The following is a 205,691-nucleotide window of genomic DNA, read 5'->3' as shown; positions in this document are numbered from 1 at the left end:
GTCAGTGAGGTTTTAAAGGATACGCCAGATAAAGGGTTAATCCGAATCATCTAGACTTTTAAAATCACATTCACATAGAACAATATATATTAACTTTAGTACACTTTACAATAAGATTTCATTATAAACATTATGTTAATATGAAACAATATTTATATAACATTCATTCATGTCAGTTCATATTCCACTTAAAACATTAAAACATTGTTTTATTGTGATTTTTTTCCAAGCACATTTGACCAATTCCAAACCATATCAATCTAAAAACTACCATTATTTTTCATTTAATCATTTATGAGTGCTATACAATAGTCCAGGAAAGCTGGAAGAGAAAAAACTCCTTATATTCATGTGTGCAGAATTATTAGGCATGTTTTCTTTTACAGATGAAATGCGCTAAAAAAAGAGTTTTAACTCAAACTGTAAAGTCGAAAATTATGAAATACCCATGATAAATATCAAACACAAATGCAATACAGAAATGGATAAGTTAAGACTTGACCATTGTACAAAAAATGCTGACTGGGTCATGAGGTCAGAAAAGAAGAAGAAAAACAGGTCAAGAAGAACTGACAAAAAGAATTGCAAAATAATTAGGAATTAATGTGAAGATTAATTTTTAGTAAATTCTGCAAGACAGACTTTCAGGAAAGGAGGTGGATAAAAATGAGGCTCCTAAATCTTAATCCCGGATTCTGGAAGATATATTCCTCAAACCATCGGACAAGAGGAGGTGTGCTGGTCCTTCACAGAGTCACTCCAATCTGTTCATAAGGCCTATATATAAAGTCTTAATATATAGTATTTTCACAATACTTCATGGTATTCTAATTAAATCATTTTTTGGAATCTTTGATTCTCAGACCTGACACATTGTAATTCTGAGACTCCAGGAAAGTGGCAGTTCTGTAAAATGTTGGCGCTGGAGACTAAATGCTCCCTGATAGTTTCACACCTAATTCACTTAACACACACACAAACACAACCATTACCCACAGTGACAGAGGGACAGAGTGACATCAGATGTATGATAGTTTTTTAATTTTCTATCATCATATAGTGTTGTATAGTCATGAAACCATGCATATTTCCTCAGAATGACTTGTCTTCTATGTGTACATTTTTTTGAAGCGTTTAGAAGCTGCACTTAAAAAAATAAAGACATTTACTGGTTACTTTTTACTGTTATTTCAAAAAAATCACCACGACAAAACCATTCAAGCCATCAAAATTCATCCGCACCTGTTCTGTAAGATACATTCTTTAAACAGTGGTAAAAGAGGATGTGGTGCTGATCCTTCAAGAGTCACTCAAAACGTATCTGTCCATAAAGCCTATAAAGAATTATTCTTAATATACAGTTCACAATACTTCAGCTTGTTATTCTAATTAAGTGAGGGTCATTTTATCAGTAAAATACATAAAATTCATATTATTTTTCTTTGAAAGATTTCTATAAATGATTTAAATCATACTTGTTTCTACAATAATTATTTAAAAGTAATCCTATAGCTCCATCTGGTGGCCATTATTGGTACTAAGAATTGCCAGCTTGATTTATATGTTATGATAGTTTTAATTTTATGCTGGCTCTTGAAAATGATAAAGCTATGAAACTTACTGTGCTTCCTTCAAATGATGACTTCTACGTATATAAAAAATTATGAATAGTTGGAAATTAAACATTTTAAAGATATAGAAAATAACTATTGTATCTTTTTATGTTACTTTAATAAATCGCTATGGCCACACCATTTAAGGTATCCTAAACCCATTCGCAATTTAACATCTTCAGTATATGGCTTCATGTTAAAACAGTTTGGTGTGAACTACTTGTGTCTTCTTGGAGGAGAATTAATTCATTTACAGGCTGAGTTTATCATAAATCCACAATAACATTTCTGAGTTTCTGTATCAATCTGTGTTGTTGTTTGTTTATTTTATTTATTTATTTTTTCATAGGAAGATAACTGACCCTTTACTCTCCTTTTTAATAAATGTGCTTATAAACCAAGAACAAGCTATTTATAGCTGTATTTATAAACTGCTTACTACTGACTATTAATATTGGACAAGGCTTTATAAAGATGAACTGACTATTTACTAATGAGTGCAGTTATTATAAAGTGTTATCAATGCATTTGCTAATGTTACAAATTAGACATTATTTTACAGTGTTATCAAATCCCTTAAATGATTTGTAAGTGTTTTGTAATGATTTTATTGACCTACAAGCATTTGTGAAAGTTCTGCTTGCATTACAGCTTAGTCTTGATCTGTGAGCTGAACAGATTTACTGTTACATCCATGAGATTATGTAAATTCAAATAAATATCATGTCACAGGATGTCAGAGGTCAGTATCAAATTAATTTGAAATTATTATTTGCAGCACAAATAAGGTTTTTTAGGATTTTTAAAAATCCCTAAACCTGTCAAAAAGGATAAGGCCAAGATTTCTATGTGAGTGGCTAAATTTATTTGTTTTTATAACTATAATGCATAAACTATAAAATTATACAAAATGTATAAAAAAGTACAACAGTTATTCTTTTCCAATGTTTTTTATTTATTTAAACTTTTTTTTTTTTTTTTTTGGATTTACATTTTAAAAAATTAGCCTACGGCAATCATTCTAAACAGCTTGAATAAAACCTGTTAATATTTATTATAGACCACTGTAACTGTGTATAATCTAACAAACAAGTTTATTATGAAAATAAAAGTGTACACCAGATAAATTGGACGATAAAGAAATTGCTAACAATAGTATAATAGAGCATGTTTTAGGTTTTTAGGCGTTTAGATGCAGAAATGGACAAATCAAATGTAAAATAAAATGTAATTGATTTAATTAAATATAGATTAAGTCTTGTTACAGCAAAATAATAAATAAAATACGTACACATATTAAAAAAAGCAGCCAAGATGAATGAGTTTAATTTTTTATATAGATTAAAATTGAAGACAGAAGCAGCTGGTATATGCGGTCACTTAATATTAAAATCCAGTAGATCCACTTCAGATTTATTTCTCAACAGTTTATGTTCACGTGGCTGTTTTCGTTTATATTCGCCAAGTAATTATGTATTTTGAAATAATCTTGTCCGTGATGTGTTCGTTCGTACGACGAAAGGCAGAATCCTGCAGCTCAAGAGATATGTTATTCTGCCAGTCGCGTTTTCAAGTAGTCTTGCACACTTAAACGGGTCACAAACACCTGCATTTAGCTCTTGTGTTATAATGGGTGTATTGTGTGCATTTATGGCAATATTTTATTTGAAAAAGCTCTTAAACAAGAATAAATTCGTTTGTTTTGAACTTGTGACACTGTAAGCGCTGATCGGAGGCGGTGATTTCAGATAGGCAGCCGCGAATATTTCATTTTCACACAAACAGTTCAAAAACATCTGAATTTAGCTCTTGGTGTGCTCTAATTGGTGAATTGTGTGATATCGCTTTAATATTTTATTTGTTAAAGCTATAAAACAAAAATAAACTCGTTTTTCTGAGCTCATCATTCCACACGCTCATGCTCAGAGCGGTGATTCATCTCTCGTGTTTCTCACGTATCACTGACCACACATCAATTATTAATGAGCCCTGACCCGGTAATAATCACATATGTTGGTTTAGCTTGTCAGTGTGAATTAAATCCAAGTATTATTTTGTATTTTAACCGATTTAAAAATGAAACTAAAAGAGAGTCTCCTCCCTTTCAGTCGAATTTCCCTTTAAGGAATTGAACCTGTAGGGGCGCATTTTCTCTCAGACAATGTAAGTCTCAGCACATAATACTCAAACAGAGGGACAGAGTGAGATGAGATGTCTGACAGTTTTTTAATTTTCTGTTATCCATACAGTGTTGTAAAGTCGTGAAACTATCCATATTTACTCAGAATGACTTTTTTTTTGTATGAAAAAAGGTTTTGAAGTGTTTGGAATTTAAAAATGCAGGACAATTAATAATTCCATTTTTACTGTCATTTAAAAAAATCACCACGACAAAACCGTTCAAGCTATCCAAAATCCTTTGGCAATTTAAGTTGTTTAAAATGTTTTGGCATCATGTAGACAAAGTTTGGTGTGTATAGTGTTACTCTCCTCTGAGCAGTATGCATTAATTCACAGCTAAATGTAAAAAAAAATCCACATTCAAATCAAAATAGCTGACTTCCTGTTGATCGTAGCTGATGACTGTGAATTAGAAAGTTGTCCGTCTTGATAAGAACAATTTTTGTACCGAGTTTGGTGTCTGTAGCTAAAACTAACCCCCCCACTTTTGACAAAAGGTGGCGCTATAGAGTGCCTCTTCCACGCCCTCTTATGAACTTTTGCCAGTGTCTAGTTATCATAAATACTGATATGTGTTTTGAATTTCATGAAATTCTAAGTATGTTATATGCCTTAAAATCACCTGAGAAGTATTCAAGTTTGACATGTTGCCACGGCAACAATATTTTTAGATATCAATATCCCCCCAGCAGATTTATATCGGCTGTGTTTTAACATTATTCTGATGAAGTTTGAAACAAATCGAGTAAAAATAAGATGCTGAATACAAAGCATTTTGAAAATGACACACTTCCTGCTGCCAGTTGGTGGCGCTATAACTTTGACTCCTAATAGTCACATATATGCGATCGACATCATACAATGAATAATCTGATGAAGTTTGATTAAAATCAGGAAATGTATGTGGATGGTATTAGACACTTCCTGTTTCTCATTTCTCGCCATAATTTCAACGCCTCGCCACGAGCAAACCGTTTGAGATATCAAAAATCCCCTGGCAATTTTTCATCCCCAGTGTCTTGAGATCATGTTGACCGAGTTTGGCGGCAATCGAGTAAAAAACCTATGACAAGTATTTCAAATTCCAGAGCATGCGCTTTTTACATAACTCTAAATAGCTGACTTCCTGTTGGGCGGAGCCTATGACATGCAATACGCAAGTTGTTTGGCACGATGAGATCTATATGTGTACTGAGTTTCATATTAATACGTGCAAGTATGTGTGAGCTATACATCAACATTTATGACTGTGTTCCAGGGGGCGCTGTAGAGCCCCTGTGCCATGCCCGTGTCCCAGCCTCTGCAGGCTCCTAAAGGCCACAGATTCCAAATTGTGCGCAAACTTTCAAGAGTTTTTGAGTATGTTAAGGACCCCAAAAGCCCCCACAACTTTGACGACAAATATGAATAATAAACCCCAAATAGCCAACTTCCTGTTGGGCGGAGCCTATGATATGCAATACGAAAGTTGTTTGTATTGATGAGTTCTATATGTGTACCGAGTTTCGTACGTCTACGTGCAAGTATGTATGATATATGGCCCTCCATATTCCAGGGGGCGCTGTAGAGCCCCTGTGCCACGCCCGTGTATCAGTCTCTGCCCGGCCCTAATGGCCGCAGGTTCCAATGTGTGTGCCAATTTTCAAGACTTTTTAAGCATGTTAAGGGCCCCAAAAGCCCCCGAAACCTTGAAGAAAAATAATAATAATAAATAATAATAATAATAATAATAATAATAATAATAATAATAATAATAACAAATAATCCTAAGGAAAACAAAAGGGCTCTCGCCCTCCAGGCTTGAGCCCTAAATATAGCTGCAAGCAGCGATGGCGGGCTCAAGCCGTCAGTGCAACACCACCCCGGTGGCATCGGGAAAACTGTGCCCAGCGGGCATAAGCATTTACAGTAACCCTCTTGCAATCAAATTTTAAGGGATATGGCAGTTAAAGGGTTAATCCGACCCGTCTAGACTTTGAAATCACATACACAGAACAATATATATAACTTTAGTAACACTTTATTTTAATATATATAAAAAATGTATAAGTTGTGCATCGTAGCTGACACCTAAATGAACACATTACAATTGGTTTATGACTGCAAGTCTTTCTCCTCAAATGCTATTGAGCTTCAAATTTGCTTTTGAGCCCATGTGAAAAAGTAGCATAATTTACATATGACTTACAGTTTGTTTTAATAAATATCAAACATTCAATTTAATGGTGCATTATAGCTGTCACCTAGATGAACAATTACAGTTGTTTTTATGACTGTAAGTCATTCTCTTCAAATGCTACTGACGTTAGAAAAGTGTATAACAATATTACATGAAACTTTAGAGACGGTCCCTAAATTTGAGACTCTCGAATGTCCAATGTCAAGCCAACTTTATGCCTGTTTTTGTTTTGTTTTTTACTTTATTTTTCTTTTCTCTGTGCCGGATTGCTGATATCTTTTACCCGGGCATAGATGTCCATCCATCAATTACGAACATTCATCCGCAAATGTCCGAGCGGTCGCGAGCGCGGATGGGAGAATGGCGCATGTTTTATTTTTTTTTAGCTACTGGGATGGTGCCCCCTCTGGGAGTTGGTGCCCTACGAAGACTGCGTATTCTGCATATAGGGAGCGGCGGTACTATCTGGAAAATATATTCCTCAAACCGTCGTACAAGAGGAGGTGATGCTAGTACTTCAAGAATCTCTCAAAACCTATCTGTTCATAAAGCCTATATATAAAGTCTTAATATAGTATTCCACAATATGTTGTGCTATTCTAATATTATTGTGTTTTTTTACTGACATTGTTATTTGCTGTTATTTTTTGTTTTAATAATGTTACTGTTGTTACTTGTTGTACGGTGACCTTGAGTGGTTTGAAAGGCGCCTTAAATAAAATGCATTATTATTATTATTATTAGCTGTACACTTGATAAAAAAAAATATATAAACTTATGCAATTGTATATATATATATATATATATATATATATAGTGTACAGTTTTCTTTTATTGCATCTTGAAATAAATGTTTCTGAGTTCTGTGTTTGTTTGTTTTTTTTTTTGTTTTTTTTAGGAAGATTACAGCCTTTAATCTCCTCAAAATAAATATGCATATAAACCATGAACAATTTAATTATAGCTGTATTTATAAAATGCTTACTAATGACTATTCATTTTGGGAGTAGGCTAGCAACAGTTGATGTTGAGGCCTAAGATATTTCTTAAGCTGTAATGATGAAAAAACAACAACAACAACACAAAATTGCTTTTTTTTCTGCTGGTGATTAAAGAGATGATTAAGTCTCCCTCCCTCTCTCTCTCTCTCTCTCTCTCTCTCTGACACCAAGCCCATCCCCTCTCCCACACATTCACACAAACTCAGCACACACACTTAACACACACACACTTAACACACAAACACACACACACATACACACACATTACCCAGAGGGACAGAGTGACATCAGATGTATGGTAGTTTTTTTAATTTTCTATCATCCATATAGTGTTGTATAGTCATGAAACTATGCATATTTCCTCAGAATGACTTGTCTTCTATGTGTACATTTTGTTGAAGTGTTTAGAAGCTGCACTTAAAAAAATAAAAGACATTTACTGGTTCCTTTTTTACTGTTATTTCAAAAAATCACCATGACAAAACCATTCAAGCTATCCAAAACTAATTCGCACCTGTTCTGTAAGATAAATTCTTTAAACAGTGGTAAAAGAGGATGTGGTGCTGATCCTTCAAGAGTCACTCCAAACTTATCTGTCCATAAAGCCTATAAAGAATTATTCTTAATACACAGTATTTCACAATACTTCAGCATATTATTCTAATTAAGTGAGGGTCATTTTATCAGTAAAATACATATTATTTTTCTTTGAAAGATTTCTATAAATGATTTAAATCATACTTGTTTCTACAATAATTATTTAAAAGTAATCATATATCGCCATCTGGTGGCCATTATTGGTACTAAGAATTGCAAGCTTGATTTATATGTTATGATAGTTTTAATTTTAAGCTGGCTCTTGAAAATGATAAAGCTATGAAACTTGCTGTGCTTCTTTCAAATGATGACTTCTACGTATATAAAAAATTATGAAGAGTTGGAATGAAGAATGTTAAAGATATAGTAAAATAACTATTGTATTTTTTTATGTTACTTTAATAAATCGGTATGGCCACACCATTTAAGGTATCCTTAACCCATTCACAATTTAACATCTTCAGTATATTGGCATCATGTTGAAAAAGTTTGGTGTGAACTACTTGTGTCTTCTTGGAGGAGTATGATTCATTTACAGGCTGAGTTTATCATAAATCCACAATAAAATTTCTGAGTTCTGTATCAATCTGTGTTGTTGTTTTTTTATTTTTATTTTTTTATTTTTCATAGGAAGATAACTGACCCTTTACTCTCCTTTTTAATAAATGTGCTTATAAACCAAGAACAAGCTATTTATAGCTGTATTTATAAGCTGCTTACTACTGACTATTAATATTGGGACAAGGCTTTATAAAGCATGAACTGACTATTTACTAATGAGTGCAGTTATTATAAAGTGTTACCAATGCATTTACTAATGTTAACAAATTAGACATTATTTTACAGTGTTATAAAATTCTTTAATGACTTACAAGCATTTGTGAAAGTTCTGCTTGCATTACAGCTTAGTCTTCATCTGTGAGCTGAACAGTTTTACTGTTACATCCATGAGATTATGTAAATTAAGATAAATGTCATGTCACAGGATGAAATAGGTCAGTATCAAATGAGATTTAAATTATTATTTGCAGCACAAATAAGTATTTTTAGAATTTTGTTTTTAATTCCTGAAACTGTCAGAAAAGGATAAGGCCTAAGAGATTTCTTAAGCTGTAATGAAAACAGCAATGTTAGCAAAAGCAACAAAAAATAACAATTTAAAATAATTTTTTTTTCTGGTGATTAAAGAGATGATTAAGTCTCTCTCTCTCTCTCTCATTCTCTCTCTCATTGTGTCTGCCACTCAGCTCATGCCCATCCCCCAATCACAGACACACACACACACACACACACACACACACACACACTCAGTCAGCACACATACATTCCTCAAACAGAGGGACAGAGTGAGTTGAGATGTCTGACAGTTTTTTAATTTTCTTTTAATCATACAGTGTTGTAAAGTCATGAAACTATGCATATGTCCTCAGAATGATTTGATCTCTGTATGATTTTTTTTTTTTTAAGTGTTTGGAAGCTGCAATTTAAAAATACAAGACAATTAATGATTCCCTTTTTACTGTCATTTCAAAAAATCACCACGACAAAACCGTTCAAGCTAACCAAAATCCGTTCGCAATTTAAGTTCCTCAATGTTTTTTCAACATGTAGACAAAGTTTGGTGAGTATAGTGAACATTTCCTGTGAGGAGTATGCATTAAATCAAAGCTCAATTTAAATATTCAAATCAAAATAGCCGACTTCCTGTTGGTCGTAGCTGATGACTGTGAATTAGAAAGTTGTCCGTCTTGAAAAGAACAATTTATGTACCAAGTTTGGTGTCTGTAGCTAAAACTAACCCCCCCACTTTTGACAAAAGGTGGCGCTATAGAGTGCCTCCTTCACGCCCTTTTAAAAGCTTTTGCCATTGTCTAGCTATCACTAATACTGATATGTGTTTTGAGTTTCATGTAAATCTGAGCTTGTTGTCTGCCTCAAACTCACCATAACAGAACATTCAAGTTTGACACGTTGCCATGGCAACACAATATCAGATATCAATATCCCCACAACAGATTTACATCGGCCATGTTTTGTCATTATTCTGATGAAGTTTTAAGTAAATAGAGTAAAAATAAGATGCTGAATTCAAAGCATTTGGAAAATGACACACTTCCTGCTGCCAGTTGGTGGCGCTATAATGTTGACTCTTAATAGTCACATATATGCGATCGGTATCATACAACGAACAAACCAGTGAAGTTTGATCAAACTCAGGCAATGTATGTGGATGTTATTAGACATTTCCTGTTTCTCATTTCTCGCCATAATTTCAACGCCTCGCCATGGGCAAACCGTTCGAGATATCAAAAATCCCCTCGCAATTTTCCATCCCCAATGTCTTGAGATCATGTTGACCGAGTTTGGTGGCAATCAAGTAAAAGACCTATGACAAGTATATCAAATTCCAGAGCATGCTTTTTATAAACAGCCCTAAATAGCTGACTTCCTGTTGGGCGGAGCCTATGACATAGAGTGCGAAAGTTGTTCGGCTCAATGAGATCTATAAGTGTACTGAGTTTCATATAAATACATGAAAGTGTGTGTGAGCTATGGTTCAAGATTTCTGACTGTGTTCCAGGGGGCGCTGTAGAGCCCCTGTGCCACGCCCGGGTCCCAGTCTCTGTGGCGTCCTGATGGCCGCAGATTCCAATGTGTGTGCCAATTTTCAAGAGTTTTTGAGCATGTTAAGGCCTCCAAAAAACCCCGGAAGGTTTAATAAAAAATAAAAAAAATAATAATAAGAAGAATAATCCTTAGAAGAACAATAGGGCTCTTCGCCCCTTCGGGCTTGAGCCCTAAATATAGCTGCAAGCAGCGATGGCGGGCTCAAGCCACCAATGCCATCACCACCCCGGTGGCATCAGGTAAACTGTGCCCAGCGGGCACATGCATTCACAATATCCCTCTGGCAGTGAGGTTTTAAAGGATACGCCAGATAAAGGGTTAATCCGAATCATCTAGACTTTAAAATCACATTCACAGAACAATGTATATTTAACTTTAGTAACACTTTACAATAAGATTTCATTTATAAACATTATGTTAATATGAACAATATTTATATAGCATTCATTCATGTCAGTTAATATTCCAAACTTAAACATTAAAACATTGTTTTATTGTGATTTTTTTTCCAAGCACATTTTACCAATTCCAAACCATATCAATCTTAATAACTACCATTATTTTTTATTTAATCATTTATGAGTGCTATACAATAGTCCAGGAAAGCTGGAAGAGAAAAACAGGTCAAGAAGAACTGACAAAAGAATTGCAAAAGAATTAGGAATTAATGTGAAGATTAATTTTTAGTCAATTCTGCAAGACAGACTTTCAGGAAAGGAGGTGGAATAAAAATGAGCTCCTAAATCTTAATCCCAGATTCTGGAAGATATATTCCTCAAACCATCGGACAAGAGGAGGTGGTGCTGGTCCTTCACGAGTCACTCTAATCTGTTCATTAAGCCTATATATAAAGTCTTAATATATAGTATTTCACAATACTTCATGGTATTCTAATTAAATAATTTTTTGGAATCTTAGATCTCTCAGAACCTGACACATTGTAATTCTGAGACTCCAGGAAAGTGGCAGTTCTGTAAAATGTTGGCGCTGGAGACTAAATGCTCACTGATAGTTTCACACCTAATTCACTTAAAACACACACAAACACACACACACAGTGACAGAGGGACAGAGTGACATCAGATGTATGTTTTTTAATTTTCTGTCATCCATATAATGTTGTATAGTCATGAAACTATGCATATTTCCTCAGAATGACTTGTCTTCTATGTGTACATTTTTTTGAAGTGTTTAGAAGCTGAACTTTTTTTACTGGTTCCTTTTTTACTATTATTTCAAAAAATCACCACGACAAAACCATTCAAGCTATCCAAAATTCATTCACACCTGTTCTGTAAGATTAATTCTTTAAACAGTGGTAAAAGAGGATGTGGTGCTGAACATTCAAGAGTCACTTAAAACGTATCTGTCCATAAAGCCTATTAAGAATTATTCTTAATATACAGTTCACAATACTTCAGCTTGTTATTCTAATTAAGTGAGGGTCATTTTATCAGTAAAATTCCTAAAATACATATTATTTTATTTGAAAGATTTCTATAAATTATTTAAATCATACTCGTTTCTCCAATAATTATTTAAAAGTAATCCTATAGCTCCCTCTGGTGGCCATTATTGGTACTAAGAATTGCAAGCTTGATTTATAAGTTATGATAGTTTAAATTTTATGCTGGCTCTTGAAAGTGATAAAGCTATGAAACTTACTGTGCTTCCTTCAAATGAGGACTTCTACTTATATAAAAAATTATGAAGATTTAGAATGAAAAATTGTAAAGATATAGTAAAATAACTATTGTATTTTTTTATGTTACTTTAATAAATCTCTATGGCAACACCATTTAAGCTATCCTAAACCCATTCACAATTTAACATCTCAGTATATAGGCATAATGTTGAAAAAGGAGTATGGAGTAGTATGAGTAGGAGTATGAATTCATTTGCAGGCTTTATCATAAATCCACAATAAAATTTCTGAGTTCTGTATCAATCTGTGTTGTTGTTTGTTTATTTTTATCTTTTATTTTTCATAGGAAGATAACTTACTCTCCTTTTTAATAAATGTGCTTATAAACCAAGGACAAGCTATTTATAGCTGTATTTATAAACTGCTTACTACTGACTATTGATATTGGGACAAGGCTTTATAAAGCATGAACTGACTATTTAATAATGAGGGCAGTTATTATAAAGTGTTATCAATGAATTTGCTAATGTTAACAAATTAGACATTATTTTACAGTGTTATCAAATCCTTAAATGACTCATACGCATTTGTGAAAGTTCTGCTTGCATTACAGCTTAGTATTGATCTGTGAGCTGAACAGATTACTGTTACATCCATGAGATTATGTAAATTAAAACAAATATAATGTCACAGGATGTCATAGGTCAGTATCAAATGAGTTTGAAATTATTATTTGCAGCACAAATAAGGTTTTTTTAGGATTTTTAAAAATCCCTAAAACTGTCAGAAAAAGGTTAAGGCCTAAGCTATTTCTATGTGAGTGGCTAATTTTATTTTTGTTTTTATAATTGTAATACACAAACTATGAAATTATACAAAATGTATAAAAAGATAAATAAATAAATACGCACACATTAAAAAAGCAGCCAAGTCGAATGAGTTTCCTTTTTTATATAGATTAAAATTGAAGACAGAAGCAAGTGGTAAATGTGGTCACTTTAATAATCAAATCCAGTAGATCCAGTTTATGTTCACGTGGCTGTTTTCGTTTATATTCGCCAAGCTATTATGTGTTTTGAAATAATCTTGTCCGTTATGTGTTCGTTCGTACGACGAAAGCCAGAAACCTGCAGCTCGAGAGATATGTTATTCTGCCAGTCGCGCTTTCAAATAGTCTTGCACACTTAAACGGGTCACAAACACCTGCATTTAGCTCTTGTTGTGTTACAGTGGGTTTATTGTGTGCATTTGTGGTAATATTTTATTTAAAAAAGCTCTTAAACAAGAATAAATTCGTTTGTTTTGAGCTGGACACTGTACGCGCTGATCGGAGCGGTGATTTCAGATAGGCAGCTGCAAATATTTCATTTTCACACAAACAGTTCAAAAACATCTTAATTTAGCTCTTGGTGTGTTCTAATTGGTTGATTGTGTGATATCGCTGTAATAATTTATTTTTAAAAGCTTTAAAACAGGAATAAATTCGTTTTCTCTGAGCTCTTTACTCCAGACGCTCGTGATCACAGCGGTGATTCATCTCTCCTATTTCTCACGTATCTCTGGCCAGAAATAATTTATCCATGAGCCCTGAACCGGTAATAATCAGATATGTTGGTTTAGCTTGTCAGTGTGAATTAAATCTAAGTATTTGTTTGTATTTTTAACCGATTTAAAAGTGAAAGTAAAAGTCCGGGAATTGAACCTGTAGGGGCGCAATTTCTCTCAGACAATGGAAGTCTAAGCACACACACTCAAACAGATGGACAGAGTGAGATGAGATGTCTGACAGTTTTTTTAATTTTCTGTTATCCATACAGTGTTGTAAAGTCGTGAAACTATGCATATTTCCTCAGAATGACTTTTTCATCTGTATGAAAAAATTCTTTGACGTGTTTGGAAGCTGCAATTTAAAAATACAATAATGATTCCCTTTGTAAGGTCATTTAAAAAAATCACCACGGCAAAACCATTCAAGCTATCCAAAATCCATTCACAATTTAAGTTCCTATCAGAAATACTGATGTGTGTTCAGAGTTTTGTGAAATTCTAAGTATGTTATTTGCCTCAAAATCACCTGAGAAGTATTCCAGTTTGACATGTTGCCACGCCAACAATTTTTTAGATATCAATATCCCCCTTGCAGATTTATATCGGCTGTGTTTTAACATTATTCTGATGAAGTTTGAAGCAAATCGAGTAATAATAAGATGCTGAATTCAAATCATTTTGAAAATGACACACTTCCTTCTGCCAGTTGGTGGCGCTATAACTTTGACTCCTAATAGTCACATATATGCGATCGACATCATACAACGAATAATCTGATGAAGTTTGATTAAAATCAGGAAATGTATGTGGACGGTATTAGACACTTCCTGTTTCTCATTTCTCGCCATAATTTCAACGCCTCGCCACGAGCAAACCGTTCGAGATATCAAAAATCCCCTGGCAATTTTTCATCCCCAGTGTCTTGAGATCATGTTGACCAAGTTTGGCGGCAATCGAGAAAAAAACCTATGACAAGTATTTCAAATTCCAGAGCATGCGCTTTTTACATAACTCTAAATAGCTGACTTCCTGATGGGCGGAGCCTATGACATGCAATACGAAAGTTGTTCGGCACGATGAGATCTATATGTGTACTGAGTTTCATATGAAAATGTGCAAGTATGTGTGAGCTATACATCAACATTTCTGACTGTGTTCCAGGGGGCGCCGTAGAGCCCCTGTGCCACGCCCGGGTCCCAGCCTCTGCAGGCTCCTAAAGGCCACAGATTCCAAAGTGTGCGCAAATTTTCAAGAGTTTTTGAGTATGTTAAGGACCCCAAAAGCCCCCACAACTTTGACGAAAAATTTGAATACTAAACCCTAAATAGCCAACTTCCTGTTGGGCGGAGCCTATGATATGCAATACAAAAGTTGTTTGGATTGATGAGATTTATATGTGTACCGAGTTTCATACGTCTACGAGCAAGAATGTATGATATATGGCCCTCCATATTCCAGGGGGCGCTGTAGAGCCCCTGTGCCACGCCCGTGTATCAGTCTCTGCACGGCCCTAATGGCCGCAGGTTCCAATCTGTGTGCCAATTTTCAAGACTTTTTAAGCACGTTAAGGGCCCCAAAAGCCCCCGAGACGTTGGAAAAAAATAATAATAATAATAATAATAATAATAATAATAATAAAAAATAATCCTAAGGAAAACAATAGGCCTCTCGCCCTTTGGGCTTGAGCCCTAAATATAGCTGCAAGCAGCGATGTCGGGCTCAAGCCATCAGTGCAACGCCACCCCGGTGGCATCAGGATAACTGTGCCCAGCGGGCATAAGCATTTACAGTAACCCTCTGACAATCAGTTTTAAGGGATGCGGCAGTTAAAGGGTTAATCCGACCAATCTAGACTTTGAAATCACATACACAGAACAATATATATAACTTTAGTAACACTTTATTTTAATATTTATAAAAAATGTATAAGGTGTGCATTGTAGCTGACACCTATATGAACACATTACAATTGCTTTGTGACTGCAAGTCTTTCTTCTCAAATGCTATTGAGCTTCAAATTTGCATTTGAGCCCATGTGAAAAAGTTGCATAATTTACATATGACTTACAGTTTGTTGTAATAAATATCAAACATTCAATTTAATTGTGCATTATAGCTGTCACCTAGATGAACAATTACAGTTGTTTTTATGACTGTAAGTCATTCTCTTCAAATGCTACTGACGTTAGAAAAGTGTATAACAATATCACATGTAACTTTAGAGACCGGCCCTAAATTTGAGACTCTAGAAAGTCCAATGTCAAGACAACTTTATGCCTGTTTTATTTTCTTTAGTTTTCTTTTCTCTGTGCCGGATTGCTGATGTCCTATACCCAGGCATAGATCTCCATCCATCAATTACGAACATTCAGCCGCAAACATGAGGTGTGAGCGGTCGCGAACGGATGGGAGAATGACGCATGTTTTTTTTTTTTTTTTTTTTTTTTGAGCAACTGGGATGGTGCCCCCTCTGGGAGTTGGTGCCCTACAAAGACTGCATACTATGTTATACTGCATAATGTTAACAAATTAGACATTATTTTACAGTGTTACCAAATCCTTAAATAATGTATTAGTGTTTTGTAATGATTTTAATGACCTATAAGCATTTGTGAAATAGTTTTGCTTGCATTGCAGCTTTATCTGTCAGTTGAAGAGTTTTACTGTTACATCCATGAGATTAATAAATGTCATGTCACGTCACAGGTTGTCATAGGTCAGTATCAAATGAGTTTGAAATTATTATTTGCAGCACAAATTAGGGTTCTTAGGATGTTTTTAAATCCCTAAAACTGTCAGAAAAGGATAAGGCCTAAGAGATTTCTTAACCTGTAATGAAAGGAAAAAACACCACCATTAGCAACAACAAAAACAATAACAATTTAAAATACAGATTTTTTTTTCCTGATTATTAAAGGGATGATTAGGTCTCTCTGTCTCTCTCTCTGCCAGACAGCCCCTCCCTACAGTCCACACACACTGTCACAGTCACCAACCCCCTCACACTCCCCCCTCCCCTTCCCTCACACAGACAGGGTGGCCAGAGTGAGATCATGTCAGTTGAGAAGTCTGACAGTTTTTTAATTTTCTTTTATCCATACAGTGTTGTAAAGTCGTGAAACTATGCATATTTCCTCAGAATGATTTGATCTTTGTATAAAAAAATGCTTTGAAGTGTTTGGAAGCTGCAATTTAAACATACAAGACAATTAATGTTTCCCTTTTTACTGTCATTTCAAAAATTCACCACGACAAAACCGTTCAAGCTAACCAAAATCCGTTCGCAATTTAAGTTCCTCAATGGTTTTTCTTCATGTAGACAAAGTTTGGTGTGTATAGTGTACTTCCCCTGTGAGGAGTATGCATTAAATCAGAGCTCAATTTAAATATTCAAATCAAAATAGCCGACTTCCTGTTGGTCGTAGCTGATGACTGTGAATTAGAAAGTTGTCCGTCTTGAAAAGAACAATTTATGTACCAAGTTTGGTGTCTGTAGCTAAAACTAACCCCCCCACTTTTGACAAAAGGTGGCGCTATAGAGTGCCTCCTTCACGCCCTTTTAAAAGCTTTTGCCATTGTCTAGCTATCACTAATACTGATATGTGTTTTGAGTTTTATGTAAATCTGAGCTTGTTGTCTGCCTCAAACTCACCATAACAGAACATTCAAGTTTGACACGTTGCCATGGCAACACTATATCAGATATCAATATCCCCACAACAGATTTACATCGGCCGTGTTTTGTCATTATTCTGATGAAGTTTTAAGTAAATAGAGTAAAAATAAGATGCTGAATTCAAAGCATTTGGAAAATGGCACACTTCCTGCTGCCAGTTGGTGGCGCTATAATGTTGACTCTTAATAGTCACATATATACGATCAGTATCATACAACGAACAAACCAATGAAGTTTGATCAAATTCAGGAAATGTATGTGGATGTTATTAGACATTTCCTGTTTCTCATTTCTCGCCATAATTTCAACGCCTCGCCACGGGCAAACCGTTCGAGATATCAAAAATCCCCTCGCAATTTTCCATCCCCAATGTCTTGAGATCATGTTGACCGAGTTTGGTGGCAATCAAGTAAAAGACCTATGACAAGTATATCAAATTCCAGAGCATGCTTTTTATAAACAGCCCTAAATAGCTGACTTCCTGTTGGGCGGAGCCTATGACATAGAGTGCGAAAGTTGCTCGGCTCAATGAGATCTATAAGTGTACTGAGTTTCATATAAATACATGAAAGTGTGTGTGAGCTATGGTTCAAGATTTCTGACTGTGTTCCAGGGGGCGCTGTAGAGTCCCTGTGCCACGCCTGGGTCCCAGTCTCTGTGGCGTCCTGATGGCCGCAGATTCCAATGTGTGTGCCAATTTTCAAGAGTTTTTGAGCATGTTAAGGCCTCCAAAAACCCCCGGAAGGTTTAATAAAAAATAAAAAAAAATAATAAATATAGCTGCAAGCAGCGATGTCGGGCTCAAGCCATCAGTGCAACGCCACCCTGGTGGCATCGGGAAAACTGTGCCCAGCGGGCATAAGCATTTACAGTAACCCTCTGACAATCAAGTTTTAAGGGATGTGGCAGTTAAAGGGTTAATCCGACCAATCTAGACTTTGAAATCACATACACAGAACAATATATATAACTTTAGTAACACTTTATTTTAAAATGTATAAAAAATGTATAAGATGTGCATTGTAGCTGACACCTATATGAACACATTACAATTGTTTTGTGACTACAAGTCTTTCTTCTCAAATGCTATTGAGTGGTCGCGAACGCGGATGGGAGAATGGCGCATATTTGTTTTGTTTTTTTTGAGCAACTGGTGCCCCCTCTGGGAGTTGGTGCTCTACGAAGACTGCATACTCTGCATATAGGGAGCGGCGGTACTATCTGGAAGATATATTCCTCAAACCATCGTACAAGTGAAGGTGATGCTAGTCCTTCAAGAATCGCTCAAAACCTTTTCAAGTGTACAGTTTCCTTTTATTGCATCTTGAAATAAATATTTCTGAATTCTGAATCAAACTGGGTTGTGTTTATTGATTTATTTTATAAGACAACTGAAACTTTAATCTCCTTTGTAATATATGTGCTTTTAAACCAAGAACAATGTAATTAGAGATGTATTCCTGCTTAATAATGACTATTATTAAGGGAAAAGGCTTTATAATCATGAACTATTTACTAATGCTTAGCTAATGAGTGCAGTTATTATAAAGTGTTACCAATGCATTTACTAATGTTAACAAATTAGACATTATTATACAGTGTTACCAAACCCTTTAATAATTTATTAGTGTTTTGTAATGATTTTAATGACCTATAAGCATTTGTGAAATAGTTTTGCTTGCATTGCAGCTTAATCTGTCAGTTGAAGAGTTTTACTGTTACATCCATGAGATTAATAAATGTCATGTCATGTCACAGGTTGTCATAGGTCAGTATCAAATGAGTTTGAAATTATAATTTGCAGCACAAATAAGGCTTCTTAGGATGTTTTTAAATCCCAAAAACTGTCAGAAAAGGATAAGGCCTAAGAGATTTCTTAACCTGTAATGAAAGGAAAAAAACACCACCATTAGCAACAACAAAAACAATAACAATTTAAAATATAGATTTTTTTTCCTGATTATTAAAGGAATGATTAGGTCTCTCTCTCTCTCTCTCTCTCTCTCTCTCTCTCTCTGCCAGACAGCCCCTCCCTACAATCCACACACACTGTCAGTCACCAAAGATTCACAGTCACCAACCCTCTCCCCCCTCCCTTTCCTCACACAGACGGAGTGGCCAGAGTGAGATCATGTCAGTTGAGAAGTCTGACAGTTTTTTCTTTTCTTTTATCCATACAGTGTTGTAAAGTCATGAAACTATGCATATTTCCTCATAATGATTTGATCTCTGTATGAAAACATGCCTTGAAGTGTTTGGAAGCTGCAATTTAGACATACAATACAATTAATGTTTCCCTTCTTACTGTCATTTCAAAAAATCACCACGTCAAAACCGTTCAAGCTAACCAAAATCCGTTCGCAATTTAAGTTCCTCGATGTTGTTTCTTCATGTAGTCAAAGTTTGGTGTGTATAGTGTACTTCCCATGTGAGGAGTATGCATTAATTCACAACTGTAAAATCTCAAAAATACACATTCAAATCAAAATAGCTGACTTCCTGTTGATCGTAGCTTATGACTGTGAATTAGAAAGTTGTCCGTCTTGATAAGAACAATTTAAGTACCGAGTTTGGTGTCTGTAGCTAAAACTAAATAAAATGCATTATTATTATTATTAGCTGTACACTTGCTAAACATTTTTAAATATAAACTTATGCAATTGTGTGTGTGTATATATATATATATATATATATATATATATATATATATATATATATATATTTATATATATATATATAAATTCAAGTGTACAGTTTTCTTTTATTGCATCTTGAAATAAATATTTATGAGTTCTGTGTTTGTTTATTTTATTTATTTTATTTTTTATTTTACATTTTTTTAGGGAGATTACAGCCTTTAATCTCCTCAAAATAAATGTGCATATAAACCATGAACAATTTAATTATAGCTGTATTTATAAAATGCTTACTAAAATATTAATTTTGGGAGAAGGCTATATAAAGCATGAACTGACTATTTACTAATGCTTAGCTAAGAATTGCAGCTATTATGAAGTGTTACCAATGCATTTACCAATGTTAACAATTGAGACATTATTTTAAAGTGTTACCAAATCCTTAAATAATTTAAAAGTGTTTTGTTATGATTTCATTAACCTATAAGCATTTGTGAAATAGTTCTGCTTGCATTAAAGCTTAGTCTTCATCTGTGAGCTGAACAGTTTTACTGTTACATCCTTGAGATTATGTAAATTCAAATAAATGTCATGTCACAGGGTGACAGAGGTCAGTATCAAATGAGTTTGAAATTATTATTTGCAGCACAAATAAGGTTTTTTAGGATTTTTTTTAATCCCTGAAACTGTCAGAAAAGGATAAGGCCTAAGATATTTCTTAAGATGTAATGATAACAGCACAATTAGCAACAACAACAAAAAAATAACTATTTAAAATACAGTTTTTTTTCTGGTGATTAAAGAGATGTTTAAGTCTCTCTCTCTCTCTCTCTCTCTCTCTCTCTCTCTCTCTGTCTGTCTGCCACTCAGCTCACACCCCTCCCCCACTCACACTCACACACACACACAGAGTCAGCACACAGAGTGACAGAGTGAGATCAGATGTCTGACAGTTTTTTAATTTTCTTTTAATCATACAGTGCTGTAAAGTCATGAAACTATGCATATTTCCTCAGAATCACTGGTTTTCTAAATTAAAAATGTTTTTTAAAGGTTTGGAAGCTGCAATTTAAAAATACAAGACGATTAATGTTTCACTTTTTACTGTCATTTCAAAAAATCACCACGACAAAACCGTTCAAGCTAACCAAAATCTGTTCGCAATTTAAGTTCCTCGATGTTTTTTCTTCATGTAGACAACGTTTGGTGTGTATAGTGTACTTCCCCTGTGAGGAGTATTCATTAATTCACAACTGTAAAATCTCAAAAATACACATTCAAATCAAAATAGCCGACTTCCTGTTGATCGTAGCTGATGACTGTGAATTAGAAAGTTGTCCGTCTTGAAAAGAACAATTTATGTACCAAGTTTGGTGTCTGTAGCTGAAACTAACCCCCCCACTTTTGGCAAAAGGTGGCGCTATAGAGTGCCTCCTTCACGCCCTTTTAAAAGCTTTTGCCATTGTCTAGCTATCAAGAATACTGATATGTGTTTTGAGTTTCATGTAAATCTGAGCTTGTTGTCTGCCTCAAACTCACCATAACAGAACATTCAAGTTTGACACGTTGCCATGGCAACACTATATCAGATATCAATATCCCCACAACAGATTTACATCGGCCGTGTTTTGTCATTATTCTGATGAAGTTTTAAGTAAATCGAGTAAAAATAAGATGCTGAATTCAAAGCATTTGGAAAATGACACACTTCCTGCTGCCAGTTGGTGGCGCTATAACGTTGACTCTTAATAGCCACATATATACAATCGGTATCATACAACGAACAAACCCATGAAGTTTGATCAAATTCAGGAAATGTATGTGGATGTTATTAGACATTTCCTGTTTCTCATTTCTCGCCATAAGTTCCATGCCTCGCCACGGGCAAACCGTTCGAGATATCAAAAATCCCCTCGCAATTTTTCATCCTCAATGTCTTGAGATCATGTTCACCGAGTTTCGTGGCGAACGGGTTGAAAACCTCAGAGGAGTATTTCAAATTCCAGAGCATGCTTTTTTTAAACAGCCCTGAATAGCTGACTTCCTGTTGGGCGGAGCCTATGACATAAAGTGTGAAAGTTGTTCGGCTCAATGAGATCTATAAGTGTACCGAGTTTGATATAAATACATGCAAGTGTGTGTGAGCTATGGTTCAAGAATTCTGACTGTCTTCCAGGGGGCGCTGTAGAGCCCCTGTGCCACGCCCGGGTCCCAGCCTCTGCGGCGTCCTGATGGCCGCAGATTCCAATGTGTTTGCCAATTTTCAAGAGTTTTTGAGCATGTTAAGGCCCCCAAAACACCCCGGAAGGTTTAATAAAAAATAAAAATAATAATAATAACAAGAATAATCCTTAGAAGAACAATAGGGCTCTTCGCCCCTTCGGGCTTGAGCCCTAATAATAATAGTAATAATAAAAAATAATCCTAAGGAAAACAATAGGCCTCTCGCCCTTTGGGCTTGAGCCCTAATAAAAAAAGATGTGGATGAAACCCTGATTTTATGCTTCACAAAAACTACAGTTTTCTTTAGGCTATTCATTTATTTTAGGTGAGAATTAAGAATAAAAACATTCTGCTGGCAGAATTTGGAAGAATACAAATCATTAAAGCACAAAGATCTGCATTTATCTTAAAGTAATTAGTTATTTTCCTACATAGCTGCTAAATATAATTTTTCACTTGCTGCCTTTCCAACCTAAGGAAATAGGCAGCAGAATTCTGCTCACTTGTCGCCAATTCAGACGAGATCTGATAAAGCCATGGATTTACAGTAGGCCTACTAAATGTATAGTTACTTCAACCCTGATACTACATCAATAATTTGATAACTGAAGAACGGCACACAGCAGTAGATAAGCTGATCCTAGGTTTAGCCATAACACAAGGAATAAATTAATTTGTTTTATTTGTACAGATTGCAATGTAACTTTAAAATAATGTAAATATTTAACTTTGTAGTTCTGTGCATACAGTATTTGTTTACATGTGCACTAGAACTGTTTGTGTGTATTGCTACTAGAACTTACATTTCAAAGTACATCTGTGCAATAAAGGTGTTCTATTCTATAAATTCAGTATAATAAAAGGATGTAATATATTTAACTGATACAGTAATTGTAAAATACTATAACAAACATTATTACAGTATGTCAACCATTACCTTTTTAATTACATTGTCACCTTTATTATTATTTTTTTTTCTGCAAAGCTAAATTTATATTACATGCAGTACATGTATCTTCAAGAAACATCTAACGCATCTCTTTCAATTTTGACCCTTGAACTCTAGCACTATATATTCTAATTATATTTTATCTAATTTTTATTTATTTATTCTAACTGCTAGTTTTTCATCCAACACTAGCTTTCTGTATTCTTTTTCAATTATTTCTATTTTTTTTTTATTGTATTGTATGTGTGTATGTAGATAGATATATAGATAGATTGATAGATAGAGAGATAGATGGATAGATAGATAGTATTTAATAATTAATGATCTACTTAAAATGCCCCACATACCAAAACAAGTGGTTAGCGTGATTTCAAAGGACATTTAAACCATCTCTGATTGGTTTGTTATATTATATTAACCAATATAATCTATTATAGCGTGTTGTATTGTTATTGGACATACTGTAACTATGCCTGTGATCCTTAAAAAAACGTGTTCTTTATCCCCGCGAGGAATATGCGGAAGTAAGTGCAATTCCTTTGAAACTATCCACTGCGCATGCGCAAAGCAAGCAGGACGGCACCGTGGGAAATAGTTAGACCTACTACAACAAATAAAGAACAATTGAGAAAACTTAAATTTGATCCATTATTTTGTTTTGGTTTCCTTGTTTATTATATTTCTCGATTTATATTTTTTCGAGCTGAAAGCAATGAAACAAACGTCAGTTTTTCTTATTTGGTTCATACAGAAAAACAGAAAAACAAAATATTGATTCGTTATTTCGTTTTTGGTTTGCCAGATTAAATGGAATAATTGAATGATCGGATGATACACGGACCGGATCAATATTTTGTTTTGAAAATATTTTGTAGTTACCCAACACACGATGGGTAACTCGCGAAGCAAAGTTCCTCCGTGTTTTTTCAGCATTATATCTTAGAAAATACGAGGTTTGAGAAGTAAAAGGCGGGGCAACATTTAAAATATTTCAAAGTTAAAGTTCATAAGAGAACAAGGGAATATTGTTGCGCTCAGATGAAAGCTAGTTGTAAGTCCAGGTGCGTGAAAACCAGTGAAATGTAGAAGAGACTGTAGATGGTTAGCACTCTGAAAGACTAGACAAAGTCCTAGACTAGACTTTGTCTAGTCTTTCAGAGTGCGAACCATCTACAGTCTCTTCTAAAGTTAAAGTTCATGCAAACAGATTTTAATAGACAAGTTTCAGTCAAATATTTATGTTTTATGCCTATAACAAAACCCAGTGTTAAAACAGAGCGCAAACAATTATATCTGGAACATTATATACTGTAGACTAACCAATATGCGCTCACTTCCGCGTATTCATCGCGGGGATAAAGAACACGTTTTTGTTTAACGATCACAGCCATAGTTACAGTACAATCACAATAGTACAACACGCTATAATAAAAATCAGAGATGGTTTAAATGTCCTTTGAAATCACGCTAACCACTTGTTTTGGTATGTGGGGCATTTTAATTATTAAATACTATCTATCTATCTATATATATATATATATATATATATATATATATATATATATATACACACACACACACACACACACACACACACACACACACACAACACACATCCATAAAAACATACACACATACAATACAAAAAAATTAATAAAATAAAATAGAAAGATTTGAAAAAGAATACAGAAAGCTAGTGTTGGATGAAAAACTAGCAGTTAGAATAAATAAATAAAAATTAGATAAAATATAATTAGAATAGACAGTGCTAGAGTTCGAGGGTCAAAGATGAAAGAGATGTCTTTTTAGATGTTTCTTGAAGATGCATGTACTGCATGTAATATATATATATATTTAGCTTTGCAATATAACAATTTTAAAGGTAACAATGTAATTCAAAAGGCAATGGTTGACATACTGTAATAATGTTTGTAATAGTATTCTACCTGACAATTACTGTATCAGTGAAATATATTACACCCTTTCATTATACTGAATTTATAGAATAGAACACCTTTATTGCACAGATGTACTCTGAAATTTAAGTTCTAACAGCAATACACACTTACAAACAGTTCTAGTGCACATGTAAACAAATACTGTATGCATAGAACTACGAAGTTAAATATTTAAATTATTTTACAGTTACATTGCAATCTGTACAAATAAAACAAATTAATTTATTCCTTGTGTTACGTCTAAACCTAGCATCAGCTTATCTACTGCTGTGTGCCGTTCTTCAGTTATCAAATTATTGATGTAGTATCAGGGTTGAAGTAACTATACACTTAGGCCTACTGTAAATCCATGGCTTTATCAGATCTCATCTGAATTGGCAACAATTATTACTATTACTATTATATCCCATGCCCTCGGCCAGGGGCCAGAACACCTGTGCCATGGCACCCAACTCATTGCCCTCTTGGCGGAGGGTGGTCATCCTTCCTCCAGACTTTAGGACCTTGGATTCCAAATGAAATACAAAACTTACTCTCATCTGAAAAGAGGACTTTGGACCACTGGGCAACAGTACAGTTCTTGTTCTCCTTAGCCCAGGTAAGACACCTCAGGAGTGGCTTAACAAGAGGAATACGACAACTGTATCCAAATTCCTTGATACTGTGTGGTGGCTCTTGATGCCTTGGCTTGTTCAATGCGGAGTCAGTTCATGTCAGCTATCTGCAATCCTCCTCTTCTGAAGATACAGTGCAACAGTTTGTCAAGTCTTAGCAGATATGTAGACAGCTTTTCTCCTTCACTTTGAAACGTGTCTGAATTTAACTAGGATATCAGATAAACTTTCAGTTGTTCCAAAAGCTGTTTATAGTCATTTTCAGTAGCGTTGGGATTTTGTGCTCTCAGGAATCTTATTATGTCAGCAGCAGAACCTTTAAGACTCTCCACTATTCATTGTTTCTTTATACTATTACTGCGTTGCCATTCTTCCAACGTGTGTTTGCTCTGCCCAGGCGTCATAATCCTCTTCGCCACTAGGTTTCGGTCGCGCACCAGAAAACATTCTTTGAGCATCAGCAGGCATGGCATTGTATTTCTCAACAAGTAAACTAATGGCATTATGCATTCATTATAATTCCTTAAGAATACCTTTATAATATATTATAAATACGGGCTTCATAGAAAGTGTTTACAGACAGTTGTCATTTCACATTTAAACAGTGGTGGACACAAAAAGTGTACAAAAAGTACACAAATCCAGTACTTGAAGGGGGGGTGAAATGCTATTTCATGCATACTGAGTTTTTTTACACTGTTAAAGAGTTGGATTCCCATGCTAAACATGGACAAAGTTTCAAAAATTAAGTTGTACGTTTGAAGGAGTATTTCTGTTCCAAAAGTACTCCTTCCGGTTTGTCACAAGTTTCGGAACGTTTTTTTCGAGTATGGCTCTGTGTGACGTTAGATGGAGCGGAATTTCCTTATATGGGTCCTGAGGGCACGTTTGCCGGAAGAGCGCGCGCTCCCGTATAGCAGAGCAGAGAGAGGCTGTGCACAGACAATCACTGATCAGAGCGAGAGCGTCGCGAAATGTCACAAAAGGAGTGTGTTTTTGGTTGCCAGGGCAAGACAACCCTGCACAGATTACCAAAGAAAAAACAGCATTAAGGGACCAGTGGATGGAGTTTATTTTTACAGAGCATCAACGGAGTTGTGCAAGTGTTTGTGTTTGTTCCCGGCATTTCTAAAATGCTTGTTTTACAAACAAAGCCCAGTTTGACGACGGATTTGCGTATCGTTTATTTCTTAAGGATGATGCAATCCCAACGAAAAAGGGTCACGATCGTGTGTTGGAACCACAGGCGGTGAGTAAAACTGCTTAAAATATCTCTGCCTCCTTGTTAGTACGTCCGCCTCCCATCGGAGACCCGGGTTTGAGCCCCGCTCGGAGCGAGTCCTTGCTGCTGCTGCTCTCGTTCAGTTTCAGCCTTCACAGCTGTCACAGCTTCCAAATGCTCTCAACGCAACTGGCGCTCGTGATTCTTTAGCTCCGCCCACACGTCACGCCTCCAGGCGGTCGTGTTTTTCCGGGAAAAATCGGTACAGATTATCTTTCTCTTATGAATATAATAAAACTAAATACTTGTTGGAGTTATGAAGGATGCAGTACTACTTTATAGGTACTCAAGATTAACATGATATTGAGTGAAAACGAGCATTTCACCCCCCCTTTGAGTTAGAATACAGATAAATATTATAAAATATTACTCCAGTAAAAGTAAAAGTACTCCTTTTTAATTTTTTTAATGTACTTAAGTAAAAAAGTACTGAATGATAGATTTAGCAATTTTATATAGGCTACTTAATTTAATTTTATATTAGCACATGTGTTTTATAATCCAAGTACTGGTCAAAATACTGGTGATTTCCCCAAAATAACCACTATATGGAGTCAAGATATATTTTAGTTGTTGATATGGACTACGTTGACTAGAGTAATGTTCACTGTGAAGCTTACACTGTGATGTACCTGAGAGAAAACAGTTGACCATCTGATTTTACCCAAGAAAAAAGTGTTTTAAAAGTTTGTTGTTTTGCAGAACATCATAGTTGTATATTACATGAGAATAAGGCCAGAAGTTAGGAAGAACATTTTAAGGAAAATATAATGATTTTCTCATAATGAGTCTCATTCATGAAACATTCGTAAATATGCGAGTGATTTGTGCGAAAAGAGACATTCCCGGAAAATCTTCTCCTGATTCACAAATATTTCGTAAATGTCAGATGTGATAGTTAAATGTGTGTGTGTGTGTGTTAATGAATTCCAATCAGTTGTAAATGGGACGCGCTTGCACGCTCATTCTTAATTACCATAAATTCCGCCCATTAAATACGACTGACAACTATATATGGGCATCATATTATGACACCAAACAAAGGATTTCAACATGTCTTCTCAAAAGCGAATGAAAAAGAAAAAAAATATCAGATGCAGAAGTTTTATTATCAGAAGTTCATTCAAAATGCCACATTTTATTCAAGTGTATTGCCGTATCAGGTCATAAAAACAAAGCTTGGCAGCATATTACAGATGCTGTTAATGGAGTTTCATCTGGTAATTTTTTTTTGGGGGGGGGGGGGGGCAGCTGACATGGTAAAAAAAAAAAAAAATATATATATATATATATATATATATATATATATATATATATATATATATATATATAGTTTTACAGGAAATACATAAAGCATTTTACTTTCTTGTAAAGACAGACAAATGCCAACTGTGTCCGCCCATGAGACCACTGAAGCAGCAACAGAATCTGTTCATCTAACGGCCCCTGAACCGGTATATCCAGCAGCATCCTGTAGTGTTGCCAATGCACAGAAGACGGCTTTAAGTCAGGAAGTGCTGGATGAGTAAGACAAAATTTGTCAAGCTGTGCTAGCAATAGATCGTACATTAAAATAAATAAAATGTAAGACCACGAGAAATGTGATGCTATTTAAAATAAGAAATTAAGTTTACTGAAACAATTTTGTGTGCTTGCTTTTTAATGCATACATACTGTACTCTTAGAAATGTAGAATTAGTTCCTGTCGCTTTGCAATTGCAGCAAGAGTTATGTCTATGTGTCGGATAGGCAACCTTGGAGGCACCATACCATAATCAGGCCTTATTATATCCTCTGGGTCTGGCAGACCATGTTCCATGGCAATGTTGTGTAGAATGGAGCAGGCCACTATTATTTTACAAACCTTTTTTTGGTATGTATAACAGTGTATCATCTGTTGTGTCCAAACACTGCCAGCTCCCCAAGATACTGTTTGTGCATTCAATAACTGACCGAGATTTTTTGTGTGCTTCATTGTATGCCATCTCCTACCGGCTTTGGGGATTTCTCAGTGGGGTCATAATCCATGGTGTCAGGGGATAACCATTGTAATATGAGTGTAGGGGAGGGAAAGTGTTAAATATGTCAAATGTTGTGAATAAATAAAATTGTACATACCAATTAGCCATCCGTCTGTAACTGCATCACTGTCCAAATGTCTAGCAACTGAGCTGCTCCGAAAAAATGAAACTATCATGACCACCCGGCCAGTGGGCACCACTTCATTAAGTAGTGTACATTTAGCATCACAAATTAGTTGTGCATTGATGGAATGATAGTTTTTCCTATTCAGAAATGGAAATGCATCATATGTCAATGTGTGTGCAATCAATTGCTCCTATTACATTTGGCAGGTTTGCATAGCAAATAATCTTTGCTTCAACTCCAACTGATGGACAAGGTTATAGGGGAATTTTATATATCGGGGCATTAGCCCTATTATGCGACTCATCAATGACTGAGATATTCCTAACCTGTCTGCAATCTCCCGCTGGAATGTTCCTGTTGCCAAAAAAACATGCACGGACAACACCTGCAAGTGTGCTGGAATGCTGTGGGATCTTCTAGTTTGCCTTCTAAGATTGGCCTCCAATATATTGCATAAATGCAAAGGAACTGGTCTGGGTAGCCTGAAACAACTAATTAACCAGTCATCATTCTCGGCAAGTAAGTCTGCGCGGTCTCTGAAAATACACCTTTTGTGCAGAGCTCTATCTGCCGAATCTAGCAAAAGCACTATATCAGCCATCGTAAATGTTTCTTGTTATGCCTGATTTTGGCCATGTCATAGGGAAGAATTTCCATAACAATTAAGGGGCTATTAGTTTGCCCAGCACTATTGAAAGCAATTAATTATTTGATTAAAGTGTTTCGTTTTGCAGATGCTATTACTGGCTCTCATAATAAAAGTAAAAAGAAAAACCGTATGTAATTACTATATATACATTTTTTTTTAAAATTCTGTGTAAATATGTACCCGATAAAGGTGAATTAAAATGCATTCTTATTAATGAGCAAAACGTTCGGATGTTAAATGCACTATTTACGCATCACTGGGAGCAGGTGTAGATTTATTTCATATCAACTGACATTTGGAAAATACGAACATTTTAATGAATCTGAAAATTCATGTCAGAACTACTTTACATACGATTTACACACAAATTCGTTCTGCTCGTGTTTCATGAATGAGACCCACTGATTTTTTCTTTCTTAAACCTTATCTGTGGTGTAAAAGCACCCCTGGCCAAATGCCCCCAGAGGACATCACTTCCCACTTTGATAAGTACTGTAGTTACCATGTTCTGAACATCACATCCTTTCTTTTTCCCTCAGATGTTATCTATCTAGATGGTTGAATAAAAATATTTGGACTATTTAAAAAAAATACCTCAACTTAGCACCAGCAAGCTTGTTAGCTAGACAGTTAGCATCAGCTAACAATATTACTTATTTACATTATGGCTATGAATAAACATTCATTTCGGTCTACTCGGCTAGTTAATCCAAACAATATAAAAATGTATACTGTTGATAAACATCCAGGTAGATGCTGCACACTGGTGGTGGATGAGGAGATACCCCCTGACTATGTAAGCGCTTTGAGTGTCTAGAAAAGCGCTATATAAATGTAAGGAATTATTATTATTACCTCAAATTCCATCCTGATGATCCGACGGTAGCTTTTCGCATCTCAGCTTGTCTAACAGACATTTCTTCCTGGATGATGGACCATAACCTTCAACTCAACCTTGCCAAGACCTTGCCAACTGCTTGCGATTCCAGCAAACCCATCATTGTGTGTGTGTGTGTATGTGTAAAGACCTCTAACACTAACTTGCTCTATTCTTTTTTTTATTCTATCTGTTTTATTTTTATTTATTACATTATTTATAATCCCATGCTACATGTACTGTGTTAACCTAACAGAGACTTGTCATATGGCGCTTTTCCACTGCATGGTACGGCTCGGCTCGGTACGGTTCGACTCGGCGCGGAACGGTTCAGCTCGCTTCGCTTTTCCACTGCTTGGTACGACTCGACTTGGTACGGCATGGTTCGGTTCGCTTTAGCTCGTTTGCTTTGCCACTGCAGTTAGTACCACTTCAAAGTGGGTGGGACTGATCGTTAATAGTTGCCACCTCTACTGTCATGACATCATCCTAAACGCGCCATATTTCAAACGCACAACACAGAAACCATGGAGCCTATCGAGGGGATGGTGTTCTTGATTCTCGGCATGTGGATGTTTTTAACTTCAAGATGGAGAAATGTGTTTAAAATGAGGCTGATGGCAGCAAAACAAATTACTGCAAAAAAAACAAATGACATCACTCGATTTGCCCGACGGCGCACGAGGGTAAGCTAATCTTGTTTAGGGTCTCAATCGCTATATTGTCACAAAGCATATCATGGATTTAGCTGACAATTTTAGGTATTAAAATGTGTACTCTGTGTATTTCAGATGTATCATATTTTGCAAAGTCGCCGTCACAGACCATCTGTTTGGACATTTAACAGAACTTCTGAGTGGTGGGGTGTGATTGTTCCTGGCTTTACAAACACGCAGTGGTTGGAGAACTTTAGAATGTCGGAAGAAACGTTTATTTACTTGTGCAACAAACTGCGTCCTGCGATGGAGAGACGGGACACAAACTTCCGCCTGTGTGTACCTCTAAAGAAGAGAGTAGCCATTGCACTGTGGAAGCTTGCTACCGGCTCTGAGTACAGAAGTGTTGGACATCTTTTTGGAGCAAGCAATTCAACTGTGTGTCTGTTTTTTTTATTTTTTTTATTGCATTTTTAACATAACATAACAAAACAAAGCAGTACAATGAAAACACATTAACTAATTCCGTTAATCTACTGTAACAATATATAATAAGAATAAAATTAAAATAAAAAAAGCAGCCCTAGTGGATGTTAGAAAAAAAATACGGAAACATGTTATGCATAGGTGTGGATACTGTATGCCTGTGTGTATGTATGAAGTGATAGCTGCAAGGGCAAAAGTGAAAAGAAAGAATATATAAATTTACATAACGAAAGTAGTGAGGTATATTTCACGAGTTCACCCTTACATCTAATCTGAAGGCAAATAGTAGGCATATTTTGGCGTGCTGTCCTGGGGGAGGGGTCCGGGCCCGGAGCATAGCTCGAACCCAAATAACTCCCCCTATCCCTAATTTGGGATAAATAGATTAGAAGTGAGGAGTTGGGGTGGAGGAGGGATGCCGAAAAACTGTCGTGGGACAGGAGGTAGGAAGACTGGATATATATACGCTTGCGTGCTATTTAAGATGATTAGCTAAACAAGATTCATCTGTGCCAAATTGGATGATTATCTGATCGTGCTTCTCCCGAACTTTGTTAATAAAACCACATATCTGGTAATGTACATTTGGCTTGTAATTATTTTTGTGTGGTATTAAGAAATGTCAAAAATTGGGACCAGGTGTCTTCAAAGGCTGATGATTGCTTCCTTCTGTGTGCATTTTGTTTTTCCATTGAAATGTATTCTGAGATTAAATTTGTCCAGTGTTTGATGTGGCAAGAATTTTTTGATTTCCAGTTTTGGAGAACTACTTTCTTAGCGACAGCTAGAGAGATGAGCAATGGATTCCTGTATTTTTGTGGGATATGGATTTCGGAAAAGTGGCCTATGAGACAAAGTGTTGGTGATAATGGGATTCTGTGGCTCAGGATAGTGGACAGTGTCTCATTGACTGTAATCCAAAAAGAGTGAACTGGTTGGCAATGCCACATGGCGTGCAAATAGTCGTCTGTGCTACCTAAAGTGCATTGTGAACAGATATCGGTGTTGTGTAGGCCCATTTTGAACATTTTACCTTGGGTGATGTGAGTTCTATGAATAACTTTATATTGTATATTGTAAGCTGCAGGTTTTTGTTATCTGTCATGGAAAATGTATTCTTACAGGTTTGTTCCCAGTACTCAGGGTTGGAAGAGACGGCCAGGTCGGTTTCCCACTTGGTTGTTGGGAGTATTATTGTTGTGTTTTAGTTGGAAATCAATCTATATAGTTGGGAGGTTAACTTTTTTTGAAGTTATTCATTTTCAAAATTTCTTCTATAAGCTGGGAAGGTTGTAATGTATTGTTGGTAAGTGTGGTTTTATCTTTAATTTGAAGTCTAAGTTGTTGATATTGAAGGAATTGTTCTCCCCAACCCCATATTTCTGTGTGAGTGTGTTAAATGACATGAAATGTTGGTTCTCAAATAAGTGGTGAAGATGTGTGATTCCTTTTTGTGCCCATGTGGGGAAATAAAGAGGTTTATTCTGTATCATGAATTCTGGGTTGTGCCAGAGTGGGGTGAACCTGTTTAATTCTAGTGATGATTTTGTGATTTGGTTCGTTTTCCACCAGGCTGTCAGAGTTCAATGGATGGTAATGTGTTGGCAGAGTTTGGATTTCTTGATTGATTGTGAGAGGAAGGGGAGGTCTGCAACTGAGATATTTGTACATTGGTTTTGTTCCAGTTCTAGCCAAGGGTAATTACTGATTATTGAATTATTGTGTATATTGATCCATTCAACTATGTTGAAGGAGGAGGGTGAACCACCGGATCAGTCTGAGGCTGAAGAAGTGTCTTCTGAGGGGATGTCTGATTCAGTTGCTGGGATGCTGCAAACGTTCCTGCAAAGGCAGCAGCAAAGAGAAGATCGAATGGAGAAAGAGGTGCAGCGCCAGGAGCATAAATGGCGGACTCTCCAGCATCAGTTTATTCAGCTGCAAGCCGAATTGCGTCAACAAGGGCAGGATCGACTGTCTATGGAAGGGGTGACGGTCGCCACCTCTTTACCAGCAGCTATGGCTTCCCCTTCATCTACCGGTGTCAATTGACAGCCCCCACATATAAACCAGGTTGATGATCTGACATCAGCGCCGGCACATGAGGTAGCAGCGCAAGCAACGGGATTCACTCAGCCAGGTTTTCAGTCCCCAAGAATGCTGCCGTGGACTAATGATGAAGACATAGAACATTTATTTAACAACATTTGAACGCATTGCTCAAGCATGCAGATGGCCAAAGCAAGATTGGGCATTGCATCTTCTTCCGCTGTTAACTGGTAAGGCGAGAGCAGCCTATGTGGCCATGGATTCTGATGATGCTCTAAGCTATGATGATGTTAAACAAGCTATTCTTGACAAGTTTGAAATTAACAATGAGACGTACAGACAACGCTTCAGATCGTACAGTGCCCAGGAGGATGAGACTCCAAGAGAGCTGCATGTAAGGTTGAAAGACTTGTATGAGAAATGGATGACTCCTAAACATCGAACGGAAGAAGAGATTGGTGACCAGATTGTGTTAGAGCAGTTCCTTAAGTTACTTAGTCTAGATACGAGAACATGGGTGAAGCAGAACAACCCTACTTCATCTAAGCAGGCAGCAGAGATGGCAGAGGCCTTTATGGCAGCAAGACGATCTTTGAATCAACCCAGACGATGGCGGAACTATAGTATCAGCCCAACTGGTAAGTCTGGGGATGGTTTGTGTAGTGGTCTGACTAATTCTAACTTAAGTTCTTATGTCCCTCACGTTAATTTGGGTACAGACACTATTAAACATCAGGGAGTAGTTAATTGGTACAAGGGTAAAGCTGTAATTATGTGTCATGCATGTGGTCAGCCTGGACATAAGAAAGTAGACTGCCCCGTACAGAAAGTTTCCAATACCCGCCTTTGTTATGTACCAAGACCATTGTTAGAGTTCAGTGAAATAGAGTTGAACAAAGAGACAGTCATTGAGGTGAAGATATGGAATAAATTCTACAAAGCTCTGGTTGATTCGGGTTCAAGTCAAACTCTAGTAAGGACTGAATGTTTGATTGAATTGGATATATCAAGTCAAAGCAAATTGAGGGTTCGGTGTATTCACGGTGATGAGAGAGAATACCCCAAGACAGACTTGGTAATTGAAATAGACAATCAGGCTTACAATTTGTCAGTTGGTGTGTAGTAGAGCAGGCACCATATCCAGTGATATTGGGTAGAGATGTTCCAGTGCTTGTAGATCTTTTGCAGACTGATAGGGTATTAGCAGATGCTAGGGTGGTGACGAGAGCTCAGGCTAAGTATGATGGGACCTGTAAGCAGTCCTTGAAAGATTTACCTTTTGACGTGCACCCTAAAGTAAAGAAGTCTAGACGTGATAGACGGCAGAGAAAAGTGGAGGGCACAAAAATGGTTGAAAAGTTGCCTAAACCTAGTACTGATGAAATTGAACATATTTCACATGATATAGTTCAGCTGCAGAGACAGGAGAAAACACTGAAATCTCTGTTTGAAAAGGCAGAGAATATGACCTCTTCATTAATGGTACAGAAAGATCATTTTGTAATTCGGGATGACAGGCTGTATGTTCGGGGTGCTGAGGGAGAGAGATTAGTGGTTCCAGAACCGATAAGACTCAAGGTGTTGCAGTTGGGGCATTCAGCGCCGTGGGCAGGACACCTGGGGCAGCAGAAAACGCTAGCCAGAATTTCCAGTAGATTTTATTGGCCTAGGCTCTACATGGATGTAATGGATTTTTGTAGGTCATGTCCGGAGTGTCAACTGGTGAGCCCAGCTAAGAAGGGGGATAGAGCACCTCTAGTCAGTCTTCCTATCATTGATGTCCCATTCTCTCGAATTGCTATGGACATTGTTGGTCCATTGCAAAGGTCTAGTACAGGGAATCGGTATATTCTAGTGGTCGCAGATAACGCAACTAGATACCCAGAGGCATTTCCTCTCAAAAACATAAAGACAAGACAAATTGTTAATGCCCTGATTCAACTTTTTTCACGGGTTGGTATACCCAAGGAAATAATTACAGACCAGGGAACAAACTTTACGTCTAAACAAATCAAGCAAGTGTATTCATTGTTGCGCATACATCCCATTCAGACCACTCCTTGCCATCCTCAGACTGACGGAATGGTTGAAAGATTCAATCAGACATTAAAATCAATGCTGCGCAAACTTGTGTCTGAAACGGGTGCTGACTGAAACCACTGGTTGCCTTATCTGATGTTTGCCTACAGGGAAGTCCCACAGGTTTCCACGGGATATTCACCCTTTGAGTTACTGTACGGTCGTCAGGTTCGTGGGCCGCTAGATGTCTTAAAGGAGGCTTGGGAAGCAGATAATGGAAGCGAGCACATAAACATCTTATCTTATGTTATCAAGATGCGGGAGAAGATGGATTCTATGGTGGAAATGGTGAGGAGTAATATGACAAGTGCCCAGCAACAGCAAAAGCAGTGGTATGACCAATCAAGCAGGAGTAGAACTCTTTCACCAGGGCAAAAAGTCTTGCTTCTGCTTCCCACATCAGACAGCAGCTTATTGGCCAAATGGCAAGGGCCATATGAAGTGGTATGGAAATTGAGCTCTACCAATTATGAAATCCTTCTACCTGATCGTCGAAAGAAATATCAGGTATTTCATATTAACCTCCTACGACCCTGGCATGAGAGAAAAGGCTCATGGTCTGAACATTTGTGGGCAAGAAAAGTGGATGAAGAGGAGGAAGTAGAGGAGCAGTACTTTCCTGTGGATAAAGTAGTGCCTACTTTCCCAGCAGTTGATCATTTAACAACCAAGCAGCAGATAGAATTCCAAAAGCGGGTGCCAGAGGGTTTGTTCAGCGACAAGCCAGGTAAAACAAAGCTTCTGCAGCATAACATTAGCCTTCTTAAAACTGAGCCCATCAGACAAACACATTGTAGAGTGCCTGCTCGTCTGGTACCTGCCTTGAAGAACGAAGTGAAAGTGATGCTGGACTTGGGGATCATTGAACCATCCAGGAGCGAATGGTGCAGTCCAGTTGTTTTGGTTCCCAAGAAAGACGGTACACTTAGATTTTGTGTGGATTTTTCAAAGCTTAATGCAGTTTCAGCTTTTGATCCATATCCAATGCCAAGAGTCGACGAGCTGATTGAGTGCCTAGGCAAAGCAAAGTACTTAACAACGCTTGACTTATGCAAAGGATACTGGCAAGTGCCACTGACGGAATCTGCTAAAGAATTGACTGCTTTTCGTGTTCCTTCAGGGCTATATCATTTCCGGTTTATGCTGTTTGGCTTGCACGGGGCAGCAGCTACATTTCAACTCCTGGCAGATCAAGTACTCAGAGGGATGGACAGTTTTGCTGCAGCTTATATTGACGACATTGTAATCTTCAGCGCTACATGGGAGGAACATTTGGGGCACCTGGCTGAAGTGTTTGATCGAGTCAAGCGGGCTGGTCTAGTCGTCAATGCAAAAAAGTGCCAGATTGCTAAACCAGAAGTGACCTACCTTGGCTATGTGTTGGGAGGGGGATCCATCAGACCACAAGTAGATAAGGTACAAGCTATCTTGTCATGTGTACCTCCAACGACAAAGAAAAGTGTGAGATCGTTCTTAGGTTTGAGCAACTGGTACAGAAGATTTGTTCCCAATTTTGCCAGCAGAGCTGCGGTACTAATATGATCTAACTCGGAAAAGTAGTCCCATTAGAGTGAAGTGGACACCAGAGTGTGAGCAAGCTTTTCAAGACTTGAAGTTCTGCTTGTTTAAATCTCCTGTCTTGCAAAGCCCGGATTTTGACCTCCCTTTCGTAGTGCAGACAGATGCGTCTGAGATTGGACTAGGTGCTGTGCTGTTGCAAGGGGAAGGACCAGATCGCCATCCGGTACAGTATATCAGCAGAAAACTGTTCCCCAGAGAGGCTAACTACTCTACAATTGAGAAGGAGGCCCTATCTATAAAGTGGGCTGTGAAAACTCTAAAATATTATCTTATTGGAAAAGACTTTGTTTTGGAGACTGATCATAGAGCTCTGCAATGGCTTAACAAAATGAGGGACAGTAATGCAAGGATTACACGATGGTATCTTTCCCTCCAACCTTTTAAATTCAAAGTGCAATATAGATCAGGTAAACAGAATGTCATTGAGGACTTTTTGTCATGCCACTCTTGAAGAGTGGCTATCTTGAGGAGGGGGGGGGGGTGTGATGACGATCGGGAGGACGTCATCACCAAAGCGCCCACTTAATATCTGACTGTGTTGTGGCTATGGGGAAGGAAGCAATGTGTTTAAAGTGTTCATTGATAAAATGTGTAGGATTTATGTCCCGTGGACTATGATTATCAAGAGCTGTGTGAACGTCACCTAGTAGCTAGCATATTGTAAGTATTGCATGTAAGTGGTAGAGGCAATAATAACGAGACCACGGGTTTCATAGTACTTTATTGTATAGCATAATTTATTCATATATTTATAAGTATAGTTGTTGAAGATGTGTAGACCAGTCTTACCTTTCAGTTCCAGTTTGAACATGGAGTGCACCGGTAGCGCGCGTAACCGGAGCCATCCTGTAATTAAGATCATTCCATTTTCTAAATGGGAGGGGTGCTAGGAGATGTGGTAACATATCCGTTATATGAATAAGTCAGTTTCAGTGTCGTTATGTGGAATATATGAGGTATTTTTTTCTTTGTATTAATGTTATTTTCTTTTTGTATTTTTGGTTTGAGGCAATGTGGTCGGTGAGGTGTACATTGAGATATGTGCTCCCCTATGATTGGTTCATGCCATTTTTGTTTGGCGGGAAAATAGCCTATTTAAGTCAGTTTGTTTGTGGGGGTGGGGGGGGGGGGCAGAAAGCAGAAACTGTTTGACTTGAAGTGCATGTCTGCTGTGAGATGTGTATGAACTGAAAGACGTACCCCTGCAAGTGGTTTAGTTGTAGGTTTTGCTGTTGACAGCATTTTCTTTTGTGTTTTGTAGTTTCAGTGCTTGTTTTGTTGTATTTTTGTTACTTTCCTTGTTTTTTTTTGTTTGTTTGTTTCTTTTTGAAATATCACTCTTAATCATCACTGATTGGGGCATGTCTCTAATAAATTTGAGCAACTGGAAAATTACCCTGTTGTACTGAGCTAACTCCTTCCTGGCCTCTCAGTTACTTCTACCCGACAGTTCCTCATTCTCCAACTGTCGCTAAGGCCATAGTCCTCCATATATTGCTTTATTATGTCAGTGGAGTGCCAGTTTCTTAAGTTGCCAGAGGTGCTTGAGCGGTCAATTGTGGGATTGATGACTGTATTGAAATCTCCTTCTATAATGAGATTGTTTGAATTTGATAGTATGGAGAAGAGATTGTGGAAGACAGATGGATCATCATTGTTAGGGCCATAAGTATTTGCCAATGTAAATGTTGTATGATTTAGAGTTGCATTAATGATGATGAATCTACCGCCTGGGTCCATGATAGATTGATTTAGTGAGAAATGAATGTCTTTATTTATTAAAATAGAAACACCTCTTTGTTTACTATTATATGTTGAAGAATATATTTTGTCAAATTGTTTAAAGTTGAGATGTTGCAATTCTGTGTCTGTTAAGTGTGTTTCTTGAAGGAAGCAAACATCAGCCCCCAATTGTATTAGATGATTAATTACTCTTAGTCTTTTGATTTGGTTACGGAAGCCGCGTACATTCCATGTTATCAATTTAAGTGGTTGCATGTGTGTATGTCAGGTATATCAGAGTTGTGGGCTAGCACATATATATATATATGGGTTAAGAGACATACGAGTGATTAAAAGAAAGAGAGAGTGTTGATATGGCGTGAGTTTTTTTATCATCAGTATTGGGTGAATGTGTGTCATATCTCGCATAACATGTTTTCCAACATCTTTGCTGAGAGTGAGTAGTGGTGTTGAACATGAATACAAAACTAACAAACAGATACTGGACCAGATAACTTTACACATATAGACAAAGACAAACAGAAAGTCAAGACATAAATACTCAATATACAAGAAAAGCAACATGTATGCCTTATCAGAGATTGAAAGGAAGGGAGAGACAGTGAGTGAGAGAGAGAGAGAGAGAGAGAGAGAGATTGCTAAACAAAACAAACACAAAAAAAGAAAAAAAAGAGAGAGACTATTAAACAAGAAAAATAGCAAAGAAAACAAAGAAACAAATCAAAAATAAATAGAAGATAATCAAAAATAAGAGAAAAAAATGTAGAAAGAGCAGATATGCAAATAAGTAGAGAGAGTGTGAGCACAGAACTTAAACGCTGGGCTAACACATTTTGTAGATTTACAGAGGTGTAGGAGAAAAAAAAAATAATCAAAATAAATAGTAATACTTATAATAATTACACATATTGCATATTTGTATATTTATTCAGAAAAGCCATGGTGTTTTTTTGTGGCTTCGGAATAATTGTCCATTTATATACAGTTTAGCAATAGCTAGTACTGCACGTATGTTGTTTCTTAGGTTTTCTTTTAATATGGGATGGAGAACATTTCTTCGTTCGTTTATTTCTCGTGGGTATTGATCATTCATTCCAAAGTGAGTGTCCTTGAGTAGTTTTCCTTTGCTTTTAACCATTTCCTTTTGTTGATAGTGTTCAAACTTTGCAATGATGGGATGAGTTTTGTCCTGCTGTTGTTTGCCCAGACGATGAACTCGGTGGAAGGTAATATTTTGAACGACGTCAGCGGGTAATTTGAGTTGAGATTGCATGAAGTTTTGAATCTGTAGCTCTGGATTATCGGGTGATATTTCTGGGACGCTTGAGAGGATGAGGTTATCGCGCATTGAGCGTGTTTGGATGTCTAGAATTGTTTCTTTCATATGTTTGTTTTCTGCGGTGACTTTTTGCATTTGCTGGGTGAGTGTTGTTATTGAGGTTTGAAGCTCTTGATTTGATTGTTGTAGTGTTTCGATTTGATTGTGAGCAAATTCAAGGCTTTCCCGCATATCCTTTAACTCCTCGTAACTTGTCACCAGTATATCAAGTTTTTTTATTGATGCTAGCCAGCACTAACCTCAACTTCGGTGGTGTGCAGGTCATCTGTGTCCGTTGCGGAATGTCTCTTTCTTCTTTTGGAATCTGGTTTGAGTGCGTCGGTATGTGCGTCGGTATCCATGGTTGAATGAAGGTGGTGATAGTAGTCATAAATAAAGATCTCAAGGTCCGTTAAATCCTCCAGTGTACAGTTGAATTGTAGAACGTGTAGAGTATATGGTAATCGATGCAGTGTTAATTTGTTTTAGTCCGAAGAAAAGTTTTAATCTCAAAGTGTTAAACTCATCTGTTGAGTTTGTCAACAACTGTGCGCCGCCATGTTCGATCTCACCTCTCCCCTCTCTGTTCGAGTCACGCAATACTCACACCGCCATCCAGTCAGACTTTCCCACAGCAGAGACGTTGTTGATACCAGAACAAATTCTGTTTCCAGATCAGGAGAGGTTTAAAGAAATGGCTGCCTACATTGAGAACAGATGGGGACTTCCACAGTGTATTGGTGCTATTGATGGATCACACATACCCATAATAGCACCACAAGACTATCACTGTGACTATTTCAACCGTAAAGGCTGGCACTCCATCATCCTTCAAGGTGTTGTGGATGGAAAGGGACTTTACTGGAATGTGTTCACAGGACTGCCTGGAAGCCTGCATGATGCTCGGGTTTTGAGACTGTCCACACTCTGGGAGGTGGCAAGCCGTGGAAACCACATACCAGCTAGCACCAAAAACATTGCTGGGGTGAATGTTGGCTACTACACCCTTGGAGACTCTGCCTATCCCTTGCAGAACTGGCTATTAAAACCATTCATTGACACTGGATGGCTAACAGCGGAACAGCGGTTCTACAACATGAAAATCTCCAGAGCACGTGTAGTGGTTGAAAATGCTTTTGGTAGATTAAAAGGAAGATGGCATTGCCTTATGAAAAGAAATGACTGTGCGGTCGACCTTGTGAAATCTATGGTGTTGACATGCTGTGCTCTACATAACCTTTGTGAGAGTCATGGAGAGGCCTATGAGAGTGCATGGGATCCACCTTCAGCAGCAGAGCCTGTGCTGGGACTGGCACAGCCTGTAGAGGAGGAGGGCAGGGATGTCCGTGAGGCTCTGATGCGTTACTTGAATAGTTGACTCTGTCTGTTCTGTAAAGTTGTAAATAAACTTTTGTGCAGTATTTGAAAAAGTTTCCTTTGCAAATTATTTTTTTCCCATTTATTATAAATATAATATTAATAATAAATAGCATCATTATAAAGATGTAAGATTCCAGCTTTGATATTTGACCACTGTTTATGATAAATCTGCTTTGCAGTGACATTACATTTTTAATTTATACCAGGAGTGCAAAATTAATAATCTGTAACATTTGATATTTTGAATAGGAATTATCACTCATAATGCACTCAAGTTGTCTCAGGTTTGTGTTCAATTACATCCAATATACAGCATTCATCAGGGCTCTTATCCAATTGTGTGCACATTTGGAGAAATAATTATCGCATGTTCTTTTAAATATTTTGTCATACAGAATAGCATTTTTGTTCATGTTATGCCCTAACACTATTTTAAACTAGAGCAGAACATGATACAAATACTCAATAACGGTTTGAAGTGAGTTTTAAGTGTACTATTAATCTTTTAAATTGTGACATTTAGCTTGATGATACCTGTTGCTCTAATCCACATGCACCATTAAAAAGTAAAGTACACGTTTGACAAGTAAATTTTATTTAAGAAAAATGTAAACCGATCAAACGTTAAGCAAAGTACTAATGTATGTAGTGCAAGAAATGTATATAAAGAAAATATAAAGACAAATTTAAAAGTAAAGAATGTACACCAAGCAAACTATAAATGTGAAAATGTATGTAGTGCAAAAAAATAGAAATATAAATAAGACATATATAAACATTTAAAAATAAAAAAAAATTACACTAAACAAACTTAAAATGTTGTGCACAAACGTATGTAGTAGAAAAACATTCACAGGAAAAACAAGTTAAATTAAAGCTGCAAGCAGCGATGAACGGGCCCTCGCACCCTGGCTCACCGCCAGCGAGCTGCTTTAGTTAAAAAAGGCGAACAGCGAGAAATATGAATTTAAAGTCATAAATATAAGTGGAATATGTCAGTCATTTATATGTGCCAATCTTCTTGTTGCCAGCAGGTGGTGCTATCATTATAATGGAATATTGGCCTTTAGATGTGTTCAGGCAAGGACTCTTATCGATCATGTGAAGTTTGGGCAAGATTGAACATTTTATGCTGGAGTTACAACAACTTCTCTTGCTGTGGCGAGACATCAAAATTTGTCATGGTGCCATGGACACGCCCTTCAACAAAAACTCAAGATCTCCACAAATTAACATTACACAGGTCTTTAGATTAGACTGACCACAAAACATACATTAATGTCCAAAAATGTCTAGGAGTGGTTTGTCGCAGTGTAAAATATGTCACTTCCTGTTGCCAGCACGTGACGCTATGACTATAACTGAATATGGGCATGTAGATCTGTTAAGGGAAGAAGTCTTATCTAACATGTGAAGTTTGGGGCAGATTGGACATTGTGAAAAATTGCTGAGTTACAGCAACTTCCTTTTTCATGGCGAAACATCGAAATTTGTCAGGCCGCCATGGACACGCCCTATAACAAAACCTCAAGAGCTTCGCAATTTAACTTCGCAAAGGCCTTTAGATTACACTGACCAAGTTTGGTGTTGATCTGACTAAATTTCTAGGAGGAGTTTGTTAAAGAACAACCCCTGAAAATGGCAAAAACAACAACATTTTTGCAGAGAAAATTATAAATAACTGACTTCCTTTTGGGATTCTGATTTCGTACCAAGAGACTTTTTCATAGATATTGGTGTGTTTCATGTGTGTAACAACTAAACATCACACAGTTCTTTATATTAGACTGACCACAAAAAACACATTGATGTCATAACATTTCTAGGAGTAGTTTGTCGCAGTGTAAAATATGTCACTTCCTGTTGCCAATAGGTGGCGCTATGACTATAGCTGAATATTGGCATTTAGATCTGTTCAGGTCAAGAGTCTTATCCATCATGTGAAGTTTTGGGGCAGATTGGACATTTTATGTCTGAGTTACAGCAACTTCCTTTTTCATGGCGAAACATCAAAATTTGTCAGGACACGCCATGGACACGCCCTATAACAAAACCTCAAGAGCTTCACAATTTAACTTCACAAAGGCCTTTAGTTTACACTGACCAAGTTTGGTGTTGATCTGAATAAATCTGTAGGAGGAGTTCGTTATAGTACAACCACTGAAAATGGCAAAAACAACACCAGTTTTGTAGAGAAAATTCTAAATAACAGACTTACTGTTGGGATTCGGATTTCGTACCAAGATACTTTTTTGTAGGTATTGGTGTTCCATGTGTGTAATGATTTTTGTACATATACGTGAAACATAGCTCGAGGCGCACTCCGTTGAAAGTGTATAGGTGGCGCTATCGAGTCATTTTGACACACCCGATGGAATATTAGCCTTCAGATCTGTTCAGACCAGGACTCTTATCACACATGTGAAGTTTGCAGAAGATTGGACATTTTATGCTTGAGTTATAACATATTTTATTCCCATGGCGAGACATCAAACTTCGCCACGGCGCCATGGACACGCCCCTTAACGAAAACTCAAGAACTTCACAACTTAACATCGCACAGGCCTTTAGAGTAGACTGACCACAAAAAAGACATTGATGTCATAACATTTCTAGGAGTAGTTCGTCGCAGTGTAAAATATGTCACTTCCTGTTGCCAATAGGTGGTGCTATGACTATAGCTGAATATTGGCATTTAGATATAATGATACCGCCACTTCTTGCCAGCAGGTGGCGCTATCATTATAATGGAATATTGGCCTTCAGATGTGTTCAGGGCAGGACTCTTATCGAACATGTGATGTTTGGGGAAGATCGAACAAATTATGTCTGAGTTACAACAACTTCTCTTGCTGTGGCGAGACATCAAATTTTGTCATGCCGTTATGGACACGCCCTTAAACGAAACCTCAAGATCTTTGCAATTTAACTTCGCAAAGGCCTTTAGATTTAACTGACCAAGTGTGGTGTTGATCTGAATAAATGTCTAGGAGGAGTTTGTTAAAGTACAACCCCTGAAAATGGCAAAAACAATGCCAATTTTGCAGAGAAAATTCTAAATAACCGACTTCCTGTTGGGATTCGGATTTCGTACCAAGAAACTTTTTTGTAGGTATTGGTGTGTTACATGTGCGTACCTATTTTTGTACATGTAAGTGAAACATAGCTCGAAGCGCACTTTGTTGAAAGTGAATAGGTGGCGCTATCGAGCCATTTTGCCACACCCGATGGAATATTGGCCTTCAGATGTGTTCAGGCCAGGACTCTTATCACACATGTGAAGTTTGGGTAAGATCGGACATTTTATGCCTGAGTTATAACATCTGTTGTTCCCATGGCGAGACATCGAACTTCATCACGGCGCCATGGACACGCCTTTTAACGAAAACTCAAGATCTTCACAACTTAATATCGCACAGGCCTTTAGATTAGACTGACCACAAAAAAGACATTGATGTCATAAAATTTCTATGAGTAGTTTGTCGCAGTGTAAAATATGTCACTTCCTGTTGCCAATAGGTGGCGCTATGACTATAACTGAATATGGGCATGTCAATCTGTTCAGTTTGGGAGTCTCATCAAACATGTGAAGTTTGGGGCAGATTGGACATTGTATGTCTGAGTTATAGCAACTTCATTTTTCATGGCGAATCATCGAATTTCGCCAGGCCGCCACGGACACGAACTTGAACGAAAACTCAAGATCTTCGCAATTTAACATCGCAAAGGCCTTTAGATTAGGCATACCAAATTTGGTGTTGATCTGAATTAATCTCTAGGAGGAGTTCGTTAAAATACAACGCATGGAAATGGCAAAAATGACAAAAAATTTGCTCATAAAATAAAAAATATCTGACTTCCTGTTGGGTTTAGAATTTTGCTCCAAGAGTCTTTTTTGTAGGTCTTGGTGTGTTACATGTGTGTACCGATTTTCATACATGTGCGTGAAACGTAGCTTGAGGCGCTCACCGCTGAACGTGGATAGGTGGCGCTATCGAGCCATTTTGCCACGCCCACTTCTGAAACCCATATCAGACGTAAATTTTCGCCAGTTCGGAGGTGTGTGCAAATTTTCCTGACTTTTTGAGTATGTTTAGGCCTTCAAAAAGGCGATTAATTTGGCACCGTAATAATAATAATAATAATAATAATAATAATAATAATAATAATAATAATAATAATAATAATAATAGAAGCAGACACGATAGGGTCCTCACACCTTCGGTGCTCGGGCCCTAATTAAAGCTGCAAGCAGCGATGAACGGGCCCTCGCACCCGGGCTCCCCGCCAACGAGTGGCATTAGAAAAAAGGTGAACGGTGAGAAATAAGCATAAAGTCATAAATATAAGTGGAATATATCAAAGTATATTCCATATACACTATGTTCCAATCTTCCTGTTGCCAGCAGGTGGCGTTCTCATTATCATGGAATATTGGCCTTCAGATATGTTCAGGCCAGGACTCTTATCAAACATGTGAAGTTTGGGGAAGATCAAACATTTTATGCCTGAGTTAAAACAACTTCTCTTGCTGTGGCGAGACATCAAATTTTGCCATGGCGCCATGGACACGCTCTTTAACAAAAACTCAAGATTGCCACAATTTAACATTGCACAGGCCTTTAGATTAGACTGACCACAAAAAAAAAATACATTAATGTCCAAAAATCTCTAGGAATAGTTTGTCTCAGCGTAAAATATGTCACTTCCTGTTGCCAGCAGGTGGCGCTATGACTATAACTGAATATGGGCATTTAGATCTGTTAAGGGCAGAACTCTTATCTAACATGCGAAGTTTGGGGCAGATTGGACATTGTATGTCTGAGTTACAGCAGCTTCCTTTTTCATGGCGAAACATCAAAATTTGTCAGGCCGCCATGGACAGGCCCTTTAACGAAACCTCAAGATCTTCGCAATTTAACTTTGCAAAGGCCTTTAGATTACATTGACCAAGTTTGGTGTTGATCTGAATAAATCTCTAGGAGGAGTTCGTTAAAGTACAACCCCTGAAAATGGCAAAAACAACACCAATTTTGCAGAGAAAATTCTTAATAACTGACTTGCTGTTGGGTTTCGGATTTCGTATTAAGAGACTTTTTCTTAGATATTGGTGTGTTACATGTGTGTACCGATTTTTGTACATGTACGTGAAACATAGCTCGAGGCGCACTCTGTTGAAAGTGTATAGGTGGCGCTATCGAGCCATTTTGCCACACCTGTTGGAATTTTGGCCTTCAGATGTGTTCAAGCCAGGACTCTTATCACACATAGTGAGGTTTGGGGAAGATCGGACATTTTATGCCCGAGTTATAACATATTTTATTCCCATGGCGAGACATCAAACTTCGTGACGGCGCCATGGACACGCCTTTTAACAAAAACTCAAGATCTTCACAACTTAACATCTCACAGACCTTTAGATTAGACTGACCACTAAAAATACATTGATGTCAAAAAATTTCTAGGAGTAGTTCATCGCAGTGTAAAATATGTCACTTCCTGTTGCCAATAGGTGGCGCTCTGACTATAACTGAATATGGTCATGTCAATCTGTTCAGGTCAGGAGTCTCATCAAACATGTGAAGTTTGGGGCAGATTGATCATTGTATGTCTGAGTTATAGCAACTTCCTGTTTCATAGCGAATCATCGAAATTCGCCAGGCCGCCACGGACACGCCCATTAACGAAAACTCAAAAGCTTCGCAATTTAACATCGCAAAGGCCTTCAGATTAGGCATACCAAATTTGGTGTTGATCTGAATGAATCTCTAGGAGGAGTTCGTTAAAATACAACGCATGGAAATGACAAAAATGACACAAAATTTGCTCATAATATTAGTAATAACTGACTTCCTGTTGGGTTTCGGATTTTGCTCCAAGAGACTTTTTTGTAGGTATTGGAGAGTTACATGAGTATACTGATTTTCATACATGTACATGAAACGTAGCTCGAGGCGCACACCGTTGAACGTGTATAGGTGGCGCTGTTGAGCCATTTTGCCACACACACTTCTGAAACCCATATCAGACGTAAATTTTCACCAGTTCTGAGGTGTGTGCAAAGTTTCATGACTTTTCGAGCATGTTTAGGCCCTCAAAAATGCGATTCATTTTGGAGAATAATAATAATAATAATAATAATAATAATAATAATAATAATAATAATAATAATAATAATAAACGGAGCAATTCCAAGAGGGTCCTCACACCATCGGTGCTCGGGCCCTAATTAAAGCTGCAAGAAGCGATTAACAGGCCCTCGCACCCGGGCTCACCGGCAGCGAGTGGCTTTAGTTAATAGGTGAACAGTGAGAAATATGCGTTTAAACTCATAAATATAAGTCGAATATATCAATGTTTATTCCATATATGTGCCAATCTTCCTGTTGCCAGCAGGTGGCGCTATCATTATAGTGGAATATTGGCCTTCAGATGTGTTCAGGGCAGGACTTTTGTCGAACATGTGAGGTTTGGGGAGGATTGGACATTTTATGCCTGAGTTACAACAACATCCTATTTCATGGCGAAACATCGAAATTTGTCAGGCCGCCATGGACACGCCCTTTAACGAAACCTCAAGATCTTCGCAATTTAAGATCACAAAAGGCTTTAGATTACACTGACCAAGTTTGGTGTTGATCTGAATAAATCTCTAGGAGGAGTTCGTTAAAGTCCAACCCCTGAAAATGGCCAAAACAACACTAATTTTGCAGAGAAAATTCTAAATAACTGACTTCCTGTTGGGATTCGGATTTCGTACCAAGAGACTTTTTCTTAGATATTGGTGTGTTACATGTGTGTACCGATTTTTGTACATGTACGTGAAACATAGCTCGAGGCGCACTCCGTTTAAAGTGTATACGCACTCCGTTGAAAGTGTATAGGTGGCGCTATCGAGCCATTTTGCCACAATCGATGGAATATTGGCCTTCAGATCTGTTTAGGCCAGGACCCTTATCACACAAGTGAAGTTTGGGCAAGATCGGACATTTTATGCCTGAGTTATAACATCTTTTATTCCCATGGCGAGACATCGAACTTCATCACGGCGCCATGGACACACCTTTTAACAAAAACTCAAGATCTTCACAACTAAACATCACACAGGTCTTTAGATTAGACTGACCACAAAAAAGACATTGATGTCATAAAATTTCTAGGAGTAGTTTGTCGCAGTGTAAAATATGTAACTTCCTGTTGCCAATAGGTGGCGCTATGACTATAACTGAATATTGGCATGTAGATCTGTTCAGGTCAAGAGTCTTATCAAACATGTGAAGTTTGGGGCAGATTGGACATTGTATGTCGGAGTTACAGCAACTTCCTTTTTCATGGCGAAACATCGAAATTTGTCAGGCCGCCATGGACCCGCCCTTTAACGAAACCTCATGTCCTTCGCAATTTATTATCGCAAAGGGCTTTAGATTACACTGACCAAGTTTGGTGTTGATCTGAATAAATCTCTAGGAGGAGTTCGTTAAAGTACAACCCCTGAAAATGGCAAAAACAACACCAATTTTGAAGGGAAAATTCAAAATAACCGACTTCCTGTTGGGATCCGGATTTCGTACCAAGAGACTTTTTTGTAGGTATTGGAGTGTTACATGTGTGTACCAATTTTTGTACATGTACGTGAAACATAGCTCGAGGCGCACTCCGTTGAATGTGTATAGGTGGCGCTATAGAGCCATTCTGCCACACCTGGTGGAATATTGGCCTGCAGATCTGTTCAGGCCAGGACTCTTATCACACATGTGAAGTTTGGGGAAGATCGGACATTTTATGCCCGAGTTATAACATCTTTTATTCCCATGGCGAGACATCGAACTTCGTCGCGGCGCCATGAACAAGCCTTTTAACGAAAACTCAAGATCTTCACAACTGAACATCGCACAGGCCTTTAGATTAGACTGACCACAAAAAAGACATTGATGTCATAAAATTTCTAGGAGTAGTTCGTCGCAGCATAAAATATGTCACTTCCTGTTGCCAATAGGTGGCGCTATGACTATAACTGAATATGGGCATGTCAATCTGTTCAGGTTCGGAGTCTCATCAAACATGTGAAGTTTGGGGCAGATTGGACATTGTATGTGTGAGTTATAGCAACTTCATTTTTCATGGCGAATCATCGAAATTCGCCAGGCCGCCACGGACACGCCCTTCAACGAAAACTCAAGATCTTCGCAATTTAACATCGCAAAGGCCTTTAGATTAGGCATACCAAATTTGGTGTTGATTTGAATAACTCTCTAGGAGGAGTTCGTTAAAATACAACACATGGAAATGACCAAAATTACACAAAATATGCTCATAATATTAAAAATAACCGACTTCCTGTTGGGTTTAGAATTTCGCTCCAAGAGTCTTTTTTGTATGTATTGGTGTGTTACATATGTGTGCCAATTTTCGTGCATGTACGTGAAACATAGCTGGAAGGCTGTTGATTTTCTTGGTATAGGTGGCGCTGCCGAGCCATTTTGCCACACCCTCTTCTGAATCCTATATCAGACGAAAATTTTCACCAGGTTTGACGCGTGTGCAAAGTTTCATGACTTTTTGAGCATGTTAAAGCCCTCAAAAATGCGATTCATTCGGGAGAAGAAGAAGAAGAAGAAGAAGAAGAATAAACAAAGCAGATACAAGAGGGTCCTCGCACCTCGGTGCTCGGGCCCTAATTAAAGCTGCAAGCAGCGATGAACGGGCCCTCGCACCCGGGCTCACCGCCATCGTGTGGCTTTAGTAAAAAGGTGAACGTTGAGAAATATGCATTTAATGTCCTAAATATAAGTGGAGTATATCAAAGTATATCCCATATATGTGCCAATCTTACCGTTGCCAGCAGGTGGCGCTATCATTATAATGGAATATTGGCCTTCAGAGGTGTTCAGGCCAGGACTCTTATCAAACATGTGAAGTTTGGGGAAGATTGAACATTTTATGCTTGAGTTACAACAACTTCTCTTGCTGTGGCAAGACATCAAATTTTGTCATGGCGCCATGGAAACGCCCTTTAACAAAAACTCAAGATCTCCAAAAGTTAACATTGCACAGGCCTTTAGATTAGACTGACCACAAAATATATGTTAATCTCAAAATAATTATAGGAGTAGTTTGTTGCAGCGTAAAACATGTCACTTCCTGTTGCCAATAGGTGGCGCTATGACTATAACTGAATGTGGGCATGTTGATCTGTTAAGGGCAGAAGTCTTAACTAACATGTGAAGTTTGGCGCAGATTGGACATTGTATGTCTGAGTTACAGCAACTTCCTTTTCATCGCAATATATCAAAATTTGTCAGGCCGCCATGGACACGTCCTTTAACGAAACCTCAAGATCTTCGCAATTTAACAATGCAAAGGCCTTTAGATTACACTGACCAAGTTTGGTAAAGATCTGAATAAATCTCTAGGAGGAGTTAGTTAAAGTACAACCCCTGAAAATGGCCAAAACAACACTAATTTTGCAGAGAAAATTCGAAATAACTGACTTCCTGTTGGGATTCGGATTTCGTACCAAGAGACTTTTTCGTAGATATTGGTCTGTTAAATGTGTGTACCGATTTTTGTACATGTACGTGAAACATAGCTCGATGCACACTCCGTTGAAAGTGCATATGCACTCCGTTGAAAGTGTATAGTTGGCGCTATCGAGCCATTTTGCCACACCCAATGGAATATTTGCCTTCATATGTGTTCAGGCCAGGACCCTTATCACACACGTGAAGTTTGGGGAAGATCGGACATTTTATGCCTGAGTTATAACATCTTTTATTCCCATGGCGAGACATCGAACTTCGTCACGGCGCCATGGACACGCCTTTTAACAAAAACTCAAGATCTTCACAACTAAACATCACACAGGTCTTTAGATTAGACTGATCACAAAAAAGACATTGATGTCATAAAATTTCTAGAAATAGTCTGTCACAGTGTAAAATATGTCACTTCCTGTTGCCAACAGGTGGCGCTATGACTATAACTGAATATGAGCATGTCGATCTGTTCAGGTCAAGAGTCTCATCCAACATGTGAAGTTTGGGGCAGATTGGACATTGTATGTCTGAGTAACATCAACTTCTTTTTTCATGGCGAAACATCGAAATTTGTCAGGCCGCCATGGACCCGCCCTTTAACGAAACCTCAAGCCCTTCACAATTTAACATCGCAAATGGCTTTAGATTACACTGACCAAGTTTGGTGTTGATCTGAATAAATCTCTAGGAGGAGTTCGTTAAAGTACAACCCCTGAAAATGGCAAAAACAACACCAATTTTGAAGGGATAATTCAAAATAACCGACTTCCTGTTGGGATTCGGATTTCGTACCAAGAGACTACTTTGTAGATATTGGTGAGTTACATGTGTGTACCAATTTTTGTACATGTACGTGAAACATAGCTCGAGGCGCACTCCTTTGAAATTGTATAGGTGGCGCTATAGAGCCATTCTGCCACACCCGGTGGAATATTGGCCTGCAGATCTGTTCCGGCCAGGACTCTTATCACACATGTGAAGTTTGGGGAAGATCGGACATTTTATGCCTGAGTTATAACATCTTTTATTCCCATGGCGAGACATTGAACTTCGTCGTGGCGCCATGAACAAGCCTTTTAACGAAAACTCAAGATCTTCACAACTGAACATCGCACAGGCCTTTAGATTAGAACTTGTGAGGTTTGGGGAGGATTGGACATTTTATGCCTGAGTTACAACAACATCCTATTTCATGGCGAAACATCGAAATTTGTCAGGCCGCCATGAACACGCCCTTTAACGAAACCTCAAGATCTTCGCAATTTAAGATCGCAAAAGGCTTTAGATTACACTGACCAAGTTTGGTGTTGATCTGAATAAATCTCTAGGAGGAGTTCGTTAAAGTCCAACCCCTGAAAATGACCAAAACAACACTAATTTTGCAGAGAAAATTTCGAAATAACTGACTTCCTGTTGGGATTCGGATTTCGTACCAAGAGACTTTTTCGTAGATATTGGTCTGTTACATGTGTGTACCAATTTTTGTACATGTACGTGAAATATAGCTCGAGGCGCACTCCGTTTAAAGTGTATACGCACTCCGTTGAAAATGTATGGGTGGCGCTATCGAGCCATTTTGCCACACTCGATGGAATATTGGCCTTCAGATCTGTTTAGGCCAGGACCCTTATCACACAAGTGAAGTTTGGGCAAGATCGGACATTTTATGCCTGAGTTATAACATCTTTTATTCCCATGGCGAGACATGGAACTTCATCACGGCGCCATGGACACACCTTTTAACAAAAACTCAAGATCTTCACAACTAAACATCACACAGGTCTTTAGATTAGACTGACCACAAAAAAGACATTGATGTCATAAAATTTCTAGGAGTAGTTTGTCGCAGTGTAAAATATGTAACTTCCTGTTGCCAATAGGTGGCGCTATGACTATAACTGAATATTGGCATGTAGATCTGTTCCGGTCAAGATTCTTATCCAACATGTGAAGTTTGGGGCAGATTGGACATTGTATGTCTGAGTTACAGCAACTTCCTTTTTCATGGCGAAACATCGAAATTTGTCAGGCCGCCATGGACCCGCCCTTTAACAAAACCTCAAGTCCTTCGCAATTTATTATCGCAAAGGGCTTTAGATTACACTGACCAAGTTTGGTGTTGATCTGAATAAATCTCTAGGAGGAGTTCGTTAAAGTACAACCCCTGAAAATGGCAAAAACAACACCAATTTTGAAGGGAAAATTTAAAATAACCGACTTCCTGTTGGGATCCGGATTTCGTACCAAGAGACTTTTTTGTAGGTATTGGAGTGTTACATGTGTGTACCAATTTTTGTACATGTACGTGAAACATAGCTCGAGGCGCACTCCGTTGAAAGTGTATAGGTGGCGCTATAGAGCCATTCTGCCACACCCGGTGGAATATTGGCCTGCAGATCTGTTCAGGCCAGGACTCTTATCACACATGTGAAGTTTGGGGAAGATCGGACATTTTATGCCTGAGTTATAACATCTTTTATTCATTTCGTTTTTTTATTTCGTTTTTGTAGGTATTGGTGTGTTACATATGTGTGCCAATTTTCGTGCATGTACGTGAAACATAGCTGGAAGGCTGTTGATTTTCTTGGTATAGGTGGCGCTGTCGAGCCATTTTGCCACACCCTCTTCTGAATCCTATATCAGACGAAAGTTTTCACCAGGTTTGACGTGTGTGCAAAGTTTCATGACTTTTTGAGCATGTTAAAGCCCTCAAAAATGCGATTCATTCGGGAGAAGAAGAAGAAGAAGAAGACAAATAATAAACAAAGCAGATACAAAGAGGGTCCTCGCACCTCGGTGCTCGGGCCCTAATTAAAGCTGCAAGCAGCGATGAACGGGCCCTCGCACCCGGGCTCACCGCCATCGTGTGGCTTTAGTAAAAAGGTGAACGTTGAGAAATATGCATTTAATGTCCTAAATATAAGTGGAATATATCAAAGTATATCCCATATATGTGCCAATCTTACCGTTGCCAGCAGGTGGCGCTATCATTATAATGGAATATTGGCCTTCAGAGGTGTTCAGGCCAGGACTCTTATCAAACATGTGAAGTTTGGGGAAGATTGAACATTTTATGCTTGAGTTACAACAACTTCTCTTGCTGTGGCAAGACATCAAATTTTGTCATGGCGCCATGGAAACGCCCTTTAACAAAAACTCAAGATCTCCAAAAGTTAACATTGCACAGGCCTTTAGATTAGACTGACCACAAAATATATGTTAATCTCAAAATAATTATAGGAGTAGTTTGTTGCAGCGTAAAACATGTCACTTCCTGTTGCCAATAGGTGGCGCTATGACTATAACTGAATGTGGGCATGTTGATCTGTTAAGGGCAGAAGTCTTAACTAACATGTGAAGTTTGGCGCAGATTGGACATTGTATGTCTGAGTTACAGCAACTTCCTTTTCATCGCAATATATCAAAATTTGTCAGGCCGCCATGGACACGTCCTTTAACGAAACCTCAAGATCTTCGCAATTTAACAATGCAAAGGCCTTTAGATTACACTGACCAAGTTTGGTAAAGATCTGAATAAATCTCTAGGAGGAGTTAGTTAAAGTACAACCCCTGAAAATGGCAAAAACAACACCAATTTTGCTGAGAAAATTCGAAATAACTGACTTCCTGTTGGGATTCGGATTTCGTACCAAGAGACTTTTTCGTAGATATTGGTCTGTTACATGTGTGTACCGATTTTTGTACATGTACGTGAAACATAGCTCGATGCACACTCCGTTGAAAGTGCATATGCACTCCGTTGAAAGTGTATAGGTGGCGCTATCGAGCCATTTTGCCACACCCAATGGAATATTTGCCTTCATATGTGTTCAGGCCAGGACCCTTATCACACACATGAAGTTTGGGGAAGATCGGACATTTTATGCCTGAGTTATAACATCTTTTATTCCCATGGCGAGACATCGAACTTCGTCACGGCGCCATGGACACGCCTTTTAACAAAAACTCAAGATCTTCACAACTAAACATCACACAGGTCTTTAGATTAGACTGATCACAAAAAAGACATTGATGTCATAAAATTTCTAGAAATAGTCTGTCACAGTGTAAAATATGTCACTTCCTGTTGCCAACAGGTGGCGCTATGACTATAACTGAATATGAGCATGTCGATCTGTTCAGGTCAAGAGTCTCATCCAACATGTGAAGTTTGGGGCAGATTGGACATTGTATGTCTGAGTAACATCAACTTCTTTTTTCATGGCGAAACATCGAAATTTGTCAGGCCGTCATGGACACGCCCTTTAACGAAACCTCAAGCCCTTCACAATTTAACATCGCAAATGGCTTTAGATTACACTGACCAAGTTTGGTGTTGATCTGAATAAATCTCTAGGAGGAGTTCGTTAAAGTACAACCCCTGAAAATGGCAAAAACAACACCAATTTTGAAGGGATAATTCAAAATAACCGACTTCCTGTTGGGATTCGGATTTTGTACCAAGAGACTACTTTGTAGATATTGGTGAGTTACATGTGTGTACCAATTTTTGTACATGTACGTGAAACATAGCTCGAGGCGCACTCCTTTGAAATTGTATAGGTGGCGCTATAGAGCCATTCTGCCACACCCGGTGGAATATTGGCCTGCAGATCTGTTCCGGCCAGGACTCTTATCACACATGTGAAGTTTGGGGAAGATCGGACATTTTATGCCTGAGTTATAACATCTTTTATTCCCATGGCGAGACATTGAACTTCGTCGTGGCGCCATGAACAAGCCTTTTAACGAAAACTCAAGATCTTCACAACTGAACATCGCACAGGCCTTTAGATTAGAACTTGTGAGGTTTGGGGAGGATTGGACATTTTATGCCTGAGTTACAACAACATCCTATTTCATGGCGAAACATCGAAATTTGTCAGGCCGCCATGAACACGCCCTTTAACGAAACCTCAAGATCTTCGCAATTTAAGATCGCAAAAGGCTTTAGATTATCATCATTTCGTTTTTTTATTTCGTTTTTGTAGGTATTGGTGTGTTACATATGTGTGCCAATTTTCGTGCATGTACGTGAAACATAGCTGGAAGGCTGTTGATTTTCTTGGTATAGGTGGCGCTGTCGAGCCATTTTGCCACACCCTCTTCTGAATCCTATATCAGACGAAAGTTTTCACCAGGTTTGACGCGTGTGCAAAGTTTCATGACTTTTTGAGCATGTTAAAGCCCTCAAAAATGCGATTCATTCGGGAGAAGAAGAAGAAGAAGAAGACGAATAATAATTAAAGCTGCAAGCAGCGATGAACGGGCCCTCGCACACGGGCTGACCGGCAGCGAGTGGCTTTAGTAAATAGGTGAATGGTGAGAAACATGCATTTAAACTCATAAGTATAAGTGCAATATATCAAAGTTTACTCCATATTTGTGCCAATCTTCGTGTTGCCAGCAGGTGGTGCTCTCATTATAATGGACTATTGGCCTTCAGATGTGTTCAGGGCAGGACTTTTATCGAACATGTGAAGTTTGGGGAAGATCGAACAAATTATGCCTGAGTTACAACAACTTCTCTTGCTGTGGCGAGACATCAAAATTTGTCATGACGCCATGGACATGCCCTTTAACAAAAACTCAAGATCTCCACAAGTTAACATTGCACAGGCCTTTAGATTAGACTGACTACAAAAAATACATTAATCTCAAAAAAATTCTAGGAGTAGTTTGTCACAGCATACAACATGTCACTTCCTGTTGCCAGCAGGTGGCGCTATTATTATTATTATTATTATTAATAATATTATTTTTATTATTAATCAAAAACGAAAACTCAAGATCTTCACAACTTAACATCGCATAGGCCTTTAGATTAGACTGACCATAAAAAAGACATTGATGTCATAAAATTTCTAGGAGTAGTTCATCGCAGTGTAAAATATGTCACTTCCTGTTGCCAATAGGTGGCGCTAGGACTATAACTGAATATGGGCATGTCAATATGTTCAGGTTCGGAGTCTCATCAAACATGTGAAGTTTGGGGCAGATTGGACATTGTATGTCTGAGTTATAGCAACTTCATTTTTCATGGCGAATCATCGAAATTCGCCAGGCCGCCACGGACACGCCCTTCAACGAAAACTCAAGATCTTCGCAATTTAACATCACAAAGGCCTTTAGATTAGGCATACCAAATTTGGTGTTGATTTGAAGAACTCTCTAGGAGGAGTTCGTTAAAATACAACACATGGAAATGACCAAAATTACACAAAATATGCTCATAATATTAAAAATAACCGACTTCCTGTTGGGTTTAGAATTTTGCTCCAAGAGTCTTTTTTGTAGGTATTGGTGTGTTACATATGTGTGCCAATTTTCGTGCATGTACGTGAAACATAGCTGGAAGGCTGTTGATTTTCTTGGTATAGGTGGCGCTGTCGAGCCATTTTGCCACACCCTCTTCTGAATCCTATATCAGACGAAAATTTTCACCAGGTTTGACGCGTGTGCAAAGTTTCATGACTTTTTGAGCATGTTAAAGCCCTCAAAAATGCGATTCATTCAGGAGAAGAAGAAGAAGAAGAAGAAGAAGAAACAAAGCAGATACAAGAGGGTCCTCGCACCTCGGGCCCTAATAAAGCTGCAAGCAGCGATGAACGGGCCCCCGCACCCGGGCTCACCACCACCCAGTGCCCATAGGAGGAACCGTGAACGTTGGGCCATATGCTTATAAAATAGTAAATATTTTTGCCGCATTTCCTGCTGCCAACAGGTGGCGTTATGATTATAACTGAATATCGCCATGTAAATGTATTTAGGCCAGGACTCTTACCAAACATGCACAGTTTCAGGCAGATCAGACATCTCATGTTTAAGTTAGTATGAAATAAGTGATTCCTGTTGCCAGCAGGCGGCGCTATACTTATAATTGAATATTGGCCTTTAGTTGTGTTCAGGCCAGGACTCTTAAAAAACATGTGAAGTTTGGATCAGATTGGGAATTGTATGCATGAGTTACAACAACTTCCTGTTTCATAGTATTAATAGCGTCCTTTAGCACATAGTAAGTGTTTTTAGAATGTTTGAAAATATTTCTAGCATGATTAGCACACAATGGCAAATTTTATTTGCAAATAGTGCACACAATTTTTAAACATGACACTTCCTGTTGCCATCAGGTGGTGCTATGACTATAACCGAATCCGGGGATGTTGATGTATTCAGGACAGGACCCTTGTCAAACGTTTGAAGTTTGGGGCAGATCGGACATTGCTAGAGTTACAGCAACTTCCTTATTCACTATATTAGTAGCATGCTTTAGCACTTAGCTAAGTGTTTCTAGCCTGTATTAATATGTATCTAGTATGTTGCCAGCCTATTTAACACTTGTTTACACTTTTTAATATGTTCCTAGGAGTCTTTAATAGTGTTAACCATGTCACTTCCTGTTACCTGCAGGTGGCGCTATGACTAACTGAATTTGGTCATGGGTGTTTGTTCAGGACAGAACACCTATCACATGTGTGAAGTTTGGGGAAGATCGGACATTGCTTGCCTTTTTTACAGCAACTTCCTTTTTCACTGCCTTAGCAGAATGCTTTAACACTTAGCTAAGTGTTGCTAGCATCTTCCGTCATGTTTCTAGCATGCTGCCAGCCTATTTAACACTTTTTGACACTTTTTAATTTGTTCCTATGAGTCCATAACATTGTTAACCTTGTCACTTCCTGCTACCAGCAGGTGGCGCTATGACTATAACTGAATTTGGTCATGGATGTTTGTTCAGAGCAGAACTCCTATCACACGTGTGAAGTTTGGGGAAGATCGGACATTGCTTGCCTGAGTTACAGCAACTTCCTTTTTCACTACATTAGTATCGTGCTTTATCACTTAGCTAAGTGTTGCTAGCATGTATTGTCACTTCCTGTTACCAGCAGGTGGCGCTATGATTATGACTGAATTTGGTCATGGGTGTTTGTTTGGAAAAGAACACCTATCTCACAAGTGAAGTTTGGGGAAGATCGGACATTGCTTGTCTGAGTTACAGCAACTTCCTTTTTCACTACATTATTAGCGTGCTTTAACACTTAGCTAAGTGTTGCTAGCATGTATTAGTATGTATCTAGTATGTTTTCAGCCTATTTAACACTTGTTTCCACTTTTTAATATGTTCCTAGGAGTCTGTAATAGTGTTAACCATGTCACTTCCTGTTACCAGCAGGTGGCACTATGACTAACTGAATTTGGTCATGGGTGTTTATTCAGGACAGAACACCTATCACACGTGTGAAGTTTGGGGAAGATTGGACATTGCTTGCCTTTTATACAGCAACTTCCTTTTTCACTGCCTTAGTAGAATGCTTTAACACTTAGCTAGGTGTTGCTAGCATCTTTCGTTATGTTTCTAGCATGCTGCCAGCCTATTTAACACTTTTTGATACTTTTTAATATGTTCCTAGGAGTCTGTGACAGTGTTAACCATGTCACTTCCTGTTACCAGCAGGTGGCGCTATGACTATAACTGAATTTGTTTGATCAGGACAGAACACCTATCACACATGTGAAGTTTGGGGAAGATCGGATATTGCTTGCCTTTTTTCCAGCAACTTCCTTTTTCACTGCCTTAGTAGAATGCTTTAACACTTAGCTAAGTGTTGCTAGCATCTTTCTTTATGTTTCTAGCATGCTGCCAGCCTATTTAACACTTATAGACACTTTTTAGTTTGTTCTTAGAAGTTCCTAACAGTGTTGACCTTGTCACTTCCTGTTACCAGCAGGTGGCGCTATGACTATAACTGAATTTGGTCATGGGTGTTTGTTCAGAACAGAACACCTATCACACGTGTGAAGTTTGGGGAAGATCGGACATTGCTTGCCTGAGTTACAGCAACTTCCTTTTTCACTACATTAGTAGCTGCTTTAGCACTTAGCTTAGTGTTGCTAGCATGTATTAGTATGTATCTAGTATGTTGCCAGCCTATTTAACACTTGTTGATGCTTTTTAATATGTTCCTAGGAGTCTGTAACAGTGTTAACCATGTCACTTCCTGTTACCAGCAGGTGGCGCTATGACTATAACTGAATTTGGTCATAGTTGTTTGATCAGGACAGAACACCTATCACACATGTGAAGTTTGGGGAAGATCAGATATTGCTTGCCTTTTTTCCAGCAACTTCCTTTTTCACTGCCTTAGTAGAATGCTTTAACACTTAGGTAAGTGTTGCTAGCATCTTTCTTTATGTTTCTAGCATGCTGCCAGCCTATTTAACATTTATTGACACTTTTTAGTTTGTTCTTAGAAGTTCCTAACAGTGTTGACCTTGTCACTTCCTGTTACCAGCAGGTGGCGCTATGACTATAACTGAATTTGGTCATGGGTGTTTGTTCAGAACAGAACACCTATCACACGTGTGAAGTTTGGGGAAGATCGGACATTGCTTGCCTGAGTTACAGCAACTTCCTTTTTCACTACATTAGTAGCTGCTTTAGCACTTAGCTAAGTGTTGCTAGCATGTATTAGTATGTATCTAGTATTTTGCCAGCCTATTTAACACTTTTTGACACTTTTTAATTTGTTCCTAGGAGTCCACAACCGTGTTAACCTTGTCTCTTCCTGTTACCAGCAGGTGGCGCTATGACTAAAACTGAATTTGATCATGGGTGTTTGTTCAGAACAGAACACCCTATCACACGTGTGAAGTTTGGGGAAGATCGGACATTGCTTGCCTGAGTTACAGCAACGTCCTGTTTCACGGCGAAACATAAAATTTTGTCAGGCCACCAGGGACACACCCCTTGACGAAAACTCAAAACCTTCACAATTTAACATCACAAAGGTCTTATGATGACCCTCACCAAATTTTAAGATAATCCAATTAAAACTGTAGGAGGAGTTCGTCAAAATACGAGGCATGGAAATGGCAAAAACTGCACAAAAATCTGAAACCTATATCAGATGTAAATTTTCGCCAGTCCTGATGCGTGTGCAAAGTTTCATGAGTTTTGGAGCATGTTTAGGCCCTCAAAAATGCGATCCATTACAGAGAAGAAGAAGAAGAAGAAGAAGAAGAAGAAGAAGAAGAAGAAGAAGAAGAAGAAACGGAGCAATTCCAATACGGTCCTCGCACTGCAGGGCTCGGGCCCTAATAAATGGAGCAATTCCAATAGGATCCTCGAACTGCAGTGCTCGGGCCCTAATAAACGGAGCAATTCCAATAGGGTCCTCGCACTGCAGTGCTAGGGCCCTAATAATAATAATAAACAAAGCAGATAAAAGAGGGTCCTCGCACCTCGGTGCTCGGGCCCTAATAAATAGAGCAGATACAATAGGGTCCTCACACCATCGGTGCTCGGGCCCTAATAATAATAAACAGAGCAATTCCAAGAGGGTCCTCGCACCATCGGTGCTCGGGCCCTAATAATAATAATAAACGGAGCAGATACAATAGGGTCCTCACACCTTCGGTGTTCGGCCCCTAATAAACGGAGCAGATACAATAGGGTCCTCACACCCTCGGTGCTCGGGCCCTAATAATAATAAACGGAGCAGATACAATAGGGTCCTCACACCTTTGGTGCTCGGGCCCTAATAAACAGAGCAGATACAATAGGTTCCTCACACCATCGGTGCTCGGGCCCTAAAAATTAATTACTTCCGTGAAGTATGGACTAGGGAGGTTTTAGTTGGGCAGAGAGTTCTGTTCTTGTCTTGTCAGTTCTGTCACTGTTCTGTTTTGTTACTCATCGCCTGTACAAGCATCCCCATGACGTTGAGAAAGGCTTGATTGAATGCAGCCGTTTGTGCATTTTCCTCCCTCCTTAAGGCGCTTCCCGCTCCCTTGCTTTCCGGGCCTCATCTATTGCCATCTGCAAATGTAGCTCCCTCTGTGCCCGGTTCAGATCCTGCTGTTGACTGTCAGCCACCTTGAATCTCTCTTAAAACAGCAAGATGCTCCTGATGGTGTATGGTCCATTTCCTCTTGCCTGGACACAAAGAAAAAAAAGTTATAATTGTGATTTTTTTGTCCTAAATGTTTTTGCTAAAATAAAAGAAAAAAAAAAATACAAAAAACTGAGAGTTAAAATAAAGCTTATCACATATCATCGATTAATTTATGAAAGAACTAATCATTAACAACCCCATGATCTACAGTGTGAACTAATCAAAGTTACAGTAGCTAGCAATAATGCATTTATGGTGAGCAACAGGATTTCACGATATATCTAATTTTAGTGCAGGCTTTCAAAACGACATAAAAAAAGGATTAGGTAAGCTTAGTCTATATATATGATCTGTAACATTAAGTGTTTTAGTCATATTTTCATCAGTGGTGGACAAAGTACACAAATCGAGTACTTGAGAAAAAGTACAGATACATATAATAAAATATTACTCCAGTAAAAGTACTCCTTTTTCAATGTTACTCAAGTGAAAGTACAAAAGTACTCAATTTTCTATGTACTTAAGTAAAAAGTACTGAAAGATAGATGTTTTCACAGGCAGTTTAATCCTACTGCTCAAAATACCTGGGATTTTTTCCAAAATAACCACTATATGGAGTCAAGATATATTTTTGTTGTTGATATGGACTATGTTGATGAGAGTAATGTTCACTGTGAAGCTTACACTTGTGATGTACCTGACGAAAAACAGAGATGAACATCTGATTTTCACCAGTAAGAAAAAATTATTTTAAAGTTTGTTGTTTTACAGAACATCACAATTATATATGACATGATAATAAGGCCTGAAGTTAGTATAATAAATTTAAAAACACTCCTGGCCAAACGGGGTGCATCTCTTCCCACTTTGATAATTATTATAGTTACCATGTTCTGAACATCACATGCTTTCACATTGTTTCTCCCCAGATGTAGTATATAAATAGAAAAAGTTTGTACAATGTTTGTTAATGCACAAATTACAGCAACACAAATCAAACTAGCAACAATAACAAATCCAGAACATTTAAATAATAATTGAATAGGCATACATGTAAAAAAAACACAATAAAGCTTTACAGTATAGATGGTCAATAAAGTGAAACTTTCAAACTTAATATATTGTACACAACTTTATATACAATCCTCGATTGTGTTGTCCAACAATGAGGTGGCCGAGTCCAGGGCACCCTCTCTCCCATTGCTCGCAGGTCGACTTCCGTAGATAGCGTCCATTGGGTCGAACCACTTCCACGTTCTTCTGTTTGCACCACTCCGGCCGTTGTGATCCTTTATTGCTCGGTAGTCACTTTTCAGTTTTTTTAATTTGTCCCTACACAGTTTGTAGGTCCGGTGGTAGCCGTGTGCGGCTAAGAGCTGTGCTACTTCTTGGAACACTTTTTCATTCCGTGTCGCCCCATCCAGCTCTCGCTGGATCCGCTCCTCGGCAACCAACGTATGCACCTCATCCACTGACTATAATTCAGCCATATTTTTTTTTGAAAAAATTTAAATTCTTTTACTCTAAAAACAGGTGCTACCACGTTGGCTGTTGTCTGGCTATTTAAATCTAGCGGATTTTAGTGTCTCGTGTCGCAAATACAATGACGCTGGTAGTGACAATTCTGCATGACCAATCAGTGATCTGCAATGTTTTTATGTCACATTTTAGTATCGGTACGGTACGCTTGGAACCTCAACAGAGGTGGTACCATTTAAAGCGAGCCAAAGCGAGCCGTACCGTACCGTACCATGCAGTGGAAATGCACCATAACTGAGCCGTACCGAATCGAGTCGTACCGTACCATGCAGTGGAAAAGCTCCAAAGCGTGCCGTGCCGTACCGAACCGTACCGTACCATGCAGTGGAAAAGCACCAATAGCACTTATATATCATTGCTCTTTTTGTTGTTTTTGATTGCTTCCACTGTCCTTATCTGTAAGTCGCTTTGTATAAAAGCGTCTGCTGAATGAATAAATGTAAATGTAACTGTAAATACTGTATATAATTGTAATGTTCTGCAAAACAACACATTTTAAAACACTTTTTTTCTCACTGGTGAAAATGAGATGGTCATCTCTGTTTTCTCTCAGGTACATCACAGTTTAAGCTTCACACTGAACATTACTCTAGTCATCGTAGTCCATATCAACAACAAAAATATTTCTTGTCTCCTTATAGTGGTTATTTTGGGAAAGTCCCAGGTATTTTTAGCAGTAGGATTATATGTGCTAATATAAAATTAAATTAAGTAGCCTATATAAAATTGTTAAATCTATCAGTACGTTTTTATTTAAGTACATAAAAAAATCATGTACGTTTGTACTTTCACTTGAGTAAAATTGAAAAAGGAGTACTTTTAATTTTACTAGAGTAATATTTTATAACAGGGCCGTCGCTAATGGGGTGAAAGGTGATGACGATTATAGGGACCCACAGCTGAGTGTGGGGGGCCCCAGCGATCTCAACCGACTGGCTGAGGCCAGCCTAAAACGACGCTCAAGACAGTTGCAAGTTGCAAGTGTTTTAAGCCTTTCATATTTAAGCATTCAAAAGAGTTTAAAGCATTCAAACACAAGACTGAGTACTCGCGCCATGTCCGGTGCAATCAAAGAGCCGTGTCTCATGAATAGCAACACCAAACCAAGCTCTTCTTTGCACCCTCCTGCACCTGAACCTGAACCGGCACGTGGTGTTCTGTGCGCACAGGGCACATGCAGAGAGAAGCGTCTCAAAGCCATTGAACACTGAATTTACATATTCTTGTACCAACAAATACATACAAAATGATGTAAAATAACCTGTCTTGGAAAGTATGTTCGAAAATGATCGGTTATGTCTTAAGTGAAAGTAAACAGTGGTGAAAGAAATCAGATCTGTACCATTATAATGGATGCATTGTCTCTTAAAGTGACCACGCTTAATTTTAATTTGAGTGTTAATCAAAGAAAATGAAAGACAGAAAATCACTTACTGCTCTCGACTGAACTACTTTGTAGTTTTAACAAGAATTAAAATTATTATTAAAATAAACCGAAAATTATTCAGACACCAGATTATGCATTAGTGGGTGCAGGACACTATAGTTCATTTATTTAAGTAAGGACAGCAAAATAAAGGGAACTGTGAAATATTATACCCAAATGTTCTACATACTGTGGACTACCAGTGAAATTTATAAAAACTATTTGGGACCAAAAATGTTGATCTGACCATGTTTTAAGTGTTTTTTTTTTATTATTTTTTTTTATTGCTAATTAACCACACACTGAACAAAATTCAACATTGCTTGGTAATTGGTCAACAAAGTATTGATAGTTGTGTAAATATTGGTATACTAATAGTTGTCTGAAGTTTTGGTTGATTGTAATCCATTATATACTGTACTAGCCCTATCAAAGTTATCTGACATTATCAAGATGAATTTGTTCTGACATAGTTTAACTCTGAGTTCTTGATATTCCATGCAAATATTCAAGCATATTTCTGAATAAAAGTGTTTTCTAGCAGCATCATAAAAATTACAATTCAACAAAATATTATAATAGTCAAATTAACTTTACATGAAAGACATAAAGAAGGAACTTCACCTATTAATAAAAACCCATAGGTAAGTCTTGTGTGCCCCAGTCTACACCTAGTGAAGACAACTTGATAATGTCTTGATTTAAAATTATAGAAGCTACTTATTTTTATACTTGGCTTTATTTCATACAGCTTTTTATTTTATTCATTTATTATCATGTTCTAAACTATAGCAAATAAACTGTGATAATGTGAGAAATGTTGAAGGTGTCTGAATACATTTTGGTTTGACTGTATATTTTATGTTACACTGAAGACTATGCAGTGCTATTTTACAATGTATTATTTGGTTTCTGTACCTGGACACCTACAAACTTTAACAAGTTTAAACATTTTGTAAATAGCACAAATAAATAAATAGAATGAACATACAAATTAAACAATTTCAAACAGGGCCCACTGGTACAACCTGCACTGGGGCCCCGCTAACCCCAGCTACGGCCCTGTTTTATAATATGTATCTGTACTTTTACTCAAGCACTTGTTTGAACTTTAACGGTTGATTCTTCACATCCTCTTACTTTGGCAGTAAAAAAACCCCAAACAAACAGAAAAAAAAAACGGATTTACCCTCACAGTGCAGTGCAGTGCGGTTCAACTCCTCAACATGATGCTATCCACAGGAATCCACTACCGTGTTTGAGGGAGTTTTCCCAGGTATGCGTGTGCAACAAGTGGGTGGCCAATATGCTAATGTTTCATGTTGACATCAACATGAAACGGCTTGGGATTAATTTTAAAAACAACTTGTTTAACTGATTCAGTGTCTACCATTTTTTTGAGAGACAATAACTTTATAAACAGTTCACTTTCAGATTTAAAACTTTGCAGGATGTTTTAGTACAGCTGTGTTATATACTGTGTGAAAAGTAATTTTCAAAAATCCATAATAGGGGCACTTTAAAAGTGCCCTTTGGCAAGCCAGTCACAACACTGCTTGAGTAGTCAAGTATGTTCTGATGAACAGAAATAAATGTCATAACCCGCCACTAAGGCTACGTTGACACGAAGCCAGAGCTTTCCCTATCCAATCTTTTTTCCCCTCATCTCAAGAATCCATGAAACCGACACAAAACTATGTAGTATACATGCCAGACCAGTATGTGGCACAGTAACTCTGCCATAGAGAAACAATAAAAATGGAAAAGAAAACTTGGACTATGGGCATAAACCTTGCATTCAGTATACAAATGAAGATCCCCTGTAAAGACCTTGTCTCAGAGGACCACCAGGACAAGACCACAGGAAACAGATGATTCTTCTGCACAATTTGACTTTGCTGCAGCCTGGAATTGAACTACTGGTTTCGTCTGGTCAGAGGAGAGCTGGCCCCCCAACTGAGCCTGGTTTCTCCCAAGGTTTTTTTCTCCATTCTGTCACTGATGGAGTTTCGGTTCCTTGCCGCTGTCACCTCTGGCTTGCTTAGTTGGGGTCACTTCTTCTACAGCGATATCATTGACTTGATTGCAAATAAATGCACAGACACTATTTAAACTGAACAGAGATGACATCACTAAATTCAATGATGAACTGCCTTTAACTATCATTTTGCATTATTGAGACACTGTTTTCCAAATGAATGTTGTTCAGTGCTTTGACGCAATGTATTTTGTTTAAAGCACTATATAAATAAAGGTGATTGATTGATTGATTGAAATGAACATGGGACAATTTATTAGTTATTTGATAACCTATCATTCAATCATTCATTTATAGACAATCATTCAGTGTTTGTTCATGTTTTTTTTTTTGTTGTCACATGATGTAACAGTGTCTGACTAGGGGCGAGACATGGGTTGATGATGTCATCATTTCAGAAAATATATGGATTCGCTGTCTATGTGAAAACACAAGGGTGGCATTTTTCAGATTTATCCACTCTTGGACCCGATTCCAAAAAAATGGTTTCACTCTCCCAAAATGCTGGATCCATGTGGATGAAAGGCCTATGCAATACAAAATGTATACATATACACCTAAATGCTCCTTAGCATGAATGGGGCCTCAATGTCTATCAGGCCTGATATATCAGGCCTAACGGTGTTAGCATGTACAATTCCTTACAAATTATAAGCAGTAGTTCCCTTTCAAAAGCTTCAGTTCCATGCTGCGCTGCTCAGCGCATTGGGAAACGTCTAATTCGTGACCAGCTGTGAATAATGTGTCTAACACATCGATAGAATTGACCCGGTGGTAATATATCCTCGGTAATATATAACACAAGAATATAAATAATTACGTCACAGGTGCATCAACAAGTCTTTTGCATTCTGTGAATGTGTGCATCAGGAAGATTCTTCTCGTCAGCTACAGATCTTCGTAGGATGAGTCAACGAAATGGTAAGTGTTGTGTTCCTCCATGCTCTCGTCCTATGTATAAGCTGGATACACATGTGTACTGTTTTGTTTGTTTGGGGGTAGAGCATGCGGTTCTGGCTTTAGAGACAGGTGAGTGCGAGCATTGTGAACTGCTCTCAGTGAAGATGCTTCGTGCTCTTCTGAACTATTTTCAGACTGCACCCACCTTTTCATCGGATGGCTCTTGTGCGGATTTGCATGAAGGACGAGTGACGAGTGTCACCGGATCTGCGCATCCTCTCTCATGATCTCGAAGCGCGCTCCGGTGCTGCTTCGGTTCACGAAGAGGATGACAAATCTCTTGGGTCTTTGGGCCATGAGCAGCCCAACTGCTCGAGGTGGTTACTCGGGTGGTGGACAGGTTGCAGCTTGACTAGCTACGCGAACAAGACACCCCCAAACGTAGTAAGCTGGAGGATAGGTTTCTGTCGGGTGGTAAGAGAGAGAGACCACAACATCATTCTCTCCCCTTTTTTCGAGGACCTCCATGATGAGCTATCGAAGTTATGGAGCAACGTTGACATTTTTGACCCCTCAACGTTTACTTTTTCAACTATCGTGGATGCGAAGTCGCGGGGATATTCAGAGGTCAGGCTTGTGCTGCGATGCACACTATGGCAGTGTTATGGCAGTGTACCAGGCTGACTTGAGTGTGGGCAGTACAATTGACGAGGAAGCGTTCTCTGAGCTTCATCGGGCCACAGATTTGTCTCTCTGTGCGACCAAGTAGACGGCTCGTGCCATTGGCCAATCGATGTCAACTTTAGTCAGCAATTTTACGGGCATTAAGGAGAGGGAACGTTTGTTTGTTTTAGACTGTCCTATTTCTCCATCGGTCCTGTTTGGCGATTCGGTTAATATGGTTGTCAACAGGTTTAGGGAGGTGAAGAAACATGTAGAAGTGTTCGTTCAGTTCCTTCCTCACTGCACTCAAAGGGAGGGGTCATCAGCCACCCATCCTCAGCCCGGTCCTTCAAAAACCAGGGAGGTTAAAAAGCAGAGCGTGGCGAACCGTGCTCCCCCTCGTAGGGATTGGGGACAGGTTAGCCGTGCTCAGCAACCTCCCAGGCCAGACATCAGGACTGTCCTTGATAAGAAGAGGAAGTCCTGATGCTCTGGCGCCCTTGCTGGTGGGGGTAGTCCCTCACATGATGGTGCGCGCTCGAGAGCTTTTCACCCCGCCCCGTTACCCTCACAAAACTCCTCCATCCCCGCCACTTTGTGTAATTCGGGAGGAGGTGGTTTCCAACAAGGTATTAGATGTTCCAGTGTTTCCTGCCTTCATTCAGGACATGGAACATCTAACATCCCCTCAAAAGGAAGCATTACAATCGGTACCACTATCAGAGAGTCTGGCAGCTTGGAAACTTCTGCTGGGCATTTCTGAAAAAGCGTGCCCCGATGACATCATAAACCGAGGCTATGATACCACCGGGTCAATTCTATCAACGTGTTACACACATTATTCACATCTGGTCACGGATAAGACATTTCCAAATGCGCTGAGCAGCGCAGCATCTCATTCCGCTTTCACAGGTAACAAGGTTACAGTCAAGTAACCGGGAATGTTCAGTAATATAGTGTGTTTCTCCAGGTGGACAGGAAGCAGCAGAGGATGGACTATCACTCCAGAAGCTGAAAATACAGAAGAAACTGTCTAGTGGTGCTCTGGTCACAAATCAGTCTTTACTGGTTCTACCCAGCCGTGTACCATGTGAGGTGAGACACACAAAAGTGTCTTTTTTATAATGTGCCAATTTTATATAGACTTTTTTTTTTTGTTACTTAGTTCACCCAGAAATTAAAATTTTGTCATCACATATTCACCCTCATGTCATTTCAGTCATAAGACTTTTGTTCAACTATGAAAAACATTTTAAGATTTTTTTTTTATTAAAACCTGAAAGATTTCTTTCACCTCACCTAAAGTTGATGTAGCTGAAACTTACGTGTAAACAAAACCTAAATTAGTTTATATGGTTTACTTTTTAATTAGTTTCTTTATAGACTTTGTCATCAATTTCTTAATTAAAATTTTGAAGCTTAAAAGTTTGGGTAGAATGGATTTTCAAAAACAGAAAACTCCCAGGTTTCATAAAAAATATATCCAAGGGCTTAGATGGTACAATATAGATTACAGCACGCAATGTACAGTGAAATTAAATATAATTTATAGCATAACTATTTGTAACTATAAAGTACAGTACCTCCACAGTACCTTCTCATAGGTATAAGTGAACAATATGCAACGTTTGGGGATAAGGGGCAATAACCTGCAAAATTATAAAGCATTTATACTGTAGGTATTTTATAACTAAAAGGTACCTATTCTAATCCACAATTTTCCGCATGATCATAACTTAAAGATGAACGTACGTGTAGGTAAAGGGAAACAAGTGGGGAATAATGGGGTAATGACTTGGGAAATTAAAGGTATTTACACTGTTAGTATTTCATAAGACAGGTATAACTATTCCAAGATTATGTGGTATTTATAACCTACTGTGTTAGGCAACAATGTTATTGTTTATAACAAGTTGCCTTATTGTAACAACACAAAATATATGATGCAACACATTTTTACACTATGTACTGGTTAGGCTACTTATTGTATTATTACAAGCATTGTCACAAGCATTGTATCGGCGAGGTGCAATACAGTGGAAAAGCAGATTACCTGTTAGAAGAAAATATGATGTTTATGAATCCAGGTGTCAAATTATGAACTCTTGTTCCTTAATGTTTTATTGCAGTGGCCCTTTTGCGAACAGGATATAATTCAGCCAAAAAATCAAAGCATTTGAGAAAATCAGTACTCTCCATAGGCATAATGGTTTTTAAACTGTACAAACTACTATCCCCATACACCCAATGCTGTACCTAAACCTACCTCAGGAAAATATTATCAATTTCTGAAATTCATTAAACAACATTATTGGCAAAATTGTACACAATGTGTGGTAGTCAGTTTTGATATGTGTTATGTTATTTGTTGGTGGTAAGTTGCATGGGGGTTACGTTCTTCCACCTACACACTAGGGGGCATAGACAGGGCCTTACGGTAGTTGTGGAGGCTATATGAGTAAGACAGGTAAACCAGTGGATGAGAATTACAATCAGGAGAACCCACATAGTTTTTCAACCGTGCATGCCTGCAGGTGTGGATGTTTGTGATGGATTTTGTCATGTTCAGCTATTAGCACCATGTTTAATGTTGCTTGCATACGTATGAGCTCAATTTACATAAGTAAATGCAAGCAGCAGTGTTTGTAAGTAATTCTACTCTGCATAAAATAAAGTGTTAATCGAGTGCCATGGCAGACGTGATTTATTGCACCATTACGCGTTGGAGACGACTTCAAATTATTATTATTTATTATTTTGTATTATTTTGTAATTTCTTTCAAATAGCCTCATAAACATATATATTTTTTTCTTTCTGATCATTAATGCAGCCAAATATTTTTCTTATATAAATGGAAAACTCTTTGGATGTGTTTGTGACAAACACAATTTCTTTACTTCAGAAAACTTTTTAAATGTATGACTGAACTTTTATCATTTGACAGATCTATGTTTCAGATTATTTACCCGAGGATTGCATGTTGTTTTCTAATGTTCACTTAACTTTTATTGGTGTAAATGTTCATATCTAGAACACAAAACATTGTTTTGGGGATACAGATGAAGCTTCATGCTTATCAAGCAGTTTTATTTTTGTTCCCACTTTATATTAGGTGGCCTTAACTACTATGTACTTACATAAAAAATAAGTACAATGTACTTATTGTGTTCATATTGTATTGTAAAACACTTTTGCTGCTATTGAGTTGCGATAGGGGTAAGGTTAGGGAGAGGGTTGGAGGTATGGGTAAGTTTAAGAGTGGGTTAAGGTGTAAAGTATGGGTCAACAGTGTAATTATAAATGTAAATACACTGTTAATGTATAAATGTAAATACAGATGTAATTACATGTAGTTTTTTTTTTTTTTTCTAAGTACAATGTAAAAACATGTATGTACAGAATAAGTACATTGTACTATATTATTAATTAAAATGTAAGTACATAGTAGTTAAGGCCACTTAATATAAAGTGGGTCCTTATTTTTTTCTGACCATTTGTAGGTATCATGTCATTTTAAATGATTTACTAAAAGATTAAAAGCACCAGAATCTGGGATTTTCAGCATGAAAGAGTTGTACAAGCTGAGGATTTTGAACTATTATCATAACTTCCTTTTGACCCTAATAAACTGGTAATGAATTCTGTGGCAGGTGAAACAGTATACTGTTCTCATAATATGTGTAAATAGCAGCACTAAAAGTATTTTTGCATGCCAGCAGATTTTTTGGTCTAAAAATCACAATATTGTTGACACACTTTTTTTTTCCATATATCCCTAGATTTAGACATATTGTTAAGATTTTGGATGGTCATTCAGTTTGTTGCTAGTTTGTTGGGCTGTGTATGTTTTTAGGTGAAGACTCCTCTTTGTGAGCTGTCTTCATAATAGGAATAAATGAACATTAAAAAATTTAGTAACAGTCTTTCTCTTAGAGATTTCTTTTAGTGCAACTTCACAAAGTGCGATTACATGAAACATCAACACAGAAAGGAAGTCTGTTTTACCCTACAAACTATTACAACTAAAAATATAGCTGCAAGCAGCAATAACGGGGCCAAGCACTACAGAAGCAAGCTTCAGACGAACGGCAGGAATGAGTAATTTAGACAGTTTTAAGATTATTTTAGGCAAAATGGCTTGAAAACAATCAACACAACAACTAGTAATAGGATTTATTCGCTTATCACGTGTAACCAATAGGTGGTGCTGTTACCAAATTAGTTTGGAACGGTCAGTGTGAGGTGTCGATGACACATACAAAGTTTGGTGCAAATATGTCAAAGCTTTGCAGAGATACAGCCTCAAATGCATTTTGGCACCATTCAAGCAGATTTGTTGATGCTCTAAATGAGAACCGTTTCGTATGTCGACACGAAATCCATAACTTTTTGCCAGCATTTTCTGAAGATGAGCCACGTCAAATTTGGTGAAAATCTGACAAACGGTCTAGGAGGAGTTCGAAAAAGTAGGTTTTCAACATTAATCAAAATGGCGGACAGGAAGTTCAGCCAAATAAGGAAAACTTTGTATCTATGTTCTCGACTTGACCCAAGGAATCTACAAAGACCAGCGTCATGTCAATAGCCAGATTTATTCAAAAGTTATTAGCCTTTACGTAAATTGAGTTATAACTTTTGACCACTAGGTGGCGCTGTTTCAAAATATTTTGAATACCTTCAGGGGATGGTGTTGTTGGCACATTCTGAGTTTCGTAATATTACACCAATGCATTTGTTTAGTATAGCATTTTATTTCACAAAACTGTATTGAAGTCAATGAGAATTTCATGTTTTGTTCTATTATAGCGCCACCAAGAGGCTCAGTCCCACCATTTTTTTTATGTGTGCTCAGAGTGAGCCCATACATATGTGTGTCAATTTTGGTGAAAATATCTCAATTCACTTCAGAGTTATAGACATTTATATGAAAAAGCACGTAAAAAATGACTGACTCTTGACTTTGATTGAATATTACTACCCCTTACTATCAATATTTTGGCATTTGGGCATTGGCGTATAGCTATCGACCTATGTTTCCGAACTTCTGACGGTGGTTTCGTCTCGATCAGACAAGCGGTTTCGAAGATATAGCCAAATGTTTTTTAAGCGCTAAATCACAACGCTACACAAACCGAAAGGCAAAACCTAGCATGTTTGGTATCATAGGACTCGGTAAGGTTTCAGGAGTCCAATTTGATGAGTCTCGTGAAAATAAGTCAACCACACCCAAAGTTATAAGCATTTAAAAAAAGAAGATCACCACTAGGTGGCGCTGTTTTGAAACTTCTCACACTCCTTCAGGACATTGTGCTGATGAACCATACCAAGTTTCGTAACAATCTGCTGATGCGTTCTTAAAATACAGCATTTTAGCACAAAATTCAAAATGGCCGACAGTCAAAATGGCCGAAATGGTCAAATTGGATATCAGTCGACTCGGCATGTTGCCCTGAATCTAACAAGACCAATGTTATGATTTTTGGACAAACTGTTCAGAAGTTATAAGCAAAAATAGCAGTTTTTCATATCTCCGGATCAGTAGGTGGCGCTGCACCCAATCACAGCATGTTGCCTCAGGTCATGCTTGTTATGACATGTACCGAGTTTGGTCTGAATAGGATAAGTCGTTGCCGAGATACAGCCTTACGACTGTTTTTGTAAGCACTACATAAAATTTGTTAGAGCGTTTATCGAAAACGGTTTGACGAATCAATTTGATTTGCATAACTTTTGGTCAGCACTGCCTGAGGATGATATGGTTCAATTTTCGTGTGAATCGGACAAACCGTCTAGGACGAGTTCGAAAAAGTAGGTTTTTAAAGAAATTCAAAATGGCGGTCATATTTCTATGACGGAAATGACTTCGTAGGGTGCAATCGAATCGGCATGAGCTCAGAAATTAGAGGAAAAAAGAATTTCGTTGATTGGCCTTAGGGTTAAAAAGTTATTAACAAAATTAAAGTGAAATTTTGGACAGTTGGTGGCGCTAGAGGGATTGACTTAGACACACCAAAATTGGTGTACTTAATGTTGGCACTGTCCTCTATCAGAATGTCGAACCATTACAACTTTCCCGCATTCGGTTCTATGGGCTGCCATAGACGCCCAGTCGGAAGAATAATAATAATAAATATAGCTGCAAGCAGCAATAACGGGGCCAAGCACTACAGAAGCAAGCTTCAGACGAACGGCAGGAATGAGTATTTAAGACAGTTTTAAGATTATTTTAGGCAAAATGGCTTGAAAACAATAAACACAACAACTAGTAATATGATTTATTTGCTTATCACGTGTAACCAATAGGTGGCGCTGTTACCAAATTAGTTTGGAAATGTCAGTGTGAGGTGACGATGACACATACAAAGTTTGGTGCAAATATGTCAAAGCTGTGCAGAGATACAGCCTCAAATGCATTTTGGCACCCTTCCAGCAGCTTCGTTGATGCGCTAAATGAGAACCGCTTCGTATATCGATACGAAATCTATAACATTTTGCCAAGATGGTCTGAAGATGATCCACGTCAAATTTGGTGAAAATCAGACAAACGGTCTAGGAGGAGTTCGAAAAAGTAGGTTTTCAACATTCATCAAAATGGCGGACTGGAAGTTCAGCCAAATAAAAAAAACTTTATATCTATTTTCTCGGCGTGACCCAAGGAGTCTATGAAGACCAGCATCATGTCAATACCCAGATTTATTCAAAAGTTATTAGCCTTTATGTAAATTGAGTTATAACTGTTTCAAAATATTTTGAGTACCTTCAGGGGATGGTGTTGTTGACACATTCTGAGTTTCGTAATATTACACCAATGCATTTGTTTAGTATAGCATTTTATTTCACAAAACTGTATTGAAGTCAATGAGAATTTCATGTTTTGTTCTATTATAGCGCCACCAAGAGGCTCAGTCCCACCATTTTTTTTATGTTTGCTCAGAGTGAGCCCATACATATGTGTGTCAATTTTGGTGAAAATATCTCAATTCACTTCAGAGTTATGGGCATTTATATGAAAAAGCATGTAAAAATTGACTGAGTCTTGACTTTGATTGAATATTACTACCCCTTACTATCAATATTTTTGCATTTGGGCATTGGCGTATAGCTATCGACCTATGTTTCCGAACTTCTGACGGTGGTTTCGTCTCGATCAGACAAGCGGTTTCGAAGATATAGCCAGATGTTTTTTAAGCGCTAAATCACAACGCTACACAAACCGTAAGGCGAAACCTAGAATGTTTGGTATCGTTGGACTCGGTAAGGTTTCAGGAGTCCAATTTGGTGAGTCTCGAGAAAATAAGTCGACCACACCCAAGGTTATAAGCATTTAAATAAGGATGATCACCACTAGGTGGCGCTGTTTCGAAACTTCTCACGCTCCTTCAGGACATTGTACTGATGACCCATACCATGTTTCGTAACAATCCGTTGATGCGTTCAGAAAATACAGCATTTTAGCACATAATTCAAAATGGCCGACAGTCAAAATGGCCGAGATGGTAAAATTGGATAGCAGTCGACTCGGCATGTTGCCCTGAATCTAACAAGACCAATGTTATGATTTTTGGACAAACTGTTTAGAAGTTATAAGCAAAAATAGCAATTTTTCATATCTCCGGACCAGTAGGTGGCGCTGCGCCGAAACGCAGCAAGTAGCCTCAAGTCATGCTTGTTATGACATGTACCAGGTTTGGTCTCAATACGATAAATCGTTGCAGAGATACAGCCTCACGACTCTTTTTGTAAGCGTTACGTAAAATTTGTTTGAGCGTTTATCGAAAACGGTTTGACGAATCAATTTGATTTGCATAACTTTTGGTCAACACTGCCTGAAGATGATCTGGTTCAATTTTCGTGTGAATCGGACAAACCGTCTAGGACGAGTTCGAAAAAGTAGGTTTTTGAAAAAAATCTAAATGGCGGCCATATTTCTATGACAGAAAATGACTTCATAGGGTGCAATCGAATTGGCATGAGCTCAGAAATAAGAGGAAAAAATAATTTTGTTGATTGGGTTTACGGTTAAAAAGTTATTAACAATATTAAAGTGAAATTTCGGACAGTTGGTGGCGCTAGAGGGAATGTCTTAGACACACCAAAATTGGTGTACTTAATGTTGGCACTGTCCTCTATCAGAATGTCAAACCAAAACAACTTTCCCGCATTCGGTTCTATGGGCTGCCATAGACTCCCAGTCGGAAGAATAATAATAATAATAATAATAAGAACGCCAACAAAAACAATAGGTGCCTCGCACCTTCGGTGCTTGGCCCCTAATAATAAGAACGCCAACAAAAACAAGAGGGTCCTACGCACCTTCGGTGCTTGGCCCCTAACAAATCAACTATTGCACTGAAAGCTGTACATTGAAGTTTCCACAGTCTTGTAAAGAGTATAGATATATTTCATCTATAGCCTTTTGTACTTTCAAGAGACCAAATCATAGAGAAAGATATGTACTCTATAAGAAATAGAGTACAGCAAGAAAATAAATGTTTCTTATGCATACAGATTTTGTAAATTGTGAAAGATTTTATTTTGTATTTTCATTTTTTTTAACTCCTCCATAAGTTTATGCCAATTCTCGTATGGGAAAGGAGCATATTGATCACATACCTTTTCATTTAAGGAAATGATTAAACATTTGACTGAACATTTTAATTATTTTGACAAACCTCCATTTCAAATTATTTTCCTTGGGGTGTTTATCAACAGAATATTTTTCAACACAATGTCATTATTCATTAAAGAATGTTATCAGTTACTGTCGCCATCTTCTTTGACTCAAATAAAGCAACATCTCTGGTGTAAGTAAACATCTTAAATGTGCTAAACATCGTTGTTTCTCAACTTCAGTCATATTTGTGAGATGTAATTAAAACACATTTGAGAACTATGACATTCCACGCTTTTGTAAAGGTTCTAGAAAAAAAAAAAAAATCTAATATAATCTTTACATATAATACATTTTATCTATGCAAAACAAATTGACAAAAAAAAAAAATCACTGAATTACGAAATGCAAAATTGTATGCAGCATTTAGCCAAAGAGAATTTTAGCTTTGAGCACATAAGAGAAATCCTCTCCTGTTCTCTGTTGTGAATGTGTGATTTTTATAGATAATCATTGATAATTGTTTTTGCATAACTTTCAGGTGATGAGTTCTCTCTGATTGTGGTCAAACATGCAGTGTATGTTCATAGGAATTTATGAACAACTACAGCAAAAAATAAATAAATAAAAGGATAGTCATTCTGGATGAGTCCTTTTTTGGTTGTCTTTTAGGACCTTATCTACGATCCTGTCTACCTGTGTCAAAAAGACACATAATAGCCCTAACCTCTACTTGAAAAATGAGTCTTGTCATTTTCTGTTTTGACTGTTACACTTAATACAAACCCATCTATTACACATAAAGTTAAACATTAAGGATGCCACAGACACTATTTCCTTTGTCTTGGTCTCTAAAGATTGCTACAGTAAATAAATCACAAATCACATGCAGTTAATTAGTTAAAAGGGACATTTTTGGAGCATTTTAGACAGTCTACACCAACACACAGACACGTTTCACTGTATGTATTCATCTGACCAAAAGGTTTCTACTTTTATTTAAAATAATATGGCATGAAGTTACCGTCCTCAACAGCACAGTCCCCTGAAATATTGTAGTATATATTTATTTATTTATTTTTTTAAATATCTAAGTGTATTTAGCTTAAATGTTAGTTGATGATGTTGATATTTTTAAGAACATTTGATATAGTTAAACATTTTTAATTTTATTGCAAATATTTCACCAAACCTACAGGACTGAAAAATAGGTTTACCATCAGTCCACATTTCAGCTGTTGACCAGAAATGCAAGTGAACATCCCAAGGTTACGAATGTAACCCTAGTTCCTTGAAGGAATGAGACGCTGCGTCGAATGCTTTGGGGAACGCCTTTGGCAAAACCGACTCTGAATATCATTTGCAATCTGTCCAATGGAAGGGGCGTGACGTCATGGGCGGGGTGACGCAATGACCGGGAAGCTATAAAAGCACATGCCATGCCGCTATCTTCAGCTTCGAGTAGGGAAGCAAGCGCTGGCATGGGTTCCAGGAGTATGGCGATACGACGCAACGTCTCGTTCCTTCGAGGAACTAGGGTTACATTTGTAACCTTGGGACGTTCCTCTTCAAAGGCTGCATTGAACGCTTTGGGGAACGATGTGCCCACACTGCCAGACTTACTAAAATCACTGCCTAGTGTGTATCCGAAGAGCACAGCTAAGGCGAGAGAAAGAAGAGCCAGGAGTAGCTCGCATATCTATGTTGTAAAATCTGACAAAAGTGGAGGCGTGGACCATCCCGCAGCATTGAAGGTGTCCAATAGGGATACACCTGCTAAGAAGGCCTTAGAGGCCGCCATACCCTGTGTAGAGTGAGCCTTGGCTCCCAACAGCGGGGGAAGAACAGAGGACTCATAGGTAACATTGATAGCCTCAACTATCCAACGACTAAGGTTCTGTGTAGTTGCAGAAAAAAAATCCCACTTTGGTGGGACCATGGCACACAGGCCGTCGGTCCGTCTTTGTCCACAGGGCAGTTCTGTGGACGTATGTGTCTAGCACTTGAGCTGGATACATACAATTAGGAGGAAAGCAGAAGGCCTGCAGTACTACTGATTGTGGTGGGACAGAGGGATTTTTTTTACATAACCCACTCGAGGGTATAAGAGTGCTTTGGCCATGGCGGGCACAAAGTCTAGGTAGGTAGGGGCCATTGAAGGGGCCTACAGTTTAAAGGGTCAGATGTATATCTCAAATATCCTGAGCTGGCTCAAATGGAGCTTACACAGAGCCTCTAAAACCACAACCAATCCCAGGGGGGAAACAGGACTCTACTGGAGGCCTCAGCCTCAGTGCACTATGGAGGACACATGTCACTATGGGGTGTCTACCGACTGATTGATCACTGGAAGGGACATGGTAAGCTGCAATGGCCACCACGTAAGCCTTTAAGGTGGAGTGGGTTAACCCTGCAGTGGGCCTGGCTTGTAGAAACTCCAGAACTGTACCGATTGGGCAGTTAACAGGGTCAAGCTGGTGGCCTCTAAGAGTTTCCACCTCAGGGCATACAGTTTCCTCGTTGAGGGTGCTCTGGATTGGAGGTGGGTCTCGGCAACCTCAGTTGAGGGACTGGATGCTATGAGTTGTGCCCCCTCAGGAGCCACACCCACAGTTTCCACAACTCTGGGCAAAGGTGAAATATCTCTTGAGTCGCAAAGAGTTCCAAAAACTCTCCATATCTGCTTCACCACCTTGGGGTGAAACCACCCGGGCCTCGGCCCGTCTCGACAGTATGTCTGTTCCCACAGTCAATCTCCCAGGAATTTACACTGCTCCAGAAGAGATGAGTTTGTCCTGGGACCACAGAAGGATCTGGTGTGCCAGCTTGTACAGGGGCACGAACACAGATCTCCCTGGTGACTGATATAAGAGACCACCGATGTGTTGTCGGTGCCCACCAACACATGGTGACCTCTCAGTTCTGGGAGGAAATATTTCAATGCTCGATACACAGCTAGCATCTCTAAACAATTGGTATGCCATATCTGATGGTGACCGCTCCACAGACTGCGGGCAGGGTGGCCACTCATGACCACACCCCAACCGATGAGGGACACGTCTATCGCTAGCTTTAGACGGCGACAAAGAGATCCCAGCACTAGGCCCTGATTCAAGAATGAAGGTTTCTTCCACATGTCTAAGGCACAAAGACATTGCCGCGTGACCTTGGTAGTTCGAAGTGGGTCCCCCCTTGGGGAAAATCCCTTGGTCTTAGCCACCACTGTAGGGGTCTCATGTACAGCAGGCCAAAAGGTATCATGTTGGACGCAGCTGCCATCAGACCTAGTAATCTCTGAAACTGTTTAAAAGTGAGTGACTGGCCTTCTTTGTCTCTCTTGACTGACGTGAGGATCGACTCAATCTGAGCAGGAGACAGACTTGCCTGCATTGTGGTCGAATCCCACACGACACCTAGATAGGTGGTTCTCTGAACTGGAGAAAGTACACTCTTCTTGGTGTTTAATCTCAAACCCAGCTCCCCTATGTGAGCAAGAACCACATCTCGATTTCGAACCACCATGTGCTCTGATTGAGATAAAATCAATCAATCGTCAATATAATACAGAATGTGGATGCCCTGCATACACAAAGGAACCAGAGTCGCATCTATACATTTCATGAACGTGTAGGGGCGAGAGTGCAAGGCTGAAGGGAAGTACTCAATTTTGGTATGCATTGCCCACGAAAGCGAACCTCAGAAACTTCAGTTTCCTCTAGTGGAGGGACCACCTCTATGGCCCCCATCCTTAATAGGGTATTCTCTTCTTGTTCCATAATCAGAGCCTGCTGGGGGCCAACTAGTGCCGGTGTAACCCCATTGAATATCAGCGGTGGATAGACGAACTGAATGAAATAGCCTTTTTCTACTGTACGCAAGAACCCCAGATACATTTGGCAGTAGTTTCCAAGCTGATTTGTTGTACTGGAGGATTGTTCATAATGAGATCCATGATCCATAACATTCATTTCATAATGGTTATACTTTAACTTCTATACCAAAGATAATGGTTAGATGCTAAGAACAGTTAAATATTTTTTTGTGACAATTCCATATAAAAAATAAAACAAAAATGTGATGAACATAATACATCCAACACTATACAGCATCAATATTTTAATGCATTTCAAAGTATACTCACACCTTTTAAACATACTGTATGATAAAATCAAATCTGACTAAAAGTCGTAGAGGCAAGGGAACATTTAATCCAATTGCTGTTCATTAAACAGTAAAACATACAGCAAAGAACACAGAGTTAGTAACAGGGAAACAGAAGCAAGTACACAATAGAAATGTATATTCTTCGTAAGATTCCAAAACGTATAGTTTCACAATCTGCAACTTTTTGTCAAACAAAAATCTTCCCACACGATCATCAGACACTGGGAATTCTTGTTTCACAAAATCTTCATCTTCATTGAGAACCTTTATAAGGCTTTTCCCTTGATAATTTCTTGGTGCCAAAGTTAACTCCTCGCTCATTTCAACAGAATGTCTTGTTGGTGTTGCACACATCATTCTTCTAGATTAGAGGTTCCCAAACTTTTTTCCTGTGCACCCCCTTCTATGTCCAAATCGGGTTGGCGCACCACCAATCCCCAATTAAAAAATAAATAAAATAAAAAATAAAAACGCAACAAAACTTTCTTTTATCGCCATATAAAGAGTCATGTTTAATCATGTGCAAATTGCCAGGATCAGTAAGAGAAAGCACGTAAAAAGAAACATTGCAGACGTGTAAAAGAAACATTGCAGCAATAGGTTGGGACTATTAAATGACCATGGAGCTAGCAGCAGCATCACCTCAACCCGCAGCCCGTCACGAATTCAAATACGGCCCACCAGGCTGAACACAATTAATTATTATTGTTATTTTTTTCAGTTTTACAATTTTTTTTACATTAATTTAAAAATGTACTTAAGAAATATAAGTTATAGCCTAATGTTTTTTATGTTAAATTATTTTGTGTTTCATATATTATTTTCAGACATGAGCAGACCTAGGCTTCTCACAGCATTTAACAAACACAAGCGCCCGCTTTGGCAGAATTCAATTCAAATAGTCATCAACAGCCATTAGTTCAGTAAAATTGAGCATCAGAATGGACAAATTTGTTTTTAAGGGAGAAAAATAAACGAAATGGGAAAATGCCAGCGAATTAACACATAGAAAAAATAAAAGTCAGAGTATCAGTAGTGAAGGAGAGTGTTGGATTTTCGGTTTGCCCCGCAACTTACTTGAAGAAGTTCAGGCAAATAGAAACACCATATACTATGTAGCAATCATGCTTAATTGAATAAATGTGAGAAAACATATCTAATATTATTAAATTCGAAAGTGCTTTCCATATTTGGATCAACATAGGCTACATTTGTGAATGCACATTTTCTGCAATGTCGCACGTCAAGTCATGCTCCCTATTTCATGCAAACTGAGTTTTTTACACTGTTAAAGAGTTGGATTCCCATGCTAAACATGGACAAAGTTTCAAAAATTAAGTTGTATGTTTGAAGGAGTATTTTTGTTCCAAAAATACTCCTTCCGGTTTGTCACAAGTTTCGGAAAGTTTTTTTCCGAGTATGGGTCTGTGTGACGTTAGATGGAGCGGAATTTCCTTATATGGGTCCTAAGGGCACTTCTCCCGGAAGAGCGCGCGCTCCCGTAGAGCACAGCAATTCACTGATCAGAGCGAGAGCGAAATGTCACAAAATAAGTGTGTTTTTGGTTGCCAGGGCAAGACAACCCTGCACAGATTACCCAAAAAAAAAAAAAAAAAACAGCATTAAGGGACCAGTGGATGGAGTTTATTTTTACAGAGCATCAGCGGAGCTGTGCAAGTGTTTTTGTTTGTTCCCTGCATTTCGAAGATGCTTGTTTTACAAACAAGGCCTAGTTTGATGCCGGATTTGCATATCATTTATTTCTTAAGGATAATGCAGTCCCAACGAAAAAGGGTCACGATCGTATGTTGGAACCGCAGGCGGTGAGTAAAACTGCTTCAAATATCTCTGTGTTGTAAACTGAACTATCGGCGCGTAAGTACATCAAGTAAACAACATGCAATGTTGTCATCAAACTGCACTTTCCACATGTACACCTTAAAAAAAAAAAAAAAAAAGACGACATAAAGTGAAACTTAGTCATTTTCCAAAACCGCTTAGCAAATATATACAGTTTCAATACTGCTGTAGGGATCGGGATCTGATTCTGGATCATGAATATACGGCTGAATCTGACTGTTAGCCATGGTTTGTTTTGGATGATGTTTTTTCCCTCACGGTAATGTCACAGCTTCCACACGCTCTCAACGCAAAAGCCTACTCGCGCACGTGATTCTTTAGCTCCGCCCACACGTCATACCCCCAGCCGCTCGTGTTTTTCCGGGAAAAAACGGTACAGACTATCTTTCTCTTATAAATATAATAAAACTAAAGACTTTTTGGAGTTATGAAGGATGCAGTACTACTCTATAGGTACTCAAGATTAACAGGATATTGAGTGAAAACGAGCATTTCACCCTCCCTTTAAACTTTCCGCATCCGCGGGGAGACCATTATGGACCGCTAGGTAGGCGTGACATAAACATCATCATTGGAGAGTGTGTGCGGATGCTCTGAGAGGACGAACATGTGCCTCCCATTTTTTATGACCGCGCGGACAGGTGCACATGGTCAGTAGGCTTCAAAAGCACAATTGCACATGTGGAGGCAGTGTGAAGAAGCCCATTGCTACTCGAACCTGTGCAATCCGTCAATAAAAGAATGTAAATACAGCCAGATGTGCAATAATTCTGGGCAACTGTTTGTTGCAGAGCGGACCATCAGCATGCACTTTTGGAAGTATAAATGGAAGAAGTCTGCATCCGCACTGGCCGTGTACGCGTCTGGATTGCTCATGCGGAAAGTATAACACAGGCTTTACAATTTCAACTTCATTGTGCTGTTACTCCTTTCGAGCTGAATCTCACATAAGCTCCCGACAGCATCAGGTGTTTTATTTATATGGGGAGTAGAATTATTTATTTATTTTAATGAACGTAATCGATTAGATATCATAATATTTATGCTATAATATTATAAATCAGGTTGGTTTGTATTGGTGACGTAATATGTAAATTATATGCGTGCGGCCCGCGAGACTTGCACTTGGACCATAGTGCGGCCCGGTGGAAAAAAAGGTTGAGAACCACTATAACACAACGGTTATGGGAATTAGAACGACAGTACATTGAATTAAATTGCAATGAAGTTACAAACGATACACATCATTAAAGAGAATGAGCTCCGAAATAGATAAAATAAATAAAAACGAGGATCAATCTGAAACTTTTCAAGTGCGACAATAAAATTAGCCTACACACGATCCACAACATAATTACGTTGCAAAGAGCATAGGCTCAAACATAAAATAAAATAAAAGAGGATGCATCTGTAAATTTTCGAGTGCAGCGCAAAAGTTGAGAGAGATTTCCTCAAGATTTTTTCTTCGCTCATTTTCTTTCTCTATTCTCTTCGTTCTCTGGCCCCTCTCCTAAAGACTAACAACTTTATCATAAGATGTCCCACTTGACAGTTTCCCTGATTTCAGCCAGTTAAGCATATTTATAATATATATTATGAAATAAATGAAACGAGTTGGCATGGATATAGCCTAGCCTGCAGTCACCGGCAGCGCCAGGGGGGGTCCTGGGGGGTCTCAAGACCCTGCCAAAAAATGCCTTGACCCCCCATTTGACCCCCCACCCTCTTCCTGATTATATATATATATATATATATATATATATATATATATATATATATATATATCCGGGATAAATATAAAAAATATATATCTTCAAACTACACAGAATAATAATAAATAATAATTATTTTAGACATTTATTCGTACACTGAACGAGAACCCTTTCTGTCGGACGCGTCTGATTCGAGAACCGAGGAGCTGATGATACTGCGCATGTGTGATTCAGCGTGAAGCAGACTCACTGCTCGTCTGAACTGAGCTGATTTTTTTGATGATTGATTCTGAACTGATTCTGTGCTAGTGTTATGAGTGCGGGTAAACCAAAGGCTTGAATGAAGGGCAGTCATCGCGAATGACATTACATCGAGCGCAAAAGAACCGGTGAACCGTTTTTTTTTCAACTGGTTTTATTTGATCGAATTGTCCGAAAGAACCGGTTCACTTGAGCACCTGCTCCTTTGCCCCTGCCAAAAGTGCCCTTTTATCAAAGCAAAATTTCCTCGAAATTTTTTTTGTAATAACATTCCCTTTTGGTAATGCCTGCCCACGCCCAATCATAATATTAGTACAATTTATTAATAATAATTTAGCCGTAAATAAAATGACCAACATGATGATCTCATGACCTTATCCGACCGGGACAATTCCTCATGAGCATTTTTTAATTGCTAAAGGATATTTTCAACACCGTGGCAGCCTGGTAAGTGGTGTTTCTTTCTCAGCGAAGTGATTTTGATGTTTATTTACTTATTATTATTTTACAAGAACGATGTGATGTGAGAACATGCAGATATGTTGTTTATATTGCTGTGTGTAGCCTGTAGTGTAGAAGTAACACTCGTGCTGTTTGAGGGAGAAAAGTTTCACAGGCATCGAAGGGTCTGGTCTTTTTATGTTATTTGACTAAACTATTGTTATATTACAATACTTATTTATTTTTTAACACATAGAGTGCCTTAAAAATAATTATCACAACACTGGTAAGGCTTATTCATATTTTCTCATTCTCTGAATTATAATTATAAAAATAAAAACATTCAGAAATGAATTAAAATATAATTATATTTTAAATGTGATGCAAATATATATTTTTTCTACAATAGCAACAGTTTACCACAACAAGACCACTTTAGCCTGTAAACTCAATAATATCTCTCTAGAAATAAATGTAAAAATATCAATGTCAATAAAAAATGCATAATATACCTGACATCAAAGTGCAGTGTGAAGGATATGAATAACAAATGTAGCCTGTCATTTGTTTACATTGCAAAGGTGTTCAATTTTAGACAACAACAACTACAACAGTAATAATAATATTAATCACTATATTCCAGTGTATCAGTTTTTTTTATGTTTTGTATCAATATTTAAGGTGGACTTATTAATTAGGTGCAAGAGTAGTAGTGATGGTTAAAATAATAGATTAATGCTGAAATAGTAAATTAAGCCTTGTTCCTAGATGGACAGAGAGTGGAAAGTAATAGATCAAATGAGGAGATGGAGAAAGAGGAAGAAAAAGAGGAAAATGTAGAAGCACAAGTGACAGAAAGAGAGCAGGTAACAGCAAGCCAGGAGACAGAGGCTGGTGAGAAAGAGGAAAATGTAGAGGCACAAGTGTTTTCTATAGTTTTTACTATAACCGCTGTTCTTAATTATTCTGTAGAACAGAGAAGAAAAAGCCATTAGGTTGGGACAATTTAAGACATTTCAGTTTCTAATACCAGAGCTATTATTATTTTAAACTTAAAATTGTCTTCTCGATTGTTTCTTTTTCATAACTGGATCAAAGCATTTGTAAAATATATTGCTGTATTGATATTTTGAGCAGCGCCATTTAAAGCCTTGTTCCATGTGCCCCTTTAATACTTTGAGCACCTGCCCCTCCAAAGGTGTCTCCACGGCCCAGTTCAGAGGGACTGTCAGCCACGCTAAAAAAGTTAACCGCTTAAGGCATTTGTGGATTAATGCGTATTGGTGATGCGAACCATTTAAAGCGCCAACCCTTTAAAGTTTGAGCATATTGTTTGCAAACTGCAATTGATTAATTAATTAAAAACAAAGATGGGTTGATGGGTTGTTTTTGTAGTTTAGTAGCAGTAATATGCAGTTATTAGCCGTGTCCACTGTTTTTTTGTTGGTTTTCATGAGACCCCCCTTGAAATGACCAGGACCCCCTATTGCCCCCCCAATCAAAATTGTCTGGAGCCGCCACTGCCTGCAGTAGTACATAAAAGAAGAACAGTGCGTAGAAGACTGCATCTGTCTTCTATGTTTCCATCGAAAACTAATAAATTATAGTTTTTTATTTAAAATAAAAGCGATTACAAAGGAAATGTTTACTGTTCCTGTTTATTATTTTATGGAAAAATCCCACTTAAAAAAAACAGTCCGCCATTACATTTTTCCTCTCGCGCACCCCCTGGTGGCAGCTCGCGTACTCCTGGGGTTGCTCGCACCACACTTTGGGAATCCCTGTTCTAGATGTTTCAGGGCTGTTTGAAACAGTGAAACAGCCATTGTAACAGGAGAATGTAGAATGCCTTCTGCGATTAACTATGTGCCCCCTAAACCTTGTTTAAATATCATAAAACATATGCTTTGACACATATTCAGTGAGATTGTTATCTCCCTTTTTTTTTTTTGGCAAACTGCATTTAAATTATTTTGCTGGTAAATCAAAACACACTGTTGCGCAGTATGTTGCACAGTATTTATAGTCTGTAGTCAAACTTTTCCACCCCCGTTGGTGTGTGTACCCGGCCTATTTGATTACTGATTTTTGCTTCGGGGCCATGGAAATCCCAAGAAGAGACGAAGGAGAAGGGGTTGCAGAGCTGGCGTTCGGGTCGGGATGAGGCTGTCGTTGCGGACGGGGGTGCCCAAGCTTCGCTGCGGGCAGCGGCCGCGGTGGCTACTGCCGGTATTTCCCCCGGGATATATGTCTTAAGCCCCTTTCACACTGCCATTCCGGCAAATACAGGGGTAAAGTGTTCCTGTAATTGTTCCCTGGTCGCTAGATTTGGCACTTTCACACTGCCAGTGATGACCCGGTATATGTGCGTGCTTTCACACACAACCCTTGAAGATCCCGTAACGACACGTGACATCAGCGCGTGACGTGTAATGTACGAGTCGACAACGCTTGGCATGTTATACTTTAACTGAAGCAAGCAAACGATCTCGGCGTCAGCGCGGAAAGTGAGGAACTAACTGATCTCTGCTTCATTACAGTTTGCACATATGTTTTCGTCACGAATGTTGATCTTCCTTCTAAACAGCCGGTAAAAGAGTCGCGCGTCATCACTTCGATACGGAATTAGATCTGGCTTTTGTTCACACAGCGCTCTTTCCGGATCAATTACTGCAATGTTACTAGGTCCCCGACCCGGGTTCAATTCGGTAATCAATTCCGGGACGTGGTTGCTTTCACACAGAAGGCGACCAGGCAATGTTACAGGAATATTGCGGGTCCGACGTGCAGTGTGAAAGGGGCTTTAGTGGCACTCCGTTCCAGGGTCGCCCTCAGCTCGTCCTGCCCATTGGACGAGATCCCCTTTTGTCATCGTGGGGCGGAGGTGGAGACGCAGTTAGGAAACTGCAGCTTGTGGCCGACCTCCCTGACCATCGATTGGCCGCACGACACCGCTGGAAACCATGTGACTGTGCCAGGTGTTTGCTGCCACTACAACTTGCTAATAAGGAGACCAGTCTGCCATCATCACTCCGTTTAGCGCTGCTCAATGCTCGTTCCATCACTAATAAGGCGCATGCCATCAACGATCTTTTCACCTCGGAAAAGATGGATTTTATGTTCCTTACAGAAACGTGGCAAAAGGATATGGAAGCTGTTCATTTAAATGAGCTGTGCTCTGCAGGCTGCTCAGTGATTGGGACACCTCGAACGGCTCGCCGAGGCGAGGGCCTTGCTGTTGTGTATCGTGACAGATTTTTATGCAGAGAAATCCACTATGAAACCTTCTCCTCTTTTGAGTCTCAGATGATTAAGGTTGGTTCTGTTAACATATTTCATTGTGTGTTAATTTATACCGCCCTCCTGGTCCTGCAGGTATCTTCCTCACTGATTTTACTGACTTTTTAACCTCTATGATCAAGCTGGAGAAAGTTTCAATTATTGGAGATTTTAATCTTCATATTGATGATATGTCATGTATTGCAGCTACAGATCTCCTATCCATTACTGACTCTTTTAATTTTACGCAACATGTCTCAGGACCCACACACTTAAAGGGGCACACCCTAGACCTTGTTTTCTCATTAGGTCTTGAGATAGTAAATGTGTGTGTGGAGGATGTACATGTGAGTGATCATAGTTGTGTTTTCTTTAACCTGAACTTCCCTCGGGACCCCCCGCCTCTAAGAATTAAGGCTCAAAGGAGAGTTATTAACCAGGATGTTGCTGGGAAGTTTGCTGTTTAGTTTGATCCATACCAGCTAAGGGGTTGCAGTGATGTAAATGTGTATGCTGAGTCTTTTAACAGCAATGTTTAGCAATTTTAGATGAAGTGGCTCCTATGAAATCAAACACTATCTCTATTAAAAAGCCCTGTCCGTGGATAAATGCATCTATTCAGAGCTGTAGAAGTAAACGTCGGAAAATAGAGCGCTTATGGAAAACAACTAAACTTGAAGTTCACAGGCTTTATCTTAGGGAATTAACTGCTTCTCTAAATGAACTCCTGAAAAGTGCTAGAACTAACTACTTCTCTCAGCTAATATCCTCTAATAAGAAAAAACCCAAATTCTTGTTTGATACCATTAATTCTATTGTTTCTCCATCTGTTTCTCCAATTGCGGAGCTCTCTCTGCCAAAAAGTAATGTATTCCTTGACTTCTTTGTTGAGAAAATTAAGGATATCAGAGCTAGCATTTTACCTCATCCTGCACTCTAGGCTAGAGGTCTTCACAGTGCACCCGAGACCCGTCGACCCCGGACCCGACCCGGGACCCGTACGGGTTCGGGTCTATATTTTAAATCATCAGCCGGGTCCAGGTCGGGTCCGAATCTATTACCTCGGGTCCCGGGTCTGTTTAACATTGTGTGTAATACCCGTGCGATCACCGATCGGAGTAATCGGACTCGAAGAACACCCGGCCGTGATCAAAGTCTGCTTGTGTTTTTTGTAACTTGCAACTTGTAAAATTAGGAAAAGAAAAGAGTGAGCCAAAATAAGTGATCTCTCTCTATCTCTCTCTCGCTCGCAGACTCAGAGTTAATATACAAGTGCACTCACGGTTTTAATGCTTGCAGACTTGACACACTCATATTTAATATATTTCAAATCAGCAACACAATCTGAGGTGAACTGTCACATGAATGTTTTCTATTACGCTCAAATTGCGTTAAAGCATTTTAGGTTGATACAGCTAGCACGCATGTGCAGTCTCGAGCGCATTTCATGTTTCGATGGCAACCAGTGAGGGACACTTCGACTGCCAAACCGTGTTTTACATTTTCTCCCATTTTTATAATATTATAAATGAACCGTTTAATCTTAAAGTTTTAGTGGTTCAGATTCAGACTCGATGCAGAGCAGAGAGCACAGAGCACAGACAGAGATCAGATGATAATAGTAAATAAATAACGTCAGCGGCCATGGCATTGCACGAGCGATCATTATTATAGTTGAAAAGGGCAAACAGTCTAAGTTATTACGCGAATTAACTCGAGTCAGAATGTACATGTGCACAGTAGCATTTGTAATCCTTCACCGTGACATCAAGTGGACTTTTGAAGCTGAAATAATGATTGGATACAGCTTGGACTTGGAATAACGAGAGGAATAACATGAATAACTTTCTTGACGGAGGATTGTAATGCATCACAGCAGTCAAGAGAGACTACGGCTCTTTAAATTAGGTAAGACAAAAAGCTGTATTATCAACCCATTCATGCTTTTATTTCGTCTCGTTTAGACTATTGTAACAGTCTTTTTATTTGCCTTAATAAGAAGGATCTTTGTCGTCTCCAGACTGTCCAAAATTCTGCTGCTAGGCTTTTAACCCACACGAGTAAAAGGGCACATATTACTCCAATTTTAGCTTCTCTTCATTGGCTACCAGTGAAATTTAGAATGCACTTTAAAATTTTGGTTCTAACTTTTAGAGCCTTACAAGGACAGGCGCCCCCATACATCTCTGACCTGCTGCGTACGTCCTCACGTAGTCTGAGATCAACAGGCCAGAGATTTTTAGTTGCCCCCCCTTACACATTTTAAAACTAGAGGGGACCGTTCGTTTCAAGCTGTGGCACCTCGGTCGTGGAACGCTTTGCCTCCTTCCATAAGCTGCTTGGATTGTGTGGAAAATTTTAAAACCCAGTTGAAAACTCTTCTTTTTAAAGAGGCTTTTAACTAGACTGTAGGCTGGCCTTATGTGTACTTCTGTTTATTTTGATTATGTGCTGTAATGTATTTATAAGTGTTGTGTGTCAGGTGTTGCTGAAATGAAGGACCCAGATGCAGTAGAAATGCAACAAGAGTTTATTTCAGTGATTATTCGAACTGCTGAATTCCAGATCCACAATCCCTGAACCCAATAGAGGAGATCAGAGTCCAAACAGATATGTTCCAGGCGAGCGGTAGTCAGAATCAGGCGATGGTCATTATAGATGATAGCCCAGGCAGATTCAGAGAGATCCACAAATCTAGATAATAATCCAGAGCAAACAATCCAAAAGTCCAGATGAACAGACCACTGGTCAAGGAGCATAAACAGTCCAGGCAGCAGTTGAAATAACTGGGCAGAAAAAAAAGAGAAACTGAGAAAACAAATACAAAACTATAACTGATGAATCAAAACAAGAAATGCATAAAAAGCGTCAACAACAAAACACACTGGCAAAGACAAAGAGAAAACATGAGATTTAAATAAGGAAAAAATAAATGACAAAATGACAAACAGCTGAGAATGCCTACACAACCGCGCTGATTGCAAAGCGCAATCAGCTGAATGCGGCTGGCACGCCAAGTGAAAAAACAAAACAATCAACACGTGCACAACCACGCCGATCGCAAAATGCGAACAGCTGATCTTGTGCAAACAGAAACAAAAACAAAGGCTCCACCAGGAGTGAGAGACAGATCAAACCTGAGCCCTGACAGTACCCCCCTCCCAGGAACGCCACCCGGCGTACCCCTGGTCGAGGAAGACTGACGACGATGAAACTCCACGATGAGCGAGCGGTCCAGAATTTCCCGAGCTGGGACCCAAGATCTCTCTTCTGGACCGTAGCCTTCCCAATCCACTATATATTGAAAGCCTCGTCCACGGTGCCTGGAATCAAGAATCCGCCTGACGATAAAGGCTGGAGTGCCCTCAATCATCAGGGGAGGAGGGGGGGTGGGGATAGAAACACGAGAATGGGAAGAACATACAACAGGTTTAACACGAGAAACATGAAAGACAGGATGGACACGACAGAGAGGTTGAGGCAACCGAAGCCGCACTGCCGTCGGACTGACCACCTTGACAATGGTATATAGGCTAGTGAGAAATGGTCAAAAAGTGCTTTAGTTTTCGAGATACCCCTACCGGAGGTAGAACTAAACCCAACAATGTTTTTCCTCATCTCTAAGGTCTCCCATATATGAAATGGATTCTTGGCTAAAAATATTTTACTGCAAAGATTGTTAAATTAACAGATATTGTTATACACCACAAAACCAATAAAGGACTAAAATATAGCCTGTCCGTATGGGAGTTAAGGCATATAAACTAATGCAGATCAATCACACAAGCTCTGAGAGCTTTGAAACTTGACATGTTTGTAGCCAGGAAGTTGATTTAACTACTAGAAAAGACTGGATGTGAATATCTTGATGTATGGAATAAATAGACACATGTAAACACATATCTAAAATAAGCGGACATGCACAAATTTAATATCTATGCAGAATGTTTTCATTTACTTTGTGCTTGCTTTGCCTGGCATTATCACAGAAACACATATCATGGCTTGTTGGAAAGGTGGGGTTGTGCTGAATCCAGCAATATCAAATATGTAAATATATAATAAAAGAGAAGTGTTCTGTCAATCAATGTATGAGGTGTCCAAAATGAAAGAACGCTGGACAAAATAGCCTCAAGTCCAAATCACATTATCAGTGGAGAGAAGAATGTTGAATTCATGGTTACTGCAAAGTAACTTACATTAGGTAAGTGCTGATCTATATTTATGATACATTTAATAATGATACATTTCATAATGCACAGTATACTATACAATTCATATGAACCACAGATCCAATTGAATCAGGTTAACATTGGAATGGAACACCTTTATTAAAATATCGTCACTGACGGGCAGAATCCTCGCATGTCCAAATTTTGTCTATTTCATATTTTTTCACAATTCAATGCTATTGGTCAAACCCCACGTGGTAAACAATCTAAAGTGTTGAAAATAGATTGAGAGCAAATCTCTTAACTCCATTGGACACTTCAACTGTCTGCGAATCCTCGTAACGCCACCTCTTCTTCACTCCGCGGCAGGAACTTCCACGGCATTTTATGTTCTCAGGATTTAAAGTCGCAACGATTGAGAAATCCTCGTCGAGCAACACATAAAGCAAGCCTTAACTCTGATTTGATCTATTTTAAACTATGATATCAGTTATTGATGTATTTTAAATGTCTACTTATTACTAGGCAAAGCAAGGCAAGTTTATTTATATAGCACATTTCATACACAATGGTAATTCAAAGTGCTTTACATAAAATAAAGTAAAATAATCATGAAGAAAAATAATAATAATAAACACAAGCAATTTTAAAACTTTTAAAATTATGAAAAAAACTACTTAACTAAAATGAATTTAAAAACAGTTAGAAAATGATGTGAAAATATAGTGCAATCAGTTCGGACATTGCACAGTGCTCATTCAATAAATGCACAGCTAAACAGATGGGTTTTGAGTCTAGATTTAAATGTGACTAGTGTTTTAGCACATCTGATCTCTTCTGGAAGCTGATTCCAACTGTGGGCGGCATAGTAACTAAAGACGGACTCCCCTTGTTTTGTGTGAACCCTTGGTATTTCTAACTGACTCGATCCTAGTGATCTGAGTGCTCTGTTAGGTTTATATTCAGTGAGCATATCTGCAATATATTTCGGTCCTAGGTCATTTAGTGACTTATATACGAGTAAAAGTACTTTAAAATCAATCCTATATTTAACTGGAAGCCAGTGTAAGGACCTGAGGACTGGTGTAATATGCTCAGATTTTCTGGTTCTAGTCAGAATCCTGGCAGCAGCGTTCTGCATGAGCTGCAGCTGTCTAATGGTCTTTTTGGGAAGGCCGGTGAGGAGCCCATTACAATAGTCCACCCTGCTGGTGATAAAGGCATGAACAAGTTTCTCCATGTCTTGGCTGGAAACAAAACCTCTAATTCTTCCAATGTTTTTGAGATGATAGTATGCTGATTTAGCTACTGCTTTGACATGACTACTGAAACTCAGACCGGTCTCCAGAATCACAACAAGATTCCTGACATGATTTTTAGTTGTTTGACCCCTAGAGTCAAGGTATGCATTCACCTTGAACACTTCATGTTTGTTTCCAAATGCAATGACTTCAGTTTTTTCCTTGTTTAGCTGAAGAAAGCTCTGGCACATCCAACTATTAATTTTATCAATGCATTGGCAGAGGGAGTCAATAGGCGGATCTTTTGTGACGTCATTGTTTATGTTTGTCGCGTTGCATCATGGGAATCGTGTGGCAGGAAACACAGCTAGATACCTGTAATTTGATTGTTTTGCACGTTTGGAGGAGGATTTAGAGAAGAGGATGGTTCACTCTTGCTGTGTGGTCGATTGTACGGTTAGTTGGGGGCCTGATAAAAAGTTTTCGCTTTCTGATTCAGGTGTCCCAAACCGCAATCCACAGCACCCAGACTATGTTCCTCACATCATTCTGTAGCTGTGCTTTGCTGCAAGCCTCACTAGTACATGCAACATTTGTAAGTCCTATCCTGACAGCTGCTTCTACTTTAAACATGCTACATGACTGCATGTTTCTCCAAGACTGGATTTGAAAGAAGGAGAAATGTGTAAGCTGTGATATACAATTTTTCACCATTAGTACAGACGCCATTGAAAGTCTCACACTGAAAACAATTGAATTGGTACAACAGTCACTACTTTTTTTTAGTAAATAAATAAGTAAATAAGAACACTGATAAATGAAGACTTACCCGGCTTTGCAGTCGCAGTGAGCAGTGATTATTTCGGCGTTCTCTTTGGCGATCACCCACGGGAGATGCAAATCATGCTGTGACTCTGCTTGGCCAGGTCTAACCTCTGCTTTTAGCACAATCACTGCTTTCTGTTTGACAGAAAAGATTGGCCCAACTTTTCGAGAAACAAAATAATCATAGGCCTTCAGACTTTTGAAAGCCTTTAATCTTTCATGAGTGAAGGGTCCAGGGGTTTCTATTAAATGAGAATAAATGTCTCCCCGGCAGATTGGTGGCCAAGACACGGACGAGTTGGACCAACGTTTTTTGTCATCCCAGATCTCATATGGGCTTTGAATAGCTTCGACTTGTCACCAATACAAATTTTGAGCTTCTCTCCAAACCTCCTCCAGTCTTCAGAAGTTAAAGTGCTTATATATTGAGGATTTTGCCCGCTAAAGGCCCGTTCACATCAAGCACGATACCTATAAAGATAACGATAAAGATATAGTTCTAAAAATCGTTCTCAATATTAAAGAATAGCAGAGTCCACACCATAACTATATCGTTGGAATCACTTTCAGAAAGATTTTTTTCCCCCTGATTAATGATAAAACATTGCCAACCAATCAGAATCAATCCTGCTGTAATGAGCTCGAGAATTTAAAGCAGCAGACGTGCCGCGTCCGCTTAAAATACACAGACAATATCGTTCGCTGGTGTGGACGCTAATATCATTATCTTTATAGTTATCTTTATAGTTATCGTGCTTGGTGTGAACGGGCCTTAACTCACTTGAAAGTGCTCGTTGCGTCTTTACAGCCCGCCATACTGTTTGTTTTGTTGCCACACAACCACTCCTCCTATTGGGCTGTAGTAATTTGGAGATAAGGCTAGGTAAATCTGGGTATCATCAGCATAGCTGTGATAGGCAATTTGGTTCTTTCTGATTATTTGACTTAGTGGAAGCATATACAGGCTAAAAAAGAGCGGTGCCAGAATTGACCCTTGTGGCACTCCACATGTCATGGACGTCCACTTAGACTTATGCTCTCCTAGACTCACATAATAGCCTCTCCCTTCTAAGTATGACCTGAACCATTTGAGTACCATCCCAGAAAGCCCAACCCAGTTTTCCAGTCTCTGTAGAAGTATGTTATGATCGATAGTACTAGGGTTATTACTAGGCTTATTATACATGTGCATTGAAGTTTTAAAATGTATCTAATTTCTAATTCTACTTGTATTGAATTAAATGTTTTGGATACCAGCATTAAATTATTGTTTTTATTATTATTTTACTGACTCAAAGTTGGCACTGTGCATGTAAAATGCCCCAAGTAGGCTAACAGGTTTTATTTATGGGAGAAAAAAGGTCTGTCTACTGGCGCCAAGTAAGCCTATCTTTGCATAACTCTGTTTTTTTTTTTTCATTTCTTACAATAACAAATGAAAATCGTTAGGTTAGATACATTTGAGTAGGCTTGTTTTGTTAAAAATCCATAGCTGTAATGCTTCGGTAATGCTCCACACAGCTGTAATGCTCCACACAGCTCACGCTGAAAAGCGACGCAGTGCCTTACTCGGAGACTGGCCCCATTCTCTCTTGCACGGCTGCTTCGCTAGCATCATCGGATGCCTATCAGAATACGGGAGTTAAGACCGCAGTTTGAGCCAGTGGCTTGAATTGATATGGCTCAGGCCCTGGCCCTGTGTCCTCAGACACCTCGACATCCTCCACTTCAGGTGAAGGTGGGGGAGAAAAGTCCTCTACTTCAAATGAACGCTCTGTTTCAAAACTACTTGCGTCACTAGAGTCACTCTCCATTTTAGCGACTCTAACAGCAGCTGTCAATTAATCTGTCACTGAGGGTCTCAGGTTCACGCCCCACCGGCTCAGCCCTGCCCTTGGTTTGTCCCCTCTATCTCCGCTGTGCTCTGCCCACTTTTCAGCATTTTTCAAATATTGCCAGTGGGTGGAGTCAGGCTCTGACCAGGGGTTTAGTTACCCCTTAAAGCCTTATCTCTTGTCAAAAGGCTCGACACGACCGCAGACTTTGATGAACTCTGCTGGCAGCAGCGACGTCTGTGTCTGTATCATTCTTATCAATGAGTGCAAAACCTCATATCTCCCCGCTCCCAAGTCATAAAAATCTCGTATTTCAGATTAAACATGATTTTGTCCCACCCTCTTTGTTTTTTGATGATGGAAGCATAAAGAAGATAACAGCAGCTGCCAAGTGTAAAAGAACCATCAGCATATATCATTGATGGCATGGATCTTCTTCAAATGCTCAATGATTCAGCCTTCCAAACGTTCAATGACCTGGGTGAGTGTGTCTGGAAAAAGATTGCAACTTTAATGGGAAAGGAAGGTAACAGCTGTGTCGTTATAGTTTTTGATAGATATGACGACCAACACTCAATCAAAGATCTTGAAAGACAAACAACAGGCACCAAGATGGGCATCCTAGCACCAACCTGGATGAGCTGAGGTACACACTAGCATCTACCACAGATATGTCAGCAGCAAATCTACCCCCAACAGAAGATGGCTTCCAGCAACATGTGTTGAGAGCCGTGTACCAAACAGCAGTGTGGCATCACAGCCACCTGGGCAAAACTCTTCTCTGGAACCCAGTTGGTAGAGGATGGAGGCTCAGAGAATGTGGCTGCATTTAATCTGTGATGTTCCAGAAGGCACCAGCACCTAAAGGAGTTAGAGACCTCACCCACATCTACTGTACAGACGGAAACTGTGCCGATGCCACCATATGCCAGTGTCTTTCTGTGGGCTTGACCTGCACAGGGTTTTGCTCTTGCCCTGACTGTCCAAATATGACCCACTTTGTCACTGATGACAATGTGGATGAGTGGTGTGTTGCAGTTGTAACATCATGGGGGGTTGACCCCAAAATGTTTCAAGAGGGTCTGGCTGCAGGCTTGTACTTGCACTCTCAGACTTGCACACTCAGACATTTGCACTTCCGCTAGTGACATCACTTGCAGTCTTTATTTTTTATTTAGTTTATTTTTTTTATTACTTTTCGTTTGAATTTCCCAACATTTTATAAAGCCAGGTGGTGAAGACAAGAAAAAAGAAACTAAATTAAAATGTCACTTGAAATTGCTACTTGAACTCTCCGCTACCTGTGACGTCACTTGCAATCAACACAAATCGTACATGTTGCCAATGGAGACAAGACGCTGTGGTGGTGATTAAATTATTAAAACTAATTTAGTACTATAACGTACAGGGTCCTGCAAGAAAAAGACAAGAGCGGCAAATCCATGGCCAGAACACCAGAATATGAACATTTGCACAAAGTCTCTAGCTAAGCGTAGAAAAAAAAAAACTTAACATGGCTTAATATATTAAGATGCTATTAAAATATCAAATTAAATGTACAGTTCATTAATATAAGGAATATGTATATAGTATTTTCCTCACATACCGCAAAATGTGGCATAATAGACATAGATGAGAAAGGCCAAACTCATGCTTCTCTACTTTATTAAAATACACAACTAATATGTACAGGCAAGCAGGTGAGCCCAGAATAAACGCAACATGCAAAGTTTCACATTAAGCATTTTTCCATATAGAATAAACTGTCTACAACTTGTTTATATCACTGTCTTTGTCCATTAACCTACATTATGTGTTTTATTTATAATGATTTTCTATAGGAGGAAAACGTTTAATGTACAATTTAACGCACTGCGTTCTGTACTCGTCTTCTTGCCTGTACGGAGCTGATCCTTTTAAAATCACTTAATGCATAATGCCCGTTCATATTTGCTGGTCTGTATATACTTTGAGTCAACAACAAGACATATAGCCTAGGCCTACTAAATTGTCTTTATCATCTTAGTCTGTTATTAGGCCACATTAAGCGTTATGTTGTATGGGAGGACAAAGTTTGCACATTGTGTTCATAGCCATCTGCGTGCCTTGTAGTACATTGAATAATAACTATATATCAAATTTGGTCTTTTAATTGAACTTAATGTGTCTGAATACATTATGCCACATTAAGTGTTAGTTTTTTTCTACAGGAGGAAAACGCTTAACGAAAGACTTTGTGCATTGCGTTCATATTCTGCTGTTCTGTGGCCAAGGTCTGTGCTTGTCTTTTTCTTGCAGGACCCTGTACGTTATAGTACTAAATTAGTTTTAATCATTTAATCACAACCACAGCGTCTTGTCTCCACTGGCAACATGCAAGATTTGTGTTGATTGCAAGTGAAGTCACAGGTACCAGAGTGCAAGTAGCGATTGCAATTGACATTGTAATTTAGTTTATTTTTTCTTGTCTTCGCCACATGGCAACTGTTATAAAATGTTGGGAAATTCAAACAAAAAGTTATCAATAAATAGAACAAAATAAAAAAATATAGACTGCAAGTGACGTCGCTAGCAGAAGCAGTGTCTGAGAGTGCAAGTGCAAGCCTGCAGCCAGACCCTTCTCCAATGGTTACTAAAAGCAGTTGATGTTCCAAATGGTTGCTGCTAGAAAATAAACTAAACAGCCTGAGAAGACAGGGCTCATTTCCCCAAAAAGTGTTTGTTTCTTTAGTTAGATTGCCATTTGTTTTATTTAAGACAGTAATTTAAGTTGTATTGTGTGAAGTTAAGTTATAGTTTTATTAAAAAGTTAATTAAGTTAAAACTCCTGGTCTCCTGTTTGTGCTATGGTAAGGTGTTATCTTTCGATTTCAATCTTTGTTTCCATATAGTACAAGGTGCCATATTAAATATTTTTTGATGTCCCTTATATTTGAATTTCTCAACATTCTTCTCATCACTGATAATGAATGGGTTTGGACTCAATTATGTCAGTGTTCCATTTTCATTCATTTTGGACACCTCATACATTGAGTGACAGAACACTTCTCTTTTATTATATATTTACATATTTGGTATTGCTGGATTCAGCACAACCCCACCTTTCCAACAAGCCATCATATGTGATTCTATGATAATGCCAGGCAAAGCAAGCACAAAGTAAATGAAAACATTCTGCATAGATATTAAATTTGTGCATGTCCGCTTATTTTAGATATGTGTTTACATGTGTCTATTTATTCCATACATCAAGATATTCACATCCAGTCTTTTCTAGTAGTTAAATCAACTTCCTGGCTACAAACATGTCAAGTTTCAAAGCTCTCAGAGCTTGTGTGATTGATCTGCATTAGTTTATATGCCTTAACTCCCATACGGACAGGCTATATTTTAGTCCTTTATTGGTTTTGTGGTGTATAACAATATCTGTTAATTTAACAATCTTTGCAGTAAAATATTTTTAGCCAAGAATCCATTTCATATAAGGGAGACCTTAGAGATGAGGAAAAACATTGTTGGGTTTAGTTCTACCTCCGGTAGGGGTATCTCGAAAATTCAGGGGCATTGTCACTAGCCTATATAAGGGCCTATAAATTTGGGTGCCAACTTACGGGCTGGAACCCGAAGTGGCAGATCTTTAGTAGAGAGCCACACCCTTTGCCCACAATCATACCTGGGTGCCACAGTCCGACGGCGGTCAGCAGCTCTTTTAGTGCGTCCCCCAGACCGGACCAACACTTCCCTGGCCCTCCTCCAGGTACGATAACAGCGCTGCATAAATGCCTGGACTGAGGGAACTGTGGCCTCAGCAGCCTGGGAAGGAAACAGAGGGGGTTGATAACCAAGACAACACATGAACGGGGGAAACCCAGTCGAGGACACCGGCAAGGAGTTATGGGCATATTCAGCCCAAGTTAGCTGCTGTCTCCAGGAGGAGGGGTTATGGGAAGCCAGGCATCGGAGGATCCGCTCGAGATCCTGGTTTGCACGCTCGGTTTGGCCGTTGGTCTGTGGATGGAATCCTGAGGACAGACTGGCGGAGGCACCCAGTCGTCGACAGAATTCCCTCCAAAAATGGGACACGAACTGGGGCCCCCTGTCAGAGACCACATCCTCCGGAAGACCATGAATCCGGAAGACGTGGTCTATGACCACCCGGGCCGTCTCCCTAGCCGAAGGGAGTTTAGGGAGGGGAATGAAGTGAACCGCCTTAGAAAAGCGATCCACAACAGTAAGGACCACCGTATTGCCGCTGGATGGAGGGAAACCAGTAACAAAATCCAGGGCAATATGCGACCAGGGGCGGGAAGGAATAGGGAGGGGATGAAGCAGACCAACGGGAGGTTGATTGGAAGATTTGTTTTGAGCACAAACCTCACAAGCACCCACGAACCGACGGATGTCCTCAGCCATGGCCGGCCACCAAAAACGCTGACGGATGGCTGCCAGCGACCTCCTCACACCAGGATGACACGTGAGTTTAGAAGAGTGACCCCACTGCAAGACGGCGGTGCGGACTGTATCAGGCACAGATAACAAACCTGCCAGACACCCCATGGGCACCTCAACCTGAGCTAATGCTCGCCTGACCCGACCCTCGATACCCCAGGTGACGGCCCCCACCACACGGCCCAAAGGCAAAATGGTGTCAGGAGGAGACTCGTCAACAGGCGCATTAAACTGCCGGGACAGAGCATCGGGCTTGCCATTCTTAGAACCCGGCCTGTAAGACAACACAAAGTTGAAGCGTCCAAAAAACAGTGCCCAACGAGCCTGTCTGGAGTTCAGCCTTTTGGCAGATTGAATATACTCCAGATTTCTATGATCAGTCCACACCAGAAATGGAATTACCGTCCCCTCCAACCAGTGACGCCACTCTCCCAAAGCCAAGCGTACTGCCAGCAGCTCTCTGTTGCCGATGTCATAATTTTGTTCTGAGGGAGAAAGGCGATGAGAAAAATAAGCACAAGGGTGCAACTTATTATCATGAGGGGATTTTTGGGAAAGAACTGCTCTGACACCAACCTGTGATGCGTCCACCTCCACCACAAACTGTCTACTAGGATCTGGCAAAATAAGAATAGGAGCAGTAGTGAATCTGGATTTCAACTCGTCAAAAGCTGCCTGAGTAACACTAGACCAACAAAATTTGGATTTGGTGGAGGTTAACGCTGTCAGAGGGGCCGCTACCTGGCTGAAATTTCTAATAAAACGCCTATAGAAATTGGAAAAGCCCAAGAACTGCTGTAAAGCTTTTCTTGAGCTAGGTACCGGCCAGTCAGAGACAGCGCCAACCTTCGCAGGGTCCATGCGAATCCCCTCCGCCGAGATGATCGACCCCAAGAACGAAACCGACTGGGTGTGAAAAGTACACTTCTCCGCCTTCACGAACAATTGATTCTCCAACAACCGCTGAAGCACTCGTCTGACGTGCTGGACATGCACCTGGAATGATTGAGAAAAAATTAAAATATCATCCAGGTACACAAAGACAAAGTCGTTAATCATATCTCTCAGCACGTCATTGACGAGCGCTTGGAAGACGGCTGGAGCATTGGAAAGCCCAAAAGGTAAAACGAGATATTCAAAATGCCCAGTGGGCGTGTTAAAAGCCGTCTTCCATTCATCCCCTCCCTAATCTGAACTAGATGATAAGCATTGCGTAGATCCAATTTCGTGAAGAACTTTGCACCCCGCAGGACCTCGAAGGCTGTTGACATAAGAGGCAGGGGGTACCTGTTCATATCAGTTATGTCATTCAGCCCACGATAGTCAATGCAGGGGCGCAAAGAGCCATCCTTCTTCTTCACGAAAAAAAAACCCGCTCCTGCTAGAGAGGAAGAGGGACGAATCAAACCTGCTGCTAGAGAATCTGATACTTCTCCATGGCCACCCGCTCGGGTGCAGACAAAGAGAAAAGACGTCCGCGAGGAGGAGAAGTGCCGGGAAGAAGATCAATAGCACAATCATATGGTCGATGGGGAGGAAGAGAGGCAGCTCGGGACCGACTGAAGACCGCACGGAAATCGTGGTACATGCCAGGGATCAGGGAAAGATCCACCTCCTCCTCCTGCAACACAGAACAAACAACAGAAGATGGATCAGACACAAGACAAGCAGCATGACAACAAGAACTCCAAGAAAGAATTAAATTCTCAGCCCAGTTAAAATGTGGGTTATGGAGAGAAAGCCAAGGATGACCCAATACAATAGAAACAGAAGGGGAATTTATTAAATACAATTCTATTTCTTCCCGGTTGTTTCCAGAGGTAATCAAACTCACCGGACCAGTGATTTGAGTAACTGCCATGAGCTGCTGTCCATTAAGGGAATGAACGGTGAGAGGAGAGGAAAGGGAATGAATGGGTAAGCCATAGTATTGAGCCCATTTAACATCAACAAAATTCCCCTCCGCACCTGAATCAATTAACACAGAGCATTTAATAACCGAGCCATTCTGTAACACTGAAGCAGGAATGAGAGTACGAGAACCCTCTGACGGAGAAATTGAAGTACCGCCCGCCAGAATTCTCCTGTTTACTCGTTGGCTTTTAATGGACAGACGGCAGCAATATGACCATGACCACCACAATATAGAAAAAGCCCCTTTAAAAGTCGGCGTTGTTTTTCCTCAGCAGTAAGACGCATTCTCCCCAGCTGCATGGGCTTAAGGTCAGATGATTCAGGAGCTCGGAAAGCAGAGGAGGAAACAGACGGTTCTGGCCGCATCCAGCTGGTATTTCCCCGAACTTTACATCTCAATTCCATACGGGAATCCAAACGAATAGCGAGATCAATAATATCGTCAAGCAGGTCTGGCAGGTCACGTGCATAGATCTCGTCCTTAACCTCCGCCACTAATCCATCCAAAAAACGAGCCACCAGGGCCGCTGAGTTCCATTAACTTGTAGCTGCAAGAGTCTTAAATTCAATAGAGTAATCAGCAACTGACCTCTTGCCTTGACGCAGCGAAGCCAATTGCCGGGAAGCCTCTTTGCCGAACACGGATCTGTCAAATACTTTTATCATCTCGGCTTTGAATGATTTAAAATCATCACAGCACAAAGAGCGCGAGTCCCATATGGCAGTACCCCAGTCGCGGGCGCGTCCAGCCAGAAGAGAAATCACGTAAGCCACTCTGGATCGGTCTAATGCATAAGTCTGGGGTTGAAGTGAAAAAAACGACCTCACACTGAATAAGAAATGAACGACAATTACTTGGTTCACCAGCATAAACGGGAGGGTTATTAATACGTGGCTCATGACCAGTGGCCTTTTGGGATGCTGCAGATGAAACATTGAGATCGACGGGCTGAAGATAGCGCAACTTGTCCGAGAGCTCAGTAACTCGTGCAACCAAGGCATCCACAGTGTGGCGAGCATGTGAAAGTTCCTCAGCCTGATGATTCAACATCGCTCCCTGATGTTCCACGGCAGCTCGGAGCTGAGCTTCTTCTGCTGGGTCCATAATGGCCAGTGTGTTACGTCAGGTGTTGCTGAAATGAAGGACCCAGATGCAGTAGAAATGCAACAAGAGTTTATTTCAGCGATTATTCGAACTGCTGAATTCCAGATCCAGAATCCCAGAACACAATAGAGGAGATCAGAGTCCAAACAGATATGTTCCAGGCGAGCGGTAGTCAGAATCAGGCGATGGTCATTATAGATGATAGCCCAGGCAGATTTAGAGAGATCCACAAATCTAGATAATAATCCAGAGCAAACAATCCAAAAGTCCAGATGAACAGACCACTGGTCAAGGAGCATAAACAGTCCAGGCAGCAGTTGAAATAACTGGGCAGAAAAAAAAGAGAAACTGAGAAAACAAATACAAAACTATAACTGATGAATCAAAACAAGAAACGCGTAAAAAGCGTCAACAACAAAACAAACTGGCAAAGACAAAGAGAAAACATGAGATTTAAATAAGGAAAAAATAAATGACAAAATGACAAACAGCTGAGAATGCCTACACAACCGCGCTGATTGCAAAGCGCAATCAGCTGAATGCGGCTGGCACGCCAAGTGAAAAAACAAAACAATCAACAAGTGCACAACCACGCCGATCGCAAAATGCGAACAGCTGATCTTGGCCGGCATGTGCAAACAGAAACAAAAACAAAGGCTCCACCAGGAGCGAGAGACAGATCAAACATGAGCCCTGACAGTTGTGTATTCTAACTATTGTTGTGAAGCACTTTGTGATTTTTATCTGTGAAATGTGCTATACAAATAACTTTTACTTACTTACTACTAACATGGAAAACAGGCACACAAAACTTTTACAATCACATACGACAATACAATACGAAGTGTGATAACAAGAAATCATAGAAAGATAAAAACAACAATTTGATTTGTCAAAGTGCTAAAACAAGGCTCAAGCTATTTTTTGTTTGGTCTGGTTTCAGAGTCGGCCTACGACAGTGAAAACTTTGTGATTTCATACAGTATGTGTCTTCCCTTGTGAAAAAGAAGTGCACTTCAGTATAATTTTATAAATTGTACTTATTGCAGAAATAATATACTTTAAAAGAACACACAGAAGTGCAAATTAAATATGTTATTTTTGCCACTTAAGTACATTGTATTTGTAATTCATTTCAAATGTATCACACTTCGTGTGCTTTATAGTTTGCATTGGCTTCCTGTACAGTCACGTATTGTTTTTAAAACTCTAACATTAACATACAAAGCTATACATGGAAACTGCCCTTTCTTATATTTGTGACTAAGTCACCCGATACATGCCTTCTCATTCCCTTCAGTCTGCTGATTCCCTTACTCTTCAACAACCTCCCTATAGATTAAAATCTATGGGGGAGAGAGCTTTCTCTGTTGCTGCACCTAGGTTATGAAACGCGCTTCCCATTGCTGTTAGAGAGGCTCACACAATAGCCAGTTTTAAGAAGCTGAAAAATTGCTTTTATGGACTGTCAGCAATATTCTACTGTGTTGTACTGTAATGCGTATTTTATGATTTATACTTTTTACTTTATATTGCATTTATTGTAGTTTTTGAATTGTATTTGTTTGTAGCGCTTTAGGTTCTAGAAAAGCACATTATAAATAAAATGTATTATTATTATTATTATCACATTTTTAAGTTATATTAAATGCAATAAGTTGAACCTTTGAGTGATTTTTTTAACAACTTAAGTGGAACTTTTTAGTACATTTTTATAAGTACAATTATATGTTCATAATTGCTTCTAGTGTCTTTAAAATATCCTTAAAGTGTACTACAAGCAATTAATGTGAACTAAAATACACTTTAATGTCAGTTAACAATACACTTAAAGTTTGAATTAAATGCAATGTTTTTGACCACATAAATGCATATTATTTGTAACTAATTTCAAATATATTACAATTTAAAATTACACAAATTGCAATTAGTTGATATTTTGAACCACTTAAGTGGGACTTTAGTACATTTTGTGATTTGAAAATGGTAAATATGTACTTCTGAATAAGCAATTAATATGAACTAAAATATAGTTCAATGTCATACATCTCTGTCAATGAAGTTGAAATCTAGTATATCTATATATATCTATATATATCTATATATATATATATATATATCTATATATATATATATCTATATATATATATATATATATATATATATATATATATATATATATATATATATATATATATATCTATATATATATATCTATATATATATATATATATATATATATATATATATATATATATATATATATATATATGTATATATATATATATATATATATATATATATATGTATCTATCTATCTATATATATATCTATCTATCTATATCTATATCTATATACCTAGTTATAATCAACGCAAAAAGACGGAATATGGAATAAATCCTCTACATTTATTGACAAATGTCAAACAAATACACAAAAATGCTTTTTGCTGATGCACAAGAAAAACCCAACACTATACAGTTACAATACTTCAGTTCACTTATTAGAAAGAGTCTGGAGAATGCTTATTTCACCATCAGAGAAAACATCATTCCGTAAGATGTATAAGCCTGTTTCCTCATTGGGGACCTAAAATTTACTGGTAGAACTATCCTTGTGGAGTCATTTGGTTGCCATAACATATAGGATTACTAACACACAAACAGACACACACTTAATACAAAAACAGAGAACATTATCATTCCATGTACAACAAATGAGACCTTATTGTAAAACATTACCAAAATGGAATTACTTGTACACCTGGTTTCACAGACAAGGCTTAAGACCAGCCCCAGACTAAAATGTAATTCTGAGCGGTTTCAACTAATAGAGAATTGCACTGACTGAGCTTTAAAAACAAAAGTGCCCTTGTTTTTGTCTCAAAATGCATTTTAAGGCATGTCAAGGACAATTACTTAAAGGGGGGGTGAAATGCTATTTCATGCATACTGAGTTTTTTACACTGTTAAAGAGTTGGATTCCCATGCTAAACTAAGTTGTACGTTTGAAGGAGTATTTTTGTTCCCAAAATACTCCTTCCGGTTTGTCACAAGTTTCGGAAAGTTTTTTTCGAGTATGGCTCTGTGTGACGTTAGATGGAGCGGAATTTCCTTATATGGATCCTAAGGGCACGTCTGCCGGAAGAGCGTGCGCTCCCGTATAGCGGAGCACTGAGAGGCTGAGCACAGACATTCATTCACTGATCAGAGCGAGAGCGTCGCGAAAAGTCACAAAAGAAGTGTGTTTTTGGTTGCCAGGGCAAGACAACCCTGCACAGATTACAAAAAAAAAAAAAAAAAAAGCATTAAGGGACCAGTGGATGGAGTTTATTTTTACAGAGCATCAACGGAGTTGTGCAAGTGTTTTTATTGTGCCCTGCATTTCGAAGATGCTTGTTTTACAAACAAGGCCCAGTTTGACGATGGATTTGCGTACTGTTTATTTCTTAAGGATGATGCAATCCCAACGAAAAAGTATCACGATCGTGTGTTGGAACCGCAGGCAGTGAGTAAAACTGGTGAAGAGTGATGAAAGGTTTAAGCGATGACGAAGTAATCCACAACATAAAACCAGAACAGGACCAAGAGAAAGAATGCGGAACAGGACGAACCAGACATGAATCACGGTGGAACTCAAACAAATATCTGACAAACAAGAGACGAAAGACAGGGCATTAAGTAGGCAGTGCGTTATTAGTTACACCCACATTAAACAAATCAACATGACATAAGATGAGACAAGCAGGAAACAATGCATTCATGAACCATGACTGTACCCCTGCTCCTAGAGGCGCCTAAGAGACGGGTTAACCGGGGCAGGCGGATTAATCAGAATAAGACACCCAGGCTTTATCTTTGATACATGAAAGGCAGGAGGAATTCTACTGTATGCTAGAGTAGGTTTAAGGTGGACTGCCACTGGACTAATGATTTTGGTGACAGTGAACGGGCCAATGAATTTGGGAGCGAGCTTATTGGAAATGGAATGTTGGAGAGGAATGTTCTTAGTATAAAGCCACAAGGAGGGGACTGCAACTTCGGATTCCAGACTGGGAAAAATAGGTGGCTGGTATCCTAATCTAAACTCGAATGGAGATAGACCCATCGCTGATACAGGTAACGTATTGTGGGTGTATTCCACCATTGACAGTTGTTGGCTCCATGAGAAAGGATTCTTGGAGACCAGATGTCGCAACACCCTTTCAAAGTCTTGGTTGGCTCGCTCTCGGTTTGACCATTGCTCTGAGGGTGAAGCACTGAGGACAGACTGACAATCGCTCCCAGCAATCTACAAAATTTGGACACAAACTGGGGTCCCCTGTCAGAAAACATGTCTGTTGGGAGGCCATGTAATCGAAGGACGTGATCTACGATCATCAATGCTGTCTCCTTGGCTAAGGGTAATTTGGGCAAGGGATTAAAGTTGCTCGCCTTCGAGAACCGGTCCACCATAGTCAAAACTACCGCGTTGGCCTGGAAGGGCGTTAATAAAGTCTAGAGCAATATGGGACAAAGGGCCCGAAGGGACCGGCAGCAGTTGAAGGAACCCATCTGTTGGTCGATTGGAAGTCTTACCAGTAGCGCAAACAGAGCAAGCCAAAACATCGCAAGCCATAAGTGGCCACCAGAATTGTTGCTTGACCAAAAACTTAGTACGGTTAACTCCTGTATGACAAGCCACATTGGAACAAAACCCCCACTGAATAACGTCAGACCATAATCCCTTCAGCACAAATAACCGATTCGGTGGGCACCCAGGCAGAGGCGTTACCCTTTCTAAGGCCGTCTTGACCTTCAATTCGACCTCCCATGTGAGTGTGGAGACCATTAATGTCTCGGGTAAAATACACTCGGGAGTAAACGGCATTCAGAATGGTCAAAAATGCACTATAAAGAATCGGGTTTGATGTTCTTTGAACCCGGGCGGTACAAGTGGGTAAAAATCAAAACAACCTAAAAAAAATAAAAAATAAAAATGTTCTCTCTCACAACACGATATTGATGTTTCGTGTCGTTTCCATTAACATATTCACTTATGAGCTGATTTCCAACAAAATACAGAAATCTGATGCAATTGTACTTACATGCATGGGGTCTTTTATCACAGGGACGGCTCCATGTTTTAATAGCAAACCATGTGCAAATCCAGCATCGACTTGGGCCTTGTTTATAAAACATTCGTCACTCAAATGACCAGAAAACACAAACGCACTTGATACACTCCGTGAAACTTGTACCAACCCGGAAGTATGATTTTCGGCACATAAATTCTCATTCATTCTTCTAAATATTTTTATCATCTCTTTAACACTGTGAACAACTCTTGAATACAAGAAACACACAAACAATTGTACCCCCCCCCCCTTTAATAAATAATTGTTTAATATTTAATACTATAGTTCATATTTTTTGTTATTATATATATATATATATATATATATATATATATATATATATATATATATATTAGTGGTGGGCCGTTATCGGCGTTAATGTGCTGCGTTAACGCGAGACTCTTATCGGGCGATAAAAAAACAAAATATCGCCGTTAATCTATTCTCAAAGTTGGGTTGGGAGCTGGGTAGCTCTCTTCTGCGAAGTTCTCCTCGAAGTCCCTCCTGCACCCGAACGAACAAATACAAATCGCAGTTTGAACAAACAAAAAGATGTGAAAGAGCCCAATTCAGTACTCGCGGTGTTCTGGTGTTCAGGGCTCGCGCAGAGAAAGGCGTCTCAAAACACTTGAACATCATATTTGCTAATTTTTGCTCTTGTGCCGATAAATACATACAAAATATGTCAAAATATCCACCTTGGAAATTATGCTCGAAAAAACTGTCAGTTATTTCTTAAGTGAAAGTAAATAGTTGAGGGAAAAAATGGGATGTGTATTGTATTGGATGTGTTCATGGTTTTCTTAAAGTGACCACGCCTAATTTAGCTACCGGCTGCTGTAATGTTAATCCAAGAAAATGAAAATGAAAATCACTCACTGCTCTTGACTGAATTTCTTTGTAGTTTTAACAGTCAAACCAAAAATTATTCAGATACCAGATATAATTTTTTATATATATAGCAAAACTGTAATAATGAGAGAAATGTTGAAGGTGTATGAATAAATGAAGGTTTGATTGTATATTTTGTTTTTACATTGAAGAATATCCAGTGCTATTATTTGGTTTCTGTACCTTGACACCTACAAACTTGAAAAAAAAACTTAAACATTGGTGTGAAACAGGCGTAAGGTTGTTTGCACCTTGTGCAATGTGGAATTAGTTTACAGCTTTTTCAAGAACATTGTGATGCATTTTGGAAACAGGAGATGAGCCCCTTTTCTAAAGCACCACCTAGCTTGATAAACCCCTTCTCAAAGACTTACTGTTTGTCAATTTTATTTGGGTAACACATATTCTGAATGCCTTCGGCAGTATTCGAATGAGCCATTTTAATCTAGATTAATCAGTGAGATTAATCTAGATTAAAGAATTAATCTATACCCACCTCTAATATATATATATATATATATATATATATATATATATATATATATATATATATATATATATATATATATATAAAATAAAGATAACCTATCCAGATAAATTGCACCATCCATCTGGAGTGAATTTGATTGTGGTTGGATGGGAAGTATGAACATATTCCATTCCGACACCCTATTGGTTTGTATGCGATCCATCGCACCTGCACAGGACACAAATAACATCACACTCCAGCAAGGACATAGCCAGTGTTGGGTTCGTTTATCAAAAATATATATTTTTTAAAAGTAGGGTTGGGTATGGAACCGGTATCTGATCGCCTCAGAGTCAGCCCCTTAAATTTCATATGAAACCGGTGTCAGACCGGTCTCCTCTCCGTCTTTCAGCGCTCTTCAATCCGCCGACCGCAGCAGAGCAGGGCAAGTGCACTTAAACACAACTGAGGACACAAGGTATGTGTTTATTGATAGACTGCTAGAATATCCATATCTGTGCAGTTCTTTGTCATAAATACAATTTACAAAAGGTCACGAGGGAGCAGTCGGTTTCCCATCTACTGTATCACTAAACTACGGTACCCGTAATGTGACTTGTTCGGTTTTCTTACTTTTGTCGTGGCCACGAAATAATAACTAGTGGGAATGTGATATGTCGAGGCCATGAGATAATAATATGAGGGAATGTCATATTACCTTGTGGGAACGTCATATTATGTCGTGGCCACAAGATAATTTTGTCGAGGTTAACATCATCCTTATGTCGTGGCATCGAGATGCCTTGTTGAAAGAACAACATCCATTTCTCATGGCCACCACTTCTTATGTAAAGGGAACGACATGTTTTCTTGTGGCCACGAGTTTAATGCGTAAACGAACCTGCGTGACAATAGCAACCCAGGATTATCAGAGATGGATTCATTCATATTTTATCTTGAATTTAGTAATCATTATATTAACCATATGCTTTGGCTACCGGGCTGTATTACATGCGATTGTCAGCATTCAAATTAAGGATATCATAAATAAAAATATAACAAAGTGCATAATAAAATAAAAAATAAAAAAACTTTTTTTATCCATCCTACAGTCTCGTAAGTCCATTAACTGATAGTCTTTCCCCCATAATATGTTTATGTTATTATTATTATTATTTTTATTATTATTAGCCTATTATTATTGGTTATTTTTTTTATTTTGTTTATATTCTTTTTTTTTTTTTTGCTTCAATTTCGATCTCTTTACTTAACATTCTGAATACTCAGTAACTCAAAATAAAATATTAATGAATCCATCTCTGATAACTACTTTACGGGCACCATACTAAACAGCTGTTTCCTCCAGCGACAATCAAGCCCTTAACACATATGAACGAACACATACTTTAATTACACTTATTTAAATATACGTAATTTAATCATACATACTTTATACATACACTACTGTGCAAATGTCTTAGGCATATTCACGTAAAAGAATGGTGTTCGGCCAGTTATTTATATAATTTGCTGTAGTGTGTCAGTCTAAAATATGTGTGGTTTTGTATGAAATAATGACCCAGATTGTGAAATACATTTATTAGCCTTAGATTAAGGGAAGCAGAACTTGGAAAATTAGACCATCCAAGGAGAAAGCTATGGATTTATTTTAAATATTTGTAATGTTCTTTAATGTTATCCATAGTGTTTTTGTGGTTCTTTTTTTTAAAGGGGGGTGAAATGCTATTTCATGCATACTGAGTTTTTTACACTGTTAAAGAGTTGGATTCCCATGCTAAACATGGACAAAGTTTCAAAAATTAAGTTGTACGTTTGAAGGAGTATTTTTGTTCCAAAAATACCTCTTCCGGTTTTTCACAAGTTTTGGAAAGTTTTTTTTGAGTATGGGTCTGTGTGACGTTAGATGGAGCGGAATTTCCTTATATGGGTCCTAAGGGCACTTCTCCCGGTAAAGCAGAGCAGAGACATTCACTGATCAGAGCGAGAGACCGAATTGTCACAAAAGAAGTGTGTTTTTGGTTGCCAGGGCAAGACAACCCTGCACAGATTACCAAAAAAAAACAAAACAAAAAAACCGCATTAAGGGACCAGTGGATGGAGTTTATTTTTACAGAGCATCAACGGAGTTGTGCAAGTGTTTTTGTTTGTTCACTGCATTTCGAAGATGCTTGTTTTACAAACAAGGCCCATTTTGACGCCGGATTTGCATATCGTTTATTTCTTAAGGATAATGCAGTCCCAACGAAAAAGGGTCACGGTCGTGTGTTGGAACCGCAGGCGGTGAGTAAAACTGCTTCAAATATCTCTGTGTTGTTAACTTAGCAATCGGCGCGTAAGCACATCAAGTAAACAACATGCAATGTCATCAAACTGCGCTTTCCACATGTACAGCTTAAAAAAAAAAAAAAAAGACAACATAAAGTGGAACTTAGTCATTTTCCAAAATCGCTAACCAAATATATACAATTTCAATACATACCACATAGAGACGTCGTTGCTGATGCTGCTCTTGTTAAATTTCAGCCTCTGGATCTGATTCTGGAACATAATTGTACGGCTGAATCTGACTGTTAGCCATGGTTTGTTTTGGATGATGGTTTTTTCCTCACGGTAATGTCACAGCTTCCAAACGCTCTCAACGCAAAAGCCTACTCGCGCTCGTGATTCTTTAGCTCCGCCCACATGTCACGCCTCCAGGCGCTCGTGTTTTTCCGGGAAAAATAGATACAGACTATCTTTCTCTTATAAATATAATAAAACTAAAGACTTTTTGGAGTTATGAAGGATGCAGTACTACTCTATAGGTACTCAAGATTAACAGGATATTGAGTGAAAATGAGCATTTCACCCCCCCTTTAAGTGTCAGTTCAGTCACCGTTTTGGCACAGGAACCGATTTAAAAGTATCGAAAAGGCACTGGACCCTACTTAAAAGTTATTATTTCTCACTGGCTCATTTACCAAATGGGTGATTTCCCTTTGTCCTTCACAAATTAAGCTAGTGTAGGTAGTTCGGTAGCGAGACGTTTTAATATATTAGCATTTGCGATTGACAACGCGATTGTCAATGTTGCGATAAGTAGGCTGTACCAACTTTGTAACTCGTTACTCCCAGAATACTGGACATAGCAGACGTATGTAGCGAATACAGAAAGCTATCAATCAAGAAGGTATCAAGATTGAGTTATAATTTTTTTTTTTTTATTAATCTCTTGGATTAATCATTCATTTTGACAGCACTGATGTTTGATGTAAATAGACATCCATGCAAGCGTAATTGTTACTAAGCCTGCCCTGGGTTCACCAATGCTCTTTTCTATTGCCCTCACAGATTCCTGCAGCTAATCTTGGATGTACATTTACATTCCATTAAAGTTAATTGATGTCATGCATCTGAAGTTTGACTTTTTGCACCATAACAATACTTATCGTGTTCCTTTAGCTCAACTGGTAAAGCATTGTGCTATCAAGCGCAAGGTTGGGGGTTCGATTCCCCGGGAACACATGATAGATAAAAAAAAGTTATATGTGGATTTGTATGTATTCTGTACAGATTCCACCGACTCAAACGGCTGCTCACATAGCAGTTTGCTATCGCCTGTGGATTCCCGTGTCTGTCTGTCGCTGCCTGTTGCCGTGGGGCTTTCGCCTGAGATCGCTGCCGATGATCGCGAGGTGTTTACCAATGGTCACGGCTGTTTGCTTGCTGTGTCTGTTGGCTTTTCTCTGTGCATCACGAGCGTGGCTTGCGGCTAGCAGACCACTCTCCACGACTGGCATAATGCTGAATTATTCAGCCAATCAACTTAAGAAATTCAACAACTATACCACTCCATCGTGTACATCAGTCATTAAACAACTTGGACTCCTTCACCGACCCTGTTATGTTCACTGAAGTTGCAGACGCACGTTTGTTTCCTCCCAGTCTGATCATAACATCTCATCCATCTGGTCTGGTGTGCGTACTGTCGCATCTCGAACACCTCATCAGAGCGCCGTCACTCCCAGGACTAGTAGTGCTGAAGTTCCCATGACAATGCTATGCACTGACTTGGATGGAAACCGGAGAAAACGTGGAGTGGATCTCAGTCTACTTCGGCCAATATAGAGACACACTGCTGCAACGAATATCAAGATTGAACTTTTTAATGCACAATCCATCACAAATAATTGCCTCATACACGATCATATTCTAGAAAAGTTTAGATATTATGTGCCTTACAGAAACCTGGCATCAACCAGATGTTTATTCTGTTTTACATGAGACCTGTCTCCCTATATTCTCTTGTATGCTCATGTTTTATTTGCATTGTAATTTTTGAACTTAGTGAGCATGTTTTATTGCCATATTTGCAGTTGTAAGCAAGAAGACAAGCAAGTTTAAATGTGCTCATGTTTTAAATACAGATTTTTACACAACTTATTGACTTTAACATATTGACATTTTCTTCACAGTAGACTATATGTATACATTAAAAAGGTTTTAATTTAATAGAGCACAAGTTGTTCACTTTCATTTGGAAATAACTGTAGAGCCAAGTTAGATAAGTGTAATGATTTATTTTTTTCTAGCAAGCAGGACAAAAATGTTTGTAGTTGACATTGCATTGTTAACATGGCATTATTTTATATAGTAGGCATGACAAAATTCAGAGTAGTTAACCTGACAAAATCTTCTCTATTAGGCATGGCAAAACTTTATCTAGTAGGATTTATATATATTTTTTTTAAGTCTTGGCTAAAATAATTTAAAGCTGCGGTAGGGAACTTTTGACGCTCTAGCGGTTAATAAACATAACTGCTTGCGTCTTGCGGAAGAACATCATAGCCGGAACTATGTCTCTCTGTTTATGTCTATGAAGAATCACAAAGGTACTGGGTTACTCCGCCGCGGTATCCCCGAAGCAATATAAAATAGTCCGAATATAAACACTTATTATAGGGGCACCCTAGTGATTCAGGTCAAGCCAAAAACATTGTTTGGAAAATGGATTCATGGTGTACTCGCTTATTATATACATTTTTCTACATTTTGAACACAAACAAAGTTACGGACCGCAGCTCTGATTGGTTATTTTTTACCGGGAGCGATGGAGTTTCTGCAAATGGCAATAGGACCACTGGGAGGAGCCAGAGGAGCTTGATTTTTTTCACAGATTATCTGTCTCATATTCTACTGTCAGGACATAATGACAGGTTTAATAAATATGTAAAAAAATATTTTTTTACAAAAGTTCCCTACAGCACCTTTAAGTTTATACAATAAATAGTTTCAAATTAATTTGATTTTGGTTGGAAAATTTTATTACATTTAGTGGAAATGTTTACCCAATTTTATTGAAGTTCGTTCAACAACTTTTTTTTTTTTTTAGCGCGAGAACAGAACAGACTGGGCATATGCCTAACTCCAGATTCACACACTGTCTGTGATGCACCTTTTTTCTGAGCCCATGTTAACGGATCAGAGCGTTCACACTGCAGGCGGTAAAAGGCTAGAAATAAAAACGTGCGAAAATAATTAAACATATTTAATTAACACATGAGCATAGACAGAATTGTGAGTGCACAGGACACAGTTTAAGTTAGAGGAGACACGTTTTAAGTGCGCAGAGCAGCGTGTATCTGAGCAAGCACGTCTGGTTTTGTGTCAGAGCAAAGGAAATCTGAGTGTGAGCAGAGAGATTCGCGCTAGTGCATTATTTTAATGTGCTTTCGCATTATATTTATGCGCTCTCGCTGCTGACCGCATACATATACTATATACACACTGCAAACACCCAAGGCACCGCTACAATTAATGCGCTCTATGAACAATGCATGGCATAAAAGAAAAAAAAAAAAGTCCCTGGACACAGGGTATAAATATTGTTACATCTTTACTATAGTGATCATTTTGACTTTGTCTGTTCTAGAGACGTTTTTGATAACGCTCAAATTGTTTTTCTTTTGGAAATATATGTTTTAAATTAATCCTGAATGCATTTATGACTGTAAAAGCATATTGTTGTGTGTCACAATTGCAAAATTGATCAAAGAAATTGCGATAGTTTTTTTTTTTTGTCCATATCGCACAGCCCTAGTTCATTCAATAAATACAATTAACAATCTAGCTTCTGAAAACTAAGTTATTAGCCCAACAATAGCGGGGTCAGTTAATTTTTTAGCAGTGGGTCGCGCAAACATATGTTTGGTGATGTGGGCCGCAAGCTTAAAAAGGTTGGGAACCACTGCTGTAGATTATATCAGTAATGAACTCTCAGTTCACTTGCATTTCTGGCTAACGGCTGAAATGTGGACTGATGCTATACCTATTTTTCAGTCCAATAGGTTTGGTGAAATATATGCAATAAAATAAAAAATGTTGAACTATATAAAATGTTCTTAAAAATATCAACATCAGGCGTGACAACTTAACAACTAATATTTAAGCTAAATACATTTAGATATTTAGAAATAAATTAATAAAGATATAATACAATATTTCAGGGGACTGTGCTGTTGAGGACAGTAACTTCATGCCACATTGTTTTAATAAAAGTAGATAAATTATTAAGACAAAATCATGACAACTCGCAGTTGCAGTCGTGCGTGTTTCCCAAGTCAAACCTTTTGGTCAGAATACATACAGTGAAACGTATCTGTGTGTTGGTGCAGACTGTCTAAAATGGTCAAAAACATGTCCTTTCAACTAATTAACTGCATGTGATTTATTTACTGGAGTGATGTTTAGAGACCCACACAAAGGAAATAGTGATTTTTTTAACGTCCAACTTTGTGTAATAGATGGGTTTGTATTAAGTGTAAGAAAATGACAAGACTCATTTTACAAGTTGAGGAAAGGGCTATTATGTGTCCTTTTGACACAAGTAGACCGGATCGTAGACAAGGTTGGAAAAGACAACCAAAAAAAAAAAAAAAAAAATCACACTTTTAGTTTTAAACACTCATCCATAAGGACTATACTTTTATTTATTTTTTAATGCTGTAGTTGTTCATAAATTCCTATGAACATACACTGCATGTTTGACCACAATCAGAAAGAACTCATCACCTGAAAGTTATGCAAAAACAAACTGCGAACAGATAAATTATCACACATTCACAACAGAGAAGAGGAGAGGCTTTCTCTTATGTGCTCAAAGCTCAAATTATCTTTGGCTAAATGCCGTATACAATTTTGCATTTCGTAAGTCAGTGATTTTTAGTCAGTTTGTTTTGTGCAAAGTTAATTCTTATGTAAATGTTTTTTAAGAACCTTTACAAAAGTCTGGAACATCATAGTTCTCAAATGTGTTTTCATTTCATCTAACAAATATGACTGAAGTTGAGAAACAAAGATGTTTAGCATTAACATAGCATTAACATTCTTTAATGTATAATGTCATTGTGTTGAAAAAGTTTTTGTCGATAAACACCCCAAGGAAAATAATTTGAAATGGAGGTTTGTCAAAATAATTAAAAAGTTCAGTCAAATGTTTAATAATTTCCTTAAATGAATAGGTATGTGATCATTATGCTCCTTTTCCATACGAGAATTGGCATAAATTTATGGAGGAGTTTTAAGAAAAATACAGCAAACCAAATGTGAATTGTGTCATCTGCTATCTGAAAAAAGATGATTACATCTAGTGGAGTAATAAAAATATCACTTAAAAACTTTCACAATTGTTTACAAAACAGATTTGTGAAATCTGTATGCATTATATACATTTATTTTCTTGCTGTACTCTATTTCTTATAGACTACATATTTATTTATCTATGATTTGGTCTCTTGAAAGTAAAAAAGGCTATAGATTAAATGTATCTATACCCTTACCGTGGAAACTTCAATGTACAGCTTTCAGTGCAATATTTTTTGTTTTAGTTGTAATAGTTTGAAGGGTAAAACAGCAAGACTTCATTTTTGTATTGATGCTTCATGTGATCACACGTTGTGAAGTTGCATTAAAATAAATATCTCAAAGAGAAAGACTTGTTACTAAATTTCTTAATTTTCATTTATTCCTATTATGATGACAGCTCACAAAGTGGAGTCTTCACCTAAAAACATACACAGCCCAACAAACTAACAACAAACTGAATGACCTTCTGAAATCTTGACAATATGTCTAAATCTAGGGGTATATCAAAAGAAAAGTCTGTCAACAATATTGTGATTTTTAGATGAAAAAAAAAAAAAAAAAAACAACCTGCTGGCATGCAAAAATACTTACAAATGTTTTGGTGCAGCTATTTACACATATCATGAGAACAGTATGTGTCACTTGCCACAGAATTCATTACCAGTTTATTAGGGTCAAAAGGAAGTTATGAAAATAGTTAAAAAATCATCAGTTTGTACATCTCTTTCATGCTTAAAATCCCAGATTCTGGTGCTTTTAATCTTTTAGTTAATCATTTAAAATTACATGATACCTACAAATGGTCAGAAAAATAAAACTACTTGGTTAGCATAAAGCTTCATCTGTATCCCCAAACCAATGTTTTGTGTTCTAGGTATGAAAATTGACACCAATAAAGGTTTAGTGAACATCAGAAAACAACATGCAATCCTTGATTGTTAACCACCTCGGGTAAATAATTTGAAACGTAGATCTGTCAAATGATAAAAAGTTCAGTCATACATTTAAAAAGTTTTCTGAAGTAAAAAAAATGTGTTTGTCAAAAACACATCCAAAGAGTTTTCCAATCATATGAAAAAAAACATTTGGCTGTATTAATGATCTGAAAAAAGTGATAGTGTTATTATTTTACGCAGAAGCTTTAAGCTAAATGTATATTTGAATTTTACATTTCACATACTATTTGTGGACTGGATTAAAATTAATACATTTCTTAAATAACAACAAAATTAAACAATGTATACAATTTTGCCTGTAATGTTGTTTAATGAATTTCAGAAATTGACAATATTTTCCAGCATAGGTACAGCATTGGGTGAATGGCGATAGAAGTTTGTACAGTTTAAAAACCATTACGCCTATGGAGAGTAATGGTCTTATCAAATGCTTAGATTTTTTTTTTTTGTCTCAGCCATTAACATTTAGCCATAGATCAGATAAACGTGTTTGGATTTCTTTCAACCTACAAAAAGTACAACCCCAAAACAAGACGCTATTTTGTCTTCCACCACTAAAAGGTAGACACCCTGGTACCTTCCTGCTCAGAAAGTTAGAGACATTAAGGGGGGGGGGGGGCACTGAGAGCACAACAGGCATTCACTGATGAGAGCGAGAGCGTCGCGAAATGTCACAAAAGAAGTGTATTTTTGGTTGCCAGGGCAAGACAACCCTGCACAGATTACCAAAAAAAAAAAACAGCATTAAGGGACCAGTGGATGGAGTTTATTTTTACAGAGCACCAACGGAGTTGTGCAAGTGTTTGTGTTTATTCCCTGCATTTCGAAGATGCTTGTTTTACAAACAAGGCCCAGTTTGATGACGGATTTGCGTATCGTTTATTTCTTAAGGATGATGCAATCCCAACGAAAAAGGGTCATGATCGTGTGTTGGAACCGCAGGCGGTGAGTAAAACTGCTTCAAATATCTCTGTCTCCTTGTTAGTGCGTCCGCCTCCCATGCCGGAGACCCGGGTTCGAGCCCCGCTCGGAGCGAGTCGTTGCTGCTGCTGCTCTCGTTCAGTTTCAGCCTCGGGATCTGATTCTGGATCATAAATAAACGGCTGAATCTGACCGTTAGCCATGGTTTGTTTTGGATGTTTTTTTCCTCACGGTAATGTCACAGCTTCCAAACGCTCTCAACGCAAAAGCCTACTCGCGCTCGTGATTCTTTAGCTCCGCTCACACGTCACGCCTCCAGCCGGTCGTGTTTATCTGGGAAAAATCGGTACAGACTATCTTTCTCTTATGAATATAATAAAACTAAAGACTTTTTGGAGTTATGAAGGATGCAGTACTACTCTATTGGTACTCAAGATTAACATGATATTAAGTGAAAACGAGCATTTCACCCCCCCTTTAACATGTAGCCTATAGATCAGACCATGGTGAGGTGTCGGCATAAACAATGTTGTACAGGCCCTGAAAGTCAGGAAGGAGATATTTGAAGAAAATATCAAATAATAATTTAGAAGATTTAGAGGATTTTAGACTAGTTGGGAGATTCATGTGAAAAGTTACATCCTGGCTAACTTTTCAATACATGTTTGATACTAGCAGTCAGGGTAACACAATGCAAACCAAATACACAACACCACAGTCAGCAGACAGTGGGCTAAGCATGCAGGTCTGGGAACAACTTCGTTCACAGATAGGGAACTGGACTGCATGGATATCACTTTAACTCATGTAAGTTCTCTTAGAACTTTCTTGTTTTATTTCTTAAACATATGTACCGTATTTAAGTCGCTATAAGTCGCACCTGAGTATAAGTCGCATCAGTCCAAAAATACATCATGACGAGGAAAAAAACATATATAAGTTGCACCGGACTATAAGTCGCATTTATTTAGAACCAAGAACCAAGATAAAACTTTACCGTCTACAGCCACGAGAGGGCGCTCTATGCTGCTCAGTGCTCCTGTAGTCTACCACTGAAAACAACTGACAACTGTTAACTGGAATATTAACTTAATTTATTTAAAATCCAAGACAAAGAACAGATATTGGTAATCTGGATATTAGTAATTTTTTTTTTTTTTTTTACCAAAAATTGGTAAAAGCCAAGTTATTCAGCTAACGGTACACAATAGTACACAGAACAACAGGCTGAATATGTATGTTAACATAACACATTAACAGTTAGCTACATAAATAGCATAAAAACATACCTGGAAGGCTGAATAGGCTAAAATTAACATAAGCCAGCGAGTCCAACATTTACCGGTAACACTAAGCAAGTTCACAAAGCTCCCGCGATCTTATTCCACTTCACTGAATCCGTTGAATTCTTCATCCTCTGTGTCGCTTCTGAACAACTCCGCCAACTCCGGAGGAAGATGAAGCGCCCTCTCTTCTTCTAGTGCGGGGCTGTCGTCAGACTCCACATCAGTTCCAGTTATTCCGGCCTTTCTGAATCCCGACAGGATGGTTTCGGTTGTCACTGAAGCCCATGCTGTGTCGATCCATCCAAGGACTAAGTTGCATGGTGCATTCTCCCGGTTGCCGTGAGGCTGTGCTCTCCATCCACCATCCACTCCTCCCACAGGCGATGCAAGACTGCCTTAAAGCTCCGGTTCACCTTGATGTCGAGTGGCTGGAGTATTTTGGTTAAACCTTCAGGGATGATGACAGGTATGGAGTTGCACGCTTTTATTTTATCTTTGAATTGTGGTGTTATGTGCGCTCCCATACTGTCCATCACAAGCAGGGTTTTGCGTGTTTTAAAGAAGCCATCAGGACGCTTAGTGTAGCACTTTGTAAGCCAGATGTTAATCATTTCTTGATTCATCCACCCTTTCTCATTCACGGCCACGACAACTGTGGGGGGAGATTCGTCTTTGGGCATGGTTTTCCGTTTGAAAATGACCATCGGTGGCAATTTCGATCCATCTCCACAACATGCCAGCACCACTGTGAAGTGTGATTTCTCATGACCAGTTGGCACTATATTTACACTTTTCTGCCCTTTCTCAGCGACACTTCAGCCCATGGGGATATCAAATGTGAGGGGGACCTCATCCATGTTGATAATATGGTCCGGTGACACGTTGTCAACGAACTCACGGAAACTGTCGACCTTAGCTTGGAAGTCTGCTGGCAGTTTCTGACACAACGTTGTCCGTGCTCTGATAGAGAGGCGGTTGCGTTGCATGAAGCGGTAACACCAAGAAGGCCGGCCAGCAAAATCATTTATATTCATCTCCTTGGCTACTACCATGGCGTGGAGACGCAACAGCACCGTTGACAAGCCTCTCCCGGCAGCGCGTTGTTCAAGCACCCATCTGTGGACTCGTTCCTCCAGCTCTGGCCATCTTGCTTTCAGACCGCGGTTAGCCAGTCCCTCACAAGTTTCTCACTCACTCCAAACTTTCTTTCTGCTGCTCGATTACCGTTTTCGGCTGCATATTTTACTATCTGCAGTTTGTAATCTGCAGAATAGGATTTTCTTTTTTGGGGCATTTTGTTTGCATTCAGTCTTTCTCAGTTGTCTTTAAGTTAATATTCCAGTTAACAGTTTCAGTTGTTTTCAGTGGTAGACGGTAATGTTTTCTATTGTCTCATTTCTCTTGGTTCATTTCTCTCGTTTTTTTGTCAAATAAATTGATAAATAAGTTACTATCTGCAGTTTGTAATCTGCAGAATAGGATTTTCTTTTTTGGGGCATTTTGTTTGCATTCAGTCTTTCTCAGTTGTCTTTAAGTTAATATTCCAGTTAACAGTTTTCTGTTGTTTTCAGTGGTAGATGGTAATGTTTTCTATTGGTTCATTTCTCTTGGTTCATTTCTCTCGTTTTTTTGTCAAATAAATTGATAAATAAGTCTCACCTGACTATAAATCGCAGGACCAACCAAACTATGAAAAAAAGTGTGACTTATAGTCCGGAAAATACGGTACTGCTTCTTCATTTGCATTCATGAGTGGAAAATGTGCTGCAACTCTTAGGGTCTAAAAATAACTTCTCCAGACATAACACTGTTTTCAGAAGCATGCATTAGGATTAGATAGTTGCTGCCTTGGATAATTGTTTGCCATTTTGTTCTGTTGAGCAACCTGTGCAACCATTGATGACAATAAGGATAAATGTTTGGAGGAGACTTTCATCCCAAAACAGAGGGCAATGCCTCTCATTTCTTTCATTCTTGTTCTCATTCAAAGGTGTTAAACAACCAGAATGCTTGAAGGACCACTCAAGGTTGCTCTAACAATTCATAGCACATGGTAAATCCCAATGGCTGAATTATATCCTGTTCACAAAATGGCCACAGCCATAAAACATCAAGGAACAAGAGGATTTCAATTTGACACCTGGGTTCATAAACATCAAGGAAACAGGAACAGGATGTCAGACATGTCAATTTGACACCTGGGGTCATAATTAATAGGGGGTGGGTCCTAAATCAGTCACTTTTGACAGGTAGCCCCCCATATTTTCTTTTCCTGTTTCCAGCTTCTCCCAGGATATATAACCGCATAATACACAACACATATAATTACTGTGCAATTGATGTTTATATATATATATATATATATATATATATATATATATATATATATATATATATATATATATATATATGTATGTGTGTGTGTGTAGTGCTGTTGGTGCACTTTGGGCTTTCATATGTGGTTTGAGGCTAGTAGAATAAAATGTACTACAACCTTTTACTCAACTACTGTGCAAACATACACCCTTGTTATATGTAGTTATTGTGTACTGTATATTTCGGACTATGAGTTACACCTAAGTATAAGTCGCTTCAGTCCAAAAATACATCATGCATCGCACCGGACTATAAATCGCATTTATTTAGATAAATATCTAAATATTAACCACCCTCTCACGGCTGTACACGGTAATGTTTTAACTTGATTAATTTTTATTGGTTCATGTCAAATTAATTTTGATAAATAAGTCGCACCTGACTATAAGTCACAGGACCAGCCAAACTATGAAAAAATTTGCGACTTATTGTCCGGAAAATATGCTAAGTGTATCATGCAAAGGCTTTAATCTAAAGTAATGCCTGTTTACCCTCTTGTTACGTGTCATTACAGTGTAAGTGTAACATACGCAGGCTAATCTAGTGATGCCTTGTTACCTTCTGGTTACGTTACTGTGTAAGCAATAAATAATAAAATAACAAAGGACTAAGTACACAAGCAACTGGAAAATAAAAACATGAACGAAATATTATCAACAAATAGAGAATATTCAACAGTAAGTAGGTGAAAGTCAAATTCACTCTGATGGGCTCCAATTCATCTTAAAGAGTTGTTTTACATTTTACATTCAATTTACATTTAATGTACTCACCCCTTTGTCATCCAAGATGTTCATGTCTTTCATTCTTCAGTCGTAAAAACATGCTTTTTGAGGAAAACATTTCAGGATTTCTCTCCATAAAATTGACTTCTATGGTGCCCCTGAGTTTGAACTTCAAAAATTCAGTTTAAATGGAGATTCAAAGGGTTTTAGACAATCCCAGCTGATGAAGAAGGGTCTTATCTAGTGAAAAGATTTGTTAAACACTCCTTGTTTAGCTCTGTGTGAACTGTTTTTTTTTTTTTCCGGTTCATGTCAGTTAGAGTATGTCTAAAAACTCCCATCTAATTTTCTCCTCCAACTTCAAAAATGGGGAGGACTTTTCTGCTTACTCATATACTACAGGTACGACTTTGCAAGCATATGAAAGTCAAAGGTATGCAAAAGATATCCAGAAATTTTACGGACTCCTGCCTACAGCTGAAAGGAAAGTGTTTAGTGTTTATTTGCACTACTCATATTTTGTACAGACTGCACACTATTCTAGCTATTATTGTAAAATGTCTAAAGTTGTTACTGTATAAAGCACAGTAAACTATTTCTATAAAAATATAATTGCACTACTGTTATTTTGCTTATAATACATTGTTTAACAATACTTTTGCACGCTCATCCAACTGTATTTATTACCACTGTTCTCACGTTGCTGCTGTTTATAATGTGTATAATCCTACATTGTTCTGTTCATAATGTACATACAATCCCTACGTTATATTCCATTTTATATTCTGTATATACTCTGCTCAATGTTGTATATACTGTTGCAACTCCACTGTACATTCTGTAAATCATAACTTCACTCACTTTGCACTTTTATGTATATAAAACACTATATTTTTGCACTTCTGGTTAGATGCTAACTGCATTTCATTAGCTCTGTACTTGTACTCTGCATAATGACAATAAAGTTGAATCTAATTTAATCTAATCTAATCTAATCTAATCTAATCTAAACAGTAACTACAAATAGAGGGTAACAAGGGATCACTTTAAATTACAGCCTGCAGATGTAACACTTACACAGTAACTAAACGTCTCAAGGAGGTAAGTTTGCATAGTAGTTAAGAAAAATGTTGTAGTACATTTTATTCTGATTGCCTCAAACCAAACACGGTAGCTCAAGTGCACCAACACCACTTCAGCTATAACCCCCACCCCCCCCAAAAAAAAACAAAAAAACAAAAATAAACAAAAACATAAATTCAGTAAATGCACATGTGTATTATTATAATATATTTATATGCTATATCCTGGGAGCAGCTGGAAACAGGTAATCTAGTTTTCCACTGTATTGAACCTCAACGGATATGATTCATTGCTGAAATGACCATATGCAATGTTATTTTATCAGGTAAATTTTCATACACATTTTTAAACCAAATCATCCCCATACTTTAGTAATCTCAATCTATGGTGGGTTTTACCTTTACAATAATTACTAAATTATAATCGATATAGGCCTACTACAGTTTACTATTTGCATCAATGTCATTTAAGATATATGTTGTAATACTACAATAAGTACCCAGTATGTAGTGTAAAATATACTGCATCATATATTACTAAATTATTTATTACAATAAGGCAACTTGTTCTAAAAAGTAAATAGTAGGTCAAGCATACCACATACTCTTAGAATAATTAGGTTTAAGTTATGCTCATGTGGAAAATTGTGCTTTGTGTGTCATTCATACTGTATTTTTCGGACTATAAGTCGCACCTGAGTATAACTCGCATCAGTCCAAAAATACGTCATGACGAGGAAAAAAACATATATAAGTCGCATTTATTTAGAACCAAGTACCAATAGAAAACATTACCGTCTACAGCCGCGAGAGGGCGCTCTATGCTGCTCAGAGTAGACTACAGGAGCACTGAGCAGCAAAGAGCGCCCTCTCGCGGCTGTAGAGGGTAATGTTTTCTCTTGGTTCATTTCTCTCGTTCATGTCAAATTAATTTTGATAAATAAGACAAACTATGAAAAAAAGTGCGGAAAATACAGTACTACATAATTTCAGAGTAGGTGTCCTTTAGTTATAAAATATTTACAGTATAAAAGCTTATAATTCTGCAGGTTATTACCCCCTTATTCCCCAAACATTGCATATTGTTCACTTATACCTATGAGTAGGTACGCTACAAATTGCAGGTTGTAATCTAAAGTGTTACAGCATAGGTTTGCTTTTGACATTGGTGGGGACATTTTTATTTTAATTTTTTTGTATGATTAACAAACAATAATTACACGCTTTTGACTTTGTGAACATTTACATTACAGCAACATCAGAATGCTGGGTGTCTTAATCACACGTCATTTGAATTGGACCTAGGATGATTATGAAAAGAAAACTCTACTGTTGCTATAGTAACGAACACAACTTCATGCATATCTGATTGACAGATAAACGGCACACTCTTATTTCAGTGTTTATATATATATATATATATATATATATATATATATATATATATATATATATATATATATATATATATATTTCAGTTTTTTTTGTACATTCAGTTTAAAAACATTAAGTTAAATTGAAAGACTGTCGGCAACTGTTGCGACTCACATCGACTCACATCAAATCATTTTGAGTGCCACTCAAAAAGTTTTCCATAAAATCACATTATATTTGTCCCAAATTATTGTAAATGTACATAATGACTTCATGCTAGACTTGAAGACTGTGTTGTGCAACTTTTAGCACAACGTTTGTCTTAATGTCAGTATGCTTTATATAGAGAGCTAATACTAGACATAAATCACACTTTCTATTTCCGTTTGTTCTGTTTTGTCTCACACCATACTTCAAATTCGAGATTGGTCTATAATTAACTAGTTATTTGGGGTCAAGTTGTTGTTTTTTGATGAGAGGCTTAATAACAGCCAGTTTGAAGCTTTTGGGGACATATCCTAATGACAATGAGGAATTAATAATAGTCAGAAGAGGATCTATGACTTCTGAAAGCACCTCTTTTATGAGCTTAGATGGTGTAGGGTCTAACATACATGTTGTTGGTTTAGAGGATTTAACAAGTTTATACAATTCTTCTTCTCCTATAGTAGAGAATGGGTGGATCTGTTCCTCAGGGGGTCTATAGTGCACTGTCTGATGCGATACTGTAGCTGACGGCTGAATGGTTACAATTTTATCTCTAATAGTATTGATTTCAGAAGCTGACGGCTGAATGGTTACAATTTTATCTCTAATAGTATTGATTTCAGAAGTAAAGTAGTTCATAAAGTCATCAATGCTGTGATGTTGGGAGATGTCAACACTTGTTGAGGCTTTTCGTTAATTTAGCCACTGTATTGAATAAATACCTGGGGTTATGTTTGTTTTCTTCCTTTTCTGTAGGATAGGTTACTTTCCCGCCAAGCAATACAAAATACTACTAGTTTTGTTTTCCTCCAGCTGCTCTCCATTTTTCGGGCTGCTCTCTTTAGGGTGCGAGTACGCTCATTATACCATGGTGTCATACTGGTTTCCTTAACCTTCCTTAAGCGTAAAGGAGCAACTGTATTTAAAGTGCTATAAAAGAGAGAGTCCATAGTTTCTGTTACATCATCAAGTTGTTCTGAGGTTTTGGATATGCTAAGGAATTTGGATACATCAGGAAGATAACTTAAAAAGCAGTCTTTTGTGGTAGAAGTGATGGTTCTTCCATACTTGTTACAAGAAGTAGAATTTACAATTTTGGCTATATGAAGTTTGCACAAAACTAAATAATGATCTGAGATATATTTACTTGGCTGCGTAATTTCAACACTATCAACATCAATTCCATGTGACAGTATAAAATCTAGAGTATGATTTCGACAATGAGTAGGTCCTGAAACGTGTTGTCTAACCCCAATAGAGTTCAGAATGTCTATAAATGCTGATCGCAATGCATCTTTTTCATTATCAACATGGATATTAAAATCACCAAAGTGGTTCATATAATATACCTTCTGTCATGATGATTTATGACTTTGACCTTTGAACTTCCGGTAACCTTATGATGGATGGGTTGAACTTTCCCGAATGAGTTCATGGGTTAACCTATTGACCCCTTCCCACACATAGATCATATGGTTTTGACAGAAGCTTTTACCCTATTGACCTAGTTAGTTCTAAATTATATTTTTTGTAGTATGGTTTTGTGCTATAGGAAACCCTCCCCGCGCATCGATCATGTGGTTTTGACAGAAGCTTTTACCCTATTGACCTAGTTAGTTTTAAATCATGGTTTTTGACGTATGGTTTTACGATATATGAACACTCCCCATGCATCGATCATGTGGTTTTGACAGAAGCTATTTGCAGGTTGTTTGAAATTTGTGTGGTTGGCCACATGCAGAGAAGACTGTCTGACACCCCTTTATACAAAACATTCTATAATTTATATAATATAATTAATTATCATGCTAAAGTTGAAAAAACATTTTAGTTATTTCATATATGTGACATTCAGTTATTTCACATTCATATATAAAACATTCTATAATTTTTAATAATTTAAAACAATTAAAGGTTGAAAAACATTTCAGTTATTTCACACACACACACACACACACACACACACACATATATATATATAACATTCTATAATTTATATAATATAATAATTATCATGCTAAAGTTGAAAAAAAAACATTTTAGTTATTTCACATTTATATATAAAATATTCTATCATTTATATAATCTAAAACATTTCAGTTATTTCAAATATATATATATATATATATATATATATATATATATATATATATATATATATAAAACATTATTTCATTTATATAATCTAAAACATTTCAGTTATTTCACATTTATATATAAAACATTCTATAATTTATATAATATACATAATCTAAAGTAATTTTACTAAGGTTGAAAAACATTCTGTTCTTTTAAAAAGGTTATAAATTAAACGTTTATAAAAATATACTGAAACAGACTCTACATTTTTAGAGTGCAGAAAGGAGTTGTTTTTAGAGAGCTGGAGGTCCCTGTGTTTGCACGCCACAGTGCACACTCGTCGGAATTTACTACAAAATCATAATATCTTTAAACCATTGTTAATTAAAACCATCGTATCTCACGCGGGAGTAGCATGTTTTTGACAGTTTTCTGATGAGTGCATCTATGAATTACGGTTGCTCAGATCTCTTGTACCCCTCTCTCTCTCCCTCTCATGCATTCATTCGTCTCCAAGTCTTATTTTCTTCTTTTAATGAATATAAACACATTATACATTCACAAACAATATAAAACAAAACATTTACAATAGTTTTAGTCATCACTAAAAATATACATTTTACCAGGATCGGGGAAAAAATATATAATTGAACAGAATGAAGAATATGGTCTATTGAGGAACCCGGACGTGTCATTGACACAATTCAGTTAAATTCATTTCACATTAATCATTGCAAAACATTTTCTATATTATATTTAAAACCTTTTATATCCATCTTTATATAATATCTTTTTCAAAAAGCTGTTTAATTATTTATTTTAACCGTACACCTACAGTACCACCACACAATAAAATGCTGCATGCACGTACATTTTTAATTAAATTTAGTTTTTAAGCAATCTGAATTATGACTACCCTATAAATGTAAATCATAAACCACACGTACCTTGTTATATCACTATAATACCTTGCCACTATACAAATTTTCTTTTCAAATACTTTTCAAAAAGTATTCTGATAAACCATATAAACAAGCGGACATACGCATGGACATATCAAGTTAAAAAGAGACTTATCTCTATTTTAAACAATATGAAAATAAATAAATAAAATTATATATGACAACGTGTTAATAAAGCGGAACATACATTTTAAAAAAGTATTCATCATGTTTATCAAACTTATAAAACACATAGCAGTAACAGACATGTTACTAAACCAAAGCAAATCATTTATCATACATTTTTAATCATGTATTCAACAAATACTTATAACACCAATGTCTGGGGGGATGCCAAAATACCTCCAGTCCCCCCAAAACCCGCTCAGACTCCAGGGGTTAAAGAATATGGAAATAAATAAATATATAATGACATCATCATCCTAAAGCAATTCATTAAACAAAAAAAGTATTCAACATTCAACATAAGTTAATCAAACTTATAAAACACACCATTATCTTCTTTTAAAAAAGAAGATCAACATTTTTCTTATTTGAAATGTGATTATATATAGAATAGTATATAAAATAAACATTTCTGATGATACATATAAAAATAAATGTATTTAAAGTTAAATCATAAACAGAATCTCACAGGTCCTAGTAGGGTTATTCTCCTGTATGTGAGACCTGAGGGGGTGCTTCACAGACCCCGCGCGGCGAGGGTGGAGTTCCAGACCGCATGATCTAAGTCAATGGGGTACGTTATTTCAAAGCTAACATTAATGTAATGTTTTTTAATAATCAGTACCCCCACTACATCTGATGTCCGCTGTTTCTTAATTCAACAAAATGATGATATATATTACCTAAAATATTTATATTTTTATATAATATTATATAATAAATAATTATTTATGTCATATTATATCATATCATATAAATGATTATATTATATTAGATGCGTTATGCATTAATCACTTTAGATTCTTTAAAGTTCTTATTTTTAGCACAATCTTCAAAGTTTTTAATACCATCCCTCTCTCTCTCTCTCTCTCTCTCTCTCTATTGCATGCTGGGAAGTGAGGGTAGCGTGGTGGTGGTGGTGAGAGCTGTTGTGTGAGCGGTGAGATGAACTTTCTTGCGTTTTCTTATTTACATTTTCCTTTTTTTCCTTCCAAAAATACATGGTTTAGGAAACAAATTGTTAATATAGTGGGGGTTGCGTGGCAGGATGGCATCTCTTGAGGAGACGCCGCCATTATCACTCCGTAATGGTTTTAGATGTGTTCCTGAGGATAATGCCACAGTGGAGGATGTATTAATTGCAGTTGGCGATCAAATTGGTCATGAGAACATTGTATCTGCTTCACGGATGAATCAGGCTGTTGTCGTTTTTTTGAAGGAACAAAATTTAGTGAATCGTTTAATTGTAAGTGGCCTTACTGTTGAAGATGCTTTTGTGCAACTTTCTCCAATGTATATATCGACAACAAAGGTTACAATTTCTAATGTCCCGCCTTTCGTATCAAATGACGTTTTGCAACGTGAGTTAGCGCGTTTTGGAAAAATTGTTAGTCCCTTTAAATCTGTTGCGCTTGGATGTAAACATCCGGCACTGAAGCACGTCGCGTCTTTCAGACGATACGTTTACATGGTGCTTGAATCGCCTGAGAATACACTGGATATCAATTTTCGTGTGAAACACGAGGGAAGATTATATATGGTGTATGCAACTACTGGCAGCATAAGATGTTTCGTGTGTGGAGACAGCGGACACAAACGCCTGATGTGTCCACATAAGAAAACAGGTGCAGAAAACGCGCCAGGAGCAGAGGGTGAGGGCGCAAACAGTAGCGTTGATGCGGCCCAAGATGAGGTTGTTCCGTTAGTTGACGTGAGTGCTGTGAATTCAGATGCTGTGTTACCGGCTGTTGACACTGAAAATGAGGATGTGGTAGCTATTGTAGCCACAGAGATTAGCGCAACTGATCTGGTTGTCTCTGATGTTAACAATAAAGAAGTAGCTGGTAAAAGTGGTAACGTTACTAAAACGGGGGAAAGTGCAAATGCTGAAAATGAAATGTTTTCAAGCGTCTTGAATAATGAGGAAATGGAGGAGGAGCAGTCTGATGATACAGAGTCACAAGTTTCTATGTGTGAAAATGATCCTACTGTATTTAATCAATCTCAGACAGTATTTTCTGGAGTTTTCAATAAAGACTCGTTGTATAGTCTGGAAGAAATTTACATTTTTTTGGACGAAACGTTTGGTAAACAAATTAACATAAATTATTTCTTCTCAGATGTAGACAAGTTTGTTCAATCTGTTAGTTTCTATCAGAAGACTGTTGGAGTTGATGAACTTTGTGAGAAGAAGCGTTTTCGTTTGAAAAAGCTTCTTACCACTATCAGAAAAAGTAAAGCAATGGGTAAGAGAAAGAGTAAATCAAAAAAATTCTAAACCATGTATTACACCGTGTCTTTTCTTTGCTTTTCTGTAATGCTTTGTTCTTTTTTTTCCATCTTAATTTTATGTATGGAGGCTCTGAAGATAGGCTCTTTAAATATTAATGGTGGGAGGGATAGTGTAAAGCGTGATACAGTCTATGAAATAATTGAGCAAAAAAAGCTTGATATCGTCTTTCTTCAAGAAACTCACAGTGACTTGATGAATGAAGTTGAATGGAATTTGTGGTGGAAAGGACACAAAATACTCAGTCATGGTACAAATTTAAGTAGAGGTGTGGGAATCTTTCTATCTTCAAAAATAAGGGCGGATATTGTAAGTATAGAGGAACCAGTGAAGGGTCGATTGTTGGTGGTTAAAGCTCAAGTTCAAGAGATGCTTGTTTTTCTGATAAATATATACGCACCAACGGTGGGACAGGAGCGCCTTAATTTTTTAGATATACTTAGTGAGAGTCTTAAAAAGTGTCTTAGTGAAGGATGTGTTGTTATTGGTGGAGATTGGAATTGCACTATTAATTTTACTATAGATCGTAATACTGAGGAACCTCATATACAGTCCTCAAGTGCATTGTCAAAACTTATTAAAGATTTCCAGCTTTTGGATATGTGGAGAATTAAACACCCAAATGAGAGACAGTATACATGGATTAAGGCTTTTAATAATTGAGTAAGTGCTGCCCGACTTGATAGATTCTATGTGTCAAAATCTTTTAACAGTAGAGTAATTGAGTGTTGCATTTGTCCGGTGGGTTTTTCTGATCATCATTTAGTTATGATAATGAACATGTCAAATGCACCTAGAAAATCTGCGTACTGGCATTTTAATGTAAAATTGCTGCAGGATGCTGCATTTTGTGAAAATTTTGTTTTATTTTGGGATGATTGGAAGAAAGAAAAGGTCTTTTTTGAAAATTTGAAACAATGGTGGGATGTAGGCAAGACTCAAATAAAACATTTCTGTCAGCAGTATACAGCCAACTGTAGTAGTAGAATAAAGAATGTGATCGAAACACTTGAGAAGCAAATTAATTTAATGGAATTGGAGTTGGTTAATGCACACAATTCTACATTGTACAATGATTTACAAACAAAAAAGAGAGAGCTTAGTCGAGTCTTAAATGAGAAAGTTAAAGGAGCCTTGATAAGGTCCCGTTTTATGTCATTAGCAGAAATGGATGCCCCAACTTCTTTTTTCTTCAACCTGGAATATAAGGTGGCTCAACAAAAACAAATGCCATGTCTGAAACTCCCTGATGGGAGGATAACGTCTAAGACTATAGAAATGAGAAACCATGCTGTGGACTTTTATTCAAGCCTTTATGCTGCAGAGAACTGTTAAAATAGTGACTGTATGACACAACTTCTTCAGGGTCTTCCTCAGCTGGACACTGGCTCTAAAACTGTCCTGGATGCTGGCATAACATTTGAGGAAGTTACTGCTGCTGTGCGACAACTCAATTCAGGACGATCCCCTGGATTAGATGGACTGCCAGCAGATTTTTATAAAAGTTTTTGGGATTTCATTTGACACGATTATTTTGAGGTTTTATGTGAATCTATTAGAAAAGGTGTTTTACCAACTTCCTTTCAATATGCGGTCTTATCACTGTTACCAAAGAAGGGGGATTTAGCCCTTTTAAAGAACTGGCGTCCTGTTGCCCTTCTTACAACAGAATATAAAATATTCTCAAAATGTCTGGCAAATAGATTAAAAAATGTTTTAGGTTTGATTGTACACAAGGATCAGTCATATTGCATTCCAAAACGGTCCATTATGGATAATTTGTTTTTAGTGCGAGACATTGTGGATATTTGTAATGGTTTCAATGTAAATGTTGGGTTTATTGCCTTGGATCAAGAAAAGGCTTTTGATCGTGTGGATCACAATTACCTTTTTAATGTATTGAAGGTTTTTGCTTTTGGTGAAACTTTTTTAAATTTGATACAGATATTATATAATGGTGCATCATGCATGGTTAAGATAGGGGGCACGTTGAGTTGGCCAGTTCCTATTTTAAGGGGTATTCGGCAAGGCTGTCCATTGTCTGGCCAGTTATACAGTTTAGCATTTGAGCAGCTGCTTTTTAGACTTCGAGAAAGACTGTCAGGTTTTAATGTGCCTGGTCTATCTTTAGATTCAAGAATGTCTCTCTCTGCCTATGCTGATGATATTACAGTTTTTGTAAACAATGCTCAAGATATTAACTGTCTATCTGAGGTACTTAGTCTTTATGAGAAAGCTTCATCAGCTAAAGTGAACTGGGCTAAAAGTGAAGCTTTTTGGGCTGGTAAAGGGGAGTTTGAGAGTCTCCCAAAGTTACCTGGAGACCTAAAGTGGGGCAGAGAGGGACTTAAATTATTGGGCATTTTCTTTGGGTCAAATGATTATCTAAAGAAAAATTGGGAGGGTCTAGTGGAGAAAGTGTGCAGCAAGTTGTCTAAATGGAAATGGTTGCTACCGCAGTTGTCCTATAGGGGGAGGATTTTAGTGACCAATAATTTGGTTGCTTCTACCCTGTGGCATAAAATTACTGTGTTACAGCCACCTGTTGGACTTATTGTGGAGATTCAAAGGCAGCTTGTGAATTTTTTTTGGTCTGGGCAACACTGGATTTGTGCTGCTGCATTATACCTTCCGGTTCAAGAGGGAGGCCAAGGATTGATCGACATCAGATCCAGAATCATGGCTTTCCGGTTGCAAGCAGCTCAGAGACTGTTGTATCACACGGATGCTTCATGGATTAAGACAGCTTCTGCTCTTCTCAGGAGGGTCAGAGGTATGGGTTTGGACAAACATCTGTTTTTAATGGAACTCCAGAATGAGGACCGTGTGAATTTGACTGTTTTCTATAAGTCCGTTCTGGAAGCATGAAAGGTGTTCACCATTTCACGTCCACTGAACACACATGCTGGATCATGGCTTTTTGAAGAGCCACTTTTTCTAAATGACTTTCTAACGTAAAGACTTGTGTCTGGACCCAGCTTGCGTGCATGTTTCACTGCTGCTGGATGTACAAAGCTGGGACATATTTTGACCAAAAGCTTAGAGGAATTTAGTGAGAGGACTGGAGTGAGATCTCTGAGATTGCTGAAACAAGCTACAACTGGAATCTTAAAGTGTTTGCAGGCGGAACATAAGGTTTTTACAAACAACTCGATTGCAACTGATCAATGGATAGAGGGGGTTCCTTATGTTTTCCCTTCTCTGAATGTGACTATTGCCGTGGGAGAATGGCAAGATGATGAGAACTGTCTTTTGTCTTTTGAAACCCCTCGGCTTGGAGTTTTTGAGGAGGTGGGGAAGAAAGCCCTCTATATCTCCTGTGTGAAGGCATCCAATGCTGGTCACTTGCATGGACTTGCTTCAAGTAAATGGAATGATTTTTTTGGAGTTCTTTCCTCCCCTAGAGGCTGCTGGCAGTCCTTATACAAACGCCCCATTGATAAAAGAACGGGAGACCTTCAGTGGAGAATCGTTTATGGGGCGATAGCCACAAACAGATACGTGGTGCACATTGATCCTTCTGTAGGGGTGGGCTGTCCCTTCTGTAAAGAGGTTGAAACGGTTTTTCATCTATTTGTACAGTGTGCTCGGCTAAACGATTTGTTTTCATTTTTATCGCAATGGTTCATTAAAATTGGTGAAGCTTTTTCTTATGAAATGTTTATATATGGTCCAAGGTATACGGAAAAAAGGAAAAGTCAGTTGACTTTACTTAATTACTTGTCTGGTACAGCTAAACTTGCTATTTGGAAATCCAGAAAGAATAAGTTATCAGGACAGGGTTCTCTGGATGTGTTGATGATCTTTAAAGTTTTGGTGGTGGCTAGGCTTAGAAGAGAGCATGCCTATTATAAAATGGTAAATTGTGTAGAATCTTTCATGCATATTTGGGGGATAAATGAGGTCCTTTGCACAGTGGACGATGATGATGATGATGATTTAATGCTTGCTTTTTAAAAGATTTCTCATTTTAGCATTAATACTATAGCTGCTCTTGTTTTGTGAGTGGGTGATATTATTGTGAACACATTATTGTTCTAAATAAAGGTTGTGGCGAGTGGGGCGGGGCCGAGAGGCGTGGGAACGAGGAGTGAGGCCAGGTGTAGTGATTGGAGATGAGCTACACCTGCGCCCCACCGCCAGTATCGAGTCCCACGTAGGAGATGGAAGGATATAAAACTGGATACTATAGTGAAGGACGAGAGAGGACCAGGCCTATTTATTTTTGAATATTAAAATTATGTTTTGATTGTGCGCCGGTTCCTGCCTCCTTCTTCCGGATGATTAGGAAGTTCGTATCGTTACAGTGGTGCCGAAACCCGGGAGAAGGAGGGACGCGCTGCTGAAGATCCCTCGCCGCTGTGGTGAATCCGCGGTGCCCTCGAGCAGGCGAAGTATGTGCCGCCATGGACGCTCGAGGCGGTGGGCTCGAGCGAGTTGCCGGGGACGGGCGAGCTCGCTGCCGGCCGCCCACGATATGGAGGGGCGGCTGCCGTCCGTGAGGGAGCGGAGGAGTCGGCACCGTTCGCCAGGGGGCTGGAGCCTGCCGCCTCCGTGATGGAATCATGGAGCTGCCCAAAATCGGAGGAGCCGTCGCCGTCCACCGGGCGGTGGAGGAGTGTCGTGCCGTCCGCCGAGGGCCGTCCAGTGCCACCGCCGGGCACCGCGGAGGAGATCACCCAGCCGGTGGAGGGCCGAGCAGCAGTGCGTCTGGGAACCGGAATTTTTTTTTTTTTTCTCTCTCCCCTCTCTCGTCCCTGTCGCTCCTCCTTCCATCTCCTTTTCTCTCGCCTTGTCTGTCCTACCCCTAGGTTCCCGCAGGTCCCCGTGAGCGGTCCCCCCAGGAGGGAGGGGGGGGGGGGTGGGGTGGAGTAGAGCGCAGTCTCGAGGGTACCCCCCCGGCCTGCGAGGGGCGATGGGGGTATGTGGCGAGTGGGGCGGGGCCGAGAGGCGTGGGAACGAGGAGTGAGGCCAGGTGTAGTGATTGGAGATGAGCTACACCTGCGCCCCACCGCCAGTATCGAGTCCCACGTAGGAGATGGAAGGATATAAAACTGGAGCGACTATAGTGAAGGACGAGAGAGGACCAGGCCTGGGACATTATTTTATGTGTTTGCTTTTTATTTATGCGCACCAGTCGGCCGTGAGGGGCTGGTGCGCCGTTTTGTATTTATTTTTGAATATTAAAATTATGTTTTGATTGTGCGCCGGTTCCTGCCTCCTTCTTCCCGATGAGTATGGAGATTTTATCGTTACCAAGGTGTATTTAAATTCAATTCTCTCTCTCTCTCTCTTTCTCCCTCTCTCTTTCTCTCTCACACACACACACACACACACAATGAAACATGAAGCCAAAGTCTTTCTGTATGTTTTAAAAATAAAAATAAAAATATTGATTTTGCCTTAAATTTATGCTGAGGAGCTCGTTTGTTTGTCACAGCATAGACTGTTAAGTTTAGATTAAGTTGTTTTATCTTTTAGAAGAAAGACCCTCGATCGTATTCAGTCATTAAAGATGGTTCAGGAAAGAAGGGTTTGCGGACCCACGCATTCCTAGAGATGTAATTTATGTGCGTTGCTACGGTCGTAAATCAGACACAGAGCAGGAAAGACATTTGCAGGCCCTCTCTTTAGCCGTCCCAAAAGACCTCCATTTAAAAGCAAAAATAAAATATTAAAATGACCGTCTGTACATCTAATGGCTGTAGTTCTATTTTATATATTTTATATTAAAAGTATCCTTACTATCCATATTATATTCTTTATTTAAAACAATATATTTAACCGACAGTTGTTTGGCCTTCAGCCTTTTTACGTAGTGCTTTTCATTTAGCCTACTGTAAGATCGCTTTAGACTAGTGTAATGAAAGTTAACTTTTCTTAAAGTTTATAGTTGTATTTTACTGTGTCCGCATCCGGTAACACTTTAGAATACTGTTTCTTACTTACTACATAACTAATAAGGAATTATTGAAGAACTAACAGGTGATTATTCATTAACACTTAACTCACTACTGTTAACTACTAAGGAAGATGTGTTAATTAATCAGATTGTTTTCTAGTTTTGGCCGTCAACCTCTTTGTTCATAAGTCGCGATATCTCTGTGAATTTGCTCGATTTCATAAAATATTTTATCTTTTACGTTATATCATTATACTATCCTAGTTTATATCAGATACAAGTTTGTTTCTTAATATTTCTCTTACATCTACTCCTGTCCATTCTACCCCTGTTAGAGTATCCATGACTGTATACTCATTGTAGGTCACTTCGGACGTATGCTAAATCATTAAAAATGAACTCGGAGAAAGAATAACAAGTAGAGTGATTCAACATTTTATTTTTAACAATACATTTTGAATATACATGCATACATTGAAGTAGCGAAGAAAGTGATCAAATTGTTATTACAAACAATAGGGATGACATCACAAGTTATCTAGCCAGAAACAATCATGATTTGGATCGCATGCATGATCGATGACCATGTGGATCAGATCAATCATTTGCTCTCTGTAACATTGTTTAAACATAGAGTCTATGTTGGCTTTTACAGGACACATCTTTCCTTCGGCACAGCCGCACTCCACTCGCTCATCCGCAGCAGCGCTGGTAGGGGCAGACATCCTTTTCAGAATTTGTTCCAAAACGTAAACTGAGTATTTTTAAAATCCATGACGATCCGGGCCTTGCGCAATTTCAGTTTCAATTTCTGGTTTGTGGCTCAGATCAGTCAAAGTCTTATTATTTGAAAAATTAGAGAGTGCATTAGTTTCAGACAAATTTGATCGTTGAAGCCGATTCTGTCAGTCCACGTAGGTAATATTTTGATTGACAAGATGTTGCAGTAGCTCCGAGTTTATGAGGACAGCCGCTCACAGGGGATAAAGACCTGCCATAGTCACGAGGAAGTAGTGGTGGATATTCTGTACATTCGAACAAAAAAAAAAAATATACAAATGGGTTGGGGGTGTTGTGCTCAAACGTGGAGGAGGGTGAAGGGGCCCTGGTTAGGGTTTGACCTGCGAGGAATATTAAGAAACAAACTTGTATCTAATATAAACTAGGATAGTATAATGATATAACGTAAAAGATAAAATATTTTATGAAATGAACAAAGAGGTTGACGGCCAAAACTAGAAAACAATCCGCGAGGCCTAGGAATTAGACTTAGTTGGTGAAAATAAGATAAGAATGTGAAAGTCTGTTTAAACAAATTTAAACAGAAAGAATGAGCAAAGTCCTGGAAGCGTACGATTGTACTTGTTTAGATTAGATTAGATTCAACTTTATTGTCATTATGCAGAGTACAAGTACAGAGCTAATGAAATGCAGTTAGCATCTAACCAGAAGTGCAAGAATATAGTGTTTTATATACATAAAAGTGCAGAGTAAGTAAAGCTATGATATACAGAAAGTACAGTGTAGTTGCTATATACAATATTGATCAGAGTATATACAGAATATAAATATTAATGCAATGTAGGGATTGTATGTACATTATGAACAGAGCAATGAAGGATTATATATACATTATGAACAGCAGGAACGTGAGAACGGTGGTAATAAATACAGTCGAATGAGTGTGCAAAAGTATTGTTGAACGATGTATTATATGCAAAAACAGTAGCACAATGATATTTTTTTTGTAGAAATAGTTTACTGTGCTTGTACATTAACAACTTTAGACAGTTTATGGTGTAATAGCTTTAACCATGTGCAGTTTCTTAGCGTAATGCGATGAGAAAGTGTGTGGTTTACAGTTCGCTGCGGCGTGATGAGATCTAGCATCCATTAAACACGGCAAAGTCAAGAAATCTCGCAATTTTAGGGCGAAAGCGTTAGAACAAACATTTGTCTATGAGGTGTTAGGCTATATTGAACTCATGGTCATTATAAAGTTTTGTATGTTTATTTTCATTTCAACATATTAATGAACGCTGTTACAGATTTTGTCTTAGTAACATGGAATACAATAGTTTGTTAAAAGATAACGCTATGTGCTGTTTGAGTAACACCGTCACACTTACAGGCACCCCACTAACCTAAACCTGTAACTCTATCATAATTATTTATAATAACTATAAACTTCATGCGTGACACCTATGTAACCGACTAAAACTAATATGTAAGCTAAACAAAACATTTGCGGTTGTGAAAAAATGTAGTGAATTAAATAGATGTCAGAAACTGCTCGCCTTGTGTTTTTCTTAAAGAAGAACGGGTCATTTAGACACAACAAAGCGCAGTTACAGTCGTAGTGTGGTTTCCCCAATCAAACCTTTTAGTCTGATGAATACCTAAAACATCTAAAACATATGTTGATGCAGACCATCTAAAATGGACTAAAACATTCCCCTTTCAATTAATTCTTTCTACATGTCATCTCTGGTTTATTTACCAGTGTGATGTTTAGAGACACAGACAAAGGAAATAGTTCCTCTGGCATCCTTGACTTTTTAATGTCAACAGAAGATGGTAAGACTCATTTTCAAGTCTAGGTAGTGGCTATTTATATGTCTTTGTGACACCGGTAGACCAGAAAAAGTTCTTAAGTGCATCGCAATCTCAGTTTAAACACTCTCTTGACAATCATTTAATCATCTTGTACTCTATTTTGTTCGTGTTTTTGTCTGTTTGACCAAACTCTGAGAATAGTCTTTATCTAAAAACAATGAAAAAGATACACGGCTGGTGGGCCGGATCGACATTAAAAGTTTTCACAATAGTTTAGAAGAGAGGATTTCACCAGGGGCGTCGCAACAAATTCTGGGCCCTGTATACTCTCAATGTCAGTGGGCCCCCTACACATACCGTACGATGCGGGTTAGCAAAATGAAAATTCAATTTTGAATGATTTGTTTTATTATTATTTGAATATAAACAAGTATAAATAGTGTTTAAATCTATTTGGCCTAATTGTGCTCAAAAACCTTTAAACCTTAGGCTACATCAGGTTTGTGTACTAACATTTTGATCCATGATACTGAAGATTTAAATTAAAAACATTTATTTTTTAACAGGAGAACACAAGACAACTGTACCCTCAGAAACCAATCAGATAAGCTAAGCCTGCCAAAATGCAAAAAAGTCAAATGAGATGTAATCTACATCCCAATAAATGCCCACTGACGAGTCTTTTTGTTTGCGAAATCAGTGAAGAGATCTGTAAAGTCCAACTGTTTGGCCAATTGGCTTTCAATTGACAGAATGGCGAGGCTGTTTAGTCTATCCTGGCCCATTGTTGATCTCAGGTAGTTTTTTAACAGTTTTAACTTGCTGAAAGCCCGTTCACCTCCTGCTACTGTGACAGGCAGTGTATGTTTGACCACAGTCAGAGAAAACTCTTTGACCGCAGTCAGAGAAAACTCTTCATCAGAAAACTGCAAAACAACGTGTAAACAGATCAGTCGACTATCTCTGGTAAAAAAAAAAAAAATGTTTTAGTCAGTTTTGCTAATAAAAAAGTTCGGGCAAATGTTTAATAATTTTTCTTAAATGAATAGAATGTGCTCACCCGCTCTCTTTCCCACGCAAGAGTTAGCATGAACTTACAGGAGTCTTAAAACAAAATGTGAATTGTGTCATCTGCTATCTGAACACGACGACTAAATCTAATGGAGTAATAAAAATATAATTTACAAATCAACACAAATCGCTATACTCTCCTTCTTAGTGATTTGGTCACATTTACACCGGGTGTTATAGGCCGGGTACATAATTAGCAAAATAGTATCTCTGTCGAATGAGAAAAGTTCAGTCGTACATTTAATTTTTTTTCTGATGTAGAAATTATGTTTCTGCCAAACACATCCAAAGAGAAAAGGTTTTCTACTCGTGTGAGAAAAGCACTTGGGTGCATAAATTATATGAAGAAACGATGCCGGTCATCGGGTTATTGAAAAAAAAAAATACGACGATAGACGGTGTGCCTTGCTTAAGTGACACACAATGTGTTTAAACGTTTACAATTGCAGGTGTAATTATTTGACTGACTTGACTGACTTGATGTATATTTGTTATTTTACAGTACACATACAATCTACAGGATAGAAGGATGCGGATACAGTAAAATACAACTATAAACTTTAAAAAAAGTTAACTTTCATTACACTAGTGTAAAGCGATCTTACAGTAGGCTAAATGAAAAGCACTACGTAAAAAGGCTGAAGGCCAAACAACTGATGGAAAACACACGTTGGGGGGATACTGTCGGTTAAATATATATTGTTTTAAATAAAGAATATAATATGGATAGTAAGGATACTTTTAATATAAAATATATAAAATAAAACTACAGCCGTTAGATGTACAGGTGGTCATTTTAAGATTTTATTTTTGCTTTTAAATGGAGGTATTTTGGGATGGCTAAACAGAGGGCCTGCAAATGTCTTTCCTGCTCTGTGTCTGAAAGTACCGTAGATATGTGAAAGGTTTACGACCGTAGCAACGCACATAAATTACATCTCTAGGATGCGTGGGTCCGCAAACCCTTTTTACCTGAACCATCTTTAATGACTGAATACAATTGAGGGTCTTTCTTCTAAAAGATAAAACAACTTCATCTAAACTTCACAGTCTATGCTGTGACTAACAAACGAGCTCCTCAGCATACATTTAAAGCAAAATCGATATTTTTATTTTTATTTTTAAAACATACAGAAAGACTTTGGCTTCATGTTTCATTGTGTGTGTGTGTGTGTGTGTGTGTGTGAGAGAGAGAGGGAGAAAGAGAGAGAGAGAGGGATGGTATTAAAAACTTTGAAGATCGTGCTAAAAATTGTCACAGTATGTCTGGTCTGTGTATGCCTGGGTGTCCACTAGAGGTCCCACTTCCCCTTATCGTCACTGTTCATTGTTTTCAGCTGTTTTCACTTACATCGTTTGCACTTGTCTTTAAATACCTGGGTTGTTTCTGTCCTTGTTACGGAGTCCTTGTTTAATGTCTATGCGTTTTACATGTCCGTCAACTCTTGCCCTTGTCTTGCCTTGCCTTGCTCTGTGTCCACGTCTTGTTTATGTTTTGTTTTGGATATTCTGGTTTTGACCCTGCCTGGACTGTTTACCCCTTTGGATTTGCCCTATAATAAACTGCTTACCTGCAATTGGATCTCTCCTTGTTTTCTGTGTCACCTCACGTAACAAAAATAAGAACTTTAAAGAATCTAAAGTGATTAATGCATAACGCATCTAATATAACATAATCATATATATGATATGATATAATATGATATAAATAATTATTTATTATATAATATTATATAAAAATATAAATATTTTAGGTAATATATATCATCATTTAGTTGAATTAAGAAACAGCGGACATCAGATGTAGTGGGGGTACTGATTATTAAAAAACATTACATTAATGTTAGCTTTGAAATAATGTACCCCATTGACTTAGATCATGCGGTCTGGAACTCCACCCTCGCTGCGGGGTCTGTGAAGCACCCCCTCAGGTCTCACATACAGGAGAATAAAACTACTAGGACCTGTGATATTCTGTTTATGATTTAACTTTAAACATTTTATTTTATTTTGAAGTCGTATTATTTTATTTTGGGGATATTTCATTCATGTTTGGACATCTCTTTGGACATCTCTTACCGTTCTAAAAAAAAAAAAAGCAAGGTATATTTTTTTATATGTATCATCAGAAATGTTTATTTTATATACTATGCTATACATAATCACATTTAAAATAAGAAAAAATGTTCTTCTTTTTTAAAAGAAGAGAATGGTGTTTTTTTATGTTTTTTATAAGTTTGATTAACTTAAATGTTGAATACTGTTTTTGTTTAAAGAATTTCTTTAGGATAATGATGTCATTATATAATTATTTATTTCCATATTCTTTAACCCCTGGAGTCTGAGTGGGTTTTGGGGGGACTGGAGGTATTTTGGCATCCCCCCAGACATTGGTGTTATAAGTATATGTTGAATACATGATTAAAAATGTATGATAAATGATTTGCTTTGGTTTAGTAACATGTCTATTACTGATATGTGTTTTATAAGTTTGATAAACATGATGAATACTTGTTTAAAATGTATGTTCCGCGCTTTATTATAATTTTATTTATTTATTTTTTATATTGTTTAAAATAGAGATAAGATTCTTTTTAACTTGATATGTCCATGCGTATGTCCGCTTGTTTATATGGTTTATCAGTATATTTTTTATATACGTTTCATTTATAACCTTTTTAAAAGAACAGAATGTTTTTCAACCTTAGTTAAATTGCTTTAGATTATGTATATTATATAAATTATAGAATGTTTTATATATAAATGTGAAATAACTGAAATGTTTTTTAACCTTTAATTGCTTTAGATTATGTATATTATAGAATGCTTTATATATAAATGTGAAATAACTGAATGTCACATATATAAAATAACTAAAATGTTTTTTTTTTTCCAAATTTAGCATGATAATTAATTATATTATATAAATTATAGAATGTTTTATATGAAATAACTGAATTTTTTTTTCAACCTTTAATTGTTTTAGATTATATAAATTATAGAATGTTTTATATATATATATATATATATATATATATATATATATATATATATATATATATATATATATATATATATATAAATGTGAAATAACTGAAATGTTTTAGATTATATAAATTATATAATGTTTTATATATAAATGTGAAATAACTAACTGTTTTTCAACCTTTAATTGTTTTAGATTATATAAATTATAGAATGTTGTATATATAAATGTGAAATAACTTAAATGTTTTTCAACCTTTAATTGTTTTAGATTATATAAATTATAGAATGTTTTATATATAAATGTGAAATAACTGAAATGTTTTAGATTATATCAATTATATAATGTTTTATAAATGTGAAATAACTAAATGTTTTTCAACCTTTAATTGTTTTAGATTATATAAATTATAGAATGTTTTATATATAAATGTGAAATAACTAAATGTTTTTCAACCTTTAATTGTTTTAGATTATATAAATTATAGAATGTTTTATATATAAATGTGAAATAACTTAAATGTTTTTCAACCTTTAATTGTTTTAGATTATATAAATTATAGAATGTTTTATATATGAATGTGAAATAACTGAATGTCACATATATGAAAAAACTAAAATGTTTTTTAAACTTTAGCATGATAATTAATTATATTATATAAATTCTAGAATGTTTTATATAAAGGGGTGTCAGGCCGTTCTCTCTGCATGCGGCCAACCGCACAAACAAACACACACACACACACATAACCGTATAACTGGGATAAAGTTCAAACAAGCTAACTGGCACAAAGTTCAAACAACCTAACTGACACAAAGTTCAAACAACCTGCAAATAGCTTCTGTCAAAACCACATGATCGATGCATGGGGAGTGTTCATATATCGTAAAACCATACGTCAAAAACCATGATTTAGAACTAACTAGGTCAATAGGGTAAAAGCTTCTGTCAAAACCACATGATCGATGCGTGGGTAGGGGTCAATAGGTTAACCCATGAACTCATTCGGAAAAGTTCACCCCATCCATCATAAGGTTACTGGAAGTTCAACCTGTCAAAAAGGTCAAAGTAAATCATCATGACAGAAGGTATATTATAAGTACTACTCACCAACTATTAAAACTTTATATGCAGCCAGAACTAACTCGGATGTAAATCACCAAACTCTTTAATAAAGTCTGTATGGTGCCCTGGTGGCCTGTATACAGTAGCCAGTTCAAACATAACAGGGAATTTATCATTAACATTTGTTTCTCTGGATAATGTTATATTCAGCACCATTACTTTAAACAAGTTATACTTGAAGCCTGCCCTCTGAGAAATCCTGAAAACGTTGTCATAAATTGAAGCAGCACCTCCCCCTTTGCCTTTTAGACACGGCTCATGTTTATAACAGTAATCTTGGGGGTGGACTCATTTAAAATAATGTAATCATCAGGTTTTAGCCAGGTTTCTGTCAAACAGAGCACATCTAGATTATGATGAGTGATCATATTATTTACAAAAAGTGTTTTCATAGAAAGGGATCTGATTTTAAATAAGCCAAGCTTTATCATTTGTTTATCCATATTGCACCTGTTTTTTATTTGTTGAACCTCAATTAAATTGTTAATCTTAACTTGGTTTGGATGTTTTTTTGTATTTTCTAGTTCGGGGAACAGACACAGTCTCTATAGTGTGATATCTAGGTGAAAGGGTCTCTATGTGCTGAGAATTAACTGACCTCTGTGACGTGAGGCAGCTAGTAGACGGTCGGTTTAGCCAGTCTGTCTGCTTCCTGACCTGGGCCCCAGTTAGTCAAGTATAAAAACTAAGACTATTTGCCATATTTCTAGAGAAAAGAGTGGCGCCACACCAGGAGGGATGAGGACCATCTCTTTTCAACAGGTCAGGTCTGCCCCAAAAGCTCGCCCAATTGTCTATGAAACCTATGTTATTCTGTGGGCACCACTTAGACATCCAGCCAATGAGTGATGACAATCTGCTATGCATCTCGTCACCACAGTAAGCAGGGAGGGGACCAGAGTATATTACAGTGTCTGAAATCATGCTTGCATGTTCAAAACACCTCTTTAATGTTATTTTTAGTGATCTCAGACTGGTGAAGTTGAACATCATTAGCACCGGCATGAATGACAATCTTACTGTATTTACGTTTAGCATTAGCCAGCACTTTTAAATTTGCCAAGATTTCAGGCGCTCTGGCTCCTGGCTCAATAGAATCACCAATAACTAGAGCACTTTCATCAGGTTTCTCAGTGGGTGAATCACTGAGAAACAATAATAAAAAAAAAAAACTAATTCTGAAATCTTCTCTCTCAGCCTAACTATTTCCCTGCAATTATCACATGTGAATCCCTCATCTGCGACAGAGATAGATAAACTGTACATGTGACAAGAGGTGCAAATAACAATAGCAGGAGAAGCCATTACTCACCGTGCTTGATGAAATATTTTTACAGCGGTTGTTTGATTAACTTGTGAAAAACTGGAGCGAGAGAGAGGAGAGGAGAAAAGAAAACAACGATAGGTTCGAATGAAAACGCTAATGACAAGCTAACGAGTGCTAACGCAATGCAGGTGTATTGCACTCACGGCTATAAAATAAAGTGAACGATCAAAATAAATCTGATGAAGGCAGGTGTACACGGTGCGAATTCGGATGGTCGGAAGATCGTATGTCCACGCACACAGTACACGTCTTTCTTCTTCTGTGGTTTTCCTAGTTCTTGATTGGTCAACTTCAGATAAATCAACAAATCGGATCATTCAACCGCACATGTCACAAATTCAAACCGATAGCTCAAAAACTTTTTAGACATGTTTAAAAATGATCGGGAGGTCGGGAAGTGCTCGTAAGCCACTCTGCTCGACTCGTAATTCATCGCAAATGATACGAGCCGCGACCATACAAGCATACGCGATTTCCACATGATTGGAAAAAATCGCATGTGAACTTGTACGACAGCAAAAATCGCACTGTGTACGCCCTCCTTAAGATTCACTTTTAAGGACTAGTGTAGCACACTTGACAGGGGCATGTATCACCTTCAAAGGTTTTCCACTGGATACAGTAGCTGGTTCCTGGTACTTTTTTCAGTACCACCTCAATTGAGGTTCCAAGTGAACCATACTGTTACCAAAACGTGACATGTAAACTCTGCTGATCACTCATTGGCCGGGGAGATTGGTCAGTATCTGTCACTGAACTTATGACATAGAGACACAAAAGAACCACTAGTTTTAAATCCGCACAGCTTGCGAAGCATTAAATGCAACTGTTTTGAACAAGCGCACCTTTTTTAACAATTAAAAAAATTTGTTTCCATGTCTGCTGAGGAAGTACAGGTGTTCCTCTCATTGATAGCAGAGGAGCAGACCCCAGCGAGAGCTTGATGGGGTGCCGTGTAATGAAAAAAAAATTCTGGAGTTGCGACAGGAGAGGCGGAGCAATGAATGTGAATAATCCCGCCTACTCTGAAGTGGTACTAAACTGCAGTGGAAACACAAAGTGAGCCGTGCCGAGCCAATTTGTACCACGCAGTGGAAAAGTGTCATGCTAGGAAATGCCTAACACTGCCAACTAACTGAGCAAGAGCTTCTCACAGTATATAAATTAGATTGATGCCATGCTGTGTGTCTTCACAGAATCCAATGGAGATCTTCATTCTTCTGCAGGAGGCCATGGCCAGCAAAGATGCAGTGGTGGAGTTCAGTGGGAATAAGCAGCGAGTGAAAGTGAAGCCTATAAATTGGAATGAGAGCACACTGAAAGTGATTGCACCTGGTAAAATTGGTCTACATAGATGCTTAAATTTTAAAACTTTAAGGGTGTAGAAAATGTTATGGTTGCATGTTAAAGGAACACACGCTACAAAAATTATTTGTCATTATTTACTCTTTATTTACGTTCTTTCTAATTGCATTGTAAAGGAAAAAATTATATATATATATATATATATATATATATATATATATATATATATATATATATATATATATATATATTAGTGCTGTCAAAATTAGCGCGTTAACACATTCGATTAATTTGAAATATTTAACGCGTTAAAAAAAAATAACGCAATTAACGCGGTTGCAGTTTTTTTTATTTCCAGTTGTGGCCTATGTGTGTTCAACGTGCAAAGAAATATGGATAAGACTAAGGAAGGACTTTTAGACGGAAAGTTTCAGTATAAAACTCTGCCGGATTACTCTTCAGTCTGCCACAAGAAACATTACTCTTCATTCAGTCTGCCACAAGAAACAGCAACATTAAAATCATGAACTCAAATGTCATTGTTTAAAAAAAAAAAATAATGACTGTAACAGTGCGTAAATCAGACCTTTCTGTAACGCTAACGTTAATAAGCTTAAACGAAAATAACGAAATAATTGTGTAGCGGAGTATTTTTTGTACACAGTGCCGCGAACTGTCAATCACTCCTGTGCGCGTGCATCACTGTCCTCCTCGCAGCTGCAGCAACTTGCCCTCTCTCTCTTCATCAAGCTTTAAACAAAAAGGGGACAAAAAGATCATATTGTCTTTGTGCATAGGCTATAGATTAATTAGATAAATGAATATCTAAATTTGTGCCTAGCCGTCTACGGTATTTTTTTAGAACTTAGAAAAAAGATGCTGCAGCCAATGAACAGCCAGCGGGGGCTGCAGGACGACTCAACCTCCGCAGACAGTTTTTAATGTTTATCAGACAATAAATACTCAAGATTTTGCTTTAGTATAACTCACAACGAGTTTCACACACCTTCTCCGGCCACGTTGAGTTGTTGACACTTAACAGTGGGAAAAGCGACACATGCGCTAGTCACTTGTATAACTTAAGGGTGAATGGGTAATGTAGTATCTTCTCTGGGTGGGATGAATTAGGAAGCTTGCATTGTGAAGGGCGCTCTGAAAATCGGCAGTGCAGGTAAAAGATTAAAACCTCTATTAAAACAGATGTCCAAATGAGCGTACCGGTACGCTACAAGCACGTTCTGGGCGCACGGAGAGGTGGCGGTACGCTCAAGAGCTATATTTGGAAGTGGCGGTACTGAGTACCAGTGCGTACCGGCCCACTTAAAGCACTGGCAATGACTATACTTTGGAATTTTTTTGCAGTCCACTTAGAATTCAACATGGAAATCATTTTTGTTTTTTATTGGCATTGATTGTTTTGAAATTCAAATGGTACTTACATGCCTGTGTTTTTATTTCTGTAATAAATATGGCTTTCAAGCTAACAGTTAATTTGGAGGATATTGATGGTTTATTGCAAGTATGTTGTTTACATGAGAAAATCTGTGTTACAAGTTAAACAAAAATTCCAATAAACAATCATATTTTGAATTTAAAGTTTCTTTGTCTTGAGTTTACATTAATTATTTACATTTTACATTTACATATCCAAAAAGTTTCAGTCTTTTAATTGCGATTAATCGCGATTAATCGCGATTAATTTTAAAAAATTGTGCGATTAATTAGTTAATTTTTTTTAATCGATTGACAGCACTAATATATATATATATATATATATATATATATATATATATATATATATATATAAAATTTTGTTCCATATCCATATTCCTTTAAGAAATTGACATATAAAATTCATAAAATAATTTTTTGGTGGCAATATAATTTGTGTTTTCAGATTTTACTTCTGGACATGTGATTGTAACACTTTACAGTAAAGGCCTCGTGAAAGGCAATGCCTGCTTACAGTACTACACCATCATGGAAGACATTGCCCACTTCCTTCAACAGGCTGCAGATCCTGTAAAGTTTATGTGCCAGGTAAGCATATGACGGTTTAAGTTTTAACCCACATGCTCAAACAAATTTGCTTCAAATAAAATGTTCAGCTTCTGCCCTAACATATGCTATTTTTTAGCTTTTCAAATGTGAATTTAATGTAATATTTAATTTCTGACCCAATTAGGGTCTTGGGTGTCACAGATGGGACAGATTTGATACAGTATTGTTCAAAATAATAGCAGTACAATGTGACTAACCAGAATAATCAAGGTTTTTAGTATATTTTTTATTGCTACGTGGCAAACAAGTTACCAGTAGGTTCAGTAGATTGTCAGAAAACAAACAAGACCCAGCATTCATGATATGCACGCTCTTAAGGCTGTGCAATTGGGCAATTAGTTGAAAGGGGTGTGTTCAAAAAAATAGCAGTGTCTACCTTTGACTGTACAAACTCAAAACTATTTTGTACAAACATTTTTTTTTCTGGGATTTAGCAATCCTGTGAATCACTAAACTAATATTTAGTTGTATGACCACAGTTTTTTAAAACTGCTTGACATCTGTGTGGCATGGAGTCAACCAACTTGTGGCACCTCTCAGCTGTTATTCCACTCCATGATTCTTTAACAACATTCCACAATTCATTCACATTTCTTGGTTTTGCTTCAGAAACAGCATTTTTGATATCACCCCACAAGTTCTCAATTGGATTAAGGTCTGGAGATTGGGCTGGCCACTCCATAACATTAATTTTGTTGGTTTGGAACCAAGACTTTGCCCGTTTACTAGTGTGTTTTGGGTCATTGTCTTGTTGAAACAACCATTTCAAGGGCATGTCCTCTTCAGCATAGGGCAACATGACCTCTTCAAGTATTTTAACATATGCAAACTGATCCATGATCCCTGGTATGCGATAAATAGGCCCAACACCATAGTAGGAGAAACATGCCCATATCATGATGCTTGCACCTCCATGCTTCACTGTCTTCACTGTGTACTGTGGCTTGAATTCAGAGTTTGGGGGTCGTCTCACAAACTGCCTGTGGCCCTTGGACCCAAAAAGAACAATTTTACTCTCATCAGTCCACAAAATGTTCCTCCATTTCTCTTTAGGCCAGTTGATGTGTTCTTTGGCAAATTGTAACCTCTTCTGCACATGCCTTTTTTTTTAACAGAGGGACTTTGCGGGGGATTCTTGAAAATAGATTAGCTTCACACAGACGTCTTCTAACTGTCACAGTACTTACAGGTAACTCCAGACTGTCTTTGATCATCCTGGAGGTGATCATTGGCTGAGCCTTTGCCATTCTGGTTATTCTTCTATCCATTTTGATGGTTGTCTTCCGTTTTCTTCCACGTCTCTCTGGTTTTGCTCTCCATTTTAAGGCATTGGAGATCATTTTAGCTGAACAGCCTATCATTTTTTGCACCTCTTTATAGGTTTTCCCCTCTCTAATGAACTTTTTAATCAAAGTACGCTGTTCTTCTGAACAATGTCTTGAACGACCCATTTTCCTCAGCTTTCAAATGCATGTTCAACAAGTGTTGGCTTCATCCTTAAATAGGGGCCACCTGATTCACACCTGTTTCTTCACAAAATTGATGACCTCAGTGATTGAATGCCACACTGCTATTTTTTTGAACACACCCCTTTCAACTAATTCAACTATTTGCCCAATTGCACAGCCTTAAGAGCGTGCATATCATGAATGCTGGGTCTCATTTGTTTTCTGAGAATCTACTGAACCTACTGGTAACTTGTTTGCCACGTAGCAATAAAAAAATATACGAAAAACCTTGATTATTCTGGTTAGTCACATTGTACTGCTATTATTTTGAACAATACTGTATATCTAAATGGAAATCATAGCTATGCAAACAAATTATGAATCTGCAAACTTAAACTTGTTGGCTCTCTAGTGCTGCTTTTCATGCTTTAGTGTTGCTGCAGTCTTCCAATTATCAATGAGGGGGTTTCTACAACAAATTATAGGAAACATTTACTGTTGCTGGTAATCCTAAAGCCTAAGCTTTTATAGTCTTGCAATGATTTATTGTGCCCTTAGTGACATGTACGCCCATATGTATATTCTAAAAATCAGGGTCGTAGCCAGGATATTTTCATAGGGGTGGCCAGGTAGGGAACCTTAACCAGTCTAGAGTGTAAAATCATGTTCCTTTCCCTTCTTTTAAAATCCTCTGTTCCCTGGAGACAGGGACTATTTCGAGTGGGGGGTTTGGGTGGCTTGGGGGCTATAGCCACCCCCCAGCTCCACTCTTTGTGCAAGCTGTAAACAAAGTGCTGAATAAGAGCTCTAAAGCTTTATTTATTTGATAGTTAGATGTTACTGTAGTTTAATATCTAAGGAATTTTGAACATTATTCATATTCTTTTTTTATTTTTTATTTACTATTTTAGTCAGTACTGAGTTTACTTCTCCTATAACCCCTTAAAGCCCTTTTCTTATATGAGTACTTTTAGTGTGTATTTAAGGGTACATTTCCATGACAATAATTATGCAAAAAAAAAAAAAAAAAAATTATTATAATTAGCTTTTTTTTTTGTGCGCAAACAACAGCAGAATGCCCATTCACACAGATCTGTGGAAAATACTACTACTACTAATAATAATAATAACATTGTATTACACCTACATATGATAAAAATATGACAAATGACTTTGAAATAAAAAAAGAATGTTGAATTTTTCTAATTGAAAAAAATAATACATTGCATAAACAGTGCTTGCATTTTAATGCCTTGTATTTTTATGGGCTGACATTCAACACAGTTTTTTTTTTATTTTTTTATTTAAGTTGTTTTTAAATTCATAACATTTCACACACATTTTCATAATTAAAAATTCTATAATTAACATTTACCTTCAAGTGTTTACTTCAGAGAGATATTCAATCTGTTAATAATAATAATAATAATAATAATAATAATATAGAATATTCAACAAACAACTTTCTAAACATCTGGTCCTTCCTGTAGCCTGCACCCACTGTTTGGTCCCTCCACAGAGGGTGACACATGGCTCATTGATCTGGAGGACACAGACGCTTTCCCCCACCCTTCTGCCTACCCTTGAACTCCTTCTCCCTTTGGCGACCACATCTGCCTGAATGAACTCTCTGGTCGCAACATGTTCCCTGTCCCTTTCTCCTCAGCTGGTCCTGCTGAGCATACAAGCTCTTTTGTCCCTGCCAGCTTTGCCCAACTTTTTGTCTCTGTTTCTCCAATGGTTTCAGCTGGCTTACTGGCTTTGTTATCCTAACTGTCACTGTTAAGCTCCTTGGTTCCTTACTTGCTTGGCTCTGCTTTATTCATAGGTTCAGCCTCGGGTTTCCCAGCTTCCAGCTCTGATTTGTCTCTTGGATCATCTGCATCCACCTTGGTCTCCTGTGAGACAAAAGACTCAGCTTGAGCCATGCAGTCAATCGTATCCATCGTGGCTGGTCATCTCTATGGCTCCAGTGGGGGTCCCTTGTCCTACTATTTCCACCTCATGGTTTCATGGTTTCGGTCCCTCTGGCTTCACTTTGGTCTTCCGGGCTTGTGGGTCCTCCAGTCTTCTGGGTTCACTGGGCACCTCCATCCCTTTGGTGTTTTCTGCTGTCCACACTCAGAATGGCAACAGAGCTCAACCTTGGTCCTTGGATACCCTGGCTCCACCTCAGCTCATTGGCCCTAAATTATCTTCCCTGTCTCTACTTCCTTCCGGTTCTACATGGTTTTCCAGTCACCCTGACTCTGCCTCGGTTGCACTTTTTTACCTGCTTTACCCTGCTCATTCCCACCCAGGAGTCCTTAGGAGGCCATACGATTGGCATTATAAAGGAAAGCCACTGCATGCATTCATCAGAATCCCAGTGTCTCTTCATCTTATCATCTCATTAAACAGCTCCTGCATTTACTCTATTTGTTGCAACCAATTGTGATAATACACCATTTTCATCCTCCTAATTTACTGCACATTTGAATAGATAAACAAATTCTGAATAGCTTTAAAAGATGGTAAAGCATATTAGGCTTTGCTGTCTGATGAAGTAACTTTATCTTTGGTGTCTTTCATCTTTTACTATACATTTTTATTTTGCTTATTAAAATTCTGGGTTGATACTTTAAATAACTCACAACAGATGATCTATATATGTATCACTTAAACTATACACTATACCAGGTGTATCATTTAGTCAATGTTAAAATATCCCAGCTGAATTTGTAGACACAACTATAAATGAGTCATATAAGCAAACTTATTTTCATCTTACACCCACAAATTGTGGAATTCACTCACAGGTGACATCATGGAAACAAATTTGTTAGGTATTTTTAAATCTCATCTTAAAACTTTTTATTTCTGTTTTGCTTTTAACTTATTGTTATTCTGTATTTTTGTGTTTCAATTCAGATTGTGTTTGCTTGCGTTGTAAAGCACTTTGAGAAAGTAGCATTTTAAATGCACTTTACTAAATAAAATGTATTATTATTATTACTTGAACTATGGGTTAACTCCCGTGAAAGGTTGCTCTGAGGTGCTATTAAAACTTTTGTCTAAGCATCCTGGCCATACTGACATGCCAGCAATTGTTAAACGAACAGACTTTTTCGACAGAGCCATATGACTGACCAATGGCAGATGGAGAAGAGTTTGGGAAACCTTTCTTCATGTTTACAATTTCGTTTAGTGATGATAGTGGCACACTCTTCAGCATTAAATACTTTTTTAAGGTTTGTAATGTTCCTTGTGTTTTGAAGGCGTTTCAAGTGTCTTCCTTGGAAAAGCTGGATCAAACTCTGGCTTCTTGTTTAATGCGGAAAATGCCGACAGGAGGTTTCAAGGGCCTGCAGTGTGGTCAGTCTCCTGCTGGAGGTAAGGATTTCTCTAGGTCTGAATAACTTCTTTAACCCATTTTAGCTCCACTGTTTTTAGATCGCCAAATCTAGAGTAGCACAAAACAACTAATGCTACCAGCACTTTATTTTACAGGCTGTTATAAATTTTCAAGGGAAGCTGCCTCACCCAACATAAGTGCATTACTGTGCGCTTGTTCCTTTGTGTGCTTTCCTGTCCACTTATAAGTGTACAGTATGACCCAGATCCACTGAAGTTTAACACAGAGGAACTATCAAAATGTTATAGTACATAAAAAATAAAGTCTCCATACCAATGCTCGATAAAAAACTTAGTTGATTTAACTAAGAAAGTATAACTTTTTCTGCAAACTTCACTGAAATAATGAAATTATGTAAAATGAATGTTCAGAATGTTCTAGTTGTAAGTGCATTACTGTGCGCTTGTTCCTTTGTGTGCTTTCATGTGAATACAATATTATGAGAGGGAATCTCTATTATGAGAGGGTTTTACAGCCGGTATTTTATAGTTCCAAAGAAGGATCGGGGGTTGCGTCCGATCATAGATCTTCGTCAGCGACTGAAGTTCAAGATGTTCATCATCAAGCATGTCATATCTCAAATAAGGTCCGAGGACTGGTTTGTCACGATAGATCTCAAAGACGCATATTTCCATGTCTCCATCCATCCCCAACACAGGAAGTTTCTTAGGTTTGCTTTCTGGGGCAAAGCATACCAATATTGAGTACTTCCGTTCAGCCTTGCACCCTCACCCCACACACTTACAAAGACTTGAGACCGGTGAGTGTCACAGGTGTCGCTGATTTCCAATCACTCCACCTGCCTCACTCCATTCCCACGGCTCTAAGCCCCACCCCACTCATCACAGTGACGTACTTGCCCATATGGGGAGCTGGGTTTGAGACAGAATGTCAAGAAAAGTGTGCTTTTCCATTACAGGGGACCACTTATCTAGGCTTGGTGTCTACCAAGATGCAGGCACGTCTGTCCCCTGCGTGTATCGAGTCAATCCACGGTCTGTGGAGTGGTCTCCATCTGACATGGCATATTAATTGTTTGGAGATGCTGGCTGTGTATCGAGCATTGAAACACTTCCTCACAGACCTGAGAGATCACCGTGTGTTGGTGGGCACTGACAACACATCAGTGGTCTCTTACATCAACCACCAGAGAGGTCTGCATTAATGACCTTTCTACAAGCTGGTGCACCAGATCCTTGTGTGGTCCCAGGACAAACTCCTCTAACTCAGGGCAGTATACATTCCTGGATATCTAAATGTGGGAGCAGACCTCATGTCGAGACATTGGCTGAGGCAAAGGGAATGGATGCACCCCAAGGTGGTGAAGCAGGCTCAAGTGGACCTCTTTGCGACTCAGGAGATATTGTAATGTCCCCCCTGGTTCTCTCTCTTCCCTGGGACTGGACACTATGGTGCAGACTTGGCCCAGGCTTCGTCCTTACACTTTTCCCCCGATCGCTCTGTTTCCGGGAGTTCTGGCAAGAGTACGCCGGGATGGGGTTCGGCTGTCATTAGTAGCGCGGTTCTGACCGGCCACATCAGTTCCGAAGGTTCCTTCCGTCACACCACAACCAATAGTGCTGCATACTTTCTGTCCTCCTCCATTCCAGGAGCCTGACCAGAAGAAGCCTAATTGTATGTGTCCAGTTCGAACATCCAAAGAGCTACCGTATGGAGAAGGATGGACTAATATTTATATATATATTAGTGGTGGGCATAGATTATTTTTTTAATCTATATTAATCTCACTGTGATCTTGAAATTAATCTAGATTAATCTAGATTAATCTAGATTAAAATGGCTCATTCGAATTCTGCCGAAGGGATTCAGAATATGTGTGTTACCCAAATAAAATTGACAAACAGTAAGTCTTTGAGAAAGGGTTTATCAAGCTAGATGGTGCTTTAGAAAAGGGGCTCCTCTCCTGTTTCCAAAATGCATCACAAAATGCTTGAAAAAACTGTAAACTAATTCCACATTGCACAAGGTGCAAACAACCTTACGCCTGTTTCACACCAGTGTTTAAGTTTTTTTTCAAGTTTGTAGGTGTCAAGGTACAGAAACCAAATAATTAAATGTAAAATAGCACTGGATAGTCTTCAATGTAAAAAAAAAAAAAAATTGCTATATTTTAAAAAATGATATCTGGTGTCTGAATAATTTTTGGTTTGACTGTTAAAACTACATTCAGTCAAATTCAGTCAAGGGCAGTGAGTGATTTTCATTTTCATTTTCTTGGATTAACATTACAGCAGCCAGTAGCTAAATTAGGCGCGGTCACTTTAAGAGACGATGAACACATCCAATATAATACACATCCCATTTTTCCTCAACTGTTTACTTTCACTTAAGAAATAACTGACAGTTTTTTCGAGCATCATTTCCAAGGTGGATATTTTGACATATTTTGTATGTATTTGTCGGCACAAGAGCAAAAATAAGCAAATTCAATGTTCAAGTGTGTTGAGATATACAGATATACAGTCTGTAATGCAAATCTTCTTATCTGAATGTTGTAGAAAGTCCTAGTCTTTGCAATGTCCCAGCAGGCAGTGAAGATAGGCAATAATTTAAAATAAGTCCACTGGTGTAATCTGACACAGGTAGCGTAATCCAACACAGTTAAAGGGGGGGGGGGGGTGAAATGCTATTTCATGCATACTGAGTTTTTTACACTATTGAAGATTTGGATTCCCATGCTAAACAGGGACAAAGTTTCAAAAATTAAGTTGTACGTTTGACTCCTTCCAGTTCGTCACAATTTCAGAAAGTATCGAGTATGGCTCTGTGTGACATTAGATGGAGTGGAATTTCCTTATATGGGTCCCGTATAGCAGAGCACTGAGAGCACAGACATTCACTGATCAGAGCGAGAGCGTCGCGAAATGTCACAAAAGAAGTGTGTTTTTGGTTGACAGGGCAAGACAACCCTGCACAGATTACCAAAAAAAAAAACAGCATTAAGGGACCAGTGGATGGAGTTTATTTTTACAGAGCATCAACGGAGTTGTGCAAGTGTTTTTGTTTGTTCCCTGCATTTCGAAGATGCTAATGCAGTCCCAACGAAAAAGGGTCACGGTCGTATGTTGGAACCGCATGCGGTGAGTAAAACTGCTTCAAATATCTCTGTGTTGTTAACTTAGCTATCGGCGCGTAAGCACATCAAGTAAACAACATGCGATGTTGTCATCAAACTGCACTTTCCACATGTACAACTTAAAAAAAAAAAAAAAAAAAAAAGACAACATAAAGTGGAACTTAGTCATTTTCCAAAACCGCTAAGCAAATATATACAGTTTCAGTACATACCACATAGAGACGTCGTTGCTGCTGCTGCTCTTGTTAAATTTCAGCCTCTGGATCTGATTCTGGATCATAAATATACGCTGAATCTGACTCTTAGCCATGGTTTGTTTTGAATGTTTTTTCCCTCACGGTAATGTCACAGCTTCCAAACGCTCTCAACGCAAAAGCCTACTCGCGATCGTGATTCTTTAGCTCCACCCACACATCACGCCTCCAGCCGGTCGTGTTTTTCCTGGAAAAATCGGTACAGGCTATCTTTCTCTTATGAATATAATAAAACTAAAGACTTTTTGGAGTTATGAAGGATGCAGTACTACTCTATAGATAGTCAAGATTAACAGGATATTGAGTGAAAACGAGCATTTCACCCCCCCTTTAACAAGTATAAATCATCACAACTCTCATCTTCTCCTCTAAAGCCCCATTACAGTCCTCTCTGAGCTTCTCTGCAAACATCTTTAACACAATATGTTCCAGCCTCTCTCCGCCCTCATTCAACTCAAACTATCACCATACCTCCCTCTCTCTCCCTCTATGCTACCTCAACCTTAACTATTTCCTCTCTTTGTTGTCGTCTTGAGGCAGGGATGAACACTTTCATCCTTGTAACAGGGTAACTCTTACAGTGTATGTGGCTGCCATTGCAGCCCATCACGATGCAGTGGACAGCTGGTCCCTGGGGAGGCATGTCTTGATTGTTAGGTTCCTGAGGGGTGCCAGAAGCTTAAATCCTCCTAGGTCACCTCTGAAACCCTCCTGAGAATGCTCTATTGTTCTGGCTGGACTTCAGTGGGGTCCCTTTGAGCCGCTGGATTCTTTCGAACTCAAGTTCCTATCTCTCAAGACAATGCTCCTGATCGCACTCACTTCCATCAAGAGGGTCGGGGAAGAGTGCCTTGTGTTCGGGCCGGCCTACTCTCACATGTTTCTTGAGACCAGGTGGTGAACCTTCAAGCACTGCCCCTGGAGGAGGCAGATCCAGCCTTGACGTTACTGTTTCCCGTAAGAGCACTTTGCATATGCGTGGACTGCATCAAGAGCTTCTGAAGCTCTGAGCAGATCCTGGTCTGCTTTGGAGGTCAGCAGAAAGGGAAGGCTGTCTCCAAGCAGAGGTTGGCCCACTGGATAGTGGATGCCATCACTTTTGAGTACCATTCCCAAGGCCTCATCTCTTGCAGACATCTGTCGAGCTGCGGGCGGGCCGACACCTAACACCTTTGCAAGGTTTTACAACCTTCGTGTAGAACCAGTTTCTTCTGTAATGGGAGGAGCCAACGACAGACACAGTGGGATTGGCATCAGGCCTCGGAGAGGCTTTTATTAACAGAAAATAAAACAAAAAAGGGGATAAACGTGGCCAAAGGGGGAGAGTTTCCAAAATAAACAAGGGATCTGGTGTCCTCATCATGCTGCGGTTTGTGTGGGTCGAGCAGTGTTCATGGGAGAAGGGTCCAGGTAAGGGACGGAGTCCGGCAGTCGCAACCTGCTCGTTGGCTCTGTAAACGGGTGCGGTTCTGGCAGCTCACGTGTCTGGTGGTGCGGGAGTCCCTCAACGCACTCTTCCTGGACTCACAAGGACACCAGTGTGCATGCACAGGGAAGAGACCGGTCTCCCGTGGAGAGGAGTGTTAAGCTTTTAAACAGCGGCGGTGATGAGGCTCCATTCATATCAGGTATGCCCCATCACACGCTGCCAGACCTGGCTTATCCAGCGCCCCTCCTGTCTCACACACCCACTCTTGTCAGGAGCCTGGTGAAGGGTGGCGATTCAGGACGGGGTGCCGATGATAATCAGGGAGGAGGCAGCTGACTCATCACATTCCCCCACCCAAGTGACATGCCCGTCATCAGGGTGCCGCCCACACGGGAGTGCTATCTTCCTTAACCAGGCTCCAAACGATCGGAGTAGGGTCCGCCGTCCTCCCTCTCACAGCGCACCAGAACAGGGATAGAGAAACCAGGTTTTAGTCGACAACCTCAACCTACCACAGGGTAAAATGACAATAATAGGGAAGTCACTTACCCCTTGTATGGCTGGGAAGCTGTCTCCATCGTTCCTCTGTCCCAGTCCGGGTTTTCACCAACTTCTGCGATCAAGAGGGAGTGAGTCATCAGGGGTTTCCAAACTGCACTGTCTAGGCTCCGCCTTGCCCACATTCTCCACCAGTGTATAAGGCTTTTATTAACAGAAAATAAAACAAAGGAGGGGATAAACGTGGCCAAAGAGGGAGAGTGTCCAAAATAAACAGGGGATCTTGTGTCCTTGTTGTGCTGCGGGGTTTGTGTGGGTCGGGCAGTGTTCATTAAAGAAGGTTCCTGGTAAGGGGCAGAGTCCAGCGGCCGCACACACTCCTGCTCGTCAGCCGGTGATTTAGGATGGGGTGCTGATGATAATCAGGGAGAAGGCAGCTGACTCGTCACACTTCCCATGTGTCAGGTAACAGGTAATTGGCAGGAAGGGCTGGCTCGGTATCACACTTGCTGCGCCATTCCCCCTAACACGGGGATGCGAGCACCTTTCTTCTCCCAGTAGAGTTCCTCCAGCACCCTCAGCGGTCAGACTTGGCGGAGCAGTCTGTTGCCAGGCCCAGTACTGGTATTAGCATGCCTGGAGTCCCGGTCAGCCCCTGTACTGGGCTAGGTGTCCATATGGATTGATTCCCTACGGGTAATCCCATATGTGTATTCTTGGTAAACCAGTGTCTTCCGTTGACAGACCAGCTCTGTCAGTCTCTTCTTGCAGCTGTTCCATCCCTACTCCAAGGTAGGACCTGCCTCAGAGATCCATTCCATATGTGGTACGTATGGGCAGGGCCGGCGCGTGCCTATAGGCGAACTAGGCAGCCGCCTAGGGCGGCAAGAGAGAGAGAAGGAGAGAGAGAGAGAGAATTATTAATTAATTTGTTTGTTTCACATTAGGTTACAATTATCGCACTTATATCAACAGAATTTTTTTAGTAGCTATAAATGAATAAAAAAGTTTACATTTCGATTAAAAATTCCCGCCCGACAGCGCCCTAGTAGGTCTATATGCATGCAAAATACTTTCATGTATATTCAAAAATGTCAAAACAAATAAAATTATCTGGTCATGAGTACAATCGCCTCTGTGGAAGAGTGATTTTCGCTACTTAGAGACCATGGGCGCGTATTTGGATTTTTAGATGACATATAAAAAGAAAAGGAGAATACAATAGTTCTTCAGGATTGCTTAGGACTGGAAAAGGCCCTGAGTCATGGAGACTCGCGGGATGTTGATGGGCATGAATTGTTTGAAGACCTGACTGCTTTGGGCAGACGCCTGCTTGCTGGATCTAAACCCATGGATGCGCTTAAATTCATCTGTGAAAAAGGCATGGAAAACAATTTTCCAAATGTTTTTGTAGCATTGAGAGTGTTCTCACTCTCCCTGCAGTTTCTCAAAGCTTAAACTGATAAAAATTATCTCAGAAGTACAAGTTAAACTCAAGGACGCAATAAAAGCGTTTGCCGCTGCGAAAGCCCGACATGCACGCTTCTAAAATGTAGGTGTGTGAATGTGTGTATCAGTCAAGATAAAATCGAAACCTCCAGATTTGTGAGCTAAAAAGTTGTGTGCATATGTTTAGTTTTATTATGTACACTATCTATTAGCCTATAAAACAGAAATTATATGCAGCTGTTGCATTGTGTACCTTTTTCACCTTTTTGCAGAATGAAAAAAAAAAAAAAAAACATGAAAACATGCTTGGACGTTTTTATTTTAGTGTAATTTCATAGATTAAAAAAAATGTTTACATGCATCTTAAGGATCCCTAATTGTGAATGTGAGGTGGGGGCGGCACGATCGTGCTCTGCCTAGAGCGGCATTTGAGCTTGCGCCAGCCCTGCGTATGGGTCATATGGGTCAGTTCATATCAGTATCTCCACAAATCACCTCCCTACGGGTAGGATGTGGTCTCCGTAGCAATCTTTTCCAAAGGCTCACTTCCCCATCTTTCTGCCAAGCTGAAAAAAACAAATAGGAAAGATTTGAAGCAATCTTTCCCTGAAGGTTGAAATCCCTTCCAAAAACGTTTTGTGGACGGAACAGCAGAACAGCCTTCTCTAGCATCAATGTACTCAACCTTATCGTTCCCTTCGGTACCAAGGTCAGTGAATTTGCGTTGGGGCTTTAAGAAGGTTACGACCTTAAGTATAGCTTTAGTGACACGGCGGCTTGTCGACAATTGCAGCACCACAGGGTTGTGACGGTGTTCAGGTTGTGGAGTTTTCCATAGGACCTCATTCGACATAACTCATAGTGACCAACATATAGGGAGCGACATGTGCATTCACTCATTCAGGTTTTACGCTGAGGAGCCCAGAATGTGCCCTGGCAACAGCAAATGGTTCAAGGTTGTGGCACGGGGACATAACATCTCCATTACCTCCATCAGGGAACGAGGGCTACGTACGTAACCGAGACGTTACTTGTAATGCGTTACCCCATACATTGTTAGAGGCTACCTTTGGATCATCAGTCTTGTGAGTTCTTCAAGTTTCTTTTGATGTGTAAAAGTTCAGGTTAGGCTCTATATGAGTTCCTAAGATGGATTGATAAAGCCTTTAACAAAGCAGTGGAACGCGATGGACTGTCTTCCATACTGATGGATAAAGTTTGTATGGAACAGCTGATCAGGGGTGCTGTGCATTCAGATATGATGTTGCTTCAGATAGGGCTCTGTGAATGAAGAGAGCACCCACCGTCTCTTCTGAGTCTGTTGAAGGAGAATTTGAAAGTTCAGGAGCAAGTTTAAAGTTTAACAGCTGCAGCAACAGTTGGCATTATGAGTGTCAGTCATAGTCAGCAGTCATCCCTGGTTCTTAAACAGCAAAATAAATCCTTTCAGTCTAAGACAGTTTTTGCATCATCTAGATTCAAGCTAACCAGAAAAAAAGAGGATTATTCTGTTACCACTGTGGCAAAACAGCCATTTAGCCACTAAGTGTCAAGGTCCTCCAAACACTGATCATGTGTTTCAGAAGCTGGTTTGTTCTCTGCGAAGGGAAGAGTGGAAAGCATGATGGAACAGGTGACCGTAAAAAGGATTCAGACCAAGTATGTTTCTCTAAAAGTGGAAGTGAAGTTCAATTACTTTTTATATCAAACTCTCAGACAACAGCTCACAAGTGACCATTGTGTTTGAAAGCTGGTATTCCAAGAACATTATCGATGTGCCTATTCACACTTTAACCATCTGAGGTCTAAGTGGGTTTTGGGGGCCTGGAGAAGTTTTGACATGTTGACATGAGAAGTTTTGACATGACATTTTTTCAGTTGCTTATAAACATATACATGGCTAAAGTCTGAAAACACTGTATTCAGTACAAACTGAGCTACTTTAATATATAAATAACACGTATGTACATGAGGGCTTACGCTAGTGGGCGTCAACTATCATAAATACTATTGTGATTTACATAAAATGAGCATAATGAGCTGCATAATGAGCCTTTTAGTCAGGTGTGTGACTGAGAATGAAGAGTTACAAGAAAGTATGTGAGGACAAAATTAATGTATATATTTGTATGTTTGTAGTTTATTTAGAATATATTTAATTATCCCACATAATAATTTGAGATTCACTTGCGAGTGCAGTTAAACAGTTAAGAACAATCAAAGCTGAATTTCAAAGATGAATTTTTAGAATCTTTAACTCCAGTCACACGATCCTTAAGAAATCCTTCTAATATTCTAATTTTCTACTAACAAAAAATAAATAAAGAAAATAATAAAAAATAAATAAATAAAAATATGATTATCATTATTATTATTATTATTATTAATGTTGAAAAGAGCTGAGGATATTTTTTCAGGTTTTATTTATTTATTTATTTATTTATTTTTGATAAATTGAAAGAACAGCATCATTTATTGTATTAATCATTTTTATTTATCATCACATGTGTGCTAATAAAAGTTTTATTTTCTATTTACTGACTCCAAGCTTTTGAATTGTACAGTGTATACTGTTACACTTGGAGTAAGACTGGAGTAATGATGCTGAAAATTTAGCTTTGATCACAGAAATAAATTACATTTTAAAATATATTTAAAATATTTCACAATATTACTGCTTTAAAAAAATGGTAATGACTGGTTTTGTGTCATGTTGAAATATATAAATCAACATCACATAACTAGCATTTCCAATGTATATTTTGTTTATGTGCTCTCAAATAAATGAAATGATAAACTACATTATTAACATTATTTTGATTGTCACTGATACTGGTAGTACAGGAAAACATTTAGATGATGTGAATGAAACATCATAATGTTTTACTTGATTATACATTTAGTCAGGAATTATAGTTTGGAAAAAGTTTGTTTATTTTATTTATAAAGCACAATTTAATACAACAGCAGTTGCCCAAAGTGCTGTACAACCAACTTCAATCTAATACCAATAATACATAAAACAAATAATACAAAAATATCATACATACACAATTAGTCCAAGTTCAAAATAAAACATGCCTCCAGATCTAATCGAGATTAAAAGCACGGGATAATAAATGAGATTTTAAGTGAGCTTTAAAAATAAATATTGATGGAGCCATTCTTACATGCAGAGGTAATATGTTCCACAGTTTAGGTGCAGCAACTGAGAAAGCACGATCATCCCTAAGTTTCAGTTTGGATCTGGGAATTGTTAATGTTTATGATCTCTGCTGGATAAAGCGCTTCGTTCTTTTTTCTGAGGAAATCCAAAACTCAAATCCTGAGGTAAATCTCAGCGCATCTTTTTGTGGTGAATTATGTCTTATTCCTCTCAGCGTGAAGCAAACAGTAAAATACAAATAAAAACCTTGAAGAACAGTCACTGCTTTGTTTTCTGTGGTATGGGCATATACACTCAGCACTTCACATGGAACATTATAATATCAATACGATTGATATTATCAATTATCAATATAAAGTGCGTGGGCATGGTCGCATTAGATATAATGAAGGGAGACGTGAAAGACTGGATATTGTGTTGTTTTCCTATAGATTACTTTATCACAGAATATTTGTTCTCGTTAGCACTTGCTTGGTTTAAAAGTAGACATGTCAAGCTTTCTATAGATATATTCCTCCTGTCTCTTTGTTGAGTATTTGCTGAGTTACAGTTCATTTTAATGACGCGTTTCTAAATGAAGATCACCGCAGACCAAGGCTGCTTAAATCACTTGAATAGGGCCATAAAACACACACAGAATGACTTATTTTCAATATAAAAGTAATTTTGGCTGGACAGTCTTGGCCATGTCAAAGATTAGTAGCAACATTGGCTTTGATGCATTTTTAGTTTTGTGCAGCATTAGATTTCATTTTTTTCTCCCTAATTTGTTGTTCGTGACTGTTTTTGTCCCATTGACTTCCATTATAGCGACATTTTTTGATTAGGCGCCAAATAGGAAAAGGATCTGCCGCCCGCAGTTGATTTTGATATTCTAGGTATTATCAATTTTTTTAGAAGGTAGTGGATGTAGAGGATTATAATGTAAAAGGAGCTCATTCAAATACTGAGTTGCTAAACCATTCAGGGCTTTATAAGTAATAAGCAATATTTTAAAATCTAAATAGGGAGATAGGGTTTGATAGGGAGCCAGTGCAGTCTTGACAGGACTGGGCTAATATGGTAACAGTAACTGAATGAGATTCAAAGGAGCTGTTGATACCCAAAGATGGTAAAGCATTAAATTTCCAATCATAAGAGATGAACAGACCAGTACCTCCACCTCTTCCAGGGAAACAGGGGGAGTGACAAAATGATAAATTATTGGAGAGTGCTGAAGGTGTAGCAGTGTACTCTGGTTTGATCCAGGTCTCTGTTAGGGCCATGAGATTAAGCTTTGAATGACTAATAATACAAGTAATGAAATCGGCTTTGTTTACAGCAGACTGGCAATTCCAGAGACCAATAGAAAAAGAAAGTAGTGTATTAGCAGATATAGGCAAAGTGTTGTCTAGATTGCGCTGCCTACATTGTGTGATGTGTGGTTTGCGAGTAGTAGTGATAGTAGGGATCTGGAAACACATAGTAAGATTTTGTTATAAACAAAAAAAGAGATTAATCAAAACAATACTACCAGCTGGACTGTTCACAACTCCAGTGATATTGCCACCTTCTGCTGTTTAAGAAAGGAACATCAATGAACTGGTGCACAATGAACAATGCACAATGAACCTTCCAGAGATATTTCCATTCTTGCTGGAACAGTAATCGCCAATGTGTATCCAACAGACATCCTCACTACCAATTCCAGAGGCCAGAGATCAACTGTAATTGATCCCCAGCTGTTTGACTTTTGTGACTCATCACTACTGAGCCCTTACATTCGGCTGCCAGATACCAAACGATTCAGAGAACATTCCAGACCCATCCAGATCTGTACACCACACCCAGGATTGAGGATGCTCTGGACAGTTTGGCAGGTAGTAGGTGGTCTTCTGTGTTGGAGCTTCGTAGTGGATATTATCAAATAATCTTGGCGAAAGAAGATAAAGAGAAGACAGCCTTTCTTCCAGTTTGAACGCATGCCCCAAGGCATTACTGGAGTTCCAGCCACATTCCAGCGTCTGATGGAGAAAGCCATTTTTGATATGCACCTCCTAGTCATAGTTTACCTCAGTGACATCACTGTGTTCAGACGCACGCTTGAAGAACATGAGAGGAGACTGTTAAAAGTACTGGATCGTCTGAAAAGAATGTGGTCTCAAAGAGCCAATTAACAAATTCCAGTTCTTTCAGTCTTAATTTGGTTTTGTAGGACACATTGCGTCTGCAATTACAGTGTCACCAGATCCTGCAAAAATTGAAGCTGTGACACATTGGAAAATGCCAACTTATCTAATTTCCCTGAGATTTTTCTTTGGATTCTGTGGATTTTATTGGCCATTAATAAAAGGATTACTCTGCTAAGTGGGACCTCTGATGGAACTTACCAAACTTTATCCACCTACTGTACATCTGGACAAACTAAGAAACCAATAGATGGCCAGCAACACTTTGAATATGCTGAGATGACACCTGTACCACAGCTTTCAACAAAATCATTCACTGCCTCACACATGCACCTGTGCTTGCTTTTGAAGACCCTAAGCTGTATTTTATACATTTGGATGCCAGCATGAATGGACTAGGCACTGTCCTGAATCAAGAACATCCTGAAGGGCTCAGGCCAGTAGCATATGTTTGGGTGGCTCATAAAGATGATACCCAGTTCATCAGATGGAGTTGTTGTCGCTGAAGTGGGCAGTGGTAAACAAGTTCTATGACTATTCCTGAGACCTATGTCTGTCCCAACACGGTGAGTCTGAGCCAAATGGAACAGCTGACTAGTTCAGAGATAAGGACAGCGCAAGAAGAGGATCCTATCATTGGTGAAGCCAAAGCAGGATGTAGAGTCAGGAAAAAATTGCTACCTCCATTAAGAGTTCCAATGATTCACTTGCTCTGCTACACGACAGAGTTCCAAGCTGAAGATTCAGAATCAACCGAGTTACGCAGAGGTCCTCTGGAAGAAAAAAGTTGCAGCTCGTCCTTCCCAAAAAGCACTGGACTCAGGTACTGCTATGCACAAGCTTTCACATGCTTGGGACCTTGAATCCTGCAGAGAAATGGAGTCAACACATCAGTTGCTTGGAACATGCACACAACTGTACTAAGAATGAAGCAACTGGGTACTCGCCATACTATCTTATTTTTGGAAGAGAGGCTCATTTGCCAGTGGATGTGTGTTTATGAACTTTCCCCAATGGAAATGGAGACAATAACCATAAACAGGATGTGGAAAGGATGAAATCAGACTTGCAAAGAGCCTATCAGCTAGCAATGGAAACTGCCCAGAAAAGTCATCAGAGAAACAAATGGATCTACATCAGAAAAGTGAAACACCAGACTTTGGCTGTTGGAGACCATGATTAGAAACCTTGCTGAAGCTGAAGAACTTACAAGTGTATCAACTGAAACCTGAAAGTGGTATGTAAAGTTTAAGAACTCTGCACCGAGACCATATCTTACCAATCAGGGATAATGTGAGACTGACAGCTCCTGCAGAATCAATGGATCACCTGACACCACTGGAGACTAGAACACGATCTGTGACAAGAAAGCAGAGAAATTGATTAGGAGGGACAAATGTGACACGGATGGATAACAATTGTGAGAGTGATGATGAAAGTGAAGAAGACCTGTGCTACTTTTACCAAGACCAGGTGGAAAAACAGCCACAACCAGAGTGTGGTGTCATTAATTGAGTAATAGGGTTAAAACATTTATTTTATTCAGTTTTTCAGACACAGTCAAGTCAAGTCAAGTCACCTTTATTTATATAGCGCTTTAAACAAAATACATTGCGTTAAAGCAACTGAACAACATTCATTAGCAAAACAGTGTGTCAATAATGCAAAATGACAGTTTAAGGCAGTTCACCATTGAATTCACTGATGTCATCTAAGTTCAGTGTCTGTGCAATCTACTTGCAATCAAGTCAACGATATCACTGTAAATGAAGAGACCCCAACTAAGCAAGCCAGAGGCGACAGCAGCAAGGAACCAAAACTCCATTGGTGATAGAATGGAGAAAAAAAACCTTGGGAGAAACCAGGCTGAGTTGGAGGGCCAGTTCTCCTCTGACCAGATGAAACAGTTCAATTCCAGGCTGCAGCAAAGTCAGATTGTGCAGAAGAATCATCTGTTTCCTGTTGTCTTGTCCTGGTGGTCGTCTTAGACAAGGTCTTTACAGGGTTTAGGCGCCAAATAGGAAAAGGATCTGCCACCCACAGTTGATTTTGATATTTAAGGTATTATCAAATTGCCTGAGTTTTGAGAATGCAGTGGACGTGGATGATTATAATGTAACAAGAGCTCATTCAAATACATGTCACTTACTGTTGCCAGCAGGTGGCACTATGATTATAAACTAATATGGACATAGATGTATTCAGGCCCAGACTCTTGTTAATCTTACTCTTGTTAAGTTTGAGGCAGATCTTACACGGTTTGCCTGAGTTACAGCAACTTTCTGTTTCATGGTGAAACACTGAACTTTGTTAGGCCGCCAGGTACACACACTTTGTGTCTGCTGAGTTTCATACATGTACTTGAAACGTAGCTCGAGGGGCACTTCATTGAAATTGTATTGCCACACCCATTTTGATGAATGTACAAAGTTTAGTAATGTTGGGAGAGTTTTGTAATGTTTAGGCCCCCAAAACTGCGATTCACTTTAGAGAAGAAGAATATAGCTGCAGGCAGCGACTGTCAGCCCAAGCCATCAAGTGCAAAAGCCACCCAGTGGCATCAGGAAAACCCTGTACAGTGGGCATTTGCATTTACGGTAACCCTCTGTCAGTCTAATTTTAACCTTATTAACTGCACCTGGATGCCAGCACACTGAACGCTCTTTGTTTGCGTGTGTCGATTTTTATGAATGGATTAAATGAAAAGGGACATAATTAATGCTTTTTTTCAAATTTATTTATTATTTCATATACAAATATATGAAATCAGTCCTAAATCAATCAAAAAAAAAAAAAAACTAATGGGTTGAAACTCATTTGTCTCATGAGTTTATATTTCAAATCTGAAGAAGATACCATGAAAACCATTTTTTTTTTGTGACTATGTCTAGTATTCACCCAAACAGCTTTTATACTTAAGGCAGTGCACATAGGTTACCAATTGACACAGTACATGTTTGGTTAGTTTTAAGGGGTGCACAACTACTTATTTCTTATTTAAAAAATACTCAAGTTACTTGACTACTCGTGGTTCATGCTACTGTAAATGAAAAGACATGAAATAGTTATTTGCAATAAACGCTTATTAATTCATAGCCAAATGCAACAATTAAATATGCATATTTTCAAAACTTTATAATTATGACATCACATATTTAAATGTCATGTAACAGCCAGTATTTGTATTTGTATCTGTATCAACCACAAATTATTATTTGTAGTATCTTTAGATACTACTTTATTAGTAGTATCTACATTCGGATGAAATCTTTTTTTTTTTTTTTTTTCATAATTTATCACTGAACACGTACTCTGTGTTAATCTAAAAAAAAGTTATAATGCAAGCAGAGAGATGTCATGACAAACATTTAGTGATAATTAAAACATGCATACATAATAACCACATACATAATTCAGTGCATACATATTCATTACGCAGAACTCTTTAAGTGAGTCTTTTTTTTACACTTCACTAAACAAATGTGTGTGTGCCACGCAAACCAGCAAAAGATACAAACATGTAGACCAAATATAAAATGTATTTAAGTTGATTATTAGCCTACTCTTGAGAAAGAACTGGTTTGATTTTTGAGAGACTGAGATGCACAATGCGGCTGTTTGATTGGTGAGCACGCTGTGCTTATTCCATTCATTCATATCATATTGTAGCCTAAGGTTTAAATAATTGACTTTTAAATATATACAAATAATAGAACGTGTATGATGTATTATTGGTGATATTACGCTTACCAAGCTCTGATTTCTGAGAGATGCACAGAGAAGCAACAGCAATGTGGTGTTTGATTTGCGGTCTTTTTATAAAGTTTACATTCATTCACTTCACACTGTATTGCGTGACTTTAGAGGTCTGTGTATAATATTGTGCTGATCCCCTGGCTCAACTACAGATGATGGTCATATAATTAGAATATCATCAAAAAGTTGATTTATTTTAGTAATTCCATTCAAAAAGTGAAACTTGTGTATTAAGCCGCGTTTCCACCGCAGGAACTTTACCCAGGAACTAGGGACTTTGGCCTGGTACTTGGTGTGTTTCCACCGCAGGAACCAGGAACTAAATAAAGTTCTGGGTAAAAAAATGCCCCTCAGAAAGTCCCTGCTGGCGAGGTGGTACTTTTTCAAAGTTCAGGAACTTTCGGGGGCGGGACTTTGGCGCTAAACATTCTGATTGGTTGAGTCCACGCAGCATTGGTTGAGTTCAACCACCATTTATTCGTATCAACATTTTCAAAATATTACTGTTATTGTGTCATGAAATGTAATTTTAAAACTATTTCAGGCGAGAATGTAGTTGTTTAAAACTCAAATCTGTTGTTTATTTATGAAGACAGCGTCTATTTAAAAATGTGTTTCGCCGATCTCTGAGACGGTGAGCTCCACGCAATCAGCGGGAGCTCAGTGATCATCTATCCGCCGAGAAGCAGCCTCTGCTGGGATAGACCTTCTGATATGTGCCGCTGGCTCTGATATCTCTTTAGTGGTTAAACATAAAATATAATTCAGCTGCGGGGTAAATCTAGCAGGTTTTCTTTGGTCTGTATTCAATTTATCTATATGTTAAAATGAAAATAAAAAAAGGCAAGTCTATATAATATTTTGTTTCATTGTAATGGCTGTATATAACGTTACACATATACCTGAACTAAGTACATTTCTGCAGCAGTTATTATGTTTAAATGAAAACGAAAGGAGGCAGCGGTATTTTATATCCTATTTCGTGTTATTGTAAATATACTGAGGGGAAAATTGCTGTAGCCAAAGCCATCTGGGTTCACGCAGCATTGGTTGAGTTCAACCTCCATTTATTCGGATCATTTTCAAATATTACTGTTATTGTGTCATGAAATGTAATTTTAAAAGTATTTCAGGCTAAAATGTAGTTGTTTAAAACTCAAATCTGTGGTTTATTTATAAAGACAGCGCCTATTTAAAAATGTGTTTCGCCGATCTCATAGACGGTGAGCTCCACTCGATCAGCGGGAGCTCAGTCCTCATGTATCCACAGAGAGCAGCCTTTCCTGGGGTAGACCTTCTTATATGTGCCGCTGGCTCTGATGTGTCTTTAGTGGTTAAACATAACATATAATTCAGCTGCGGGGTAAATCTAACAGATTTTCTTTGGTCTGTATTCAATTTATCTATATGTTAAAATGAAAATAAAAAAGGCAAATTTATATAATATTTCGTTTAATTGTAATGGCTGCATATACACATATCCCTGAACTAAGTATATTTCTGCAGCTGTTATATGCTTAAATGAAAACCAAAGGAGGCAGTGGTATTTTATATCCTATTTTGTTTTATTGTAAATATACAGAGAGGAAAAATTGCAGTAGCCAAGACGAGCTGACTGAAGTTATCAAGTATGCTGCTGTTTATAGATTTACCGGACTTGCGTCGTCGCTGACATCACACTCCCCAGTCGAATGCACAAAGTCTGAACTAACTACCGATGATGCACGTCCAAAATCAGCATACTATTTATTTTTTTTTTAATCAGCGGCACTTTGTAATGAGAAACGCGCGCGGACCTACGTCACCAGTCTATTTGCCTAATCTTCCCGGTACTTTACACCGCGGTGGAAACGCAGAAAGCAACATGTCTGGGGGGGAAAAAGTTCCTGGGAAAAAAAGTTCCTGGTAAATATGTTCCGGGTAATTTCGGTGGAAACGCGGCATTATATTCATTCATTACAAACAGACTGATATATTTCAAATGTTTATTTCTTTTAATTTTATGTTTATAACTGACAATAAAATATATCAGTCTGTGCGTAATGAATGAATATAATATAAAAGTTTCACTTTTTGAATGGAATCAATGAAATAAATCAACTTTTTGATGATATTCTAATTATATGACCAGCATCTGTATTATCTAGCAAACACCAGACTGTGCCAGGAAGAATTATACCTTGTTCGTTATTCGCTTCTGAAGCCATTATCCGTGCCATTCTGAATAAGGTATTCGGTCGGCTTCGGGTACACCCCTAATTATTACATTACATATTTAAATTTTACATGCAACGTAGATAAATTCATAGAAAGTAACAGCAACATGCAATATTGTAATCCTAAAATTTATGTCATACTTGCAAACTCTGCATGCCTTGTGGTTAATGCATGCTCGAGTAGTCGATTGTTTCCGACAGCGCCAACTAGTGGTTGAAGTAGTCGATCACTCAACTAGTCTATGCAAGCTCTAGTTAGTTTTAACTATGGCAGCATCCTTAAATGAGCAAATAACTCACTAAACTTAAATCTGCAAAAAATATACTCTAAGCAATATACTCTAAGCAAGTGTAACAACAGAATTAAATCAATCACACACACACAACAGTACACACACCACCCCATTGCAGGCCTGTGCAATAACCAATGACTGTTGGACAGTGTTTTCTCTACTTCCTACTGGCCTTGCTGTAGCTAATCGTAGCTCCGTGTAGCTGTTTTTTTTTCTTCTTTAGAGTCTTTATCTTACTATCACTCTCTGTTTTTTTAATTGATAAATATAACTTAATTCACACCATATTTCTGATATTATTGATCAATCTTATCAGATTAATTTTATTTTCTATCCGTGAGTGCAGTACACCTGCATTGCATTAGCACTCGTTAGCTTGTCATTAGTGTTTTCATTCAAAGCTATCGCTGTTTTCTTTTCTCCTCTCCTCTCTAACACTCCAGTTTTTTTAAAAGTTCATCAAACAACTGTGGGAAGAATATTTCATCAAGCACGTTGAGTAATGGCTTCTCCTGCTATTGTTATTTGCACCTCTTGTCACATGTACAGTTTATCTATCTGTGTCGCAGATGAGGGATTCACACGTGATAAATGCAGGGAAATAGTTAGGCTGACAGAGAAGATTTCAGAATTAGAGACACGCATCCAAACTTCCTGTAATTCCTGTACATTGTTCGGTTCCGGCAACAGAGCCCCTGCAGTAGGGCAACTGGGTGACAGAGAAGTAGCGTAGTCGTGGGTCAAAACACCGCTCTTCTGTTCCGATCAAAACATTAAACAGGTTCTCCCCACTCAGTGATGCACCCACTGAGAATTCTAATGAAAGTGCTATTGTTATTGGTGATTCTATTGTAGGAACGTGAATATAGAGACACCAGCCACCATAGTCGAATGTTTACCGGGAGCCAGAGCGCCTGACATCTTGGCAAATTTAAAAGTGCTGGCTAATGTTAAATGGAGATACTGTAAGATTGTTATTCATGCTGGCGCTAATGATGTTCGACTTCGCCAGTCGGAGATCACTAAAAATAACAGAGGTGTGTGAACTTGCAAGCATGATGTCAGACACTGTAATATACTCTGGTCCCCTCCCTGCTTACCGTGGTGACGAGATGCATAACAGATTGTCATCACTCAATGGCTGGATGTGGAAGTGGTGCCCACAGAATAACATAGGTTTCATGGACAATTGGACAAGCTTTTGGGACAGACCTGACCTGTTGAAAAGAGATGGTCTTCATCCCTCCAGGGGGGTGCCACTCTTCTCTCTAGAAATATGGAAAATAGTATTAGTGTTTATACTTGACTAACTGGGGCCCAGGTCAGGAAGCAGACAGACTGGCTAAACCAACCGTCTGCTAGCTGTCTCACATCACAGAGGTCAGCTAATTCTCAGCACATAGAGACTCTTTCACCTAGATATTACACTATAGAGACTGTGTCTGTTCCCCGAACTAGAAAAAACAAAAAACGTCCAAACCAAGTTAAGATTAACAATTTAATTGAGGTTCAACAAATAAAAAACAGATATCATCAGGAAACATGGTGTTTGCTTTCACTGTTATGCTGATGATACTCATCTCTATATTTCCATATTTCTGAAACACACCAATTTGAAAAACTAATGGAATGCATAGTTGATATAAAAAACTGGATGACGAGTAATTTCTTACTGCTAAGTTCTGAAAAAACAGAGGTGTTAATTATAGGACCTAAAAACTTAGACTTAGACTTGATGGCTGCTCTGTCAATTCAAATGCAGGAATGTTAATCCATGCATGTATGACCTCAAGATTAGATTATTGTAATGCTTTATTGGGTGGTAGTTCTGCACGCTTAGTAAACACACTACAGCTAGTCCAAAATGCAGCAGAAAGAGTTCTTACTAGAACCAGGAAGTATGACCATATTTGCCCTGTCCTGTCAACACTGAACTGGCTCCCTATCAAACATCGTATAGATTTTAAAATATTGCTTATTACTTATAAAGCCCTGAATGGTTTAGCACCTCAGTATTTGAATGAGCTCCTTTTACATTATAATCCTCTACGTCCGCTAGGTTCTCAAAACTCAGGCAATTTGATAATACCTAGAATATCAAAATCAACTGCAGGCGGCAGATCCTTTTCCTATTTGGCGCCTAAACTCTGGAATAACCTACCTAACATTGTTTGGGAGGCAGACACACTCTTGCAGTTTAAATCTAAATTAAAGACCCATTTCTTTAACCAAGCTTACACCATAACATACTAATGATTTTAATATCCAAATCCGTTAAAGGATTTTTAGGCTGCATTAATTAGGTAAACCGGAACCGGGAACACTTCCCATAACACCCTATGTACTTGCTACAAAATTAGAAGAATGGCATCTACGCTAATATTTGTCTGTTTCTCTCTTATTCTGAGGTCACCGTAGCCACCAGATCAAGTCTGTATCCAGATCAGAGGGTCACTGCAGTCACCCGGATCCAGTAAGTATCCAGACCAGATGGTTGATCAGCACCTAGAAAGGACCTCTACTGCCCTGAAAGACAGCAGAGACCAGGACAACTAGAGCCCCAGATACAGATCCCCTGTAAAGACCTTGTCTCAGATGACCATCAGGACAAGACCACAGGAAACAGATGTTTCTTCTGCACAATCTGACTTTGCTGCAGCCTGGAATTGAGCTACTGGTTTCGTCTGGTCAGAGAAGGACTGGCCCCCCAACTGAGCCTGGTTTCTCCCAAGGTTTTTTTCTCCATTCTGTCACCGACTGAGTTTCGGTTCCTTGCCGCTGTCGCCTCTGGCTTGCTTAGTTGGGTTCACTTCATCTACAGCGATTTCGTTGACTTGATTGCAAATAAATGCACAGACGCTATTTAAACTGAACAGAGATGACATCACTGAATTCAATGATGAACTGCCTTTAACCACATCAACTCTGGGGACCCACACTTCAGTTTCATCCATCGCACCCAAAGATAAACTGCAGTGCTTTACAACGACAGGACAGGACGAACTAAATAAACTTAACACTGTATCTAAACCAACAACATGTTTATTAGATCCTGTACCCACTAAATTACTGAAAGAGTTGCTACCTGTAGCCGAAGAACCGCTTCTCAATATCATTAACTTGTCGTTATCTTTAGGTCACGTCCAAAAACCTTTCAAACTGGCGGTTATCAAGCCTCTTTTTAAGAAACCAAAACTAGATCCTAGTGTACTGGCAAATTATAGGCCTATTTCAAATCTTCCATTTATGTCTAAAATTTTTGAAAAAGTTGTGTCTGCTCAATTGAGCACCTTCTTGCACAAAAATTATCTGTATGAAGAATTTCAGTCAGGTTTCAGGCCCCACCATAGCACTTGTTAAAATTACAAATGACCTGCTTCTTCCGTCAGATCAAGGCTGCATCTCATTTCTAGTCTTACTTGATCTTAGTGCTGCGTTCGACACCATAGATCATCACATACTCATAGATCGATTACAAAACTATACAGGTATTCAAGGGCAGGCTCTAAGATGGTTTAGATCCTACCTGTCCGATCGCTACCATTTTGTTTACTTAAATGGGGTGTCATCTCATTTATCATAAGTAAAATATGGACTGCCACAAGGATCCGTCCTAGGTACCCTTCTATTTTCAATATACATGTTGCCCCTTGGTAATATTATTAGAAAATAGGGAATTAGCTTCCACTGTTATGCTGATGATACTTAGCTATATATCTCAACGAGACCAGATGAAACTTCTCAATTATCTAAGCTAACAGAGTGTGTTAAAAATGTAAAAGATTGGATGACAAATAATTTTCTCCAATTAAATTAGGATAAGACAGAGATATTAATTATTAAACCAAAAAATTAATTATTAATTAATTAATTATTAAACCACTGAATCTTGTAGATTACAATCTGCAACTAGACTGATGTACTGTTACTTCCTCTACAGTCAGAAATCTGGGTGTTATATTAGACAGCAATTTGTCTTTTGAAAATCATATTTCCCATGTAACAAAAACTGAATTTTTCCATTTTAGAAACATTGCCAAGCTACGAAACATGTTATCTGTTTCTGATGCAGAAAAGCTTGTTCATGCATTTATGACCTCTAGGCTGGAATATTGTAATGCACTTCCTGTGGTTGTCCTGCTTCTTCAATAAACAAGCTACAGGTAGTCCAAAATGCAGCAGCTAGAGTCCTTACGAGGTCAAGAAAATATGATCATATTACCCCAATTTTACAGTCTCTGCACTGGCTACCTATTAAGTTCCGTATCAGTTAGAAATTATCATTACTTACCTATAAGGCCCTAAATGGTTAAGCTCCTGCGTAACTAACTAGCCTTCTACCACGTTACAATCCATCACGCTCCCTAAGGTCACAAAATGCTGGACAGTTTGGTAGTTCCTAGGATAGCAAAGTCTACTAAATGAGGAGGTACAGCTTTCTCACATTTGCCTCCCAAACTCTGGAATAGCCTTCCTGATAATGTCCGGGCTTCAGACACACTCTCTCTGTTTAAATCTAGATGAAAAACGCATCTCTTTTGCCAAGCATTCGAATATATGTATCGCTTACATTGTGAGTGTAGTTGCATCTGATCAAATGTGCATTCTTATTCATTAGCTTGGGTTAAACTAATTTTACTTTGTTGGAGCCGCTGTATGTTTTGCCACGGGATTTACATCCCATGGTAACTAGGATTTACACAAGCTCCAGTCTGGATCCAGAACACCTGAGAACAGATGATGCTGACCATCAGAGGACTTCAGATGATGCTAACCCTGAATCAACAAACAGAACTAACAAATATTGCTGCAAGTGTGACTGCATCATATAATAATTATTAATGAATAATATTAATAATGTTCATCGTCTGGCTGACTACGTCTTGTATAAATGTTTCTAAAAATCCTGTAAAACGTGCACAAACTGACAGTCACCATTTAAACGTGTAGTATGGAATCTTTGGCCACCAGGGGTCACTCAATCAAAATAATAACATAAGACGTACTTTGATGACGTCGGGAAAGAGCGTAAGGCTCATGGGAGTTGTTGTTCATTGGAACACGCGCCATGTCGCTCCCTATCATTCCTCACTCATTCTAACTTAGTATTTTGACAATCATGTCTTTTCGAATGGAGAGAATTATGAGACCCCTATCAAATCAATATACCATCTAGCTAGTAGTAATATATGTTAAAAAACACGGCCGCCTTTCGTTAATAATTATAATTACATTATACTATGATATCGAACAAGTTAGAGAACTGCATTTGAAGCTACTTTATTCAGCTAGATATAGAACAAATGTAGATTTACATGAGAGCTAGTCCGTCTGCGTTTTACACAAGACATCATCGTTTCACTAAATATACGGATAGATACAGTTAGCTGAATGGATGCATACCTGTTTATCAGAATGCAAGCGAGTTCGACATCTCTCTGTAGTTTCAGCTTGTCACGAAGCTCTCTCTATCTTGGAAATGCAACTCCAATATTTACCTGTGTCTTGTTGCTTCTCTTGTCCCAAAACCATCTCAGGTCATTTATTTCACCCGTGCGTTTGCGCTTCACAGAACGTGCAGGCAAAGCATAATCATGATCCATAACTAAGTTATTGATTGAGGTTTAAATACGAATATAAACAATATAAATATAAAATATAATAGTCTCGATAAAGGCTACTACTTTTTCTTCTTCGTCTCGTCTTTGTTTCTGTTCACCTTTGTATTTGGCGGTTCCGCAGGAAGTTAGATAAACTAGAGGGGTCAAAGTTTATATGACGTCATAGACGGGCGACAAAACGGAAATAAAGAAACGTGCCGTGTCTTCTAATTAAACTATAATTTTCTCTGGATTTGAAAGTTTGTGGAAACTGTCGGGATGATGTAAGTACACAACAAAAAAATATATATAACATAGATATAGTGATTTCTGCTATTTTTAAAGCAGAAAAATTACATATTGCGCCTTTAAAAGCTATTACTAAATATTGTAGAAACATAATTTTCTGTAAAGTTGCTTTGTAATGATTTGTATTGTAAAAAGTGCTATACAAATAAACTTGAATTGAATTGAACCGGTGGGTCCAATATTGCATATGCCTTATTCTCAAAAAAATCAAAATAACAGCTGAAGAGGTTAACTGTCATTTTGCAGTATTGACACATGTTGTTCAGTTGCTTTGACGCAATGTATTTTGTTTAAAGCGCTATATAAATAAAGGTGACTTGGCTTGACACGTTTAACACTGTGGAGCACTATTAGCAATAAATTCAAGTCAAGTCACCTTTATTTACATAGCGCTTTTAACAGTACATATTGTAAAAAAAAAACAACTGAACAGCATTAAATGGGAAAGGGGTGCATCAATAAGGCAAAAAGACATTACATTACTGAATTCAGCTATTTCATCATCCAGCACAGTTCAGTTCAAATAGTATGTGCAATCAAAATGACAAAATAGCTGGAAATTAAGTTGCCTCAATTAAGCAAGCCAGAGGCAACAGCGGCAAGGAACCAAAATTCCATCGGTGACAGAATGAAAAAAAAAAAAAAAAAACCTTGGGAGAAACCAGGCTCAGTCTGGAGGCTAGTTCTCCTCTGGCCAAACGAAACCAGCAGTTCAAATTCAGGCTGCAGCAAAGTTAGATTGTGCAGAAGAATCATCTGTTTACTGTGGTCTTGTCCTGGTACCCATCTAGGAGACAAGGTCTTGACTGTGGATCTGTCTCTGGGGCTCATCTAGTTGTCCTGGTCTCCGCTGACATTCAGGGCAGTAGAGGTCCTCTCTAGGTGCTGATCCACCATCTGTGTTTGATATGTACTGGATCTGGGTGACTGCAGTGACCATTTGATCTGGATACAGACTGGATCTGGTGGCTTAAGTGACCTCGGAATAAGAAAGAAACAGATTAATAGATTAAAGTCTTTGGTTCTTTTAATTGGGATGATTTTGGCTCACATTTAACACAACCCACAAATTCACTATACGTATACTATAACAAGTACACTATAACAAATAAGAATACTTCATAAGATTAATAAAAAATAAAAATAAAAACATTAGTGAATTGTTGGCCTTCTGGAAAGTATGTTCATTTACTGTACATGTACTCAATACTTGGTAGTGGCTCCTTTTGCTTTATTTACTGCCTCAAATCGGCGTGGCATGGAGGTGATCAGTTTGTGGCACTGTAGGTAGTATGGAAGGCCAGGTTTCTTTGACAGTGGCCTTCAGCTCATCTGCATTTTTGGTCTCTTGTTTCTCATTTTCATCTTGACAATACCCCATAGATTCAAGTCCGGTGAGTTTGCTGACCAGTCAAGCACACCAACACCATGGTCATTTTACCAACATTTGGTGCTTTTGGCAATGAAATCAGCATCTTCAAAAAGCTTGTCAGTAGAAAGAAGCATGAAGTGCTCCAAAATTTTTGGTTTTCAAAAAACACAATGGACCAACACCAGCAGATGACATTACAACCCAGATCATCACAGACTTTGGAAACTTAACACTGGACTTCAAGCAGCTTGTGCTATGAGCTTCTACACCCTTCCTCCAGACTCTAGAAACTTGTTTTCCAAATTAAATACAAAACTTGCTCTCATCTGAAAAGAGGACTTTTGACCACTTTGGTCCAGTTCTTCTTCTCCTTAGCCCAGGTAAGATGCCTCTGACGTTTTCTGTGGTTCAGAAGTAGCTTAACAAGAGGAATACGACAAGTTGTAGCCAGTTGTGTGGTGGCTATTGATGCATTGACCCCAACCTCAGTCCATTCCTTGTGAATTTCACTCAGATTCTTGAAATTATTTTGCTTGACAATCCTCATAAGGCTGCTGTTCTCTTGGTTTGTTGTGCAACGTTTTCTTCCACACTTTTTCTTTCCACTCAACTTTCTGTTAACACGGTTGGATACAGCACTCTGTGAACAGCCAGCTTCTTTGGCAATGAATGTTTGTGGCTTATCCTCCTTGTGAAGGGTGTCAATGATTGTCTTCTGGACAACTGTCAGATCAGCAGTGTTCCCCATGATTGTGTAGCCTAGTGAACCAAACTTGGAGACCATTTTGAAGGCTCAGGAAACTTTTGCATGTGTTTTGAGTTGATTAGCTGATTTAAAATCAATTTAAAGTTGTACTGTAAATAAAACACATATTATTAGAGTATGTCTTAAAATATTATTGCCACTTTTCTACTTACAAATAATACACTTTTTAAGTAGAAATTTTATTTCTGTTTCAATATGTTACTTTTCTTCCCTTTTCCAGAGTGTCATTCAGAGGACATTCCTTCTCTCCTGCATTTTGCGGCCCAGCATGGATTGAAAGATCTGGCGAGTGCTTTGCTGCAGTGTCCTGGATCCAGACAGGCCCTTAATATCTCCAACAGCCATGGACACACGCCACTGGATCTTGCACACGTACATGGACACAACCAGCTCTTTATCCTCCTACAAGAGTCCTTGGTAAGTAATAGATCTGAAGCATAATTATTTCATACGTCTTCCCCATTTAAAAAAAATGTTAGTTATCTATGCAAAGCAAACTGACCCATACAATTAGAAGCATCACTTGAAAGCAAAGGTCAATAAAACACAATCTAATTATAAAATAGTAATTTTAAAATTAACCTAATTTTCAATTCAAATTGTTCTGACAAATTCTTCTCTCCTCTACTAAAACTGCTCTAACAGATTTGTTTTGATCTAACAGTTTGAGGGGAAAAAACTGACAAAAAGACAATCAGTTACTTCATACTTTAATATGAGTAATTTAAAAATGAACCTAATTTTCTTTTTCAAATTCAGCTGACATCCCTCTGCTTTAACACAAAACAGACATGTACTTTTAATACAAGTAACTGTTATGCAAAATAGTGACATGGTTTCTGTTAGTTTTGAGACCATTTGACATAAGCAAAAACACATAATAGAAAAATGCAAAAAATAAAAATAAAAATAATAATAATAACTACTACAAATAATATAATTTGTAGAAATATCTTGCAACACAATATTTAGTAATCAAAGAATCATAGGACGGGGAAATTTAATGCAATGTTTTTTATACTGTATATCTGGAGTCTCTGAAACCCCAGAAATATAAAACTAGAATATATAGATCAGTCATGAAATTCTAGTTGGGGCATTTGATGGGTTCTTAATGCAAATGATGATAATCAGAGAGTTAAACGACTTGGCACAAGCTGATTGGTTTATGCTGCATATGCAGCCAAGGAGCTTACTGCCTTGCTTTTACATGGCTGGCTAGCATTCACTTGAGATTTCTGCAGAGTTCTCTGAACTTCTTTTCAGAGTTTCTCAACTCAACAGCTAGGTAAGTAAATGGTCTTCACTCTGATCTTATTACATTATTGCATTCATCAGATTTACCTTAGCTTACCTTAGACACGCCTTGAGTGAGCTGCCATCAGTCCGCCATTGTTTCATCGCTGGAGCAGATTGCATGTTTACTAAGTTATTGTGGTGTTTTGTTGTTGGATATTTGTTGGATATAACAGGGCCGGTGCCACGATGAGTGTGTAAATATATTTTAATTATGAAATATAATGGTTTATTAAAAAAAATATAGTTGCCAAATGCATAGGCTTTCTAGCATAAATATGATGCTACTATGGCAACAATTTAGGACAGTCCGTTTCACAAAGTTGAATTTTAATTGTTACTCTGACACAAATTCCCAGGGCAACTAAGAAAGCAGCACTACTGACTAAGCTATGATTTAGTTTTATTTTTTTTTTCATGTTTAATAGAGGGCTAGATGATCTTAGTTTCATTATTGTTTGTTGCTGTTCAAGTTGTTCTACCTTAAAATGATGCATCTGTTAAATGGGTCGCAATTAATGCATTATGTCAGGGAATCGGTCGCAATGAGCTTGTGTTTCATTGTAAAGCAGACACAATTAAGTATTTCTGGTGGTTGTGGTGGTATCAATATTTGTGGTAGAACTGCTGCCTAAAACTGCTCACATTTTTATTTCCTGGATTTCAGAATTCTTTAATTTGGTGGCTATGCGATTTTGTTTTATTCAGTACTTTGCCACCTGTATTTGGTGTGCAGCTTTTAATAGGTTTTAATAGGTTTTTCATTCCACTGCTGTACTTTTCCATTGTATTTTAATGTAAATGCTCTACGTGATGTCTTGAATGCTACGCTCTCATCTCAGGTCTTAAGCAGCTTCTTGCACATAATTCTTGTGCATAATAACCTTCAACATTCTAAAACACGGTGCTCAAGTTCAAATAAATTCAGCTTCTAAAACACGTCTCTAGACCTTGCACTTTAGAAAAATAATAATAATCCACTCACCTGCTTCGCAACCAAATCTCCATTTGTGTGAACCCTGTATTCAAAAAGCTGTAGTAATATTGGTAATGGACTGTACTATGTCATCGCCCCCTTTCATCACCTCAGACACCTCCTCATCAGTGATGTGAACATACAGTAGGTGGCCAACCAGAGTGTGCTTTCAACTGCCGTGAGCACCACTGCATCTGCAAATTGCATGTGCAGCTTTTGACCACTGAGTGGCGCTTTAACCACAAGTTATCAAACAAACGCATCAAAGCACATTTTCACAAATAGCCTTCAACTTTGCCTCACCGATGTGTTACATTTGGCGGCTGCAGTTGGGGACAATGAAAGAAAAACATTGTAGTTGTATGCTATACTCTGCATGCCATTGCAAAAATTGCAAAAACCAAAAGAGTCATTTGTCCTAAAACAGACACTTTGACACTTTGCCTAAACCTGCTCTGCAAGTTTAAAATACTCATCTCAGACATACTCCATATAAAAGAGCAAGAGATTCACACCTTTATTTCAACCCCCACAAACTACACAGAACTACCTCCAAACCCCAAACCCATCCAAATCAAGTGGAATGGAATTCAGTCACACTACTGGTTCCTTAGTGTAAGATGGACATGCTCTATCTAAAAAAAAAAAACGAGGTAACATAACCCAGCAAACTGCACAATACACACAGGAGGAGTTTATTCCCCCAGGTCATCAGGCTCCTTAACTCAAATCCAGCCTCTTAACATCTTCATGTCTCCACTTAATGTTCACTTTATAAGTAAGATATTCATCATTATCTACCTCACACTGACATACTGACAGTGTCAACCTGTTTGCACATTTGCCTCTTGTACATTCCTGTGTATCTTAATATTTTGAGACTACAGTATAATGCACATATGCACATTGTACATCCCTGTGCATCTTAATATTTAAGACTACAGTTTACTTTCATGCACATTATTTTGCATTCTATATTTAATTCTACAATATACATATTGTTATTTTAATCTTATATTTTTGTTTACTTTTATTTAATTCTTTCATAGCTATATTTATGTATATTTCATCTGTGTTGTATTCTTTAATAATTGCAACGTCCATGGAGCGGACCTGACTCACATTTCACTGCTGGTTATATATGCTCTGTATAATTGTGAATGTGAATAAAAATCTTGAATCTATATTCATTATTTATATATTATTTGTGATAATGGTCTTATGTCAGAGAAGGAAGGAGACCAGGGTCGGCGTTTCTGAGGCTCATGGGTTTCTTTATTAATCAACAAAAATAAAACAAAGTCACGCCACCTGCGCATTCGGTTAATTCTAACCACTGCTGGGCAAATCACAGTCTTGCGTTTCATGATCCTGCTTGAGTCCCCATGAGTCCTCAGCTCTCTCTGCCCTTGCTGGTAAGCGGCTGGCTTAAATACTGCTTCCCCACGCCAATCACTTCAATGAGAAGCAGGTGTCACTTGTTTCTCCCTTAACCCACTTACCACCGCTGGTCTCTTCACTCTCTCTCCCGTCACAGACCTCGCTGAACCACGCCTCCCCTGCCACATACCCCCACTGCCCGACTTAGGCTGGGGAGTTATCCGGCCTGCAGCCCCCTCCCCCCAATCCTGGAGAGGAAGTCGGCTGCAGCCATCTGCACCCCCGGCCTGTGAATCACCTTAAACTTAAATGGCTGTGAAGCTAGATACCAACGGGTGATTCGCGCGTTGGTATCCTTCATGCGGTGGAGCCACTGGATGGGTGTGTGGTCCGAGCAGAGGGTGAACTCCCGCCCCAGGAGGTAGTAGCGAAGGGAGAGAACCGCCCACCTGATGGCCAAACACTCCTTCTCTATGGTGCTGTACTTTGTCTCTTGCTTTGAGAGCTTTCGACTAATGTACAGCACCCCGCCCAGCCCCCTGTCGGACGCGTCAGTCTGCAACAAAAAGGGGAGAGAAGTTAGAAGAGTGCAGGAGCGGTCCACCACACAGGGCAGCCTTAACTCGGGTAAAGGCCTGTTGGCACTGCTTCGTCCATTGGACCATATCTGGTACATTCTTTTTAGAAGATCACCACATCCTTGTGGTCGAGGCAGACAGACCCCAGGGCGGGGCAAAAGACCACCACATCTGTGCGGTCAGGGCGGAAGCCCCCCAGGGCGGAACAGAAGATCACCACGTCCATGTGGTCGAACCAGACGCCCCCCAGGGCGGAGCAGAAGACCACCACATCCTTGTGGTTGAGGCAGAAAGCCCCCAGGGCGGAGCAGAAGACCACCACGTCCGTGCAGCCGGACCAACAGGAGGACAAGTCTGGTTGGGCAAGTCTGAAACATAGAACATGAACATGTTAAGGGTAGCCTCCGTGGTCACAACAGGAACAGTCGGGTGCTCAGAGAGATCGACTGAGACATGACGAGTCTCTGGAAGTTCTGCAGAGTCGAGGAGAGACTCTGGTAGTTCAGCAGAGACGTGGAATGGTTCTGGTAGTTCATCAGAGACGTAGAGAGGCTCTGGTAATCCCATGGTGTTTATAGAAGATCGGTGCTGAATTGACTCTCTGCTCATGAAGTTTATTGGTGACTTGCATTTGTTCATGAAGATGATTGGTGACTTGTATTTGTTCATGACGATCACTGATGACTTGAATTCTCCCATGAAGAAACCCGGTGACTTGACTCTGTCCTTGAAGATCACCAGTGACTTGACTCTGTCCTTAAAGATCACCAGTGACTTGACTTGACTCTGAAAGGTCAACGAGGACTAGCCTTGACTCTGGAAAGTCCATGGTAACTAGCCCTGACTCTGGAAGGTCAATGGTGACTAGTCCTAACTCTGGAAGGTCAACAGTGACTAACCTTTCCCTCTTGGTGCTGGGTTGGCGGCCATCCTGTGCAATGGTGCTGGGTTGATGGCCATTCTGCGCAGCGGCGCTGGGCAGCCACGACCAGGCGAGTACCCTCAAAACCATTCTTCACCTGCTCGGTGACTGGGGAGGAAATATGAATAGACATACCGCTGGATCTCTTTTTGATGGAGTCCTTCTGTGACGAATCGTATACCAAAGAGACACCGGAGATAGTAGATCCAATCGCAAGTATTTATTGATGGGTAATCCAATTCTTGGTCGAACAAGCAGAGGTCAAAGCCAAACAGACAGTCCATAAATAAACAAACAAATAAACAAGGAGGGAACAGGAAAGGGAACTCGGAAGACGAGAGGTTAGGGTCAATCTCGGGAGACGAGAAGATGAAGGGGAATCTCGGATGACGAGAAGGCAGATAACACGAAGGGTAAGGACTCCATACAAACAACAGGAAAAGACTGGAATATATAGGGAGGCTAATGATAATAGAGTGCCTGCACCTGGTGCAGTTAACAGGAGTGCAATTACTATGAAGACAGGACCAGACTAGAGGAATTCTAGTGCCTACGGTGAAGTGCCTAAGGGGAAGTTAGCACACTAGTGGACACCCAGGTAAACAGAGACTAGACAGCGTGACAGTTATCCCTATTTGGTCAAGTTCCATTCCTCGTTTTGTTAATTAATTAATCCCCACCTGTTTCCATTCCCCTCATTACTTTCCTTGTGTTTAAAACCCCTGTCTGTTCAATTCCTCTATATATATATATATATATATATATATATATATATATATATATATATATATATATATATATTTATTTATATATATATTTATATATATATATATATATATTTATATATATATATATATATATATATATATATATATCTATATATATATATATTTATATATATATATATATATATATATATATATATATATATATTTATTTATATATATATTTATATATATTTATATATATATATATATATATATATATATATATTTATTTATATATATATTTATATATATTTATATATATATATATATATAGATATATATATATATATATAGATATATAGATATATATATATATATATAGATATATAGATATATATATATTTATATAGATATATATATATATATATATAAATATATATATATATATATATATATATAAATATATATATATATATATATATATATATATATATATATATACATATATAAATATCAGTGTTGGGGCTAGTTACTCAAAAAAGTAATATATTACATATTACATATTACTCTCAAAAATAGTAATGCCTTACTTTACTTTATTACTCCCTGGAGAAAGTAACTAGTTATATTACTAGTTATATTACTAGTTACATCTTTTTTTCTTAATTACTCTATGATTGCCTGAGATGCATCAGATGGAGGGAGAACATACAAAGGAGGAGTGTTCTTTAGGGTCTTTATCAGTGGCGGCTCCTGCCAATTCTCTCGGGGGGGGGGGCAAATGTTTGCTCTATTAATGAGGATAGGTCACCCATTCAATTGATAAATTAACGGGTAGTTAAAGATGTAAAGGGAACCGAACTACTGTAGTATTAATTAAAAATAAACTGACATTAGGAATCAATCTCTTGCACTCCTTATTTTTCTATATCCGTGTTAACACTATTCAGCAGCATATGAAGACTAACACCAGGATGTGGTTTTTCCAAAAAATAGTTTTTACTTTTCGATTTCAGTTTAATAAGAAATAATTGAAGTCACATAAATCACTGTTACACAACTCACTTATATTACTGCTCGTCAGTACACCTGTTCTCTAATCAGCGGTTAATTCCATCAGGTGCGTGATTTCACATAGAGCAGCTGTTACTACACAGAGCCGTTATTAACTGAGAAGATGCGCAAATCCAGTTCATTTTCAGCGTTTATTGGCACGGTTGTATGAACATATGGTTCACGCACCTGATGGAATAAACCGCTTTAGAGAACCGGCTTTACTGAGATGCGCATTAACGAGCGGCCGATCGTGATCGGAGCACTCCTACAAAATAATTACTGAATCTCCACCCGTCGAAACTAGCTTTCTGTTGCTGGGAACCTTCCTCTGAAAAAGAGCTTGCCGTTGTTGACGCTTCCATTTTTCCCCATCTGTCTGAGCGTGCCGCTCTGCTGCCGGCTGTCGACCAATCAGTGATGGTAAATGATACCTCGTGCCAAACCCAGACCAATCACTGTTCCATTCACGCCCTCCTTCCCTTCCCTTCTGTTCTCTGTGTTGTGTGCCTTGTGTGTGATGAAGGTGCTACTGGCAAATGTAACGCAAGTAACTAGCTTGGGAAAACTGTAATAATATTACCATTTTCAGACGAGTAATGCCTTACACTACTAGTTACTGAAAAAAGTAATATTATTACAGTAACGCGTTACTTTGTAACGCGTTACACCCAACACTGATAAATATATATATATATATATATATATATATATATTTAAAGAGCCCCTACATCACCACATGGTGTTCGGTAGGGTTTCAAGAAAAAATATCCTTGCTCATCCACAAAAAAGACATTGATGTCATAAAATTTCTAGGAGTAGTTCTTCGCAGCATAAAATATGACACTTCCTGTTGCCAATAGGTGGCGCTATGACTATAACTGAATATGGTCGTGTCAAACTGTTCATGTCAGGAGTCTCATCAAACATGTGAAGTTTGGGGCAGATTGGTCATTGTAACTTCCTGTTTCATGGCGAATCATCGAAATTCGCCAGGCCGCCACACACAGGCCCTTCAACGAAAACTCAAAAGCTTCGCAATTTAACATTGCAAAGGGCTTAAGATTACACTGACCAAGTTTGGTGTTGATCTGAATAAATCTCTAGGAGGAGTTCGTTAAAGTACAACCCCTGAAAATGGCAAAAACAACACCAATTTTGCAGGGAAAATGCAAAATAACCGACTTTCTGTTGCGATTCGGATTTCGTACCAAGAGACTTTTTTGCAGCTATTGGTGTGTTACATATGTGCACTGATTTTCGTAGATGTACGTGACACGTAGCTCGAGGCGCACTCCATTGAATGGGTATAGGTGGCGCTATGGAGCCATTTTGCCACACCCAATGGAATATTGGCCTCCAGATGTTGGCAGGTCAGTACTCTTATCAAACATGTGAAGTTTGGGCAAGATCGGATATTTTATGCCTGAGTTACAACAACTTCTACTCCCATGGCGAGACATCGAACTTTGTCATGGCACCATGGACACGCCCTTTAACGAAAACTCAAGATCTTCACAATTTAACATTGCACAGGCCTTTAGATTAGACTGACCACAAAAAAGACATTGATGTCATAAAATTTCTAGGAGTAGTTCTTCGCAGCATAAAATATGACACTTCCTGTTGCCAATAGGTGGCGCTATGACTATAACTGAATATGGGCATGTCAATCTGTTCAGTTCCAGAGTCTTATCAACCATGTGAATTTTGGGGCAGATTGGACATTGTATGTCTGAGTTATAGCAACTTCATTTTTCATGGCGAATCATCGAAATTCGCCAGGCCGCCACTGACACGCCCTTCGACGAAAACTCAAAATCTTCGCAATTTAACATTGAAAACGCCTTTAGATTAGGCATACCAAATTTGGTGTTGATCTGAATAAGTCTCTAGGAGGAGTTCGTTAAAATACAAAAATTTGCTCATATTATTAAAAATAACCGACTTCCTGTTGGGATTCGGATTTTGTACCGGAGACTTTTTTGTAGCTATTGGTGTGTTATATATGTGTACCGATTTTCATACATGTACGTGAAACATAGCTCGAGGCGCACACCGTTGAAAGTGTATAGGTGGCGCTGTCGAGCTATTTTGCCACACCCACTTCTGAAACCCATATCAGACGTAAATTTTCGCCGGTTCTGAGGTGTGTGCAAAGTTTCATGACTTTTTGAGTATGTTTAGGCCCTCAAAAATGCGATTTCATTTTGGAGAATAATAATAATAATAAATATAGCTGCAAGCAGCGATGGCGGGCTCAAGCCACCAATGCCATCGCCACCCCGGTGGCATCAGGTAAACTGTGCCCAGCGGGCACATGCATTCACAATATCCCTCTGGCAGTGAGGTTTTAAAGGATATTGCAGTTAAAGGGTTAATCCGAATCATCTAGACTTTAAAATCACATTCACAGAACAACATATATATATATATATATATATATATATAGTAACACTTTACAATAAGATTTCATTCATAAACATTATGTTAACATGAACAATATTTATATAGCATTCATTCATGTCAGTTAATATTCCAAACTTAAACATCAAAACATTGTTTTATTGTGATTTTTTTTCCAAGCACATTTTACCAATTCCAAACCATATCAATCTTAATAACTACCATTATTTTTTATTTAATCATTTATGAGTGCTATACAATAGTCCAGGAAAGCTGGAAGAGAAAAACTCCTTATATTCATGTGTGCAGAATTATTAGGCATGTTTTCTTTTACAGATGAAATGCGCTAAAAAAGAGTTTTAACTCAAACTGTTTTAACTCAAAGTCGAAAATTATGAAATACCCATGAGAAATATCAAACACAAATGCAATACAGAAATGGATAAGTTAAGACTTGACCATTGTACAAAAATGCTGACTGGGTCATGAGGTCAGAAAAGAAGAAGAAGAAAAAACAGGTCAAGAAGAACTGAAAAAAATAATTGCAAAATAATTAGGAATTAATGTGAAGATTCATTTTTAGTCAATTCTGCAAGACAGACCTTCAGGAAAGGAGGTGGAATAAAAAATGAGCTCCTAAATCTTAATCCCGGATTCTGGAAGATATCTTCCTCAAACCATCGACAAGAGGAGGTGGTGCTGGTCCTTCACGAGTCACTCTAATCGGTTCATAAAGCTTATATATAAAGTCTTAATATATAGTATTTCACAATACTTCATGGTATTCTAATTAAATAATTTTTTGGAATCTTAGATCTCTCAGAACCTGACACATTGTAATTCTGAGACTCCAGGAAAGTGGCAGTTCTGTAAAATGTTGGCGCTGGAGACTAAATGCTCCCTGATAGTTTCACACCTAATTCACTTAACACACACACACACACACACACACACATTACCCACAGTGACAGAGGGACAGAGTGACATCAGATGTATGATAGTTTTTTAATTTTCTATCATCCATATAGTGTTGTATAGTCATGAAACTATGCATATTTCCTCAGAATGACTTGTCTTCTATGTGTACATTTTTTAAAGTGTTTAGAAGCTGCACTTAAAAAAAATAAAAGACATTTACTGGTTACTTTTTTACTGTTATTTCAAAAAATCACCATAACAAAACCATTCAAGCTATTCAAAATTCATCCGCACCTGTTCTGTAAAATTAGTTCTTTAAACAGTGGTAAAAGAGGATGTGGTGCTGAACCTTCAAGAGTCACTCAAAACGTATCTGTCCATTGAAGCCTATAAAGAATTATTCTTAATATACAGTTCACAATACTTCAGCTTGTTATTCTAATTAAGTGAGGGTCATTTTATCAGTAAAATACATAAAATTCATATTATTTTTCTTTGAAAGATTTCTATAAATGATTTAAATCATACTTGTTTCTACAATAATTATTTAAAAGTAATCCTATATCTCCATCTGGTGGCCATTATTGGTACTAAGAATTGGTTTATATGTTATGATAGTTTTAATTTTATGCTGGCTCTTGAAAATGATAAAGCTATGAAACTTACTGTGCTTCTTTCAAATGATGACTTCTACGTATATAAAAAATTATGAAGAGTTGGAATTAAAAATTTTAAAGATATAGTAAAATAACTATTGTATTTTTTAATGTTACTTTAATAAATCGCTATGGCCACACCATTTAAGGTATCCTAAACCCATTCGCAATTTAACATCTTCAGTATGGCTTCATGTTAAAAAAGTTTGGTGTGAACTACTTGTGTCTTCTTGGAGGAGTATGAATTCATTTACAGGCTGAGTTTATCATAAATCCACAATAACGAGTTCTGTATCAATCTGTGTTGTTGTTTGTTTATTTTTATTTTTTTTTTATTTTTCATAGGAAGATAACTGACCCTTTACTCTCCTTTTTAATAAATGTGCTTATAAACCAAGAACAAGCTATTTATAGCTGTATTTATAAACTGCTTATTACTGACTATTGACATTGGGACAAGGCTTTGTAAAGCATGAACTGACTATTTACTAATGAGTGCAGTTATTATAAAGTGTTATCAATGCATTTGCTAATGTTAACAAATTAGACATTATTTTACAGTGTTATCAAATCCCTTAAATGATTTGTAAGTGTTTTGTAATGATTTTATTGACCTACAAGCATTTGTGAAAGTTCTGCTTGCATTACAGCTTAGTCTTGATCTGTGAGCTGAACAGATTTACTGTTACATCCATGAGATTATGTAAATTCAAATAAATATCATGTCACAGGATGACAGAGGTCAGTATCAAATTAATTTGAAATTATTATTTGCAGCACAAATAAGGTTTTTTAGGATTTTTAAAAATCCCTAAAACTGTCAGAAAAGGATAAGGCCTAAGATTTCTATGTGAGTGGCTAAATTTATTTGTTTTTAAACCTATAATGCATAAACTATGAAATTATACAAAATGTATAAAAAAGTACAACAGTTATTCTTTTCCAATGTTTTTTATTCATTTAAAAAAAAACATTTTTGGATTTACATTTAAAAAAATTAGCCTAAGGCAATCATTCTAAACAGCTTGAATAAAACCTGTTAATATTTATTATAGCCCACTGTAACTGTGTATAATCTAACAAACAAGTTTATTATGAAAATAAAAGTGTGTACACCAGATAAATTGGACGATAAAGAAATTGCTAACAATAGTATAATAGAGCATGTTTTAGGTTTTTAGGCGTTTAGATGCAGAAATGGACAAATCAAATGTAAAATAAAATGTAATTGATTTAATTAAATATAGATTAAGTCTTGTTAGAGCAAAATAATAAATAAATACGTACACACATTAAAAAAGCAGCCAAGATAAATGAGTTTAATTTTTTATATAGATTAAAATTGAAGACAGAAACAGCTGGTATATGCGGTCACTTAATATTAAAATCCAGTAGATCCACTTCAGATTTATTTCTCAACAGTTTATGTTCACGTGGCTGTTTTCGTTTATATTAGCCATGCTATTATGTATTTTGAAATAATCTTGTCCGTGATGTGTTCGTTCTTACGACGAAAGGCAGAATCCTGCAGCTCCAGAGATATATGTTATTCTGCCAGTCGCGCTTTCAAATAGTCTTGCGCACATAAACGGGTCACAAACACCTGTATTTAGCTCGTGTTGTGTTATAATGGGTGTATTGTGTGCATTTATGGCAATAATTTATTTTAAAAAGCTCTTAAACAAGAATAAATTTGTTTGTTTTGAACTTGTGACACTGTGCGCACTGATCTGAGGCAGTGATTTCAGATAGGCAGCCGCAAATATTTAATTTTCACAAACAGTTCAAAAACATCTTAATTTAGCTCTTGGTGTGTTCTAATTGGTGAATTGTGTGATATCGCTGCAATACTTTATTTTTAATAGCTATAAAACAAGAATAAACTCGTTTTTTCTGAGCTCATCATTCCACACGCTCTTGCTCAGAGCGGTGATTCATCTCTCGTGTTTCTCATGTATCACTGACCACACATCAATTATTAATGAGCCCTGACCTGATAATAATCATATATGTTGGTTTAGCTTGTCAGTGTGAATTAAATCCAAGTATTTATTTGTATTTTAACCGATTTAAAAGTGAAACCAAAAGAGAGTCTCCTCCCTTTTTTAGTCCGGGAATTGCACCTAGGGGCACATTTTCTCTCAGACAATGGAAGTCTAAGCACACACACTCAAACCAGAGGGACAGAGTGAGATGAGATTTCTGACAGTTTTTTAATTTTTCTGTTATCCATACAGTGTTGTAAAGTAATGAAACTATGCATATTTCCTCAGAATGACTTTTTTTCTGTATGAAAAAAGGTTTTGAAGTGTTTGGAATTTAAAAATGCAGGAAAATTTATAATTCCATTTTTACTGTCATTTAAAAAAATCACCACGACAAAACCATCCAAACTATCCAAAACCCATTCACAATTTAGGTTCCTCAATGTTTTTTCAACATGTAGACAAAGTTTGGTGTGTATAGTGTTACTCTCCTCTGAGCAGTATGCATTAATTCACAGCTAAATGTAAAAAAAAAATCCACATTCAAATCAAAATAGCCAACTTCCTGTTGGTCGTAGCTGATGACTGTGAATTAGAAAGTTTTCCGTCTTGATAAGAACAATTTTTGTACTGAGTTTGGTGTCTGTAGCTAAAACTAACCCCCCCTCTTTTGACAAAAGGTGGCGCTATAGAGTGCCTCTTCCATGCCCTCTTATGAACTTTTGCCAGTGTCTAGCTGTCACTAATACTGATATGTGTTCTGAGTTTGATGAAATTCTAAGCATGTTATATGCCTCAAAATCACCTGAGAAGTATTCCAGTTTGACATGTTGCCACGGCAACAATATTTTTAGATATCAATATCCCCCCAGCAGATTTATATCGGCTGTGTTTTAACATTAATCTGATGAAGTTTGAAGCAAATCGAGTAATAATAAGATGCTGAATTTCTAATCATTTTGAAAATGACACACTTCCTGCTGCCAGTTGGTGGCGCTATAACTTTGACTCCTAATAGTCACATATATGCAATCGACATCATACAATGAATAATCTGATGAAGTTTGATTAAAATCAGGAAATGTATGTGGATGGTATTAGACACTTCCTGTTTCTCATTTCTCGCCATAATTCCATTCGAGATATCAAAAATCCCCTGGCAGTTTTTCATCCCCAATGTCTTGAGATCACGTTGACCGAGTTTGGTGGCAATCGGCAAAAAAAACCTATGACAAGTATTTCAAATTCCAGAGCATGCACTTTTTACATAACTCTAAATAGCTGACTCCCTGTTGGGCGGAGCCTATGACATGCAATACGAAAGATGTTCGGCACTATGAGATCTATATGTGTACTGAGTTTCATATGAATATGTGTGAGTATGTGTGAGCTATACATCAACATTTCTGACTGTGATCCAGGGGGCGCCGTAGAGCCCCTGTGCCACGCCCGGGTCACAAATTTTCAAGAGTTTTTGAGTATGTTAAGGACCCCAAAAGCCCCCACAACTTTGACGAAAAATATGAATACTAAACCCTAAATAACCAACTTCCTGTTGGGCGGAGCCTATGACATGCAGTACGAAAGTTGTTTGTATTGATGAGTTCTATATGTGTACCGAGTTTCGTGTGTCTACATACAAGTATGTATGATATATGGCCCTCAGTATTCCAGGGGGCGCTGTAGAGCCCCTGTGCCACACCCGTGTATCTGTCTCTGCCCAGCCCTAATGGTCGCAGGTTCCAAGGTGTGTGCCAATTTTCAAGAGTTTTCGAGCATGCAAAAGCCCCCGAAACGTTAGAAAAAAAAAAATAATAATAAAAAATAATCCTAAGGAAAACAATAGGGCTCTCGCCCTCCAGGCTTGAGCCCTAATTAACCCTTAGGGGACTAAGCCCTTTTTGGTCCGTTTTCTCTATTTTTACATTTCGGCTTATAAACCATATGTAATGAGGATGGACCACCATGTATTTGGTATCAATGGATTCAGAAGACCCTAAGCTACCATAAGCATGCATGCAATATGTCTATAAAGGAAGTATGAGTGAAAAATTTTACAATAAACTAGAGAATTTCAAAGACGAAAATGAGATTTTTGTCATTTATTACTGAAAATCCTACCTCACACAACAATAGTTAAAAGTTTTTGACCCAAAAATATATTTTTCAAACTCTTTGCTTGACAGAAATGGGTTAATGTTCAATCAAATGTGTAAAGATCAATTAAATAATTAACTTTATTTACAAACAGTCCTAGGCGGTTTTTTTTATTTTGGGGTATAAGCCCTTTTTGGTCTGTTTTCTCTATTTTTATATTTGGGCTTATAAATCATATGTAAAGGAGATGAAACACCCTGTGTTTGGTATCTATGGATTCAGAAGACCCTAAGCTACCATAAGCATGCATGCAATATGTTTATATAAAGGAAGTATGAGTGAAAAATTTTACAATAAACTAGAGCCTTTCAAAAACGAAAATTAGATATTTGTCATTTATTACTGAAAAACACACAATATAGAACAGTTTTTGAACAAAGAAAATATATTTTTTCAAACTCTTTGCTTGACAGAAATGTGTTATTGTTTAATCAAATGTGTAAAGAACAATTAAATAATTAACTTTTTTAAAAAACAGTCCAAGGCATGCCAGTGAGCAAAGCAAGGCCTCTCCAGGCCTTTCCAGTAATTGTTCCAGAGCTTGTTCTGCCGTAAATCTTTTACTGCTTGCCATTTTGATAAAACAATTGTGTAATAATGCTGTATCTCTCTCGAATTGATCTCTTTGTGCTCGCTAACACACTTTCTGCTATCTCCACGTGATGCTGATTCTCCGATCGCTCGAATTTAGCTCTTTGTGCTCGCTAATACTCCGATCGCGTTCTGCTTTCTCCACCCTGATGCTGATTCTCTGAACGCTTATTGATTACATGTCTTTTACTTTAGTCCAGCCAGCTTTTACAAGGCTACAGCAGAGCTACAGAGTCCTCTGAATCGCTAGAAGACATAACCTTCCTCTGATTGGGTTAGAAAAAGACTCCTCCCAGCGGCAATTTTTCCATTGGCTGTTGCGTGTTGAATCTGCCTAGCACAATCTTTTTCATTGGCCTGTTTACGCAGTGGTATTGCGCAATAAGGGAAGTGTTTAATATACAAACTGGACACCGCTGTTTTCAGCGGAATCTGAGGAAGACGGCAAAAAAACCCGCATCTCTCTAGCATTAATAGTTTTTGAGATAACTACACATTTGTAAAAGTATGCCATTTTGGGCGGTACCGCCTAATCCGTCCCCAGAGGGTTAAAGCTGCAAGCAGCGATGAACGGGCCCTCCCACCCGGGCTCACTGGCAGGGAGTGGCTTTAGTAAATAGGTGAACGGTGAGAAACATGCATTTAAACTCATAAATATAAGTGGAATATATCAAAGTTTACTCCATATTTGTGCCAATCTTCGTGTTGCCAGCAGGTGGTGCTCTCATTATAATGGACTATTGGCCTTCAGATGTGTTCAGGGCAGGACTCTTATCAAAGATGTGAAGTTCGGGGAAGAGCGAACAAATTATGCCTGAGTTACAACAAATTCTCTTGCTGTGGCGAGACATCAACATTTGTCATGACGCCATGGACACGCCCTTTAACAAAAACTCAAGGTCTCCACAAGTTAACATTGCACAGGCCTTTAGATTAGATTGACTACAAAAAATACATTAATTTCAAAACAATTCTAGGTGTAGTTTGTCGCAGCTTGAAACATGTCAATTCCTGTTGCCAGCAGGTGGCGCTATGACTATAACTGAATATTGGCATGTAGATCTGTTCAGGTCAAGAGTCTTATCCAACATGTGAAGTTTGGGGCAGATTGGACATTGTATGTCTGAGTTACAGCCACTTCCTTTTTCATGGCGAAACATCGAAATTTGTCAGGCTGCCATGGACCCGCCCTTTAACGAAACCTCAAGTCCTTCGCAATTTATTATTGCAAAGGGCTTTAGATTACACTGACCAAGTTTGGTGTTGATCTGAATAAATCTCTTGGAGGAGTTCGTTAAAGTACAACCCCTGAAAATGGCAAAAACAACACCAATTTTGAAGGGAAAATTCAAAATAACCGACTTCCTGTTGGGATCCGGATTTCGTACCAAGAGACTTTTTTGTAGGTTTTGGAGTGTTACATGCGTGTACCAATTTTTGTACATGTACGTGAAACATAGCTCGAGGCGCACTCCGTTGAAAGTGTATAGGTGGCGCTATAGAGCCATTCTGCCACACCCGGTGGAATATTGGCCTGCAGATCTGTTCAGGACAGGACTCTTATCACACATGTGAAGTTTGGGGAAGATCAGACATTTTATGCCTGAGTTATAACATCTTTTATTCCCATGGCGAGACATCGAACTTCGTCGCGGCGCCATGAACAAGCCTTTTAACGAAAACTCAAGATCTTCACAACTGAACATCGCACAGGCCTTTAGATTAGACTGACCACAAAAAAGACATTGATGTCATAAAATTTCTAGGAGTAGTTCGTCGCAGCGTAAAATATGTCACTTCCTGTTGCCAATAGGAGGCGCTTTGACTATAACTGAATATGGGCATGTCAATCTGTTCAGGTTCGGAGTCTCATCAAACATGTGAAGTTTGGGGCAGATTGGACATTGTATGTGTGAGTTATAGCAACTTCATTTTTCATGGCGAATCATCGAAATTCGCCAGGCCGCCACGGACACGCCCTTCGACGAAAACTCAAGATCTTCGCAATTTAACATCGCAAAGGCCTTTAGATTAGGCATACCAAATTTGGTGTTGATTTGAAGAAATCTCTAGGAGGAGTTTGTTAAAATACAACATATGGAAATGACCAAAATTACACAAAATTTGCTCATAATATTAAAAATAACCGACTTCCTGTTGGGTTTAGAATTTTGCTCCAAGAGTCTTTTTTGTAGGTATTGGTGTGTTACATATGTGTGCCAATTTTCGTGCATGTACGTGAAACATAGCCGGAAGGCTGTTGATTTTCTTGGTATAGGTGGCGCTGTCGAGCCATTTTGCCACACCCTCTTCTGAATCCTATATCAGACGAAAATTTTCACCAGGTTTGACGCGTGTGCAAAGTTTCATGACTTTTTGAGCATGTTAAAGCCCTCAAAAATGCGATTCATTCGGGAGAAGAAGAAGAAGAAGAAGAAGAAGAAGAAGAAGAAGAAGAATTAAAGCTGCAAGCAGCGATGAACGGGCCCTCGCACCCGGGCTCACCGCCATGGTGTGGCTTTAGTAAACAGGTGAACGGTGAGAAATATGCATTTCAAATTGTTAATATAAGTGGAATATGTCAAAGTCATTTATATGTCCCAGTTTTCCTGTTGCCAACAGGTGGCGCTATCATTATAATGGAATATTGGCCTTCAGATGTGTTCAGGCCAGGAGTCTTATCGAACGTGAAGTTTGGGGAATATCGAACATTTTATGCCTGAGTTAAAACAACTTCTCTTCCTATTATGATACATCAAATTTTGTCACGTCACCATGGACACGCCCTTTAACAAAATCTCAAGATCTCCACAATTTAAAATTGCAAAGACCTTTAGATTAGAGTGACTAAAATAAAATGTTGATGTCATTAAATTTCTTGAAGTAGTTCTTTGCAGCGTAAAACATGACACTTCCTGTTGCCAGCAGGTGGCGCTATGACTATAAGTGAATATGGGCATGTAGATCTGTTAAGGGAAGAAGTGTTATCTACCAAGTGAAGTTTGGGGCAGATTGGACATTGTATGTCTGAGTTACAGCAACTTCCTTTTTCAAGGCCAAACATCGAAATTTGTCAGGCTGCCATGGACACGCCCTTTAACGAAACCTCAAGATCTTCGCAATTGAACATTGCAAAGGGCTTAAGATTACACTGACCAAGTTTGGTGTTGATCTGCATAAATCTCTAGGAGGAGTTCGTTAAAGTACAACCCCTGAAAATGGCAAAAACAACACCAATTTTGCCGGGAAAATTCAAAATAACCGACTTCCTGTTGGGATTCGGATTTCGTACCAAGATACTTTTTTGTAGGTATTGGTGTGTTACATGTGTGTACCAATGTTTGTACATGTATGTGAAACATAGCTCGAGGCGCATTCCATTGAATGTGTATAGGTGGCGCTATCGAGCCATTTTGCCACACCCGATGGAATATTGGCCCACAGATGTGTTCAGGCCAGGATTCTTATCACACATATGAAGTTTGGGGAAGATCGGACATTTTATGCCTGAGTTACAAATTTTATTCCCATGGCGAGACATCAAACTTTGTCACGTCGCCAAGGACACGCCCTTTATCGAAAACTCAAGATATTCACAATTCACTATCGCAAAGGCCTTTAGATTAAACTGACCATAACACAATTTTGATTTTATTAGTTTTCTAGGAGTAGTTCATTGCAGAATAAAGCATTCACTTCCTGTTGCCAGCAGGTGGCGCTATGACTATAACTAAATTTGGGAATGTTGATCTGTTGAGGTCAGGAGTCTTATCAAACATGTGAAGTTTGTTGCAGATTGGACATTTTATGTCTGAGTTATAGCAACTTCATTTTTCATGGCGAATCATCAAAATTCGCCAGGCCGCCACGGGCACGCCCTTAAACGAAAACTCTAGATCTTCACAATTTAACATCGCAAAGGCCTTTAGATTACACTGACAAACTTTGGTGTTGATCTGAATAAATGTCTAGGAGGATTTCGTTAAAGTACAACCCCCGAAAATGGCAAAAACGACAACATTTTTGATGAGAAAAAAAATAATAACTGACTTCCTGTTGGGATTTGGATTTCGTACCAATATACTTTTTTGTAGATATTGGTGTGTTACATGTGTGTACCAATTTTCATACAAGTACGTGAAACGTAGCTCAAGATGCACTTCGTTGAAAATTTATAGGTGGCGCTGTCGAGCCATTTTGCCACACCCACCTTAGCAAACCATTGCATACCTAAACTTTTGCCATTTCTGACGTGTGTGCCAAGTTTCATGACTTTTCGAGAAAGTTTCAGAAAAATAATAATAATAATAATAATAATAATAATAATAAACGACACAGAAACAAGAGGGTCCTCACACCATCGGTGCTCGGGCCCTAATTAAAGCTGCAAGCAGCGATGAACGGGCCCTCGCACCCGGGCTCACCGGCAGCGAGTGGCTTTAGTAAATTGGTGAACGGTGAGAAATATGCATTCAAACTCATAAATATAAGTGGAAAATATCAACATTTATTCCACATATGTGCCAGTCTTCCTGGTGCCAGCAGGTGGTGCTATCATTATAATGGAATATTGGCCTTCAGGGAGTTATAGCAACTTCATTTTTCATGGCGAATCATCGAAATTCGCCAGGCCGCCACTGATACGCCCTTCAACGAAAACTCAAAATCTTCGCAATTTAACATCGCAAAGTCCTTTAGATTAGGCATACCAAACTTGGTGTTGATCTGAATAAGTCTCTAGGAGGAGTTCGTTAAAATACAACGCATGGAAATGGCAAAAATGACACAAAATTTGCTCATAATATAAAAAATAACCGACTTCCTGTTGGGTTTAGAATTTTGCTCTAAGAGACTTTTTTGTAGGTACTGGAGAGTTACACATGTGTACCGATTTTCATACATGTACGTGAAACATAGCTCGAGGCGCACACCATTGAACGTGTATAGGTGGCGCTGTCGAGCCATTTTGCCACACCCACTTCTGAAACTCATATCAGATGTAAATTTTCGCCAGTTCTGAGGTGTGTGCAAAGTTTCATGACTTTTTGAGTATGTTTAGGCCCTCAAAAATGCGATTCATTTTGGAGAAGTATAATAATAATAATAATAATAATAATAAACGGAGCAATTCCAAGAGGGTCCTCACACCATCGGTGCTCGGGCCCTAATAAACGGAGCAATTCCAAGAGGGTCCTCACACCATCGGTGCTTGGGCCCTAAATAAAGCTGCAAGCAGCGATGAATGGGCCCTCGCACCCGGGCTCACCGCCATCGTGTGGCTTTAGTAAAAAGGTGAACGTTGAGAAATATGCATTTAAACTCATAAATATAAGTGCAATATATCAAAGTTTATTCCATATGTGTGCCAATCTTCCTGTTGCCAGCAGGTGGCGCTATCGTTATAATGGAATATTGGCCTTCAGATGTGTTCAAGCCAGGACCCTTATCACACATGTGAAGTTTGGGCGAGATCGGACATTTTATGCCTGAGTTATAACATCTTTTATTCCCATGGCGAGACATCGAACTTCGTCATGGCGCCATGGACATTGCTTTTAACAAAAACTCAAGATCTTCACAACTAAACATCACACAGGTCTTTAGATTAGACTGACCACAAAAAAGACATTGATGTCATAAAATTTCTAGGAGTAGTTTGTCACAGTGTAAAATATGTCACTTCCAGTTGCCAATAGGTGGCGCTATGACTATAACTGAATATTGGCATGTAGATCTGTTCAGGTGAAGAGTCTTATCAAACATGTGAAGTTTGGGGCAGATTGGACATTGTATGTGTGAGTTATAGCACCATCATTTTTCATGGCGAATCATCAAAATTTGTCAGGCCGCCATGGACACGCCCTTTAACAAAACCTCAATTCCTTTGCAATTTAACATCGCAAAGGGCTTTAGATTACACTGACCAAGTTTGGTGTTGATCTGAATAAATCTCTAGGAGGAGTTCGTTAAAATACAACCCCTGAAAATGACAAAAACAACACCAATTCTGCAGGGGAAATTAAAAATAACCGACTTCCTGTTGGGATTCGGATTTCGTACCAAGAGACTTTTTTGTAGCTATTGGTGTGTTACATATGTTTACCGATTTTCGTACATGTACATGACATGTAGCTCGAGGCGCACTCCATTGAAAATGTATAGGTGGCGCTATCGAGCCATTTTGCCACACCGAATGGAATATTAGCCTCCAGATGTGTGCAGGTCAGTACTCTTATCAAACATGTGAAGTTTGGGCAAGATCTGATATTTTATGCCTGAGTTACAACAACTTCTACTCCCATGGCGAGACATCGAACTTTGACATGACACCATGGACACGCCCTTTAACGAAAATTCAAGATCTTCACAATTTAACATCGTACAGGCCTTTAGATTAGACTGACCACAAAAAAGACATTGATGTCATAAAATTTCTAGGAGTAGTTCTTCGCAGCGTAAAATATGACACTTCCTGTTGCCAATAGGTGGCGCTATGAATATAACTGAATATGGGCACGTCAATCTATTCAGTTTCAGAGTCTTATCAACCATGTGAAGTTTGGGGCAGATTGGACATTGTATGTCTGAGTTATAGCAACTTCATTTTTCATGGCGAATCATCGAAATTCGCCAGGCCGCCACTGACACGCCCTTCGACGAAAACTCAAAATCTTCGCAATTTAACATCGCAAAGGCCTTTAGATTAGGAATACCAAACTTGGTGTTGATCTGAATAAGTCTCTAGGAGGAGTTCGTTAGAATACAACGCATGGAAATGGCAAAAATTACACAAAATTTGCTCATAATATTAAAAATAACCGACTTCCTGTTGGGTTTTAGAATTTTGCTCTAAGAGACTTTTTTGTAGGTACCGGAGAGTTACACATGTGTACCGATTTTCATACATGTACGTGAAACATAGCTCGAGGCGCACACCGTTGAACGTGTATAGGTGGCGCTGTCGAGCCATTTTGCCACACCCACTTCTGAAACCCATATCAGATGTAAATTTTCGCCAGTTCTGAGGTGTGTGCAAAGTTTCATGACTTTTTGAGTATGTTTAGGCCCTCAAAAATGCGATTCATTTTGGAGAAGTATAATAATAATAATAATTAAAGCTGCAAGCAGCGATGAACGGGCCCTCGCACCCGGGCTCCCCGCCAGCGAGTGGCATTAGTAAAAATGTTGAACGGTGAGAAATATGCATTTAAAGTCATAAATATAATTGGAATATATCAAATTATATTCCATATAAGTTCCAATCTTCCTGTTGCCAGCAGGTGGTGCTATCATTTTAATGGAATATTGGCCTTCAGATGTGTTTAGGGAAGGACTCTTATCGAACATGTGAAGTATGGGGAAGATCGAACATTTTATGCCTGAGTTACAACAACTTCTCTTGCTGTGGCGAGACA

At 38.3% G+C, this 205,691-nt stretch overlaps 1 protein-coding gene across 1 annotated transcript; it reads left to right on the top strand.

Moving 5' to 3' along the window:
* Positions 1-69,656: 69,656 nt before the first annotated feature.
* Positions 69,657-183,351, top strand: LOC113081810 (phosphoinositide 3-kinase adapter protein 1-like). The gene is made up of 5 exons (XM_026253753.1): positions 69,657-69,785; positions 149,267-149,405; positions 151,273-151,415; positions 156,142-156,256; positions 182,872-183,351. The coding sequence occupies exons 2-5, from the start codon at positions 149,273-149,275 to the stop codon at positions 183,090-183,092; spliced, it is 612 nt and encodes a 203-aa protein (XP_026109538.1). The 5' UTR covers positions 69,657-69,785; positions 149,267-149,272; the 3' UTR covers positions 183,093-183,351.
* The last annotated feature ends 22,340 nt before the right edge of the window (positions 183,352-205,691 follow it).

This window comes from Carassius auratus, unplaced genomic scaffold (assembly GCF_003368295.1).
Source record: "Carassius auratus strain Wakin unplaced genomic scaffold, ASM336829v1 scaf_tig00035103, whole genome shotgun sequence".
Classification (NCBI taxonomy): Eukaryota; Metazoa; Chordata; class Actinopteri; order Cypriniformes; family Cyprinidae; genus Carassius; species Carassius auratus.
Note: the sequence above shows the minus strand (reverse complement) of the source record. Positions and strands in the feature narration are given on the sequence as shown.

Coding starts and splice junctions, on each gene's coding strand:
- LOC113081810 (XM_026253753.1), top strand. CDS start 149,273: ATGGAGATCTTCATTCTTCTGCAGGAGGCCATGGCCAGCAAAGATGCA. Junction 149,406..151,272: donor ACTGAAAGTGATTGCACCTG/GTAAAATTGGTC, acceptor TTGTGTTTTCAG/ATTTTACTTCTGGACATGTG. Junction 151,416..156,141: donor CTGTAAAGTTTATGTGCCAG/GTAAGCATATGA, acceptor TGTGTTTTGAAG/GCGTTTCAAGTGTCTTCCTT.